The sequence below is a fragment of the Agelaius tricolor genome, unplaced genomic scaffold (genome assembly GCF_023055355.1).
Source record: "Agelaius tricolor isolate 1412-34295 unplaced genomic scaffold, bAgeTri1.0.p SCAF_2, whole genome shotgun sequence".
NCBI lineage: Eukaryota > Metazoa > Chordata > Aves > Passeriformes > Icteridae > Agelaius > Agelaius tricolor.
Window position 1 is genome coordinate 48,071,311 of NW_027269262.1, and position 288,358 is coordinate 48,359,668.

The 288,358-nt window shown below is 39.5% G+C and overlaps 4 protein-coding genes and 1 long non-coding RNA gene across 12 annotated transcripts in view; 2 read left to right on the forward strand and 3 right to left on the reverse strand.

The window, feature by feature from the left end:
• Positions 1–25,363: 25,363 nt before the first annotated feature.
• Positions 25,364–158,110, forward strand: GREB1L (GREB1 like retinoic acid receptor coactivator). Of its 5 annotated transcripts, XM_071418157.1 has the most exons (35): positions 25,364–25,650; positions 52,074–52,139; positions 82,190–82,290; positions 97,086–97,245; positions 97,601–97,798; positions 104,840–105,016; positions 107,693–107,869; positions 109,766–109,888; positions 113,063–113,200; positions 115,035–115,172; positions 115,508–115,627; positions 117,362–117,499; positions 119,277–119,462; positions 125,685–126,011; positions 126,874–127,002; positions 127,602–127,736; positions 129,634–129,831; positions 130,649–130,829; positions 132,231–132,423; positions 133,838–133,971; positions 135,985–136,324; positions 139,307–139,422; positions 139,770–140,014; positions 141,037–141,599; positions 142,046–142,148; positions 145,011–145,166; positions 145,372–145,511; positions 147,241–147,402; positions 147,716–147,920; positions 148,576–148,741; positions 149,437–149,664; positions 150,942–151,083; positions 152,217–152,417; positions 153,903–154,041; positions 155,352–158,110. In XM_071418157.1, exons 4-35 carry the CDS (start codon positions 97,089–97,091, stop codon positions 155,513–155,515), a joined length of 5,919 nt encoding a protein of 1,972 aa, XP_071274258.1. In that variant the 5' UTR covers positions 25,364–25,650; positions 52,074–52,139; positions 82,190–82,290; positions 97,086–97,088; the 3' UTR covers positions 155,516–158,110. The 5 variants fall into 5 exon arrangements, with proteins under 5 accessions (XP_071274258.1, XP_071274217.1, XP_071274249.1 ...); XM_071418116.1 differs by lacking the exon at positions 109,766–109,888 and having other exon boundaries at positions 97,086–97,257; positions 147,713–147,920; XM_071418148.1 differs by lacking the exon at positions 109,766–109,888 and having other exon boundaries at positions 147,713–147,920.
• Positions 158,111–158,667: 557 nt separating this feature from the next.
• Positions 158,668–191,855, reverse strand: ESCO1 (establishment of sister chromatid cohesion N-acetyltransferase 1). 2 transcript variants are annotated; one of them, XM_071418164.1, is made up of 12 exons: positions 191,706–191,855; positions 188,924–189,027; positions 188,568–188,766; positions 186,607–187,975; positions 185,854–185,965; positions 184,627–184,690; positions 182,470–182,584; positions 172,992–173,123; positions 165,643–165,732; positions 163,004–163,147; positions 161,969–162,156; positions 158,668–159,617 (listed from the first exon to the last, which is right to left on the reverse strand). In XM_071418164.1, exons 3-12 carry the CDS (start codon positions 188,762–188,764, stop codon positions 159,470–159,472), a joined length of 2,559 nt encoding a protein of 852 aa, XP_071274265.1. In that variant the 5' UTR covers positions 188,765–188,766; positions 188,924–189,027; positions 191,706–191,855; the 3' UTR covers positions 158,668–159,469. The 2 variants fall into 2 exon arrangements, 1 of the variants encoding a protein (XP_071274265.1); XR_011677069.1 differs by lacking the exons at positions 158,668–159,617; positions 161,969–162,156 and adding an exon at positions 166,306–166,428 and having other exon boundaries at positions 163,111–163,147.
• Positions 191,856–198,219: 6,364 nt separating this feature from the next.
• Positions 198,220–222,053, reverse strand: ABHD3 (abhydrolase domain containing 3, phospholipase). The gene is made up of 9 exons (XM_071418177.1): positions 221,816–222,053; positions 220,102–220,265; positions 217,250–217,432; positions 215,983–216,028; positions 213,051–213,163; positions 209,451–209,624; positions 208,749–208,797; positions 208,499–208,664; positions 198,220–200,302 (listed from the first exon to the last, which is right to left on the reverse strand). The coding sequence occupies exons 1-9, from the start codon at positions 221,960–221,962 to the stop codon at positions 200,124–200,126; spliced, it is 1,221 nt and encodes a 406-aa protein (XP_071274278.1). The 5' UTR covers positions 221,963–222,053; the 3' UTR covers positions 198,220–200,123.
• An 11,629-nt stretch (positions 222,054–233,682) lies between these two features.
• The window catches only part of MIB1 (MIB E3 ubiquitin protein ligase 1), a 77,538-nt gene continuing 22,862 nt past the window's right edge, over positions 233,683–288,358 (forward strand). For 2 of the 3 annotated variants that reach the window (XM_071418186.1, XM_071418189.1), the window contains exons 1-14: positions 233,684–234,191; positions 243,151–243,322; positions 245,971–246,100; positions 247,877–247,981; positions 255,104–255,170; positions 255,966–256,170; positions 257,598–257,781; positions 258,131–258,275; positions 259,411–259,544; positions 260,552–260,659; positions 264,319–264,516; positions 266,947–267,098; positions 285,193–285,325; positions 285,704–285,790. In XM_071418186.1, coding sequence (XP_071274287.1) covers positions 233,963–234,191; positions 243,151–243,322; positions 245,971–246,100; positions 247,877–247,981; positions 255,104–255,170; positions 255,966–256,170; positions 257,598–257,781; positions 258,131–258,275; positions 259,411–259,544; positions 260,552–260,659; positions 264,319–264,516; positions 266,947–267,098; positions 285,193–285,325; positions 285,704–285,790 — 2,049 coding nt within the window. In that variant the 5' untranslated portion in view covers positions 233,684–233,962. Of the gene's footprint in view, positions 234,192–243,150; positions 243,323–245,970; positions 246,101–247,876; positions 247,982–255,103; positions 255,171–255,965; positions 256,171–257,597; positions 257,782–258,130; positions 258,276–259,410; positions 259,545–260,551; positions 260,660–264,318; positions 264,517–266,946; positions 267,099–285,192; positions 285,326–285,703; positions 285,791–288,358 lie in introns of all 3 variants that reach the window. The other variant, XM_071418190.1, reaches the window with a different exon arrangement.
• On the reverse strand, positions 271,462–277,691 carry LOC139585433 (uncharacterized). Its single transcript, XR_011677075.1, has 3 exons — positions 277,050–277,691; positions 276,757–276,948; positions 271,462–275,370 (listed from the first exon to the last, which is right to left on the reverse strand). It is a non-coding gene; the product is annotated as an uncharacterized lncRNA (long non-coding RNA).

Genomic DNA, 288,358 nt, shown 5'->3' on the forward strand with positions numbered 1-288,358 from the left:
TGGAAGACCACTTAGTAGAAATCAAGTTTTGTTTCCTCTATCCTACTAAACCTTTTTAAGCTTCATCTATATTAAACTGAGTCCAGAAATTTCATTCTGCTTTTGCTGTACAATTTCTTCTAATGCTTAATCTTCTATTACTGTTTTAGTGTCAGCAAGAACTCGGGTCTTTAAAACAGTGATGTTTCCCAATTACTATTCTGGCAGACTGCCTTGACCTTTCCTAGAGAAACCAACAAGAGAAAAGCAGTGGTGGTTCCCAACAGTTTCCATCTCAATGACTCTCACATAGAAATTCACAGAACACAGGAAAAATGTTGTCTCTGAGATGAATGACTTTGAATTTCAAAGGTCTGCTGAAAGTAATAAAGATGTTAAACTTTCCAAAATATGTCAAATTTCACAAATACCTAAAAATATTTCTGCAGATACCATGTAAGTATGAGTAATGATCTAAATCAGAACATTTTAATTGACAATGGAGTTCTATTTGGTTTGTGAGACATTTCCTTTCTTTTTTTTTTTAATAAGATTACTCTGGCTTATATAATATGAACTCTGTAGGGCTCTATAACTTGTGGCAGCAGCAAACCAGTCTGTGCATTCTCCTGCCTCTTGATACTGCTTGTAAATGTAAGGTAATTTCCACAGTCAGTTAATTCAAATCTGCTTTCTTAAATGCTTAAAAAACAATAAGTTATAGGACGAAAATTCTACCAAATCACAACTCCCTGTGTGTCTTTTTGCCTTTCTGCCATAGATACGCCATTGTCTCTTATATAGGCTGCAAAAGGACCAGTTTGGATAAATGTAAATACATTTTCCTGTGGTTTGGGGTTTTTTTTAATGCTGAATCTCACAGATTGTTAAGATAATTTTTGTAGAGCAAAGTAGTAGTATAAACAGAAGTAAAATTGTCTTTTCAGTATTAGCTTCAGAGCTGAAGCAGTTTGTGTACAGTTATCTTTTCCATCTATCCCTTGGGCATAAAGGCAGTGAAAGAATTCCTAAAGAGGGGAAGGAAATTGCGTTGGTCAAGATCAAATTGCAAGCATGCATAATTTGATGTACTGATGACTGTCCACCAGATATCACAGCAGGAGACTTGCCAAGATGTTAATTGTCCCAAGTACTGGAGTTTGATGCTTAACAAACATCTCAGTTTCATTGTGGAATGAAAGTTATGACAGCTGGAAAGACTCCTTTTCTTAGTTGCATGTGCAGTAGTGAGTAGCATTGAGAGAAAACCTGATTTTAAATGAAAATGTCTTCTGCTTGCAAATAGTAGTTATTGGTAGGGTTACTAGAGAGAGAGGAAATGTAACTTCATAGCTTCAGTATTTGGAGTCAGTATAAAACTCCAGGGTTGACTTTGTGGCTTCAAATCAACTCGGACACTAGGGGAGCACGTAATTTTTTGTAGCTCTTTCCACTTTTGAAAATGTCAGGTTATATCTTGTAGACAGTCCCACAGTGAAGTCCTTGTATAAAACAAACCTCTATTTCACAGTCTTTGCATAGAAGTCTGCAGGTTGCAAATCTGGCATACCGCAAGTTGGTAGATGTCATTTGTCACCTCTCAGGTCCAGACATACGAGCCAACAAACAAACTGGCTACATTTTTTACTGTTTTTTGAAGCAAAGGGGTCAGTCAACAGCCCATTAAAAAGACTTACGGTGAATAAAATATTTCTAAACACAGAAGACTCCCATAATCTGACTTCTGTTTAGCAAGCCTGCTATTCATCACCCCAGTTCTGAGCAGTGTACATAAGGAGAAGAAATACTTCGCTATTTAGGACAGAAATTTTTCTCACTTTGATGTCTAGGATTTCATCCCAGATATTGAGAAAACTCTGGCTACAGTAATTGTAGATCTGCTGGTTGTGCAGGGAGCATTAGCCTGTAACTGTTGTCCAACTGGAGAATGGTATGGCCTTTCTCTCTGATATTTCCCCTTACCACCAGATGGAGAAGAATCCTTCGACACAAATGTTACCACATCTGATTTGTTGTAGTTGTTACTGTGGAAATTGTACACATGGGCTTGGATTCTGTTTTTGGCTGAAGCAGGTTAAACTGCAGAGGGAATAACTGGAATTAACCAAGAGCTATCACACATATGCTGGATTACTGAAGCATGTAGGTGATCAGCATTTCCCATGTGCACCAGTAAAAAAAAGGCAAGTCCTTTTTCTGCAATAATCCTAATTGAATTTCAATGTTCTTCTGAAATAATAAAAAAAAGTGGTAGTTATATTTATCCACAGCATATATCCATAATTGTTTCGGTTTTCTCTCTGTGTAAAACTACACAGAAAAAATTATCTGGGTGGAATACATGAATTATTTCATTTGCTCATGAAACTGGTATCTTTGTTATAGTATTCCTATACAGAGTTGTTGGAAACAAATGTAAGGGCAAATATCAATAAATAATGTTGGGAAAAATAATGATATCAAACAAGAAGAATTACTGGACTGTAGTGACTGAAAGCTGAATCTTCATCAGAAATACATCCAGATATCTAAAAATAGTGTGTACTTCAAAGCTCCATACATCCATATTGATGATGAGAAATAACAGCCATACTATGGCCATTCCACAATCACTACTGGTTCCTGAAATGCTTGTCTATCTGCAAGAGATACTGTCCAGCAATCTCAGCTGATCAAACTGTTAAGCATTTTCTTCCAAAGCAAGAGAATTTGGCATCAGCCTGGATCTCAACCTGGGGTAGGCAGAATGAGTTGTGAGCTGGGTAGAGCAGCTGTTGATCCTGTTTTTGTTTCCACTGCTGCTTGCAGGGAGTTATTTACCCTGCTACACTTCATAGGCTGCTCCAAATTGCCATGAGGCTTTTCTTTCTTTCTGCAGCATTCAAGAGAGGCAGGTCTGTAAATTGTCTTCCTCTGACTACTCTGAATCACGTTAACTTGCTCTTTTTTGTAAGCATACCCCATAGTGATAACAGAATTCAATCAGGCAGGCAGTGTTTCTGTGCCTGCCCTTCCCCATGTGCACCTACATTCCTGTGTTCACCACCTCTTGGGGAGCTCATACCAGGGAGCAGCTTTACCCCCAGCACCAGGGCAGCTCTTGGGACTCTCCTGCTGCAGGTGCAGGGAGGAAAACCCTACTCACCTCCCTCTGGGGAAGGCATAGCCTGTGAGAAACCTACACAGCAGGGAGGCCATCCTCTAAGAGAAAAATCCCCTTGGACAGTTTTGTTTCTAGCTGCCAGGGAAAATACTGACATTTATCTGTGGCACTGGTGCCAAGTTACATTTAGGCTTGTTCATGCTCAGGAACTTTTTGGCTTGGAGAGAGAAGAAAAATAAAGCAGTTAGGCGACAAGGCTCTTTGCTGCCTTTCATTTTGTCCCTCTGGGCTGCTGCCTTTTTCCTTACTCCACAGCAATTCATGTGGGAGGGGAAAGAAGTGACTGTGGCAGAAAGGCACAACAGAAACTGGAAGCAGGAACCTGCATATTAGGGCACGGTGACCAGCAAATCTGCCAGGAGCTGGTGATAATACCGAGGGCACAGTAACCTACACTTACAGCTAGGAAAATTACTTCATGTGCTTCCAGCTTTGCTAGCCTGTTTGTGCTCTTGCACCTTCCTGGGAAAAGTATGGAGTTGCTGCTTGGTGTCAGTGCTGCTGGGCACCTCAAAAGAGTTTCTCCATGCGCTGAATACTTGCCTCTGGGAGGCTAAGAATTTTGGTTTGCATAAAATGGTTCATATTAACCAATAATAAATTAAATTTATTATTTAATTTATTATTATAATGTGTTATGTATTTTATGTAAATATATTTGCTTCTCTAACTCTGATTTGGACTGCTGGCTTTACTTTCCCAGGAAGGAAGAAGCCTTGTTTTGGGAGAATGTGTATCCACCCTCTGAGGAATCGCCAAAGGCTTGAAACCCAGGTTTCTCCTGCACTATACAAAGTGAGGAAAATGCCCTTGGTGATTATTACCTTGGGCAGAACTGAGAATGAACAACAAAATCTGAGGAACACAGTCTGAAAAGGGGTGAATTTGTTTGCTTTCCCATCCTGGTATCCTCTTTGCTCTCTCTTACAGAAGGATGTTGGCCTGGATCAGTTTCTGTTTTTCTAGAGGGAGCTTGCCCTGGGACACTGGGGTAGCTGAGAACAACTGCTGAGCAAGGACATTCCCCACTCCAGTTTGAGCAAAACACTGTTTACCCCATTCTCACTCATTTGCCTCTCCCATTTCCCTGTTTCTCACTGGAGGCGACAGCTGCCTGAGGCATGGGAGTAACAACAGATCCCTCAGCTGCAACGGCTGTCAGACCAGGAAGGGCACAACGAGCCCCAGAGTGTACCCAGGTTCCTTGGAAATCTGCTGTTTGCTATATGGTTCTGTTACCCTGCCCAAAGTCCCTTACACCCTACACCCAGGGAGATGCCACTGCACGGGCTGACGTTCTTCATACACATACCCCACACTGACTAGGGCACTCTGGCATTCACTTCCAGGTGCCACTGCATGCTGTGCATGCTTATGCACAGCTGGAGAAGATCCTCTTCTTCCCACCACCCTGTCACTGCTTTGAGATACAGAGGACCCCTATGGATATGAAGAGGGATGTCTCTAATTGTGGTTTCTGGTCTCTGGCTGGTGCCAGGACGAGTGTCCCTCATTCATGGGAAAGTACAAAGAAAGAGGCTCAGGAACTAGACCTGTGGCTGCCTGAGCTCAGAAAGTCTCAGGGTCTCAACTACTGGCACTCAGACTTGGCTTCCTTTGTGTGTCTGGCCCCTTCCTGCTTGCCCACAGTTCTCTTCAGTTTTGCCAGTCTTCTTTGCAGGAGAGACCAGGGGTCTTGGGCCAACGAGTTCTGCTTACACTTGGTGACATGGATTGAGTGCTGGTTCATCAGGACTGGTTTCTGCATATCTGTAAGGTTACTTACTCATCACAGACACCACCACCCATGGTGAAAGCCCAGGTTCTCACAGTGGGCCATGAGGGAAAATACAGCTTGCCACTGCCTGGGCCAGATTTGTCAGTGGGACAACTGATGGCAACAAGAACAAGAAAGCTCAGGAGGGGGAGTCCAGCTAAACAGCCCTGGGCATGGCACATGTGTGAAGGTAACTCTGACCTGCCTGCACAAACCATCCTGGCTTCCCATACTTGTGTTTTTTTGAGTCCTCCCACTCTTAAATCTGACTTACAAGATTTGCTGCACCTGTCTATGCCAGCTACATAGTGTGCACACACTGGATCCAACCCACATATCAGCAAACCTGCTGTGCACTGGCAGCTGCTGTTTGGCCTGCCTTTCCAATTGGGAGACAGATGCTTTTGTCTGTGCACTTGTGCCTTAACATGGCATTGGAGCCAATGTGCTGAGGGTTGTTTCTACAGCATGAAGAAATTTGTGGTGGAGCCACTTTTCCCTGGAGTTGGTTACAAGACTGTTTCCTCAGATGGTGCAGAAGCCAACCATCAGAAGGCAGAGCCTTTGTTTGTCCTTACCAGCTTCTGCCACACAGAGCTCAGCTAAAGAGGCTCTTAATTTCAGTTTTCCTCAGAGACACATTCTCTGGTTTCTTCCCAGACCACAGGATCGAATAATCGTTTGTTCCTTTGTTTCATAGATTCTCCCATCTTTTCTGGTTTTACTTTCATATATTTCCAACATGCACTGAATGTTGGACATAGCTGGTTATTCCCTCACATGTGTCTTGTATGTCTGCTCTGCTACAGGCATTGACTTGCCCCCGTGTTTGGGATAGAGATTGCTATTGTTTGTATGGTCTAGCTACACGGAGATCCCCTATAGAACTATCTTAAATAAGGGGTGACAATTAGTCAAATACAAAGCCATGTAAAGCAAAAAAGGTAAGCAATTTAAAAACTCGGGGAATGAGAGGCTGGAAAGCAGTGCTGCAGAAAGGGACCTGGGGGTCCTGGTCAATGGCAAGTTGAATCTGAGTCAGCAGTGCCCTGGCAGCCAGGAGGGGTAGCTCTGTCCTGGGGGCATCAGGGACAGCATCACCAACCAGGCAAGGGAGGGGAATGTCCTGCTCTGCTCTGCACTGGGGCAGCCTCACCTCGTGTGCTGGGGGCAGTTCTGGGGGCAGTACAAGGAGTGTCTGAAATCACTTGGTTTGTTCAGCCTGGAGGAGACTGAGAGAAGACCTTACCACAGTCTTCAACATCCTCATGAGGGGAGGTGAAGGGACCAGTATTGATCTGTTCTCTCTGGTGATCATTGACAGGACCCAAGGGAATGGCATGCAGCTGTGCCAGAGGAGGTTTAGGTTGGATATTGGGAAAAGATTTTTCACCCAGAGGGTGGTTGAGCACTGGAACAGGCTCCTCAGGGAAGTGGTCACAGCACCAACACTGCTAGACCTTAAGAAACATTTGGACAACACTCTAAGCACATGGTGTGATTTCTTGGGTTTGCCCTGTGCAGAACCAGGAGTTGGACTCGATGATCCTTGTGGCTCCCTTCCAACTCAGCATATTCTATGATTATATGTTTCTAAATGTTCGCTCACAATTGTCCCAGACTGCTCACTCAAAGTTAAAAGGAACTTTTTGCTTTGATCCCCATGTTCTGCTTCACATATAGGGATAACAATCCTTCACTTCACTAGAATAGAAAGAAAGATGAAAAAATATATGTGAATCTCCCAGATATTATAATAGTGAGAAGCATAGAAAAGCCTAGGAAGAAGCTGATGGTTTTTCCTCTGATAATGGGACTTGGGTTAGGCAAACATTTGATGAAGAAAAACTCAGTTCTACCATGATTTTTTTTCTTTTCCTGCCTTACATTCAGCTCATCTCCTGATACTGTGAGACATGGGAGAATGTGTAACCACATTACAGCAGAAGAGATCCCCTGTTCACCAGGGAGAATCTACTGTGGGAATCTCCAGTCAGTTTAAGTTCATGCTCTGCATGCATAAGCAGAGCAAACTTGGCAGGCTGAACAGTCTGTCCCTTGGGAATATTGACAGATGAATATAAACTCAATTACCTTGCTTTTTCATTCCAGTTGGGTTACTTGTGCTGTGTAACTAAGTACATCAGCATCTAGAGTCACTCTGAACAACAGGAGAAAACAATTTCTGGTGTTGAAACTAGAATTTTGTACAGCATTTATAACTTGCAAAAAGTCAGGAGGCTGGCTGTGCTTTGTTTCCCACCATCCTGAAAAAAACAAACAAACCAAAGCCAAGGTAGAAGGGTCACCATTGCCAAGGCCTGGGGTTTCTTCTTTTGGTATAGCTAAAAGGCTGTTAGCCATTTTGCCTATGAGCATGCACAACTGAAAGATGTAAAACCAGCTCCTGAATTTTCCTTACCATTCTCCCCACCACCACCATCTTCACTATCCATCAACCTGCCTCATTGCTGAAAGCTGAAAACACAAAAGTAAACATTAGTTAACGAGTTTTGCACCCGGGGGTGGTAAACAAAACTGCTCTCCATGCCTGTGAGCTCTCGAAGGGAAACTCTGCTGTAGGAAAACAAATCTCATCACAGTAAGAACAGGTCTGCCTGGGGTAGGGTGTGTGTGCAGAGAATGAGAAGAATATTTTCATTTTTCTGATTTCATAATTAGGGAATGATGAGGTACAAAATCTTTCCTAAATGTGTCCTTCCAGTTAGAAAATACATACTTGCCTTATCTTTGTTTTCATTGTAGCTAGAAGCAGAAGTTGATGCTAATCTGATTCCTTACTCCTCTGTAGTTTGGGGCATTTCAAATACATATTTTTTGTCCTCAGATTTTGTCTCAAACGGAGACAATTGAGACTTTGTCTTGGACTAAGAGAATCAAGACTTTGTCTACAATGCAAAAATATGGTGCATGCTAAACAAAACAAGTCTTTGTGTATCATTGTTATTAAAACATTGTAGCAGCAGGAAATAGCTAGACATGGACTTTCCTTTGCTAGTTAACTGCTACTATAGATCTATTAAAGTTCAACTCATTATACATTTAAATCCTATTACAGTAGCTGAATACTTTGACAAAGAAAGAAACAGCCTGTAAGAGGGTTCCTTGCAAAATAGTAGTGCATATATTAAATCAGCATGTTCTCACCTTATCGTGTCCTTCATTCAGTCCACAGTTCCCTGAACGTGACTTTCACTCCTGCACCCGGGCGTGACCTCCTCCCGCCTGCCCAGTGGAGCATCACAAGCGAGCGGGCAGGAACCCCCCGGCAATGTGGCCCCCTCGGGAGCTGCACGACAGGGTCAGGTCCACCCCTTCGGCATCGCTCACCAGAGCCGGGCTCAGTCCCAGTCTTTCAGGAGCTCCTTGGGAGTCGTTGGTCAGAAGAAACCCCGCACGGTTTAATGCCCGGGGCAGGGTCTGCTCTCTCGGTCAGTGCTCTCCCCTGCGCAGGGCTATGGTCTGAAACAAAAGCAAGCTCTAGAAAAGCAGATCTCCCTTGTCATACATTCAGGGATGGATTTTCTCCTCTTCTTCTGGTGCTGAAATCAGGGAGAGGACTAATTCCTCTGAAGATAATGGAGCAAACCAACTCAAGTCAAAGGAGAATCAGACTGTAGCTCTAAGAAACACCTATTCCTATTACTTCCCAGGTCTTCGTTGGGTTTTTTTCCTGCAAATATATAAATCTTTGTATTAGCTGACTTCAAAGATCATAAATCCGTAATTGTATGTGCAGACTACTAATGCAGTGTGCTGCTGATGCATAAAACACATGTAGATACTGCACAAATACACTCAGGCTGGGCTTAAATTTAGCTTCAACCACACAAAAGATATCTTTATAACTAAGAATGGTGGGAAGAAAGATCTCATTCCAGACCAGATGAACATCTCATTTTTTCATTAATCCTGGATTTGGCTGATCTGACTTAAATGTGTCCTAAGACATTTCTTAGTGCTTTGGAAATTACATCAACATACTTGGGTTGGAGATGCCAGAGTCAGAAAAAAAAGGGGGGATTCTATTTTTAAAATTCTGCTGTTCCTTTTAAAAATAGATCAGCAAAGCATAACTTTTGCTATAGCTGTAATTTTTCAGGCTAAGCAAACTCCAGTAATTTCAAAAGCAATGGGAACAAGGGGTCACCTGGGGCCAGCCAGAAAAACAAATTTAACTCCTTTGCTCTTTTCCAGCACAAGTTTTTGTCATGTTATTATTGTTGAAGAGTCAGCTTATAAATGAAAAGTTAAGCTTTTCCTTGCAAGAAAACAGAAACTGAAAAAAATTGCAGCAATAGTGATTTCAGAGCTATATTTCAGAGAACATTAATGAGGGAAGAGAAATATAAACAGGAGTTCAGCTGTGCATTTTCTCAGTACTTATCACCATAGCCAGACTAGAATTTGCTAAATGACATCTGTCACTGACAGCTGCTGTCATCAGGAGACTGCCAGGAGCTACAAACACCTTTCAGCAGCAGGAGGCTATCAGCCATGGCAGTGTACAAGCTTTTCATGACATTGCCTTCAGTGGTGAGAGTTCCAAAGTCTTTCCCTAATAATATTGCTGCAAGTCTTCAGTTTAGAGGGGAAGAAAGCCATGCTACAGCAGCATGACCTGATTCTCTTGAAAATTTAACATTAATAGAACAAATCCTTGTTTCATGATTGTTTTGAATCAGACAGCTAGACTTCCATGACCTAGTGTTTTAGGTGATTTTTAGATGTTCCGTTTTATACAAATATACAAATAACCCCTAAACAGTGAAAAACCCAAGCACAGGTAGGTAGGCTGTCCTTGCCATTAAGGTGTGTTTAGCAAAAGGATGGACTACCCGTGGCCTGAATTCACACCTCTGAGCTCTGGCCATCTCAAAGATAAAATCCCTATGAGTAAAACTCCATCTTCACCTAACCTGCCAGCTGTAGGTCAAGTTTGTTGACTTCAACTGGGGCTCTACTCACATTTAGATAGAAGTTATTTGCCATCCTCCTGGCGAGCCATAGGGTAAAAGATTCTTTTCCCCAGATTGTTTTCCCCATACATTTCCAAGTATGGGAATGGGGGTTAAAAAATCTATTGGTTTCCCAAGTGGCTTCCAACAGGGTAATGATAGTTTGGCACTGGAAATGCTTGGCCTCTGTAGTTTGAGAACCAAACTGGGGAAGCTAGGATTGATGTTCAGGCTTTGGAAACACCAGCTATCTTCTGTTTGTTTGTATCTACATTTGCATTGGGATAAACAGCTGTCAGAAGAAGAAAATGCAATTTAAGTATTTCAGCCAAAGTACAGCAATTATAAAAATAAGGCACTCCTTTCCCTACCTTCAAAGCATTTGCTAGTGTCAATAACTAGGACCTGAGACCAAGTCCTGAGGCTTAAATCTCTTCTGACACTTAAGACATTAATCTCTTCCAGCTTGACAGTTAAGAGATTTACTATTATGCATTAGACATTGTGAAATGTTGCAAGCACTTTCTAGTTAGAGCTTTATTTTGTCCAATTGACTAAGGAATAGTCACATTGCAATGATGTCACACTGCAATGATGTTTTAGACTCCTCCTTGAGAAAAGAACTGCTTCATGCTGTAACTGCAGATTGTGATCAGTGGATAGACAGGACATCAATGAATCTTTAGTCACAAGCCATCCATACATCTCAGTAACACCCTCTGGAAAATCTACAGCTCCTCACTTGTCAGGGATGGTGTTGCCTTAATAAATCATACGAAAAATCCTTAATGGTATTTTAACAGCACTGAGCATGCATTGTTTCTAGGAAAAAAACCCCAAAACCTCAAAAAACTTGGTGATCTAAAAGTGTACCCCAGGAAGAACAGCTCTGTAGCTACAACTCACAGTAGCTTCTGATGTTGGCATTGACAAAACAAAAGGGAGTCTTCTTCGATGTAACAAAGATTTCCATGAGTTGATCAGAACATACAGAACTATTTGACAAAAAGTCTCTTTTAAATAAAAAAAGTCTGCCATATATAAGCTAATATAAAGAATAAATTTCAAGGGCTTAATCAAATAAAATTTCTTTCACAAAAGATAAATTTCTGGAGATTGAAAAGTGCAATATAAAGGTTAATTGTTTGTTTTGTGTCTGTTACTGAAAAAGTTCTGCTAAAATAATAAAAAATGCTTTAATCATTTTTTCTTCCTCTTAATTTTCAAGTTTTCTATATTTTCATTTTTGCATTTTCTCTCCAAAAAGCAGCTTAAATATTGGACCAAAATTACACTTGCAAACAACTCAAATTGGTGCAATGTAGTGGCTCAATGAAGACTGCTGTGTTCAAAGACAGCAGATGGATCCTACATGAAACACTTCCATGAAAATCTAGTCACCTCAGGCAAAGGATATTTTGAATTTTATAACCTAAATAGTGCCAGACAACCAGTCAGATGAGAAATATGCAGGGAAAAAAAATGAAGATATTTTAAGGAGCTGTCGCGTGGGGACACAGTAAATTTGGGTTTAGGACTTCCAGGATCAGATCAGAAGTTGGCAGTTACACACTGTAAAACATTTTGGAAAAAAACTTTCATGCTTTTAACAGAATTCTGTTTGAAACAATCTTAACTCTGTGCAGGTGGCACTTGGGCTTATATTGATACTGTCAGAACAAATGTCATCAGCCAGTCTTCAGCTTCTTGTTATTTTGTTATCTGCAGGTTGGTATGCCAGTCAGTGTCCTTTACTTTCAGATCCAAATCAAAATCTAATAATCTCTGTATTGCAGCCATTTCCATTATTTGCCACAGATATATTGCACATTCTTTTGACCTCTTCTTTTGCATCCACCTTTTGTCTCCCTCCTCATATGCTGAAGAAAGTGAAGAAACTCAGGATGATCTCAGGAGCAGATATGGATTTCTATCCATAAAGAGGCACACTGTAAGTCATGTGCACTGTTTGTATTTCTCTAGCCCTGTCTGCCAAAATTCAACCCTGTCCCAGGTTGTCAGCATACATAATGATAAAGTTTACATCATGATGAAGTTTACAATGCCATTTCTATGTGGATATCACAGGATAGACACCAAAGAGAACTGGAGCAGTGCAGGGATGGAGTTTTGAAGTGTGACTACAAGAAAGGAACAGATGACTTGATGCAATAGGGTGCTGCTGGTCCCTGAGGTGACAAGCTCATTCAAGGAAAGTGGGTACAATGGGATCTCGAGGGCAGACTTCAAACTGAAACTTTGAGCCTAAATGCTCTCTTACCAGAAAATAGAAAAGGATTCAAGGCTTTTGAGGGGACTGTCCTAGGGGCAGCAGCCAAAGAGTAGATGGGCAGTACCTTCTTTGTCCTTGGGTTTTGTTTACAGCAGAATGTCAAAATAAAAGAAAAAGCAAAGCCAAAAAACTTGCCTCTAGCCCAAGTAAAGAAGCCACGATGAGAGCTCTCTTCTCCTTGCATTTTTTTTATTTGTTTGCTTTATTTCTTTTGTGGGGTGCTTCAGTTTTCTGGGCACGTCTCCAGGGGTTGTGTGCTTTGCCAAGCGGCTGCTTCACATTGTCAGGCAGGCAACATCCTGGTTCCACCCTATCCTTAACACAGGGTGTGCTCACACACCCTCCTCTGCAGTCAAGAACACTTTATTTCAGATAGATGTCTGGTGAAGAGAAATTAGACTAAATCTGCATTTCTCCCATGAACTGGCCTTATTTAGTGTACTGGTACCTATAAATATGGGCTGTAGCTTGACATAGCATTGTTGGAGAGATCCCAGAAGAAGAGATACTCCCTGAGATGTGCACAGGCTCTTTCCACAGTCAGGTTCACAATGTCTCCTCAGGCATCATTTGCTGTTGGTGCATTGTGGCATAGTTTGACTTGAGTGACAAGGGACTTCAGCTGATTAGAAACGACATGAATCATTGTCACATTCTCCAGCAGGGCAGAGGCTTCACTTGTGGACCATCGCCCACAGACGTTTACTGTCTCCAGGGCTGGCCCAGACAGGGAAGGAAAAAAACAGAAATGCTGTTTCCAAACAGAAAGGAAAATAGTTGCTTATCTGTGTCATAGAGGAGAACTGCTTAAATTTTACAATACTGCCCCGGAACAGGAATAATTCAAGGGAAAGATGATAAATCCACACGTGTAAAAACTGGGAGAAGGCAGCTGGGGCGGCAAGGGGAGGGCTCAGCCCATCAAGCACGTATCCCATCCCCGGAGCAGAGCTCTGTTCCCGGATAGCCATGGGCAGGGGCCGGCTCGCTCCCGCACCTCCCGCTCCCAAGGAGAGGAGAGAACAACCAGCTTGATCAGGAGAACGAAACTTAACTGCGGTGTGTGCCGCGGAGCCCTCACCGCCCGTCCCGGGCAGGCAGCGCCGGGCGGCGGCGGGCCCGGCCCGGCTCCCCGCGCTCTCTGGGCCGCTGGGCGGCGCTGCGGCAGCGCGGGCCCGGCCCCGCACCCTGAGGGGACTGGCTTGCTCGAGAGGCTGGGAAGCTGTGAAAATTATATCTATATATATATAGTATTAAAAAAAAAAAAAAAGAAAGAAAGAAAGGAATGGAAAATAAAAAGGTGATTTTAAAAATTGGTTTAGGCGCAGAGGGAAGGTTCCGTGGGAGGATGACGTCCGCGGCACTACTTGCGTACGACAGCGAACCCCGGTGGCCCTGTCCCTTTTTCCCCCGGGAGCCCGGGCCACCGCCGATGCATCCATCCCCCGGCTCCCGAGGGTACTGAAGAACGTTCTCATGTGTCTCCCACACCGAGGCAGTGCCGGTGCTGGAGGGTTTGTCGCGATTTCCACGGACGGACAGAGTGACAGGCGGCAGGCAGCCAGGAGAGGCGGCTGCCATGTAGCACCACAGAAGGGCAAGGACACCGCAGAGATGAAGAGCAGCATAAATACAGATAATAAACATTTCAGAAGAAGGTTTCTCTAAATGATGGTAACAAAGGGATTTTAATATAGTATTTAATATAATATTTAATAGTATTAATTGTTATATGGGGACAGTATATAAGTGGTAGGTAGCAGTGACATAGGGAGGGGTGAAGCTTCAAGCAACATAACAGTGCTCCAGTAGGAAACACTTCAAAGGGATTTGTTAAGACTCTGCCTCAGTTTTGACTCAAGTTTGCCCGGGATTTTTGCCTATGCACAATATAAACCAAACAAAGATTTGCAATTGGCCTGTTTTGGGAATTTCAATGACTACCTCAGTTCTGCATCTGGGAGTAAAAGCAAGTGGAGTCACTGCTGTGGAGGAAGAGTGGATATGTCAAAATGCTCAGAACAACAGCCACTGATACCAGGCATTCTAACATCAGAAACTGTGTCAGCACCCCAGAACTTCCTACAAGCTGGCAGAAGCTAGTCATTAAAACTCACTTTCAGAAGACCTGGAAATCCAGGGGATCTCCACAGAGTCAAAAAAAAAAAAAGTTCACAATGAAACAGTATTTGAAAGGTACACAGAACAACCCAGGCAATTCAGGCAGTGAAATTCTGTCCAGCCCTGACATTGCCTGGATTCTTCTTGCTCTGGGCCTGATGGAAGTCCACAGCCTGAAATGTGTGCTGCCCAAAATGACTATGTTAGTAAATACCAAGATAAAAGAAAGTATATTATTTATACTAAGTAGCATGGATTTGCAAAAAAACAGATTTTGCTGAGATAATCTGGTACCTTTCTCAGAAGAGTAAGACATTTTCATATAAAGCTGCTAGATGCATAAGGCTTTAGTTTTGTGCAGCTCTTTGATGGAGAGGTTATAGTATATCAGTATAATAGCTCACAATCCAGTTAACTCTATCTTAATGTTAAACAATCATTGTGCAGTATCATTCATTGTTCAGGGGTATTAACTAGTGAAGCTCCACCTAGACTGTCTCCTGGCTATTTTCCATTTTGATCTGTGGTACAGAAAAAAAACCCCCATAAACTCACCCTATGGCAACAGACCAGAGGAACAGAAACAAAAATAGGCCACTGATGTAATCATATGGTAAACAAAAAGCAAGCATATAATATGCTACCCTATTACAGGTAAACATGAGTCTATAAGAACTAAGAGTCTAAGAGTCTAAGAACAGAGAATGAAGGTCATAAAATTAAAATGGGAAACTACGCTTTGAAGCAATGCCTCTGGAAAAGACTCACGAAAGAGGGACACAGGAACTGAACAGAAACTCCCCCTGAAAGAGGACCTAGAGGGATAAGGAAATTTTTAGATGTACAGGCAAGTGAATTCTTGAGTTGGGCTAAGGAAGATTTTGAGATTTTCTAGTAATCTTGCCATTATGTGGAAATATTTGGTCTAGTTCTCCTATGTTTGGGTCTGGGAGGATGCTGTCACATTAGTGGGGGGAGAGGTCAGTGTGATTTTGCTATGTTAGACCCAAAGCACACATTAAGGAGCTCCTAATGGTCCAGGGACTTCTCTTATAGACAAGAAAATGGTGTAATGCAGCAAGCAGAATGCTGACATTGGTGAAAGCAAAGCTTTTTATACCTGAAGAATTGATTTCTGATTGTTATCAAGTATAACTTTCCTGGAACTGAAACCATTCAATACAACTGAATTTTTCTCCTAGATGGAAGTAAATACCTTTGAGGTCAAGCTTTCTAGCTTCTACCTGTGACTGGGAAAAAATTATGTCCCATAGGATAGTTGTGTGAAACATGAAAACCTTATGCACTTCTGAGGATAAATGTAAGACTATTTCTTTTACTGGACTTCTGAAAATAGCAAATTAAATCACAGAATCATGGAATCATTAAGGTTGGGAAAGACCACTAAGATAATTTAGTAAAACCATCAACCCAGCATTTCAAATCTCCATTCTTTTTGCAAGGGTTTCCTCAACCTCAAGCACCCTTTCCTCTGCCCTTATATTTTGCTCTTGGACTGTTTTTGTGCAGAGCAGCCAATGTCAACACTTGCTTGTGTCCCCGTGTGAGCATTTATGTATTTGCAAGTTGTCTGCACCTTAACACTTCACCACTGTGTTATTTCTTTTCATTTTAGTGACAGCAGCACAGTGTATGCAACTAGGAGGCTGAAAGTGCCTAAAAGTGTCCTTTCTTTTTTACTGAGTCACTCTGCAGTTGCTTACTGATGATGAAAAAAGGGACAACTGGAGAGCACCTGCTCCGACCCCCTGCTCAGGACAGGGCCGATTTAACACATGCTACTCTGTGTCTTTTCCAGTCAGTTGTAAATATGCCAAGGTATGAGATTCCTCAGTACCTCCAGGCAACCAGTGCTTGAAAGGACTTTCCCCCCCCCAATGCTGTGATGGAATTTCCATTCTTGTTCCCTGATAGGCAAGTAAGTGTCAACGGGTGTTTACAGGGAAGGCACTATGCTTGATGGTGATGAGATGAAGGACAAACGCAGGGAGGTGGCATTTACATTCTTCAGCTTGCTCTTGGTCTTACTGGTTGCTCCGCAACTCATCTCAGTGAAACCAGATAAGATTTGAGTAGCCATGTTGTTCTCCCAGTCAGAGGGCATTTAAACAACCAGGTAGTTGACCAAAGTGTTTGATGAAGTCAGAGCAGCTTCTGTTTTGGACTTTAATAAGCATTGTGCTTACCTGCCTCCATTTCATGTCCATCTTCTCAGGCCAGTTTTAGTGATTTCTAGTTCCCTCCTTAGTTGCATCTCTTGAAAGATTTCATAAACTGTTCCCAATATCTATCTGTTTTCAGCTCTGACTTGCTGACAGCACTGGACTTCTTCCTTGGCTCTTCACCTCACAATTGATGTGCTTTTTCTCCTACCCTCAGCTTTATTTGGAATTGAAAAGTTCAAAGTCTTGTGATTTTATGTTTGCACAATGTTCACGTTCCTGGTGCTGATGATTACAGCAGATGTAGACAGACCCAAGCACCAAGAGTAGTCTCTGGCAACACTAAAAGCTGCCACCACAGCTGGAGCCAATATCTGTAAGGCATCATACAATTCATTTGGTACTTTAGGAAAAGTGTTATTCTCAGGCAGTCTCTTGAGGAGGTTCCTGCTGAGAGAGACAACAGCATGCCTTATTTTAATTCGGGGGTGTCAAAACCCAAGAAAATCTTTGGAATTTCAACTACAAAACATTTTGTAAAACTGAACTTACTTATGAGGAAAAACCTTCCTCACAGGCTAGGGAAAATAGAACAAACAAACAAACAAAACCCAAAACCAAACAAGACAAAAACAAAAGCCCAATCAACTAACCAACCAAAAAGCAAAGGAAGGCAGGAATACCATATAAATTCATGGAGTGCTAAACATCATGAGTGAACATACTAAGAGGCTTAAATGACTTTTTGTTAATTCAGATGAACAAAACCTCTTTTTAAATAAACTGGAAAAGCCAGAGGAATTTGTTTTGCGTAACCTGGATCTGCCCTTTCTCTGGAGCTATTGGAACACGGGCCATTCTACACAATAAACATATAATAAGGGAAATGAATAGAGATTAACCCACAGCATTAATAAGTTCATGTTTTGTAGCCCTCAGGATTTTCTTGCTCTTTTTGGCTGACTGGACAGCAGCTTTTTCTGGAACTGTTTCTAACCAGCAGAGCAAGCAGTCAGGTTTCCTTCCCTGGGGACAGCAATCACAATCCTGTCTGTTTCACTGTCAGGGGGTACCAAGAAACTGGTTAAAAAAAGCAATATGGAAATAAAACATGACCTGAAACTACACATTGCAGTCATGAGGATCCAGCCGTGTCTGAGCTGGGACTGGGGACCACAGATTGGCTGTTGTGGACTCCAGGGCAAAGCAATGCAGGGAGTTAGTGCAGCAGCCTTCCCTGCTGGCCAACCCACATATCCCAGATTGCTTTCAAAACACTAGCAGGGACTCTCCACCAATTCTCTTTCACTGATGTCACAAGAAGACCCACAGAAATCCAAAAGCTCTACAGCAAGTTGTTAGCAAAGGTAACAAACTCATTGTGCATTTTTTAGTACCATGTGCTTGAGAGATGATAATACAGTAAAAGACAGAAAATTACACTAATTTGATGAAACAGCTGGTTTTCCTGAGACACAGATGAATCTAACTCAGTATTAAACCCAGTAGTTTTGTGAGACATTAGCCTAAATTAATCTCCCATGTAAGTTACACACGGAGAAAGAAACAGAAGATGGATAGTTTGGCAAAAGTATTTATAATTAATACATTATAACTCACATACAAATTTATTTTTGCAATGAGATTTTTAGGCATATAGATACTTGTTTTTAGGTATTTAACTTGGTTTGTTTTCTTTTTCTCTTTTGTTGGAGAAACAGGAGAAACAGCTGGGAGATGAGTAACTAAAGTATTCTGTGTCTGCACACCTGCAGAGTGCAGGTTGAGACACCTCAACGCCAAGACCCTGGAAGCTGCCCAAGAGAGGGATGGTAGGCATCTGACATGTTTCTGAAGCTCTGTGGGAAACCTTCACTGTGGAAAACCCAGCTGCTGGCAGGTCACACCCCATGGCACACACCCATTTTTCTTTCTGTCCTTCTTGAGCCAAGCTCTTTCTGCATTCATATATCTCTGTAATTTTTTCTGGAGAAGATGGAGATTTTATAAATATGGAGTCGATATCTGTGTAGGCTTAGATGTTTGCCTCCACAAGACTAAGACAGCACTGGAGCCAGTTAAGATATGCTGGACTGAGTTCCCTTAGTGGGAAGGGAGTTTGGTCTACCATGATGTGTATGGAGCCAATAGGAAAACAGGGAGAAGAGTGAATTGCTGTTACTTCTGGCAGCTACACAAACCCAGTAACATTACCATAGGCTGCTTTAAGTAGGAATTTTTTCTCTGTAAAGGGAACAGTGACAAACCCATGAATAGTTAGGGCTTGTGAAGTCTTATCTACCTCACCTTAAAAGTATTTTCCATTTGTAAGAACCTCAAAAGCTCAAACACATCTGTGACTTTCCGGCAAAACCAAAACAAACTCACAAACCAAAATAAAAATTTGATACCCTAGATAGATAAACCTACATAGGTAGTGCAAAACACTAAAAATTCCTTGCACTACAAATATTATACTTAGGCCATGGGTGACATTCCACTAAAGACATGGGTGCTTTAATTGTGAGATGACTGTTTTTCACCTCTAAAATTACCAATTTCCATGTTTTGACTCCAGTATGGATTCAGGGCCATTTTCTCTGCTATTGTTAACATACTTGTAGTTCATAAGCAGCACATCTTATGCAGTGCAAATATCTGTTTAAGAAAAGGGCAGCAAAAATAAAGTAGCAAAGGAACTAATTGCCATTTCCCAGCTGGATTCAGAATAAATATCCCAACAAATGTAAGCCAACACTAACGAGGCAAATTAAATGGAGCTCTGAGCAGCCTGGTCTAGTGGAAGTTGTCCCTGCCAATGGCAGGGTGTTGGAACTAGATGATCTTTTATGTTCCTTCCAACCCAAACTATTAATCTATGATTCTTTACCAACTTTTATGAGACTCACTTCACTTAGTGATCACAACTACAAGAAACTTTGCAAATTTGAAATTTAAAAAACTATTGAGCTTTACTCCTCAAACTATGTCAGTGCCATGAAAACCCCCCCACCTCTGTAAGCTCTAAATGTAAATGCTGATATGAAAATACAACTTATCTTTTTGCTGTGTATGACTAATTAGCCAGGGGACTCACAGCCAGCCTGTGAGTGGTTCTGTTGTGCAAGTCAAATGGTGAACAACAGGGAGAAATTTCTTATATCCCTGTGGTAAATGATCAGGTGATCCCAAGGACACAGTCTGCATTCCCCACCATTGGTGATGTGTAGGTGCATAGACTAACCGAGGTCTCTAGACTTGCTCAAAAGTCAATGAGAATACGAGAAAAGGGATTGCCTTTTGAAGGTGTTCATTTAAGAATGAGATGAAACTGCCAAGTCATTTTCACTGACTAGATTAGATCTTAAGTTTTATACCTCTAAAAGTTAGGCAAGACTGCCTCCTCTCTAAGTAAGCCCTATTTAAAAGGATTATTTCACTCTAGGCTATAAAATAATTTGATTCAAGTGGATGTGCTTGGCAATGGAGATGTGTCAATTAGAAGTAATGGATCTAAGTTTCAGTAGTGTCTCTGAAGGAGCAACCCATGGTGAAAAATCCAGAGCAGACTGGATATTTTATAGAATAGCCAGTATTATGCATACCTTGTATTAGGCATACCTTTTCCATTTTGTTGAGATTGCTTTTCATATGGTCTCATACTTTGAAAACATTTAAACAATAGGTAGTGTTACGTTTTATTACATACAATTAGCTAAGTAGCATTGGCAAAATTATTTTTTTTTAAACAGTATTTCCTGATGAAGAAAAGACTAATCTATATCTACATGTCCCAGGGGAAAAAACAAATATTTGACCTATGGGCCTCATGAGTATACTAACTATGCATTCAAAGATACACAGAAATTCTTTATAATGTAGTTAAAGTGAACAAATCCAACTAACAATCAGAAAACACTTCTTGAATAATTTCAAGCAGCCACCATGCTTTTAATTTCCCTTTAAAAACGATGGTGGTATTGATAACATTTTGTTGTATAGTAAAAAAATCTGTCTGTATCTTCTCACTGAAAGAGGTAAAAATGGATTGTGCTAATCACATGGTGTATAAAAACCAGGCTTGATCAAAAACCTGAATTCACAATGTGATTAATTTTACTCAGCTATATTCTAAAGTAATGCACAGATTAGGTAACAAAAATGATTCCTTGATCAATAGCTAATAAAAATGATTCACTGAATGATCAGTGAATTCTGAAAGTGAAATATGACATCAAAATTTGTATTAAAAAAAAGAAAACATAAAAACTATGTAGACAGTCAGCTTTGACAAGTTCTCACTTACTTAGAGTTTTCCATAACTGAGAACATACTTTTTTGCAGTATGTGTGGTAGCACCAAAAAGGGGTGGTCCTTTTTCACTGCCTTATCTGAAACAGACATATTTAGAAAATTATGAAGAGACACACTGTCTCATGTGTGCTCATGTAGTTCATGTAGTTCATGTGCCTCTCATGTAGTTCATTTTCCCTTTAGCTGGCATCCAGGCTGCTGTTAAGGACAGGGTTCCTAGCAAAGGAAATGGAATCCTGCCATGACTTTCATGATGGATGCTGTACAGTTGCCAATTGGTAAACCAGAGCTGACACTACTAAATATTTTATAGAAGTTTCTAAAAAATGGAGACTCTGTTGTAGTTTCTAGAGTCGGTGTGACTGAGATCTAAGTGATTAACTTCACGACTTTGCTACAACCATCCTTTTCTTTCTGTGATTATCTCATTAAGAGTGGTCATTCTAAATGACCTTATATCCTATCAAAATGGAATAGAAAGTATATGCCTATCACTGACTGTGTACTACTGCTGAATTTCCAGAAAAGCCTGATGATGAGTTGCTCAATTTCTATGGAGTGAGTAATGGAAATATAAAGCAAATATGTCCTTACTAGTTGTAAGAAACACTCTTGTCTCCTCTATCTTGCTGTGCACTATCAATTTTTTTGGTAGGAGGTGTGCTAAATATTCATGCTAAAAACACAAATGCCAAAATATGGATTTTAAAAACATTACCATGAAATAATAGTGATAAGGAAGTCTAGATATGATGACTTGGAATTGGAATTAGTGTCTGAGCATCAGATCTGAATTCAGTTTACCTCTGCCCTCAGACTGTCTGCATTAAAGACACTAATTTTATGTACTTTCATACCCCATCTCTGTCTCATGCTTTCTGTTTCATCCTGTCCACCTATTTCACCCATGTAGATTAAACGTTTTTGGGGCAATAGCTCATTTCATAGATGCCTTGATGTTAAACAGACCAAACTGTATTGGTCCTAATCCTAATTACAATATTACAACTAGGGAAAGATCAAAATAATAAAGGGGTAAAGTATAATGAACCTTAAAAGGTCATTGGTGCTTCATATAGGAGGATAGAAGTTATTTAGAAGGTTCAAACCAGAATTACCCATCAGGTTGGTGGGATTTGCTTTAGCCCCAAAAAAGAAGTCAAAGCAAAGTCTGTAATCAGATTTTAACCATGACAATACCAGGTCTGTGGAATTCCAACACTTCATTCAGGCAAAATTTAATACCAAAGGTTTCGTAGGCTGGATCAACTAAAACATTGATACTAAAACAAGATAGAAATTACTGGATTTAGTATGTATGAAATCAATAGTTTGCAAATAATAAGAAATTAAAGCAGAGAGTTCTCTTGCGTGACTATTTGTTTATTTCTTTGTGTTTTTTGAAACCTAATTCCTGAGGCTGGATACATCAGATTATCAGTGAATATTTAAATGTAATAGGCATGACAACAATAAACACAAGCTGCAGTTCAGAGAATGATCTAAGATGAACTTAAAACCTTTGCTTGTAGGATTGAGAAAAAAGGTTGAAATCTGTTGGAACTTTGCCTTTATGGCTTGGAAGAAGGAAATGGACTTCCAGAGCGCTATATCATAAAGGACCTTATTCCTATTGCTCTCAAACCCAGCGAATATGAAGAAAGTGAAGAGACTTTCACTTATATGCAGAGTTAAATGCAATACACAACAAAGGCTCAGGTCAGAATGATACCTATCAACTTCTGTAGTTCCACTGGGCAGCGGCCCGTCAGTCAATCTTTGCACAAAGTGTAGCATCACACAGTGTTCTTATACAGTAGTCCTTTACAACAGAATAAAGGTATCTTGCCTTGTGAGTATGAAAATGACCATATCCCAGCCTGTGACAATTTTCTTCAATGTTGCCTAGTCAGCAATCAGAAAATGCTGTTTGTTAGACAAGGTGCTTTTTTTGATGCTGCCTCTTTACATCAGTATTAATTGACCTTGATTCCCAAAGTGAGTCTCTAATTGCTGTGTGACTGCATATCTGCTGTCAATAATTCTGAATGATTGACTTCAATTTCTCACTGCTTGAAGTTGTGCTTTCTTTTCCCTCAAATGTCCTTTTGTTCTTGATGTCATCATGTTCCTCCAACTGTGTGGTCTCTCCTTTATTTCACTCCAGCAGCTGCTTTGGCATTCTGCTTCTTCTGTTTCAGATACATGAGTGGCTCTGCACATTTGTGTTGTGAATATCATGGCTTGAAACCCTGAAAGACTTTTATGTCCCAAAACATTCTCTTTGCAGATTTTATCCTGCCATCTGATGTGCAATATGGCCCACAGATGGTACAGATGAAACCACCCTACAAGCTGTAAATGTTGATAGTCAAAATACGAAGTTAGAAGAAAACATATAATTAATGTCTCTTCAAAAAAGCAAAACAAAAATAAGTCCAAATAGGAAAAGAGTTACTGCATTAAAGCTACCAGAATAATTCTCACTCATTCAGTATATATCTCTAACTAAATTCAAACACAAATTTCAAGGGAATCTAGACTGCAAATACTAGGATCAATTTAGATATAATTAAGTAACCTGAGTTAGAGTTATCACAAGCTATAGCACAGTATTATACAGGCACCTTGATATGCTTTCAAATCTCTCACAAAGTAATGTCAGTGTTAATTCCATTATATTCCTGTGTAATATCAATAGCAGAGTTGACATACACAGCATAAAAATGTACCACTTAGAACTGGCAAAGTGACAAAAGTGTGATCCTGAAGCCTGACCTGCTTTGGTAAACTCTCTTAAAATCTGATTCAACTAAATTTTTAGCTACCTGTTGTTAAGGGTCATATTATTAGCAACTTTATAAATGCAGAGATACCAAGATGTTTAGGCTAATGGAGGTAGCATGTCTTCAGGTAATCCATGGCAGAAGTCCAGTTCTAAGCAATTCAAGCATATGAATAGTTGTCTCAAAGACAACTGATACTGCTATTCACATAAAATTTGCATGAAATCAGAATCAAAGTAGTCAGTGAACAACCCAGTTGCAAAGCTTTATTTGGGAGTTGCCTTGGTTTTGAACATTAAATGAATCTAGCCTTTTTCTGCCTTGGCTATAGCCATGAGTTCCAGAACTTCCTTTCATTTATTCTCCTGCCACAGTTCTCATTTCTGGACCAAGCAGCATTTTTGCAGTGCCACACTGTTGCTGTGCCACCTCTACTTTCTCCAATGGGTATGGACAGTTTTTTCCCTCCCACTTTTTGATGGGAAGGATGCTGGAACTTAATGTTTTAACCAGCAAGTACAAAAGAAAAGGATGTGAGAAAAGTACTGGACTTCTTTTTCTCTATGTCACACTGCAGCAGGTTCTTGTCAAAGAAAATGAACAAACACTACCACTTTTTTGTCACTGTACATTTTTTTCTCAGGTGTTGAAGCAGAAAGATAAAACACTTTTATCATAGCATGGGATTGAGCCTTATGGTCCCAAGAGATGAAAAAGACTTTTTGAAAGGCTCTCAAGAAATATGTCCTGCAAAAAGCAAAAAGGGACATGGTTCGTACACTTAATCAATCCAAGGCAGAAGGAAGGAACTGCAAAATAATTTTCCCCCAGTTCAATAAATATTTACCCTCAGAGCACCGGGCTATGTTTCTAGTCTCTTTTCCAAGCTCCTGCTATGTCTGACCTTCATCTTTGTACACACAAAGAATCCAAACCCGCTTCTTTCCCACCCACTTGGACACAGTTTACAGATCTAATTAAATGTTCCAGATCCTTCTGTTTCCAATCTCTTCAACACAATCAGACCCCCTCATCTTTACCCACCTCAATTAAATGTCAGACACAGTATCAGTTCCATTTAATATCAGACACAAATACAGGCAGAGTGCCCTTCTCCTCTTTGCCTCCAGCAACCTCCTAGCATGCTAAATCCCTTCAGCTTCTACTTCAGCACCCCTGGACCAGCTCCATTGCTAACTGAACCCACACACAACCTCCCGCCGAAATTTCAGCTCTCCCACAGCTCTGACCAGCGTGCAGTGCAAGGCCGTCTCTCACAGGGCAGATGGCACTCCCAGTGCCATCTTCCTCTCTACCGGCCACCGAGCCACGCTGAATATCCGATATGGTTTTGACATTCCTAGCTTGGCTGCTCTCCTCTTGCCCCTTTCCTCACAGACTGGAAGCAGCCCAGTTCGCTCCGTCCTCACCGAGTCTCTGCCGCTACGTCCCGAGCTTCACCTGCCTCCTCCCCTCATGTCCACACTAGCTCCCGTTCCACCCCCTCGGTCCCTGACACGCCGCTGGCATCCCCTTCCCAGCCCCGCCGCCCTGGGGCACGGCCGGGGACGCTGCCGCCGGACACCTCCGCACCTGAGCGCGGTACTCCCGCGGGCACCGCTCGCTCCCCGCGCCTGGCGCCCCCCGACCCCTCTCCTCTCGCTGACAGAGCAGGAGGGGCGGCACCTGCGGGTCCGCCCCATTCTCCTCCCCTCGCCTCCCCTCCCCTCCTCTCGCCGAGAGAGAGAGCGAGAGAGAGAGACCGAGACCCGGAGGGAGGGAGAGAGAGAGAGAGAGAGAGAGAGAGAGAGAGAGAGGGAGAGAGAGACAGAGACAGAGAGAGAGAGAGACGGTAGCACCGAGGGCTCCGGGAGGGACTGCCTGAGCGCAGTGCTCTCAGGCGTGAGGGGAGGGAGGGGGAAATTAAAAAGCCAAAACCAAACCCCCAAAATTTCAAACATTTAAATTTAAATAAAAAAGTGAGGGAGGTGTAGAAGGAGAGTGCTTCAACTTTTTCTCTCTCTGCCCAGCAAGGTAAGGGAGCGGCACGGGGCTTTGCTTCGCTTTCTCGCCGGTTTCTGGGAGGGCACAAAGGTAGCGGGATGGGGCGGCGGCGGCATCTCCGCTGGCGGAGTCGCGCTCGGCGCTGTCACCCCGCGGAGCGCAGCCTCGGGGGCGGCGGCGGCGGGCTGCGGGCTGCCAGCGGCGCGGCGGCAGCACCCGTGTCACCCGCGGGCTACGGGCGCCCGCCCCTGGGTGGGCTCCAGCCCTTTGTTACCGGCGTCTTGCATCGGGGCGGGGGGAATAACCCGAGCGGATGGGGCCGGGCGGGGGTGGGAGCAGCTCGGCCGGGGGGCTGCGGGAGCACAGCAGCCGCTGTGGCCGGGCGGGCGGCGAGCAGCCGAGCCTCGGGACGCGGCGGGCGCGGGGGGTGCAGGTGGCTCGGCCGGGGAGCGGGCAGTGCGCCCCCGCCCCGCGCTGCCAGGCGGGCGGCCGCCGGCAGAGGGGGCTCGGCCGCCTCGCCCTCCGCGGCCGCGGGAGGTGCGCCCGGGGCGGGGAGCGCCGGCCGTGGGTGGCCCGCGGGACGGGCGGGTTTGGGGGCGCTTCTGGACATGTGCAGGCCGGGTTTGAGGAGGGAGGGGAGGATAGGGCGCTGGCCCCCATCGCGGGGTGAGGGGCTGTCGCTGTGGCGGGGGCACGGCTGTGTTCCCGGGAGACGCGGCGGCCCCGACGCGCGGTGGCGGCCCGTGCCACCGGCGGCCCGTCCGTGATGCTTCCACCGCGGGGGCAGCTGAACGACACGGCTCCTTTGCTGTTGGGAAGTACGGGTAGAACGGGGGAAAAGCGGCTGGGATGAAGGCGGCGGCGGCTCCCCGCGGCATCTGACAGATGTATCCAGGGGCCTTTAGGTACCGCCGGGTCCGGCCCTTCTCTCCCGGCGCTCCCCGAAACCTCCGAAAGATGAAAACTTTGTGTACACCATAGGATTTCAGCCAGCTCAGCGGGTGGGCCAAGCGTTGCTGTTTGTTTAGGCCCCAAGCCTGCAAATATTTATCCGTATTCTGAAATTTAGGAATTATCAATGGTTAGATGTGTTTGAAGTGCGGGAGACTCTTTCAGTTACCCCGTGGAAAAATATTTCCCATGTCTGCTACTTGTCAGCATGTTTGCTTTGAATCCTCTCACGATAGGACCTTTTTTTACATTATTCCATTTGCCTTTCTTTGAATTGGTGCCTCTTCATTCTTTTCCACTGAATGATACTTTCAGTATTATTGAAATAATACTTCATATTCTTCATACTTCATTGATACCTTGTTACAGAGAGCTTTCTAAAAGATGGAAATAAAAAAAAGGCTGCTGAGAAGAAAATGTTGTGTTTCATTGCCTGACTAGAAATTACTTTATTTTATTTAATATATTTTATTTTATTTAATATATTTTTACAATTGTTACTCTTGTTTGAGAGGTGAAGCAAATAGGTGCATAGTTCAGTTCCAGGTACAGTTATATATGTTGCTTCTGAGACAGGTAAAGCTTTCAGCATTTTTAAATACTGTAAGGCACACCTAAGTTTGGTTTTTATGAAGAGATATGCCCTCTAAAGAGAAACAAGGATGGGTCTTATGTTGATTTAAAAACTTATTACATATGTGCTAGTGTATTAAAAAAATCTTTACAGATTTTAAACATTATCCTGTTGAATTTGCTTGTGAGTACAACAAAAGCACTTATGAAGCTGGAGGATTAGCTTGTTAAATACCTCTTTGCAAAGGAATAGGGATTGTGTGAGTATTCTCAGAGCTGTTGAGAAATATTTAGTTATTTGTCATTTTTAACATTGGTGGATTTTGTGCATATGCTTATTTTTCTCATGTATTTCTCAAGTATTCCCAGCAAAAGGCTCCAGAAAGTCAATGAATAATGCTCAATATGTGCCTACCTGTTTAAATGATTGGGTTCTGAGCACTGAAGTTTTAGTTCAACATCTGTAAATACAGATAAAAAGTACAGTGTTTCTTTCTGCTTACTGTTAGTAGTGCTTGTGCAAAACAATTTTTTTCTAAGGTGTTCAACAGGAAAAAAAAAATTAGCTGTAAAAAACAATCTGTACATACCAGGAATTTTTATTGGTTGGGTTTGGCTGTAGATAATGTAGCAATCATAAATAGTGAGGATTTTTTGGCAAGGCAGTTTTTAAGTCCAGGATGTATTACTAAAGGAAATACGTAGTAATAGGTGAGCTGATCACTGAGCTTTTACTGGGATAATTAAATTACGTGAAGTTTCTTAAGATGGCATGAGGACATCACAGATGAAAGGAGGGGTGATCTGACTGTGTGAAAAGTTTGTCTAGAATTCAAAAAAAGCACATTTGGTTCAAGGTCTTCTGAAACACATGGCTACTGGCATTGGTATTTGGCAGTTCAACAAGTCATGTCCCAAGTATTTTGCAGATACAATGTAAAGAAAATCTGGAGTCCAATTTAGGAGACTCTAATTAGTTACTATGGGATATAGAGAATTAAGCTATTTTTTAAGGAAAAATGTCTGTACCTTGGAGCCAGTCACACTATGAATGCTGGGCTGTTTATTCAGTGTAAAATTAGACTCAGTATAATGTCAAAAATATACTCCAGGAAACCTTTTAGTGAAAGCTAAAAAAAAAAAAAGATTGAATGCTTTTCTCTCCAATTTTCAGTGCTTCTAGGAAATTTGGAGTGGGCATAGGACTGTAAGGATTTTACTTTCAGTGGTGTAACCAGTTTTGTAGTACCTTTTATATTAAGCATATGGTTTTTAAAAGTGCTCTCTTTGCTTTGTACGGTTCTGTACCATATGTTTTGTATTTAATTCTTTGAATGACCACTGAAATGCAGCCAACTTTGGGTAAATGTGGCAACTGTTAACTAGCGCTTAGCAACAGTGCACAATAATCAAGACGGGAAGTGAGGAAGAATACCATGTCTAATTGAAACTATGGGGGGCATTTAGCTAGGTAGGACATAATTAACAAAACATGGAGCTTGGACATGATATTAGGGCATCACGTCTTGACTCTTGCCAAAAAAGGATTCTGAAATCAATAATGTAAAAAAACATTTCAGATACTTTACACCTTGGAAGAACAGCCTCTTTGAGATGTATGTTCTTTGCCTGTTCTCGCATAATCATTTCTTCTTGCATGTAATGCAAAAGATGCATTTTCTTTTGTTTCTATAACATAATTGCGAGCAAGAGAACTGTTGGGAAAACCAACAAATGAAGAAGTAATAAGCCTTGACATTCTGACAATCATGTCTTTTACAGAATTAGTCCTGTGAACTGGAGTTCATTAGATATAGTAAGCAATTAAGAGATCTCTAAAATCCTGAAACAGATTACAGCAGCAGTCATAAAACAACACTAAACTTTTACAATTAATGTGGGGTTTTTTTTCAGAATTGTTAACTTTCCTCAAATCCTGTCTTGTCATTACTTTCCTTAACATGCTAAGAAAAGTATTTCTTGTAAGAATATATGTTCAAAATGCTTTTGCTGAATGTAGTTTTGGGTTTTATTTTTTAAAAAATCCAGACCTGATCATTTCATTTCATGTTGTATTCTGTGTGGAGATACATTCATGGACCAATTTTATTTCTTGTATAACCCAAAAACATCTTGTTTCTAAGAACTCTGAAGATATCCTCACATAATAAGGAGAGACCTAGTGAATAAAGCTTCAGTGAGTCATTGCAAAAGCTTATCTGCAACTCTGAGCAAGCTAGTGAAGATGATCCGAAATCAAGGAGCCATTCTTTGAAGGTGCATATATTGGTGAACTATCCAGTAGCATTAGGCTCTTCATAATTAAATAGAATCATTAATGTTTTTATAATCTGGAAGTAAAAAACACAGGATATCTGTTGTAGGAATGTAGATGACAGAAATTTGGAGCAGTGTTTATTCACAATGAGGACAGCCAAATTTTGGACACTGTTGTTCTTGGCTTGGAAGTATCAAACAGAAGTATGGAGCTCTTACAGAAATTATAGGCTGGATTGATGGGCCAAGGCCAATTGTATGAGGTTTAACGAGGTAAAGTGCCAAGTCCTGCTCTTGGGTCATGATAACCCCGTGCAACAGCACAGCCTTGGGAAGAGTGGCTGGAAATGTACCCGGTGGAAAAGGACTCAGGGGTAATGGCTGACAGCCGGCTGAACATGAGCCAGAGTGTGCCCAGGTGGCCAAGAAGGCCAGTGGTATCCTGGCTTGTGTCATACTGTGGCCAGCAGGACCAGGGCAGTGATTGTTTCTCTGTATTCATCACTGGATGAGGCTGCACCTTTAATCCTGTGTTCTGTTTTGGGCCACTCAATTCAGGAAGGGTCCAGAGAAGGGCACCAGAGCTGATGATGGTTCTGAAAGTCCTATGAGGAGCAGCTGAGGGAGGCAGGATTGCTTAGCCTGGAGAAAAAGAGGCTCAGAGGGGACTACCTTGCTGGATGGGTTTTGATCTCATCTGCCAGGTAACAAGGGATAGGACAAGAGGAAATGGCTTCAACTTCCACCAGGGGAGGTTTAGATTGGATATTGGGAAAAATTTCTGCCTGGAAAGGTTTGTCCAGCATTGCAACATCTTTCCCAGGGAAGCTGCTGAATCACCAGCCTTGGAGATGTTTATAAGAAGTGTAGTCATGGCATTTAGAGACATGATTTAGTGGCGAACTTGGCAGCACTGGGTTGATACTTGGACTCAGTAATCATATAGGTCTTTTTTGACCCAAATCTCTCTATGTTTCTGTGATTCTAAAATGTAATTAGTTTTGGTTTGGATGACTGCTGAATCCTGGTGAGCTGGTTTCTGTTGTCTTATTCTGTTACACAATAATATCACAATTTCCGTGAAATCCTTTTGGGACATGAGAGACCATAGAGAATTGTGTAAATTACTACTTTCCTTGAAGTGTATTTAATGTTATTCTCATTGAGTTAGCATTTTAAGTTCCATGGCACCTCAGATGTTTAGTAAAAAACCTCCATGGACCTGACCTGAAATCTTGCATCATGTACTGTCAAGTGTTTTGATTGATTTGGATTTAATTTTTTAAAAATATTTATATGAAATATAAAAGATAGGAAGAACTATATGTTGTGACATAAAATCACCAGAAGAGTAAGAAGGTAGGGAGCAGCCTGAGTCAGTATGACAAGATATGATTGATTAATATTGGTCATGTAAGGTTTTAGAGAGGTTATTTTGAGGTAGTTTTTCAAACTGCTGGAGCTGTGCACAGAAAACAGTGTGGGCAGACCTAAGATACTGTTACTTAAGAGATTACCAGACATCTGTTGTACTGGTTCCATGAACAAGCCTGGAGAGACTAGTTTCGTGAAATGCTGTGCAGAGATCCTCTTGTTCTCTCTCTCCTATCTCCATCACTGCTTGTAATTATCTCTTTTCAAGACCCTTGGTGTGATTTGATCAGAGCACTTTGAGGCAAGAGATGAAGTTAATTACTGAATGTAACAGTGGTCTGAAACAAACTCTATTCATGGTCTTCCTTTTTAAAATGAAGCTTCATCTGTGTGTCTCACCAAAAGTGATAATATTTCCCTAGAACTTAGAGTGTGAAGCTTCTTTAGATGGTTATTTCAAGCTGCTGAACATTTTCCTGGTACTCCTGTCCTTTTGCACCAAATTCTGCTGCACCTCCCTCTGCAGCACTGATTTCTCTATTGAATGGAGTGCACAGCACCAAAATTTCAGGGAAATCAGTAGCCTTTTTTGAAAGGCTCTGTTTATGCTGCTGTTTTTCTCTAGAGCCATAATAAATTTAAATTTGGCTTCATAAAGAAGAATTAATGTGCATATGAAACATTTGACCTCTAGAATTCTGCATATTTGAGACCTATGATTCGTTCCTCCCCTTTCTTTTATAATGCTACCTCCAACTTCAAAACTTGCTTTCTTGTAGACTCCCAGGTCTGTACACATAAGGAAACCTAAGCACAATTTTTCTGAGAGTGTGATAGTTAAATTATGCTTTTAATTTGGTAGAATTCCCTTATGCCACCTCCTCTCCCCCCTCCCCTGCATTATTTCCAGCTGTCCTTTAAGATAGAGGTGGTCATATGCAATTGTAATGCCAGTGCTCAGGGAGACTTGCGTATACTCTGAGTTGTATGGTCCCTTGTGGTGTTATCACTCAGGAGTAATTGAGTAATTAGAGGACTGTTTGGAAATTGCTGGGAGCCTGATCCTCCACAGTCTTCCTAGTAAAGAGGAAATGATCACTTATTAAAAAAAGTGAAGTGTGGCACAGTGAGATCCAAGCTCTGGGCTTAATGAGATCCAAGCTCTTTCTCCATCACACCCACTTCAAAGGGATAGTGTAGTGGTAAGGAGCAGCAAATGCAGATAGCTGAGCTCAGCTGCCTCTGATGCTCTAAGGACTCTGGGCAGCTACCTCTTCTCACACTGGAATCACTGGTGAAACAGAGGTGTTCACACCAACATTTTATAAATATTACTGTTGCCTGCCCATGCTCAGAATGAAGAGCCTATGTGACAACACTGTGTCTTGGTGGCTTGATTTGTGATTTGCAGAGCCAAGTGCTGTGTTCCCTGTCCTGAGCCCCGGGTCCTTTTCCTGCTGGTACAGTACTTCACTGCTATTAGTTCTCTTATTTATCTCCTTGGTGATAATGTGTTTCACAGTGTACGACTGCATCTCAGTTTTGCCATTCAGCAGAGCAAGCCATCTACTTTTACTGCTTTTGTTCCTGCCTCGCTGACCATCTCCCTGTGGCTTCTCAGGAAGTCTCCCAAACTCTGTGTTGCTTTGCAGCATTAGATGGCTTTATTCTCCTGCTCTTTTACACTTTCAGTGTACTTGGAAAACAGCTGTTCAATAAAGAAAGCTTAATCTTTTAATTTCTTTAAACCACTTATGCAGACAATTCTCAGTGCAATTAGGTGATTCCTTTGGGAAGACTGCGAAATAGGTCTTGATTTTTACAACTACAATGCACTGAATCAAGAAGTGGGAAACAGCTTCCTGCCAGTCATGTTGTATGTGACATTTAAGAACATGGTGGTTTTCCATTCTTGTAAAAATTGCTTTCAAAAATTAATATATATAGATAAGTTTTTAAGATACTGTTGTTACTCTTTTGAATCTTAACCTCTTAGAGGGAAATTTCTGGTTGTGAGAACAATTAAAAATTAGGTGGATCAGCCAAGTGATCAGTACCACCCCACAGAGGAGCAGTTATGAAGAAAACGTAGAGGAGAAGGGAAAGGCAAAGCCATCCAAGAACACTTTAATGCCTACAGGCATGCCAGAGGCACACTGAATGGGATATTTAAAGCAGAAGTCCAGAGTGAAAAATATGCATATCCTCAGAGTCCCTTTTGCAGCAGTTTTTGTAAATCTTGACAGTTAGTGCCTGCCATATTTTTTTTCAGTAGAGTAGTCATCAGTCAATTTCCAAGCCTTTTGAGCAGGATGAAGACAACTTGTCTGCCAGACTGTGGACTTGGAGGCAGAAGGTGAAATAACAATCATGATTATAGCAGATGTGGAAGGTGAACTGGATTTCAAGGGCACAAAGATTAAAACATTAGCAGTCACAAACTTTTGTGTCAAGAGCTATGAAATGACAGGGCATCTAAACATGAATATTGTTTTGTTTTGCTGCATTAACTTAGTAATACTTTTCTTTCTTACTACACATCTGAAAATGTTTTGGGTGCTGCATGGAAAATACATAGAAGTTGCCTTCTCCAGAGTACTCAAAGCTAGAGAGGATATTGTGTATGTTTGTGCATGTACATATATATACATATATTAAAGAGAAGAAGACAGGAATTAGAAATGCTGAGGTCTAATATCATACTGGTCCAATACATTAGTGGGTCTTTAAAGAAGATTCTTTTTTTAAATGATTGCCTGGCTGAGAGTATTTATACTGGGTTTTTGTGTTGTTGACAGTTTTCCTTTAGAGACCAGAAGTTCTTAGTGGGTAGTAGATGTGCCACTAGTAATGTTATTCAAAACAGTATGCCTTGGAAGCTTTTAAACAAAGGCCACCACCACAAAAAAACAACAACCCAATTTAATTTTAAACAGCAGATGTGACCTTGTGGCAGAAAAGCCTGAGAAGGAAGGGGAAAAAAAAGGATTATTCTGGCTGTTCTCAGCTATCATAATGAACAGTGTTGCTTGTTGACTGTCCAGCTTGGCTATTTTATTGAGAGAAGTCTTGTGTCTGGTGTCTGTGCAGACAGATGCATTATTTTCATCTGCAGCACAGCTGACTGGCTTTCTGTCAAGCTTGGCTTTGGGGTGATTCCAGTTGTCACATGGATTTGGTGTAGAGGAGGGAGGCCATGCTTGCACTAGGAGTTAAGCACTCCCCTGCACAGTGCAGTGTAGGTTTTCAGCTCCATTTGCTGTCACTGTAGTAAATCCATTTCTGATTATGTGCTAAAGCCAGACAGATTAACTGCCAAGTTGAACTTGTGAAGTTGCATGTGTGTTGCCAGAGTCCCTCCTGCTGGAAAAGGCAGATCTGTATAACCTGTAGACTTAGAACAGTTGAAAATTCATCCTAACATTGTTGCTTTGATGTCTGTTTGAAAGCAAAAAAACATGTTTGCTTTTGATTACCATGTTTAAAGGATGCTGTCCCAGCAGTGTAATAAATGAGAATTGGATCTGGGACTTAGTTTCAGTAAAAAACAGTGTTCTTCCAGATGCTTTTAAATTGAATCTTCCTGTGAAAATGGGCTCAACTTTGAATTCAATAAACATGCAGTTCAGGGGTTTAGGGCTGAAAAAGACAAAGGAATGCAACAGATGCTGGGTAGTTTTGATGCTTCTTATGTCAGACTATACTGATACTTTACTGATACTGTTCTCTATTCTGATTCACTGTATAAACAAGAACAGCATGAACCTCAGTGTATAACCTTGACAGGAGTGGATCTTTATAGGTCACTAACAGTTTGTCTAAATTGCAAAAACTGCATGTTGGGAAACAGATGAAGCATTTGCATCAATAAAATATTTAATTTCCTTTAACAAAAGCTGGTTTGTGCCTTGGGCTTTTTATTTTTAAGAAACAGACCTTCGGTCCTTGATTCATTGTACTCCAGCTGAGAATCACTGAGAACCTCACAGTTAGATTTGACAGGATAATAAGTCAAAACTGTCAATGCAGATCAGCCATGAACCAAAATACATCATAATATGTGTTGTCTTAATGGGATTTCCACTATGGCCCTGCCAAGAGTGTGAGTTTGGACTGGTTGACCTTCAGAGTTCTGTTGTTTGTTGTAAAATGGTGTAGTACAAAACCCATAAAACTTGGCAGTATTACCTATTGGTAAGGTACAGCTTCCTGAAACAATTCATCTGGCCCAAGGCCTTTGCAAAGATACTCAAGGAACAGGCCACGGGCAGCCTGAACTGTTTTGGTAACCTGCTTTCCACTTTTCTTCTTTCTGGCCATTTTTCTGCTGTGTGCCAGGTGTGCTTTCTGTATATCATCAGAATGTGTGCTGGTTGCACATCCAGTCACAGGCATTGACAGAGAGACTCCATGAGTTCTGCTACTGGCAGCTCTCTGCTAGTCTTGTCACCTTGGTGGATGGCAACAGAAATGGTCTGGTGATTGAGGCATCGCTGGGCATGTGTTAATAGGAAGGCTGCAAAGCTTGAGTGATTCCCTAAGAGGTTGTTTGGCCTGTCTGGGATGGAAGATTGAGCATCAAAGGGTAATAATGATACCTGATGGATTGACATTGTTGCATTGTCTAAAATCAAGTCTGTCTAGATTCACGTTCATAATTGAATGTTTTACTCTAAGGAAACTTGGAATAAGCCCAGTAGTATTAATTTTAAACCTTTTTCAGGGCCAAAATAAAGCATGCATAAAAAAGAGACAGTTGTTATTTCAGTCAATCACTTCTACTACTTATTTTGTTAATTAGTGAGATTTGGGTACTGCAGTTTTCAATGACATTCCCTCCAGCATCTTTCTGTTGAGTTGTATGTGTGCCCATATGTTTTATTTTTCTGGACATATTGATTCTTGTGTGATGATTCAGTTTGTGGGTGGCAGTTTCTCCTTGACATATTCTAGCTGAACACACTCCATATGTAGAGGAAAACCGGCCAAGTGTGGAAAGAAGGGGGTTGTGCTTTTTTTTGTTGCAATTATGGAAAGAGGAACAGAGGCTGGATGATAAAATACCTTTTCCTGCTTCAAATGATTATCTGAATAAACCGTGGGAGATCGAGGTTTTGTAGAAAAAACATAGCAAAGGGGGGAAAGAACCAGAAATTTGCAAATGCAGATTGAATTTTCTTTGAGAAATTCCACCTCAGGAAGAAGCTGACTGGCAAGTTAACAAGAGCCAGAAAGCAGAACTATTTTATGATTCATTGTCCCAAAGACAGAAGCAAGTGCATTTTGAGGCCATATGCCTGGAAGGAGGCTGGCCTCAGGATGAATTAATTGAAACAATTCTGTCCTCCCTGTTCTAAAGTGCAGTTCATGCTGAGAGAGACTGATAAATTTCTCATTAGGAAATGCTTGTTGAAAATGTGGTCTATTCTCTGTGTTGTCACACTGCCTTTCTGATCTGGAATAAATTACATAAACTGTGCTCCTTTCAGCCAGCATGCAGAGATAAGAGAATGCACGGGTGAATCTTGTGTCCATTCTGTCATTACGTGTGCCAGGAAAAATAGCCCCAAACTAAATATATAAGCAGAAAATTGTTTTAAGAGAAATGTCCCCTTTTAACACTTTGATGTCAACCTGGGGAGCAAACAGTTAAATGCAATGCTACCATATAGCCACATGAAGGATAATACTCAGTTTCTGATGTTCTTTGTTTTGGAAATGAGGCTTGCAATTATGTACTTGCAGTTTTTTACTGGCTTACCTATCCCTGTAGGTTATCCCTTTTGCAAATGCTTCTGTGTTTCTATGGATAAACTTATTTTTACTTAACAGAGCTTTTAACTGATGATCATAGTTCTTTACTGTTCTATTCTTCTGCCCATCCTTTAACAAAAAGTGGTGCTATTATGATTTTAATAAGACTGAGGAATGTTCTTATGTTTTGAACACAGCCTATTGCTATTATATTTCATGGCAAAAAGGGGACTTGTTTGGATCATTCTCAGATACAAACTTTATTTTGCTGTTGAATGGCTTAGTTCAAGGTAAAGAGTCAAGTTAAACTAATCATTATAACAAACTGTGTTAGAAGACCTAGACTTCTAAACCAGCAGTTTGAGAGATGGAGAATCCAAAGAAAATCTGTTGTGATTTTCTAAGGAAAGGATACTGGAATGCAGTTTCCTCAGACCTCATTTCATAGAATCATAAAATTATTGAAAGAGATTTGAGGTAAGCTTGTGTCCATTTACATTTCAACCACAAAACAGGCAGTGTGTCTGGAAATACCACCTTGGCCAGGGAATAGGGAAATTTCTTTGGTCACTGAAGAAAAAGCGTGATGATTTACTTAAGAGGGAAAAGGAAAATAACCTTGCTTTCCCCTCTTAGGTGCTTCTCTCTCTCTTACCATGGCAGAGTGGTGTAAAGTACATATATTTAATGTAAGGGAAAACACCTCTTTGAAAACTAGGATAAATGCCTATGCAAAGCTGTAATGTATGTTTTTCTCCCAGATGATGGTCTGTGTATTAGCAGGTAAAGAGTATGGAGCTTTTGCTACCATGGTATATTTCCCACCATTTACACTGATGCACAAAAGAAACAAAACCCTTGCAGTCCATAATTAATTTAATATCTGTAGAGAAATTGCTAACTTGCAATAGAGAAGGGTTATAGTTTTATGTCTTATTTAGCCAAATTCTGAATGTGTTAGAAAAATAAGTGTATCCATTCCTGAATACTCCGGGATGACTATCATTGCCTGCCTGATTGGAGAGACTAATTTTGGTAAAGAAATGGATTTAATCCACAGGTCTCTTGTTCAGCTGTGAAGCGGCCAAAAAAAAACAGCTGTAAAAATGTTGATGTTGGCCATGAATTTACATAAATAACAACTTCCTTGTTTTCAGGTGCATACTCAGGGTGATATTACAATGTGGAATTGGGTCTGCGGAAGATCCGGTTTATTTCCAAATTCTGCCACTGAGAGATGACACATGGCTTCTACATGCCTCAGATTCCCTCCCTCTAAACCAAGGGTGTTCTTGGCCTGGGAGTTTTTGAAGCACTACAGGATAATAGTGATTTGCTGTTAAGGTCTTTTATGGCTGAGCCTGGAGGGCGGCCCTTAGTTCAAGTCTCCTGCTCAGGTCCCCGGGCTGCTAAGCTTCATGCTCCTGTCAGAAAGCTTTAGACCTCAAAGAACAAATGGTGTTCTTGGAATACGTACAAGCAGCTATTTGGCTTCTGTGTTCAAACCTTCTGTTTAATTTCAATTAACTTAATTTTAATTAATTGAATTTAGACATCACAATCTCTGTTTTGCCTGTGAAAACTATTTGCCATGTGCAGAAAGCCGGGGCGGCGTCTCCACTGAGGTGACTTTATGGTGAAATGGATTCGAAAGTCCAAGGCCTTTGGTCAGTGAAGCAGCCCATGGCCCGTGTTTACCCACCATAGTGGTGGCAACCAGTATCTGCACTGGTGTCAAAGGAGTACATGAAATACCCAGTGAAAATAGGCTGTGTCTTGCAGAAGGTCTTCAGCTGGCTAAAGCAAGCAGTAGTTGAGGAGGGAGTAAATAAAGCTCTTGCAGACCACATGCTGTCACAACCTTTCCCCTCCCCCAACCCCCCCTTTTTTTCTTTTTTATTGGCCATATGTTTTAGTAGTCTAAGTATGTGTCAGCAGTAATCCAGGCTCTGCTTTTAAAGGATGATTACCCAGTTTGTTGCCGAAGTGAGACTTTTTCTTCCCCATTTAATTAATTTCTGTGAGGGTTGTAACCGTAAACCCTTTTCTTTCTTTTTTTTTTTTTTTTTTTAATTTATCACAGATTACTCTTTGTGTGGCTAAATTTAACTCCCATCTATTTTTGCTGGCTGCCGATCTGTTCCCAGTTTGTATGATGGAGGTGGCGAGGGGGAGTCAAACAAACCGGTTTGTTCCCTGGATGCTAATCTGAATTTCAGAGGCGCTGTCCTTCACCCCCGGGCTCTGCTCCCCTCCCCCTACTCCCTGATCTCTGCAAACAGCCTCTTCGGGTCTCTTTCTCTCCTCCATCCCACCCCCCACTCCAGCCCTTCTTTCCTCCACTGGCTCACCAGAATAGTAAATGTTGATTATCCTTTCCTACTCATCCCACACCCCAATTCTCACTGAGGGTGTTTGATGTACTAGGGAATTAATGCTCCTGAAATTCAAATTATTTAAAAGCCCACTGGTCTGTGTGTTGTATTAAAGATATCATGGTGCTTTTTTGGGGAATTAAATTTTATGGATTTTCATGGGTTAAAGCAGGTACAGGGTTTTCTGATGAATTAAAAAAAAAAAAGGTGGTGACCTTTTGTGAAGATGTGATGAGGGTCATCTTTGTTTTATATAAAATAGTGATTAGGAACTCCCCTCTTTAGGGAGTAATTTCTCAGGTCACCTTGGCAGAACAAGGAGGGGTTACTAACTAGCATTAGATCCCTGCTTGTAACCCGTCTTCATGGTAGTTCTTATAGCATGGATACAGTTAACCTCCTTCTTGCCTTAAAAAAAAGGAAACATGACTAGTGGGTATGCAGCAAGGTGTTGTCCTTGCACAGAATAAACCCTCCTACCTGATATGTGGAAAATAAACAAACCCACAAACATACCGCCCTGGTAGATTGAAATGTATGTGTGTCGGGGAGGAGGGGAATAACACGTAGGAAAAGATTTATGCCTTCCTTTGGGCTGTTGCTTGGTAACAGAAAATGCCTCTTAAGCCTATTTTTGGAGAGGGGAGGGGTGAAACTTGATTCAGTGACCATCTGTCCCAAGCTGGTTGATTTCCTGTTGAGCTCTCCTTTGTTTCTGTCAAACAATTGATTCTTACCCTTTACAGATAAGAATACTGTTGGTGACATTGCCCTGAATCAGCAGGTTGCCTTGTGGCAACCACAAAACAGGCTTATTAATTTTAATAATTTTTTTTAATGTTTAAGGGTTTTTGTTTTCTGGGAGGCTACTGACTGGTTTTACTGGGATTTATTTATCTGTGTTGTGGTTTTGGTTTTTAGGTTTTTAGCTCTCTGGGAATGCCTGCAGTACAATAGGCAAGTGTAATAAATGTAACTGAAACATTCTTAGAGATGTAATAAGCTGGTTTTTCACTCTGAAATTGTTGGGGAAAAGAAGCCATGGTTTGGGGCCCATTAAGCCTTTTGTCAGTGGGGGGGAGCAGAAGTTAATTGAAGTCACTATTGAAGAAATCCCCACTGCTTCTGTGAAAACAAAACCCAGATTCTTGTTGCAAATGGAATATTTGCTATTGTTCTTGCTTAATTGTCAGAAAATCATTCTCTGTTTGACTGCCTCCTGATGTTTGCTTAGTAGCAGTGTGCTGGATATATTTGAACTTGAGTTATTTTTAAATCATCTGTTTTATTTATATTGCAGAAGCCCATATTTTTCCTTTAGTTTTATGCATGCAGGGTACAAGGCCCATGCATATGCCAATATGTGTGTGCCCTCTGTAGCTGTGATTATTTAAAAGCATTCCAATGCCACTTTCTTTCCTGTCCTGAATTTCAGCATTCAGAGAAGCATTTCGTAGTTCCAGGTATCTGCTGAAAGGGAATTAAGGCATGTGTGACACAAAGAGACAGGTAATATATGCAAAAAAACTAGTGAAGTCACCCAATACAGTAGGAAAATGATAGTCACTGTTATTTCCTTCAGTCATTGAACCTCTTTCCTGGAGTATTTCCTTGATGTTGTGGTACAGAGGAGGGTGAGAAGGAAAGACTTTCAGTACAAATGTCTTGGCATCTTACAGGTCTTTGCTTATTTGAATTTAGCCTACTTGTCACTCAGTAGATGAAATTTGGAGATAATTCCCAAAGGTCACTTCACAGACTTGGAGGTGTTAGAAAAGTTAATTTCCCTTTCTCTTCTATTTTTCCCATGTGCTTTCCAGATTGCTTCCCACAGGTAGGAGCCCTGTTGCCTGCAGCTTTCAGCATGGTCCTGGATGCATGTGGACTCAGCTCTTTTGGAAGCCAATGGCAATATGCCTCCTGGACAGTGATTTAGTGCATGTTGAGTCAAGGGATACTTGAGAGATTTCCATCCTTTCAAAAGAAAGCTGCACCTGTGATTTGGCTCAGTAAGGGAGGTTCAAATCAAACCATGGGAATGAGCCTGTGGCTTGTGGTCCATCAGCCCTTGGCTCCTTGTTGGTTGCCCATTTCCTCACTCCAGTCTCAACCTTTCCCCCTATTTTGCTGCTGTTTGTTTGGAGCATGGTGGGATCTGGCAGAATAACTGATCCACTTGAAAAACAATGTAGTTTTCCAGGTTACTTTTCAGCTGGATGAATTCCTTGATCCAGTTTACCCACTAAGTGGCATGCCAAGCTTGACTGGTGCAGTGTAACACAATGGGGTGGAAGTGATAAGTACTGAGTAGATTAATTTTATTTTTTCACAAACCTCTAGAGCCAAATGTACTGTGAAGTGGTTTTAAACATGCATTCTCTTTTTGGTTGAGAGATCCTACTTTTGGATTTTACACTGGACTGGTGTAAAATTAATTGAACCTGCATATGTGCGTGCTGCTTTTTGCCAATTTTTTTTTTTTTTTTTTGTTAGAAAGTGATAGGTACCACCAACATGCCTTTTGGATATTTTCAGTCTGTCTTGAAATTATACTGAGATCAAAAAAAATCATTTGTAGAACTAGTGTTAACTAGGTCGATGTTGACCTGAGATTTTAAACTTGGCAGTGAAGGAGCTGTTCTGAACTGTTTTAAGAACTGATTAAATTTTGTTTCTTCCTGCAGAGTTATTTTCATGAAGGGAAAAAAAAAAAAACCTGTAAATTTTATTTCAGGCTTAAAATAAATGAAAAATGGAGCCCTGGTCTAGATACTTGGAATTCATTTTTTTGTCTGACTTAGAGAAGATGATGAGTGGTTGTTCTTTTCCAGATTTTCTCGGAATCCTTTAAAGAGCATTACTAAGCTGTATGACTCAAATTGTAGGGAACTGACAAAAAGTCCAGTTCTTCCGGTATCTGGGGCAAGCAGCTGAGTCCATGACCTGTGCAGATGACACAGTTAGAATACAGTCCTGCACTTGTCTCTGTGCTTTCTCTGCCTGGGTTGTACTGTGCTTCTCCCCTTAGAACAGATCTGACATGCCCTTTGTTCCCAGATAAGAGCATCTCCAGGTCTGCCAGTCAGGAGGCACAGCACCTGTGGCTTACCCTACAGACAGGAAGGCAGTAATTCTAGAAAGGGAAGTTGGTAGAAGACTGGCATCTGCTTGCATTCACCTTCTCATGTTGCTTTTGCAAGGATGGAATTATTTATGAACATTTTCTCCCATCTCAATGCAGTCAACCGGTCTGAAGAGCCACTATTCAATGTCAGGGTGTTTGGCAGGGGTTTTCTTTTGGGAGGGGGAGCACAGAGGTAGGGTCATGATGAGCTGCTTCTCCATGCTGGGTGAGTTCATTGCATGTGCCTCAGGTATTATGTCATTGTCATGCCAATGTTCCTATTGCAGTTCTGACTCAGCTGCCATTTACAGAACTGAAGGCAGTGCCTCCCTTAATAAGAGTTTGAGAAATCTTCCTCTCCTGTGATAAAAAGGCCTATTTGTGGTTTGCAGGACAGAGTTTGGGCACTGTAGCAATGACTTTATGCTGTAAGGATAAGAATTATGCAACCCTTTCCTCCCCAGCAAAAATCCCCAGCTCCAAAACCACATGCATCAAAGGTGCAAGTGCCAAGCTTCCCTTCCAGGAAGGTATGGCCATCAGCACCACTGACAGACTCTTCAGGGAGGAAGCAACAAAGAAAAGGCTTTTAGAGAGGCTTTTGTTTCCAGAAAATAGCTTTCTGAAACTACAAAATTGAAACTTAACTTTGGGAAGGACAAACTCCATGTTCTTCAATGAAGTTACTTCCTAGTCTACCACAGCCCTGCTCTGTGTTAGAAGTTACTGCTTAGGTGGACACTCACCTTTAAAAGAGCTCCAGGCTGTGGGCATACTGGGGTGTGCCCATCCTCTAATCTTTGCTTGATGTTCTGAGGCCTAAGCTAATGTCTCAAAACCTACCTTCTGCATATTTCTGAATAAAATGTGCTCTTTTATAACCTACTGGCTCAATGTTCTTATGAGTGTATTTTCCTTTGTAGAGATGAGTCCATTTCCCACTCAGGACTAGGGAATAGCCACTCCCATATATATCTAAAAAACATGTGAGTGGATCAGAAAGTATTCTTCCATTTGATTTGATTTAATCTAGATCTTCTTTTTGATTTAACTCATAAATTGCAGTTGCCTGGAGATACACTGCTGTTTTGCTCTATGATCTATGCTTTGAAAATGTAACTTTGCTGTTTACTAATAATGTTTAACATGATCCAGTCATTTCATATAATGCAGTGTAAAACCAGAGAATCTGGACTATTGCATGTTAAACAAGTGTTGCCTCTGTCTGGTATTGCTTTGTATATGTGGGTCAAGGATTGCAGAAGACTGTAAATAAGTGGAGGATGTAACTCCTACATGTGTCTATGTTATCCTGGAATGGCAGTTTCTGTGAATAGAAAAGAAATACCTTATCAGTTGAAAAATAAGTGAACCAATGCAAAGCAAGGCAAGGCCAGTGTCTCTGAACTACTGTTACTCTCCAGCTTTTTGCTGTAAGGATTTTTGTCATCACATGATGGCCAAGCAGACCAATACTTCTACTTTTTTTTTCCTTCGCTGAGCAAAGATATGTTCATTCCTTCCCCACCCTTATTCTCATGAGGTTGAATTTCTCGCTCTTTTTTCCAATGGTTTTGCCACGAGGTTTTTTCAGATTGTTTTCCTAAGTGACTAGATAGCAGCAAGGAATAAGGGGACAGAACTAAAATTAAACCAGCTAAAGCCAGCAGCTGGGAGATCTTTGTTCTGTTCGGTCTTGACCACAAGCTTCCCAACAGACATTGGTGGGGGTGGGGACATGGATCTCAATTCTTTATCTTCTTAATTTTCTTTTCCCCCTTCATGAGTAAAATGGAAATAAAGTGTTACTTAAATGAGCAGCTAAATTCTTCTTAGTGTTGGTGTTGAATTAACATACTCTGTAAAGCCTGTAATAAACTGTGGGCTTACAGAAATATCCTGGGAGGATGTGCTGACTTTTTTTTGTTTTGTTTTTTTTCTTGCAGTACATTTGTTTAAAGTGAATTATCTAAGTACCATGAAAGTGGGTCTTCATTTTACTCTTCTTTTTGGAATGCATTTTATTAGTGATATCCAGAGGGGTCAGCAGCATAAATAATGTTTGTTTCGAGTCATGTTGGGTGCAAAGGAGGGGGGTCCACAGTGAAGAGCTGTTTTGTTTGGTGTGGCTGATGAGGAGTGAGGCTGGAATTGCTCATAGCTGTCATTCAGGTTTTGTTTCAAAGTCCAAGGACCTACTGGGAAAAACAAAAAGCTAATGAAAGCTGACTGTATTTCAACCCAAACCCTGTGGAATCCAAAATGATGTCCTGACACTGCGTGTATTCTTATTCTCCTGCATTCCCGTGGTTACTAAGGTAACAGGTTTTTAGAGGCTTTACATCTTCATTGTCAAGTATTTGCTACACTTATTGTTGCTGTTTGCAGATTAGGGCAATTTAAACAATGCCTTTTGAAATGGCGACCAAAAAAAAAATACAAAAAGAAATATAGTAGAAATAGATGTAATGAATCAATTACCTTCCCTTGTGTATATTTTCAGTGCTACATCTCAGAAGCTATGCACAAAATGTCCCACTGGTTTAGTGTAGGGATTTTAGGCAGAGGAAAATGCTTTCTTTTAAAGCATGCTAATTACAGAACTCCGAATACAGATGTGAGGAGTACCAAATGTGACTTGGTGCCTTTTTTTGACTACAGAACTGTGAAGAAACTGAAGTTTGTGTTTGTGTCAGGGTATTGTCACTCTGCTTACAGTACATCTGAGACAGTGACCTGAATCTTGTAAGCTGTGTTATCTACTGCATCTGTGAAATCATACTTGAAAAATTAAACAGCTGGAGACTACCTTTTTTCTAACAAAGAAAAAGGCAGAACTCTTGCAGTTGAACACACATTATTGATGCTCCTCTGTCCATTTAGATCAAGCAGAAATATGCTCGTTCACATCTTCACTGTAAAATTGGATTATAGATGAGATGGTCCGGCTTGTGAGTGTATCTCCAAGAATACGATATTTAAATTGATTTAGTACCTGCTGACTTCTTGCAAATTAGTGCATTGCTGCAGCAAAGATCTTTAGCATCTGTGCTAGGAGAATTGTTTTTTAAAAAAATTAGTGAAAGTAGTGAAGTCTACATCATGATGATTTGTGCTAGGCAGCTGAGATACGGCACATAGTGATTCCACTTTGCCTGACAGAAATAAAATGTTCCTAGTTGAGAAGAATCCTGCTAGACAGGGGAGATACAGGTACTGTTCTCCCTGAGTGGCCTTGAAATGAGTCTTTTGCCATGGACTCAAGAGCCTTTTGTTGGACAAACCCTATGCAGTGGGTGACATCCCTGTGCTGCTCAAGTGAATTGCCACCAGTGTCCATGCTGTCTCCATTTGGGCAGGACTCAGAGTATGCTCTTAGACCACTTTTTTAATAAAGGTGGGTTATATGAAACAACTTTATTGCTGCTTATTTGCAGCTAAATATAGTTTCTTTGGAAGCATAAGTGATGGTGGTGGAGGGGCCCTGTTGAGCACCATTTTATTATGGTTTTGCAGATGCTGCTGATGGTGGTTTGTGCTCAGCCAGGCATTTGCCTGGTCTCAACCATCTCTACCCCCAATATCAGCAAGAGGTAACTTTCTTGAGGTAGACAAGACTTAGGAGTCTAGTGTTCAGATAAGTACAGAGCAGATTACCCCAGAAAAAGGGAGGTGACAGATGGGTGGCTGACGCCAGAGGGGTGAAGCCGAATGCAGACTGAATTAGTCCCTGCGACCAAGGACAGAAGGTGCTTGGCACGCAGCTCTCACAAGTTATCATTTTAAAGTGTTTGTAGGGAAGCCTTTAATTTGATTAGGTCATTTCCTTAATAGTTTTGTACTTGTGGTTTGTTACATTGCCCCGGACAGAAGTGTGATTTGACATCAAAATGGCTGCTAACATTGAGCTTTATAATAAGCCATTTATATATGACAAGATTTAACTTTTTTCTGGTACATACAGAAAGCTGAATTATGAATGTATATGTATGTATGAAAATAGGTATACTTTTGTGAGATTACTGAAGGAAAGATCATCTTTCTTCCATCTCACTTAAAAATATGTATAATGCATAAGAGAAATAAGGTGTGCGACTCAAAAAATTATGTAGTGCATCATATAAATACAATTGTTTGTTAAATTTTTATTTTGTTTTTATGGGGTTTTTAAAACTTCTTTAAACCTGTTGTTATACTTTCAGAATTTCTTTAAGTTTTTTGAAAGTTGTAGAACAAGAGGGGAAAACAAATTTATTATTAGTGCTTTGCAAAGCTTTTGAGATTCAAAGCTACCAGTATTCAACATATGTCAGTTGTAAGCTTACTAGGAGGGCTTGTAAATTCCTTATTTGGGGAAAAAAGTCTCTGAAGTGTAAGGTTTTAAGGACAGGCTTGAATGCAGAAAGGTCCATGACAACTTGTTTTTTAAAAAATAAATAAATAGAAAAGTCACACTGCTGTTTGCCAAACTGGGGATAATCACTGAAAACTAATGTGGCAGGAGGCTGTAGCACCTTCTGGAAGAATTTTTCCATCCTATAATAAGTATCTTCCTTCCCTACTGGAACAAGGATGAACATCCACCCATCTCTGATGTATGGAGTGTTTTAGAGGAGTTTGGAGGAGGCCTCCACTTTAGGGAGCAGGGAGGATATCAGGGTGCTTTGTTCATGCTTTGGCATTCCAAATCTAACCAAACATCATTTAAAAGCATTTGTATGGGCCTCAAAGTAGCCTTCCATTTTGCTAATGAAAATCAATCCTGCTCCTTCCTTTTTTTGGTCCCCCATCCAAAAGGCAGGAGCAAGTCTTGCACAAAAACATGTTTTTCAACCCATTTTTTTCATCAGTGCTACCTCTTTTGTTTTGTGATTTTTTTTTTAAAGCATAATTTTTATCCCTTTTTGGTCAACTTTTTAGATTCCACTTTTAATTCCTGTTGAAAACTTCTCTTTCATGATAATCTTAAGAAAGGTTTCTGTTGTATAGGCTCCTTTCTCTTCAAGAAAATTATTTCAGACAAACTGAAAGATGTTAATAAAATTACATGAAACTTAAACTTTAATGAGTCATTAGGTACATGTTCTCATGTCCTTCCCTTCAACGTGCTGGTCACTGATTAGATTCTAGGAGATTCTACTGGGTGCTTCATATTAGGAGTGCCAGTCTTGACAGTGAATTTGAGATCAGAGTTTGGCAACCTTGATTTTTTTTTAAGCATTGTGTTTGTTGTTTGGTTTTTTAGTTTTGATTGGTTTGGGTTTGTTTTTTTTTTTAATGGAAGATGTTTGCATGCCTTTATTTTTAAATAGCAGCCAGAAGAATTTACTTCTTACTTACCTCTAGATCTTTCCACAGTAAATTACTACCATTCAGTGAGGAAAAGGGTATTTACCTCAGTAAGAACCAGCTGTGGTTGAGCACCAGAGAAAACAGGAGGGGTTTCTTTTTCTGTATGGTTTGGCTGTTAAAAGCGAATTGAATTTAAACTCTTGAGTTGACCTAGCTGTTTGCATTCTCATATATGGCATGCATTTCTGCAGTTGTCTTAAAAGACTTTGAAGACTGAAAGTGTGGGTAAAACCAACAAGATGAATTAGTTGCTGGAATGTTTAGTGTGCTCCTGGCTGTAACAAGGGAATGACTTTTATTCTTCGTGGATAAAAACAACTTAATGCTTTAGCAGACATATAATTTCGAGACTAATTCCATAGTATTTATAACCCATAAATGGGTTACAAATTTGCATTATCTGCAGGAGATGCAAATTTTTTCTCCTGAGCCATTAGGCAGCCTACCAGTTTATTCCCATTGACAATGATGGCTGCTGAAGAGGCACAGGCATTGCAGGATGAAGCTATAAATTTAATTTCTGGCACACTGGAAGCTCTTCAAAGTGTCTTTTGTTGGCAGAGAAAATTCTTGCAATATAAATAAGTATTGTATCTTGCAGCCCGCATTGAAGAGAGATGGAATGAAATGTAAGAATATTCTTGGGTTTTGATGAAGTGGTTTTCTCTGGGAAAACAGTACAGAGAAATAATTCAAGAACCCTTTTAAGGCTGCAAGATTTAACTATTTTATATCTTCTTCAAGCAGCCTGTGCTGAACACCATTTGCTATATAAGAAACACTGACTGAATAAGTTGGGGGGTTCTCCTCAATAACTATGCAGTTATTGCGTAAAAGAGAGACTGATGAAAAGCAGTACAAACCTATTCTGTTCTCATCCTCTTTTTTTCCTATAAACTGACTTTTTGGAATTTCCACACAAAATTCTTAAAGAATGTCCCATTTTTTGACATGGCAGCTCTCAAATCTGTGTGGAAAAGCTGTTGGTCGTGAACTAGACCTAAAGTAAATAATTCACTGGGTAACCTCTTCATCTGACACTTAGTGTTATAATGGAAAAATTATTATCACATCTCATTTATTCAGACTATCTAAATGGAATGTATCCTGTGATAATTAAATTGACAATTTTAAAAATGTTTGCATTAGCCTATTAATCTTTTTCTTAATTAAGTGCATGGGGTTCTACAGCCTCTGGTTAGATAGGTATTGGTTGAATAACCTTATGGGAAGAAATTTGGTGTTTTTCAGCTTTGTTTCACAAAACTAAAGTATTCCTAAGGCCAAACAAGTACAAAAGATCAGTTGCAACTAACTTTGGTTTGCTGCAAGGAAACCAGTGGAAACCAGAAGGCCAAGGGGGTTGTCTTCCATCTGTGCTGAAGATGCAAAGTCATGCTATCTATAGGAAAAGAAAGATGACATTGCCCTTTAGCCTGGGTTTAATGTAGGTCAGTTGGGTCACCAGATGACATGACTTTAATGGCCAAACTGCTTTTAACAATTGCCTAGGGCAGTGTTTAATTTCACTGATCCTTGCCAGCCTCCAGGAGAGGAGAGAGGAGAAATCCACCTTATCTTTTGGTTTTCACAGAGTGATGATTTAATCCTCTTTTGTACTGAAATTTCTCTAATGAAACTAATTACCTAGTACACACTTGTTATAGCCCAGGTTTGTATGAAATTTCAGAATGAGTTGACAAAGAGGTTTGTTTGTGTTCTTGGGCTGTTCAGCTGCCATGTTTAAGTTGACCTATGGTTTATCATCTCTCTTTCACATGCAATAAATATCTTCCTTCTCCCTGCAAACCACTGTAACAATCAACCATACTGTAATAACAGAAGAGGAAGGATAGAGCTGAATTCCAGTTGTCCTACTGTTTTTCCATTCTGGTGATGTACTGGAAGAGCAGTTGAGGGAATATACAATGTTCTCTTTCGGAAATATCTCAGTATATATATATATATATATATATCTTAGAAAGTGCATGGATGTGTGTCAGTTTCTATAGATGCTTTGAATGGGCTACTGCCCAGAAACAGTGTGGTAACGTGCTAGCTTAATGGTCTGTACTGGTAGGGGGGAAAAGACAAAGAAAAGCAAATATTGAGGCATTAGTGGGGAAAAAAAAGGAACCAAAGCAAAAAAAAATTATTCTGCCATGCACATGCATCTTTAGGATATCTATATCTTGAAGGACACATACAATTTGTCTCCTTCTTCTTGCTTCTGTGGTAGCACATATTGAGATTGGAAAAAATACAGAGAAATAAATAAGGTCAATCTAAGTGTAGAGCAACTACTATTATGTAAGGAATAACTACATTGACTAGACTTCAGTCCTGCAAGTCAGACAGCTGAGGTCCATAAAATGCTGTGGGGCAGAAGGTGAGAGCTGTTCGTATCTTCTGGAGGAAAAGAACTGAGGAGCATCAAATGAAATTAGCAGGGGCTGTGCTGAATGCAAACAAAAGGTGATAATTGCCAGTGTGGGGTGGGTTATCACACTCCTTTCTCAGGTCCCAGGCATGGTACTTTCTAAAGCAGCTGGATAAATGTATGGTTCCTGTTAAATGAGCCTTGAGCTGCAGGTCAGTGGAGGTTGGGAGAATATTTCAGATACTTACCACTGCAGGAACATCATGGAGTTTGTGTTCTTCTTTGAGTATCTGCTGTTGGCCACTGTGTGACCTAGGGAAAGCAGCCTCTAGTCTGACTTTCAGTTGTGTCTGCTTTTAGGTTGATCTGACCACTCCATTGTTCTTCTTTGATTAGAGTGGGTCACTGTGTTGGGTGAGGTGGGCTGTAGAAAGTGTAACAGGTCTGCTCTATGCTCACAGTGCATTTTCTGCAGGTAGTGAGCCAGATGAAAGCAGCATACAGGTGTCTTGTCTGCACCATGTTGGTTTGCTAGGTAGTAAAATTAAGTATTAACAAGCAATTCCAGGTGTGCCAGAACTGAAGAAGCTAGTTTCCTAAAGATTTGTCTCTTTCTTTGTTAATAAACTCTGATTTAAAATGTTTTCTGTATTTAGGATGTGGTTAGGATCAGCCTTTCCAATGGCTTCCTGTTGTACTACCATTACACAGTCAAATGTCCTGCCTAACTGGCAGAGTTTTCTCATGAATATTGAGAAGTTGAAATATTTTTCAGAGCTCTGTTCCTCGTTTCATTTGCATGGAATTGTGAGTTTAAGAGGTGGTTGACAGAAAACATGTAATATGAGCTATGTTTCTCTTGGAAGTCAGGCAAACAGAAATAGTGCGAAATAATTAGAAATAATGAAAAAAGCCAAAGAATCCTTCGTTGTACCATAAAGTAGTAATAATATAGTTGAAAAATCACATGAATATAAAAATAGCTTAATGTTCATCTTTCTAAAGTATTGAGTGTAATACAGGTTAGTTCAATGCTCATGGCTGTGCACAGGAGCAGTGGGGTATGAGTGTGACATCCTATTTTTCTTACATTATTTAGTAACTGACACATGCTGTGTTCTTGCTGGTTGTTAACAGCATGTGAATTATGAGGCCAAAGGGGTCTTCCTCATGACAATGGCTAATGTTTGCAGAAATGCAAAGGTCATGATCATGACTACTTTTTTTTAATGCCAACTGGATACCAATGACAATTACTGAACTAGACAGTTCTTAAAGGGTCAGTTTATTGACTTATCTTCCCTGCTTTGGGAGGGGTGATGGAATCAAAGCAACTGCCTGGCTTCTGTTCTGATTTAAGTGACTTTAGCCTTGGACAGTTTTCCTTCATATTCCCATGAAAAACAAGAGCAACTCCTTCACTAGGTTTATTTTTCTGTGTGGTGCTTCTTGATTAGCAATATTATTGTAATCTTTAAAAGAGAAAAGAAAATTAACTTCTTAAAACATATTTTGTGGTTTTGAGATAACTTTCTTTTCCTTCTAACCTCTATAAACTTTAATGGAGGAAAAAAAAGGTGGTTTTGCACTTACAGATTGTAAGTGGTGACTGTAGTGTACTTTAAAAAAATAAGTTTTTTAAACAAATTTGAATGTTGACCTCTTCAAGCTAAGCCCAGGATGTTAAATAAAGCTCTTTACTTACCTATGGGTGAAAATATGTGAATGAATAGTTTTGGTTTTCTAAGACACAGAATGTGTTTGGAGGAAATTGCAGCTGTAGGACAAATGGCCATGGGTTGTATCTTCTCTTTCCCAGCTCAGATGTTCAAAACTGTTCAAAACTGAGCTTAAAATTGTTTCTGAATTAATTCCTCTGTAATGCAGTGACCTTACATCTGTGGGAGGCTGGAAGTCTGCACTGCAGTGTGTTTAGTTACCCCTTACAGTGATTAAAAATTTGAAGTGGAGATATGAAGGCTATTATTTGTTACTTTGAAAACCATACTTTCCAGTTACTGTGCTGAGTGATTTCTGGAGTAGTAAAATACTAGACCAGTATTTTGAGAGAGGGCAGGTCATTCATCAGGAAGTTGAGTCACAGCTGGAGTGGACTCAGCACTAGGAAGTATCCTCCTTAATAGCCTGAGAAGACAAGAGGTATTAGATGACCTAATCTTTTTCCTGTGAAATTTTTGCTGTTGTGACTTTATTTATTTTCCTGGTTGCCAAGACTAAATGTGGAGGTCATCTTTTTTATTTTTTTATTTTTTTCTTTTTTCTCTTTACACAGGAAAGTTTCATCAATATACAGCTGGTTAGTTTGAACCTTGCCTGAATTTATGGCCTTCTGAAGCAGGTATGGTAGGAATATGGTAGATGTGATACTAGAACTTAATTTTATCAGTTTACAAAACTGTTGATTAATTACAAAAAAGGAGACTTTGGCTTTATGATAAGAATCTTTGTCTCAAAAGCGGCTGGAAATTATGCAATCAATGACTCTGTGTTTGGTAATAGCAAATCCATATGAAATTTGTCTGAAGTTAAAGAAGTTGGTCTAAAGCCAGATGTATCAATGCAACAGCTGAGTGTAAGCTTAAAAGTTCTTGTTTGCCTCCCTTTGGGAGCTGGGGAGTAGTGGTGGCAAAATGAAGGTTAAAAGTCTTGCCGAGGTTAAAACAGGCAGTGAAGGAAGAGTCACTTTCAAAAACAAATGACAGGAAACAGCAAATACCTTTTGACAAATTATATTATTTTATTGTATTAAATAACTATAGGTGAAATTTATAATCTGCTGAGATTTGCAAGTGGTTTCTGTGACACAATTTAGTATCCTAGTGCTTTACCAGACATCAGTCATATTCTGAAACTTTGGCTTGTTGAACAGCTGTTGAAGGCTACTCTGTGCCCTTAGTTCAGCTGTTGGCAGGTTTTGGCATGAGGCACACAGCTGGAGTAATTGCTTTTCTTGCAGAAGGGAAAATACTGTGAAAACATTGTTCTTGATTGCTTCTGGTTTTTTATTTTTGTTTTTTTTTTTTTTCTTCAATCCTTGCTGTCTAATTACTTTGTACTTGGCAGGAGTAGATTTAATCTTGAGCTTACATCTTTGCTGTCTCTTCAGAAACTAGCCAAAGCTATGTAAGACCCAAAACTTCTAGTTTATTCATGCTCAGAAACTTCCTAGTGCTGCGCTGCCAAAATTCCACCTCCCCTATGGTTCTGTTTCAGCCTGCAGCTGTACAACCTTTAGTTGTACCCCCTGATCCTTAGAACCCTTCTGAAGATAAGACACTGAAGCTGAGGAGGTTTTTAAGGGTGGCTGTTGTGTGTGTGTGTGTGACTGTATGACTTTACTGGTTGGATTTAGGCAATGCATGGTGGAAGATGGTGAGGAAATGGGAATCATCATGGGGAGAGTAAACAAGGAGGCTGAGAAAGATAGGAGTCTTGGAGTGAAGGATGTAGAACAAATTGAGAAGGAGATTGGACTGGCCATGGAAGGGCTTGTTATAGTTGAGGGCTTGGAAACTAAAGAGAAAGCACATGTTAAAAGAAATCAAGATTGGTTGGATGAGGAGGAAGTGTTTGAGAATCAGAAAGGGAAGTGAAGGGCTGTTGAAGGCAAAGCTGGGCAGTAAGACTGAGTATGTGTTGACAAGGAACCTGGGAACTGCTGAGATGGGGGGGGAAGGGTACTGAAACCAAGTGTTTCTGACAGATTTATATACAAATAGGCAATGTCGTTTGTAATGAGTCTTGGGATGATGGGAGAGTTGCTGAATTGGGATAAAACTTCATGAGTGGGATGAAACCCCTGTGGAATGACAAGAACTGGCAGAGTGTGGCCTAGGAAACAGGATTTAGATTAAAGAAAGGGACTGGTCTGGAGCTTGACAAAACAGTTGGGAGTGGAAACAGTAGGGTTATATCAGAATAATACGTTTCCAGAGAAATTTATCCATTGTAATGCTTAAAAAAGGATCAGGTTTTTTTTCACTTTTCTGATGTGTTTTGGGCTGACCCTGGCTGGACACTAGATACCCACCAAAATCACTCTTATCCCTCCCTTCTTGAGCTGGATGGGGGAGAGAAAATATAGCAAAAGGCTTGTGGGTGGAGATAAGGACAAGAAGAGATCACTCATTCATTTCCATCAAAATAGACCTGACTTGGGGAAATTAGTTTTAATTTATTACTAATGAAGTCAGGGTAGGGTAACAAGAAGTAAACCCAATTCTTTAAACACCTTTCCCCCACTCCACCCCTATTCTTAGGTCAACATTATGCGTCCCCTCCCACTCAGAAGTGATATTCTGTGATATTTCTCTCCCTGCTCCCCTGCAGCTGCACTATGAGTTCATCCCATGTTATCTCTGCCATTCCTTCCTCCTCAGGGGAGGACTTCTCACTCTCTTCCCCCTCTTCACAAGAGGGTCCCCTTTTCACAGGGTGCAGTCCTTCAGGAACAGACATCTCCAGTGTGTGTCCTCTGTGGGGTCACAGGTCCTCCAGAAAATCTGCTCCAGCCTGGGCTTCTCTCTCCATGGGCCCACAGGTCCTGCCATGAGCCTGCTCCAGTGTGGGTTTCCCAGGGGGTCACAGACTCCTTTGAGCAGGGTTTTGGGTCCTCCATGGGCTCCAGATGGGTCTCTGCTCCACCATGGACCTCCACTGGCTGCAGGAACACATCCTGCCTCATGGGCTGCAGGGGGTTCAGCTCCTGAGCCTGCGGCACCTCCTCCCTCCCCTTCTTCCGTAACCTTGGTCTCTGCAGAGCTTTTCCACGTGTTCTCACCCTTCTTTCCAACTGCAGTTGCAGTAGCACATCAACTTTTCCCCCTTCTTAGCTCTGTTATGCCAGAGGCTCTACCATGGTCACTGATGGGCTCAGCGTTCTTCTGCAGCATGTCTGTCTTGGACTCCACTGGCATTGGCTCTGTTGGATACAGGAACTTTCTAGAAGCTTCTCATGGAAGTCATCCTTGTACCCTTCAACCACCATAACCTTTCCACACATCCCAAATACATACTGTCAGTAAATATCATAGACCTTTTCGCTGACAGGGTCTTGCCTCGTTACTGGTGTTCCACATGAAGCACCTGACTCAAGGAGAGGAACTCCAAAGAGCTTTGCTGCTCCCAGCAGACAGGCAGACACAGGAGAAGTGAGCCACCACAGTGTTCTAGCTGATCTGTGCTGGGAATACTGGCACTGCTGCTTGACTTGTGCCTGTCTGCATGAAAACAGACCATCAACTAATGGTTGCCTACCTCCTCCCCTGTTTGGGGGTTAATTATCCCCACAGATACTCACAGCAGTCTGATCACACACTGCTGGGGCCAGGACACTGGTGGGTTTGGCTTAGTTGTTGGGTCAGGCTGTGGCTGGGATAGAAAGGAGGTCACAGTCAGGGTCAGGAAAACCCAAGGTCAGAGACCAAAGAAGTCCAAACACATTAATCTTGAGGGCAAGGCAGAGGTGTGGGTGCCCGGCTGTGATGTGGAACGTGGGAAGGGCCGGTGTGCCAGAGTAAGCATCAAAGCCCAGAGTCTGGGCTAAGGCAGAGGCTGGACTCAAACAACACACCAGAACACAGGAATGCTGAAAAAGGAGGCTGGTGAAGCAGGATGGTTGTGAATGAGTCCCAGAGTATCAGAAAGGAGGACCAGGGATTAGATGTAGAAATTGCAGCATAATACATAGTTTTAGGAAAATTGGCAAGCCCACAGAAAACCTTCTGTGAAGATCTACCTACCACTTTCTGATGGTAGGGCTGAATTTGGGGCAGCTGTCAGGTGGGACACCACAGTGGGGGACTCCTTTCATAAGAAAAGTTCAATCAAAGCACCCTTGTATAAATGTTTTTGTGTTTTTTCCTAACTTACTGCAGATGCCTAGGCTTCACTCTGTATGGAGACTGTTCCACAAATGTGTTTGTAATGTGTGGTGGTTTCCTTGTTTTGTCCTGGGTATGGAAGGGTACACTGGCACAGAGAGAAGAAAAATACTTTTTTGGTGAAATCACATTCTGAGCTCTGATTTTACAAAGGTTTATGAAGAAGGTCCTGAGAGCACTGTTGGGAGAATAGAATCTGTTCTCTGGGAAACAGCTAAAGCCACAAATTATTACAATTATACGCTTGGCTGTTTCAGAAAATTAGAATTACTAACTTTTCATTGAGGAAAAGAAGGAGGTGTGTGTGCAAGCTGGTCTGAAATGTTGAAAGAAGAAAAAGTAATTAGTGAGGTTTCATGTAGGTGAAACCAATCTCACGAAGGCTAACTAGCCCCTCATTTTCATGACTGTAATAAACACTCATTTATTCCTGGCTGCTGGCAACATAAAGTAGCTGAACAATTAGTGTGGGATGGGCTCATCTGTGGGTGGCATGTGAAGTAATACCAGTCATTCCTGAGGGGAAAACTCATACCTAGCTACCTCTGTTTTTGCCACCAGTAGCACACTCAGTGGACTGGAGTTCTGCACCTCTGGCTCCAGTGTAGCCAGGGTGGAGCAAGTGTGGGATTTGAATCTGAATTTCCATGGGATTTTGGCTCAAACAAATCAAGTGGCTTGCACTGCCCTCTGTAAGGTGGAAGCTCAGGTAGAATTAAGCTTAAAAACTTGTATAAATAAATGCAAATTTACAGTTTTTGAGATGTGGGAATTCTGTTGACCTATTCAGTGTTAATTCAGTGCTATGTGTGTGGAAGAAGAGTGTGGAAGGAGAGGAAGTGGAGACAGAAGTGACAGATTGTCTCAGTGTAAAACCAGGTCAGAGGAGTTTCCCAGTGGTTTTCATGCTAAATCTTGGGACACAAGAGAAGTATAATAATTTTATTTGATTTAATTTGGTTTTCCATCCCTTAAATGTAATAATTATCATTGGCTGTTTGTTTGCCTGGGTTTTTAAACTTTTGAGGCACACACAAGGTGCTTTCCTACAATTTGTTTCACAAGAGTAGATGATATTTTGGTGTATGGACTTTGAGATTTTGTGGGTTTAGGGTGAGATTGCCTTAAAAATGTAATTTTTTGCTGGTATATCAGATTGAATCTGAGAAGCATTTCTGTGTTAAATACAGTTAGCTTTATTTTAAAGTATTCTTTCACTTTATTTATTTCTTGCTTTCTTTTTTCCTCCTCCCAACTCCACTCCCTGAACTCTAGGAAAAGCCTATTCATTTGTAAAGCTTCATTCTTCTTTCAGGGCTGGTATTTTGGGAGGGCAGTCATACTGTCAATTGTAAAGGGGCACATCAAAACCTACAGTTTTTATTTCTTTTTTCTACCTAGTGTATTCATCCTGCCTGGTTTTGGTGCAGAGAGTGTAGCGTGTTGCAGACGATGGGATGGAGAAGGGGAACAGTGACAGAGAAAAATACAGTGCCTAATTTAATAAAATTTCATTTTCTGTTTTAAAGCTGAATTTTTATTATGTCCTTTTTGTAACACTGGCTTTAGAGAAATATTTAAAATAGTGAATCCATTTTCTAGGTTTAGAGAAGTGCTGTTTATTAGGCAGCAGTCACAGGCAACTAAAGCAAATTTTTTTGTGCCTACACACAGTTTAATAAGGTTCTAATGACAGTAAATTTTACTAAAATATTTAGTATTACTTAGGAGAACTGCCAATCCAGAAATTTCCTAAGTATGAGGACGCACAGTTGGTGCAGCCAGTGTTTGTTGTATCTCCCCCTACCCCCTCCCCTTTGATTTACTAATAACTCTGATTCTCTTGAAAATTTTCTTCCTTCCCCACCCAACAACTGCTTTATAGCTGACAAAAATAAGCAATTTCCTAGCCTTATCCTCTGCCTACAGAGGTCATAAAAATTGCTAATGGAAATGCTGTTGCCTTCTGTTGTGTGATTCTAATAGGAAACGGATCACTGCAATTTATGGGGTACTTACCCTTTTCGGTACATGATGAATGGCTCACTTCAAATGATGTTTCCTCATTGATTTCCAAGTATTTATCACCAGAAAAGACAGAGCAGGAAGAACAGCATTTAAACATGAAGTTGATTTTGAAGATGTTGTCTTTTCACTACCGTGTGAATTCATGGCAATATAGCATTTGCTGTAGTAGGGAAGCAAAAGATGTGAAGTCAGTTCTTTAAGTTGCTCTTAAGATTAGGTCTCTAATTAGGTCTTCCACTTTTTGTTATGCTGTATTAGCTTTCTTGCCTGTTCTTTGGTAGGGACAGTGAGAAGTTTACTCCGTGTAGAGGTTTTGCTCACATTCTGCCTATTTGTTGCCATGTTCTTGAAACAAGCTGATATTATATGATATTTATATGCCAGTAGTCTCTTTGCTGTCAAGCTTTTTCGGATGTTTTCGCTTAATTCACAGGAAAAGGTATATGCAAATAAATTCCATGTAATATTTAGAAGGTGACTGAAATATTTGTATGGGTGTGGTGTTGTTTTATTTTGCTGCATGAAGTATTAGAAGAGACCCTCTGAATCTATTCCATTTCTGGCTGGCTGGACTGGACTGAATCAAAATAAAAACCATCTCTTTAGTGCCTGCAGTGTTCATACAATCTATTTCTGTGTGTTACTGCATGAATCACTGGGCAAAACCACATGTAAGCAAGGTAGGTCATGGGCAGATACAATCCCACAAAATATGTTTGTTTTTAAATTACCAAGAGTAGAAAATTGATACATCCCTATGCCAAGTAGGATAACTTGCTTCAATTGAGAAGCATATTGCAGTTTTGCAGTTTGTAAGACTGGCTTAAATGTCATTGACTTGACATCTTTGAATACTGCAAATGGTTATAGCTACGCAGTAACTAAAATTTTCATCTTTTTAAATGGCAATGTTAACACTTGTTTGCATTCTTCATTTCTAGAGAGTCCAATATTAGATAATTAGATAATATGCTAGCAAAAATGAGGCTATGTTGGTTAGAAAAAAGCGTGGAGCTTCACAAGTCACTTTGATAGCTACTACTGCAATTAGGTTTACTATTAAATGGATATAAACTGATTTTTCATTAAAGAACTATATGAAACCTTTGATGCAAAATGCACCTATTCCAGAGAACTTGTAATAATTTTAACTTTCACTGTGTAAGAGCACATCTTTATACTATTCTCTTACATTATTTATCTGCTTCTCGAGACTAAAATTTTGCTCTTTTCTTTCTTATGGTAATGTGGTTTACAAATTTTTAGTTTCAAATCATAATGCAAACAATGGAAGTGAAGAATAAAATCTGCAGATGATGACTGTGCAGTTTCCATTTTTTTCTCCTTTTCTGAAAGCTGTGTTGAGTAAATCTCTATAAAAGCTACCAGGCTGCCCATGGATGACTGACAAAAGCCACTCTGTATTGTCTGCTTCCATTGCTAAGATTTATAGAATTGGTCTTCAGATGTCTCTAGTGTAAACATACTGGATGTCAAAAGGAAACAAGTGAAGACTGTCATACCTCTCTGATCATATTTGCTCTAAAATGGGCTTAGTATAATGCACAATTTCTTTCTACATGAAAAAGCACTTTTCTGTAAAACCATCCTTTTCAGCTGTCCTTTCCAAAATCAGTATTATCAAGTGTTCTGTTCTTAAGTTCACCTGCTTTCTCATGCCACACTGCAGTTACTTTCAAAAGAAGAGCTCATACTTGTGAGATGTCTCATGTAAAATAGCAACCAAAAACTAGTTAGTTACCAGTCTTGCAGAACACTATATTATATGCTCATGTTCTGGGCTAAAAGTTGTCCTATAAAGGACTTCCTCAATTCTCCACAGTGCTCAAGTGGAGCCACCACAGTCAGTGATTAATCTGTGTTTCCTTTGGAAGCAGATGTTAATTGGTTGGACACTGAGTAATGGGTGATGGTGTGAAGAATAGGTGCAGCTTTAAATCTGTGTAATATTAGAACATAAAAGATAATTGAAATAGTATCGTCAAAACACAAAAATGGTGTCTGACTTGTTAGAAGGCAAGGAATAACAATATTCTTTATCTTGGGTATGTGTAAAGAGAAAAGGAAGGAAAAAATATAGTTGTTTACTGTACTTCATTTCAGTTAAAAACAAGCATTATTCAATTCAATGTATCTGCTTTTCTTTGTAACTTAGGGTTTGGTGTACATGCTTGAGGAGCAGAGGACAAAATGTACTTTTTGAAGATAAGAAATGTTCTAAATGATGAGAACAACATGCACTGAACAAGCACAAATCATTCAGATACCTCTCTAAATTGCACATGTTGAATTCAAGTGACTCAAAATTAGGTTGAAGTAACAATCTAAAAATACATAGAAGTTATTTTTTCTAAATCCTGCTTTTAGAATTTATGTTCTTATTGTACATCAAAGAGCTGTTGACGGCAAGTCTCTAAATGACTGGCCCAAATCTGAGTTGAATCATATTTTGGAATGAACTGTTCCTAGTCTTTGTTCTTCTAAACCAGCCTTGTCTCTGAAAACGATAAACATCTATATTTGCAGTCTTGCCTTTTGCTCTTGGTGGTGGCATGGCCTGCATAGGAAATCTCATGTCTGGAGATTGTGACATTTTGCTGCAGCTAATGAGCATCTGAGTCTTGATAGTCACAGAGCTGGAATGGGCTTGTTTGCAAGGCTGGAGCAATGCTGGTTTTGGATAGTGCTGGTGAGTGTTGCTGGAACGTCTGTCAGTCAGGGGATTTCAAACAAGGGCAATTGCAGTAAAAAGTTGATAGAATTTTAATAAAATTAAAATTGCTTTAAGAATGTTCAAACTTATTTAACTTGTCTTTTTATCGTATTATCTGCCTCACACTGTTAATATGTATATGTAAGAGCTGATTGCAAAAGAGATTATGTAGGTTCATGAAGTATTTTAGCAGTACTACCCAATTCTTTTATTGCCTTTGCTGTAACTCTTGGTAGAGCTTCATGGAAACGCAGACCTCACTGAAAAATATTGACCTGAATTATTAACGCCATGTACTGCCAAGAGTAGTCCTATGAAAGCTTTGGATATAACTTGGATTTTCTTTAATCAAATAATTTAAAATAATCATCTTAAATTATAAATCAGTAGTTTATAGAGAACTTTGAAAACCATTTGTATTGATGTTTGTCTTTTAGAGCACAGGTGTGAGAGACTCATAATTGAGAGGAACCATGTTTTCTTTGGTAATTCTAGTGGGGGGTTGTTTTTTGAGGTCTTTTGTGGAAAAAGAAATTTAATAGGTGACTTTACAAAGTTGTGTTATCTCTAAAAACAATTATACTTTACTACTGGTCACGGTTGAAAGTAGTTATTTAACTGTAGTCTAAAAAGCTTTGGGTTTTTTCGTTGAAGCTGAATGTTTGAACAGAGGATTCTGTTGTAAATGAGAATTGCTTATTGCTTTGAGTTTCAGAAGGGCAGATTGTATTTAATGTCTGCTAGCTGTGTACCACAGAAGAGCACTCCACTGGGCTTCCTTCTTCAGGTTCCAGGTTCTGCATTGCTAGAAGGTACAGCTGTGGCTGTAAGCAAAAAGTCAGAGCAACTTTCAAAATTCCAGTTTGTTCCTTCCTACTTATTGCTGTTAAATAAATACCAGCTAAGCCTGTTGTACGTATGGGGCTTTTATCTGTTTATTCTGTGACTTGTTTTTCTTTCTGTGTTGTTTTCTGCTCTATCTGAAACAAGTGTGATGTGTTTGCTGTTTAGTAACTTGTAGTTTCCCTACTTTTATTTAGTGTAAAGTCAAAACTCCTGGCATATGAATGAGTTGGCAAAGAAAAAAGTTACGCAACCTGTCGTGAAACTTCATCACTGTCAGTTGCCTCTAGTACAGAAATACATTTTGTTTCCAAAAATGCAGACTAACGAGTATTTGCATGTTTAGTGCTCAGGGACCTGACTTTTATTTTTATGCATCAGAACTTAATCACAAGCTCAATAAAATTCTCTGCTCAGATAAAGCTGATAGCAGGTTCTTGCCCATCAGTATAGGGATGGAAAGCCAGGTTCTTTGCTCTATGAAGGGAAATGATCATATCCTACAAACAGCTGACTGGTGAAACCCCCCTCAGAGGGTCAGAATGGAGAAGATGTCAGTCAGAATATTCTTTTTCAATACTCTGAGGAGTCATTAAGCTTCAGGATGGAGCTTCACTGCTGGAGTCAGCTTTTCCTTCAGTGCTCCTTCAGAGACTGATATTACACCTGCAGCTCCTGGTATTAATAGGACTGCACCTCCCTCTATTTGCAATTCAAACATCAGGATGGGAAGAAGCATTTGATCTGGTTAAAGCTTGTCATGGTGCCATAAATTATGACTTAGAACCTTAAGCAAGCCAGAAAGTACTAGTGGAGGTTGTTAGTAAAGCAGCAAGCAAAGTCTTAATCCATAGCTTTTTCTTCACTAGAATGAATTCATTGCCAAAGTGCCCTTTGGCCTCATCTTTCCAAAGGAATTCTGTGTTTCTAATGAAGAGAACCTCACATTCAAACTCTGCTAGCTGGTACCAAGTGCCCAAGAGGTATTTAGCATAGGGAGGGAAATGTTTTGTACTCACTGTTGTGACTATTACTTCCAGCACAAAAGCATCTACAACTCTGCTCCATGAATTTGCTTTAAATGAATGCGCATATGCTAACAATCTTCTGCTTAATATATACAGGGGAATAGCACCAGTAACAAATGCACTGCCTTCTTTTAAAGTGGCAATTTACTATAAGGAATTTCCAGTTCGTGAATGTCCTGATCCATTCTATCACCATACAGAAACCCACAGACATGTTATTTCTTCACATGTTTTTTCAGTGCAGTGCAAAGGTACCCAAACGTGACTTTAGAGAAAGGTTGAACTGGGATAGACACTGACCCCAGGACAGCAAGGAGCTCCATGTGAGCTATCCAGTCCACTGCTCAGAACATGATGCCCTCAAAGCTGCCTGCAGCTGTGGGTGGGCTCTTTCTGCTTCTTGAGCTGCCTCCTCCCTCCAGATATCTTTGCTCTGCATGTGCTGGGAAGATACAGCGTAGTCAGGGCTGTAGGTCAGCTCTGTGGTTTGTTAACAAAAGAAACAGACTCAAAGGCATGTCTTATCTTCACAGGAGCTACTGCAGGTCCCAGGGCTCTCCCATTCCACCACTGGGGGAGAGCGACTCCTTTGTTTTCAGGCATGGAATGCAAAATTCATCAGTCAGATACTGAAATTGTTGCATTTGTGGTTAAACTTCACTTCTGACTGACAGCCACTCAGCTTGCTTTTGGGTTTTGCAAATAAGAAAGGGAATACAGACCTCTTGGATGTACTATGCTAGTGATTCTTGCATAGTTGGAGTCTCACTGAAAAATAACCCTTTGCAGTTCTTTGGTGATCTTTAATGCCCTTGTCCAGCTCCTGTGATGCAGTAATACTCTATACAGTGGCAGTAAACACTTGATAAATTTTTGCCACTGACTTGACACCAGAGAGGGGAAATGTTCAGCTGAGGAGTGGAGAGCTTTTGTGGACAGAAAACTCTGTGATCTCCTCTACTCTGGGGAATTCATGTTTGCCTGGCCTGGGCATTTTTAAAGCTTGCACTTCCCATTTATTGATCTATGTTTTTTCCCCCTCTAATCTGACTCAGCATTCCAAGTTTTAAGAAAATAGGTGGGACTGCAATCCAGAAAATAAGCATTATTATTTCTGAGGCAAAAAAGATAGCTTGCATATGGAGGAAGACAGCTTTTTTGGTAGTTCAGCCTAGGGGAATGGGGAAGAAAGGAGATGGTCTTACTTGCATTTTCACATCCCTTATATGACAATCTGCATTAGTAGCGTTTGATATTTGGATTAGAGAATAACCTCAAATTTTGCAGCCTAAAGTTCCAATATTCCTTTTGTTTTCCATAGCCTTGTGTTCCACGGCCCTTTGTTCACATTTACCTTTCCTCTGGACTCAGATTGCCTAGCTTTGCTTCTCTGTGTGTCATCAATTCCAGCCTAGTCCCTTCCAGTGTAGAAAGTCTCCTTTAGCAACATGCAGCAGAGACCACTTTGCTTCTTCCACCTATGTCCCTTTTGCCTCCCAGCTGGCATCCTCCCTGCATTTAACTCCAGGTCTTGGGATTTGGATGGTCTCTTCAGCCATGCCAGTGTTCCCCATCTCTCCTTCATCTATCCTGTTGGCAATGGTCTGCTGATTCCTAAATCCAGATGGGGAAACTACAAAAGGAAAAGTAGGAGACTGCAGGTGGCTCTTCCTATTGTTGCCTCAACATCTGCAAGCATAAAATGCCAGTGAAGAGACAGGGAGATTTTCCTCTGGGTTGTGGCTTACAGTATTCTTGAGAGAAAGAATGTGTAGTTTTTTTACATTTGCTCTGACATAAATAATATTTAACTGCTCCAGCCTGGTTGGTATCCCTTGAAATTGCATGTAGTTTATAGCAAGAACACCATGTTCACTTTTTCAATGGCTAATTTTACTCATAGAGATAAATAGTGGTAGTTGTTCTGGTATAAATGAATGAAAGAAGATTGCTTGGAGAACTGGTCTGGGCCAGATAGCACAGGCAGCTATTTTTATGGAACGGTAGATCCTGAATGAATCAGTCAAGGTCAGAATGGTGTAGTTAAACCCAGCAGTTACCAAGTTCTCTGACCCAGATGAAGGTCTTTTTCTTGGCAATTTCAGTAAGAAAACACTGGGTCTTGTATGGCTCTGCCTTGGTTGTTACATTGGTGAGACACAGATTGTGGTCTGATTTATATTTGAAATAGATCACCAAGAACTGAGTTGGACTTGCCCTGGCTGGCAACAGTTCACAGAGTGCCATGCCCTGGTCCTCTGTGACCTGGACTGGTTTGCTCTGTGACCAGCAATTATCAAAGAATTAGGAGTTTTTTAAAGGTATGATTAACACAATGTCCACCCTTTATGTAAGTATAGAAAATAATTAAGTGAACATATAATTATGCCCAAATATTTTGCTTATCTTTTTGGGAAGGTGAGGGAGATAAGAGAAACTACAAAATTGATATAAATATATATATAATGTGTATATAAGAAAAATATGTATTTCTACATGCAAACCCAGTGATTTATATATTAAGTATCTGTTTCTGAGAAGCTTGCAGAATCTTCTTTACATCAGGACACCTGTTCTTTGGTGACACCAAATCAGTATCCTCAAAGATATGTTACTAGTGTGGGGTTTGGTGTATTTTGTAGTGTATGGTATCCCCCTTTCAGGAGCCACTGTATAATGTTTTCCCCTTGAAAACTGGAATTTCTTGCAATCTTAACAGTAAGATATGTTAGAATTTGGGGTAAGTAAGGGAAGAGGAGGAAATTTCAACTGCTTTGTGAGAAAAATGATTTGATTAATTAGGAGTACCTAGGAGGCCCAGGGGGAGAAGGAAAGTGTGTGATCCTGCTCACAAGGGAGAGTGAGAAGGAACCGTAATTCAATTCAGAAAGCATAATCTGTGCAAAACTTTTTTTCTTCACAATTTCTGCTCTTTCAGTGCACAGTAATGCTGACTGTCTCTACAATTTGTCTGGATTTTAAATCAGATCAGTGTAATTAGCTAACTTTACTTATTAGCTTGAGCTGACTCTAGTGGCACAATGGTTGAATTGGTTGCCATTATATTTGTTTAACTGCTGTAAAGTAAGATTCTAACAATAGGTTCCTACACTTAAATAGCACTGTGGAGCACTGGTGCCCTATCAATCAGTCAGACCTCTCCCTCCTGCTGTCTGCTCTGATAGACAGTTCTGCTGATGGGGGGACTCTGGAAGAAGAGATCAGGAAGAAGGGATGATGGATAAAGACCATCTCCTGTCCTGGGAGGAAATCAGAAAAATCCTTTCTTTGACTATCAACAAGCTGCTTTGTCAAGGTGTCAGAAGATTAATTATGCTCGTGCAAGAGGCGAGAGTGGCTGTTTTCCGTGCCGGTTTTGGTGTAATGGGGTGGCATTCTTCTGAACCATGGCAGAGAATTGCAAGGAAGAGGCTTAAGAGATTTCAGCCCCCTAACATCACTGTCCTGTAAGCGTTTGTAAAGCTCTTAGGCACACATCCACAGTACTGTGAAGTTCTGCCAGTAATTGATTAATCAAAGTGTTTGTTCCGAGTGCTGTATGGACTTGATCTCGTGAAACATTTGGTGCCAACTGCTGTTAAAATCTGTCAGCATTATTGGTAGTTGGGACTCTTTATATAGAATAAGCTTTCAACAAAAAGATGCAGAAAACTTTTCCACAGCATAACAGTGAACATGAAAACATGCAACCACTCACTAGTTTTTGGAGTTTACAAATCAATGAAAGGGAAAATCTCCAGTAAGTGTTTGGAGTATTTCATATTGGAGCTGAGCAAATCTGCTTTGTGTTTTCTTTTATCCATCATCCTTTTGTATGTTTTTGAATAAATTAAATATAAATTATAATAAAAAATTATTGAGTTTACATTTTGAATTAATTTTTTTTGGGGAATAAACATAATGTGCTAGCTTTAATTATGAGCAGATTAGATTTTGGTAAAAAAGTGGGGTTTTTTCTTAGAATAAATCTAAATTGTTGACTTGAAGAAATTCACTACTTGAAATATGAGGTCATTTTAATTAAGTCACTCGATATATTAAAAAAGTATCTTCAATTTTGAACAACCTATGTCAGTAAAAGGACTCCTTCCATCTGGTCTAATCTGTCTAACTTAATCCCATGCTCAGATGAAGAAGAGCATTTTTTGTAATCTGCTAATTTGATGCAGCTTTTTTTCTTGAAAGAGTCAAGTCTTGAGTTAATAAAACGGAGAGTTAAAGAGCCACATTACTTTATTAGTTGGGGTTTAAGATGTTTTGAACTCTAGTACACTGTAGTTGAAACTGTAACAAAACCAAACATTTTAAACATGACTGTGCCTGACCTTGAAATGCTGCTGATAAAAGCTAATGCTGTTAAATTGCATGCCAAATTAACCCTCATTTCCAAATGCTTTGTGTGTGTGTTTCCTGTAGGATAGGCTTTGATCCTGCCAAGCAACACTTCTTTTACAATCAGTTATTTTTTAATGAAGGAAAATCAATGAACAAGTTTCAGTAGCTGATTTCAGTGGTAGTGAAATGAAATGTATTGTTTTACATCTTTCTGCCACTGTGCTTGGGTGTGTTGTATCAGACAGCTGACATGATACAGTGTTTTTGTGTAGAGGTAATGGTGATTTTCATCTTGAAACTTTATTTTGATGTGTGTAAACCTTATCAATGATTACAAGTTCATGTGAGAAAGGCACAGGAAACTGGCTAATAGACTGGCCAAGGAATACTTTCTGAAGCAGTCTTTTTTTTTAAGTCTTACTGAGGCTTAGCATCAGTAAAGTGGGGATTTAATCTAAATCAAGAGAAAAAAATGGTAATTGCCTCACAAGTGTTTTTTTCTTGAAGCATCCAGGTTCACATTATTTTAGCAGTTGTCCATTTTGGAGTGTTTATTTTTAATTCAGAAGTTACGTTGCAGGAGCATCTGTCTGTGCAATCCACAGGTTTTTCATTTGCATCTTTTGAGAAATATGGATTTGGTATGAGATTTCATGGGATATAATCATGTCTCTTTTTGGACCAGCAGGCCTTGTAGGTCTGGTGGTGTAAACTCCACTAAAATCAGACAACAGGCATGAGCAGAAACTGCTCACATACAGATACTGGCTTTCTGTTCTTGTCTGTTGAGGACCTCGAGTGTTCTCCTTTTAAAATGGAAGTGGCTCTTTTTAACCTCTGACAAATGAACTGCCATCTGCATAAATTCATTTGAGGGGGGACATTATCTTCCTGTGTGAACTTTGGCGGGAAGTGCTTTCAGGCCATAAAGTGAATCATTGGTCTCCCTGGGCTGGAGCTGATATCTTGGTCTCTCTCCCTGGCATCTCCTCCAGGATGTTTAGCTCCTCTTCCTCTGTTATGTGTCTTTTTTCTTCCACTATGCACAAGCCACCCATACCATGGCTGTGTCCTGTGTAAGGTCTCTGACCTAGCTGTATTGCCTTTTCATTTGGAGAGGAAAATACCACAGTCCAAGCTTCCATCTTCACCACATCAGGACTATGTTCATTGCACTGGGCAGATGTCTCCTTATGCCTGGTCTGTGTGGCTGTTGTTTTCTGAGTGTCACCTTGATCGTGTTACCTTTCTTTTTGCACTTCTCTGCCAGCTTTTTCTTTTTCTTTTTTGGTCTCTATAAAAAGGTTTTTATCTTTTCTTTCAAGGCCCTCAAAACCCCAAATCATGAAGGTTTTTTCTCTGTGTTATCTTCCACTTGTTCCCCTTTGTTATTGAGATATCCACCCCAGTGCCTAATGAGGCAGCTGACCTTGGTCCAGGGCCAGCTGACTTTGATCCAGGGTCAGCCCAGCACTGGTGAGCCTTGTTGGGTCCCCACTCCCTGGCACCATCTCACTTGCTTGGTGCTTTCGCATATGCTGAGACATTCTGGCTGCAGGAATGGAAGTGTGGCTGCATGGAACCTGCCCAGACAGCTCCTGAGCCAGGGTGGAAGAGCCTTCTCCAAGCCAGAGGTGGCCATTTGCTGTACCAGCACCAGCCCTGCTGTGGGAAGGGCTTTTCTTTCACCCTGACCTTGCTGCTGTCAGGAGAGCTGCTTAAACATCTCTGCTCTGTGGCCCTACTCTCTGGAATTGGATTTTCCTGTTAGCCAGTGTATTCCAGCACCCACTTCTCTGTGTACTGGGGGTAACTGTATTCCTTTGTGAGGCCTGTTGGCTCATGTGGATGCTTGGGGTCAGGGCAGCCTCTTTCCCAGTACATGTACCGCCAGGAACACAAACTATTGAAAAAGTATATTGTGCTTTACCTACATAAAGGTGCAGGCTATTTTAGAGACTTGTAGGGGTGGGGAGGTGTGAAGAGTTGGGAGGGAGTGAGCTCAGAGAGCAAGACTGGGGATTTTCCAAAGGCTCTTGTTTTGTTTGTGAGCTTTTAAAGCATCATCCCCTTTCCAACTCTAAATACAAGAATTAACACTACTCCAGCACAGTAAACTTTGGGGCACAGCTGTTTCTTTATGCAAGCTCACATGGTGTTCTGCCTACTTTGTAGGACCCTGGATTTGCTTCCAGGAAAATCCAGAGGCAAGGTTTCCAGTTTGTGCCTGGTGGTGGGGATTTGCAGGGGTGTGGATGGAAGCAGAGGGGAGGCCTTGCCTCTGGAGCAGCAGCAGATGCAGCTCGTGGGTGAGTGGATTGCTCAGGACAGTGCTGAAGTGCTGCTGGAAGGGCTGTCTGGAGGTCCAGTCCAGCTCCTGCTCCTAACAGGTCTGTTGCCAGCATTTGTGATAGGGGAGGTTGAGAAGGTGATAGGGTATAACCAAAGATATTATATATTATAGCTGAGAGAACCTTAGGAAATGCTAATAGTGAGAGGAAGAGGTGATGGGTTTGTTGTTGCCTCTTTTTAGCAGCATTTCTCTAAGAATTTAAGAGAAAATGAATTCTGCTGAAATGACCTTTTCTTCACCTCTTACTGGCTCTTGAAAAGCCTGTGCTCCCTGAGCTGTCCACACAAACGCACAAATAATCCAAAGAAAAATCCAAGTGCACATGCTCCAAGGGATAGGTAAGCATGTCTAAAAAAATCCTCATCGCTGCTATTATGGTAGAGGGCAGTTGTTTCTGAGTAAAATTGATTTTTTCCCCACTTTAATACCTTAAAAATGCTTTTAATCTATCCCTAAGGAAAATGTGATAAGTTCTAAATAACTAACTAGAAGCTTTTTGAAGCCAAGAATATCTTTGTTGTTCTCCCTGTGCATATGTTTTCCCAAGACTAAGGACTTTGTTAAGATGTAGAAATAATATTTAGAAAGAGATAAGGTATCTGATCTTGCTAAGTCCTATGCTATTCTGTAGAAATTCAAGGTAATTGAAGATGCTGTTTTTTCATTTTAAAATTGTGTGTACAGCAGATATGAAGTGAGCTTCAAAAGAGGCTGTTCTGGAAAGGAAGTAACTTGAGAAAAATGGGCAATTGAACAGGAATTGGTTTTTTAGCTTTCCTTTGAGCACAAAGTGTTCCTGTTACACTTGCTGACCTAGTTGCCTCACCATTCTTTCAGAACGTACTTATTTTCTCCTTGGTATTTTTGTCTTTCTATTCTTGGAGGAGTAATGTGCAACATTTACCTGGTACCTGACAGTAGATCAGTCACATCTTTGCCTTCCTAAATGAGACTCTTTCTGTCTGATACTATTTTGGTTTTTTCAAAGAGGATAACCTGTATTTTTCTGCCTTGACAGATTAATGGCCATGAATGACACCTTGCAATAAAATCAGCATTCTGGCACAGTCCCTGTTGGCCCTTTTGTATTTGCAGGGTAGGAATCCCTGATCACCAGGTTGTTTTCTGTGCAAACACTGGGAGAATGCTGGGACCAACAAGGTTGAGCTGACCTTATGTGCTGGCCTGCTCACTGCCACTGACTGTCATGTTTCAAAGGTTAAACTAACTGTGGATGAAATGTAATCAGTAGTGCACTGGATCCTTTCCAGAGCTCACTGGAGGAGTGCAATAACCAGCATTGTTAGCTTTAGGGGAGCAAGAGACAGAGGTCATTACCTGTGTGCGTCTGAGCATGAGGAACCAACTGCCTTTCCTGCTACCTCCCACGTATGTTTATTTAAATCTTATCTGGAATTGTTATCCAACTGGCCCCTGCTTTTTTAAAAAAATATGTCTGTTTATTCTTCATACAATAATTTTCATCCTTCTGCTGCTTTCTCATAGTTGCCATGAGAAAAATGTGCTTCTCTCAAACCCTGTCATTAGATGGGATGAGAATTGATACTTGGGGAAGCAGAAAAGGCTGAAAGAAAGAATTGCTCTGTTTTTAGATGACAGCCAAACCTAGGCCAGGGTAAACCAGACACTGCTTTTAAGACAGACACATAATGCACCAGCAGAGGAAAGATGATCATTGTAAATTTTCCCTCCTTCACTACTGGGTAGCAAGGTAAAGAGCTGGTAAAATAGGAAGCTGGCAAGGGACAGAGAGCAAGTGTGGGAGGAGGAGGCCAAACAGAAGCACTGAAGCAAAGATAGCATTTCTGAGAATTGATTTCCTGTTTCTTTCTATAGCAAACCATTCATTTTCCCCAACTCTCTGTCATTTGTGCAGTACTTTCAGTCCCCAGCATTCAGATCTGCAGCAGGAGTCTGTTCTCAGCATCAGATAAAAAGGCTTTCTGGAAGGCACCAGAAGCATATAGGATATGGTGGGGAAGTGCTGCTTGTTGTAATATTAGGAATTTCAAGGGTGACAGGCATTGAAGTCAGTTTTGTTGGGTTTTTTTTAACCTGTATAGCTTTTACACTGCCTGCCCTCAGAAAATGCCTGTAGAATAACAATAGATTTAAGTGAGGAGCAAAAAATTTTCTTCCTTTTGAATCCTGTGGAAAGATTATTTTTCACTCCATAAAAGCATTTTGTTTTCTTTATAGATTGGGGTGTGGCTATGGCCTTGAAAACCAATACATTTAGCAGAAATGGAGACTTTCCCCTTGAAAGAAGAGAGGGACAGATGGGGGACTTCCATTTCAGAGAAAATCAGAGCTGTAGAGAGGATTAGATTATCCTGATATATGTTTTGTTATACACTTGTGATTATTGGTTTATAATCAACTGGTTGGGGTATGAATGTCTTTTTCTTTCTGTATGGGCTTTTCATTTTGAGTTAGTTTATAAAGAAGCTGTGACAGAAACAGAGCCCTGTACCTGTTCATAGGAAAGTCAGCTCCATTCAGAAAAGCTCAGTGTAAGTGGGTTATGGTGTCGTGAGAAGAAAATGCCATTATCCTCCTTAGCCCACCTTTATCAGTCTCTCAGGTTTATAATCACAAGCAGAGAGAGTTCCTTAGCACTGTTTTTATCTGTTGCCCCCTCCTGTACTTCAAAAATAGAGTGATCTTTTTTTTTATTCCCAGTCTTCATGAGATCTCTCTACTTCAGTGTGGGTGAGAGAGGACAAGGTATTCTCTTTCTACTTATTTTTCTTACTAAATTCCTATTTCTGAAATGCCTTTTTTTTTTTCCATGGCCATTTTTTTTTTTTTTTCTCTTCATGCCAGAGCACTGGAGATGTGGAAGGACTGAATAAAAGCACTAGCAACTGTCTTTTCCTTGTGAATGCAGAGCAGTATTCTTTCCCAGTCCTGCAGCTTTCACGTCTCTTTGTCTATGCTAGATTTCTGTGTTAATTGTTCAAAGAGCAGCTTGATTTCTCTTCCCACCTTGAGGTAGAATGCTTCCATAGCCACTTCTGTAAATATTCCTGGACTTCTAGCATGGCACTTCAAGCAGTGTCTGGATTAGATGTAATTTCTCTATTAATGGTTCCTAGTCTACTGGGATAACTATTCCAATGTCCAATATTTGTGGTCCAAAATTGTGCTCAAGGAAACTCTCTGGGCATTGTGCAAGTCTTCATATAAAGAGCTTCTCAACAAAAGCAGTTTTGATGTGAGAAAAGATGCAGACTCAAACTGCAGTCATAGAGGATGTAGATCAGCATGAGTAGTGAAGATGCCCTGGTCTGTTTGTGGTTTTCCTATCAGGTCTATAAGGAACCCATCCATTTTTCTATGTATGTGAGGGTCTTTCTAAGGACCTTGTGCCAGCTCTGCTGAATGACCTTAGCAACAAGAAACCAGTTTCTTCTACCTCACAGGTGTTCAATCAACTGCCCAGAACTGGGTCCATGGCATTCCCAGCTAGGGAAAGACTTGTGAGTCTCAGGTGCTTGCCCCTATGTAGAAATAACTAGAATTCCTCAAAGAGAGGAAAGCTTTTAACATTATCATTTTTAGGAAGGTCTGGCCATACTCAGTGTTTCTGCACAAGAAATGGCAGATAAACAGCAAGCCCTGATGGAGTTTCTGTTTTTCTGGAGTATCTTGGTGATGGGAGAATTTGGGCAACACAACTTGAAATAAATAGCCTTGCTTGGGAAAGCCACTTGTAATTCAAATATGGGGTCTGCTTGTATTAAATATTTAAAGGTTTGGTTTTTTTTTTAGTATTCTGAACTGATCTGTTTCTTTGCTTAGAGTTCTCTGATATTTTATTAGAAAGATGCAGTGTAAAATCACTAATCATAATCTAACTCTTCATGATTACTAAGCATGTTGTTTTCTCTTCGCAGCCCAAAGGCCAACTGCATTAAAGTGGATGATTTTATGTGATTACTAGCTGCATCCATCTTTGTATTCAGACTAGCTGATTGCTGTAAATACAAACACAAGTTTCTTTGAATGGTGACAGGCTGAATGTCCTCAGTATAAGGGTTCAAGATGAGCCAGGTGTACAACAGTATCTTGTGTTTCCCCTCCAACAAGATTCCTACAGCACATACGTGTGCACATTTTGGCCACAAATCATATTTCTTTTGAAATCTCCTTTCTTCTTGACTCTGTCCTTCAGAGCTTTCACGTTTTCCTTCTCTGGATTTATAAAAGCATATTTATGCCTGAGTGCTGTTTTGGGTAAGAAGATAACTTCACAAGAAGAGTAAGAGCAGAGGGGCTTTTACTCTGTCTGTCTTCTCCCCATCCATCTTTTTCTCTTGGGTCATGTATGTGGCAAAATTACTAGAAGCAGCATGAATACCATGGTAGTATTCCAGAGCAGAGTGGTTTGGAAGCAGGGAAAAACCATATGTGCACAGTACCTACTCCATACTATTGGTCTCTTGGGCTTTGATGGGTATGATGGCACAGATGTCCCCAGAGATGGCCATATTCTATAATTAGATGAGGGCATTACATCTTGCCCTTTCAGATCTGTTTCATGGCTGTGTATTTTGAAAAATTCACCAAGTAGCAGAAGTTGTTTGTAAAGCTTTTTCTGACAAGCCTTTCACTGAGCCAGGATTTCCAGGTCAGTGCATACCATATACTTGTGTCTGGACACAGCTGCAGGTTGTCCTTTTATGCTGTCTCCACCAGACTCTGCTGAGATATTTTTCTGGGTCTGTTTTCTCTGCATTTGTCACTGAGAGGAATCATGTGGCTGTGGATAGATATGCTGCATATGTGAGATCCCATCCTTACTGATGCTAGCAGGTTCTGTTGCTGTATGTGTTCAAAACCCAGGGAAGAAAAGTGAAGTGGTGTTCCAGGAAGGCTTGTTCCCTCACCATGTATCAGCTTTCTGTGTTGTGTGCCAGCAGCAAGAGATGCAGAGAGCAAAGCCAGCAAGCTGAAATGTTCTCTGCATACCACAGTGTTCTTCAGAAAATTTCTTCCGTCTTGTGAATATTTCTTAGCAGGACAATTTGCTGTCTTGTGAAGAAAGAAAAAGACTTGTTTAGGCTTTGAGCATATAAGACAAAATTGCAGCAGATTTTCCAATTTTACCCTGGAAAGTTTTGACTTCTCTCTCTCTCTGGTGTCTGCATATTCTTACAGACTTTTGTGTTTGAGTTTTGCAGTTTGGTCCTTGTGGTTATAGTGTGCCTGGGCTTTCTTCAGAATAAAAATCCCTTTTTAAGCTTCTGCTAAGGAATATAATATTATTCTTTCCTGTGTTGATAGTAAGTGAGGCACACATGTGAGGAGATGGGGACTGAGGGGAGAAGGCAGCCTTCTTGTGTAATTATATGAGAATATTGTAGTATGTGAATTTTCTGCAGGAGACTTTTAAATACAGATGAAACCAGTGAATCTGTTCCTCAAGCCTACCCATATGTGTTAAGTCTTCTAACTGAAATCTGTACAACAGATTTAAAAATCATTATTAGACCTTTAAAACGTCATAAAGATTCAAAGACAAAGAGGCCAGTTTCCCTCTCTAAATTATATGGCGTTCAAGGATGTGTTATTTCAGGAGCTTTTCCAAGACACTGCACTGTCACAGCTTCATTGCTTCAAATGTCACTTCAAGTAGGAGCAGTTTTTATAACTACACAGTAAACTCAAGATGCTTTAATGGAAATGATTTCTTCATGTGTCAAAATGACCCCTTTGTTTCTCATTTTACTCTTTTGTTGCCTGCAGCTAATCTGGTTTTTGGGTTATCAGATCCAAGCATCTTACAATGCTGACTCTAGCAGCGGCATTCAGCTGGAATGCTGCCTTTTGTTTACTGGTTTCACCAGGCCTCCAGTGCTTTCTTTGGTCATCTGGTGGCTCCACTAATGTGATTTGCACTCCCAGGCTCTGCAGGTAGTCATGGGCTTTTAAAGGGAATTAGAGGAAAGCCTGCCACCCTGGTTGCTAATGAATCCACAGGGTATTTCTTACTGGTGTTTTGTTTTTCCAGATTCTTTTTTCTGTTTTATGGTATTTTTCTTCTGTCTGCTTGGACTTCAGTTTCTAAAGTGGGTTTACCTGGCTGTGGTGTGGTGACATTCACTTTGGTTGAAATAGAAGTACCAAATCCTGTTGATTAGTGTGTCCATTTGGGGTTTTCTCAGTAACTGTAAATAAGTATGGAAAAAATAGATAGCTACACAAATACTCAAAAATTCTTTATTACAATATATATTTTACAAAGCTTGTTCTTGGTAATAGGGAATGTGGTAAAAAGAGACAAGAGACAGTGTAAACTTCCACCTTCATGAAAGCTTTATTAAAATAGCAAATGTTGGCTCATGTAGGGAAGTTGAAGTGTTTTGCTAATGAGGTGACAGTTGAAATACTGAATTTTTGCAAGCACACCAGGAGAAGATGCAAGTTTACAAACAGCCTCATCACAGTCTGAGAAATGTGAACCAGTGAAGGACAAAGTCAAAGAAATATTCTATTACAGTTTTTACAAAAAATCAAGTTATACTGGAGAGGGTGTTTTAGTATGAAAAGCATATGCACAAAAGAGGATATATTATGAAAACATCTTCTACTCTTTTTCTGGAGCAAAGGAGAGTTTCAGACTCTGAGGAGTTAAGTTGAGTAGCATGTCAGATGCTGAGTAAGATGCCATTCCTTCTTATATCCACAACCTCTTACTTAAGTATCCTTGTGGATTTGAGTGGGGATTAATAGACTGATTAGGGTTGGTTGGGGTTTTTTTTCCCCAGATTAGTCCTGCAGTTTTGTTAGGGCCAGCATTTGGCTTGCACAAAAACAAGCACAATGTCAATGTTTTTGAAGCTTCACTCTAGTCTAATTAAGACTCAGCCTCCTGTGGCAGGATGTGCAATGTTTTTATATTTTCATAACGTATTTTTCATCCATTTCTGTTGTTTCAGAATGGAAGGCAAGAAAATCAGTGATAAAAGCAAAATCTGAATAAGACTTTGGAAATAAATGGGCCCCTTCCATGCAAAAATACTTAATATTGAATCTATTCTTATTGTTGTTTCCCTTGAGAGCAAGTTTACCCAAGTCTGAAGAATTTAGACTGGTAGGAGTTGTGCCACTTATATGTGGTTTATAGGCTTGGATCTTAGGAGTAGAAGAAAGCTTTAGAAAAGTTGAAGTACACAAACATGTTTCAGTGCCCTTGCTTTGTGCCCTTCCACAGTGTTGGTGCTGTAGGATTTATGTTTATATTATATGTGTGTGTTTATATTTTTTAATATGCAAACTGAATATCACAGCATTAAATTGTGTTCAAAGAATGTCAGTATTGGTTGGATTGGTATTTTCGCTTCAGAAAAAAAAACCAACCCTGTTTAGAAATTTGGGTGCAGTGGTTTTGATAGTGGACAAATAAAGCAAGAGTGTATTGACTGAGTTTTAGTGGGCTCTGACAGCAGCACTGATGGTCCTCGTGATGCAGAAGTTTGTGACCCATGAAATCTCCATTTTCCTTCTATTGGTAATGTACCTTGAAGTAAAGAAGCCTGGAAAATGCATCCTGAGTGACCTAACACATTGATTATCTACAAACAGAAAATTATTTGAACTTATTGCTAAAAAATGTGTTTAGTACTAGTAAATATAAGGGATAGGCTTAAATGAGATTGTTGAACAAGTGTTCCATGAGCACAAATTCACTAAGGCAACAGCCAGTCCTTACAGGTATGAATAAGATCTGCTATATTTTCCTTTAAAATGCTAATTTCAGATGCTTGGCCATTTTGGCGATTCAGCTTCATCAGCTTGCATGCTGGTGACCAAAAATCAAAATTTTCCCTTATAAATGGTACTTGTGTCTGACTGAAGGAAATAAAGGGCAGTAAGGAATTGAGCAGAGTTGTTTCTAAAACGAGTAAGTATCCAAGGTTCATGAAAAGAAGCCTGTAGCACACAGGCACACCAGCAGGCAGATTTTACAGCTCCGTCCAGAGCACAGAAAGAAGATAAATCATGGCCATCCCCCTCTCATTTTTGAAATGGTTCAACCCTGGGGTTTAGCTGAAGGACTTAAGGAGTTTTTGAAGTGCAAATAGACTGGTGAAGGGTAAACCTTTTCAGAGTTTCATTTAGATGGATTTTTTTTTCTGTGTGGATTTCTGGCACCAGCTGAGATCTGGAAAGCCACAGGATTGTTTTGTTTTTGATCAATCAAGCAAGCAGAACTTGCCATGGGGGTGTACATTCTCTGCATACATATTGATCCTATTGTGTTTAAAAGTAGTTAATTTAATTAGGGCTTTTTGAAACCTTCCCTGGTAAAACTTGCATTAATGAAGCTGTCATTTCAAGGTCATGTTTCAGTGTCAATAACTTAATGGTAATGACAGAAGTTACCTGTAAGTTTATTATCCATTTTTCAGTCATTCCATGTTAAACTTGCATTGAATGAGAACTGATTTTGCATACATGCATGTAAAAATGTTCAGCTTCAATTGGAAAATGTGAATCTCATGGAATGAGAGATTTCCAAAGCAGTCTAGAGTTACCAAACACATTAATACTGGCAGTTCTGGTACTGTTCACTGCTGTTTGGATCACTACCCTTGGTCTGCCCTATTCCATATGGAGTTTGGTTCCAGTAATCTATTTTACACCTTGTCTCTTCCAGCAAAATGGTTGTAATATCAGAGGTTTTTACCAAGGCCCTTTCTAGTAGCTTTGACCTTTTACTCACATTTTGTCTTGTTTAAAAGCAGCAGCATGCAGAAGATGGATTGCATATTAATTATAAACACTTCCCTCTACTGTGATAAACATTTAGAAATAAAATGTGTAAGGCCTGGCTGCTTGATAAGATGCCCATTTGGGTGCAGATTTTTTAAGGCAGGATACAGTTTGCTACTTTTTCATCCATATCTGATCTTCAGGTATTTTGGGTGAAAGCATTGTATATTTTCAAGCTTTTTTTCCTGTGAGGATGTTAAGTGCAGATTTCATTATTTGCTTCATTGATTTATTTGGGTTGGAAGAAGCTTCAGAAAGTTGTTCTGGACATGGTGACACTCAAGGTGTAGTGGAGTTAATGAATTCAGATACCACAGCAGAATGTCCCAGTACATCCCCCAGAGTCAATCTTCTAATTTCTTTTCTTCTTGGTAGTTGCAGTATGCCTTGAACCCTGCCAGTTGCTGAGATATGAGGTGGAAAGCAGAGTCTTGAACAAAACTTTTTCAGTCATATACCAGTAATGGTCTTCTGTAGATTTTCCTGTTCATGTTTTTCCCAACTGAAGGGGATTTTATCAAAGATTTCGGTGTCAGATCACTCAGGGGCTCAGAATGGGAGAGGAACCCTAAAGGTGGTCTGAGGCCCAGAGCTGGGATCCTCTTTAGGAAGGATCAAAGTGGTTTTTAGTTTAATTTCTGTGTGTTGGATGTCCAAAATGGTACTATAGAATGGTATACTGTGGGAAAATGGCCTATTTTTAAAAATGGTGTATTTATATATTAATTTTGCATTTACAGTCTGGTGGTTTGATGGGATCTGCTATGAGAGCACAGCAGAAACATTCTACATCAGAATAGGGACCTAAAATCATAACTCATCACAAATTAATAAATATGGCTAAATACAATCAATCAACAAATCTTAAGAAGCCCATGTTATGATTTTTCCTTGACTTTACACTGGACAGGAAATGTTTGGTTATCAGGCCCCCTATTTTATTTTACAGCTCTACCTTTACATTTTTACAGCTCACATGTTCTCAGTCTCATGTACTGTTATGATGGTTATTTCATGAATTGAAGGGTTTGGAAACTGAACATGAGATGCTATTTAAAGCTTTACTGAGAGACAGGGAAATTCTTTGTGTCTCACTGCAGAGAAGGAGTTCTCAGCTTTTGTGGTGTCACTTTTGCACGTATGTCACCAGGAGAAGCTAATATGACCTTTCCTTTTTTTTAAGTAATATTTTCTACCACCCAGGACTCTTCAACAAGTCCTGTCCCACTGACTGTATGGAGAATTTTGAGTGTGTTCTAAATCAGTGCTTTTTAGCTCAGTCTTACAGGCACAGAGGGCAGATTTTTGTTTAGGAACAGGCATCACTCTATAGCTGGATATGTGGGTGTTGGCTGGAAAAATCTATCATTCTAATTTAATTTTTTTTAAGTGATGCATGCTCAAATGTCAAAACACTGAGGAGTTTTTACTTGCAGATTACAGATTTATCAAGCAGCTGTGACATTAAAGTAATCTTACTCTGGTTACAGTATGCATTTTTCAAGGGCACAGGCTTGCATGGTGATTCTGAATTCCTGTGGAATTTAACTGAGCAACAGCTGGTCTGTAGGATGTGTAGATTTTAACAAGGTAATGTCTGTGTTTTGCCAAAGGACTTGTGTGACCTTCTGCTGAAGCTGTTGCAAAGTGCCTTCTTCCTCCATTCAAGTCTGTAGGGGTCCTGAAACAGTATTTGTGTGAATTTTCTCCATTCTCTCTTCTCATCTTGATTTTATCACAAGTAAATTCTACAAAATTCTTCAATGGGGTATTGGAGGGGGGGAAAGAAAATAAAAAGGTCATCAACACCACTAACTACAGCATAGGATGGAAAGAATACTCTTTTTGGCTTGTAATTGTGTCAGATTCCTTTTCCCCACAGTTGTTGGTTGGGGTTTTTTTCACTTGAGAGAGGTTTATGGTGCTGTCTCTGCCAGGATAACCATGTCTCAGGGTTGAAGTTGTATTTCTCCCGGAGTTCCTAGAGGTGATGTTATCTTTTGTTCACTCAACAGTATGGTCATTCCTGAGAGCATCTGTCACTTTGGGCATTGTAAGATGGATGAGTCTCAAGTGAACTGCTGGTTGAAGCAAATGGTAAAAATAAGAAAAGACGTGGGGGTTGGGGGTCTTCAGAGGGGACAGACAACAAGGAAGCACTGTTAAAAATCAAAAGTAAGCCAGACCATAGTGGAAGAAAGAGCCAAGATGTGGGTGACGTTAGCAGATCTCACAGGTCTTGGCAATGAAGATTAGTGGTTGATGAATTCTGAAGAGATCTTCTGCATCTTGGCAAAAATGCTGTTGATTTGTTTCCTATTTCGTTTGCAAATAAGGGAGGATAAGAAGGAGATGACCTGAACATAAGATGCCAGACTTTTTTTTGTCACGTTATGTTATATGGTCAGGACAAATTAATGTTGCCAATATTCAGGAAAAGGGTCAATGGTATTTTGTATGTATGTCTTGAATATTGTGTGATTATCTGTCATTTCTGAGTGGGCGCATAACAGTATAAAAATCAGCAGTTTAGCTTTTGGAAGAAAAAAATGGAAACTTAAAATTCATAGTTGATGGTATTTCAGAAGGTACTTAATATTTTTAAAAGAGATAAGGTTCCTTACAGCATCTCTGATTTAGCTGTACTAATTGAGTTAGACTTTTTTACAGAGAGAAAGTGGTGCAAAACCACATAAACCCCAAGAAAACTCCTTTGAATGCTCTGACAAGCAGATCTGCACCCCCCAGCCCCAAGCTGAGCAAAGGTCTGTGTTTGCAAAAGCAGCCAGCAAAGGACAAAAGGCACTTACAGCCCAGTGTGTGTCAAGGTTTGGGAAGGGTCCAGGAGGATCTTGGCTTGAAAAATTATTTTGTCACACTGTTGGCATTGGTCCATAAGGGGAAGCACTGGTTGAAAGGCGAAGAAATTAAGATGATTAGAAGCTTTAAAGCTTCACAAATGGTGGAGTATCTCTCTTCTCAATGGATATAAATAATAGATGAAAGACTGAGAGTGACAACAAAGGCTCAGGGCCTTTAAGAGAATGTGTGCAGCCTGAATAGAGGTCTGTGGCCTAGGGCCAAAGGTCTTAGCTTTGAGTGTAATTAGAAGAAAATACAAAAATGTCATTACTAGCAGGTGAAATGTTCAGCACGTGTCTGAAAAATAGCAATTTCAGAGCCAGGAGCAGTTGGAATTGGATTACTGACGTTCTGCAGTGGCTGCAGGCTGTGCAGAGCCCTACAGTTTGGTCGGGGGCTGCTGTGTTATCCCTGTTGTCCCTGTGCTCCGGAGCCGCTGCCAGCGTGGCGGGGGCGCGCACGGGCGTGGGGGCAGCATCGGTGCTCCCTGGCAATAGAGCTGTTTAGTGCCTTCCTTCAGGACACAACAATCCTGCCCAAAACCTTCCCTGAGCCACAGGTGAGGGTTGCAGCTGCTCTCTTAAACAGGCTGATTTTTAAAATTGAGAGGAGGGGGAGGAAGCTTTAAGGGCGTTAATTTTAAAGCCTGGAGTTTGAATTTGGGGTGTGCAGCTGAGTTCTGGTTTTGCAAGTGGGCCTGCGCCTGTAGTCCCAGCTTTAAGCCTTAAAATCCCATCTGCAAGCACCAGGGAAAATTCCTTTAAATCTTTTGGCAAAATATGGTGTGTTGCTATTGAGAAACCAAACCAGTTTGTCTGCCTAAGAAAGTCTTGTCAAAGTCCACTCAATGACAACTTAATTTAAATCTTTTCCTGATGTTAATTGGTGTTCTGTACAGCCCTAGGTATTTTAGGAATTATTCTTTTGCTTGCTCCTTGCTACAGCATTTTTACCATTCCTTGGGATATTTCAGGTGTATTTTCTTTTATTAAGTGCAATTTCTATTAGTAATGTTTTCCCTTCAATATTTTTATGGAAACCCAGATAGGAGAGCAAACATCTAATTCTGATTTAATTTTGAACATTGATCTCCAGGGTAGATCAAATGTTCTACCCTGGAGAATGGGTGAGCAGTAGCTCACCCATTTATTTTGTTTCTTTATAAATAGTAAAAGAATTACTTCTGCATTATCATATATTTTTTAATGTTTCTACAACAGTTAACTTTGTCATATTAATGTGATAAATTCCTAATCTGTCATATGGTAACTTCAGTGCCAAAAATGTGCAAATTCTGAATTTGGACTTCTGGTAGAATATAGAGAAGAAACCAAGCCCTTTCAATCAAGTATTCCTCTAAAGAAAAATGTGCTTTTTATAGTCACTGACACTCCTTTCTTCACCCTAGACCAGGTTTCCACAGGAAGGGTTTTTTGTCTTGTTATAAACTATATGCTGGCATGAGTAATTCTGATTTTTTTCTCCCTTTTTATTTTTCAGGTGGTCAGGAGTTTTAAACAATGCAGCAAGGCTTCACAAACTCTTAGCTGCATCCTTTAATCATGACTGCATTTCAAATAGGTTGAAAGGAATCTGAGAAGGTACCGTACTTGCCTTTCCTAATAGAAAATACACTGTATATTTGTGATCAGCATCTCGGCTTTCATTTCCATTGACTGCATTTTAGGAGCTGTGTGGACAGTAAATAGCGATTTTGTTTTTAGTTCTTAAAAAAATCATGAAATCCAGTTCATATAATCAAAAAGCCTTCAACAGAGGGCTGATTTGTGCTGCCATTTTTTTCTTATATACCCACAATGAGGTCAACTTCATTATTTAATGACACTTCTTTTGAAGCTGTAACAATCTTCTTCTGCTGTTTTACTTAGAGGCTCTGCAAATACCTAAGCAACTAGCTAAATATATGTTTTATGCACTTGGAGGGTGAATGTTTGTTTGTTTATTTGTCCTCTCCAAGGGTTTAAAACAAATGGGAAGAAGAATGCAGATCTTGGTAATGATTGGGGTAGATTTGTGCTTCCAACTGAGATTCTCACAGGTCTTTTTTTCCCTGACTTCTGAGTGGGGGGAGGCTTGCCTCAGTACACAATATTGGGCTCACATAGTTTCTTGTTGCATTTAAATAGCCAGGGTACCCAGAAGGCTGAAGATCTATTCCTGCTTTATGACCTGTTGTATCCCTGGGGGCAAGGGCAGCCCTGGGCAGAGCAAGGGGGTCATGGCCACAGCCCAGGTTCTGCACAGCCCTTGGGGGCTCCCAAAACCTCCCCGCAGGAACATTCTGCTTGGCAACATCTGGAACGTGGCATAAATCTGGAAGAGGGGGGGAACCTCCAGGATTTTGCTTCACCAGGTGCTAGGAGGAAGCAACATTAGCCTTTTCGATGGGGGGGTGGGGGGAGGCAGATTCTGTGGCCCTGAAGTTAGGCTAAACAATTGCAGAGGTCAAAGGACAGCTGAGTGCGGTCAATGAGACACCCTGGGGTGTATTTTGTTACTTAGTAAAAGGAGCAGCATCCTAAAACCCTAAAGGATTCTCTTGAAAATCTGTGTTGTGAAAAGGTTTTATGAGTCTGATGGCAAAAAGTGCTGATTTAGCTAAGGAATGCTTGCTTTTGTCTAAATGAAAGGCTAATCCTTACCAAATGTTGGCAGCTATTATAGTGTAGTCAATGCAGGTCTGAAAGGACAGTTAGAGTAGAAGTGTACTTTGGGATCCCAAATGTTTATCATTTTAATGGTTCTGTAACTGAAAAGATTTCTGAAACTTTCACCATTTCTCCTAAAATTTAAACCGTGAACAAATTATCTGAAAAAGTAATAAGTAACTCTTCACTTATAATTTAAAAAACTGTTCATAAGGGAGCTGTGCCTGCCTGGTTGTTCTATATTCCCTGACAAATTTGCTTTAGATTTTCAGGGTACTGCCTGGCTTAAAGTGTAACTTCCTTTAATCTGCTAACACTTATTAATTGGCAGGAAAAAAAGTGTGTTTTTTTCTGGTCTTGAGTAATTTTTACTGTTCTTGTTTCAATGCTCAGAACAAAAGAATAAAGAATAGGCTTGGGGTAATTAATTCCTATAATTTGTTTAGCATTATCTTTCTTTAAAAGGACAGCTTATTAACACTTAACATTTGTCATAGAAACAGATAAGAAATCAATGTCAGAGCCAAGACCTTGTAAATAACCCGAAAGGAAATGTAATAATGGCCGTCTTCACCACAGAGGTGGTGGGGGAAGGACTGGGCATGTGGCAGAAAAGGTTCAGTGCTTTTTGTTTTCCTTTGGAAGGGGGGGCTGCTGCAAGGCATGACCCAGAGCCTCTGACTCGCTGGCCCTGCTGTCTTACACAAACACTCATGGTTGTATTAGGAAGAAAAAGGTACTTGGGAGCCAGTGGTGGTGGTGTTTTTTATAGTGACCAGGCTGGTGTTTCATCGTGATCTGTAGAAGAATTCTATAAGAAGAGCAAAAAAAAGAATAAACTGCATAATTTTCAAGGTGCGGGGAAGTGAACAAAGAAGTTGACAAGTTGGTTTGGTTCATTTTTGAAAGAAACCTTCTTGCAAAATAGAGCTCTTTGTAGAGTTTAACTTTTAAACTCTTCAGAAGTACTCCATACAGATGCCTAACATTGATTTATGTCAAGGTTAAGGCACCTTTAAACAAATAAAGTCGGGAATGGATAAACCTACTAAAATACAAATCACCTATTAAACACAGAAGATGTTTGTATAGCATTCAGGTTGCCACAAAACTGACACATGTCCAGAAAGTCTCCTGATAACCCCTTCTAAACTCATCAGGAAATGATGGCATGTGTTTGAGGGGTACACAAGGGAGCAGCCAGAGAGGATAGAGATGGAAGGTCAGGCTTTAGCTTTGACTTTCCAGGCTTTGGCTTCATGCTTTTGCAATAGGGTGATGGCAAATGAAGAAAGGATTAAGTGATTTATTTATCAATGAGATTGTTCTGGCTTCTGCTGTAGGAATTCAGTGAGAGGTCTGAGACTATTTTCAGCTTTATCCCTACAGACAATGACTATCACATTTTACATATATATCTATGTGGAATTAAGTGCTATATCTGTATAATTAAACTGCTTAGAAGAGTACATATTGGAGCTGTAATGCTTAATTTTGTCTGTAACTTACATTTTTTTTCTCATCTACTGGAGAAAATTGTTCTGTGTTTATAAACTGTTTATTTAGCAGGGGTTTGGGTTTTTAAAAAATATTTAAAGCAGATCTTCACTCACAGTGAGAATTTTATGGATAGTATTTATATTCCCCTGTGGCAACTGTCACAGAAAAATATTTTGAGTATTAGTTTCTTGAGTGCCAGGATTTACTGGAAGTTTTATGTGTGTGCCATCAAGAATGTGTAGAACCTGTAAATATTCTGTGTTGCTGACTCATTAAACCATAATAGCAGCTTTGGGAATCAAAATTGCCTGTACTAGCATGCTTATGTTGCATGTAAATTAAGTCCAGCCTGTAAACATCATTAAGATTTTGGGGAGAAAAGTACAGAAGTGTATCTAATGCCTCCAACAAGTCAAATATTTTATTACAATTTTTTTTCATGTAAGACACAGGTGCCCCTCCCCCCCCCCCCCCCCAAATTTATCATAGTGGTTGATGAGTTGCATTACAGAACAATATAAGCATTAGAAATTGAAAATTATTTCCTTATTTCCTTCTCCTATTAAGTGTTAATAGTATGTGATTTCAATTTTTGGATTTCTGTTTTGAGTAAAGATAAAGGTGGGGTTTTTTTCCTAATGGTGTTGTATAAATGTCATTTGTGGACATTTATCCCACAAACAACTTTTGAGATTCCTAAGTGCCTAGAAAAGATAGCTTGAATGTCAAACTCTTCTTTTTTAGCCATATCCCTGGATCTGGTGTTCAAGTGTTGTTCTGTTGATTGCCTGTTTCTTGAAAATTTCATCCTAACTAAAATCTGGGATATTGCAGATGGACCAACAGTGATGTGCATCTTTGATCTCAAACAGGGTTGCCTCTGGTAATTTCAGAGATTCTGGACAGAAATTTGTTTATTTTACAGAAGAATTTGTGGTATTCTGGGGAGGGGAGAAAGTAGAGTTAGCTTTGACACGTGACAAACATGTTGTGGACAAGGAAGAACTCTACAAAGCACTCTGCACTTGGAAGTTCATTTCCACTAAAATTATCTATGAAAACCTTGGACACAGTTTCCCACCAGCAGGGAAGTTGCAAAAAGTGTCTGATTGATATTAAATTGACATTACTTGTGGATTTAAGCTGATTGTTTGGTTTTGACCTATAGAGGATTTTCTTGTCTGTTCAGAGCATTGTTTTCTGCATAGAAATGGCCATGAAAGCAGCTGGCTTTGCTGTGTTGGTCTTTTCTTGTCCCTGCTGAAAATGAGCTGAAAATGACTGCAGAAATGTTAGATGTGCCTCTCTATCTAGTGACTACACGGGAGCTTCAGATAAGAAAAATCTTGTTCTGTTCTAAAACATATTTTGAGTCCAAAAGAGCTGAAGCATGATCATTTTGACTTATTTGAAAATGGTATTTTTGGAAAAGCTGTGCAGGTACGTGCTCTGAGGGAACTTGACAAACATTTTGACACAAGCCTCTGCGAAAGAAGAGGGGCTCATTTCCACCTTTGCTGGTTCCTTTTTAGCGATGACTAACCCTTGTAAAACCGAGGAGAACTCTTGTTCAGGCTTGCCTGTTTTCAAACTGGGCTCTGGACAGGAAAACAGCCCTTTTTTGGAGGATGTGAGGAACCAACAGCTTACTTAAACCTTCTATCCAAGTGCATTAGTGAAGGCTAGTTTAATTACTTAAGTCTGACTTTATTTCTTCTTGATTAAATTTTATTTTTAAATCTAGAAATCTGTGTTAGGGATTCTTTCAATAATCTATCTGAAGAGGGAGAGGAACAAAACTTGATGGTGCTTTTGGCAGAATTATGCACTTTACAAGTGAAGGAGAAGGGGGAAATGCCATGTGTGAGTCACTTGGATGCAGGGTGTTACCCTTTGTAGAGAGTCGGAGACATGTTCTGGCTGCAGAGACATTTTCTTTTTCTTTTTTCTTTTTTTTTATTGCTAACCCTGAAATTACTTTCAAGTTGCATATTTGAAGAAGTGCCATGGTACATCTCCAGCTCTGCCAACTTCATGGGGGAAAAAAAGTTTGCTTGCAGCAAAGGAAAGGTTGAAGTCAACAAAGTTTTACTCCAGGGCTTTATTTTTAGCCTGTTGCAGCTGTCAGAAACCAGAGCATGGATCAGATAAGATGAATATGGTGGAAAAAGAAAGTATTAAGTGGGTATTTGTGATGAATTGGGTCATCTTTGTTTGGAAAGTTTTAAGAGCCAATGTAATCTGTATTACCATTATGGCTATTATTCAGAAAGTTTTATTTTTATTAGTGTCAGTTTGTATGTGTTTCAGGAACTGAGAACTTTCAGAACCACTAATGTCTCTGTGAAATGAATAGCGATTTGTTTATATTGCTTGGCAATAAAAATATCTCTTCCTCTCTTACTTAGCAGCGCTTTCACATGAGAAAACTTTAAAAAAAAGAAAAAAAGAAAAGAACATGGGGAAAACCACTTTTATTGTTGATATACATATCTGAAATTATCTTTATTAAGGATTTTCTTTTTAATGCTGTACAATCTGATGCTGAGATGTGTCAAAATGGATTACATTTTAGCTTCTATTTTCTGTATCTTAATAGGGATTTTTTTTGCTGTTTCCTATCAAGTAGTGTCATCTTGGTGAGCAGTCTTTAAAAATGTCAAGCATAAGTTCCTACGCAAATGGTACCTTCTGCCTACAATAAATAATTAGCATAAGCTGTGATGTTTAAAACTTTAAATTTTGCAGCCCAGTGGCCTGAGGATTTACAATAATTTACAATAAATAAATAATACATAAATGTATGCTAAGCCATAATGCACAGTCCTACTCCATAGTCCTACTGAAGGCAGCACCAGGCAGGTGAATATGAACAGTACTGAGTTCTGAAAGCAGATGAGGACAACTGGTGTAGAGACAACTTGCAAGAAAAAAATGAAACACAAACAAGCTGAACAAACTCAGTGGCTGGAAATTACTTCAATATCATTAGCTTCATATGGGAGTCTTTGTTAGTCCAGTTGTGTTGAAGAGTTGGTCCACAAACTCAGTTGATAAGGCATTCGAAGTATGCCTGGGATTGTAGGCGAAGTGCTCAGCTTCCAGGTGCCCCGTCCTAAAGTGCTTAATAGATGATCATGTCCTGAAGTGCTTAATAGATGATCATTCCTCTCATTTTCACGAGCAATGCCAGCTGAGATGCCATTGTGATTGCTTCTTTTTATGGCATTACAAGGCTCTTCTGAAACATTGGTGACTTTGCCTTTCAATTTCTCAGGATAGAAGCAACTGGGAAAAAAAAAAATCCCAACAAAAATCCAAACAAAAATACAATTCATAAAAGTCAGCAATTAGTGATAATTACCAGCATTAAAATTGGTGACAAGCACAGACTTGTGTTTATTTAGAAGGACCATTCACTGAGTTCCCAGTTATGGATTTTTTTTTCTATTGGTGGAATATTAGACAGTGTTCTCTTGAAATGAACACTAAATCATAATTAGAAACAAAGCTTCAAATTAATGGGTGCATCTGAGAATATAATTTACTTCATAGATTTTTGAAAACTACCTAAATAGATTTTATATCTCTAATGCTTCTGAATAGTTTGTTTTAATTGGTAAATACTAAACATAGTTGTTAGCTAATAACTTACAATAAGATCTGTGTATTAACAGAATATATGTTGTTAGTGACTAAACACTTATGTATATGGAAAGTATATAAAAATAACCAAGTTTCAATTAAAATGTATTGGCTTTGGGAACAGTTACTGAGTTTAAATACATTATTTGAGGAACAAATTTGTTCTTATTTTATTATGTTAATTGCCTACATACTATATTAATTTTATCTGCTGTGTTATTATGAGTGGTAGCTAAATGAATTCATAGAATTATAGAATGGGTTGAGTTGGAAGGGACCTTCAAGACCATCTAGTTCCAACCCCAGAGCCTCACCACCCTTACAGTGAAGAATTTATTCCTAATACTTACTGTAAATCTATATTCTTTCAGCTTAAAGCCATTTCCCCTTGTTCTGTCACTCCTTGCCCTTGTCAGAAGTCTCTCTCCAGGTTTCTCCTAGGCACTGGAGGTCAGCCTGGAGCTTTCTCTTCTGCAGGCTGAACAGCCTCAACTCTTACAGCCTCTTCTCACAGAAGAGGTGCTCCAGCCCTCTAATCATATTCATGGCCCTCCTCTGGACCTGCTCCAGCAGCTTTACATCATTCTTGGTGTGATGGAGACCCCAGAGCTGGATGCAGCACTGCAGATGGGGTCTCACCAGAGCAGAGCAGAGCAGAGGGGCAGAATCCCCTCCCTTGGCCTGCTGGCCATGGGCTTTTGACAGAGCAGGATGTGGTTGGCCTTCGGGGCTGCAGGTGCACATGGCTGGGTTGTGTTGTTCTTCTTGTCTACCAACACCCCCAAGTCCTTCTCCTCAGGGCTGCTCTCAATCCATTCCCCATCCAGCCTGTATTTAGGCCTGGGATTGTCCCAGCCCATGTGCAGGACCTACATGAAGTTTTCATGGGACCACTGAGAAGTGGTGAGATCCTGTGAAGCCTGGAGAAGCCTGTGAGATCCTTCTGCATGGGATCCCTTCCCACCAGTCTCACCCCATTGCAGAAGATTACCAAATTTTCAGGCACAATTTGTCCTTAGTGAAGCTGTGTTGGCTGTCACCAGTCACCTCCTCATTTTCCATGTGCTTTAGCAGAGTTTCCAGGAGGATCTGCTCCATGATCTTGCTGGGCATAGAGTTGATTCAAATATAACTGCCTGACTGTGCGAACACGCCAGGTTGTTAGAAGAACAAATGGTAATTCATGTCTGCTACTAATTGCAAAATCAAAATTACACAGCAAAAAAATGCCTTGATCCTATAGCTAGGATTAAGCATTGTTGCTGATTTGCTTGCATTGCACTGGCATTAATAATGTGGTTAATAGTCCTGTTGATTTAGGACAGAAAACATAAGTGAGGAAAGCTATGTATGGAGCATGCCTGTTTTAAGGAGGCAGGCTGGGGTTTTCAAAAGTGCTCCTTGGTGGTTTATTTGTGCCATCCCTGCCACAACTGTGTGAGCATATACTCCTTTTAAAATAATGAAGTCTTTTAACAATACCTAAACTTCAAAATCAAAAGTGATGTTTGTAGGTTGATAGCCCTTTTTTTTTGCACCTGAAGGTTTTTCTATTGAAAGCAAAGTGTATCCCTTTTTTTAAGGGTGCATAGCAATGTTCCTTTTCCTATGTATACTGTGAAAGATCCCTGCAGCATAAAAGGATTTGCTCCATCTTCTACTAATTTATTTAGAAAACCCTACAAAACCTCCACAGTAACTTATCTGCTCATTTCACAACCATTTGAAAGGACTCCAAAAGCTTTGCAGTCAGAGTAGGCTAAAGCCACATAATTAACTCCTGAAAGCTTTTATATGTTTTCCTTCATCTGCTTATTACATCTGTTTTTTTAGGAAATGGCATCAAATGAAGTTTGGAACATGCTTAATCTTAAATCACCTCAGTCCTCACTAGAGGAATGTGTTGGTGCACTGGCAGCATCAGTTTTTCTCTCACTGTGTTGCAAGATTTTTAACCCATCCAGAATGCACCATTTTTTTTCTGAGTGGGAGCCATAACCTGGAGAAAAGTAAAGCCGGGGCCATTTTGTAAAACTTGACTTGAGCTCAGCTTGCAGTGCCTTCTGTACCATTGTGTCTCTCAGTGTACTCTGTGTTTGATCGTGGTTGCAAACTGCTCTTTGTGTGCACAGCTCAGTGGATAACACTGTTAAAAAGAACTAAAGAAACATTTCAAATTTGAGGTAAAAGAGATGAGATGGTGTTTCAGTGCTATTTTTTGGTGGTTTTCCTTTGCCAGCCTCAATGTCACATCACTGCTGGTTTATCCTGTGAAGCTGAAAACTCCCTGGTCACTGAATTTCTAAAACTGCAATTCAGACCTAATTTTTGCTTTAAATCACTTGGAGGTGATTTGAAGTTCATTCATGTAAGTTCAACTTAGTAACACCATCCTGCATCCAGCTGTTAATTTTACCTTTAGTATGTTTATTGTTTTGTGAGCTGATCCTGAGGACTGTAGGAATAGTCTTGGGGTGGAAGAGATGGAGCAGTAAGGGCATAGCAGTCTCCATATTAAGACCACTTGTGATTTGCTTTCTGTTTGATGTTGTGGGGAAACAGCTGCCTTCTTCCACCACCCTGCATGTGGCTGTGTAGTACATGCATTTTTCTGTCTCTGTGCAAGGAATTGTCCAAATCCCAGATAATCTGATGCAATACACCAAGTACAGATACCATTAATTGAGCAATAAGAGAAAGAACCTTGTCAGGAAAAAATATATGTTCTTGATCCTTCCCATTACTTTTACACAGTAGTGGCAACATTAGACTGAATGATGAGACTCTAAATGGTATTGGATGCAAGCAATATTTTCTTAAAAATAAAACAAAAAATAAAGATGAGAGGAAACTGCACTGCAAATAGGGTAAATAAATAGGGTAAATCCATAACTTAAAAAACCAATAATTCATTTTTCTTAAAAGACATTGTGAATGAGTTATTTATCTGTCACTTGCTACGTAAGATTGTAAGCTCTTTTACAGTTGAGTTTGAATATCCCTAATGAAGACAAAACAGAGTTTAAAAAACCTTGAAAAGACCTTAAAACCTTAAAAACCTTTTAAAACCTTGAAAAGACTGTGAGGAAGGAGAAAAAGGTATCTTAGTGTGATTATGAAATAAGACTTCTACTCCACCTTACAATCTTAAGTCACACATAAGTCTTCCCCACTGAATACTACAGTTGATGCTGTACATAGACTTTTGGCTTTGAAGTCTGCACTTTTAGTGAGTGTATATATTTGTTATTGTCATTATTACCTGATATTCTTTCTGCTGTATGCATGTTCAGGGTACATCCTAGTGATGCTCTAATGGGGAAAAATAATACTCCCAGAACATGACTAAGAATGATGTAAACAATCAGAACCACTAGCTGTACCTGAAACAACCGGTTCAGTTTTTCTGCAGCACAAATAAATGCCTGGTCTCTCTTTGCCTGAGATAACCCTTTGAGATACAGAAGCTGTGCTGGGCCTGGCAGTGCCTTTGTGGAGGAACTTGCTTTCTTTTCCTTTGAAGAGAAACTTCTCTGTGGGGTAGGCCAGATCAGAAGCCAGATTATGTGTTTTGGAGAACACAATTACATTATTAGGTTAAACACAAAGTAAGGACTTGATAGAGCTGACTTAATGGAGGGTGTTTGCATCAGATTCATCATTCGCTATCAGGTAATTGTGAAATTGCTTTAAGCCATAACAACAACACTCACCCCCTCCCTCATCCTCCCCGTTCGGTTCCTCTCCTTTAAAGTCTCTGGGGTCATGACCCACCTGGAGGCCAAATATGTGGTATCTGGTGTACTGAATGATCTGATTATATTTTTACTAGCAGAGCCTTCAACTCAATGTGCAGTTCTGGCTCCCAGGAGTTATTGAGTCATGATCCACTTTTCAGAGGTGACTTTTATTTTTGTTTGGGGTTTTTTTTTTAATGCAAAGAAGCATAGTCACCTTTTTTGCTATCTAAAAGTGGGTAATGGTTACTGTACTTACACACTGCTGGACCTGGGCTCTGGTTTTTCTCAAACATCCCATGTCATGTTTCTGCACAGATCTTTTGAAACCTGGGTGACCACATGGAACAAGATTATTTGCTTGAATTGACAAGGTCTTTTTGTAAATTCAGCTTCTGGCTTTGAAAGAGTGATTAGAATTTCCCTGAGTCCTTCACCATGCAGCAAAGTGTTGCAGTGTTAAATCAATTCTCTTTGAAATTTTGTTTTTGTTATTTCCATTTCTGTCTGCTTTGATAGAAGCTCATGGCAATTGTAGCTTTGCTTTCCACAATGAATGCCCATATTAATTGTTTTATTTAAAGCTATAACAATAATCCTCCTTTACCTGTGGTCAGGTTAGAGGAATTTCCCAATTGCTTTGTTCGTGTGTCTTGGTAAGGAGAGAGATGGAAATGTGAGGGCTGCCTTCCAGCTCTGTTTTAAGGCTGTTCTCACTCCAGCAAATCTCATGGTTAATCCTCTAGTTCAGTGATGGGCCACTGCAAAGAAGACTTGAAGTGAGTTTAGGAAATTTGCTTTGAAGAAGCACAGCAGAAATGGAGATGTGCTGGGTGGTGCTTTAGTACCTGAATCTTTTCAGAGAGAACACTGAGAGTGATAGAGCCTGGAGGTGAGGGTGATCTAAATTTTAGGAAATTGCCCTATTATTTCATGTTTTCTTTCAGATTTAATTTTGAAATTATTCAATTCTGATAATGTCTTCTAATCCCCATAGTAAGTTTTAAGGAAATTAAATAAAATTCATCTCTGTACAGTGGGAATGTTGTTGTGGTAGAGGGGAAGCCTTAAGAAGGAGTGTTGCCAAATTGGCCCTCCTTCCTTGGTAGGGTGCTTGGGAAGGAAAAAGTATAAATACAGCTAAATACACATACACTTTGCACATACTAACATTCTGTAAAGTTCAATCCAAAACAGACCTTAAAAGGTTGCCAAGAGAAGTAGGCAACTTAAGAATTCCACTGGGATCCATCCAGTGGTGCAGGTAAAAGGAAAGGTGAGGGCTGGAATACTGAATTAGAGATGTGCAGATGGCTCATTGCCAGGAATCTAACCAGCTCTGTGCTGAGTTAGCTACAATTAGTGTGCAGGTAGATATGGAAATGATTATTTACCCTCTCACCAAACCTCCTGCCCACTGGAAACGTCTCTGTGCACGCAGGTTGGCTCCAGCAGAATTCCATGCCATGTTGCTGGGTGTGGAACAATGGACACAAGGGTGAGCCCTGATGTGCTAGAGTTGGCAGCAAAAAAACAGAGATCAGGGAGGAGCTCCTGATCAGGGAGGAGCTCCTGAGTCAAGTCCAGCTCTGTTTTCTCAGTCACTGTGTCAGATTGGCTCAGATGAACTCAACAATGGAATGTCTTTCCCACATCCTCCCGAGCTCACTGATGCATCAGATGGGCAGAATTTTAAGAAAACCTTATCTTAATTTCACTATGAAAAGCAAGAGGGGTTGGTTTGTTGGGTTTTTTTACCAAATGACCTCATATATGAATGTTGGATGGACATATTATTTGGGTAATTTTTAAACAACGAACATTAATTTAGTTATGTTAAATCATTGGCTTTGGTCGTATTTAAATGCAGATATGGCAGATACATGTGTTAATAAGAGAAATGTTCTTTGGTTTTGGTGGTTTGGTTTGGGGTTTTTTTTTTGCCTCCCTTTAAATTCCATCAATTTATTTTTCCTCCAGGCTCTGCTGCCTCCTCAAGCCCCCTCAGCCCACTGGAGTCCACTTAGAGCATGTTTCTCTCCTCTCCTCTGCTGCTGCTGAGGTGTGCTCCCATTTAGACTGTGAGGAGGAAAATTAACCATTTCCTAATTGCACCAGGCATTTAGGGCTAGAATCAAGTGCAGACACACTAAGGAGTTACTCCCTTGAATTGGTGCTCCAATTCTGGGGAGGCTGGGTCAAGCACAGCCTGACCCAGGCAGCAGCTCACTGCTGGAGGGTCTTGCCACCTCCTCTCCCCTCCCCAGCTCTATTGAGCTCCAAATGAGGCCCAGCTGCCCTAATGGCCTCAGGCAGTGTTAGGAAATCAGCTGCCCCGTGCTGTTCTCCAGGGCTCCCAGCTTCCCCAGCCGCAGCCCAGCAGCACCCGGGGCCGCTCTGCCCCAACACCTCTGCCTGCCCCATCCTGCTCAGGCACATCCCTGCATCCCTGCCCGCCTTCCTCCCGCCCTGCTCCCACGCTGCAGGCGCCAGAACTCACACCAGCTGGGCTTCCTGAGCCTTTCTTTACTTGGCATTTCCACCAACAAGCTTGTTTTCTCCTGGCAAGCCAGAAACATCCTCTGGTAACATTAACCATTAACCATTTCTCTGGTAAATCTGTGACAGTCTCCATCCACAGGCAAGTCTCCTTGTATTGCCAGGGAAGCAAATCAAATTGCCAGCATTTTTTCTGTGTGTGCGCTATCCTTTATAAGTAGCTTCCCATCAAAATTAAAATAGTTGTCATAGATTTTATACAACAGGTAGGCTGTAGAAAACATGGAGAGTGAACAAACTTCATGCAGATGTGCTGTGGGAATTGCAAATTTTCTGATTCATGAAGGTTGATTCATTTTCATTATGGTGTTTTAACTAAAGTCTTTTAATTTTAATACATTCTTGAAATCTTACCTTAAGCACATCGTAACTGACATAAATAGCACAGAAATGAAATTTTATTGCATGAAATTTAATAAAAGTCTGTAATGATTTCACTTGTATTTATGGAAGTATCGTCACTGATTTCAGTAAAATAAGTGTTTCAGTCACTTAGCTGATTTCCAGAAATTCTTTTTTTCAAAGGCACCTGACAGGCTTTAGCTTGCTGCAACCTTTATACTGCTTCAGTGTAGTTTTTTCCCTAACACACTTTGTAGTTGTGTGTTTGTACACAGTCCCTACTGTTTCCAAATCTAATGAAAACATATAGAAGGGGAAAGAGAATCTACTTATCTGAGGTATTTCACTGCTGAAATAGCAGAATGTGTCAAGCTAAGAAACATTTTTTTTAATCTGGTATTGTCTCTGGTTAGGGTAGTGTAAATTTTGTAGTTGCCACAAAATTTATTTAAAGCCAGTCTAGCTGGAACTGACCTTCTCTCCCAGGTTAGAGGTGAATAATTTGATTTGTTTCACACCTGTGTATCCAGTAGTGTAGTAATAATTAGCTCTCAGATATTTGTCTACACCAGCAGACCTCAAAGGCTGCTGGAAATGGCTGTCACAAGTATTGCCCTTTTACAGGTGGCCCTGAGCACCTTGAGCAACACGGTGATAAAGCAGGAGTGGAACTGTAGGTTTTCAAAATGCCAACTTATCTTCTTGTCCAAGGTCTCTTCCTGTTTGTAGGTCTAGGTGACATCTATTGAGGGGAAGAACAAAGATAATTTTATAAGGTTTTGTACTTTTGAGTCTGTTGGTTTAACTGGGGAAAACTTGTTTCTGTTGAAATAAATTTCTCTGAAAGTTCAGTCTTGTGTTCTGAATATTGGGAAATTTTAGACTGCTGTTTCTTTGGAACAAATGTCATTTGATATAATGATCTAGCAAAGTGGAAAATTTCATATTTCAGTGAGTGTTCCTTAGCTCATTTTAAAACCTTCCATGGCCACCCTGTTACTAAATGTTTAAATTTGAGTGTCCATATCCCAGTGCTGGGTGCACAAGTATAACAGTCTTTGGGTTGTGTGATGCCATCCAAGGAGAAGAAATGGTCTACAGGTCTGTTTCTGCTTGAATATTTAATTAAGTTCATAAGTTCATCATCAGTAGAAATATTAATTGTTAAAGCAGATATTTAAATGATTTTTTTACTCCATGAGTGTAAAGCATAATTTCAAATGAAGACATTTTACTGCATTTGCTGCATGTGGTTTAGAAGTTATTTATTTCTCTCTTTTTTATATATTTTGTTATAATTAGATCCTTTGATAGGTCAGACTACATGTAAATCATAATATTACCTTGAAGACAGAAGGTGAAGAGATTCTGAAAGGACAGAGAAACTGACCTTCCATGTAATTTCAGTTAATATGAACAAGAGCAAAAATTCAAGTTATTGGATGTCTTTGTGTAAAGTTTTTCTCCAAATAATGGCATACTGACAAGTGAAAAATCGTGTAAACATACTCTTTGACAAAAGAGTATGCTTACTCTTTTGACAAGAACTGATGAAGCCCAACTTGATTTTTTAAATTTTTTTTGTTATATGTACCCTTCTGTATTCTACCCTGAATATCCTAAAAAACCCCAAATAATAATGATTTTATCTATCCTCCATTAATTTTTTTATACCAGGCAGGTTCTTGAGGCTGTTGAGAGGCCATGTGCTCAGAAGACACAGAGCAGTGTGTTGGAGGTGTGCTAAAAGCTTGGTGGAACAGAAGGATGCAGTCTGCCAGACAGAGAGAGAAACACAAACGTGTGGCGCTAGTTAGAGATGTTGTTTGCACAGCATATTTCCTTGCTGACTTTATATCACTGACATGCATCTGTCTTCATTTGTAAATTCTCTGTGCATGGGCATTCCCATCTCCTTATCAGCTGTTTCCTTTGTGTTTTTAGATCATGGGGAATTCATATGCAGGGCAACTGAAATCCGCCCGTTTCGAAGAAGCTCTCCACAACTCCATAGAAGCTTCTCTGAGATGCAGCAGCGTTGTCCCACGGCCAATCTTCTCCCAGCTCTACCTGGATCCTGACCAGCCTCCTTTCCTGCCGGAAGGTAACCATGAAAGTATGGCACGTTTCAGTTGTTTTTCTGTGCGTGAAAAGGGTGGGGGGTGTTTCATTAAAAAAAAAAAAAAAAAAAAAAAGAAAAAAAAAAAAGAAAAAAAAAAAAGAAAAAAAAAAGAAAAAAAAAAAAAGAAAAAAAAAAAAAAGGCAGAAACTGCCCAGCAGTTCATTTTGTAACAAAATCTGATCTTGGGCATCATTAAGGGGAAAGAATGGCATGCTGGTTATTTTTAAAGGAGAAGATAGATGTTGTATTAAAAGGAGATAACTGTTGAAAAGTTCAATTTTCTAGGTTATTTTTATCTTTACTATATTTTATTATTTTTTCTATTTTTATTCTTCAGATGTGAAGCCAAAGGTAGAAGAGTTGGATAAAGAGTTAGTACATCGCTATTCACAAAATGGAAACCTGGACTTTTCTACCAACCAAACTGTTAATGAAATGGAAGATGAAGAAGAGGATGAAGAAATGTCAGATTCAAGCAGTCCACCAATCCCATACTCGCAAAAACCTGCCCCAGAAGGGTCTTGCACTACTGATGGTTGGTATCATTGTGTTTTACTGTATGATCTTCACTACTGAATGATTCTAGTGATAATGTGCACTCTCTGCAGATCTCTTACAAATCCTTAAGCTAGAAAGTCTGAAAATACAGTTTATAGTCAAAGCCGTAGATCTGACAAAATAAGGATTAGAAGGACTTGTTTGAGAACATAAAGTTTAGTTTATCATTTGAAAGCAGTGTTGAGAACTGGCTGTGGCACGTAAGTAGTTTCTGAAAGCCCTTTTTTGTCTGTCAACCAGGTAACCTCTTTTGATTCACTGTCCTCAGAGAGGTTACCTGAGTTGGCATCAGTATGGCTGGTTCTCAGTCTGTTCCTAAATGATTCTCAGAAACATTGGCAAAGCTGGACTTAGTTGCTTCCATGGGTAGAAAGAAGAGAAAGAAAATAGGGAGGACACTTAATGTACTTTCTGCTGCTGATGTGATAAGAAGGTTGGCTGTGGAAGCTTGTCTGTTTTGTCTTCCCCACGTGCCTGCTGGCCATTGCTTCCTTACCAACTGAGCTGCCATGGTTTGCTGTTGTTCAAGATGAGCAAAATTGTTGACCATACTATATTTGCTTGGGTTTAAATGTGTCAAAGAAAGAACCAGGTAATTATGCATGAACCTACTTGCCCTAAGAAAAATCAATGTGATTGGTTCAACTTACCCCAAAATTGTTCTATTCTGAAGGTTTAACTTCCTCAAAAAAGGAAGACCTGCTCATAGTTATTAGATGTGCTTCTTGTTAAAACATCTCCCTGCTGACTTCAGATACCTGAAAACAGGAACTGTTCCCACCAGGTCCAAATGCACTTTTGGACATTTTATTCAATATCCCCCTGAATCATGGAATTCCTTGTCCACAGTTCATCAAAAGCTGTAATTTTGAAATGGTTTTGCACCTTACTGAAGTATCTGGTTATATGAAATGATAGAAGTAAGGATCAACCCCTGGTAATTCTTGGACATTTGTGGGGGGCAGGCATTAGTGGCATGTGTTGTCATCTTTGCCTTTTCCACTTCCAAATGCAGCTCACGGGAGCATGTTTACCCTCTGTAACAGCATACTGCCCGTTCCCTGTAGCACAAAGAACAGAAGGGCTGGTTGGCTACTGTGAAAAGATGGGGAATATTGTTGGGAGAATTCATTATTCACACAGAAGTGTGGTTTTCTGTCCTTTGAAGGCTTGTGAATTTGAAGAAGGAGGGAAGGAGAAAGTATAAAACGATGTATTCCTAGGAAAGTGTTCTCAGTTGAGGACAAGTATCAATAAAGTCTGAAAAATCTCCTGTGGAGAGCAGGAGCAGTGCCTTTTTCACTTCACATATTATATGTATGTAATGTTAAACTTCTTAGTATGTCCTGGGATTGACCTTTCAGGGGCAGTTTTGTGTTTTGATTTTTATCTATAAGGCTTTTATGATCAAAGCACTCTAGAAGAAAGTTTCATGTGTTACATCTGCAGAATTTTAGGGTTGTTCATTACTCATTTTTAAGTTTACCATTCTGAGTTTACAAAATCTGCCTTACTATCAGATGTTCTCAAGGAACCAATTTAAGAGAGCAGTGTTTTTGTGTCTGGAAAAGGAATGGAAAACAGATTTTTTTCCAAATACTTCTGGTGATCTGTTAGGACAGTTTTGCATAATTGTTTAAAATGCCCTGGTTCCCAAACATTCACACAGCAGACCATATCTCAACAAGATATTAATCTGATAACTCATCTTTCATCTCATGAGTATGCCTTCCAGAGATGTAAGACAGGATCACTGTCATTGTTTGCATCCCTTATCTTATTTATTTAATTGCAAAGGTAAATGACATTATGAAGATGTTAAACAATACTGATAGACCATTTGAACTCACTGTATTTGGATACTTTAAACTAAGCCTGTGTTCCATTGCTTATCCAAGAGCAAAATATTGGTACTAGAGCCTGCAGCTCATAGCTCTGCTTGCTGTAAAATCTGTTTCCCACCTTTTGGATCAGGTGGGATGAAATCTTTTTCCCTTTGAGGTATTTGTGCTGCTTGCTTTTTCTGAATTCAGGATGTGTGCCATAACCATCATATTATTTTCTGTGGTGACTTATTCTTTTATTCAGATGCATTTGTCAGTCACATGGGTGCAGAAAGTAGATCTTAATGCCTTTAGCTGTCAGCTAAAAAAAATAAATGCCTCATAAGCGAGTTTGTTGGAAATTCTTTCTCAGCTACTATTAGATGTCTTAACTCTCTTCTTAGCCCATTGGAAAGAGCAACTGTATTTGCCACTGAACCTTGCTGTTAGTCATGAAAGTAATTCACTTATTTTCAGGGGCTTTGGGGGTTTGTGTATGGTTTTTTTCCTGCTCAACACAAATTTTTGTGACTAAAATTTCCATGAAAATAGGGTTTCAAGAAAAATAATTTATTTGTTTTCATATGGGTATCTCAAATAGTCAACAAAATTCTTGCATTATCAAGAAGCTCTTCTGAACCGCTGGCTTGCTGTAGCTTTGAAAGAGGCTGCTTCTCATTTGTGGAATAACATTCTATGCAAGCTGTGGGAAACACAATAGTATCACCTTTCTTTTGTTAGCAAATCCTCAATTTACCTGATGCTTAAAGAAAGGCCAAGGCAGTTTCAGAAGCAATTAGGTAAGCAGGTACTTAACACCTGATCAGTTACTGTGAGGTTACAATAGCGAGTGACAGTGACCCCTAATTCATATGTAATTCCTGGAAGCTAATTCCTCATGCAAATACCCCATTTATTACAGTGCAACAAGGGGCTGGTGCCCCACATGGAAACTACTTCTTCTTACGGTGGGGAAAGGGAAGACAGATACAATTTTAATTTTTGAGAAGATTCTAGGACTTGTAGTCGTTGACAGCGGTGGGGATACATTTTCAGGAAGATGGGACTGGGTTACTTTAAATGAAGTGATGTTGGAGAATGCAAATGTGCTTCTCAGAAGCAAAAACTAATGCAGAGAAATGCAGATGTCTGTAAAAGCTGTTAATATTTTAACTTTTTGGTGACTGCTCCTGGTATTTGCAAATCTTTAATTGAAATGTAAGTGCCTGTTCCTCTGTTCCTTATTTGAAACAAAGCTGAGATCCTGTAAGAACATGTTATTTGTTTTGGTTTTTGGGTTTTTTTTAGCAATTCAGCAGTTACATGTCGATAAAATACTTCACAAAAAGGAGTTGGTTTGGTTTACTGACTCATGTTTTCTTCTCTTTGTACTAGGATTTTCATAAAAGGTACACAAGTAAATTAAAGTGCTATTCTTTCTTTTTTAGAGGAAATGTTTTACTGCTGTTTGACATAGAAGTGTAGGTGCCAGCACAGTTATAAATGAATAGCTATGAAATGTAAATGAATTTTAAATGTTCTAAGTCTTAGACATTGGCAGCACAAGTTCATCTAGTACTGAGACACTATGTTTAGTCTTTCCTAATGTGGAAATTATTATTTCTAACAGATAATTAATTACCAATGCAAAAATCAGGCAAAACAGAAAAGAAAATAAGGTTGGGATCTCTGTGGTGCTTGGTAGTTAGAAAAAGACAATGTAACAGGGAGAGGGTTAATCTCCCCTTCATCTCCCCTCAGTTACTTGCTTCCAAATCAATGTGTTTTGGGTGGAATTTCCTCATTCAGTTTCAAAAAGCAGCAGAAACTTAAAAGAGTGCTTTTCAGGCCTTAAAGTCAAGGCAAAGAAGGATAATGAAGGGCTCTTGCTCTTTCCATCTGCATGTCTTTGAAGGAAAATTCAAACCTTTTACCGCACAGGAGCAGATTTGCATCCTCTCCCTATCTCCTGGTGGAAGTAAATCCCAGCTGTAGCTGGCCAGGCTCTGCAGCCCTCCCTGCTTCTCCTGTGGCAGCTGTTCCATGAGCAAGAGAAAAGTTCCTGGAGGCTCTGGGGTCTGTCTGTGCTGCCTCTCTCCCTGCCCACCCATCGGGATCCCGTTCCCTCTCAGAAGGGGAGCCAGAGGAAGCATTCGGTGTCAGCCCTGTTTATTATCTCACCACCTCAGAAAACGAGGTTTCGGCAGTCTCCTGTGAGCTCTGAGCTGGTGGCTGCTTTCTGCCGTTTCTGGTAGTGAATTATAAAGGCAGTGAATTTCAGCAAGATTTGTGAAGTTCAGGAGCTGGTTGGATGACATCGGTGTCCCCAAACTTAAGTCCCCTGGGGCAGCAAGGTAATTATAGCTCTCTGACAGGCTGAACATCCCAGAGGCATGTGCTGGCCAGCCAGCCTGCCCATGCATACCTCTGTGATCCGGAGATGTCGCCAGCCAAAGCCGAGGAGGATGCCAAAGGAGATTGTGAAAGGAGGGAGAACGGGGAGAGTGCAAGGGGTCTGGGAGCACTGGCTGAGTAAGAGATGATACTGGGGGTGGTGAATCATAGGTACTGCTTGCAGATCCAGTAGGATACAGCATTTCTACAGTCCAGTCCCACATATCCTAAATGGTGGGAAATATTAAGATCTTCAGCCTCTCAGCTAAGAGGCTGCTGTTCCCATGATAGCAGGCAGTTACTGAATTGTGCTTGTAAACTTGTTAGGATGTTTTTTTCTTAGGACTCTCCTGTAGCTTCTCCCTTGGGGACTGATGCAGTGACACACAGCTGCTTGAAGCATAGCTGAAGTTGTTTTGCACATAGCCCAGATAAATCTGAGTCTTTTCTTTCACCTGGGGTGTCGTGGAGTGCTGCTTCACTTCACTTCACTGGGACAGCAAAACCCTCAAGCGGCCCAAAGCTTCTCATGTGATATCCACACTTCTCAATGTTGTGTGCTCCTTCAGAAAACAAGTCTGTATTGACACAAAACAACACTGACAACCTTGCTTGTGCCAGTGTTGCTATTGCTAGCAATTCCTTCAAAAGCCTTCTGCTGTTGGAGAAGCACCATTTGTGCTTCTGGGCATTTCCGGAACATTTTTAGGTAGAGACTGGGCTAGAAGCTAATTGTGTAAAGCATGGGTTTAAGTCTGTGTTGAAATATTACTGCACTTGCTGTTTCATAATCCTTATCTACAGATTTCCTGTTTGCCCACATTGTCAGCGGTGGGCAATTTTTCTGCTTTAAATCTAGATGTAAAGTGGTATTTTCTAAGCATGTCAACTACTCAGATTTCGCTGAATGCCTAAATGTTTAAGGCCAGCTTTGAAAATTCTGGATTTAATACCTAAGTGACATTAACATTTGAATAAGCAAACTTTATTTTGAATGGAAGGGACTTTTCTCCTGGGTTTATCTGAGACTGTTTCTTTCTAAATTGCATCAAAAAGTCTAGATAATACTTAGCCTGGTACCTGGCTTTCTATTTGACTATGATCAACATGTTTTTAGAGAACATGCCTTAAGAAGAATTTAACAGATTAAAATCAAATGACACCTAATCAGAAAAGAACTAATTATGCTTTAAATATGCAGATTTAATACTTCTCTCTTAAAACATATGTCAATTTTTATTGGTAAGTTATTGATATAATCCACTGATTCATACATGAAAACTTCAGGAGCTTAATTCAATTCATTGCTTGGAAAAAGCAAGTGTGTGAGGGGTAAATTCAAGCTAGCTTTTCATGAGCTGCTGCTGGAACTGAGGTGATTGAAGAAGTGAAGAAACCATTCAGCCAAGAACTAGTTCGGCAGATTGTGAGTGTAGGCACAAGACTGAACCTGTATTGGACCCTGTTTTCAGCAAGCTGCTGCTTGTGAGGAAATTCATGCAAGCTGATTCTGTGCATTCCACTTTGCACATGCTCTGTGCCTGCTACAGTGCTGAGATAAAACCAAAACCCAATAACTTCCATAGTTTTTGCTGAAGTTGCTATAGGTTTTGGCCCAGGAGCTAAGAGCACAGACATATGTATCAATAATGGCTGAGGTGGCTTTTGGTTAAGCTGTGATCACATTGTGTTACCACATGCTAACCCAAGGTCTTTCTCCAGGATTTTTTTTCTTAAAATTTCTGTGACAATGCATAATATTTACATGAGTAATATTTTAAATGAAGTGTAAGTAATAGGTATTAATAGCTATTGCAGTAATTTCAAATTTAACAGTAATCTTGATTCTTGTGATTGTGATTTCCTTTATTTATTGTTTATTTAGCCTGGACACTGCTCTGGGTTGCCTTGCTATGCTTTTTGTGTGACCCAGCCTGCTACCTGCTCACTGCAGGGCATAGAACAGCAGAAACTCTCTCAGGTCCCCACTTTTGCCTCCTTCTGCTGCTTTAGCTCTACACTGATTAGAAGCCCAAGAGGCAAGGTTATGTCCTTATTTTGTGGGCATATGTGTATTTGAGTGGGGAAAAGACTTAACTGGGGACTTGAAAGTCCTGCAGTCCACTGAGACTTCAGAGACTCAGCTGGAGACGTAGCAAAACATGATTCACATGTCTGAAACTAGTGAATTATTTATTTCCTGGAATTTCTAAAATGTTTGGAGGATTTAAAAATTAGATATTTAATTATTTTAATGTAATAAAATGATTTTTAGTAGCCACTATTAAACTTTCATCATCAATTTTTATCATTCTTTTGTATTACTTAATGGTGTTTATGTATCAATGCTCGCCTTCTGCAAGCAACTAAGACAAAATAGTTTCTCTTGAAAAAACTGTAGACTGAAGTTTGGCAAAGAAAAAATAATATTTGGCATGTTTTAAGAGCTGCTTTCTGTTATTAAATCACAAACTTATCCTCTTATTTTGATTGTTTTTGAAAAATTGGATTTTGGAGCCAATTTTTTGATGTCTAATGTTTGGGCACTTAAATTTCTTTTGTGCCTGTATATGTTTAAATATGTATATTTAAAATAATGTTGTCTATTGCCTCTGAAACTCTCAGCTAGTGGTTCTGGTGGGATGCTATCTCAATTTCCTCTATTTCCCTTAAAAAGGATATATGAAAACTCCAGTTACAGCATCAAGTCGTGAAGGCCATTTGCTTTTGCAACTGATCAAACAAAGAGAATTAAATGAATTCTTCTGAAGAGTTATCATTTGTTTTGCTTTGTTCTGTAGGTTTTTGTCAAGCAGGCAAGGATTTACGGTTGGTATCTCTGTGCATGGAGCAAATTGATATCCCAGCAGGCTTCCTGTTAGTAGGAGCCAAATCTCCCAACCTTCCTGAGCACATTCTAGTCTGCGCTGTTGACAAGAGGTTTTTGCCAGATGATCATGGAAAAAATGCACTTTTAGGTAAGAGATCTTTTTTTCCTTTGTACCATAATAATTCAGAGAAAAAAAAAAGCCAGTTGAAAATTATCTAATGTCATTTCAGCTAATGACCTTCTATTAGAAATATGTTGAGGAGAGGACTGACTTCATTAAATCAAATCTGTAGATGAACCTGCCTTAAAAGCCCATTTTAAAACAAGTCCCTGATTCCACAATTAATCACAATTGAATCTCCCAGATTTCTGTGTGGGCAGAAGTCAATTGCAGCCCTGGCATTCTAAATGTGAACTATCCATATTCTGTTTATCTCAGCTGGAGCTTACAGCATTTTCATTTAAGAAGAAATATGCTCATGCAAGTACTGAAAATGAACTATATTATGTTTTTTTTTTTTTTTTAATTAAGGGATGATTTCTGCCCTTGGCTTCACCAGGATCATTGATCTCAGTAGAAGTTCTGGGAGCAGTTTGCTTCCCAAAAACCAACACATAGGGACACCCCGCCCTACCTTTCCCAATTATGTCATAATCTGTTACATTTATGAAGTTTAAAATCTTAGTACAAAAATGCCTCTTGGTAATTGAAGACAGGCCTATGTGCACCTAGATTTCCTGCCTGGGTCACAACTGGTACACATTTTAACAAGGTCGTAGAAGTGATTTAATGTATTTTGGCTCCTTTAGCCTATTTTGAATTTACTCTTTCATTTCTGCCTCCAGTCATTGTTCTGCCTAGGGTATATTCAGAAAGACCTTTCAACAGGAAAGAAATTACGACAAAGGATAAATACCCTGATTTAACTGCAATGCTCAAATTCTGGTGCAGACCACCAATATTTTGTGTAACTATTGGAAACAGCTTTGTTTTGTGCTTTAACTTTACGTCTCCATTAAATCCATTTGATAAATCCATACATAGCAAACCTTTGGGCCTAAGGCAGAAATGCCCCTGGCCTGAGTTGGATAGAGGCTGTGGTGTGATGTGCCCTCACTGGTATGACTGAGGATTTGGGATAACAGGGTACACTTCAGGATTCAGAGGAGCTTCTCCCCTGCTAAGCCGGGGAAGTGTCAGGAGCTGACCAATAAGAACTGATAGGCAGATGGTGTTTAAACCTGATTAAATGTGGTACTGCTTGTCTTTGTTGGTAAGCTTCCCCCTCCATCCCAGCTTTGTATCCATCCATCCATCCATCCATCCATCCATCCATCCATCCTCTCTGGTCTCATTTGTTAAGGAGCCTGGTGACTCACACCTCTGGCATTGCTGAAGTTTCTGTCACTGGCACCTGTGAGCAAAGAAAGAACTGACTCAGTAGCTCTGAGAGACCCTGGTTACTCTTTCTGAAAACTCTGGAGACACACCAGTAGATCCTGTGGGCTGCAAGAGAGTAAAGAAAGAATGATTCAGTCCCAGGAAAAACAGGATGAAGATATTTGCATCTTGGCATCCTCATCGAAGCTGATAATGAGGCGTAGTAAGGCTAAAGACAATGGCCTTATTATTAAGAGTTTTATGGATAAGGGATTTTGTCAAAAACACTGAATATCTTTGTCATAAACCTGTTACTTTGGCTGACAGGTGAGTGTAGGAACCAGCATCCTCCAAGGTGTTTGTTATTGTGGAAAATAACAATAGTAGCAAGAATGAAAAATTTATTATCTTACAGATCTTGAACTGATTAGTAAATGGAAAAACCACAAACAAACAAAAATAAAGCATTTCCACTAGGTATTAATCTGCTAGCACTTTTATAAATCATTATTGATATTCTGTAGAAAATCTGTTTCATTAGGGGTTGAAATCAAGTCAGAGATAAGTGGCATGACAAGTAAGACAACAGGGCTTAATTGTTCAGCATTAGATAATAGAAGGCTGATTCAAACAACAAAGATTTTAGGGCAGACCCATTTCAGAACATACCCTGTGCTTTGTTCTATGAAATCTGCCATCATTATGCCAGATTCCCATTAACACAGCTGTGAATGGCACTGGAAATCAAGGCTACTTAGAATTCTTAGTCTGGATTATCCTCCAGACCTCAACTCAAAATTTCACCCCTTTCTGTGAAGCCTGTTGGAAATGTTGCAGAAAAACAGTCTTTGTCACTAAAATGGTTATTTTCTTGAGAAGCTGTAGGTTTTTGAAACTATTTTAAAGCACTCCTAACTCTGGCCATGCAAATCTTGTGGTTGCTTTCAAGACTGTAATAAAATGTAAGGTTCAGTTTACTTAGAAAGTATTCTATGTAAGAAGCCTCAGGGAAAATTTATTTGATGTTAATTTCAGTCATATGAAATGCTCTGATGAATTAGCCACTGTTTTGAGAGAGACGTCTGCAGTTTGGAATCCATGGTTTTTTTAATATAGAAAAAATGTGGGTTTTTTTTTTTCCTAATGGAAATTTCCTAGTGTGACAACATAGTTGTCCCCCTGTCAAGAGGTTATCCTTCTCTGCACTGTGTAGAGTGGAAAACTGGTGGCAGGATTTTGGCATGAGTCAGTACTTCCCACAGAGATGTAGGAGTTTCAGAAGAGCTCAGACTGACCCCCATGTGCTGTGTCCACAGAAGCTGGCTGGCTGGAGGCCTCCAGTCCCCTGGAACTGGATGTGCAGGTAGGTTTAGATGGCCTTACTCCTAGCAGACAGTACAAGACATTTAATCTGCTTGTGTATCTTCTGCTTCCTTCTTCCAGGATTTTCTGGGAATTGTATAGGCTGTGGAGAAAGAGGATTTCGGTACTTCACAGAGTTTTCCAATCATATCAACCTGAAACTAACCACTCAGCCAAAGAAGCAAAAGCACTTAAAGTACTACCTAGTAAGAAGCTCCCAAGGTGTACTGTCAAAGGGACCCCTTATTTGCTGGAAAGGTAATAAAGGTGCCCATTCAATTAGGGGTGGTTCATGTTGTTAGGGGTGATGTTGAATGAGAAATTGAAAGTTGCTGTTGAAAATGTATGCATTCAAAAGCAACTGCTTGAAGGGAGAATTCTTACTGATTTCTTACTGAAGTTTGGATTTTGCCAAAGAAGTTAAATGTGACTGTAAACACTCTTCTTTCATCTCCCCATACTTTTGGTGGCAGCCCTAGATCTTCCCATCTTAGAGTGTGCAGCCATCTTGGTAGAAGATAAGAGGCTACTCAGTCTGATGATTCTTTTATGTGCCTGAAGCACACAGCCAGGGCTGCAGCATTGGTTTTCCACTGATATTCATCTTTGCAGGTGCAATCCAGTCTGTCTCATGCCTGAGGATAGCTAGCATGCTGTAAGATTAAGAAAGCTCAGGGCACTGATCTCAGGGAAAGAAAAGACTTGGGTGCTCCTGCCATTTGCAGTGTTTTACACTTGGTCTTACTCTACCAGAGCAGCATGTGTGACATTATGTGCTACAGGAGGGTGCATTTGTGACCCCAAGGCAAGGTAGCCATGGGGGTCTCTTATTGGAGGATGCAGGGTTTTGGAGCTAGAACCATACAAAGACTCAAGGAAAGAGTGGTTTACCCACCCACTGTCTGCCAAGCTGGTTTATGTGCAGACTACCTGACCTTTTCATCTGTGGTCTCACTCAGTGAAGACAGAGTTTGATCTGGGCCCTGTTGTTCCAAAAAGTTGATGTGAGGAGAGGGGAAGCTCTGCAGGAGAACTGACATCTGAGGAGTCACATCCTCATGTGAATAGCAGCATGACACCAGAAAGAGATGGTTATCACCGAGCTGTATGAGTGATTATAGTTTGTATCAGTTAGTGGGTCAAAAGGATCTTGGCTTCAGCTGCTTTTCTCTGTTACAAGGAAAATTAACTGCTGCTTTAGAGTGCATGTGGCTTTTCAACAGCATTTTTCACAAAAATGACACAAATATTTAATTTGCTAGTAAATTTCCAAATAAAGACAAAGGAAGCCTTATTTTACTTCTGGAATCTTTTTTCTGAAACCCCTCCCTGATACTCATGCAGTTGGAGTTGGTGTATGTACTGGTAAATGCAGTTGGGAGTAATGCACGTGTAGAAGAAGCAGATACTGGTTCCACTTTTGGTTATATGCTACTTGCAAGTTTCTGAGCACCCACGAAAGTTCAGAAAATCAACCAAAAAGTCAACCTCATGGGCATTACTTTGATAGGTCCTGTCCCCATATTGCTGCCATCCATCTGGTAATCTTTCACTCTTCACTTAGATTATAGGTCTAATTAGAAGAGTGCTTTTAAACATTTAAACCCTTCTCCTAAAACAAATCTTGATTAGATCTCAGTTTTAAAAATGGATTAATGTGTGATTTTCAACGTGACTTTCTCCTCCCTCAACTCAGTTTTCATCCAGACAGACACTAACAGCGCTGAGATCTCCCTGAAGGTTTGTATAAGCATATTCAAAATCTGGGTTTCAGCACAATTTCTCCTTTTAAAAGGCAACATATGACCATTTGTATACAGGTTGTGCCACAGAAGTCTCTGAGTGTTTTCTGGGACATGTCCAATACCTTCAAATCTCTTGGAAGCTGTGATCCGAGGGCTCTTGCCATTTTGCAGCATCTGCTCTGTATTTGCCTGGCCCCCTGAGTGGCCCCCAGGGAGGTTTTCTTAATTAGAAGACAAAGTTGACAAAACTGCGAATCCCTATTTTCCTTGGATGCTGCCATTTGCCGCTGTTTGTTGTACGTGCTCTCTGTGTGCTCTTAACGTTTTGTCGCCTTTCGCCACCGCGTTGCTGAACGTTGCTGCTGGGAGGAGGCCTTGTTAATATGTACTGTAGCTGCTTCATTTGCAGAATGTAGAAGCAGGCAATCATCTGCTGCTAGCCTCTCTGCTAAGCCAAATCCTTCGGTGTCACCGTCCACGACCCCAGAGGGTGGATCAGCTAATGGATACAAGTCAGGGTTCACTCAGACAGGTAGGAGCTGAAAGTGCTGTAAAGATAACCATTGGGGGTGGTAAGTTACCTCAGCCACTGCTGGGTCAGGGATGCTGTAAACAACGGGGTATTTACCTTGAGCCATGTGGAGATTACACTGGAGAGGATGCCTTTCAAAATTTGCTTTGGCAAAGATTAAGACCCAGGTGAGGCTGAAGGTTAGATCAGTCTCAAAACAACAATTGATGTAAAAGCATTAAATGGTCTTTTGATTAATTTATTTCATTCTGTGCCTCCTTGTCTTTGTTTCATTAATTTTCTTTGTGCATCTCAAAAAACTTCAATGACATGTTTGTAGGGAAGTGTTTGCTTAGTATATAAACTAGGCTATTTGTCTGGAAAAGGATAATATCTCCTTTTAGGGAGAGGGGACCAGATGTTATTTTATTTACTTGCTAATTTCCTTATTTATTTAAATTTTATTGCACGCAAAGGTGTACTTTGAATTGCAATTTCCCCATATGCATACAGTGGGTTTTTGGTATGTGAGCTAACCAGTCCCTCACAACTATTCTAGAAAGCTATTAATGATATCCTTAAATAAGGAGAAAATATATAAATCAAATAGACATTGACTGACAAAGAAGCAGCATCTTAATATCATGTATCTATTTATTTATTGCAAGTAGACAAAGTGCTTTTGTTTGAGCTTTCTTTCTCATTGCTTTATTGCAGCTTCATCTATGCTGTTGTATGTTTTTGTGTCTGTTTGTGCTATTTCTTGAAAAACTAAAAACAAGAGAAAATGACTTGTTAGTTGTTATTAATTGATATGAATGTCCAAAACCACATGTTTCTTTAAAGGGAATGAAATGCAGATAGAAAGCAAGATGGTTAAAATACTTTTTACACCTAGAAAGTTTGTCAAAAGGAGTAATAAACAAAACCTGAACAAAGGCATTCATATGAGACTATAATCACTGATTAGTATTTACAGAGGCACTTCTCTCAGGTGGTTGCCCCTGTCTCTGTTGAGGAAGCAAAATGCTTTGGGCTTTGGATAAAATTAAATGACAGTGTGGTTAAAACACATCTGCATTTCATTGCATGATCCCTTGGCTTCCAGATCCAGGCATGAGAGCTGTGCAGATGCATGAGGACCTGTTCATTTGGAGCAACAAGCATTCTAATATTTACACAGCTTTGTCTTCTATTGTATCTGCCAAGTTAATAGATACACCTTTTATATACGGCTTTCTCCTTATCACTCCCTGCCATTTTCAGTCTGCTTGGTGTTTCTGTGTGTCACTGTTTGTACTCCTAGGTCATGCTCGTCAAAAGCTTTTCATCTCCTTCTCCTGTTATCTCCTGGTGAAGATTAATGCCACATACATACACATGAATCCCCTGTGACTGGGAGAAGGGGGGAGATCACCTTTTATTCAGTGACATAAATTCTGATGTGTCACCTATGATGTGGGGCTTTTCTGGCTTTTTCTCTTCTAGATTCTGCAAAGCTCTTTCTACTGGAGTTGGCTTCTAGGTTGTTTTAAAACAGGACTACTTATTAGCAGGTTGTTTTCTTGCTCATCATCAACTCATATCCCTTTTTTTCTTTAAAAGCTGTGTAAATGTTTCTGATGAGCAGTTCAGTCTCTGAGTTCTACAAGATACATGTAGGTAGTTATGGGCAGACAGTATCAAAAATATGGGTTTGGGCAGACACTTGAGGGGAAAATTCAATTCACATGTTAAGCAACTAGAAACAAGACTTTACAAGAGAAAGACGAAGAATTTTAATAACTGGTATTTTAATAAGTCCTGATTAGGTAACAGAGTGGTGTTTAAACATATACCAGCCACATCCACATTCACAGATAAAATTTCAAGAGAATGTATTACAATTAGAGATGGGGGACAAAAAAACATCCCCAAAGCTTCTGGAGAGTTTACTTTAAAGAAACTTTTAACACTACATATTTGCTACATCATATTTAATGGCAGACCAACATCTCCCTCCAAGGGCCCAGACCCGGTGGTCTGTTTTGTTAGCCTTTCAGTGTATTTCCTATGAGCATGGACAGAATTTTCTGGTGGGGCAGCAGCAGCAGAGGCTTCTGTGTTTGCTCTTCATGTCAGCTACTCTGTCTGGCAAAGAAGAGCTTCCTCCCACCCTCCTCCACCAAATGGTGTGTGGCCTGAGGGTGAATGTGTTTGGCAGATCAAGTTGGTCTTTGTCTTCTGTTTTCTTTAGCTGGCTGTTTTACTGGGACATCTGTAGGTGAACTTAGACTCCTTTGCCTACTTGTTGCAAACTACTTTCTAGACTGATGCTGAGTTAATATTCTTTCACTCTGGTCATAAGAATTTGGATTTGCCAGTGTATCAGCATCTGAATGCCAATTTTTTCTTGAAGTAAATTGCAACTATGAAATGCCTGATGTTAAAGGGATTTACATGCTGAGAAGTTTGGAATCAGTTTGATACTGGGCAAATATTCAATTTGTTTGTTTTTCAGTTTATCCTTCTATAAAATAAGATTTATAGGTTTTAGCTGTGGTAGAGTGCTCCATGAAGTTTGTTAATTTATGCAAAGAGTTTGGGCTCAAATGCCCTTAATTTTTTACCCAGATTTATAAATGAGCATATGCATTTTATAGTTTTGTAGACAGTAGTGCTGTAAGGAGGCTATGTTTTTGGGTGTGGTTTTTTCTGCCCTTAGTCAAGCTTAGCTGTGTCTGATAGAGATTCAGTAGCTTGTTGTTGAAAATCTCAGGTGATGGAGATGCCACAACCTCTTTTAGGTAACTTATTGCAGTGCTTATTCCCTATGCTTGCTGGCTGCAAGTTCCATAAGCTCTTCGTCTTAGCTTCCTCATGTGAACCATGAGAAAACTGCATTTACTTGCCTATCCCATGAGGCTATTTTGAGGAGCAAACCCTTTCTACAGTTAAAATAGTTTTTGAGTGTGTGCGAGTGCAAAATACTGTGGGAGAGATCAATCATGGGTTCAGTGGATTATAAGATTCTATAGAAACACCCAGTTAAGTGTTTGTTAAAACTCCTGAAAGATACATGGTAATTTCTTAGGAGTGTAAAAAAATTGTTTGCAATTTATGCAGAGATGAGTGTTGATAAATGTGTATGCAATAAAAAATTATATATATTTATATGTAAATTTTGATCATTAATTAAACAACTTCTGTTCTCAGATTCTTCAGTGTTCAGTCCAGCAAAATCATCTTCTGCTGCTGTTAACTTAAGTGGAACACCAGACCCATCCCGGAACAAGAACATTGTGAAACCTCTGGCTCTGTCAGTACAGCTCGTAGGAAAGGCATTTGCTGCAGGTATGGCTTTGCTTTCCAAAACATCTGAGAGCCAAGGGAATAATCATCTTAACAGCCAAGAAAAGAGAGTGTTCTTTTTTTGGTGGAAAAGGGAAAGGAAAACATTCACTAGCATTCTCCAGAACTCTCATATTCTTGCAGTCTTTGGCACAGAAATTTTTGCAGTTAGTACTGTCCCCAAGGTTGAGCCACACCTTGGCTTTCAGATGTAACATCTTGGTAGGAGTGCAGTGATATCTCTCTCTGCACTTCCTAACCATAAGAGAGCATAAATGTCACCTCTTGATATCACACTGATTCCTGCCTCAGTAACTGAGAGTTGGGTGCAGTTCTGCATTTCTAACCATTATAGTTCCTCCACATACGTGTGCTGGAATTTAGTCTCATTTCAAGGAATTTTAATATATCTGCTGTTTTAATTGCTTATTTCTGTATTGTGTGTTTAATAAATTGTAACCCTCAACTGTAACATCTAAGTCCCACACTGACACTGTTGGGATAATCTGATTGTTTTTTACTTTAGGTGGTTCATCTTTGAGGAATAAAAAAGAAATCATCACACTTATTGCAGAACAGTATGCTTGAATAAGAAAATATATCTATTTATTTGGTTTATATATGCACATGAGCATATATATATCATTTTATACATGATGTATTACATCTGCTATTTAATACAACATGGTATTGGTTATGGTACTTAATACAATTATGTTCTATCTAATAAATCATTAACAGTTCTTTGTGCCAAACACCTTTCCCCCTCCATACTTAGGTGATTTTATTTTGCACTGAAATTTCTGCCCAGCTTTTCAACAACTTCTGTAACTGACCCATGCCCACCATATCTGTCTGTACAAAATTGTTGACTCTGAGTAGAAATGAGGAGCTTACAATGGGCAAGTGAAATTATTCGTATTTTGTAATTGGCAATTGTACCAGAATTTATTTGGATGTCTGCAGCTGGGGAGTTGCATTGTTTTAAGCTACATACCCACATCTCTAACACTTGCAGTTGCAGCTGCCATCAGCCAGCTGCTGCACCATCCCCTGGTGTTGCTCCTGGAATGCGTTCTTGGGAGCTAAATCCTTGTGAAGCTGGCTGATACCAGCAAGGAACTGGAGTTTCCAGTGGCCTCCATGTTGGCAGTTTATGCCATTTTTTTTCTTCTGCAAAAACTGAGTTCTGAAAAAGAATGAGAATGATGAGTGATGGTAACTTCTGGTGATCATCTGTGGTGGATATAGCGGGTCCTGCCAGAGTGTCAGACTTGCTGGGACTGGAGAATCACCTTAGGCAGAGGTAGCAAAATTAAGCATGGTTTGCCTCAGTAATGCTCAGGCCATGTACACTTTGCAGCAAACTGCCCACTGTCCTTTGCTAAGGCTTTAGATGAGAGTCCTGTAGTGAATTACTGTGCATAGCATAGGGATGACGGGGGGAAAATTGTGTAGGTACACACAAGTGGCTTAGAAATCTTTACAAACTGAATTCGTGATGTATATTAAAAAAAAAAAAACCACTGTGTAAGAAAATATATCACAAACTTCGCAATAAAATTGTGTGTGTGTAACTTCTTATTTTATTTTGGTGGGGCTTTCTTTGCATTTTTTCTTCCACCTATCCCTCCTCACCTTGAAGTCTGGACACCAGGCTTGGATTTTGCAATCTGAATGTTTCTCTGACGAGTACATTTCATGATCTCCCTGAAATATGTTTTTTTTCAGTCACGCATCTTGCCCTGTTCTTTTGCATCGTGTGTGGCTGTATTATTTTATTTGTTTGTTTTTAAGCTTGTCTCAAGCCACACACTCTGTATTTTATTATACTCAGCTCCTCTTTCACTGCGTGCCACGGATGTTGCTAATGGAAACGCTAATGGAGGAAGAAATAATGCATTGAGTACTACAGTCTCTCGGCCAATGCCTCACTCGACATCTCCAAGTCCTGGCTGTGCAGCTGGAGATCAAGGTAAAGAAAACCTCTCTGTTTTTTTATTCTAAGCTGCATTGGATGGTGAGCTTGAAATTTGTGATTTTGTTCTTCTTCCAATTGTAGCTGTTCCTACTGTTCAGTCTTTACAGATCCATTTGCTTTTTGGCATGACCATTAATGATAATGCTGGACATTTTAGCACAGGTAACAATGTTTTTCACATCACAGTCTGGTTTTATGTAAATCTAGGTATGAGCCTCTTTTGCTTTGCGATGTGATACCCGCTCAACACTGATGGGAAATGGAAGGTGGGCTGGAATTTGGTCATTTTGGAGGACAAGGTTTACAATTAGTTTTTGCTTTCCTTTCAGCATCCATGTCCAGCTCTGGACCACCAAAGAAACGCCACCGAGGATGGTCTCCTGGGTCCCCAGTCCCACCTCCTGGTTTAGCAGTACCTGTTCCTACGATCCGACCTTCGACAAGAACAGGTAAAACTTGAATGACACTGAGATTTCATTTGTTAAAACGTGAATTCAGCCAGCCCAGCAGCCCTGTGCTGCACCTCTCACATGTTGCACAGCAAACATAACTGATCTTGTTGAAGTATTTAAGCACACCATGGAGTATTTAAGTACACCATGCCCCCAAAAAGCACACAGGATGCTTGGTCCTGGTAGTTGTAATCTAAGATGCGACACAGGGGAAGTAAAACTGCTGGGGGAGAAAGAGGAAAGGAAGAGGCAAATAATATTATTAAAACTATAAAGCTGAAAGAAATCCATGGTTCCCCCAACTGTAACTCAGTTGTTCTAAAATTGTGCAGGTGTATGGATATATGAATATATTTCAAGGATTTTTCGTTGGCCTTCACCTTGACTGTTGTGTTTCAGAGTGGTGTGGGATGCTACAGAACCTGTACACTCCGTTTCTGCATGGGAAAAACAGCTTTATATAATATTGGCCTAACAAAGGACACTGATACTGATACACTAGATGATCTTCAGTTAAAAGCAGAAAGTGAGACCAAATGTTAGTCATGTGTGGAAAAGCTGTTCGAGTTTAATATCATGGCAGGAAATAGAATTAATTACAAGTACTCATCAATACCCATGTAGATACCTCTTTATTCATAACTGTTAATAAAACTGTTCCCTATTTGAGTACTTTTCAGACGTGAGATTTAGCATATTTTCTAAAGGGGAATAAAGAGTTATTTATTCTTCTCTCTATAGAGTGAAAAAATAAGCATCCAAGGAGTGAAAAAAGCCATTCATCAATATGCACAATGCTTTTATAACTCTGCTCTTGAGGACTTGGTTTTAAGATGTTTTGGAATTATTTTCAGAGATATTAATCATAGGAAGAAGGGTTACATGGTAACGCAGGCCTGCTTTTCTGAACACTTCAAATTGCAGCTTTTGTTGGTTTCTGTCTTCAGAAACCTGCTGAAGAGACATGTTATAAGGCAATCTCCCCTGTTTGTTGAGTTTGTCTCCACTAATCTGCTACCTCTGTTGTGTATTCCATTTTCTATGAGGCTTTAGTAGTACTTTTTTCTGTTGGATAGACAGTTCCCCCTGGTAAAACATTCAGGTATGCATTCATTCATCCTGACTTTGATGTTTTTCTATTGATGGCATGGTTTGAAAAAGTGGTTGCAAACCACCAAATGAAGCCTAAGAAACTTGTGAAGCAGGCCTTACTCTGAAACCTGATTACAGATTACAAAATTCTTGCACTTGGCTTCCTTTATTTATGAAAGCTGCTGCTGCTCTTTCATGAGTAAAGCCTGATTTTTATCCTTGTAGCAACTATCAAAGGGTAACTTTGAGATTTTGGCCTGCTTTTATTTTTCTTATCTACATATATTCTAGGTCAGAAGTTGAAGCAGTTTCTTCCCTTGTATTGAGAGGCAGTATTGGGGGGTGGCCTTTTGGCTTAGTACTTGGCATTGTTTAAAGATGCATATTCAAACCTGTGTTTTGCTCTCTCATTCTCACCAACAATACAGTGGCCAGAAAAAGTTTTATTTTAGGGATGGGGCTACAGGAGGATATAGGCTCTTCATTTAAATTACTTAAAACTATAGCAGGAAATGCAGAGACCTTTTGAATTTTATTACAGTTAGTGATTTGCAGTAATTTTTTTCTTATTTGTTCATAAGGCCAAATCACAGTATGAGCCTTTTAGTAATGGAAGTCTCTCTTTTCTTTACTTTATAGAGCCTCTTTTGTCAGCCCCAGTTCCTCAATCCATGTTAACTGGAATTTTACAGCCTCAACCCATCCCAGCAGGGGAGACTGTAATAGTTCCTGAAAACCTGCTGAATAACTCGGGAGTCAGACCAGTAATTCTGATAGGTAAGTCTTACACTGGGGAATCAAATGCTGCATTTTGTACTAATACACACTCCCCAGGACAAAGAGGGGTTTATTTCTTTTTGTTGGTTCTGGCATTCAGTACAATACAAAGTTGGTTTGTCACAGATATTTCCTTTAGTTGCTCAATATTTAAAACTGAAAGTCAGGCAATTTCTGGAGAACCTGATTTGCAAACAGGTCACCACTAGGTCAAATTTATGCAGAACCACTGGCCAAATCTAAGTTTTATACAAATAAGATTTTTGTAAAACCCAGGGAGAGAACGATTTCCAAGTAATGAAAATAGCTTTCCGGTATAAACAACTTATAAACCAAGCAAATATTTCCTGCAGCATTTATAGTTCAGATCTTGAAGCCCCAGAATTCTACATGAGAACCAGAAAATTGATTTGCACTGACTAAACAGAAGTAAATCATACTAACTTTTTGTCATTTATAGTCCATAGTTCTTGTAAGCAATTGAGATAACAGATCAGGCTTCAGGCTTTTAAAATCCTTTAGCTGTATAAAGTACTTTGTTAACCCTTAGAAAGACATTTTATTAAGAGTATGACTTTTAATGTGAATATGCCTTTCAACCGGAGCTATTTGGGCATAATACATTAAAATAGATGGGTCAGCTAGTGCTGCCAAATTTTTCATGAGTGAATTTTTTTTTCACTCTATATTTTATTTAGGTCCAATATAGTATAGATGGTCATATAAAGTAGCTTCAGTGTCAATTGAACATGCTTGTCAAAACAGTCTGTGGAATCATTTACATGAAGGAATGGAGAAGTTCTCCAAGTCCTGACTTGCACAGATAATTTTAATACACACAGCTCCTGGAGAATTAACAGGGCCATGTACACCAGTAAATCTGTCAAGGATAGGGTTACGCTTCTGGTTTGTTTTGCTCAGCGTTGTTTCTGGAAGCCGATTATAAAGCTCTAGCGCAGTGCTCTAATGGTTTTCAGAGAAACACTTCCTTATTAAAGATGAGAGTGCCTACAGCCATCAGCTTAAGTGCAAATTGAATGCAGCCCTTAGGCTCTTGGAGAGCTGCCATTAAGTCCTCAGTTAGGCTAAACTGTTAGTGGCCCTGAGAAACAGCGTCCTATTAATAGTATAGAACCAGATGTACCCAAAAGGATGGATTTGGCAAAATCTCTGTGGAAATGCTTCTTTTGAAATGAAAAACATTCTGAAGGAAAAGAGGAGTTAGCCTGTGCTCATGTGCTTTACCTTACAGAATAGCATGTTTAGTTGTCAATGTTTATTTTACCTGTTTATGAAAACAGAATGGGGAGGTGGCAAAAAAAAGTGAAATCAATCACAGCAATACCACAGTGGCTGAATCAATGCTAATGTGACTTATGCTGCTTTTATAATGTTAAGATCAATGTACTTTTGCTTTAATTGATTTTTCTTCTTTGTACACTATATTATGGAGAATCTGTATTTAAAGGTCAGGGTAAGAACCAAACAGATAATATTTTCATCTCTATTTGGATAACAACAGTTATTACCCTGCTGGATATCATGCAGTTAATGTTAGTTCTTGCAAATGTATGTGATCACTTGTTGTAAAATGCAGCAGAGGATCCCTGGCCTATAATTTATTTTTTAAGCTATTATAATGCCAAGAGCAGTCATTGGTGCAATGTATTTTGCCAGACAGCTTTAAGAAAATGTTTGGAAATGTATTATTGTGCAAGATTTCATGTAATGGCAAATTTTATGAATTTCCGTGGGGGTTTTGTTTGTTTTATCATAGGCTATGGCACTTTACCTTATTTCTATGGAAATGTTGGTGATATTGTTGTAAGTCCCTTGCTGGTGAACTGCTACAAGATTCCACAGCTGGAAAACAAGGATTTGGATCTCTTGGGCTTGTCCAGCAGTCAGCTGCTAAGTGTGGAGAATATGATACTTTTAACTATTCAGTACCTTGTCCAGCTAGGTAAGCAATTTGTCATAGGTACTTGGTTTTATTTGAGACTGTCCTTTTTTCTTCATACCTTCTTTATGTCCCTTTTAGGGCCAGTTTTCTGGCTGCTTTTGTGGCTGGAAGAGGCAAGTGGCTCCATCTAGTGTATGTGACTTTGCCACTTGGCTCCTGAAACGGAAGAAGTGAAGTGAATTTAAAGGCTGATACTGCTTCTACTCTCCATATGGGGATTGACCAGGTCACCTTTGTGAAATGGATTTGCAATGCAGATAACTCATTTTCTTAGGGTATCAAACCATCAGTTATCACAGCCCTTTCTAAGGACACTTGGTCTGTTTTATTCAGTTTTGTGACAAATGCTGGCAGATGTGTGATGGTTGTCATTGTTTTGGTGACAGCACTGTTTACATGAAAACCACATTTGTTATTCAGACTAAGGCAAGTGATTCAGTGAATATCTCATTCTTGTAAATGTTTTTGAAATGGACTTTTTGCAAGTTTGAGAGCAAACCAGCAAGCCACATTTTTTCCCTCTTATTGCAGGTCCAGTCATTTTCCCCACCTTAGAATGAAAAGAGAGTGGTAGCAGCAAGGTTTTAGAAGTTAAAAATGCAGGATAGTTTTGGGAAACTTCTATGGTAGTCTCACCCTAACTTTTGTATTTGAAAAGATGCCACTTATCACAGGAGTGTGTGAAGTTACTTTTGTGAATAGCACAGTGCATCTGTAATACATAATGGTAAGAAATATGCAGGTGTTCCAAAAGCAGTACAACTGCTGATAGCCTTACAATTTGGGGACCAAATGTGCTCCAAACCCCAAACATGCAGGTTTCACCCATGAGTGCTTACACTTCTCTGCAGTTTGTGGAGGAGACAGGAAGGAAACCATTTTCCATGTTGTAATAATACTCTCTTAGGGACCTGTTAGCTTTGTTTATCATTCTCTGCCTCACTAGTTCATTGGATGCCATGTTAGAACTGACAAGGGGTTTCTTAATTTTTTACAGGATGTTTTTCTGTTACCTTCTTTCAGTGGGCCTAAATTTCTTATTTGAGATTTTCATCTTTATTGGGAAGTTGTAGAGTGTGTGTGGTAAAACCAGCTGCTTCACACAATTCTGGATTGATAGAGGCAGCTTGCAAATTTGTAGCCAGCTGATAACAGCCTTTCCAGTTAAAATAAACTATTTGTTGAAACCTGTGAGTCAGTGAATCATGCTCCATGAGCAAGTCTAACTTTAGATGGATGCATCAAGTCTGTACTTGCTGCAAACTAGAGGAGGCTTCATGCAAAGCTTCTGTAGCTGAACTGTGTTCATTGAGCACTGTGACTTCAGCATAAAGCAGTTCTCTTATTAGCAGGTGTTTAGTTTGGCTTTTGTTCTTAGCTGGGCAAAGCTGAATAGTTTGCTACTTGACCTTATGTGGAGACGTGTGCCGGTACTGTAAGATGAAAGAGCCTAATGAGGAGAAAAGTAAAAACATTCTGTAGAGGAGGGGATGAAAACATGCTGCTGGTTTGAATATTGCTGTAAACTTAAAGCTGTTGGAATTGTGACAGCTGCACTGAAATGTAGCCTTTGTCCCATGTTGTTAAATCAAAGCAGATTAGGGATGAGTGGAGGGTGGCCAGATTCAAAAGTTTTTGACAAGAAGAGACAAATACACATATAAATTAACAAGTTATTAATCTAAACCTCTTTTTTTTATTGAGAAAGTAGGACTAACATGTTTTTCTTTTCTCCAGAGTATATTGCAAAAGAGTAAGATAAAGGCAAAGATAAAAAAGCAGGCAAAAGCATGAAAGAGAGGCTTGCCTAATTTTTTTCAGATCTCACTACTTGTATAAAATATATTTGCAGATGACTGTGATCACAGATGATAAGAATATTAGCTATGGAAGTGCTTCTTTTTTGGAGAAAAAAGGATATAGCAGAGAATTTTTGTCAGCGTTCTTGTGGAAATTATGACAGCATTAATTGTAGGATGATGCTGTTGTGTTTTCAGAAATCAGCTGAGCAGCTCGTGATGATATTACCAATCAAAGTAAAAAAAACAAATGCATTTCTGATGCTTTAAACCTTCTTTGAAGACTATACATAGTTAAAAATGTGATTGTGAGCTGTAGCGTGACTATAAATAAATTCCACTGACTGTGATAAAGAAATAAGTAAAAAAAGATAGAGAAATGTGTTTGATTTTAGTCTGTTTTTTTTTTTTTTGTCTACCTCCGGGACTTATTCGGATTTCACATTTGTTATCTTTGGCAGCATTCATGGTGAAGTGTTCTCAAGTATTGTTTTTATACATCAGAATGCCCATATTTGCAGTATGGGTTACATTCCACCATCTGCAATCATCAGCTTTTTACTATTGCACTGCCATTTCTACAAACACCATCTCAGCCTATGCAGTGCTAAGGTGGTCTGTGTTCCAGTTGAAAAAGATTTCTGAACCCTGTGGTGTACCTCCTGTTTAGGATTCTGAAATCATTCTCCTTTCTCTCTGTGCATTGTTGTGGTGCATTTGAGTCATTTTGACTCTAGATTTTGTATGCTGTGACACCCAGAGGTGTTTTGTAGTTTTAATGTCCAAATGCACATCCAGACTCAAGGCTTTTGCAGGGCTTTGCTTTGAGTAGAAGGGATTGTGAGAAACTAAAAGCAAGAGCTTATTCCAGTAATTCTCCTGTCTTAGGTGGTTAGAGAAGTAGTCTCTGTGGGATATACCCTGAAGAAGATGAGTGTCATGCAGAAATGGATGACATTTGAATATATTGACTTAAACTGTATAGAATAATGGAATAGAATCATAGCAGCATTGAATCATTTAGTCTGAAAAAACCTTTAAGATCAGTGAGACCGATCATTAACTCAGCACTGCCAGGTTCACCACTAACCATGTCCCCAACTGCCACATCCATGTGTCTTTTGAATGCCTTCAGGGATGCTGAATAGATTCCCTGGGCAACCTATTCCAATGCCTAACCACCCTTTCAGTGAAGAAATTTATCCCAATGTCCAATCTAAACTACCCCGGCACAACTTGAGACCATTTCCATCCGTCCTGTCACTTATTATCCAAGAGAAGAGACCAATCCCCACCTGGCCACAGCCTCCTGTCAGGTAATGGTAGAGAGCAGTGAGGTCCTCCTGGCCCTCTTTTTCTCCAGGCTAAACAGCCCCAGCTCCCATTTCCCACAGAACTCGTGCTCACCACCTGTGCTGCCCTTCTCTGGACACGCTCCAGCACCTTCCTGTAGTGAGGGGCCCTGAACTGTACACAGGACTCGAGGTGTGGCTTCACCAGTGCTGACTACAGGGGGATGATCCTGCCCTGGTCCTGCTGGCCTGGTGACTTCTGGTGGAAGCCAGGCATTGGCCTTCTTGGCCACCTGGGCATGTGCTGGCTCATGTTCAGCCAGCTATCAACCAACAGCCCCAGGTGTTCTTCCAGCAGGCAGCTTTCCAGCCACTCTTCCCAAGCCTGTTGCTCTGCTGGAGGTTGTTGTGACCCAAGGGCAGGACATGGCACCTTGTTTTGTTGAACTCTTGGTATCACTCGCTGGTCACAGTGACCCCGAGAAAAGTTAGAAAATCTGTTTTCCCAGCCCCGGCGTTCAAAGAAGGAGTCAGAGCTCTTCATTTCTTGGTCTCGAGGTTGTTTATTGTTCCTTATCTATGAAATTCTTTCTTCTGTCCAGCTGAGGTCCATTCAGCAAGACAGTTCAGGCACTCTGCTGCCCCCAGGGCGGTGTTATGTCTTTATACTAAAAATTACATATACAATGTTTACAATTACTTTCCAACACCTGTCACCTATGTTAGACAGTGAGCTTCTACTCTAAACCAATCTAAAAGTGCCAACATCACAGCAGAAGATGGAGGCCAAGAAGAAGAAGGAGAAAGGCTGGACATGCCCAGATCCCTCCATCTTGCCCCCTGAACCCCCATTCTAAAAACCCCAAAAATCTACTTTTTCACCCTGTGATAACTTCACTATCATTCTACTTAAACTGTCATGGCTTGCAGATCTTCATCTAAGGTTGGTAACTTGCTCCACGGGTCATAATCAAAACCACAGGCGTTTTGGGCTCTGTGCCAGGGTCTCTGAGACCCCTGGCGGGGGTCCTGGCAGTCCAGGACAGCCAAAGGGATGTCCTGGGTTCCGACATTGAACCTCAAACCATTGTCCTCAACCTATTGATCCAGCCTGTCCAGATCCCTCTGCAGAGCCTTCCTGCCCTCTGTCACCTGCAAGCTGCCCGAGGGTGCTCTCATACAGAATTACTGAATACTGTGAGTTGAAAGGCACCCATAAGGATCATCAAGTCCAGGGAATGGCCCATATGGAGTTTGAATGTGCTATCTTGGCATTATTAGCACTGTGTTCTGACCAGCTGACCCAATCTCATGCAACCCCCTTGTCCATATCATCAATATAGGTATTAAACAGACTGGCCCAAACACTGAGCCCTGGGGAACACCATTTGTGACCAGACACCAACTGAATGTAACTCAGATATTAATATTTTATGATATTGTTTATTTTGCAGTTTTGTTTTTGAAATCAAGATGATCATTTGCAGGCTCATTTCTGTAGAGAATCTTCTATATATTCCCTTTTAGCATCAATATGTTTTTTTAAGGAAACCATTCACAATCAAAATCAATATCAATCATTTTGTCTTACATCTCATTTGATATTAGTTCCATTATTTTTCTGGACTGCTGTACTTTCTTATAAGTAGTCTGAGTGAAGTTCTGTGTATTCTCATACTGAGAATCTGCTTTTCCATTTCTACCATTATTTTAATCTTCTTGGATTCATGATGATGACCCTTGTGTTTAGAGCCTATCTCTTAAGTAGCCTCCCTCAATCAGCAAAAGCTTCCTTTAATTTCTGTTAGTGGGTGACATCATTTTCATTTGTTACTTTATTTCTGCAGAGGAACATTCTTCTCTACTGTTATAAGTCTATTTTTTTTTTTTAATTTTGAGGTATTCAAGGACCTAGAATGTGTGATGTTTTCTTAGAGGGAAAAAGAAAATCCATTTCCAAAAGAGAGCTCTAAAAGAGAGCATTATGCCCATGCTGTGTTAAATTGGACTCTTCAGAATTTTTCAGTTTGCATCAAAAATGAAAACAGCCTTGCACTTACAAGTTTATAGTTGTCTTACCATCCTGTGGTAATTGGATGGTGGCACTTTCCATATGTTACTTCTCAAAAAGGCAAAAATGACAACAGCTGGCAGTTTTTACAGATTCTCTGCTGTGGGTTATTTACCCACACCCTGTTTCTCACACAACCTTTCTGTTTCCTGGCCTGAAAGAAAACATAAAACCAAACCCACTATTTCACATCTCTCTGGTATTTAAGCCCCCCCCCCCCCACCCCCCTTTTAGTCAGAGAAAAGCAAGATGTTGAAGTGTGAAGTGTGCCTCCTTTGGCACTGATATGAGATCTTGGCAATATAAGCCATGGTTACTTTTTACTCTGTGTTCATGTTTTTAACTGTTCCTGAATATCTTTGACAATGAGGCAAAGCTAACTGAACAGAATGTTAATTGAAGTTCAGTTGGAGGACTGATGCCAAGATAGGATGCCTTATATTCCTGTTCTCCAGTTCAAGTTGACAGTACAGTTGACAGAGTCTGGGGAATGTAGATCTAAGATTGCATATTCTTCTTTAGGTTAGGTTCTTGCAGATTTGCTAAAATTAATTTAATTAAGCTAAGGAAGAGGTTAAACATGTTTATTTGCATCCATGCTTAGTTGATTAGTATGCAAGATGAGAAAAAGCAAAACAAAGAGCACTTAACAGGCTTTGTCAGGCTGCATGGCTGTGATTAGGGTACAAGGATAAGCATTTTGGTTTTCTGCTGCAAAAACACATGGCTGCATGCTTAATCCTTTTCTTCCAGGCAAAAGGCACATATTTTCCCACTCCCTTGTTTGTCCCACCAGTTGCTGAAGCTAGGAGTGAGGTGGAATACCTCATTGTTTGGAAGAGGAAAAAAAAAAGGCGGTGGTAGAAGAGAAAGGCTTCTAAAATAAAAAAGAATAAGCCATGTGGGTAGATATCCACTGAGCAGCAAGTAGTTTTTTTTTTTAAATATAAAAAAATATGGTGAAGGAGCTTGTCAGATCAAGACAGACATGTAATTATTCCTGGTTCAATAACATTTTTATATGAGACACCGTTCTTCTATTTGTTTGTTTTCATTGTAGGTCCTGACCAGATACCCCTGAGGGAAGAATTTGAGCAGATCATGTTGAAAGCTATGCAGGAGTTCACTCTGAGGGAGAGATCCTTGCAAATGAGTGCACAGTGTATCTCTGTGTCACCAGGTCAACTCCCTTGGCTTGCCAGGTTAATCGCCAGTGTGTCCCGGGATCTCGTGCACGTGGTTGTCACCCAGAACTCCCTGGCCGAGGGCATCTCAGAGACCTTGAGGTCTCTCAATGAAATGAAACATCAGCAAAAGCTACCAGATTATGTAGTTGCCATTTGTGCATCCAAGATTAGAGGAAATGAATTCTGTGTAGTGGTTCTGGGTGAGTATATTTGCAGACTGCTTCTAATGGCAATGCCAAATTCATTTTCTTGAGTTATTGATCTGGTTTTTAAATCCCTTTTGTTCTTTTTATTCTCCTTTGTATTGTTGCACTTCAATATCAAAGCTTACTGTATCTTCAGCAAGACTTGGAATACTGAAGTCCATAAGGATATAGAAAAATATCTTTATGCCAGTCATTACTACTTCTTGAGAAGCCTGAGACTTTATTGTTTGTGTGATTGCCTTAGAAAATATCTTGAAGTGACCCAGTGACAAAAGAGTTGCTTTGACTTTGTTTTGTGTAACAACTGCGATATTTTACGTGGCAGGGTCTTCTGCAGACTGCTTAGAACAGAATGTGCTTTTCATCCTTTTTGTCCTTATTTTTATCCTTTTTATTCTGCACTGATGACTGGCTGTGCTGTCTGTGTGTGAATGAGTGTGTCTGGATGGAAATGAACTTTGACTAGTCATCTTTCCTTTGTGGGCAGATAAATCTGTAATGCCATTTTTTACTTTTTTAATCTTTTTTCTCCCACACTAGGGATAATTACTTTTTTCCTATTTATCTAGAATCCTCCATTTAGTCTAAGGTGCAAATACTTATTTTGAGTATCATTTGTCATACAAGTATGCAAAATGATGTGTAATCCCAAAGAACCTGCTAAAATTAGTTATATCAACTAATTCTCTGGTCACTGATGAAGTAGACTTGAGACTGCTCTCCCAGTCTACTGGGTAAAGGCAGTGGAGATCCATGATTGAAGATCAGAGTGCCCCAGACTTCTAGGATGAGGAGGTTGTGTTGACAATAAATTGTATTAAGGTGTGCTCTCACTCTTTCCCCCTCTCTTCTCCAGGTCAGTATCAATCTCGGGCACTTGCAGAGAGCATGCTTACCACCAGTGAATTTTTAAAAGAGATCAGTTATGAGCTCATCACAGGGAAAGTTAGTTTCCTGGCATCACATTTCAAAAATACATCTTTAGGTGAGTGATTCTAAGAAGCAGAAGTTCTAGCCAAGACAGTCTTGTCTTTAGGATTGGTGTGTCTCCTGTTCAGCAGTTAAAATGCACATGGATACAGCTCTGCTCTTTCCATTGAGAGGCATTCTGTTCTTCTCTCCTCCTTGTGTGTAAAAGAGTGCTTGTCTCCTTCACCTGTGTGGTGGCAGTTCATAACCCTCTAGCAAAACGTTTTTAACCCTGTCTCAGCTGTTGAATATAACAGCAGGGCATGTAATACTTATGTAACCCATAAGTACACAAGTGTTTTCTAGTTTGTGCTTTTAGCAAGGTTTTAGAGGTTGTTTTATGGTGTGTATTTCTTGGTATTCATCAGATGTCACCAGTAGCTGTAAAGCCACAGACCTGAAATTATAACTGTGGCTCCTTTTTAAAAAAAAAATAAAAATAATCCAGTTGGTAAATCAGTAGATAGGAAAGTATTCTCCCTCCTTCTCTTCCCTGTATGCCCAGTCCCTTGCCCGAGTGCAGATTTGACACCAGCTGTGGGAGAACATGGGTGTATGTAATGTTCAATGGTGTTTCTCTGAAATGGTTTCCTGGTGTTGCTCATTCTGATCTAGGTGATGATTTGGACAAGCTGCTGGAGAAGATGCTACAGCAGCGGGGGGAAAGTGTCATTATTCCTTTTAATGGAGATGTTAGTGAGTGTGTGTCATCTCAGGAGGCAATTGCCATGGTTTCTACACAAGAACCAGGTAATTTTTTTTACGTGCAAGATATTAAATAAGTGAGTAGCTCACTAAACGTCAAAATGCCTACACCTCAGGAGAATCTGAGGGCACATTTGCAGTCAGTGTGCCAATCTTAAAATACTAATACTGCCAGCTAAATGTAGCAATACAGCAATTGCTCAGACAAAAAATCTCTGTAACAACCTTCAGCAATTTTTTTCCCCTGATGTTTCTATATTCTATTAGCTAAAACATGTTATCTTCTGTTAGGCATCAAGCAGAGTAGAGAAGATGTTTCTTTGTAGCACTGGCAGAGTGGATTCATCTCATCTTTTTGCTCAGAGAAAAGGAATGTAACCTTGAGTTTAAGGCAGAGGGGAATTGTGTTCTCCTGATCTCCTCAGCTGTCCTCTTGCTTGGTAATATGCATTAAAGGCTTGTGCTCTGAGGCTTAAACTTTTAGGGCATGTGCTTTAAGATCTTGGGCTGAAAGGTGTTAGGCAAGTGTGATCTGTAAATTGTTGATCTGAGATGCGTCTTACTCAGCATAATGTGATGAGATGCTTAAGTGCAAAAGGTAAGCTAGGATTTCCTGTCTAAAATTGCTAATTTTCAGAATTATTTAGCTATTCTGACTTCTAAACATACTTTCCTTTTCATATCACAATACTGGCAAAAGATACACTGAGCTGTTGTGAACACTGAGAATCTTTCAGGTCCAGTATCAAAGCAAATTCAACCTCCAGTAAGCTTTTTTCTGTGAAAGAAAGGTATGCTATTGGTTCATGTTAGTTAACTTAAATTCATCTATTTGGTATTAAATCTAAATGAAAGCAAAATGGTTTATTGTCTCCACATGGATCAGGAGATCCAACTAGAAGGGCTGCCAGGCACTGTGTTCTGGCACCCTCAGAAGTACAAGTCTCAAGCTTCCTCAGAGGATTAATTTGAAAGGAGAATGATCTTTAGATTCTGGGGGTTTTTTTCTTCTTACTGTGTACCTTTTTTTAAACCTTCATATTTTCTCAAACAATTGTTCTGAGTTAGTTTTGTCGTTAACATGTACAGTGGTTGAAGCTCTTGAGAAACTGCCTGAATAAAAAAAATAAAGAATTAAGTCTCCTAGGCAATGAGAGGGACATTTCTTCCATAGCAGATCTGCTGAGATGGACACTAAGGCACATTTGAATGGGAGATGATCACATGTGCATATGCACACATGAAAACACGTCCCTGTGTCAAACCAACACAGTGGTAGAAGTGGCATAAACAAAATTGTAATACTATTACAGGATTTAATCTGGTAATCTGCAAGTTGAAAAGTGGTTGATAAAGCATGGATTGTTGGACATAGAATTTACCTCATGGAAATTCTGAAATGGAACATGCTTTTTATTTTGAAGAAACATGAGTGCTCTGATCAGTCTCTCAGTTCTCTGCATCTAGAGTGATATTTGTGTTCATTAAGTCCAAATAAATCTGAATTTCAGGAGAACATTAGAGCTTTGTACCTCTCTCTCTGCTTTTTATTATGTGTACACATGCACATCTTTATATATATCTAGGTATGTGCATGTATATTATAGATGTGTTGGTTCATTTAACAGAATGCAATTCATTGTGTTGGCATTGAGTTTCCTTGGGTTAGAAATCCTTAAAACACTTTGGGTATTTTAAGAAATGGACAGTGCTATACTTGAGGTCATCTGATATATTACCACATTTTTACCAAAGAAAGAAAGTTGGCATTTGTGATCTGGACCAAACTTTCCAGAGAGTAGAGATTTATTCTGGTGAGTGATGTTTTTTTCCTGATAATAGAGGGTAGGCTGTTTGGAGGGTCATGCTTTGCTGGGGGGGTGGGAAAGTAAACATGTTTCTTGCTGTGTTTTGTTTTCTTTTTCAAACAAACACACTCTAGATTTGGATGTTGATACCTTCCAAATTTACCAGCCACAGCTCACAGTTGCCAGAAAGCTCTTGTCCCAGGTTTGTGCTATAGCAGACAGCGGCAATCAGAGCCTGGATCTGGGCCACTTCAGCAAGGTGGACTTCATTGTTATAGTGCCCCGTTCGGAAGTCCTGGTGCAGCAGACCCTTCAGCGGATTCGACAATCAGGTAAAAGGGAGGGGAGGGAAAATAGGCTCATAAACCCCAGTATGGGATGTTATTACATCATTACTGGTATATGGGGAAAAGTAAGCTGCTCCAGCATATCTTTTGTCCTCATAGTTTGTCTTTTATTGTACTCCTCAAAAAAAAAAATTTACAAAATCATTAAGACCCTGAAAAATACCTAATTGATCCATGTTTCAGAGTAGTTTACTTTTTTAATTCAAATGGCATTCAACATCATATACATTGCAGCATGCCTAATTTATGAATATGACAGCAATATATCTTTACAAAGACTAGTTGTATTGACACAAACATTGAAGCAGAGCATGAAAAGTATGATATGATTGATATGATATGATGTATGATACGATATGATTATGATATGATATGATATAGTAGTAGGAAGAATCAATTTTACATAAATTAATGATATTTGCAAAGGAAAGGTCAGGGTGACTTTTTCTGACTCAAACAATATTAATATATTAGCTTAACGTAGGCAAGTTTGGCCTAGGATCAGTCATGGAGCGTAACCAACTGAGTGCTCTTTTGGATATGTTTGTGGAGTCCTGATGTTTTCCCCCCACTTTTTGATAATGTGAGAAGTTTTTGAAAGGTCTTCAGGCACTTTCTGGAGGAAATCCAGAAGCCAAGGAGCGCATTTTGGCCTCCACTGTGAGAGAAATCACATTTGGATAATCGTCTTCCTACTGGGACCTATCAGTGGTTTGGCAGAAAAGTGGCAATTTCCCATTGACCCTTCATTTTTGGATGCACTCAAAGGAAAATATTTTTGTTGTATTCTCCTTTTTGGCAGGTGTGCTTGTGGACTTGGGCCTAGAAGACAATGGGACAGCCTATCAGAGAGCTGAGAAATACGTGGTCCGGCTGGACAATGAGATTCAAGCTAAATTTGAAGTTTTCATGAGGCGGGTGAAGCAGAACCCCTATACGCTCTTTGTGCTGGTTCATGACAATGCCCACGTGGATTTAACAAGGTAGCTGCTCCAGTCTGCTGAAGGCAAATCATCCTCTCCCAGCATCTTCCCATTAGGTTTTTCAGAAGACTTAACATCTTAGACTCATATTGCTTTGCCTAGGCATTTTTAAGGCATTTTGTGCCTTATAATCCAAGAGAATCTCTTTTGGTTGCCCATACTTATTCTGATTCAGCTGAAGGTAGGTGAGAGTAGTTTCAGATTATTGGATGCCTAAGAGGACTCTTTAGGATTGTATGCTATGGTGCTGAAATCTAAGGGAAAATGCTGGATTTTGCAAATTTCTTTGTTCTTCTTGTCTTTTTTTTCTGTTCCTCTTTTTTTTCTGTGCTCAAACCCAAATGTATCCGATGCTCACTAGCTGGTTGTACTTTAATTCATGTTTCTATCTCTGATAATAGTGTTGTTTGTGATATGAGAAAGCCTACAGACATTTTAAGTCTGCATCATAAGAAAGATGCCATAGCTTCTGTAAGAAAAGGATTTAAAGAAACAGCTGTATTGAATTTGGCTTTCGGTCTAAACACAACATGTATACACATGCAAAAACATTTATTCACACCAAATCACACGTTCATATTGAAAGAAGAAAGAAATAAGTAAAGCTGATAATTCTGTTCTTGTTCCATGACTAAACTAAGGAGAATAATGTGGTTTAAACATGATATATAAGGTTGTAGGATTCTTTTCAATATTAGAAATAGTGAAAGGTGTCCCTTCCCATGGCAGAGGGGCTGGAACTAGATGGTCTTTAAGGTCCCTTTCAACTCAAACCATTCTATGGTTCTATAATAAGCAAAATACTCACCTTGAAGGACAGCTGAAAAGAGACAAAAGCAACATTATTTCTACCTGGTCTTCCCATTCACTTTTTTTTACTGTCCTTGCTCTACTTTGAATTTGGAATTTCTGAATATATAATGGAAGTAAAGGCAATTTCAGGAGCCCAGAACATCAGTAGACTTGCCAGCTCCCCACCCTTTTATAAATTTGTTAATTCAGACTGGAAATGCCACTGGATTACATAAAATTGCTGCTATATCCTATCCCCACAGCACATGGAACAGTGTTTCTTAGTGAGAGGGGTTTAATCAGCTTTGACTTATTTTTGGTTTCCTCTGTGTGATGCTTTTTTAAATTGTCACACTAATCCACCTTCTCACTGTCAACGGATTTTGATCCTTTATTTAGGTGTTTGTTGTTTTCCCTTGTTTTCCTGAGCTCACCCACAGGGAACAGTCAAACATTTTTTGAAGTCTTTTACCTTTCCAAGGAGATTTTTGGAAAAAAACCCGTAGTTCTCTGTGTCATGTTAATTTAGAGATTTTTCTGTAGGAAGAGAGTAATCCATGGAATTTCAGGATGTCTGTAAAGCAATTCTTTGCATTCTTATTTCTGCAGTGCCATTTCAAGTTCCCTGTCACATGGTGAGCCTAATCATGGTCTGGCTGATAGAGTTATTAATTGCAGGGAGGTGCTTGAAGCGTTCAACCTCCTTGTTCTTCAGGTCAGCTCTTTCCCTTATGCCCTGCAAACACAGCAGTCCAGGATCAGCTCTAGCAATGAGGTACATTGGATACAAGCTGACACTGTGGTAAGTGTTTAACTGTTAATTTTAACTGTGAGTTTTAATGTGGAATTCATGCCTAACAGAGTCTAGAAAATGCTTGTGTTGGGAGGGAGCTCTTTCTCTGCTGGAGTTCATTATCTCAGATTCCAGATGGACAGCCCTGAGATAGTGATGGTAGAGGTAGCACCTGATATTTAGGACCAGGAATTAATCAGTTTTCTATATCCAGTCATGGAAGATGAGAATCCACTTTCTGTGCTCTGGTCAGACAAAGCTATGTAGACATGCCATAAAGCTCCAGAGCTGCCTTTCCCTTTTCAAGCAGTCTGACTTTTGACTGTAAGTTACATGTCACATAGCCTGTCATGTCTGTTCATTACATTCCCAGTCCTAGTTAAAGTTCTGTGCTAGGTTAACAAGTTTTGGTGTAGTAGGTGCTGTCACTGTACAGAGGAAATGTCCTGTTGGATATTCTGCACTATTAACTTTTTCCATCATTTCAGCCAGCTGATTCTGAGGATGTTTTGGATAAACCTGCTAAAAATAGCATTTTCTCCTATTACTTGTTTGGTGTATTTATATCAGATTTGACTTTACTGTGCTGAGTGGACCATTTATTTCTGCAAAGTGTCTTAAAATGAGAGCTGTAAAAAATAATTAATGTAAAATGACAGAATGAATGAATATTCTAAGTTTGCTTTTTGGTTGATTGTTAATATAAACCATATGGTGATCTTCTAAAGTGGTCTAGACAATTTTTTTGTTTCCCAAAAGTAAAAAAATTACCAACTTTCAGTCTTCTGATTAAAAAATAACCCACAAGAAAGGGGGAGACTGTAGGTGGTTAATTACATTCCTAGAGATTACTGCTGATATAAATGCACTGGAGAATATGCTGTGCTTCCATCAAAGGCTCATGAAATTTGAAACACAAATATTCTGTCTTTCTGATAGCTGAATGCAGATTTACATTCCAACAAAAAAAATTACTAATTTGTGGTTTTCATTAGAAAAGCATGTAGACTCTGACAATCAAGAACAACTTTGGAAATTAATAATCCTTCTCTTTTCAGGTTCTACTCTAAATAGAAATGAGATGACAGTTGTCAGTAGATTTAAAGCCAGAGATAGGGGGTCAGAAAATAAGTAGCAGAATTCTAGAAACCCCGTGCAGTCACAGGTAGCAGATAATACTGAAAAATTTGCAAGGACCTACATATGTCTTTCCTAGCTGTAGGCAAATAATAGGTTAAGTAAAAAAACAATTTGCATTTTATTGTATTCGTTGAAACGAATAAATAGCATCACTTAGGGAGAATGGATAAAAAGAAAGGATTCTTTGGTTGGGAAAGCGCTTTCCACTTATTTTTTTAAATGACACAAGAAATAAAAATTTGTTCTAGAATACCTATATTTTTGCTGTTTGTGCATGAAACAGGATGATGCGGCAAGTGAAGAAAAGCTATACTTTGGTTTGAATGAATACAGCAAATCCCTCCAGTGGGGAGTCACAAGTCCCCTTCTGAGATGTGATGAAACCTTTGAAAAAATGGTCAACACGCTTTTAGAAAGGTAAATAATAACATGGAAACTTGGGATTCTGCCCAGTTGGGATCTTAAAGATACATCTTTATGAGCCCCATTACAGGGACGAAGACATGATGACCTTTGATGTTGATCTTGGAAAACATGAAGTATGTGCAATTTTATTTTTGTAACAATTTTAGTGCAGTTGAAGAAGGGAGTGGATGTCCTTCATTTGTTTATAGAAGAGATTGGGTCCATTCAGCAGCAAGCTGAATTCAGCTGTGCTTCTCTCTTCTTTTGGCTCAGCCCTCACTGAGCTCAGAAGGTAGCACAGGTTTCATGCCTCACCACTTCTGGTGTCTCTCTCGTTGGTGGTGAGGGTGTTTCAAAAACAACTTTTGTTATTTCAGTAGTTGGCCATGGTTTTGGTTCCTGCAGCTCAGGGCCTGTTAGTACCCTGCAGCTGCCTGAAAAAGCTACTTTCATGGCACATATCCAAGATACAATTAAATGTGCCCACTTCAGGAGTGAGGGGAATACTGTCATTTCCAGCAATGTGGAGTTAATCTGCTGTGCATATCAGCACCACAGATCCCTTATAGCACTTCCAATAATAGGTCTCATGTTTTCATATTTGCTAGAACAGGATTGTTCTGTGTTCAATACTGTGTTTTCTGTTTTAATTAGGTCAATATAATAGTTGTAAATGCATCTGTATTTATTAAGTAAAAGTATGTTAAATTAGCAACATTAATAATTAAGTATATCATTAATACTTATTATCTACAAATAGGCAATAATAATTTGGCCAGTTCCTTAGATTTCTCCTATTCTTTCTGGTCAAATCCAGTGGAAGAGATAGTGGTCACTATCACTCTCTTTCTGTTTAAGTGTGGGTGGAAAAAAGGATGAAGGAGGATTTATGTATGTGCAAATATTCATACGAGATTAGGATAATACTAGAAATTGATGGCAGGTGAACCTCTCTACCTTGGAGCCAGGCTATGTTTTTGTGTGGCAGTTTATCAGTTTAGGCTCTGTTTTCAAGAAACTGGGCTATTCTGTCTGGGTGGATGAGCCATTCAGCCTTACAAGCTGAAAATATTGCTGACATTTTTGTATTATAAGAAAGGCTCCATTTGTTTTAGTAGCAGAAGTGCAGTGCGTACTTTTATGGAAGGAAGAGTAAAAAGTATTTTAAAAATTAACTGGTTTAATGACTGGCTGATGGTATCCAGAACAAACTACTGTATCTACTGGCTAAACACAAACCCAAAACTTTCTTTAAATGGGTATCATATTGTCTATTAGATTACTCAAGAAAGACACCAGAGAAATTTGGAACTTCTAGTTATTTTAGTTATTCAGACTTATGTGACACAAGACCAGCACTCAAAGCATAGTAGTGTAGTGTTTTTCTGTATTATGCTGGCAAGGGAGCTCATGGGAAATGTCTAGAAATTGAGTGGGTTTTTTTGCTTGAGTAGGTTTTAATTTTATTTCTCTTAAAATTTTACTTCATATTTGTTGTCACTGCATGTAGCTGTAATGAAAGCAATGATGTTTGCTGTGTAAGTTAAAAAGCAAAATGGAAGTTCAGATTTGGCTCAGAACCAGCAATTCCTATTGGTAAATCCAGCTTTCTGATGAGAGATTGAGAGTTGTGAAATTATGAAGTACTTCTCCCACTAACCGCTTGAAGCCACGATGGTCTTCAAGTTTGTAGAAGAAAAAGCTTGTGGAAAGCAAAGCAATTATAAGCGTGTGTTCTGGGAATAAATTCGATCTGAGGTGTTTCTTATCTCCATCAAGCCAAAGATCTTTAGCTGAAATTTTGGACTAGATCAGGGTAAGAGAAGTTTATAATTCCTGTTACTTGAGCTCAGGACTTGGGCCAAATTTGTTCAAAATTTTTGTCTATGAAAATGGAAGACTTCATTTTTTGACCACTACTAGAAAAAATAGTCACTTCTTCACTATGCAGTCCTGCTTTTTGGCTGATTTTCAGACAGTGCTGTGATTTTGCACGTGCTAATGCAGAACCGTGTCTCCCGCAAGGTACCCGCGGCTGCACAGCATGGTGATCCGCTGCTACCTGCTCATCCAGCAGTACTCCCAAGCTCTGATGGCCCTCACCACCATGGCCTCTCTGAGGGATCACAGCACACCTGAAACACTCAGCATCATGGATGACCTCATCACAAGTCCAGGAAAGGACAAGAACGGCTGTGGCCACATGCTGGTCATCCGGGTGCCGTCGGTGCAGCTGGCCATGCTGGCCAAGGAGAGGCTGCAGGAAGTCAGGGACAAGCTGGGGCTGCAGTATCGCTTTGAGATCCTCCTGGGGAACCCTGCCTCGGAGCTCACTGTGGCCAAACACTTCGTCACACGGCTCAAGGTCAGCAGGAGCTGAATGTTTGTTTGTTTGTGTGCTCACTGTAGTCATCTGGCTGTTGTAGCTGTTTTGTGGTTATTCCCACATGTTTATAGGTGAATTATGCTGTAGGGAAAGGGCAGGTGTTCTGTATCTGTCACTGTGAATGCATTTCTGTACTTGGAGCATAAAAGGTAGAGAGACTTGGAGCAAACCTGAATTGTTACTGGTTCATGAAGTCAAACACCAGCTGTTATTTCACTTCTTAAAGTTGAATAACAGCATGCATCAGATAGGGTTCATCTCTAAAAGCAGAGCTCAGATCTCTGTAGGCAAACTAATTATTTCCACCAACTTATCTGTCTGTCTAGTGTATCTGTTGTCTGCTCTGTTCATCTATCTTCTGCCCTTCTGATAACTGGTAAAGTATACTGTTTGTCACAGATTTCTTTCCTCAACCCCTGCATGCTGAAAGCCTAAAGAGTCTACATGCATATATGCCTAGCATATCTGCACCAGCCTAAAATTTTGCATGGATTTAAAAGAGCATGGTTCAAGTAGCCAAACCCACTTCATGTATTGACCTCACTACATTAAACAAAGGGGAGATGAGTTGTCTGCCTTAGGTATCAGCCTGAAAGTAGTACTGGTTATCTGTCCTGAACTTTGCTCACAGAAATCTTAATTTTCTGCTTCTACTGTGAGTTACACACTGTATTCAAAACCACGGAAAAGAGGAATGAAAACCACCGAAAAGAGGAATGAATTTTTTGAGCCTGTCTGAGAGAGCATGCCTACAGCCAAAAGCAGATAAAATGTCCTTTAAAGAAACTATGACTCCTGCTTCTCAAATTTTATGTGCAGCAGGAGAGGGAAGAAAGTAGTCATAAATGAGACAATGGCATGTGAGATTAACTGCTCTGTGCTGGTGGGTTTTTTTGGATAGGCATGAATCCCACTCTTAAATAATACTGGGTTGAATCCTGTGAGGGCTTCTTAATAGTGCTTTGCCATAATGAGTTGCAGCCCTTACACAGTGCTGAAGCAGCCTATGAGGCCTTGACTGTGGAGCTGTTGCAGGTGGATATCCATGTAGACATTTGTCTGGAATAGAGGAATTTTATCAGGTAGAGAGTGAAAAACTTTCTTAATGATTCTTCTTATTCGTCTCTCCAAAACATAAGATGTGTTTTTGGACTGAACAGAGCTGTAGGATTCTTTCTTCTTTTCTTGCAGTTTACTAGAAGAAAAGCCCTCAAATCTGAACCATGCATATGAAGGGAGTTAAGGAGAGGAATTCAGTTGCCCAAATATAAGCCTGTAATGTCTTTTTAGGTGGGGTGTCCCAGTAATATTTCAGAATAATAAAGGTCACCTGTGAGGCTGGTGCTGTGCTACCATACCTGCTAGTCTGGTGCCTGGGATAACACAAGATTTCTGATGTGGTGTGAGCATATGTTTGGGGAGCTGATTCCCATTATAAAATTCATCAGCCTAGGTTATTGCAGACAAATTTGATTTAGTCTCTATGCTGCTGGGCATTTGTTCTGACATTAGGTGGAGTACTGAAACTACAGGACTAGAGCCAGTGGAGAGCTTTCAGTATGAGCATTCCAGCCCTTTTATTGATGTGTGTATGGGGAGAGAGCAGTATGAGGCTACTGAGTGCTGAGGCTCAAAATGTGGTCCCACCAATAAATACTCTTGGTTGCAGGAAGGATGAGACCTCATCATGACCATTTTCAGAGGCAGGGAGGGAAGCTTTACAGGTGAACCCAGCTGAAAAGTGTGACTTAACTTAATCCCTCTCTCTGATGGCATCAGCAGAGTGTGTGGTGCCACAGCAGGGCAGGGAGGGTGGGAAGCTGTCTCTGCAGTGCTGGTGGCTGCATTGTTCTGTCAGACAAGCTTGCTGGTCAGCTAGACCAGCCAGCCAGGTTGTTCCTCTCCATCAGGGAGTCAGAGCTACAGAATGAAACAAGAGATGGAAGACAAGTTAAATTAACTATTTCACTGACAGGGATGCTGTCATGGCATACCCTTTAAGTGTAACAAGAATCAAACTGTTTGGGAGACATTCAGAAGTGAGGTGCCCTGAGGGTTGCACCTCTCTGACCTTCCTGAGAAAGATGGTCAAGAAATATATCTTCTGGATGCAAGTTTACATCTCAAAGCCCTAGGCACTCATTATTTTTAGGTCCTTATGCTAGCAAAAAAGAAAATCAAGTAAAATCAAAAGAAAAATTGTCTTCCCCTATTTCACTTTATAGTCATGCACTTTCACAGAAACTTTGTTTTGTGGAGAGGCAGAGGAACACACAGCTGGACTAACCCTTTTGAGCCAGAAGTTCTCTCTCTGCTGCCAAGGCTGCTTTCCCAAGTCATTAGATACTGCTAGTTAATTGGGGAAATAAATTTTTTCAGTAAGCTCTGCTGGACTGGGGGGATTGAAGGATGTAAGGACATGAGACTGGTGCTACCAACCTTTCCAGTGCAAAGGGAAAATGGTGCAGTTTTGTGGTCTCAGGCCTTGATAGACTGTGGGTAAAGAGTTCTTTCAGGGGGGGATTACCTCCAGGGAAAGGTGAAATGTGTTTCTGTCATGTAATCTTTCCTTGTATAAAATAATTAAACAAGGTTCATTGGCCCTTTTTCATGCTCCACTTCAAAGTCTTACTTTAGCTTTACATTAATATCTTTTATCTGTGCAAACTGAACGCATCAATGGCTTTTTTCTCTGACAGCCCACACTAATGCCACACCTGGTGAATATTTCCAGCACTGAATAACGTATGCTATGCACCCATTTTTCTTTGCATTTAATGCTTGGCTAACAGTTGGCTACCAGAAAACAAATGCATGCCTGCACCCAAGGTCTCCTTCCTGTTGGCCCTTGAGTAAGCAAGCTCTGTATAAAAAGCAAAAGCAGGAACTGGTGAAAAAAGGAAACAGCAGAAGATTTAGAAGATTTCATTTAGGTGTGACTGGAATATTCTCTGTTCACAGGCTTGGAGGGGCAATGAGCAGGATGACTGGATTCCTCGCACCTATCAGGATCTGGAAGGTCTACCTTGCATTGTTATTCTCACTGGCAAAGACCCTCTGGGAGAGACTTTCCCCAGGTGCTGTTATTACTCTTTCAGTGTGGTTGCTTTCTAACATGTTTAGATAAGTTGGGTTTGATTCTATCTAGCTGTCTTTTCACAAAAGAAGCATATTTTTGCAGACTTCAGTTAGAACTGTTTAAAGGTTTGAAAAGTGCAGTTTGTGAAAAGTCATGTGTGGGTCATTAAGTGTCTGTGCAAAGTATGAAGGAGCACACCTTATGTACTGAATATTTAAAAATAATTTTATATGTATGGGCAAATAAAATTGTTAATGAATTTTTAGTAACCAGTTAAAGATAGGGAGTGTTCTTCAAAGTCAGAGAAAACAAAACTTCTTTTTTCATTTGAGTTGGCTTTCCTAGGTCGTTGAAATACTGTGACCTTCGACTAATTGACTCCAGCTACTTAACTCGTACTGCGTTAGAGCAAGAGGTGGGCCTGGCATGCTGCTACGTCTCCAAGGAGGCAATTCGAGGGCCTATTGTAGCTCTTGACCTCAGTGAGAAGGAGCAGGAGAAAGCAAATGGCAGCGAGAATGACTCTGACGAGCTGCTGATAGACTTGGACCGGCCCCAGAGCAACAGCAGTGCTGTCACTGGAACCTCAGGTCAGTTATCCTACTGTTGGTCTGGAAAACAAGTCTTTATTCCCGAGTCACTGGAATTTGGATGCAAACAGTGAGATGTTTTCTCAAATGTGGGTTGCTTAGCTGGATTCAGCTGCAGGCTAGACAATGAAATGTTAGTTGCAGATTCTTCACACAGTGAGCAATTTTCTTGTCTACTGCTAAAAGGAGACGGTGTTTCCATGGAAGGGATGGTGTGCCATAACTAAGCGTCCCTTGTGATTTTGATTTTTAAACTTGTATTTCACATTTGTTGCTAGCTTTGTTCAGTGAATCCTGAAAAGATCTTAAAAATCAGAGCAAAAAGGGCTAGCATTAAATTCTAGGAATAGAAAAACACTCTGTAACTCTGGGAATACCTATGGGTGAGGATGGATATCTGCCTCCTTGCCAAGACCAACAGAATGGTTGGGTCTTGTCCTACCTCTTCAGGCATCACTTCCCACCAAGCCTTCCATTCTTTGCATTCAGCAGACACTTCTGGTTCCTTCCCTTTATTTCCCTATGAGTCTGAGGTATTAAGGCAGCTGAACTGGGTCTTTGCTATGCACCATGTCTTCCCATACACTAACTGAACCTGACAGGTAGGGAGGAGGAGGGGACATAGCCCAGTTCACGTCAAGTTGCAGTGAAATAAATGCTCTGTTCTTCATAGAAAGGAAGATACAATTGATCTGTGTATACAGTGGTTTGTTAAACTTGACTTTCAGAGCATTGTACCATCAAATTCCAAATCCTAGATGGGAAATGATAGCTAGCATACAGAGATGAGGAGTGAGCACTTGGAGTCTGACCCCTGTTGCAGCAGGACATTTGCCTCCCCAGCCAAAGGAACAGACAGATATAAATGATTTCTTCTTACATGGTGAAACGCTGACCTAAGCCACAGCAGCATTCACTGAACAGAAGTGTTTGTGCATTAGGATTGTCACATAGATCAAATGAATTCATGGATTTCTTTCATCAGTCAGTAACTTTTCATTGCTTGCTATTTGTTTTCCCAGGCTCCTTGGCTGACAACGGTGTGAGCTCCTCAAGTGCCACAGACAAGTCTCAGAAGCAGGCGCCATCCCTGAACTTTCAGGCTGTGGCACACAGCTCAGTAGACGAGGGAGCTTACTCCAGCTTTACAGCCAGAGAGACCCTGAAACAAGAGTGTGACTCGCTGGGTAACCAGATGGCCAGCAGCACCACCCCCAAGCTCTCCTCGCTGTCATCAGTCTCCCAGACTTTCCAGTGGCCTGCCCAGTCAGCCAAGGACAGCAAGGCCCTCCGTGTGGCACTGCCGCGCATCGTCATCCTGTCCAAAGCTGCCTACTGCCTCCTGAGCTCGCAGAAAAATGGGAACTTGCCTTCCTCCTCTTCCCTCCTGCCTCACGCTGACGTGTCTTGGCTGAGCTCCCTGAGGCCTCTGCTGCACAAGGACATGAGCAGTGAGGAGCAGTCTCTGTACTACAGGCAGTGGACGACGGCCCGGCAGCACCACGCGGACTTCAGCAATCAGGCCGAGGCGTCTGGCACCAGGACTTTTCACCCCCGGAGGCTGCTTTTGACAGGGCCACCACAAGTAAGTTCCTCCTGCCTTTTCAGCAGTCTGAGGGGGGCCAAGTTTGCAGTGATGTGTTCTGAGGTCAAAAATCAAAGTCAAATTTTAAGGCTAAGTCGATGCTGAAAGTGGTAAGGAGAGGAAGGGTGATGCTTTATGTCATGTTTTAGCCTAGGTGAAACACATGTGGGTGGCACTGGGCATAACATTGTCAACAGGAGAGAAGCAGTTATCACTGCTGATCTCCCTGCATACCAAAGTGACACAGGCTGTGACCAGGTTGTGCTCAGAGAGCAATTTAGTAGAAGTGTTTTCAGTATAGTGGGCAATATTACATCTTGCAGTGTTTTCAGGCAGAGCTGAACACAGAGCTTTGGGATAAGCCCAGAGGCATTTATCTGAAATGTACCAAACTTCCACTGTAGTACTTTGGGTTGGCATTTAGACTTTTTCCATCTCTGGCTCAGGTTGGAAAGACTGGTTCATACTTGCAGTTCCTAAGGATTCTCTTCCGCATGCTGATCCGGTTGCTGGAAGTAGATGTGTATGATGAAGAAGAGATTAATGCCAGTAAGTATTTAGTAGGTATTCTTAAGATGTATTATAAAGAGCCTACCTGTGTATTAGTCAGCAAGGAAGTTTTTAGGCTCATTAAAAGACTATGAATTACACCTACTACATGTCCTCTCCATTGGTGTGTAGCTAGGCTCTAGGTGTCTGCATATATTTCAGTATACATTGACAAAAAAGTGAACTTTGTAATGGGCTTATCTGAGAACTATTAAATGTATTTTGGGTTGATACGTTTGTGTAGCACTCAAACAAAAGTGAACACAAGGCTGTAAATGGGCAACATCTGTCCATGTTCTCTCTCCTTGCAGGTTTTTAAGCACTGTGTGCTTTTAAGCAGACAGGACATTTAAGAACATTTTGTTCCTGGCTGAAACCTAACTATTATTTATGTTTATTTAGAAGTTATATACCCATTTGCAGTAAGATTGTCTCCTGTCTGCAGTTTGCAGGTTTTATGCTGAGGATAAAGGAGAGCAGGATCCTCTTTGGATTTGTGCTCATTTGTCAGATCCCACAGATCCATTAACTGCCATGGCAGGACTTTGCCTTGAGAAGAGCAAAACCTTTTAAAAATTAGTCCTCTTCATGGTGTTCTGGTACATAATTCTCATGACCATTAGACTGGCATCCTGAAAATGTAGTCGTTGTTGAACCTTTGAAAAGACTAATATTTCTGTTCATACAGTGTTATTAATGCAAAAAAAAAAAAAGAAAAAGAGAAAAGAGAAAAAGATATTTTCCTTTGATTTGGAGCTTTGGGGCAGTTATTCCCTTGTTACTTGAACTAAAGTACCTCAGAAACTTAGGATGAAATCTCAAAATGCAGGAGATGTTCTGCACCGTGCTGGCTGGCCTGTTGAGATCATGGCAATGTATCACACCCCTGCCAGGAATGCATGGAACTCCAGCAGAAAACCAGTTTGGGTTTGGTTGGGGTTTTTGGTTGTGGCTTTTTTGCTCCCACTACTTCTGTTGGAATGCTTCTCCAGAGCCCTTGTGTTCTCATTATTTTTAATACTACTTTATTCTCCACCCCAAATATGTTTCTGTCCCATTTATATGCATTCTGTTTGGGACCAAAAACCACAATAATTTAAATTAAAATACTTTTTCTCTTCTTTGAGGTTTGTTTCTTTGGAGTGGTCAGGCAGCTATCTTACCTCGCCTTCAGCATTCACCTAGGTAGTCTGGATCTTCTTACAAGATTCTCACAAATGACAGGCTCTTTATTCTCCTAGTCAGTTTGGTACTATTTTCAATTTATCCTTCTGGTGCATGGGTGAGCAGAACTGAATGTTTAACCAATCCAGCCTACAAGAGCTCATGTGTTTCCCTGCCCCCACTGAAAGCCCCATGATTGATGAAACCTGTGAATGGTCTTTTCCATTCTCCCTTTTCAGTGGCATTGATGCTTAGTACTCCAGGTTTCTCAGCAACTCTGTCATTTCCAACCAAGGTGCTCCCAACCTGCTGCAGAAATGCTTATTATTAATCCTTCAATGTACATATGACTCACATTTTTTCTGTTAAATATCACCAAGTTTTTGTTGTTACAGTTGTTGAGGCCATTGAATTCCGTCCTGCTGATCTTTGATTCCTTTTGCATGTTGACAATGATTTTAGGAGTGTGCCACCAGCAAACTTAAACCAATTTTTTGTTTAAGCTGGTGAGATTAGTGAAAATATTAAACAGTGTGCCCCTCTATTGAACTTTTAACTTCATTGGTAATCTCACCTACCTTTATGCTTACAATGTTACGTGCTACCATCTTCTATCTAGTCAACTCTTTCAATTTACAGACCATTCTCCATTTTCTTCAGCTGTATTAATAATTTGTCCTATAGTATCATACCACGTACTTGAGTCTAGAAGGATAAGATTCATTGCATTTTCTTTGTTCAGAGAAATAGGTATTTCATGGCCATGAAATAATGAAAGTAACACAGGATTTCTTTAGTCAACCTATTTGCATTTTATCATATTTTTCATTTAATTCAACATCTTTAATTACTTCCTTCACCCTCTCCAAATTTTGAATATTACCCAGGTCAGAGTAATGGACTCAGAGCTCTTTAGATTACTGTCTCTCCTCTTGCAGCAGGGTAGGGTGAGCATGTGCTCATCCATATACCCAACCTTCATTTCACCTGAGTTCACTTTTCTAAAATCAGTAACCTCAGTTACACACCTATTTTCATGTGTTCTTCCATCTCATTTTAATCTGAATTGACTCATGTTCAAGCTGCATTCCAAAGCTGTTTTTTTAGGCCAGTGTTTTCTACCATTCCCATTGCTTAAACTTGATTTTCTACTTTAGACTTATCTCTGTTGGATCAGTACAGAAAAGTTTCATTTGATCCTTGCTGGCCACATCCTATTCTGTAATAGGAGCATTTCTTCTACTGCCTTTATCATGTACCACCAGCTACTAGCTCATAAATATACACAGCCTCTCTTTCCTTGCTTTCATCCTTCTGCCTTTGGATACTTTTGCTTCTCATTTACCCAGTGCTCTTCATTCCATCACAGAGGGGCTCGAAACTACAACACCTGTGCCTTCTGCACAAATAGGACCATTCATCTGAGCATTTTAAGCTTAAACCAGAGTGAATTATACCTCAGCAGCATGAAACCTAGGAGGCTTCTCCTCCTGCACACAATTTCTAAGGAATTGCCATTTCTTTGGAATGGCTTTGTGTGCATTGTAATTTCACTGGTAGTATTTATGGTGTTCAGAGATGTTGCTCTGTGTGTGTGTGTGCCTGTGTGAGTTCCAATGCAACTGTAAAGCAGCAACCATCACATAGGCATCATTTGGTGGGTATCTGATTCTGCTTACCTGAAGTGTGTTGTTGCAGATCATACAGAAAACAGTGAAGCTACTCAGTCTAGCAATGACCACTGGCCAGACATTGAGATCTTCAGCAAAATATCTTTCGACCTGAGTGTACATGACCCTAAGTACAGAAATATAAGTCCTGTGTACACAGAGCAACTCTCAAGAGTGAAACAAGGTAAGTAAAATGTAGACTTTTAAAGGAATACTTTCCTGCAGAGATTCAGTGTTTATTGGTTCATTTGAACACAAGTTCACAAGAACCTTTAATCTCCAGAATGAAATGGAAAAAAATAATTTATGTATTCTTCACAGTGCCAGGATCACAGTATCTGTTTTTTAACACTCCTAAAATTTCTGTTATTTCTTTTCTTTGTGCACAGAAACAAGCAAAGAAACAAAATCAGAGGAACCTAAAAAAAGGGAGACTGTGTCCATGATGCTGACTAAATATGCAGCTTACAACACCTTCCATCACTGTGAGCAGTGCCATCAGTACATGGACATAAATCCTGCTGCACAGGTTGGTGTCAAGGTCTAAGGGTAAACTGCATCCTTGGTTTTTTATTGTGGTCTCTCCAGGCATACTGCTCTCATCTCAGGACTCATGCTTTCACCTTGCCTCAGATGGAATTGTTTAATTCTTCCATTCTCAGGGGAGATATTGAGCTACAGACCCAGGAGCATCAACTGTGTCTGTCACGTTCTGAATGAGCAGTTTTTCTCTGCAGCTGCCTCTGGCAAAGGGTGAATATTGTGATTAGTTTTCTGAAGCCAAAGCATTATTCAGCCTGTCCAGAGGGTTTGCAGTGTCTCATGGGAGAAGACTGTAAAAATGAAGAGAAATGCTTGTCTAACCTAAATGCCAGCCATCCACACCTGTGATGGGAGATGGCAAGACCTCCTTCTTCCTTGCCTTATATGTAACTGTGCATCCATCTCAGCAGTAGCTTATGAGTCACTGGACCAAAATGAACATTTTAATCTGTTTAGTTAAAAAAACCTTTCATTTCTAAAGCAAACAGTTATGCTCACAGAAGACTGGCAAGTAAGATTATTCCTGGTTAATAGCTCACACATTATTTCTTAACCAGCAGCAGCAATTTACCTGGAAGTTTCTTATCTCCATTCATTCATTCCTTGCTTGCTAATGTTTTCCAGCAGCTTGCTATTAAGATATGGCAGTGTAGACACCCTGACCTGGCAGTGCACAATGCCAGTTCCCTCAGAGCAGCACCAGCAGGTCTGATCTAAACCTCATGCTTCATTAAGTCCATTGACAGAAGCAAATCCTCCCCAAGGACATCTGTTGTTCCCTCCACTTATCTTTGTGCATGTGGTTAAACATAACTAGTACTAATAACTATAAACACCTACTTCTATGTGTCACTGTGAGCTGTGTATATAGAATTAAGATAATTAAGCTCAGGGAAATTACACTTGCAAAGGGGAGTCACTGGATAGCAAACATTATGAAGAGAGAGGGATTCTTAAATGCTTTAACAAAACCTAAATAAAGTTGCTTTCATTTTCCATCTTTGGCTAATTATTTCAATTTTTAGCAAAATATTATGGAAAGCTCATTGGTAAGAGTAATTGATTTGACTTTGTAGTAAGACAGATGCTTTTGTAGGATGACATCTATCAGCTGTGTAGGCATTTGTATACACTTACATGGTTCAGTGAAGTGCTGGGCAAACTTAAGCTCACCCAAATTCTTCATAGCCTTGTTAATGGTGCGGTCTGCTTTGGTCACACTACTACTTAGGAGAGTATTGCCACAGGAAAAATACTATACTGACACCAATACAGTGGTGCTCCTGCTGAGGTGTCTGAATGATGGTGTATGCTGCTGTGGAGGCACCCCCACGTACTACACTGCTCTTTGAACCTTCTGGGTAAATTGATTTGGACAGTTTTTTTCCTAGTATGTATGCATGTTTATGTATGTGTGTGTGTGTGTATCTGTATATTTGACTTCTGTTTGTAAATACTGAGAAATAATTCCTAGCTGAAATGGACTTCAGAAGAGTCCCGTTTGGCCAAAGACCATTACTGGTACAGAAAGCTGATTCCTTTAATAGCAAGGCCTCAATAATGCACCTTATTGTGAGGAACATGATTACTGAAAGAGTGGTTTGGATGTTCTTCTCTGATGGTTTCCAGTACTGTGACTGGAAGAACTCCTCCTCCTTGTTACTCCTTCTGTGTTACCTGCTGGAAACCTCTTTTTGCTGCTTGTTGCTCTTCAGGTGTCTGACTCCACTCTGCACGCATTCACGTTTTCATCCTCGATGCTGGGAGAAGAGGTTCAGCTGCATTTTATAATCCCCAAGTCCAAAGAGAACCATTTTGTCTTCAGCAAGCAGGGAAAACATCTCGAAAGCATGCGACTCCCACTCGTTTCTGACAAGGTGCGTTCCTGTGCTGCTCTCACCCATCTGCTGCACGCAGGCAGCTTGACATACATATGCAAATTAATGGGAGGAGGTTTTTTCTGTTGTCTTTTTGTTTTGAAGTCCTTTGTGTAAATCTTTCCTGAGTTCCCTTAGAATGGGTTTTTTGAGGGCAAACATCCTTTTTTTCTGTTCCCAGCCTCCAATTCATATGTGTTGCAATAATCAGTGATGTTAAAATGTGGTGTAAAAAATAAACAAATGGAAGTCCCTATCAGGAATAACCTGCTTTTTCACCCTAATGTTGCCAAAATACCTTGTGTTCCAGCAGAATTTGAATGCAGTCAAGAGTCCTATCTTCACCCCATCGAGTGGACGTCATGAGCACGGACTCTTGAACCTCTACCATGCCATGGAAGGCATCAGCCACCTGCACCTCCTGGTAGTCAAGGAGTATGAAATGCCACTTTACCGAAAATACTGGCCCAACCACATCATGCTTGTCCTGCCAGGCATGTTCAACAACGCTGGAGTTGGTAAGAGACACCATCAATGCATTGCTGTGAAGGTACCAAAATCTGCATTGGACAGTGTGGATCATGCTGTTGCAGGAAACCATGCAGCAGCTCCTCACATACGATGTCTGCGCAAAAATGCAGAAGAACTGCTGTCAGGGGCATGGAATATATGTTTGCATGGATCACTGCCTCTTCAGCTTAAAGTCTGATGTTTTGTGGGCCATATTCACTCATTTTACTCAATCTTGCTGTGTAAATTCTAGATGTTTAACACATATTCAAATTGCAATGTTTTAGTTAGCAGAAGGTAAATATTAACTGCAGCTGAACACAGGGGGCTTGAACTTTGGAATTTGTTTTCATGGATGCTGAGTTTATTCTGCAAGAAGTTTTAAGTAGCTTCAGTTTTACCCTTCTTGGTTCAAATTACTTCGTTAATGCCCAGAGAACTGTGTTCTGCAGAGCGTCTTAAAGCATCCAGTCTTCTTGGAATCTGCCTTGTGGATTTAATCACACTGAAAAAGGGACATACAGATTTCTTTGCAAACTAAGGTGATATGAGCACTAAGTTCAGAAAGGGTAATGACTGCAGATGTTTGTGTTACCTTTCTCTGGAAAGAGTGATAAAGTCTAATAAAGATGTCTGTATCTCTTCTTCATGGTATTTCCTCAGGTGCTGCCAGGTTTCTTATTAAGGAACTTTCCTACCACAATCTGGAACTGGAACGAAACCGCTTGGAGGAGCTGGGAGTGAAGCGCCAGTGCGTGTGGCCCTTCATCGTGGTCATGGACGACTCCTGCGTCCTGTGGAACATGCACAGCCTCCACGAGCAGTCCAGGTTGGTGCCCACCCACGCTGGCTCCTTGCACTGCTCCTGCACTGCCAGCAGCACATCTGTGACCAAGGTCCAACATCTGGCAGGGATGCCAGCATCAGAGCAGTAGGAAGGCCGAATGTTTGTCTTGTTGGCCACCAACATGCAGTTCAACACCTGCTGTTGAACACTTCCACATGACTGTGCCCTTACATCTGTGTCAGTACCTCCAATAGACCTCTGATTGTGTTTGTTCTTTGCCTAGAGCCACTCTTCTTTCTAGCAACTGTTTGAGGGATTTTTCAATATGTTACTTTGTTTTGATTCAATTTATGTTTCTCAGAGCAAACAGTTTATTTGTGAAACTTAGAAGGCATTAAGCTCTTGACCTTCTCAGTGCTTACACTGTCCAGTACAGAGAAAATAGCATTCCAAAATTTATGTGTAACATGACTTCTTTTCCCTTCTTAAATTGCTGTGTAAGAACTTTGCTGAAAGGCTCATTTTCTTATTGGCTGCCCTGATGAAGTGAAATTAGTTGCCTGTTGCTAAAAAGTCTTCATTTATGTATATATTTTTACAGCATCTGGAGTAAACATTCTCAGTTGTCAATCGAATTTTTTGGTCCTTTTTATACACACAGATGTATATATTTGCAGGGTATGTAATACAAAAATAATAAAATATGTTTGTATGTTGTGTATGATGATGTTTTGCAGCCAGTCCCTGGAGCCTGGGAGTTTCAGCAAGAATGTGTCTTTGAAAAGTGTCCTCCAACACATTGAAGCCACCCCCAAAATTGTTCATTATGCAATACTGGGTGTTCAGAAATGGAACAGCAAGCTGAACACCAGGAAATCAAAGGCTCCGTTCTCCAGGTGCCATGTGCGTGATTTTATACTGCTCAACATAGACCTGACCCAGAATGTGCAATATGACCTAAACAGGTAGGCAGCACATATATCTCTGTGGAAAAATAGCATCTTGGCTTGATAAGAACCTTGTCACAATGTTTCTGAATGCTGTTGAGATAAACAGAAAGATTCTACCTTAGGTAAGGAGTGCACAATCACAAAAATAAAACACAATGTGATAAATGTTTCATCTGAATGAGTAAGGCATCAAAATGAAACTGCTATAAGCCAAGGAAACCTGGGGAAGACAGATCAAGGGCAAGGAAGGGCTTCAGAGGACCGAAAAAATGAGGAAAGAAGAAACTTGAGGATAAAAAAATAATTGGTTGTACCCAAAGTCCAGGAAAGGAGCCCAAATGGCCTCAGTTACAGGAAGAATGGGGAGTTTCCAGAGTGCCTAGAGGGAGGGATTCCTTGTATTTCTTTCAGAGATAGCTGTCCTCCCTGCTGTCACTTGAGTTTGCAAAAAAAACAGATGAAAACATTTCTACTATTTCCTTCCTCCCTACCCCTGCGCTCACCTAACTTCATCCTAAAGCATTTGCAATAAAGCAGCCATATCATGGGCCTTTATTGCTAGCTCTCATCACAGATTGAAGAAATACTCAATTCTTCTTCTCCCCAGACAAGTGAGTTCCAAATAAACCCTGTTGTCTCTGCTGGCCATAATGGCCCTGGGGCTTCTCACCTTGGGTTCCTGCTGCTCTTTTCAGGGATCCTCTGTGTTTCAATGAGGAATTGTAGCCTGTCAGTGCAAGCTGGTGTCACTTTCAGAGCTCTTGATTTCACATTCTGTGTCAGGTTGAATCATGAGGTGGGAGTCAGTCCATAGAAATGAACAACATCATGAATAGTGGAGGACTAGGGTTACTTCCCAGCAGCTTTTTCTCACATAGCCAAGTATTTGTTAAAGCCATATTTTTCCCCTTGATTCCAGTTTATGGAGAAATATGTCATATGGAACTGGTTTGTTCAGAGGTGGAGGTTGGTCACTGCAGAGCTTCTGCCAAGTCTGATGCCAGTGTGATGAGCATGTGTGCAATCCAGATTGGGTGTGGGGAAGAAGCACACAGGAACACTGAAAAGTGAAGACTAGTTTGGGTTTAGGGTGACCAGCAGCTGCTTTCCTTGACCAGGAGCTCATTGAAGGAATGAGTCTTTGGAACTCTGCAGAAAATTTGTGGCACCATATCAGATGATCTCCAAAAATCTCTGCTGAGCCCACAGTGGTGCATTTTAGCAGGGGGTTTGTGAATGTTTGTGCACAGCAGCCACACAGCTGCTTTAGTGATCTTGTGTTTAATGTCCAGGTACTTCTGTGAAGATGTGGATTTTAATCTGAGGACCAACAGCAGTGGCCTCCTCATCTGCCGCTTCAACAACTTCAGTGTCATGAAGAAACACATTCAGGTTGGAGGACAAAAGGACTTTGTTGTGAAGCCAAAAATCATGGTAAGTCTGGTATACTTAAGTGGTAAAATCAGGACCTGTTTTCCCTAGAAATAATGAATTCTTTAGTTCTTTAGTCTTTAATTCTTTAGTCTTTAGTTCTTTAGATTTATTTTGTACTTATTTGACATCTGACATTCATGGCTTAATCCATGGTAGGGCTGCTGCATCAAAAATAGAAAACGAGAAACATTTTGCTATTTATAAATTACTAAACAAATCCTCCTAATCTATTAGAAGTTGGACAGAGATTGGGAAGAGTTTGGTGTAGTTTTTCAGTGGTATCTCTGATAGAGGAAGATTTTGCAGACTGATCCAAAGCAAGCAAGTTGTACTAGATTCAGTTTTAAAAATTCAGCACAGCTACAAGTTTTTGGTGTTTGCTGATTTGTGATGAGTTTCAGTCCTTGCACTTCCTAACAAAAAGAGGGCTGAAGAAAGGCTCTGAAAACTACAACCTTCTGAAATCCCCCCACGAAATCCAAGTATTTTTAAAAATATATAAAATATTTTACACAGAGTATGTTACACCTGTGCCTATGGAGATGTATTTCAAAGGATTGTCTTTAATCTAGGAATCTTACAGTTTGTGTTCCTGGTGGTTTTCAACACATCCCACACCATCTTCCTTTTAAAAAGACACCTCCTGTACTTCACAATTTAACTGACTAAACTCTGGCTTTAAGTATTTTTGGGTTTAAGTATTTTTTAAGATCATTTTCTGAGTTTCCTTTTCTTTTGGTTGCAGTGGAATCTGTAGTAACAGACTGGCCTATGAGAAAACTCCATAGAAAACACTTTTTATGGATGACTCCTCACAAGGAGTATGTAATATCATATAATGCCCACAAGTAAGGCAGGATGAAGGCCACTGTGACAGTTGGAACTCCACATTTTATGTCTCTTCTTTAGGCAAGCAGATATTCACAGAAGTACATAGCAAGCACAGAACGAGCAATTAATTTATTTCTGTGCTTTGGTGCTATGTTAAAATCGAGTGGGGAGTTTTGATCCTTTTGTTCCTTTTCTCTCTCTTCCTGCTCTGTCATGCCAGTCCCTTCCCCAGTTAGAGGAACTCCAGCAGATCAAATACACAGAGTAGGTGGTTAAAAGGGTTCCCCTTGGTTTCACTGCAGGTCTCAGACAGCGTGGCACCAATAATGCCTCTTCAGTACGTCTGTGCCCCAGACAGCGAGCACACATTGTTGGCAGCCCCGTCTCAGTTTCTCCTGGAGAAATTCCTTCAACATGCAACCTACAAACTCTTCCCCAAGGCCATCCACAACTTCAAGAACCCAGTACTGGCCATTGACTGCTACCTGAACATCGGGCTGGAGGTACAAGAGATATGCAGGGATGATGGGGACAAGGAAATGCAAACCTTTACTTCAGTATCTTTGTTGTGTTGAAATGCCCTTCCTCAGCTTCAAGGGTAACATTGGAAGACTTTGGTCTGAAACAGATTCTGCTGCTGGAAGTAAAGGACCAATCCACTGGAGGAGCTGGTGGTGAAGCCTCCAGCTGGCTGGTGTGGGTAGAGACCAGAGGTCTGTGATGGATTAATGTGATTGATGGGCTGTGCCAGGTCCTGCGCTTGGGTCCAACAACGCCATGCAGTGCTACAGGCTTGGGGAAGAGTGGCTGGGAACCTGCACAAAGGAGGAGGATCTGGGGGTGCTGGTTGACAACAGCTGAACATGAGCCAGGGTGTGCCCAGGTGGCCAAGAAGGCCAATGGCATCCTGGGCTGTGTCAGCAACAGTGTGGCCAGCAGGACCAAGGAGGGGATCATTCCCTTGTACTCCTTGTACTGGGCACTGGGGAGGCCACACCTCAAATCCTGTATTCAGGTTTGGGCCCCTTAGTTCAGGAAGAACATTGAGGTGCTAGAGCATGTCCAGAGAAGGGCAGTGAAGATGGTGAAGGGTCTGGAGCACAAGTCTATGAGAAGCAGCTGAGGGGGCTGGGGGTGTTTAGCCTGGAGAAAAGGAGGCTCACCTTATCACTCTCTGGGTTAACAGTTGGAGTCAGTGATCTTAGATCTCATGGACCCATGATAACAGTGGGATCTCAATGAGTGTAACCTAAACAATTCCATAATTTACAAAGGAACTGGGCGTGTCTATCTGAAATAATATTTCATACAAAGCAAAAACCCAAAAGTGATGCCATTCTTGACAAAACTTGATGTTCATCCTTTGATGCTTCTCTTTTTATCAACCTGGGTTTCAAGGAAATCAGATTTTTGCCAATACGTTCTAGATGTCTGTAGGTGGGGAGTTCAGAATTTTTGAATCCAGTGGTCAGCTTGAACTGGGTCTGGAGCAGGGTCAATGTCTAACAAGACATTTGTCTGTTGTTCAGACAAATTTTATGGAGGTCAGTGGTAAGATAGAGGAGGGACCCTTTGTTATGTAACAGCCATCACAGCACTGAGACACAAGAGTGCTTGGAACCACAAGCACCAGGATTTCCCCTACTTATGGAATCACGTTTTTTGATAAACGTATCCTTATTAGAATAACCTGTATAATCTATACAGTTATTATAAGCAGGTAATTTGTAGAGGAAAAAAAAAATCAAACTGAATTAGAGAGCCCTGAAATATTGTGTTGCAGACTTGGTGACCAAATTTGAATCTAGAGGTTTGTTGTGTGTGTTACTTCTTTGGAAAGTTTGCTCAGTACTGCAATCTTGTTCAACTGGATTTTTATCAGAGCACCAGCTGACTTGCCTGTTATCACTAAGTTATATTCCATTCCATATAAGTCATCCTTAGACATTTCTGAGACAGAAAGCATTTCTTTCCCCCTTGTGTTTCAGGTGGCCATATGCTACATTAGCTCTCGCCCCCACTCAGTCAATGTCAACTGTGAAGGGGTGTTCTTCAGTGGACTTCTGCTCTATCTCTGCGACTCCTTCGTCGGTGCAGACCTCCTCAAGCGGTTCAGGTTTCTCAAAGGTAATCTCACTTCTCTGCTGGGCATCCTGGCTGCCTCTCTCCAACTAATAATAGCATGGATGAAAAGGGAAAGGCAGAGGAATAAACAGCTTGATTAAATAGCTCCATTATTTTCACAGTTTGTTTTGGCACTGTTTTCAAAAGAAATAGATGGAGTGGTTTTTGAGGGGTGTATGAAACTTCTGTTACTGTTGGCAGATAATTGAACCTCAGGTAAGTGTTGATAAATGACATTCTTTAAGTTATTTTAAAGGGACATCAGCAAGGATTTTGGAAATCAGGCAATGAATTGTGCAGTCAGCAACTTGAGAGTTGTGAGCACAGATGTTAGTGATGAGGACGGGAAATTCTGCTCTGGCAATCAGTCTATAATGGCAGTAAATCTTCAGTTCTGTAAATAAGGAAGGCTGTTAGCTGACGGATGATTTGGTCTGCCTCACCAGAACTTGATAAACCTCATAAAAATCCTTATTTTTGTCTTAATGCTGGCAATTAGCAAATTGCCAGAGGAATTCAGTAATGCTGAAGTGTGTTGCAGTTGTGGTGGCAGAGCTGAGCCATTTTCCTCTCTTGCTGACTGAGGATGGTCCATGTGCAGGGTTACCATAGGGATGACCCTCAGCCAATTCCAAGAACCACATTTTGAAGTGTGCTCCTCTGCCCTCTTGGGCCCTGCAGGGCAGAGACAGAGGAAGAAGGCACAAAGACATGCTGGGGATGGTCCTGAAGGTGTCCAGTTCTCCTGCTTATTAAATGATCATGTATAACACCAGGTGGAACGAAGTTCGTAAATTTGTTAAACCACAGAAGAAATTACAGACTCAGAGTGCTTTACCTAGGGCAGCTCTCATACTTAAGGAAGTCAGCGGATTTTCTTAAGTCAGTTGTGAGACTGGTTTGGCTTCGTAGAATTTCATTGTTGACCTCCTACAAACCCAAATGTCCTATGAAATAAACAGAAAAGTCGGCTTTATTATTTGGGCTTAATTATCAGTAGTAATTTAAAGATCTAGTTAATGTTCTCTCTGCTGCAGTTGATGATATTAACACTGCTGTCAGACAGTGACATCCTGTGATCCAAAGCACATCCCACACCATCCTTGCATCTCCGTGTCTGTGCCTTCGTGCAAATGGACACATTCAGATGGATTGATCTGAGTCTGGTGATATCACTAATTGGTGATAGACTTTTCTAATACTACTTTTTTCCCCCCTAGCAGCAGAGATTTCTCTAAAATATCTTAGGAAAATCAGTGAAGGAGATGAGTTGTTATTGTACCTCGAGAATCTAACATGCTTTTCAATTGAAGGTGCCACCCTGTGTGTCATATGCCAAGACAGGAGCTCGCTACGGCAGACAATAGTCCGCTTGGAGCTGGAGGATGAGTGGCAGTTCCGACTTCGGGATGAGTTTCAAACTGCAAACAGTAGTGATGATGAACCACTCTATTTCCTTACGGGACGCCACATATAAGCTTCTCTGAGACACCGCAAACAAAAGAAAAAAAAGAACTTTTTTTTTTAAAAAGTACAATCACTGTGGAGCAAAGTGCAACCAATATTTATCTTGACTGCTCTAAAGGATTCCCCACATTCTGAAGTAGCTTTATTCTTTGGGGTAAAATTACCACATTGGTTATGATTTAAAGGATCCTGGATTCCAGTTATTCTCACATCATTCACAACCACCGACACCAATCACACAGCCAACCAAGCTGTAGGATCTGGGAAGAGGATGTTGTTTTGTCAAAGAAGAATCCTTTTTATATTCAGCTGAGTTAGGGGAAGAAGCTGCTCCCCTCTTGCAGCTGTAAGCTTGAATGTGTTACATGAAACGCACCCTAGCACGTGGAATTTATCGAAGATAAGTGGAGGAGAGCCCACCGTGTCTCTTCAGCTCTGTGCTGTGGTACAGGAATACTCAGGGGTTTGAAACTACAATATAAAGTAGATATTTGTATTATGAGGAATAGTCTTGTTCTCTGTGCAGTGTTAGTTTAAAATTTGTAATTGTGTACGTATTGAAACTGTCTTTGGCAAAATTTCCACAGGTGTTCGAAGTTTACTACTTAAACCTGAACAAATGGGCAAACGCATGGCAGGCACTGTGCACCCTTAGCAATGGTATTTTGCCCCAGCAGGCACCCTCTCCTCAGCTCCAGGGCCCAAAGCAAAAGGCTTCTCAGAGCTGCTCTCTCTTCAGTTACAGGCCAGAGTAACTTCCCAGCAAATCATCCTCAGTTTCTCACTCTCCTCAGAGCTTTGGAAACTTGCAGTCCATCCCTCTTTGTGTACGGAAATGCATCCTCCTGTTCGTCCGGTGCCTTTGTGGTGGACAGACTGCCTGCAACTCCCTCTCTGTTTCCTTTACACTCAACTCCAGTCGGCTGCAGAGCGGAGCTCAGATCTGAGTTGTACCCTGTATGAAGCAACACACCAAGAACTGTGCAGGAGAGTAACAGTGCCTGAGCTGGACCCAAGAGAAACAGAAAGTATTCCACAGTAGCTCCAAGGCTGGGAGCAGAGGAGAAATCCCAGGGAGCTGGGACTGCTCAGGAGGGACTCTCCAGAAGCAGAGATGTGTGACCACATCACCTGAAACCATCATCCACGTACCTCTGTAAACACTGGCTCTGCAGCAGTCACACACTGTTGCATTTCCAGCTGCAATACTGCTCCTTGTGAAGGTGATCCAGAATTAACTCGATGCCGCAGCATTTGGCTGTCAGAGGTGTATGCAGCAGGGCTCTGTTCCCCTCACACTCAGCAGATGTTATCTCACTGAGGCTTGCACACACACCTCCCAACAATCATCTTTCTGCACATCGTGACCCCCTCTATCAATAAGAAAAATGCAGAATGTTCTTAAAGGCTATTCAGGAATATGAATTTACTCCCCAAAAAAGCAATGAAATTAATGCATCTTTATACCTGACTTGCAGTCATTGCAGAAGGACCTGCCAAAGCTGCATTTTTTTTTAAGGCATAGTGTTAATTAAGCAACTTTTTTTATCTTGTGAAGAGATGTTTACAGATGAATAAACATAATATATTTGACAGAGGCCAAAGTAAAATGGTTTGCATATGTCTGTGTTGATGTAGCATTATTTCTGATGCTGTAAATTTAGGAAATTTCACATGAACAACCCCGTTCAGTAAATCTATTTTTATTTTCCTTCAGATAGAACCTGCCTTACCTATTTTAACACTGGGAAGACGTAGGAATATACAAGATCATTCTTGCAGTGTTTGCTTCATGCCTGAATGTATTCCAGTAGCTCTGGTTTTGCCAGAGGGCTTAAGGCCAGCCCCCAGTCTTAGCGTGGTGTAGAAAAGTGTCAGGTATTACATGTTCAAAAATGGTTTCCTTTTTGTTCGTGTATTTGATGTTTGCACTAAGTTCTTAAAACTCCAGGTGCTGAGACTACCAGGAGGATCTAGCCCACTGGTGGAGCAGAGCAAAATCGTCCTGAGGGCTGAGAGTGCATTTAGAAAATCAGTGTATTTGCCTGCCTTTACCAGCTGATAGTAAACCCATTTCCTTAGTGCTGTCCCCTATGGAAGCAAGGAGTTTTGGTAACGCTGTGGCCAGAGTGCACTACACCAGCCCCAACAGCATAAGCCTGTCCTATGAACACTTTAAATTGGCTGCCTGTGAATTCCTGGCAAGGAGACCCTTGGTTGACAGGCACATGATTGCTATTCCATTTTGGTTTTAAGCCTTGCCATTAAGGCCATTCTTATGAATGTATGAAAATTGGCCAGCGTTATATTTTACCTGTAGATGTTCTTGTCTATTCACAGGTTAAAACTGAATGTAAACTAAGATTTAAAGAATCATATGCAGATGCTTTTTGCTTAACTTATGTAATTGCTTTTTGTGACTTTTGGAAGAGGGTTAAAAACGTTGCTTTCCTAGTGTAAAGTTTTCTTAACCAAAAACTTGGTGAATCTAGCTTCACTAGTCAGTCTACCTCATGTTACTGTTTATGAACTGAAACTGTCTGAAGTTGTGGCTATGGTATGTTTATAATGTGCTTTCATTAAATTTGAATATATTAAGTTACCATTTCAGACTGCGTCTCTCTTAATGGGTCCTGCTCTTTCTTTCTGAGCCCACCACAGAGTTCTGTGTTCTAGAGTTCTGTGCACCTGCACCACTTTTCTGACAAAGCTCTTTACAGGCTGCTCACAGTCCCCAGGAAAATTACACATGGCAGCTTGGAAACAACCAGCCTCTGCAGCCCAGAATCCAGCACTGTTCTGCTACTCCAGCTTTAAGTACTCTTGAGTATTGTCTGGGATGTGGTGCCAGGTTTTTGCTTTAGCTCTAGACCAAGGCTAAGGACAGCACACCATGAACAAATACATCCTGACTGCACATAGGTTCCAAAATGGAAACAAATGCTAAGTTTAACCTTAGCTAAATCTTTCCCATATTCCATTAGGGCTTTAAACTGTTACTCAAGACTGAAGGCATCCCCACTCACCTCACTATAAACCTTGTAGGAGGATGGTCTTGATCCGGAGCTCCTGGGGGCATTGATCATCAGCATGTTATTTTTTTCCCACCAAGGAAAATATGAAATACACTAAAGATTCATTCACACTTAGTATTATACAGAGTAACTTTAAAAAAGCTATCAAGTATTTTATTTTTAATCTATCTACATTATGTACAGATCAAGAAAGGCCACAGCAGTTTTTCAACATACAAACCCTTTGAAAGAGGAGAGATTTATGAAGGAGTGACAAGTATCAAAGTGAAGTCCACTAACAAAGGTATATACTCAGTACAATACTTGAAGAATGACGAGTACACCAGTCCTTGGGCTTTTCATTCCACCTTTTACTCCAAAACTAATCTGGGGGAGAAAGGGACAGAGGCCACAACAGGATTCCAATGCTGCTGCCAGGGAGCAGGGTACAGGGGCACCCCAGAAGGCGCCGTACAGCCTGTGAGGGTTGTTGCCCACACTTCCTGCCCCAATTCCACTGGGCACAGCCTGGAACTCTGTCAGACAAGTGCTGGTAGTGGGAGCTGGGGCAGGAGCCCAGCGCTCCAGTACTGGGAAGCACTGGTATATCACCTCAGTAAGAACTTCAGCATGTACTCATCAGCCAGACTAGAGTCTTTGCATTAGTTTACAGTCCACTATGAACAATTTTCTGCTGCATGTAAACATGAATAACTAGATAAAATACAATCAAACTTTTGTAAAAGTTAATAAAATATCTTTCTTTTAAAAAAACAAAGTTAGCCTATTACTGCATTGTTTACAATTTTAATAAAATAGTACAACCGTTTGGTTGTTACCAGTCCTGAGTTCACTGTAATAAAAATGGCCCTGGCTTCTGCTGAAGGTCTGCACCCACTCCATGCAGTTTGGCAGAAGTCTCCAATAAAAATGGAATTCCTGCAGAGCAGTTAAGTCTGGTGCTGTCCATTGAGGAAGTTGTATACCAGGAACTGGCCAGTGCCACAGTACTGTGTTGCAAAGAGCTTTCCATCAGGAGTGGGGTCAGAGAAAGCAATTTCTTCCTTGCTTAAGTATGAGCCATATATGAAGTTGCTCCTGTTTAAAAAAAGGGAAAAGGAAAAAATAAAAGATGATAATTACTCTCAGAGAATCATGAAAAATATTTATGCTATTAGGTGACAAACCATTAATTAAGTGGCACAGACACTCAAAAGGAAGAAGTTCTGTTAGGAGGAGATGAGTCTATTCATAGGATTTATCTCCTCCTTCCAAAGAGCAAGAAGAACCACTTGCTCTGGGAGGGGGTTTTATAAGGGTCTGGTGTTTTAGAAGGAATATTTGTACAGAACAATTACATCAAGAGTTCAAATCCAGAGTTTAAAATAAAAAGTTTGAATTAATTCCAAAGATTTTTTAATAGAAAAGAGAACACTAGGGCTTTAACTGCAATCACTAGGAATGAAAACAAGCTATTAATCAAGTTGGGGTGCTTATGGAGGGGCCTCAAGGGACCAACCCCAAGGCATAATTTCTAAATACACATTCAGTAATTAACTATACAAAAAGAATTAACTTGTTCATGAAGAGTATTTTCTGTATGTTTCAGTCTTATTTGAAGGGAGAGTAGGAATCAAGTGATAGCATTCTAATTCTCTGGCTGGCTGTGCGAGCAATTTTAGAAAACCGAATTCACGGTTTAAGACCTCAACTGGTCTTAAAGGGAGGTGTTATTTTATCCTTAGAAACAGAAGAAACTCCCTTTAGACTTAAGTTCTTTAGTTTCTATAAAATAACCAGAAATGTACTTGAAGAGCAAGCAGGAGCTTCACTCATATGGACATCACCATTAAATACTGAGGAAAAGACAGAAAGAACAAAATCCTTTTTAATTACTACCAGCTTTATTTTCTTCTCTTTCATGTGTTCAGGAAGATGATTTTGCAAGGTTAAGACCAAGTGGATTTCTGTGACTCCAAGGTACTGTGATAGCCTGAGTGAAATGGGGCAGACATTCTCAAAATGAACTTCAGTCTGTTATGATGCCTTCAACATTTGGAAGTCAGGATTTAGCTGGTTACCAAAATTATCCCATTCCAAGTAACTTTTGCTATGGAAAATGTTTAGGTTTAGGCAGCTGAGCAGATGTAAGTGCTTACTGCCATCCCAAAGCAAGTCTCACTCCTTTCCTTTGCCTTCTGTAACTTCCTAGGCTCCCTCATCAACACCAGCTCTAGAGCTTATCAGACCTTTCAACAAACCAATAATGCACCAAAATAATGCAAAACTTTTTAGTGAATACAGCAATGAGCTAATGGAAGGCCAAACAAGCACCAGAGCACAGCAAAAGGGGAGGTGCTGTGCACAGTAACGAGGAAAACTGAGGCCTCACTATCTGCAACAGGTCATCATAATTTATTCTAAAGATCCTTTAGGGCTGTAGCTGAGGAAGTAACTTCAGCATCATTTTGGAAGAGAAATCTTTCCAAATAGTTTCTAGGAAGTTACAGAACACACTATTAAAAATCTGCTAAAAACATAAGCAGATCATCAAGTTAATATACTTGTGTGAATACAGCTTTACTGTCAATAGGTCAGCCAAAACATGATCTGACCATGATTTACTCCACCAGCTGGGCAAGATGAATTGAGCAGGGCAAAACAGCTTTGCTGAGCTCTCCAAATACCCAAGGAGGTGAGGACTGACAGAGGCAGCAGTATCTGTTCAAGAAACTCCAAAAAGATGAGGTGAGCACAAACCTGACAGCCCAGCCATCATTAAGATTCGAGCACTTCTTGCCATTACTTAGAACTGACATTTAAACTTCTTGGAAAGAAACCTAAGGTTTGGAGATTCAACATTTTTAACATTTATCTAGACAATAGCACAGATGTTTGAGTCCTTTTTATGGACTCAAACATTCAGCTGGAATACACTCACCACTAGCTACTAAAGCTCCATGGAAACTGAAAATATCCAGAAGGTTCAGTGAACCTGAGTATATATAAAAGAGCTAAAACATAACAACAGCTGGAACCACCAGAGTACACCCAACAGTTTGGTGCACTGGGTCTCTGTTGCTTCCCTCTTGCTACCTGTAAGTAATGGACAATCAGCCAATGGTTGGGTCCCAGTCCATGGGCAATCTCACACTTGGACCAAAGACAGTCCTGTGTCCTTTACTCATAATTACTGTGGAGGAATTTCCCCCAGGAATCTGCCAGGGTGACTCGTTACAATTACACTCAAAGATTTCTGCGAAAGACAAACGACTGTAGAGTACTGACATTAGTTACTGAACTCCACCTAAACTGTCAACTGTGCTCAAATCCATATCCCCAGTAGCACCAGCAGCTTGGAAATACAAGCTTGGGACACACATAACAATCAACGTCTTGTAGGGAGTTCTGTGTAAACCACGTGTGGCTGAGGAATGTTTCCCTCTTACCTGAGACACTCTATCATGCGAGAAGCGATCTTCTTGCGGCGCATCATGCTGAACACCCAGATCCGACTGATCCCGCAGATCGCGGGCTCTGGAGAAGTTGAACAGCACCATGCTTTCTGTCTTTCAAATATCACTTTCTCATTTTCTGAACTGATTTCTGGAACCTTCTCTTCTATAACTCTGTAGCCCTGCAGATGATGTAAAAAACATTCGTCACTTTATAAAAGCATCACTAATGACTGAAGAAAATAATTAATGTTTAATTTATTTCAGTTAAACACACTTGGCTGCTAAAATGCCTTACCAAAAAGACTGTATTTTTGCATCTCATTTAATTTCTCATAACAGTTCCAAAAATCAAGAAAATTATAAAAGATTAAATAAAGAAAAAAACATCTGAAGTTTCTCTCACTTAAAATAACAGCAACAAATAATCCAATCCTTATTACTACCTGTATTAAAGTGTTTGCATCAATTTCTCTGGCTTTGGCTAGGATTATTTTGCTTGTTGTCTGATACTCCCAAGGGACAATAGAAAACAATTAAGTTTGGAATGAAGAGACAGTTTATATGACATCAGTGATTAGCACTACAATGACCTCTTGTACTGCCTTCCAGTGCAGTTCTGTCCACTGCATTTATTTCCTGTGGAGCTGTTTGACCCTGCGGTGATTGAACTCAATCATACAGAACATCCACTCTTTCATCCATGTTGGATTTCTGTTGGGTAGGGAGTTGAACCTGCTTGTTGACAAGCAAGAGCACAGCCAGAGCTGTGTAACAGCAGAGGAAGAAAAATTCCACCCCTCAGCTATATCAAGTTTTTAAATGATGAGGTCTGTCTGAGCCAAGTGTGACACCATCCATGTGTCTCTGCTCAGTGTCAACCACACAAAACTGAGTAACCACACTTCAGAATGGTCCAACCACCCAGTCTCTTCTTCTGTGGAACAGGCACACACAGAATAATAATTTGCTGTGTAAAACAGTTATTAAGCACTGACATAATTATCTTTCTCCAATTCAATCACTTACCCACTGGATATGTTCTGCAATTAAGCAGCCAATGACTTTTTTGTCATTAGAAATAAAAAGAAGAGTTTTAGTTCTAGAGTAGCACATGAGAGGAGTTTGCTGAAATCCCAAGTCATTGTCTACCATTTCTCTGATTTCTTCAACCTGTCAAAATAATTTTAAATGCTGTATAAGAAACATGTCTAAATGCACATTTTTATAAATTTACATTAAAATCACAGATTTGCAGAAAAATATTAGGATATCTAGAATACTGAAAGCTATTCCAAAAGTTAAGGATTAACCCAAGTACCCTGCAACACATCATCTGCAAAAATGTTCCTTCAACAATACTCGTCTGGAAATAGGAAGAGTAGAGACCCCTCAGTCAGCTTCCATTAAGTCCAAATTTCATTAGACAAAGGCTAATAGAGAGAATGCAGATAATCAAACTGTGAGCTCTGATATTTTAGAAGTCAAGTAGACCTGCAAGGAAAGTTAAAGCAGTTTAGGATTTTTTGTTATTTTTGAAATCTTGAAAGAACTAATCCATTAAGGGTTTTGAGCAGGTAACAGCAGACACAGTGCCAAGGCAGATAGAAAATATAGGCATTTGTTTTAAAGGAGTAAATATTTTCTCTTTCCTTCAGCTTTTTACTCCTCCATTGGATTTTCAAAGAGCAACTGAAACTAAAAATAAAATTTTATTTAGTATTAGCAAGTTTAGAAGAAACAGATAAACTCCAACATGAACGTAAATGAAAGCTTATGCATGAGCTGATTTTTTACTGAGGCATTCCTGAACCGACATCTGGACATTGGAACAGCCTCTGTCATCCCTCATCTCCTGTAAGACAAACAAGGTGCCCTCACCTATGGTGCATTAAATGGCATAAGCTTCTTGAATGCAAGCTGTAGTTACAGCAGTAATGCACAAAGAGAATTACTGATGCTGTGAGTATCACAACCACAGAACAGGTCAGGTTGGAAGGTACCACATTTGGTCCAACCTCCCTGCTCAAGCAGGGCCATCCCAGAGCACATGGCACAGGATTGCATCCAGACAGTGCTTGAATATCCCCAGTGAGGGAGACTCCACACCCTCTCTGGGCAATCTGTTCGAATTAACAGGCACCCACACAGTAAAGAAAGCTGTGTTTAAAATGCTTTAAAATTATTTTTAACAGGTATGAATTACTCTCTATTTTCTCACCTTCAGGTACTAATCATTTAATGACACATCCTATTATCTGAAACATCAAGTAAAACTATTCTTGCAATCAGGCACCCATGGTTATGACATGGTTATGACAGTAAGATTCTATTAGCTTCAGCTACACAGAACTACAGAAAACGCTGTCCTAAATGACAATTCACTACAGTCTTCCTTCTTTTTCTCCCGCCATTGTATTAAAAAATGAATGCACAACAAATGTACTAAAATTAGGGGAATCCCACAAGAAAAATAAAACTTAAAGAATAAACTTATCTGCATCAAATGTGAAAATCTGTAGTTTCATTTTAATTCAGTAACTTAGACTAAAGAAACCTGCTATAGCCACAACAGCAGCAAGAGCTGTCTTGGGCATCCATTCAGCCTCCAGAGAACCCTTCCAACCTCAACCATTCTGTGACCCTCTGACAGGGATACTGTAAAAAGTCCCTATTAGCCACAGCAAATCCCCAGCTAAGCAGAGTTAGTGCCAGGCTATAGTGAAATGACACTTTCAGATGTCTGAACACATGTTAGCCAGCAGGACACTGAAGTACCAACTGCTTTAAGTCCCCATTAGTGTGTTGAGACCAGTTTTAGATCTTCAAGGAAGACATGAGTCATGGCACAAATGGAGATTAGCTAGAAAAGAGCATGATAATGAACGGAGCTCTAAAAAACATTATTTAGGAGTATAAACTAAAAAAAACAGCACATCCAGTCAATCTCCTTAAGGAAAAAAAAATCAGTTTGTTCAGGCACAAAAAATCTGCTGCAAGGAGGAAAAGAAGAATGTTTTCTTTAGCTATGGCAGAATGATTAGTAGTAATGAGCTTAAATTGCAGTATGGAGATTCTGTTAAGACAGACATTCATCCTAATGTTATGGTTAGCAAAGCACTGTAATACAGTCTGAAGAGGTCAGACAAACCTTTAGTGGTAGAATTTTTAGAAAGTTGTCAGATACATCATAATCAGAGCAAATTCTGCTTTGGACATGGCAAGGGACTAGATGACTTTAAGGCCACTTTCCACCTAATTCTGTTTTTATCAGAAAGTCGCCTAGAGAATGCTGCCACATTTGTGCTGTGTTATAAAGTTAATAAATGGTACTTCATTTAAATAAAACAGGAAGTTTATATTACATAAAATATCTGTCAGACATTCTGCAAGGATACGTAAAACAAACCAACACCAAATTTTAAGAAGTCCGTTGGCTGATGCTCTTCCCACCCCCTGCCCAAGCCCAGCCTCTCTATGAAGAAACCAGCAGTGTTTAAGAGTGAGGCACCTGACCTGTCTGTGGAAAAGGGAACAGAACCACTGCGGTTTTGAGTCCAATTTCAACTGTTCACATGTCAATGACACAAACTTTTCTATGAACATTTTTATTTAGATGAAAACATCAAACAAAGCAAGAAATACAGGTCCAGTCCTTCTCACCATACCTTTTTAAGTGCATACTTTGGGTCATCAGGTAGAACCATTATTATCTTTCCATCAGGATATTCAGCCAAGATTCTCTCCTTTTTCCAACCCTAAATAAAACAAACACTTATCTAAATCATATACATGATGTCCTTCTATAAACAGAAGTGGCAAATTATCGTTCTAGACACTGAATTTATGCAGATTTCACAGAATTTAGCAGTTGCTTTGCTAGAGAAGTAAACTTCATCTAGCCTTTTAAAATGAGCATAACAGATAAAATATGTTATTTATACAATAACCTAACTATATCTAAAAACAATGTGAAAGCATCTTGCAATTTCCCAACTAGATTTTCCCCCAGAAGTGCAGTGCAAACTCAATTTTAGAACAGAAGTAACAAATTCAGCTCACATAACTGATTTCCAAACCATGTAAATACTTATTTTTCAAAGTCCAGTGAATGAGAAAGCCCTAAGTTTTATTAGAAGATTTCTTTTTAACATAGTTACCTCCACAAATACACACTCAGTTTTAAAAGTCTGGCATGCGAAAGACCTCCAGGAGGTTCTAAGTGAACTGATTGGCATGCAGCTGCCCAAAATGTAAGGAATAATTTATTTTGTTACTGATCATAATTGTTAAAGCCACAAGAAGGATACTAGAAAAAAATTTATAACTACCTTCTAAGAATCTAATAGGGAAGGAGACTACGTTGTGTGTATCTGAAGTATAAACATACTCAAAAAAATAGAGGTAATTAACTCTTCTTCAGATCCACACTCGTGGTGAATAATGAGCAGTACCTGCATGGAAAAAAACAAAACAAAAAAGCCACTTAAATCTAGCAAGATGGGACTGGTAGATATTAGAACTCAAGTTGCTTTGATGGGACCTAAAAATATTGAATGCAGAAGTAACTTCAGCCACTAAAAAGGCTGATCTACAAGTCTTACTTCAAAGCAACTTTAAATAAAAAAGTCTTTGAAGAAACAATACTGATGGAGTGATTCTCATTGAAATCTGTACCTTCCCAGAAAATAACGTTTGACTGAAGACCAAGCAATGGAATTTGGCACTACATGAATGCCATATATACTACCACAAAAAATGTTAAAATTCAAATGCTATAATACTTGATCTGCACCTCATTTTATTCATATTGATTTTACTCCCTTACCCCAAGGAGCACATGAAGAGAAAAATTTTAGAAATGTATCTACTTGCTGCTAGCCCTGAAACTATTTAAGTATCAGTTTAGCACCCAGCATGGCAATCATCACAACACAGACGCAATTTTAATCCTGTCTGCTTTTTTTCTCAGTAATAACTGAACAAATGAAGATTCTACTTGAATTTATATATATTATGGTCTGAACACAAAGGGCAGTAAACAGCAGTGTCATCATATTTAGGGAAGCAGGAAAGTGTAATTTGTGGGATTGTGACACGCTTTTTGAGACTGTCATCAGGAAAGGCATCAAAAATCAGACTTTTTGTCTTTTTCTGCCTTTTGGCTACCTGTTTGCTCTGCAAGAGCTTTTTACAGCCCATTTTAAATCATCACTCATGATATAAATGCAATCTGTTTGATAATCCTGCCATTACAGCATCCAGACTGCCACAAGACTAATGAAGAAAATTCAACACTAATTTTTAGGTTAAGGTATCCTGTTAATGCCAGGTACTTCCAGAAAATGAAATCAAATAAAGAATAGAACACTTCTCAACATCACAGTATTTATGCCTTTAAGCAACAGTATATTAGCACAAGTCTAAAAATCTCTAAAAATGCAGTAATTGATTCTCAAATGTATAGGACTCATTATTTTCATTACTGTCCACCTGTTCATCCTCTTAAGTGATCTGTATAATATGGAGACTGATGATATTCACAGGAGGGGTAGTTTCTAAATGGAAGTATTTTGGAATTCAGAAATGCATCTTTTAGATGCAGCTTTCCAAAAAGTTTCTGCAAAGCCTAAGCTCATCCAGATTTTTAGTGAAGCCATTTCACAGCCATATTGAGCCCTTAAAGTCATAAGCAGCTCTAATAAAGTTATAAAGAAAAACTATGATTTCATATATATATATCTGCACCTTATTGCTGAGTTTTGCTTCCTTTAAACCAGACAAATGGAAGCAATGCACAAGACTGGTCACAACTCTGTGATATTAAAACATTGAAGGAAAAGTGCTACAGCTGCAGCTGGGACTAATCCTATTAGATATTTACAGTACACAAAATATGTTTTAGTGTCAGCATTTTCATGTGGTCTGAAAATTATTTCCCTAAATACACCTATTAACAGTTTTTAATCAATCCTCCACTATTTTAACACTACTAAAATACTGGAGTCTGCCAGGTATTTCAGTCACTGAGAGCTAAAGTAGGACTCTTTCAGCAGGCAGATAACAAGAACACCTCAGTAGATTAAGAAACAGAAGCTTAATGTCTGCAACATATAGTGTTCTACTGCAATGACAGAAAAACTGCTTTCCCTTTTCTTTTAATTGACATTACTTTAGGACATTAAGGCTTGTTTACTGTTAAATCAGATGCTCATTGATACACATCCCCTGTGATGACCAAAGAAGTTAAAAGGGAAGCTACTCTTCCACAGGGAAACATGTTCTGGAGTAAAAGCAGATGATTACAGCACTCATCCCTGATGCTGCAAGTCTGTGCCCAAGAACAGATTACCTCCAGCCAGCAGCAGCAAGGCAGGCAGAGACCCTTCACCACAGCTGGGCAGGCTGGTGCTGTATGGGGGTGTGTAAGCATTGTAGCAACACCTTCCTCCCTCCATGTTGGGACTATTGGTCCTACAAATATTTGTAACTGCTTGAGAAAGTAAGGCAACTCTGCAATGCACTGTTAGCTCCTTCTTAGTCTACCTCTAACTTCCTCCCAGTTCAAACACGAATAAAGGCTGCTTCTGCTGTGTTTATTAAGGGGCAATGGCAATAGGAGTACAAAAGACATCATTACAAAAGGGCAATAGAGAGAAGCACCTGCTACCAGATCATGAAATAATGTGGACAGTAGCTACTACTACAGAGTGCAGCTCATTGTTTTCTCTGGATATGTATGTATATAAAAAATGAGGTAGAACAGAGGTGTAAAAATGGCTCCAACATTAATAGTACAGTAACTAAATGTTCAGTGCTCTGTTTTTCATGAATTACGTTCTGCTTATAGTTTAAAATAATATCTGATGGAGATTTGTCTTTAAAAGTGTAAGTTATCAGATATGATAGGAAATTCATGGGAAGCAGGCTAAGTTTTTAGAAATTCTTACATATGAGTAGGAAATGATACAGCAATGCTGATGCCTTTCTGTTTATGTCAGTTCTGGCTTTTCTGTACTCACTATTTCTCAACTGAATACAAAAGCATGAAAAAAAAAAGTATTTTTTTCTTATAAAGCTTTTTTCCTCAAAAATACTGAGTTACTAAGGAAAACATGGTTAATACTGTATAATTCTTGGTCTTCACTACAAAAACATTTCTGAATTTTTTCCCTAGTAATGAAGTCTAGTGTGAAATTTTGTAAACTATTGTCCTTTACAATTTGTAGCAGAGAAATGCACTTGCTGCATTCTTCTTCCTGACAAGTACAGATATTCTGCCTCTCCTTCCTAGGCATGGAATGTAGAGAATGAGTTTTTGACTGCAGAACACATTAAGATCCTTGGATAAAACTTCTAAACTATTAAAACTTCTCACAGAAGAATCTAATGGTAAGAACTTCCTTTGTAACATTATTTTTATGTCATACAGATGCACTACTTTTGGAATTAACACAAATCAAGACAAGTATGAAATCCTTCTAAGGTAACATGAAGTTCAGCACCATCTTCAATCCTATTAACTTCAGATGCCAAGAAGTCAAATATTGCTTTTCTTTAAATGTGAGAATCCTAAGAAGCTCAGAGACTAACTTGGGTACAGTTACAGCAGAATAGCTATAAACTTATCAAGATTACACAGCCCAAATAACAGTTTCCCCCATTTTCTTAAGCTCAAGATATTTTTAACCAAGAAGATGAGCCTGAAATACAAACACATTAACTGCAATCACATATGACACCTGAATCCACAGGCATTTACTAACAACGTTTTGGCTTTGCAACTTCAGAACACCATTAAAAATGCCTTGCTCTCACAAAAATATTTTGCAGAAATACTAAGCTGATCCTATGTGGTATCAGAGAGAGGATGCAGAATTGATACGGTGTGGTATCACAGCTAGATAATGTTATAAAATGGAATAATTTATCCATCCCACAGAGTTGCCCATCCTGCTGCTGTAGCTCCAGCCATCCTGCTGGAGCTAACACCTGATGTGTACATCACTGCTCAGTGCACACACACACAAACACTAGAATGGCATCATTTGTCTGGAGACTTTCAGATGTCTGAAACCAGAGGAAATTGAGACAGATTGCTCCATTTGTCTGCAGCTGGGGACATCTCTCATTCCTGCTCCAGGGCTATCCTTGGCTATCTTACCTTCTTGCTAATTTAATCTGCATGCTTCTATTAATAGAAAATGTCACCCTTTGGAAAACAATCCTTGCCAATCTTCTGTTCTCAAATCTAGAAATTGTCATTACACTTGTCAAATTTCCTCTCTACACACAAAGCCTACAATTACCTTACCATCTCTATCAGACACCCACGACAAAGCAAGTATCCAATACTAATTCCTTGTTAGCCTGTCCTTCTTTTGGGGTCACCATGGCATTTCTAGAGATCCAAACAGAATTTTTTACTACAAGGAGTAGGACAGGCTTTTAAAATAACCCACTGAACAAAGTTGTATTTTGTTGAAGATAATAAGTAATTTATTATTTATATGCAAACTACCTTCTGGCTACTCAAAACGTTTTAAAAAACCTACAGAGCACCTCCAGGCAGGTGGGAAAGACACTAACAATAATGTCCATTTTCACAGCTCACAGCAAGGAGGTCTACCATGACAATGTATATACAGACCTACTTTTTTTGAGTCTGTGAAATGAATCATTCATAGAACTACTAAGCCCATAACAAGATACACTTAAAAGGGAGAAAAAAACTGAGAAAAGTTTTCTCCAGTCAGACTGGGACATCATCATATGGCATGGAGAATGTGAATGACAAGAGAATGATAAATGCTTATAAAATCCCTTAGAATGGCCTCTGAATCACAAGTAATGCCAAACATGTTAACTACTTATAAAGAGTGTCTGTAGAGCTAAAAAGTAACACGTCAAGGTCACTGAGACCACGTGTTCCTGGACCAAGATGTCTAACCAAGGAGTTACCAGGACTTTCCCAGTAAACCCCCTGATGCTACTGTTCAGCTAACACTGTCAGGGCAAGTCAAAATTTCAATGCAGTTAGCTACATACAAATATCCAGAAACCATCCTTCTAACAATCCCCACTAAAAACCTCCTAGCAAAACCAGGAAAATTAGCAATCATTCCAGTATTTCTGGATGACTAAGAATTAACAAGTAGTCACTTGGTGTACTAATTCACTGCCAAGAAGACTTATCTTAAATTGAAGTTATTTTCTAAGAGGAGGCGAGAATGTTTCTGTCACAATACTATCAACCAAGAACCAGTGACTTCAGATCAAATGACTGGTGGTAAAAACTCATCTATTTAGAATGGCAAAAGTTACTCATCCATGCAGAAAACAGTGTTAAGATTGTTAAGAGGGAAAAAAAAAACAGAGGGGAATTTGAAGACTCCTATGAGTTCTTCTTTCACCTCTTACTCTAGTTTCCATTCCAGAATAACCATCTAAATCATGGCTCTACAGTCATCTACAAAATACAACAAAAGTCTCAAAAGATTACAGAGAGACAACTCTTTACTCATTGAACTATACAAATAATTTGCTTGAGTACACATTGTTGGAAGTTTTAAGAAGATGGTTAGCAACTGAGAAAACAATAGGGAAAGCTTTTTTCAAATTAAAAGCATACGTAACTCTGTATGAAATTATTTATGGCTGGTTTAAGGCAGTCCACTCATTCACTTTCATGTTAATTATGTAGCTACCCTAGACATACATACAAGTGTGAGATTTCAGCTCTTTCAACTTCCAAAATATCTAAAACTTCAGTACAGCTTCTTACCTACATGAAGCTACTGAACTCATGTGCCAAAGAGCTTCTGTCCAAAAGAACTAAACATCATCTTCTGTGAATTATGTTTACATCTTTGGTAACATTCAAGATCTGAAAGCACTTGAATGGGTGGGGAGAGGGAGGACAAACAGAAATAAAACGGGGAAACGTGTTTTGTGCTGCCATAATAATGTAGTGAGTCCCATCACAATTTCTGTCCAGTCCCACCCAACGATGTACCTAACGTGTATCAGAAGAGATCTTTCCAGATGTCCAGATAATTTAGCAAAAACTAACCAAGGATAGAATAAATACCAAAACTATTCACCAGAGACTTTCAAACACTTTACGGATGAAGTGTCTTTATATCTGCAAACAGTGGGATAAAAGTATGGTTGAGATTTAAGAGTAGCCCAACAGCCATTTGGTGCCTACATGAAACAAATAGGTGGCCTCAGTTCAGTTATCCTGGAGGTCTTATCTACTCGAGTGTAGAGTACTGAAGGTAACATGTATGATAAGAAAATAGACTTTGTGGATTCTGTTCTGGATTTCAGACATGTGAACAGGCATTTCCTAGGTCTTGTAATATCAGCTAGTGTGAAGTAGCTGATTTTACAATTTACTTGAAATTACACAGAATTTTTCAAATCTGAGATTTAATGAAAGATACTCAGAGAAAGCATATATAATGAAATTTTCAAATAGGTATTTTAAAGATCACATTCTCATAAATTCAGTATAGCTTCAATATGCTATGAAATCGTATCAGTTGAATTCCTAAGCAGTGTTTCCTCAAATTACACACAATCAATGGAAAAGTAATTTCTAAGTCTTCTAAGATCACACACTTAAAAAAACACAACAGTCAGCCCTTCATCTAACTATTAAGTCAACTGCTGCTGCGAACACCAGTTGTAGAGAAACCTGTATTTAATACTTTCAGAACAGTGACATTCCTTTGTTTTCCTATCACTACCCTCACACCTCCCCAAGATCAGGTAATTGTAGCAGAAGTAATAGTATGGCAATGAAACACCATTATTGTACTAACTATTTTTATACATAATATATAACCTGTCTACCATGGCTCTTAAAAACATTTATTTCCCAAAGTGGATGATTTATGCCCTACTGTGATAATCATTTATTAAAACACAACTTAATGTAATATGAATTGTAACTAGTACAGAGCAAACAAAAGATGCTGTTTATGTCTTTTAAAAGAGAAGGTTTTCTTACCACATATTTAACAGCACTTATGAACTGGTTGTGGAATAACAGATGTTGGGTTTCATCCTCTGGATTTGACACAGTGTAAAGCATTCCACAAATATTACAGGAAATAGCACCAAATCTCTTCTGTCCTCCATCCTATAAAAAACAAAACAAAACAAACCAATAACCCACAAAGGAGGAACTTATCAATTCTTTGCACAGTAAATACAATCAAACAGAACTTTCATTGAATCAGGTATCCCTCCTAATAGCATATCTCCTGGAAACTCAACACAAAGACTAAAATGGGGTGAAATAGGAGAAACAAGCACAGAATTTAGAATTTCATCTTTCAACAACCCATATACCCTTAAAAGGCACAGGCATCAATCACAAGGCAAACTCTACCTTAAAATAGTAGCTCCACCCCCATTACTTTTGAACAAATTACTTTTATTCTGTGACATATAAAGAACAAAGATTTCTTCCATTTCTTCCATCAAAGATTTCTTCATTTCACCATCTGCTGAAATATAAACATCTTCCACAAAGAAAATTCCCATATCCAGCCCCACACTACTTGGTTTTTCCTACACTTCTGCTGCCGCCTTTGATTGTGAGCTGCTTTGAGGTAGGCCACAGGTGAGCCATTTTCCTTAAAGTCTGGAAGCTTATCATAAAAAACAAAAGTTATGGAAAAAACTGTTAAGATCAGCAATATGTCTGCAACAGCTGATCACTACCTTCTTTGGTTTTTAATAACAATTAAATGTTTCAAAGCAATTTATGAGATACTGCATTGCAGCTACACTGCAAATGGAAAATGATACCACTTATGACTTCTAGGTTCTCCTGCTACTCTATATGCAAGCAATACCAAACACGTGGTGCTACCCAATACCTACTGATTTATGTTTATGCATTAAAAGTGTTATTAATCTGGGAACATGCTGAGATTTTGGAGTCAGTGCCTAATGAAGAGTGAAGTATCAGGTGCTGGGGTTGCCTTTTGCAAAGAACAAGAGAATACCAGTTAGAATAAAATCTCTAGCCAAAAAAAGCATGTTTTAGTCACAGCTTAATGCTCAACTACTTTTCTTCCTCTTTAACTACATCTGGAAATTGAGCTTATATAAGCAACAATAAATGTCACTTTTAATTTATTTTAACATACATCACAAGCAATAGAGAAATAGGAACTTGCTGTATACTCTAAACTAGTATACTACCCAAGCAAAAAGAGATTTGAGGATGTTTTTTAACATTAAATTGATCTGTGTGCACAATTTGCAAAGAAACAGATCACATGAATGTAGTATTGTTTTCTAAGAGCTGAAAATATTCACAGTAAAAAAAACCCCTACTTTACAGAAGAAAGCATTTTGCAACACAGAAGTGTTTACAAAACATTTCCTATTCCTTCAATCTTCAAAGACACATCTACTAGCTAAAGAACAGTTCAATTCTCTACACAACAGCAGCTTGATTTCAAAGATACATTAGTGCCATCTAAAGTGTAGGTACCAGTTTTTTTCCACTAAGAGACTAAAGGCACAACACGCCAGACAAACTCAGAGTTGAACATCTCCTTAGGAGCACATCTATGGAACTTAGCCAAAAGAAAGAAGCTGAATCTGGGAAGTCATTGCTTTAACCATACATCAACGTACAGATCCCTATCATATACAAAAGGAGAAACAGGAGTGCATGATGTTTCTGAATGAAAAGGGAAAGATGAACCCTGAGGTTAGATTTGTCAAGTCAGAATAAGATGAGCTTTCTAGAAGTCCAAAAATTGAACCAAACACATTTTATTTCACTTGCAGATTTCCTTTAAAGCAGCAAAACAAAGTACCCAACAAAAACAAAGTAGCCACCAAAAGACACTACATTTCAAGGCTTAATACAAGAAAGTTAAAAAAGACAGTGCAGCTGACTATCTGAATATGAACCCACTGAACCAGATTTAAGAATCCTACCTTGAAGATGGAGAACATATCCCCTACACCTAGAGTAGGATAAGTGAAAAGGAAGTGTATTTTGATGCTTGGAATAATTGTCAAAAAAACACCTCCACCACTTAAATTAGAAAACTGCCTACATAAAGCAAGGCTTAAGTATTGGTACTGCATTAAGACTCATGACACAATTTCTGCTCAAATCATCAAGAAGCTAAAGGGATTAAACTAACCTGTAAGTTTACTATCAAAAAAATCTCAAGCCAAAGAAACCCTAATTATGCAGGAAGTAATCAGAAAACTCAAGGCAAGGATGTCCTCAAAGCTGTCCAGCTCCCTAGCTCACCCCATCTTGCCTAGTCAATACAAACATTGTTTTGCCAGTTTCCAGGAACAGATTAGTTCCATGGTTTGCAATCAGACTTTCTCAGATGTTGCTGGTATCAGTGACTTTGAGTTTTGCAGGGGGAGATTTTTGTTTGGATTTTTTTTTAAGGATTTCACTGATATTACTATTCTACACATGTTCAGTTGTATCAATGGGCTACCCACAGAGGTTAATATGAAAACCCTGTTTCATCAATTATCAGAAAATACACATTGTAGTATATAAAGCAATCTTTTGAACTCTGTACCCCTAATAAATGTGGACTATAGCCTTTAGGGAATATTTCACAGTCTCCTGAAGACAAGGAAGAAGATTTTTGTGTAACTGAAGTACTATTTCAAAGCCACAGCACAGGACATAACGCTTCAGGCAAAAATTAAACGCAGAAGGTTTAAAATCCAATACAGACTGCAACAACAAAAAAAGACATGCAAAATAAAGTCAGGAATTATGATGAATGCATGTTTGTACTTCAACAAAACAGCTACAGGATGACTATTTTTAAAGTGATGTCATTGCATAAGCAAAAGTGGAAAGGGCATGCATCCAGAGGAAAAAAGTGCTCCCAAATCATAATACTGCATTAAAGCTTGCCAGACCTTTCTAATGGGAAGAGATCAACAACAACAACCACCCAAAAAACAAAATGAAACAACTCCAAAAAAACCAAAAAACCAAACCAAACAAAAAACCCCAAACGAAACAAAACGAGAAACAAAAAAAAAAAAAAAAAGAAAAACCAAACCCCTACAACCTAGGAGCACCTTCTGTACTATGTATGAGAGTAAATGTAACAGGGATTTGAAAGTGAAGGGGTGGAATCTTCTGAGCAAGCATCAGATACTGAAAAATAAAGTGCTGACTTGTCACAACTAAAAAAAATGGGAAGAGGTTTGACTCCCAGAACTTAATGTTTTTCAGAGCAACAATATTCAGGAAAATGTGGGTTTTCAGGCAGAAAAAAATGTTGTTTTTCCATTTACAACTCAGTTTTCCAAATAACAATAAAGAGAAAAAATACTTTTACCTCTTAAGCAAATTCTGCACATGTACATGGCAATTAATTCCAGTATCTCAGGCAATCCTAAAGTACAGGATATCCACTGTTTTAAGGCTAACTGTAATTGAACATTGAGACAATACTGCCTTAACTCCAGAAGGTTTCTTAATTCTGTGATAGAAAGAAAAGTCTTACCAATATCTTCTTTGAGAAGATGCATGTCTGCTGATCCTCCATATGTGCAATAAGGAACCCTGCAAGCAAAAAAGGCATTTGGTGCCTCTGTAGGAGATGAAAAGGGGCCTTTTTTTTTCTTCCTTCCTTTTCTGTCTCTTCAGTCACAGACTGGGTCACCTCCTTCTTGATTACCTAGTATTAGTTAGAGGAAAACTGCTTTTTCCTCTTTTCCTCTAGCCTTTTCACAGAACAAAGAATAAAGCCTAGCCAGAGAAACAGGCAGGCTGGAAAGGAAATACAAGAAATGTAGGAAGAAACAACACAAAGATTTTGGGGCTCTCCACAGAAAATTAAAAGGTCAAAGAATGCTACTTCAGTGAAAGATGCATTCAAGGCTGAAACTGATGGATAGATCCCCTTGCTGACCAGGAGGATCAGAAGACGTCCCAACTCAGAATAAAATCCAGTCTTCATTTTGAACAAAAAACCCCAACCAACCAAGAAAAAAATAAAAAAAATCCCAACCAATCACCAGTGCCCATCTTTCTTACAAAGCTATTTTAACGAAAGGATATAAATCAACTTGAAGCTTTCAAAGCTGTGATACATCTAATTTTCCTTAGCATATTTGAAAAAAAAAAAGGAAGGTCATTATCCATCATGAAATTATATCTTCACTGGTCGTTGGCTAAAGCAATATGAAAAGCAATACAAAATAAGAAAATAAATCTGTGCAGGATTTACGATGGACAGGCAATCCATTCTGAACTCATATAAAAATACTGAGCAGGACTATTACAGAAAGTGTTCTGATGAGCACAGGTTTTGGCTTGGATAAGGTTAATTTCCTTCACAGCAACTGCACTGGTACTGTGTATTAGATCTGTGACCAAAGAGGGCTGATAACACAGGGATGTTTTAGCTACTGCTGCACAGTGCTTACACAGCATTCAAGGCCTTTTCTGTTTCTCACACTGCTGTGCCACTGAAGAGGAGGGGGGTGCCAACAAGTTGGGAGGTGACAGAGCCAGGACCAGCTGATCCCACCTGAGCAGAGGGGTATCCCATGCCATATGGCATCCTGCCGAGCAGTAAGAGCTGGGGAAAGAGGGAGGAAGGGGAGGATGTCTGGAATTAATGGAATTTGTCTTCCCAATAGTTACACATGATGAAGAGAAGGCTGAACATCTGCAAGCTGACAAACAGCAGTGAACGAATTCCTTCTTTTGCTTTGCTTGCACGCACAGCTTTTGCTTTACCTGTGAATCTGCTGTCCCCCATCCTACTTGGGGCCGATGAGGGAACAGCTGCATGGTGCTTAGCTGCCTGCCAGGGCTAACCCAGAGCTCAGTGTTAGCAGCCTTGGTGCCCGAATTCCTGTAGCAGCTCAGTTACAAAGCATTCTCACCTCCCTTCAGGACAAAGGACACCAAGTACAACCCACCTGAATTTGCAAGACAAAGCTGGGTTGCTGCAGAGGAGAAGAAATGGGAAGAGGTGATAATAAGAGAAGATACTATCCCTGTAAGAAGAGAGCACCATTTGTGTGGAAAGAAATAAACCTGCTCACAACTACCAAAATCCCTCCCTTTGGCATATGAAGTAGTCACTGTCTCGTTTTCTCTGGGCTTAGAGGACAGGAGAGAGGCAGTACTTAACTAATGACAACAATTAAAGATTGCCTAAAAGCCATTCTCTGAATCTTCAGAGAAATTGCCTAACCAGACTATACCAGTTTAGGGAAAAAATAGCAACTTTAAATGATTGCTATGCAAGTTTCTTCACGAATTATTCTCTTAAGAAATTACTCTTACACTTACTCACCTTAAAGAAAAATACTTTTTTCATATATAACCTATTTCAGTCAAGCAGGAAACTATGCTCAACTTCAATCAAAATGTAAGGAAAAATTCAAACATGATATCCAAATGTGTAAACTGGATTAACATGTATATCACATCCACTTGTAGCACCAAATCAAACCTCAGAATCAAAAACACCTTCCATCAAGCAATCCTGATCCATGCACTTGATGATACTTATAAGGATCAACTACATTTAATCACATTTGCTGGCATCCAGGCATTAACTCAAGAGTTCTAGAAAGGCAAAAAAGTCCCCGTAACTCAAAACTATCCTTCTATCACTTCAGTGATTTGTTTTCACTGTTCATTCATTTTAGATGTGCTTTCCTAAAACTGGTAACTTATTTTCAAACTAGTCAAATGCAAAGGAACAAACCTCAAAATGGAACAAGTATCCCTGTGCTTCACAGGTAATCATTTAGGAGATTTCTTTGTAGCATTAATGCTTTTATCGATTCTTATTTTTATGGTCAAAGTTTTGTCCTAGGTCTGAGAGGTAAGCAGAATTTTTACAGGACAAAAACAACTGACTTTCCTTGTCTTGCTTGTACAGCATCTCTCATTTGATGAAAACTGAGAACACATGCTTTGTGCATTTGTATTTCTTTCCATTTCAGAATTTAAAGGAACAGATGATTTTATATTCAAGTTCTCATATTTGCAAATCACATTCAAGTAATTGCAAAGTCAAGAACAATTTTAGTGCATTACTCTACAAAGCTTCCTATGGTGCTTCATGCAACCTGACAACCTACCAACTGAACATTTAAATGAAGTGTAAGAGGGTGAAGTTCACAAATATTCAGAACAGACTATTTCACCAAACACCAAGTCATGGATTTGGAACACAATGAATTTTTAGCCTTGATCTTAATTTCTTTCCCCCAAGAATAAGGAAAGAAAGAGAGGGATTTCTTTCCCCTAAAAGAGATCATTTCAGACTCTCTTTAGTCTGAACCTAAGTCTTTGCATATCACTTCAAACAGCACTGATTTCTGGCACTGCTTGCCTTATGAAGTGTCTTGGAGCATTAGATGCTTTTCTGTTCTCAGCTAAGTTCTATGCTCTGAAGAGACTTGCTTTTTAAGATGTGTGACAGCAAGCAAATCTGAACAGAAAAAACCCATCATTTGACTTAGATGTACTTCTACAAAATGAGATAATTTTATGTTTGAAAGCTGCCCAGATAACTAGATGATGTGTACTAGGAAAGAGAACGGTGCAAGCGCAGCTACTAAGTATTTCTTCTACACACAGAATTTGTGTTATTTTACTTCTGTTACTCAAATAGCCATAAAGCTTGTTAAAGATTATATTACTTAAGAAAAAAAAAGAAAATTAATCTATTCATTCTAGTAACCATATGGGAGAAGAAGGAAGCTAAGATACATCTTTAAGGATTAAATATAAAAAGCCCAAAGCATATTGTGAAAAACAAAGCCCAGTTTTACCACAACACATCTCTAAATATAGCTCAGGGACCAAAAAGATTAGAATACACAGACAATACTGTAACATTCCAGACTCCAAGCCTCAGATACCGCAAAAAATTGAAAAGGACAAGTGTCAAACTTTTATATAAAAGACAAGGAAAATTCAGCAATAAACGAGCAGCAAAACAAAAATTTTTCATTATGTCACTAGTCAAATAAAAAATTAGTTTTCAGCTTTGGTTACAAAATGAAAAAAGGATTCTGTACATACATTAAGATGGACTGGCTTGACACATCTCCAAAAGAATCAGATCTCATACTGGAGAGCACTAAATTGCATCTTTCAGGCATTTAGTTTTTTTTAAAAGTGTAACAAAGCTCTAATTAAATGTCTCTTGCTAAGAATAAAAGCATGACTTCCCAACTTTGCTCAAGGTAAAGAACAATGAAACTCCTTCTCTTAATACACCATGCCAGAAACTTGAAATAAAAATGATTTCTAGCTATTAACTATAATTTTTAGACACTATAAATGCTAATTTAAGTGATTTGACCTTGCATAGTAAGACTGCTCTCCACATAGGAGAAATTTCAATCTCAGCAGTTTTTAAACCAAATTACTAATTTCTCTGTTCTCACAGGAGCATTGTGGAACTACATAAACACCTTTGAAAATAATTACTACTAATAACAGAAAAATAAGCCCAGCCATTCAGAATCCACCTCTTAAAAACTCACCATGGTTTTGCAAGCAAAACCATCAATTACAAAAAGTACCACATTTTATTATATGCATTTAATCCCAAATATTTTGAGTATTTGTAGGAGGGAAGTCTCGTAATTTAGACGTTAATTTAGCCACTTTTCACCCCTAGAAGCTGGCACAAACTATTCTAAACATAGCTATGTCTCATCCCCACTGTAACCAAGGTCAAGGACAGTATTTAACAAAGTGGCTTAACTAATATTTGGGTTCTTCTACATGTTTTGACAAAAGAGCAGTTTTCCCCAAGGTAAAAGAATAACAGACCAATACTCTAGCTAATGTTGTCTTGGTAAACTGAAATATAGGCATTATTAAAATTCCCTTTCCACACAATAAAAAGCTTACTCTGAACTCAATGAAATCAAAGTGAATTGGATTTGCATCAAGTGCTGAAATATGTAAGATATTGTGAAGCTGTTACACATTTAGAAATTAAATACCCACTTGCATTTTCCAGAAATACACATAGAAAACCACAAAACAACTCTTTCCCGTTCTTCCTCATTTTCTCCATTGTTCTTCATCAATGAACCTTTCTTAAAAATTTTGCTTGGTAAATAGCTTTTATTGTTGTATACCTGAAGAAAAAAATACTCTCCTAATTCTAGCTGAACATAAGGATACTACCAGCACAATCAGTAACTTGCAAAAAATCTCTTTGTATAAAAAACACTGCAAAGAGCTACACAAGCCCTCTTCAGTAGCCAAGCAGGAAGTTCTGTATTTCTTCATGTCAAAGATCCTAGCAACTTTTCAGCCAAGTTCTATCACTGTATGAGTAAAAATTAAGTTAAGTTTCACAGAAAGAAAAGGGATATTCTGACAGACCTTTTAATGTAGTTAAGATATTTAATAACTCATTTTAATTCTGTTGGTAAAATGGATTTCAAAGAGACAGTAACTGAAATACCTCTTAAATGTTAGACACAGTTCAGTTATTCTGTGGCTGGGCATTCACATGCCTAGATTTGTATAACATCAGACAACCAGAGGATATATTTATCACTTTAGATCTTAGAAGCTCTGATTTTAAAATACCTCAGTATGGATATAACAGAGTGTTCAGAATTCATTTGGTTCTATTTCAGTTAATATTTTCACATGTATAATCCATGTATTACATGAAAGAAGAACAATTTAGTAACACATCCTACAATAAATGTTAGAGGTATAATTTCATAAGAAAACTCCTTCCTTCTTAATGGCCTGGATTCATCTCCCTCTCCAGCTCTTCATTTCTCAAGGATTATCTGACATGTGCATTATTGAAAACACGAACCAAAACAAAATCAGAAACTCCAACTGTCTCACAATCAAGTTGTGTGATCCTACACGACAACAAAACAACTGTGTCACTCCCCTTCTCATTTCACATTTTCTTGTTACCTGTATTTTGTAGCTAATAGCCAAAAGGGTAAGAATAAATAACCCAAGTGGTACTACTGCTTAAAGAGTATGGTAAAAATACATGCATGCACTGGGAAATCTTCAGGTTGGTCTCAGAAGAATGGACGCTTAAATGACACAGGAACAAATCTGTTGATAATAATTCTGTACACGATCTACCAGATGAACCTCCCCCTATAATTCTGAAATTTTAAGAAACTGAGAATTTACACCTAAGTAAAGGCATATTCACTCTCCCTGCCTATTTTCAATGAAAAACCATTCTATTTAAAAACTGCAGAAACTTATTTTAACAAGAAATGTAAAACATTAAGGTTTGCTGACACCATTTTCCCATCAACACTGAATGGCAATCTAGCACAGGTTCTACTTTTACAAGTCATTTAAACAGTGATAAGTAGTATGAATAAGTAACGATTTTTAGACAAGTTCGTTAAACCACAGCACTGCAAATTCAGAGGTAATTTCTTCAAGAAGCTCTAAGCCTTTCTAAAAGGGTATTACTTACTGTGATCAGCTGCTTATCACCATCTTTTCCTGCTTCTTTTAGCTTCTGAATAGGTTCCTCAGATGATGGCAAGTTACTGCATTTTGATGCTAATGAAGGATTTGACAATGGAGCCCTTGAAATACAAATATATTTCATGTTAAAAATGGAACTGCTTATACACGTCATGCTAGATACTCAAAACTTTGTGATTAGTACAAACTTTACCAAGATGCAAATCCAAATTAATTAAATAAAATACAGTCCTGGTATATTTTAATGTGCAAATCAAATGGAAAAATAAGGAAATAAAAAGATTAATCAAAAACACAGTCTTTAACTAGCCTAATTACAAGGTTTTTTTGGTTTCTGGAAAAAAAATTTATTATCAAGTGTGTAGGCTTGCCTCAACCATTAATACCAGCATTTAAAAGAGGCACTATCAGAGCATGACCAATGGTGCCTAATGCTTTGTATTTCCAAAGTAAGATTTAGGTATCACACATCAGGCTGCTAAAGCAGACCACGCAAATATATTCTCACAAATCTAAGTCAGATGTCAAATCCCTACAATTCAAACTTGTCCTCTTCTAACAGGTGGCAGTGAAGGGAGGAAGACCCAAGGAATAAATGCATCAGTATCACTGCAATCTTACTCAGTTTAAACCTCTCCTTGTCATAGCTGAAAGAAACACTGGAAAATAAAATAAACTATCACCAAAACCATTCTATGAATGTGCTCCTATATTCAGGGGGGAAAAATTGACATTTGTTCCAAGTTTGGATAAAACTCGTAGAGATTGCCAAAGCAAAGCACACACAAAAATACACATACTTCAACTACGTATTTACATATTTTTCTGTTTCTGAACAAACTTAATTGTGGCACCTCCTGTAGCACAGGCAGCAGGTTAATCCAGTGAGCTTTTTAAAAAATTAACTCTTCTAGACATTTTTAAAACAGCATTTTGTGCTAAATCAGGAGTAATTTTTTTATTCCCTTCATGTGCCCTAGAATTGCCTTATATAGCTACTTCAGGGTTTGCCTTTTCCTACAAAGCTCTAAAGAGAGCTACATGGTAGATATGCACACAGGTAACAGATTACTCTATTTTATGGCAGGATTACCACAGGAAGAATGATGGCTTAAATCTTGGATATCATATAGAAAGCAGGGTAAGAAAGGTCTCAGAATTAAAATATATATCCAGATTAATAGTACAGTGATATGAGCTTGTTCAGGTAATAAAGGTACTAAATTTAAGTATATCCCATAAACCTGTTTGGCAGTTGAGAATAAAAATATAAAGAATCAAAGTTATTGCAGTGCTTATCAGTACATTTTAAACTACTCATTTAACTAGTTTGCATCTACCTTACCAATCATCTTCTGTGAAGTTCCATAGTAGTAGAGTTTTTCAACATGTACAAAAGGGCTGGTTAGTCAAAATTGTTAATCTGGCTTCAGAGAGGTGTACTGAAAATTACCTGAAACATTTCTTCTTGTCCCCATTATGAATATAGAACACAGTAACAACACACTGACCACTGCTGCTGCTCAAGGTATCAGGTACAAATAAATTTTTGTCTTAAGCTTGTAATTGGCTAAAACCAGAGCCTATGTCAGAACTGCTCAAAAATGGTAACAGTCAATGTGATTAAGGCTAAAATACAAACTTGAACTGTAAGACAAATTTAGTACTAAGAACTTTTTAAAATGGCTGCTGACATTTCACAGCAATCACAAAATTCTGAATTAAACCTCCTCCTCCTCACCTAAAAAAGTTCACACGTACAACACTCCCATAGTACAAGGACTAGAAAAACTCCTCCAGATGTAAGTGAAATAATTCGGTACATGAAAATCACATGGCAAATCCTTCCCCTACTCCCTGGTTCTCATCTGATTTGAGGAAGAAACCAGTATAAATGTTTTCCCAACTTTGTTAAATAATACTTTTTGAAATAAATGTGCAGCTACAAATATCTTAATTATTTTCTTACCAAAGCAAAATCATCCCTAAACAATAGGATAAAATGAAAGCTTGTTTTTCCAAAGGACAAGTCACTTATTTGAAACTGAAAACTGAGGCTGGGAGGAACTGTTTTATAATAAATTCTTTCATAACTCTATCCATGCAAGGTTACTGTAATTTCATAATGTATGAAATACCATACCTGTTCTCAGATTCAGAAGTTTGACTTGTTACTGAAGTTTGCATCAACTGTGTGGGAGCCAAATCTACAATTAATCAAAGATTATAACTTCATTATAAAGTTTTTAGTTGCAAAACAAATTTGAGTTACACAAACAGTAATTTTCAAAAAAGATATTCAAAACAATTTTGCAATCTGTTCGTGGCCAATAAAAAAATATTCAAGTTTGAGGCAGTATTCACATGTTTCTCCAAATATACTTTAGAAAAAAGGCATTTTTCTCCAACATTTTGACAGCAGTTCTGCAGGACAGTTTGCCAGAAGCTAAACAAAGCCAGCAGTAAACTACACAGGAGTTTAAATATGTTTACACTGACACACATATAAATAGCTGTCTGTATTTTATTAGAATCATAAATGTACAGTATGCCCCCATCTGAGGCATGTTCTACAACACTTAAGGAAAAGAAACAATCAAAAACAGCAAAAGAAAGAATTTTTTTTAAATTCTGTAACAGAAATGAAGAGTAGTTACCCTTCAGAAGTATCCTACAATGACAGGCAAAAAACTCCAGCTATTTAGTAAAGCTAGATAATAATACAGTGCACTCAAACTAAGGGTCAGATTAAAAAAACACATGAAAATCCAAGAACATACCCCTCACCACTAAGAACAGAAAAAAAAATAATGAAGAGACAACTTAGTGATTTATTGACAGTATTTCTTAGTCAAATGCACTTCAGTCAAAATATTCACATCACACTCATCATAAACTTTGACAAACTGCATTCACATGCTGATAAATGAAGACTACATAATAAAAACAGGGGAGTGATTATTCAATCAGTAATTTGGTTAAAATCAAGTAGAAAATTTTAGAAGAAACAAATGTAGATACTTATTCAAAGGAAACAGAGCAGAGAATTAACAAAAACCAAGCCAAGAGAAGAAGCCAACTGAAATATGCAAGCTTTACTGTTTTATTACATGGAAAAGGAAAGAATTTGGTTGGGTTTCTCCTCTTTCCTACTCCACAGCCCAGAGAAGAAAGCACATTTCAGTGCTACTCAAGTGGCCCTGGGTGTGACACAAAGGAACACAAAACCCCCTGGTCAGAAGTTCCAACTCCTGAAGTTTAGCTCTGCACCAGCTAAGCCTTAGTCTGTGAACCATTCCTCTTAAAGGGAGACTTATCCTTCCTACAGAACTGATCAAACCAAGTAGAGAAATCTGCAGTAGAGCATTACCTTGAGGCTCACTTTCTCTGGGTTCTTTTTTTAATTGTTTTGGTGGTCTAGGAGCTGTAACACACTTTACAGGAGAACTTTCCGGACTTGATTCCAAATGTAATCGAAAGTTCTAAGCAAAAGAGAAAACATTAAATTAAAAAATGTCCAAATTATTCAATGCTTTTAAGCAATTAATAAAACCTCTAATTGAACTAAGTATTACAATTTTGAATACAGCGTCAGTTTTATGTTAATTTAAGTAGACAAAATGCAACTTATTAGCTAGTCTATAATGAAGTTTGTGATATTAATTTCAAAAAATCTTTTTCATTTTATATATAAGCTTGTAAAATATTTTCTATAGAGTACAGTTATCCTTAAAATCCTAAATTTTAGTAGAAACACATTCAGATAAAGAAATGAGAGGAAAACAAGTTCATTTACTCCAAAGGTGTAATACACCTTTGCAAAACAAAACAGTTAGAGAAGCTGAAGTGTCCATATTAATCCAGACAACCTTTGGCTCCAGCACAAAATTTTATTGACCAACATTTAGTTAAACAACAGAATCTAGGAGGGTGAAATCAATTAATTTTTCAGCTTACTATCACCCGTCTATAACAATACAGCAGTAAATTTCTAATACATTTGAAAATTTTAAGTTACTGTAAAGGAAAGTCATTGTTAAAACAATTCTGAGCATGGGATTCTCAGAAAACAGAATAGATTTAGAACACCCTCCCACTATACACCATAATTAAAATAACTTACCTCATCTGGTCTTGGCTCACATAAATGTTTTGTCAAGTTAGGCAACAGACCATTTTCTGCACCTTTCCTTGTGGGCTGCTTTGTTTCTAACGTCACTTCTTTAGCTTCAGCTCTTTCAGATGAAGGATGTGATTTCTCCTGTGCACAAGCTGTACTTTCATTCTCAAAGAGTCTTGTTGACAGCTTGCCTTGTGCCTTTGAAAGCTCTGCTTCTGCAGCCATTTGACTTGCCTCTGAAACTTCAGGGAAATCTTTTAAAAAAGGAAGCCTGGGGACATTTGGAAAATTTGAGTTACTTTGCTTGACATTACTAGCTTTCAGCAATTTAATTTTGGTCCATTTAGAGTTTTTGTTTGAGGAGTTATTTCTACCATTCAGAGTGCATTTGACAGGCATTGCTTTTTTGCTAGGGAAAAACCGTTTGCACTGAGTACTTTGACTGGGTTCTTTCTGAGTAAGCATTTCACTTTGCTGTAACTGTGTGTCATCATGCTTCTCTTCTGCTTTGCTGTCCTCTGCATTAGGGGAATCTTTTCTCACTTCCACTGTATCTGACTCAATTTCACCTGCAATTTCTTCACAAAGTTCAAGGATGCTCACCCTTTTGGATTTTGCATCGTTCTCTGGTTGGTCAGCCACGTTTGTCTCACCTGCAGATGGCTGTGAAGTATTTTTTGGTTTTGTACTGGGTTTTATGTTCTGATGTGTTTGTTGCTTTTCCTTAGATGCTGAAGGATTTGGCTTAAGAGAATCAGTTTCCACTTTCTTTGTGTTGCTAGAATTAGGAGATACATGGCCCACTTGGTCTTTCTTGACTTCCTCAAGACTCTCAGCAGGACATGATGAGGACCCTTGAACACTTTGTTGAAAGCTACTGGAATTATCCTTTTTATTGTCTGCTTTGCACTTTTTCTCTTTCAGAGAGCTGGTCACTCCTACACGTATTTCTTTATCCTCATTTTTATTGTTTGGCTTTATCTTTGTGTTTTTCTGTTCCGTTTTCCCTCCAGCAGATTTCAGTGGTTTTGCTGCAACACTGTGAGTCTGTTTTTTTGCCTGGCTACTGTGCTTAACTTCTGGAACTTTTTCTTCTTTAACTTCTCTGCTGCGCAGGGATCTTGCTGGAACATGCACATGTGTTAACTGCTGCAGTCTCTGTGATCTCCTTGTTACTGGCTCATTTGGTGCAATTAAGCATTTTGACTTGGAAATTTCTTGCACAGATTTTTTCTGGCATACCTCCTTATTTTTTGCAGATTTAGGCTGCTGCTGTTGAACTGTTTTGCCAGGTATTGTTTTATTATTTGAGTTGAGTGCTGATGATCTTGTAGTCATGCGTGTTCCTACTTCAGGTTCATTGGTGTTATTACTGAAAGAGTCAAATAATATTTTTTTCAGCATCAAGAAAGTACAATCTGTCGTAAGATTCTTTTCATTCCTCCTCTGCCTCTTTCTTTTCTTTTTAAAAACACTGGATCTTATACTCTCAGTATTTTTGGAATAATTTGCTCAAGAATTATTCCAAAAAGGCGGTCACTTCCACCTAGTTACTATTAAGTGCTGTATTTAATGTTTTTTATGCATGGCAAGACTGAACTATGAACCCCAGATCAATACTTTATAACATTTCTAGAAGTTTTTAATCACTGATGCTTGTGACTTTCAAATGAAGTATGAGTCACATATGTACAGATAGATAATATTAGATTTACTTTTCCTTCAGAAACTTTTTTGAAGGAGGTCTTTCTTAATTTCAAGGCACTCAGATGGTTGCAGGGAAAACTCATGTAGCAGTCAGCATACATAATGATTTAAATCTGATCTCCCTTCTAGCACTATTTAACTATTTACTGAATAATTCAGTAAATAGTTTTAACTCAGATTCCCTCTGCTTATATTGTTTCTGCACTAATGTAGTCTATCAAGATAATGCAGAATTATGTAATTTTTTTGTCACTGACCTGTTTGGTTTGACAGAGGTTTTGAGCACAGCTTTCTCCTGCACTGCACACTGACTGGGCTTTGATTTATTTGAGCCATGTTTTGTATCCGACACTTCTTTTTCCTTCTTTGACAAAGATGGTTTGCTGTTCTTGTCCAGCTTTGGACGTTTAGCAGAAGGTTCTACTAACGTAGACTTCCTTTTCTGAGCTGCCATTTCTGTAAAAAAACAAGCAACTCAGCTTTGAGACTCTTTGCCAAATATCATAACTTTTCATTTTTATATATTCACTTTCCTTTTACAGCCAGATCATGCTGTGATCAGAAAGTAAATCATTAAAGCAATCTCAAATCAAATTACACTCATTTTACTTACAGGTTTTTACAAGAGGCAATTGATGTTTAGGCCAAAGTAACTTATCAAGGTGTGACAAGAGCATTCCTTATGCATATGCTTGCAAACAGGATGTTTCATGCCACCTATGAAGAACAGAAAATGTTCATGCAGTAAACACTTCATAACTTCCTATTCAAGACTGCATTTCCACCCTCTTCCATCCCCTCAAACAATGCTTAGCTTTAGAGTTTCATTGATAAGGAGCTAAAAAAAAAAACCCAAACCAACAACCAACCAAAAAACAACACACAAATTTTATTTTTTATTTCCATATCCAACAATTTTTGGCACTTTGCTGTCTTAAGTGCTATCCTTTCACCTTTTGAAATGTGGTAAGTAACAGTACAATTCAAAAGGAAGTTTCTCAGTCTTTCACCCTTTTCCAGAAAATAGTGTGCTGCTCTCTTTCAGAGCTGGCAAAAAACGTGGGACTGCTGTCAATCCTGTGCTTCACAGCAACAGGGAATAAATCCATTAGACTCAGTTACCAAGTTTTGTGGCTGCTACAACAGAACTTCACAGACATCAGCAACCACCTACAACTGTTCCTTCTAATATCACTTAAGCTACAAATCAGAGATGGAAAGCCTAGAAAATAGCATTGTTAGAGACACTTGCCTTGGGCAGTTAAAGACAATGTTTTCATGAGAACTGAAATTATGTTAACGATGCAGAAGTTACTCTGCACAAGAGTCTGAAAGCTAACAGAGATTCTTGATAAAAATATCTTCACAGATTTGGCTGATCATCCCTTTCATATACATTTCTGACTTGTGAAACTTTTCAGTTCCCTTATTCAAAGACACCGTTATTGTATTATGATACAGGTAATAATTGTTCAATAAAGTTTCATTAATAACTTTACAAAATAAAGTTTACTGGAAGACTCAGGGGTCAGAACTTCCACAACACCTTTTTCAATCACGAATTACCTATTAACTTTTGTCACTGAGACTTACAGATTATATACAGATTTCTATAAAACTACATTGCTTTTCAAACCTTAACTGATCTGATATTAAATCCGACACATTTTTAATGTCAAACAGGAACAATCCACCAGTTTTGTAACACAGACCAGACACTCAGTTCATTACAACTAAAGTATGACTTCCAGTATTGACAAATGTATGTCCTTCCCCAACAACTATAAAGATATTTATGTTAAGCTCCTTTTAGTAACTCATCATTATCCAAAAGGAAAAAGCAAACAACCGTATTTTTTCTTTTCTTTAGACTTCATATTGTTCTTAACCTCATTTTCATTTATCCACTTATGAAAGCATTTCTAACCATTCAAAACCAGTAATTTTGTCAAAAAGCTCATGAAAAACTGAGATTCCAGACACCAGTGCTGTCTTCTGACTTTCTCCTTTAAAAAAGATACGTGATAAACAACCCATATTTGAGGTATATTTTTTTTAATTCTACCCAGGAAAGCAATCTCTAACAGCACTTTTTGTGGTACTATTTTCATGTCTCTCCTAATGAAGTAGGTAGCAGAATTTGTGTGCCTACGTTCTCATAGCTCATGAACTCCACGACACCTCACATGTCTATGGGTTTCCACCCGTCAAAGGAAACCCATCAGAGATGCAGTATGGTCACTCATCCTGAAAACAGCAGCCCTAGCTGCTGAACAGGTCTGTGGTCTCTTAGAGCACAACACCAACCCTCAGAATTTGAGAATATCATGACACTGTATACACCCGGACCTTCTTTGGTTTTTTCCAGACATGACATGGCACACTCGGGGAAGACTTACAAGTACAACACAGAAAGTACAAAACTTCCCTCGCTGGTACTCCTTCTCAGGCAACTAAAAAATACACTCTCCTCCCACGGACCTCTTGAACGTCAATTTCTTTCCTACTAATACTTTGTACAACAGAGCAAAGTCTTTTCCAGACATTCCAGAACTGGCAGTCTCTGCCCTGGAGAAGTCACCCTCGAGTAAAAGCCGGATTATGGAAAGCAGGGAAGACACAGAAGTGCAGGAACAAACCAGAACGCGAGCAAAGAAAGGTTTGGTGCAAGAAGTACGGGGCGGGGCGGGGGGGGGACCCCGAAAATAAAACAGAGCAAACAAAAAACCTCAAACCCAAAAAATCCAAACCAACAAACGAACAAAACAGAGAAACGCGAGCCGCACAGCTCCCAGTCTTTAGAGCAGGGGCTGAGGCAGGTTGCCCACCAGCTGGACAGGGCGCGGGGATCTCGAACCTGAGCCGTCCCGGCTGAGGGCCACGGCAGCGCCTGGCAGCCCCTTCGGCACAACTCAGGACGGAGGGAAGGGAAGGGAAGGGAAGGGAAGGGAAGGGAAGGGAAGGGAAGGGAAGGGAAGGGAAGGGAAGGGAAGGCCTCCAAACGTGGCCCGATGTCAGCCGCCCCAGCGCCCCGCGGTGACAGCCCTCCCGGGGCAGGGCCTGGCGGCGGGACCCCATTCCCGGCCGGGAGCTCCCGCGGCCGGGGCCGCCGGGGGCAGGGCGGGGGTGCCGGGATAAGGCCGGGCGCCCGCCACGGCTCCCGCTCCCGAGCGGGCACGGCCGGCCCGCTCCCCCCGCGACAGCGGCGGGCAGGCCCGGGGAGGAGCCGCCGCCGGGCTCTCGGCCCCGGGCGGGGGCGCGGGGGGCAGTGGGCACGGGGCAGCCGGGGGTGACGGGACCCGGCGGGACACGGGTGGGGTGGGGGGGAAGTGTGGGGGAAAGCAACTTCCTCAGCGCCCCCTTTCCCGCCCCACGGTGTGCCGGCGGCAGCTTACCTCGCGAGGGTGTCAGCGACGTGCCGGCGCTGGCGGAGGCGGCGAGCCCGAGCCTCGAACCCGCCCACAGCCGGGCACCGCCGCGGCACCGCCCCGTCCCGCCCGCCCCGGCGCGCTGCGCTCCGCCCGCCGCCGGCCCAGCCTCCCCCGGCGGGGACGGGACATCTTCCGGCGGGAGTCGGAACGGGCAGGGCGGGAAGCGGTGGGGTTCGCGCATGCGCAGCCGCCGGTGAGGGTGGCTGCCGTGTGGGAATGTTAAGTAAGGAATGCAGAGACGGTACTAATTAAAACACGCATCTAAGGACTGGAGGGGGTTTACAAGAGCGCCTATTAACAGGATTAGGGGGAATGGCGTCAAACTGAGAGAGAGTAGGTTTAGGATAGGTGTTAGAAAGAAATTCTTAAATTCTTCTCTTGCCCAGAGAAGCTGTGGATGCCCCATCCCTGGAAGTGTTCAGGGCCGGTCTGGATGGAGCTGTGAGCAACCTAGGCTAGCAGGAGGTGTCCCTGCCCACGGCAAGGGGGTTGAAACCAGACCATCTTTAAGCTCCCTCTCTGGCAGCAATGTCCCAGTGGCTCAGCCTGTTCGCACCGCTGGGCACCCCAGCCTTGTCCTTGGGCCAAAAACAAAGGGGAAAAGCAGCGCCCATGTGTTGTGGGGCCACTGGGTCACAGTGATTGCGGTGGCGGCCTGTGCTGTGTCAGGGGCTGACACCTCACAGCTGGCAGCCATAGTGAAATAAAAAGAGTCGACTGGGAAGGGGCCTCGTCAATGTGTATAAATATCCAAAAGGAGGGTGTCAAGAGAATGGAGCCAGGCTCTCCTCGGTGGTTCTAAGCAGTAGGACATGAGGCAATGGGCAGAAACTGATGCACAGGAAGCTCCATGTGAACATGAGGAAGAGCTTTACTGTGTGGGTGACTGTGGAGTGGAACAGATTGCCCAAAGAGGCTATGAAGTCTCCCTCACTGGAGATATTCAAGAATCATCTGGGCACAATTCTGTGCCATGTGCTCTAGGATAACCCTGCTTGGGCAGGAAGGTTGGACCAGATGACCCTCTGTGGTCTTTTCCAACCTGACTGATTCTGTGTTTCTGGGATTCTGAGTCCCACCAAGTTCCTGGTGGTATTACAGCAGATGTGCTTGCAGCAGTGTTTCCTTAGTGTTTGTGGGCCCCTTGTCGCAATTATGTTTGCAGACAGCTTTGAAATAGGTTACTCAGCTGCTGCTCAGCTGTGCAGTTGTGCAGACTGCTGCCAGCTCCCTTGGCAGAGGTGTGTCATGGTGTCAGTGTATGTCACTTAGGTGTAAAGCAGGATGGATGCTTGTCTGTGTCTGGGAGATTAAAGAGGGTTCTTGGGTGTGACTTGGTCCTGCACTGTGTCCACTCCTCTCTCCAGAGCACTGAGTTCACTCAGTGAGCTGCCTTGTTGAGTCCACTTGTCCAACTTGTTTTGCTTTCCTAAGTTCAGCAGTAACTCTGAAGGTGCCATCTAGCTCCATTCTGTGTATTCTGCACAGCGTTTCACAATTCACTCTATAGCATAACCATCTATCTGTGATTTTTGCCATGGTCTAGGATATTTCAGTCCTTGCAACACTTGTGTTTGTACCTCACCAAAACTTATGTCATGGCTTCTTTGCCTCAGGATATTTATGTGCCTGAAATTGTTGTCTGCATTGGCATTCTGGGGGTGTAACTGTGGGTTTGGTTTCCTTCAAAAGGAAACCATTATGCACACTCCAAGACCCTGGATGGTAAGTGGGAGCCATCAGAGGATTCCCTTCAAAAGTGACCTGCTGATCCTATCTGGAATATTGATACAGAGGTACCTCATGCATACCTAGTGTGGTCCATGCATATTACCTTCCTAGGGGTAACCTGGAGTAGGTCCTACCTGAAATGCACATAAGTGTATCAAGATCTCAACATTTGGTATCTTTGCTCTGCATGCCCACTCCTATCAGTCTTTACTTGCCAGTACAGACACAGCCTCAGTTTATTTGACTGTGAATTCACCTAGTGATGTGCATACACCACTGGAGAACAGTGTGATGAAACTCAGCCAAAAGCCATTAAAAGTTTTAGAGGAAAAGGTAGTATTTGTGACGGGGTTTCTCACAGAGATTTCTGATTTCCTTCACAATTTCTGGTTACAGTTCACTGATCTAAAGGAGACCACAGAAGTATTTTATTATTTGATTCTGTAAATATTCATTTGTTAGTGCTTGAAGTATTTAAAAAAAGGCTATTTTTGTTTTTATAATAAACATTCTCGGTCTGTTTTATAATCTTCAAAACATTTTAGTGATTTCTATTGTTGTCACATTTATGGGATTGTTGGAAATTGCTGTCAAGTTTCTAACTAGCATAAATTTGTTTATTTAAATATCAAATTTACCTGGAGACACTCTGTTTTGCTTGTAAAGTTTTCTGTCTCTTTGTCAGCTGAAACACAGAACTGCTTTCCTTGATAAGTCCTCTTTCTGGACACACTTCACTGAATCACAGTTTGTACTGGATAAACGGGAATTTTCAGCAGCTGTAGTTTTTTTTTAAAGCTGATAGGAGGAGATGTTATTTATAACTCCCTGTAGCAGCTCCTCTTTAATGCATGATAATCTTCTGTGACTTTACAATGAATGCAGCCACATGTGGTCTCCTGCTCTGCTTCAGTAACTGACAGAATATTTTTCAGATGAAGGATATTTTAATCACTAGCCTCCATGTAAATTTCCTGAAGGATGATAAAAGCATTTCTTTATGTTACCATTATCTTTATAAATTTAAAATTATGTTTTCCCATGTCTCTTTCTTAGGAACATGAAACAAATAAACTTAGATTTTCTTCCATCCTTCTATGAAATAGTAATTTGCTGTACAGCTGGGAAATAGTGAAGTAGCAGGCATTCTTATAAAGCATTAAATTGCAAAATTTGGAAAAACTCGTTTCACGGGATAGAAGAATATCAGTAATTTTCCAGTTTTCCACAGAAGGTGGCAGCATTCTGAAGCACTGCTATCAGTGTGAACTTGCTAGCAAATGCCGCTGTTGAAAGAACACAAACTTTACAGAAATTTACTCTCCTTGGAGGTTGTGGTGAATATAAACAGGAGTGCTTGGGCATGAATTGTTGTTGAACTGGGGAACCTGGGGAGGGAGGAGAAACTGCATTCACATAGGAGTAGGACAGATTTAACCCCAGAAGATTTAACCCCTTTGTTAATTTAGCCATGTTTATTTACCACTACAGTAATACTGGAGTGACTCTTGTCTGAAGCTATGTGAAAAATTACTTGGTTTTAGGTTATGCCTTTTTTCACGGAATAACTCAGCTGATAATGGATCACTCCACTAATTGCAGAGAATGTCCTGTTGGGCTGCAGCTTTGGGAGATGAATGTCACCAGAGAGTGGAAGCTTCTCCTATTATTTTCTCCACTTCCTTTGCCCACTCCCAGCAGTGTTCTCCAGCTCCTTAACCATGTCAGCCTCCATCTAGCACCTGAGGGACCCCCATAGACATGCAAATTTAACCTCCTGAGCTAGCAAAAAACCCCCAAGCAAGCAAACAAAGCCAGTGGAAAAACTATCATATTCTACCAGAGTAAGAAAGGCTGCGGACCGTGTGACTGGAATCAGGATAAGAAAAGACAGGGGAGGAGGAAGCACGAACCTTCCCCTTTTGGCATGAGGGAGCTGTTACCATTGACAGCTGCTTGTGAAACCGCAGCCTTGGGGCGGGCTGCACAGTTACAGGATTGAGCTCCTGATCGCAAACTCCATCCCAGCCGTCCTGCCAGCACGTGGGTTTTACAGCCCCCTTTGACATGCAAACGCGCTTCCCACCTTGCCCTCCTTTTTATCAGACATCTCATCTCAGCAAGGAAGTGGTGACAGACAACCAAAAGGCAGGAGCTGCTTAACCTTTCACCGGTAATTAACTTTGCAAGCACCGCTCGAGCCTCAGAATGCCTCAGACAGGTGAGGTAAGGCCACACGGGAAGCTCATTTAAACCAGTGGCTTTCTAATCACTTCATATACAGAATATTTAAGGAACTGGAGGAGCAGCTGACACAGCACAGGGCTCCGATTTTCCCCTTTCAGCAGATTCAAAAAGTCCCTCTATCCTGCAAAGAAGGGGGAAGCTGATTTTTGCATCTCCAGTAGAAGGAATGAGACAGGAAAATTGGATCCTTAAGAGGAAGAGATGTTTCTCAATGAAGAACCACTATCTGCTTACCAGATTTTTCCTTTTCTTCTGTTGGAATGAAAATTAAACAACAACCAAAACCTAAAAAGTGCCTGAGATATTCCACAGCAGATTGGCTGCAGCGGAGTTACCTGGGGGGACCCAGCATGTATGCTGGAGGTCAGTAGCAGGTCCCCAGGGTGAGACTCTTGGGCTTCTTTCTGCCTTTCTTATTCATTGCCATGAGCACTCCAAGGCTCTTTTTTACAAGCTGGCACGCTGGGATGAGAACCCCAGTAAGTGGCACAGGTTGAAGTGTGCCTGTGTGTTAGAGCAACTCGATGACTCAGGGAACAAATGTTTCCTTTTTTTCCCTCGGGGTGATGATGCATTGAGCTGAGGAGACCCGGGGAGAAGCAGACTGCAGGGTTAAAAGTCTTCTTCCTGGCAGGTGTGAGTCACTGGCAGGAGCCAGGTAGCTACAGGAGTTGTAGCTGGAAGAGGCAGTTCCCCTGTGAAATTCCTGTGTAGATGGCACATGGGACAGCAAGGAATGCAGATTGCCCTGGCTGCCTGGAGCTAAAGAGCTTTACAGGGCAGTTCGTTGGAAAAGTGGGGGGCCATATTCGAAATGGGGAGAGGGAGAATTTGAATAGTTGGTTTTCTTTTGGTGTTTTTCTTTTTGCAGGGAAGCAGGAAAAAATATTGGGCTGGGACTTGTCCACTTCGCTTCATGCTGAGTGTGAATTTGGGATTTTTTGTTTTGTTTTCTTTTTCTTTTTCAGGGGAAGAGGGTAGCAGGAATTAAAAAACCTGCACATAGCTACGTCTGGAGGGGAGGCTGGTATAGTTGGCTTACAGAGATTTGGCTCTGGGACAGAGTTGATATATGTGTGAGTGGTACACAGGGGTCTAGACCATTGCAGAAAAAGGGAGAAGGCTGTTGTATGAAACATTTGGGAACTGCTGAGATAAAGTAAGCTGCTCCATTCTGTTGATTTGAAGGGCTCAAACACTTGACTATGAGATCTCAGCTGGAAATTGCAACTTGCAGCATGGAGAAGGTAAGGAGAAGCTTCCTGAACCACATCTGGGGAGTAATTCTTGCATGTGGAGCCCTTTTCCAATCTCTGTAATGATGAGTCTAGGCCTTGGAGTGACTGCACTCTGCAACAGTCAGCATGTTGCTACCTGAAGTGTGACACTCAGTGCCACATTGACAGGACCATGTTGACATGCCTGGAGTCACTCCTGCTTTATTGGCATTTTTTTGAAACCAGCTCTTGTGGAATTGTAGACTTTCATCCACAGCCCTTTCTGCTAAGTATTTTAAATGGTGCTGTTATGTGTCTTGGTTTCTGAAAAGAGCATTAATTCTTCTGTTCGGTGTGAAACGTATACCATGGATTTGTTTCTCTGTATTCAAAGAACCATATTTGCCCATTGGATATTTTCAGGTTTTTAAAGTATTTTCTTTTTTTTTTTTGCTAAGAGTGGACATAATAAATTACACCTTTTTAAGTCTTGGTCTTTTATGGTCTGGTGCTAAGACAGCTGAGGCCACAAATGGCTCTTGGGTGACTGAAGCCTCACAGAGAAAAAGGACTGTACTATGCATTGACTCCAAGGGATAAATGTTAAGAGGTGGATGTTCTGGAGCACGTATGTGATATGTCCTGTCTTAGTCAGGAGGGTGGAACTAGATATCTCTAGAGGACCCCTTCAACTCCAGCTGCTTTGGAATTCTGAACTAGGAAAAAAGTTTTTTTAAGAGGTAGGTGTCTGCAGCCTTCATGGCCTGGATTTTCATTTTTGTTCTACTCCATCTTTTCAGTAAAAAGTACATTGAGAACTAACAACTTTCTCCCACCTTCAGCATTACCTAGCTCTGTTGATGCCTGGATACTCAGATCACATGAAAAGCCAAATAAAGACCCTGTGAATTCACACTGTTTTGAATAGAGGGCACACTGTGGACTTTGGCTCACTTAATAAAAACTGTGTGTGAGGTACAAAGTTACTACACAGCAAAAATGTTTATGGCACTTGCTTCTAGCTTGTGTGTACCCTGTAAGATCTGAGGTGTCTGCATTTTTTGTTTCAAAAAATCTGACTGGGAAAGCTTGAAGATACCCATATTAAAATTTGATTGTTGCCACCTTGCACACTGTGCTTTTTCCCTAATGAGGTATAAGGACACTGTACATTGGGGGGCGGGGGGGAACACTAGCTTTACAAATTTTTGCTTGATGCAACTTTAAAGATAAATGTCTCATGGAGATCAGGCCTAAATTAAGACAGTGCAGAGAGACAGAAATTCTGGCATTAATCATAATACTTTTATTTAAATGGTAAGGTGTGATTTAATGTAAGTGGTTTTATTTTTATTAATACTATATGCTGAATTTTGAACAGTACTGGACCTAAACAATTTTACAAATATAACACTAAATACACTGTTTATTGCTCTTTTTTTTTGCATGAACATAAAACCTGGAAATGAATACAAGAATAAATAAGGCACCCTACTAATATGCTATTTTTCTGTATTGTAGTAGCATGCAAAAAATTTCATTTTGCTTTTGCAAGTCACTTTCCTCATTTTTCTTACTAGAGAAAAAATAAGAGTTCATTATTTGGGGAAGTGCCTGTTTGAAAAGTCAAAACTTGAAAGCACTTTTTAATTTTCTTAATTCAACAGTCTACCTTACAAAACAGCTCTCGTATAGCATGTCCTAATTTCTTTTTCTAAAGACAAAAAGTATTTTTGTTCTTCCTTTGCTGTTACTAGGAAACATGCCTTGCAAGAGGAGTGTTCACGTACTGCTTGAGACAAAAGACCTGACTTGCTTTTTTTAGCTGCATTTTCTTCTTGTACTGACCCCGCTCAAAAGATAAAAATAAAAATGCAGAGGCATCTTTCCTGACTTCTTGTACGTGGCTGGGCCCAAATCAGTGATCAGCAAAAGATGGCAGCTTCAGAGATGCTGCTTAAGGGCCTGTTCTAAATTTCAGTATGCCCTAAATTAGGGCTTCCCAACAGTTTCAAAATACATTCTGTCCAACTGTCCCTTCTGCACGCCGGCTGTCACTCTGTCAGGGCTCAGGAGAACAGCGATGCCTCGGCCACCCTCACAACTTGTCAGCTGCTAGGGCAGAAGCTGGTTTGCAGTGGCTCCAGTGATTTGGCAACCTACTGCCAAAACGGTGACAAATGACCAAATAAACAAACCAGAGGCATGACTATGACCTCCAGCCCGACTTTCTTTAAACAGTTTGTTCCATTCTTTTCAGAAATGATATTAGACAAAAGGCTTGAATTTGTTTTTCTTTTTTAATCTAAAGCAGATTATATAATAATTTCTTGATGCTCTAATATTTATTCTTTAAAACTGAAATGTTCTTGCAAGGTAATATAAACATAGCAGGTTCAATCACCAAGTTTACCAGTTATATGAAGTCTGTGTTACTTACTTATGTGACAACACCCAGCTTTACATAAACTCTGAAATGCAAAATGTCTTTTAATTACATAAGTTATTACAGTACTGTTTTAAAGGAATCTTTTGGTTATATGTAAACACTATAAATTAGCTCTTTAAAAAATAACCATGTAAGACAAGTATGGCATTGACAGTTTAAAAAACAATAAACAGTCCTAAATCTGAATACTCTCAGGGCAGAACAGCAAAAGCAGATATCAATCTAATGCTGTGGAATAACATGCTGAAATTTCAACTTATTTGAAGAATCACTACTTTTATTTGATCCCTCCTTTTGTTTTAATGTTTTAACATTTTCACCTTTAGTGCTCTAAGGAATGGGCCAAGTGGTACTATATGTGACAGGATAATATAAGCTCTTTTGCATATTGCCATTCTAGTAGTAAAAGCCATCTAAATAAAGTCTCCTAAATACATACTGATTTAAATTAAAATCCTGAGGAATTATAATCTCTCTACTTGATAGTTTTGGTTAAGTGCAATTTGATGTATGCAGAACACTGTTTCATTTAAGGTCATTCTTAGTAAGGCATATTAAAAATAAATATAAAAGTGACAACATAATATTTAGTTTCTTGCTACAAAATCTTAGGCAAAAATATTTTTGCATGTAGTAATAGACTTTATCCATTTGCTGGCTTACAGGAGTTAAAATTTGTGCACTAAGCTTATCTGCCCTTGTCAGAATGTGCCACTGTGCTATTACAGTGGTCCAAAGCTACATGCTAAAGATTTTATTTCCATGCTCAAACACAGCTTGCACAAACTGCTTGAAGACTCTGTCCATGTAAGTGCACTTCCTTGGCCATATTCCTTCCAGAAAACCGATATGGCCTCCGCATGAAGTCAGAACCAAAGCAACATTTGCGTTTTGTTTGGCAGTTTCTACTGGTATAGCTAAAAGGGGGGGAAAAATGTTTTAAGTCCTTTACCTTCTATGAAATGCCAGCCATTGAAAAACTTCTCTTAAACATTTCTCATGTTATGTACGAATAAATAGGCACAACATTAATATACACTTAAATGTCTTACTTAATATTCACTTGAATGTCAGGGTTTAGAACCACAGCTGTATTAAAAGCCATTTTTCTCTTCATCATTAACTCACCTTACCTGTGTGATTTTTTTTTCCCTGGCTGCTGTAAAAATTCCAGCTTCATCTGTCTTTCACTCACACTGATGGAACAGCACCCATGTTAATGCATACTTAGGATTTGCTATAAATAGTGTAAGTAAAAGGACAATCAGCCCTCTTAATTTTTTACTGTTACTGCAATATTCAACTTTAGAAAAGCTGAGGAACTGGGACCTCAATTGCAATTGTGTGAGACTCCAAACACAGAACCTTTAATGTCAGGGTAAGATTTATTAGGATAAATCTTTTACTGTAGGATATCCTATCAGCTAATATAAAAGATTACATTACATCTGATCTGCCATATGTTTACCCCTGCATATTCAGAGCACACCATGCAAACACACTGGGGGATGGTTCTTGCCCTGAGGAGCCCATAATCTAAGACACAAGGTAAACAGAGAAAGAAGAAGGGGGAAACAACTGTACAAGGACACAGAAAGGTGATCCATGCCACCCAGGAGATTAGTGGCTCTCTACTGAATAGTGACTGCTAGAAATTATTTTAGAATGTAGATTATTAGAATGGATAGTACAAGGATTTTTCTTTTGCTGGGTTAGTTTTCCTGATCTGATTAGCACCCTAATTCTAGTTCCCCATATTAATGCCAACATCTGAATAGAGGCAGCCACAGTCAGCCTTCAGTGAGGTGGCAATGGCCTACAATTAGCCTAAAGTCATCAGTAAATGACATCTGAGATATGCACTGTTCTGAAAATGTGTAGGAGGGAGGCTTCAGTGCCTCCTATTTTGACTCTGCATAGATGTGTGGCTTAATCAATTTCACCACCTGGGCAGTTCCCTTTCTGAAGGAAAATAGAGGTCACTTAGCACAGACTGACACCAGAGGAAGCATTAGACTTTACAAAGGATACTTGGTGTGATGGGATCACCCTGGTCTCATTTGAACTGGCTAACACAGCAGTGGAACTTTATATGAAGACTGCAAACACCACTGATCTATAAAAATTAAGTTATTTAAGCAAGTTCCTCTGGAGTTTGAGGTATGCTAAGTAGACATCTGAATGAGCAGAAATCTCGGCACATTTCAGTAAAGAATGCATTTCAAATTTCCAGTTTTCAAGTAAGAAACTTTATGAAACAGAAAAAAATAAAAATCATACAGATTTTTGGTTATTCAGGATTGACAGAAAAAGCAACAGCAAAACAAAAAAGCTTTGTCCAAAGAAGAGAATAGTAGCAGTTTCACTGTGTTGTCTAAAAAAGGTTATGACAAGAAAATAATTCTGTTTTTAAGTCATATACTGCTCAACTAAAAATGCCTTGTCACTACAACACTAAGTAGCAAGTTGTTCACAAGATTTATATTACTTCTTCATTTACTTTAAAGTATTTTTGAATCAGATTCAATTTTGGGCATGTTGAGTTGTTCACATCCCTTTCTGACTGCACTTCCTTCAGAGACACCTTCCACTCATTCCTGTTTCTAGGAGTCTGTTCCTTTACCCCTTTATACATTTGCTATCTCAAAGGTCATTATCCTTGAATAGTCTCTATCTTTGCATCTTACTGCCTTCTTCATAGATGTGCTCCTTAATTTCATTTGGGTGCTGGCAAACTCACAGCTGTGTGTTTGAGATGCCAGTTTGCCTTCATTTTCAGCAACTGGAGTAGGAGCAGAGTAACCCTTTGCTTAGCCAAAAAAGGACCCCCAGCCAGAGTAAGTCACTCAAGGAGAACTTGAGTGCAATGACTGTGGCGAACAGCTGTGCAACTTAAAATAGATCAGGGCAGAAGCACTGGACCTGTGGAGCCAGGGGAGCAGCCTGTGCCTCAGAGGTCCCTACCAGCAGGGCCTGGAACGACACGCTCTGTTCCACTCCAGGGCCTCAGCATGGATGCAAAACCAACTGCCTGCAGAGCTGGGTTAGTGTCTCTTGTGAAGATGTGTTACAAGCTCCCTGCCCATAACATAAGGTACCTGACCATACCCTGGGGGAGCACAGACTGAGCTCCAGAGAGCAATGGGGGCTCTCCTGCCATGTATGTGAGGTTCTTTGCTACTCAGTGCTATCCATTTCTTCCACTCTTTCCCTCCTTTCAAAATTGCAGGCATCTAAGTAGTTTGTAGATTCCAGCATTTACTAAGTGATTTTGATTCCTTACTAGGAAGAAGAAACAGTGCTTCCTACTGTTTCTACAAGAAATCCTTGGCTTTTCTTTTGTTCAATTGGAAAACTGAAAATATTGTATGCAGGATCTGGCCCTTTTAAAGCAGTACTGTGGCCAGACTAAAAAGTCAATGATGTTAAAGCCTAGACTGGGGAATAGCACATGCTGAGAACATGAGATGCAGAAAACAATGTGTTTTTTCTTGCAATCCAACACATGCATCATTTTCAGACTCAGCACATGCTTGTCTGGAGTTTTGCCTGAGTTAATCCGCTCAGCAATCTCTGATCTGCCTCTCTTGGATTCTGTGGAGGAACACATTGCCATGTACAAAGAGAGCGGCTGCAATTCATGTCACCTTCTGCTGACTGCATAGGAATTTGCCCACTTATCTGTACCAAGCCATCTGCTCTTCTTCACTCCAGTAGTCTGTGGTCCATGTTAAACAGTATCCCAAGAGAGAATTGGGGATCAGACACAAACCCCATGCCTGCTTCAGGCAATGAATCACACTTTCCATACCCGTTCTGCAGATGTCTGCCTGGTCACTGAGGGGACTTATAAATAGGCTTCTGTGCAAGGGTATGAGAAGGAATATGTGAGGAGAGACAGATTTGACCTCCAAGTATCAGAGATAGACATGAGAACCCCATCAGTCCTAACAGATTCAGGATCAGCTGCTAACTGGCCTGAACGTACCTCTTCACTCGCTGAAATGGGCAAAAACATGACAGTCATTCAGTTTGGCAGACTAGTGACAATGTGTAGGGAGAATGTCCCTTTCTGATAAGAAACTGCTTTGCTGGGGGATTAAAAGGGAGATCATAATAAATGTCTCCTCTACTTTGCCAGCCCAGCTGGGGAAGCCCTTACAAGCCACCAATCTCACCATGACCTCTGCATGCCTGTCATTCAGAGGTTGCCAGTGTAATCATAGCTCCCAAATCAGTTTGATGGTGGTCTTTCATTCCCAAACTGGTTGGCAATACTGTAGTGGGTGCCACATGCTGCCTGTCTCCACACAGCTACTGTGGCTTTTTACTGGAAGCCTATCAGTCCTGCACTAGGATGCTGATTATTTTCCATGCCTGGAAAGGTGCAAGCCACATGCAGGTCTTTACAAATGTCATCTTCCCCATCCTGAAATTCCCTCTATTTGTCCATGTAACTCCTCCCCAGCAGAGTTTCCTGCTCTGGAGGTTCTCAGAAGAGAATTGAGTTGCTCCTCAGTGCCAAAATGCAAATGATGCTTGGCAGTGGTGTGGTACTTTTCTCAAGGCTGTTGCTAGGGACTGGTAGCCATCCAGTAAATAAAACCACAATGCAACAGAGTAAATTTTGCAATGTAAAAGCAGATGAATGGAGCACTGGATGTATGTGTTCTAGGAGATAGGATTGCATGCCAAAAGATACCACTGTTCATTTTTCTCCACACATAACCTTGTACTTAAGTTTCTTTTGGCCAAAATCTGTACTGCTGTTTGATCCAGCAAGCACAGACCTGATTTGTGATCACAGAACCACAATGTGAATACTTACATGCAGAATTACTTCATTCAAAACCAATTTGTTGTACATTATTTGCCAAAAAGAAGTTATTATTTTCTTAAAGAACAAAAGAAAAAACACATAAGTCACTGCTGTTGGACATTCCATTTTTTGCTTGATTTCTCTTTATCTTGTTCCTTAAACTTTTAACCGAATTATTATCTGTCTGGCCACTTCTTGGTCATTTGGTCTCTTCTGGCAACTGCATTCAACTGTGCTCTTTTACATAACAGGATGTACACTAACACCTAAAACAATTCAAGTTTGAATTCAGGGGGACACAAAAGCTTCAGAGAGTTCCATAAAATATATATAACTGAGCTCAGACATGCACTTATTTGTCACAGTGGATCAGGAAGGAGCTGCATGGTACCTAGCTCCAAGGGCAGGCTTCCAGCTCGGACACAATGCTCATCAGCAGCAATTAGCTAAGCATTAGTATAGTGAAATTCAAGTCAGATGCCTAATACACTGCTTAAAAAGTCTCTTCAGAGAAAAATGCCACTTCAGATAATAAGTTAAATGTGACAGTGATAATGAATGCTATCACACCATCTTCCTGATTTATTTTTCACATTTACAAAATGCAAGGGCTTGACTTGGCTTTATTACATATTTCCTGAAGCAGTGGTTTGTTTAAATTAGTTATGGTGAGAGAAGTGTCATGCAATGAAGAAAGCATTTGTTTTCATTAGTCAGTATTATGCAATATGAGAATTGCATTCCAGAATTAAACTACAGATACATCAGCTGCCAAGCTCTGTGAACTTTAAACAGCAACATTAAGGAAGGACTGCAAATTGATTGCTTCTTCATAGTACTAGATTGAGGTCAAATGGCACATTTTCACAATATATTTAAAAATAACTGCTGGGAAGTACAAAGTGTACCAAAAGGCACATGAGAAGAAATGATCAGGTAGTAACAAGCAACTAAGGCAGCATCTGCACTTTTCAAGGGAAGTGTCTCTTTAGGTCCACATTATGTAGTGACAAAGCAGACTTGGGTTAGTATCCCTCAAGCTCTGTTACTGGAAGATAGATGTGCCTGGCTTTATGGAAACTATTTAAATACAAAGGAATTCTGGCACAGCTTTCTCCCTGGTGAGTTTTCTAGGCCAGTTTCCCAGCTCTTGGAAATTACAGCTATCTACAAGAGAACTGGAAGGTAGCTTAAAAGCTGATGAGTATTACTGGGAGAAATGAGGCATGAAATAACCAGTCCCCAAAGTCAACAAAAGGCTGGGGTTTGGATGAGTATGAATTTTGTGGCTTTGAATCCATGATACAGTTGTGAGTGGAAACTGCCTTTGGTTGCCACAGGCTTCTGTGTGTCCACACATAGAAGTTTTTAAGTTAGAAAAAAAAGCCAGTTGGTAGAATAAAGTCACCTCCATGAGTAACACCAGCCCTTTATGTTTGCTAACATAAAACAGCTCACAGAAGATGTCAAGATGTCAAGATCAACAAACTCCATTAACTAATGGTAGCAGACAAAAATCCCAGGCTGCTAATTGGGGTGCTCTGTGTCTCCTGCCAGCATGATTCCCACTGAGGGTACACAGCACAAATGAAAAAGAGCCAAGGATAGACAGAAATAACAGAGTCATGCTATTAGCAGGAAATCAGCATCGTCCTGGTGGCCCTTTCTGAGGTAAACTTGTCTCCACAAGTACAAGGGTTTACAGCTAACAGCATTAACTCTGTGAACAAGGAATAAACGAATGCCTAACCACCCAAATATCTTCATGGAGAAAGGCTGGTTACTGTTAGAGTTTTAAGAGAAGATGGACAGTCATTACAATAGACTCTTATCACTTCTTGTTTCAGAAGTGCTGGTGTTCTACCTCACCCCCCTCTACACTTCAAGACTTCTAAGGCATCCTCACAATAGTTTAGATACCTAATTTTACACAAACAACCATCCCACTGTTCACCAAGACTTGTGTTAGTTTTACAAAAGAGCTTCAAGGATTGAGAGATCTATTACAGCTGTACTCTAAGGGGACTCAATCTTTGAGTACTCAAACTACACATTACAGAACAGCTGAGGCTGTAAGAGACCTCTTGAGATCATCTAGTCTAACCCCCTGCTCAAGCAGGGTTACCAACAGCAGGTTTTCTAGGGCCGTGTCCCATAAGGTTGTGAGTATCTCAATAGATAGAGACCACACAAACGATGCCAGCATTTGACCACTCTCACAGTAAAAAAGTGTTTTCTGGTGTTCAGATTGAATGTCATAGGGTCAGATGAATAGCTGGCTCTTCAGAGCTGGAGATAAAAAGGCGATGGAGTATCTGCACTAATTTTCATCTAGGTAACAAATGTCCCTGTCCCAGTCATAATGGGCTGGGAAAGGTTAAGAAATTTTTTTAGGAACTGAGGCACACTGACTGGTTTACTGCTGCTGTCACTATGCCAACTAGGTAGACCCTGCCACAGCTATTACTTAACTTTAGACAGAAACCACAAACTAAGCTAATGCTAAACAAAGTGGTGAAGCTATTGTTCTCTCTCTCAGACACTCTGTGAAAGAAACAAGGCACAGCAGATGAACTCCCTGCAGTGCTATGAGGAAAGTCATCTCCAGGGTCCTAAGACCTATAAAAATTATCTTCAGAATCACTAGCCAGATTTTATATTTGGACATAGATTTTAGGGTCACAGCCCATCCATTCACATTTTCAGGCCATTATAAGCTTATGAGAGAACAAGCAATTGTCTGATTTCAAGGAAAAAAATCCCACAGAGAAAATAAATACAAAGGGACTAACTCTGTTTCAGAAAGCCTTTGAACTGCAATTTTTTAAAGTTACATACAGTATTCCACTTTAATATTGCTATGTTTACCCAGACCTTATTTTTTTTTTTTAAGCCTCTGTTTTGGCCAATGTAAGGGAGAGGTAGTTTGGCTAATCTAGAGTCACCATTTTTTCCCCTCATATTAGGTGTCTGTCACCTCCTTACATTGCTCATGCAAAGCATGGATGCTTTTTGTTCTAGAGAAGAAGAAATCAGACTTTTTCTAGTGCAATCTACTGGAGTGGCCCTTTTCATGTCTCTAACATTTGTCTCTAACTGGTCTTCAAACTATAAATAGTAACACGTGTGCATGTTTTTGCATGTGTTGTACATCTGCACACAGATAAACAGGACACACAAAGTGTCTCTTCAAGTTCTTTAATTTCTGCTTGCTGTTCTGATCTGTTTGCCTGCTCACTTTGGTTTCATGACTCATTCTGCAACAATCTCACTCCACTTGTGAAGAAAACTTCCCTGAAATAAATCAGCTGTATAAACTACATTTTTAAAGGTGTCAGGTGCTCATTGCTAAAGACTGTTGCCTCAAACAGCTGTTCATTTTAGTGGTTTTCTTCTACATTAGCTTTTGTTCTCCTTCTCCTCTCAGAAGCTATAACCAATACACAGACCACAGGAACAAGCATATATTTTCAGAATAGTTAACAACAGGGTTTTGATTTTCAGAGGAAAAGAAAAATGTTCATAATGACCACATGTTTGGCATGAAACAGAAAGAAAATGGAAAATGGAGTTTTCAGCCTGTTGCTTAGCTGATATTGATGGTTCTTATTCATTTCAACCTGCCCCCATCTAGGAGCTCACCTTGTGTGTATCTTTTTCCTTACCCTAGATTTTGGCCGACAAGATTAGATGTAACTAATCTAATTTAGTTGGGTTTTTTTACTTTTAATTTACAGGCATGGGGAGGTGACACTGAGATCAACAGATGAGGATTTCATATCATCTCAAACTAAGCAACTCCCACACATTCTTTGTAGGGACTCAAAGAATGGCAATAAAAAAACCCCACTTGTTTACAGTTTGAATTCTGAATATCTACATCCAGACAGAATGACATCAGATTCCAAGTTCCTTTTTTATGGGTTCTCTTCATACTTGGTGAACAGAAACAGGTGCTTCTGAGAGGGCACTACATCTGGTATCTTCCTTACAGTAAGAAAACTCACACCCTAAATGTTCCTATTTCTTTCTTTTGACTGTAAAAACTCCACTAATGCCTAATGAGGCCATCCCATATACTTCTGCATTCTGTACTAATCAAGTCTCTCCATCATCATCTGTTTTATATGTGTCTTAACTGCAAGACTGAGTCCTCCATGGAAGTTTTGTTCCTACGTGCAAGTAATATTTAAATACACTTCTACACATAGGTCTGAGTTTATTCTCAAACCTATGTAGTTTGTCTTAATGACTGCATATACAGAGAAATATATTTTAAAAAGCCTAAACTTACCATGACCTGGTGAGAAAACATCATCCACAGAGTTTAGACATAACACTGGAATTCCTACTGACTTCAGCTTGCGACATGGGCTAGCATCTTCATAGTAATCATCAATTGAACGGTAGCCAAACATGACTGAAGTGAACTGCTTATCAAATTCTCTAATAGTTCTAGCCTGAAGTACAGAATTCAAATAGGGAACTATGTCAGCATTTGGAAAACAGCATCCAGCTCAAGCAGAAGTAACATTTTCACATACCTTCATCACAAGATCCATATCAAATAATTTCTCCAACATTTGTCGGTGCCTAAAAAGAAGAATATAAAAATTGGAGGGCTTGTATTTTTGTTATATAAACAAACATAGAAGTTCTCTGTTTTACAGATACATTTATGGAAGCAACTGTCTAACATGCTTGTTTTTAGTTTTCTCTCATATGAATAATCTGGAATCCAAGAGCAGAATAATTGTTCATCCATATGTAGGTACATCCAGCAACATAGAAAAAAATCTGCATAAGCCATGAGAAAGATGCCAAAGATAAGAGAATTTAATATTTGGGAATACAAAATACACCGGGGTTTTATAAAGCCAATGATGAACTAGGTCTTTCTGTGCTTTTGCAGCCAAGACCAACTTAAAAAATTATTATATATGCAAATCTACTCAAAGTGAATATGTACAAGTCTAAAAATTTTAAAAATCCATTTACTTCATCTATAGATACAGAAGTAAATTGGGCTTGTTGTGAGTCCCTTGAGCAGCATCTAAATTTAGTCACATTGATGACAAACTTTCTTGAAAAGACCTTTTTGATTTCAAAACTTACCAAATAATGCACGAATTATTATGTAAGAACTAGAGTTCTTACAGTATTAATTTTGCCAATATTTTTATACCTGCTGTCCATCTCATGTTAAAATCCTTCCACCTTGCTAAATAGTTCAGAAGACAACTCACCTGCTGATAGAGGATTGTAGACAAGTGGTCAAGTAATAGTTGAAAAGAAGCCAGTTTAGTGGCTTCTCCAGAGATTCTATAGATTCAAAAACATTCCAACCCGCAGAGAAAATTGCAGCTGCCATTAAAGGAGTGTCTCTGCCAGTTTTTCCCAGGTAATTTAAAAGAAGCATGCTACAAATGAAAAACAGAAACATACATACTATCAAACTGTTTGCTTCAATTTAGAGTAAATGTAACAGCCATGTTTTTGTCTATTTTTCAATAGTTTCTTGTATGAGTCCTACAGTTGTGCCTAGTACACCTAGAAGGCAGTCACCTAATCAGCATATGACTCATGAAGTTTACTTTCTCCACTATCAGAGAGGAACAGGGTAGGGTGTGAGTAGGAGTGCATTTAGAAATAGAAATATACTTACTAGTCTTACTTAAATCACTAAAGGGAGGGAAAAGTCAAATGATTCTTACTCATGGAACAAGTATTCCCAAGTGTTAGTAACTTTTATCATCTTACAAGCACAGGTCTTCCTGATGTGATAAACCTGATCAGCGTGCCTGACAAATGCAAGCTGCCCCTGGCACACCTGCCTCACTATGAAGAAGTCTTCTGAGATTAAGGTAGTGCCATTACCTCACCTCACACATAAGAAAGAACATAGCTCTTCTTTAACACAAAATACGTGAAGTCTTGGATAATGAAAAAAAACTAGAGAAACAAAATTATGACCCAAATAAATAGCTCAGGTCTTGTCTTTCTGATCAGTTGCAACTCACAGTCTCTACTGCTAATGTACACTTGAGTTGAAAATGGGGGGAGTTCACAAGTATCTACCCTTCAAATGTAAAAAAATAAAACAGCACAAAGAGAGTAAAACAAAAGTACTGGCAGAAAAGCTCTAAGTCTTACTTTACTGCCTGAGACCATAAAGTTTACAACAAACATTTTAACTCCAAATCTTCAACACAAACAACTGCAGTTAATTAGTAACATTAAGATAGCTCCCTGGATTGCCACACTCTGTACCTTGGCTCTACTGTACTTGCGGAGACAGCAACCTTTAGCAAAGACATTATGAACCAGTCTTCCATCACAGAGACTCTATCCCTCTGCACTACCTACCACGTCATAGGATGGCAGTCCAATAAACCAACCAAAAAATGTTGCAATAGCAGAATTCTAACTTCCCTAACAGAATTCACAGAGAATATGTAGTAGAGAGAAGGCATAGGAATCTTTATGTTACAAAATGAAGTCCCTTTCCACAATAATACCTACAGAAGATAGTAGAACAGGTGGTCTTCCATTTACATTTATATATGTCTGTGAAGTGAGCATCTATTTTAATTCTTAACTGGGGCAGATCTGTCTTATATAGATTATCTGACTATTCAGAAAATTCTGAAAAGCAATAGACGATAAAAAAATCTGTAAGCTTTAGACAAGTGGATGATTTTTGCAGTATTCCCTGTTGAGATCTTTGCTCCTGCTTAATTTTAAATGTGCAATGCTCCAATTAATTTTGAAGCAAGGAAACAGTTCTCATGTAGACGATTATAGACTATTCCAGTGTTCTGTACAATTAAGCATATGCTTTCTGGTTTTGGTTCAGGATTTTAAAAACATATTGGAGGGGGGAGGTGGAACACCTTGCCTAAAATTGCCCAGTGGTGCTGGTTACATATAAACCAGGTAAACAACACAGATTCCCTGTGCCATTGTAACAGACTTTGCCAGTATTTTGGATAAGCCAAGGACAGAAATGACACTAAGGGCTGATGTGGCCTTTTGTACCAGTCTCATAACTGCCAGCTTCTACCACACTTTCAGCTCTTCATAATTGCCAGGCACAGGGAATTGTAGCCATCCCAGCATCAACTGCCACAGCAAGGCACAAGCAGACCAGATTTCTGGAGAGTGTTGAGGACAATATTTTTATATACAATCAAGGATCTAAATAGGAAAAATATTCTTTGGATCTGCTATTCATATGTAAGGAAGAACTGGTCAGGTAGAGAACAGTCTTGGCCACTGAGATTATTTGATAGTGGATTTTTAAGATGAGAAGTAAGTGGGTAAAGTAAGCAGCAGAATTATAATACTGGAGAGAGTTGGCTTTCATTTACCCAGGGATCTGGTTGGCGAGATCTTGCATAAGATGGCCCTGATGAGCAAAGGGGACTTTAAGGATAACCAAACATAAAGCAGAAGTGTGATACATTCTGATATGCAGGAAGTTGAGCAAGAGTAGCAGAAGACCACATGGGAAAAAAACCCTACTGACCAATTTCAAGGAGGAAGTATCCTTAAGGTGGAACACAGGATCATCTACCTGGGAAAACAGTCATTGCCCAAGCATGCAGGGATGCAATTAGGAAAACTGAAGTTCAGCTGGAGCTGGAACAAGCAAGGGATGTGGAAGACAACAAGGGAAAGGTTTCTGCAGCAAGAACAGCTTCTGTAAGTCTTCTGTAAGTCTGTAAGTCTTTTGGTACAAAAGATTACTCAGAACAAACAACATTGGCTTCTTTCCCCTCATCAGTGAAGCCAGTTATCTCCTCATAGAATGCAATCAGATCACCTGGCCATGTTTTGTCCTTAATGAAAACAGTCACCATTAGTCCCCATATGCCTGGAAATGGCTCCCAGAGATCCTCCCAAAGAACTGAAGTTAGGCTGACTAGCCTTTTTCCCTCCTGGAACCACTGTTTAACAGAACAGGGAACCTAGTGACTAAAGATTTATGAAAAAGCAAAAAAATACCAGTTTGAACCAATATATCCCAAAGCTCCTACAAGTCATGGATAGATTAATGTCAATATATAGTAATCTATATTAATTTCAATATATGTGGGCTGTATCTGCCCATTCTCCACAAAATTTATCAAAGAAAAGTGAAGTCTCAGGAAATTACCACTGTGTCTGCAGTATTCCTAAGGAAAATTCTCCTCTGCTACGATTTTTGCTAAAGAGGCTGCTGGAATATTCTGCTAGCTTCTAGCACTGTTTTTTTTTACTAAGAAACTGTGCTATCATTGTTCTCACTGTGCTTTCTGGAGAGAAGCCAGGACACAGCAAGTCTTAACACCACATGCTCTACCAATCCATATCAGTTTGAACAACAATCCTACTTTTTGCTTCTGCGCCAGACAGAGCAGATATCCACACCTCTTCCAGCTTAACCTACCCACACACTGCAGAATACAGAGTGAAGACAAATCTTATTGCCAGAGGTTGCTATGAAACATGGTGTATTAGCTCAAGATCCTGTTTTATATCCCTCTGCTCTGAAGACAGCCTCCCTAGTTTCTGACGATTGTATTGCCTGTTTGGCTGTCAATCTGCCTGTCACTGTTTCCTGTCTTTCTCCACCCCCCTCCCCCCAGTTTTTAAATGTTAGCCAATTTCAACCGTCCCTGACACAGAGGCAAAAGCCTCAATGATACAAAGTTTCTAAAAGTCTTCTGCATATTAACTGTTGGAGAGAAACCCAACTTGCTTGCAGGTCAGTAAGCAATGCAAGTATTCCAGAGTAATTTACAATCAGGCTACACCAGTCTTATGATCACAGTTAAGCTGAGGCTTGTGTTACACAACCTTACCCTCCCATAGAAACACCTGCTGCCATAAATGGAGCTGAGGGGTGCAAGCTGTGCACATGATGAATAACAGTCTCTAAGTCCTCTGTGTTAGCTGCACAGTAAGTCCTTGGTGTCTGTAAGGAGTCAAGAGGAAAAAAAAAATGCCATCATAAGCTTTTGTATTATCCTTTAAGGACAAAGCAAACTGAACAGTGGATCATTATATAAGAAGATAAATTTAGCATTTATTGTGAGGCTTCACTAAATGGCAAATAGAAATCCAGAACGTTTCACAAGGAGGTGAAGGAAGGAGTTATACTTGTTATCATTACAAAGTAAAAGCAGTGACAGGTATCTTCAGTATCTGCAACCTCCAAGTCATTAGACAAAATCTGAAGAGAGAACAATGTGCTAAACTAGACAGAACTAGATCAGAACTAGATAGACACTGATATTTTTAAAATACCCCAAGGAAATGGAAACATTATAGAGGCTATAGTTTACAGAAAAGGAAGTTATAACAACAATTTTACTATATTCACCCACATTCAAATGCAAAAGAGAGCATCAGATTTCAAGTTCTGTCAGCCAGCATTTGAAAACTAAGCCATATTTAGATTTTATGTACAACACAACCAAATAAACAGGTAAATAAATTCTCCAGTGTGGTTTACCTAATTTAGAGAATTATTCAATTAACTAAAGCAATGAAACATATATTATCTGTTCTTTATCCATCATTAGTGCCTCTTTAAATCCTGAATTGAGACTTGGAATGACTTCTGCTGGCATGAGGTCGGGTAACCCCTTGGGTAAGATTTGGTTAACCACTTCCCTGCTACTGAAGGAGAAGCACAACTTTTGGGCCTCCCCTGCACAGACACCTGGAACAGTCCAATCTGAGGGACTATCTGGAGCAGTTTGAGGGAGACAAGTTCATTTAGCACCATAAGAATCAGTGACATGTGTTTTTTTCTAATGGTGTTATCCAAACCTCATCTACAGAGAAATAAAGTTTTTAACTTTAGAGCTGCTAGAAACATGTTAGTGACCTAGACTTAACTATAGGTACTGGCTGAACTGCCAAAGTTCAGTGACACATTAAAACTAAATATAAAAATACATAACTATGAGTGAATGGAACTTTTCTGTTTGCTTGAAGGAACAATGGATTTCAAGGGTGTTTTTTTAAATTGCTTTCAGTTAAACTGCCTGGCTATTTGTGGGTGATTTTAACAACACTAAACTAATTACTTAGAACACATTTTACAAGAATATTGAAATGTTGACGTCAAAGATGAAGAAAAGGAAAGAAAAGCTAAGTCTAGATAATTAAAACTGAAGACATTTTTAATTTCCATTTATGTTGCATTTCCATTTCTCATCCACATTAATTACTCTTCACTGTTTAACATCCTATTAATTATAAACTGTGAATGTGTTTTATTTCAATTTAATTGTCAACCTTACAAGGAAAAAGAAATTATTTTTGGTAACTAGCATCTAATGCATTCTAAGTGAAAGTGTATTTGATTAAAATTCATAAAACTAAAGATATATCATCTATTTTAAATTCAGGTAATTCCAGACAGTTTAATGTTTAGCCATTTAAATTTGTATGAAGGTATTTTAAAACACCATCTTAGCTCACAGTGGCTGTAGTCAATATATTTGATTATTCCAAAGCAATAATTCACAATTGCTTTCAATAATCAAGGAGTACAGTATTCTTTAGATAACTATTATTTGTTGCAAATTTAAATCTATCTTTAAAGTGACTAGAAAAAGAACTGCTTACATAACTAATTTCTACTGTGGTGCTTAACTATGCTTCAGACTCATTAAGTAGGGATTTTATACTAAAGTGTTGAAACCTCTTTGCAGAAAATGTGATAATTTTAGCTGGTTTGCTGCACCACAAGAACTTATAAAGCTTAAAGATGTAAATCCGATTACAGTAAAATACACACAATGTATCCAAACAAGGGTTCTTTTCTCTAAATGATTCAGAAATTCATCAATAAGGACTTTGTGTGTCACAAAACTGCTTTGTAGGTCCATCTCCAAAAGTATGCAGAAAACTACTCTTAACATGGCAATATTTGCATTGAAATGCTTTATCTGATTATGGAAAAACATTCTGAGCTTTTTAAAGTTTGAAACCAGGGGATTAAAAAAATGCTAAACAATACTGAGTATTATGCACATTCATTCCAGCTGCAGAATTGTCAACAGAACGCATATGAAAAAAACAAAGCTTATTCAGCAATATTTCATCATGCCTTGTCCCTAGCTGCAGAAAATGTTTAGCTTCAAGATTTTTCATCTGAGGAATGGCCAGTTATTTCTAAGCAAACATGAAGTGTCTGTCCCAAAAAAAACCTGCCCTCTGTAGCTGAGTTTGTGTCATGATTGCCGAGAAAAATACAAGAACGCATTTAACTTTCAGGATACAGATATCCATGTAAAGCTGGTTCATTAATTTACTAACATGTAGTATGGATCAATTTTAACGGCACACCTTTTTAACCATATAAAAAATATAGTTTAAACTGGGGAAGGAATTACAGTGGATTATATTTGGATATGTATGCTAAATCAATGGGAGAAAATTGCAATGATTGAGCAGAGATGTGCACATTTTAGAAACTGCACTATTTTTGGAAAGAAAATGTAAGAATTGTTCATTTTAGTGTTACAGATATTATTAATTGAATAATTTCCTAAAATGAAATGTTCAGAAAAAATTTTATGTTGACCAGCTGACCCTCTAGGGTTTCAAAATAAAAAATTAATATTGGCACATGATTGATCTACCAGATGGCTGAATTATCTTCTCTGCATTTTCAACCCATGCTCTGAGTTTCTCTCATTTAAATCCAACTGTACAAACAAATGATTTCATAATTACCACTTATAAGTGAGAGATGTTTATCTTAGAAGTCATCCTTACCAAAAGCTCCTCGCCAGCAATTCCCCGATTGTTAAAAACCACGCATCTAAAAATTGAGACAAATAAATTCAATTGTGCACATTGTTAATTTCACCAGAAGAGATAACTTAAGCACACAAAAAAATGAAAACGCATAAAGAAAAATGAGCCACATCTATGAATAAGTTCAGCACATAAATATTTACAGACCTACAGATTCAAGAGGCTGACCTGTGTGGAACAAGCTTTATACCAAAATGGAGTTCATGGAGGTCAGTGGGACTATCAGACCTCTGTGATTTGTCGAGGTCAGATTGCAGGGTGAGAAGCCCAAGGCTTAGCTGAAAGTGGTACAGACATGTCCTGCCTGCACTCTGCAATGAGCTCTGACACTGCAGGGCCCAGCCTAAAGCTGTGTTCTGAAAAAAGAACGTCAGAGATCCATGTGTAGACATCCCCCAAAGCTACATAATTCTATTAAATTGGAAGAAATGAGCCAAGTCAAAATTATAATGACAGCTGGATCTAAGTTGCAGGTTCTTGGGAATGTTTTTTTTTCATCTGGTACAGCAGAAGTTTCTGGTCTCTCTCTGTTGGTAGGAGTCTCTGAATCTTCTAGCAGTATTACCATGATTTAAGAATCCATACTTTCTCAATAAATATTACTTTTCTATGGCTCTTCTACCATCTCACCGAAATAATTTTATTAAATAATATAAATACTTAGATGGGTTAAAGGCATGAAAGAATATTTATTTTTGTTTTTATCAAATGTTGCTATTTAAAAACAAAATTAGAGCATTCTCTTGAAATCTGACCTAAAGCTCCATTTTTTAATATTCTACCTTCTTCCCTTAGGAGGTGAAATGCAGATAAAACCTCCAGTTTAAAAATTAATAGTAACAAGTTGTTGATTTCAGGGCTTTCCTCTGATATTTTTTACTGCTAAGTTTTAAGGTGATTTAAAAAGTACTTTGAACAATTAAATACTTTCATAATTTAGTAAAGTAGTTATCGAAATAGAGAAGAGATAGCCAAGCATGTAGATAAAAGCTAATATATACATATTCGAAGAACTTACTGGAGTCAGCACCAGAAGCCAATCTGCAAAGACAAAATCTAATATTCCAAATACAGATCCTGGAACAATGACAACTTATTTTACATAATTACATAAACTACTGTGTTCAGATCTCCTTTGCCTTAGGAAAGCATCTGATACATACACGCACTGATATTGGATCCTACCAGAGGCAGCAAAATGAATAGCAATGAAAAACAACAGTACCTATATCCCAGTGTTTCACTTTGATGGATCATATGAAGAATGTAGGATTCCTTGCTTGTTCCTGTCAGGCCAGGCAATAACAGGACAGTGGGTCTTGTGCTGGCATCGGGATAGTATGAGCTGTCATTATTATCAAACCAATCCAACGAAATCTGTCCTCCATCTGCTGTTTTAATGAGCTCACTGAAAGGTACATTTTAAGACAACACTGATTAGATTGAAAAATACATACATGCTATTAAGAGTGCTTGCAGTCTACAAATTAAGAGGTATGAATTCTGCACTTTTCATTATGTTTTAATACTCAAAGTGCCACCTGACTAGGCATGTCTGCAATCAGAAAGAGTTACACCTACAGCTGACAAGAGTTAGAACAGTCAATTTGCAGGGTAATTCCCGTTCCATAAATGAAGACAGTAAAGGAAGACATGGCCTTTCATAAATTGCTGCTGATGTACTGGAAGCTTGTAACTAATGTGATTTTTGGCACTGCCTTGAGTTTTATACAGGCATTTTTGTGTACTGCAGATTTCCTTTGAATCATCTAAGAATCTTTTGATAGCACACTGGGTAATGTGATAAACATTTTTCACTTTCTTTTTCCCCTCTTCATCCAAAGAAGTAGGATGCATAATGGATTGTTATGTTTTAAACATGCAGAACACAGACACACACTACTGCATATTTCACCCCGTATTACTACAAACTGTGCTAGAATGCACTTTTATAGCATATATCTTAATAATGCAACAAATATGGTAATATCTCAGTAAGATAGGCATGCATTGAACAATGACAAAAAAGTTACATTCTTTTTTTTTGGAAACATACAAATCTTCCCACTTCCTGGAAATTTGAACAGTTAAAATGCTACTTTACTTTCATAATTTAGAAAAGTAGTTATCCAAATAGAGAAGAGATAGCCAAACATGTAGATAAAAGCTAATATATTCATATTTGAACGGTTTGAGGGAGTTGGTGTGGAAACTGCTGAAATGTAAGCCTACCTGGCATTTGATTTTTCTTTTGAAATTCTTGGTAGTGACTACTGCAGATTTTAAAGGCGACCAGCCTTGTTGGACTCATTAGCTCAGCTTTGCCCTTTTTCAGTAATGGGAAGTAGATGCACTGCTAGTGAGTACTGCCAACACAATCTAAAATGGTGCAAAATAAGCACTGCTCCATGGAACTATGTTTCTTTTCTCAAAACCCTTGAAATAAAAGTGTACAAGAAGGACTAGAAGAAGTGGACATGGCCATACCACTGAAATGTTTCCTAGTTACTAAAACTAAGGGAAGCTGCTAAATGCTAAATCTATTCTACCGTGCAAGCAGAGCTGAAACAACTTGTGTTGCATCCAGGTTCCGGCGCATAAAAGTCCTTCTCCTTAGGTCTTGTGCCAAATGCCTCATTTGCCAGACTAAGTCTCATTTCTGTGTGAAAGAGATCAGCTGAGGACAAAAAATAAATATAAGGGATTTTTTCCCTCTTAGAATGAGGGAAATGTTACCTCTTTAGGCATGCCTCTTAGGCATGAAAGAACACAGCACAAAAACTCCACAGGTAAAAGTTACTCTGAAAATCCCAGAAGTTCTGTATATTCAAAACAAGGCTGAATGTGGCTGTGCTACGGTTAGGTTCAACGTGTTGTTTTAATGGACAGATACAGTGACTGCATGACCTTTGCAAAATTATGGCATTTGAACACCAGAATGTTTGATAAGCCAAGCAACTGTGCTGCCATTCAGAGGGGCCTCTACACCTCTACAGGCTGCAGAAATGGGTTGACAGGAATTTCACAGAGTTCAATGAGGGGAAGTGCAAAGTCTTGGGCCTGGGAAGGAACAACCCCACGTACCAGGAGAGGCTGCCCATCTGGAAAACAGCTTGGCAGAAAAGGACCTGAGGGTGCTCCTGGTGGACACCATGTTGAACACGAGTCAGTAATGTGCTCTTGCGGGAAAGATGGTCAAAAGTCTGGAGGCTGTGGAGGCTTAGGAGGATTATAGCCAGCAGATTGAGGGATATGATCCTGCCCCCACTATGGAGCACTGGTGAGGCCACATCTGGAGTACTGACTCCAGCTCTGGGCTCCCCAGTCCAAGGGAGACATGAACATACTGGAGATAAACCAGCAAAAGACCCCAAAGATGATGAACAAACTGGAGCCTGTTTCCTATGAGGAAAGGTTGGGACAATTGGGACTGCTCAGCATGAAGAAAAGGCTCAGGGGGAACTTAGCAATGTGTTTACATACCTGAAGGGAGGGTGCAAAGAGGATGGAGCCAGGCTCCTTTCAGTGTTGCCCATTGACAGAACAAGAGGCAATGGGACCAACCTGAAGCATGGAAGGTTCCCTCTGAATATCAGGAAACAAATTTTCAATGTGAGAGCGTGCCACCAAGCACTGGCACAATTTGCCCAGGGGTATCATGCAGTCACCATCCTTCTGGAAATCCAAAAGCTATTTGTACATGATCTGGGGCAACTGGCTCTGTGTGAACCTACTTGAGCAGGGCAGTTGGACTAGGTGACCTCCAGAGGTCTTTTAAGACCTCATCCACTGTGTAATCCTGTGAACATATAACCATGTCAGTTCCTATATTGTCACCCATATTTCAGTGCTACAAAACTCTGAGCTAAAATAGGCCCATTTGGGAACATTGACCTTTCAAACCTACTTCATATTGAATCCATGATAAAGGTAGTTCCAAGTCTATGACAAAGTTGTAAAGGTGGGCATAAAGCAAAAAATAACAGGCACGAACTTGAGCAAAGACAGTGGGTGTGACACAGAGTAAGAGAACAGCTGGATATCAAATCAATCACTTTCCAAAATAAAGGCACTTACTTCCTGTACCGTACTTGGGGTCTAGATGTGATAAAGGGGCGCAGGAGTGTCTGCACCCGACCTTCCCAGCACCAAATCGTGGGATAGTAAGTTTCTGTCACAACAGGGCAATATTCCTCGAGAAAGCGGCAGAAACGGTCATTGCTTGCCACCAGCTGGGGTTTCTAGGAAAAGAGACTACAGTCAGACATGGACATTCTTCTAAAACAAATTAAAACCCAAAGAAATAAAGCTTATTTAAATCCTCTCTCAGTGAACTAATTTATTTCATATAAGCATTTGCAATGCTTTTACCTTTAATGGTACAGAGAGAAGTAAATTAAAACCAAACAAAATGCCAAAATGCCCAAGCAAAAAGTGAAACCCATTAAGCATAATGGACTCCTTACCCATTTCTAATAACATACTGATCTATCTCTAATTTTACCAGCATTGTATCTTCACTGACATATTAAAATCACACTGTTTCTTAGTAAACAAGAAAGGTTTTACCAAGTCTGTTTTCTTGGACCACACAAAAATGTCATTTAATTCATGCATGCACTTTGACGGCAGTACCTTTTTTAACCTGGTAGGATGCTTCTCCTCCCATCTCATTCTACAGTACACAAGTGCATCGGTTTCTCCTCTCTAATAATGCTCTGCATGCAGACAATTTGCTTACAGTTTCCATTTGTTTACCAATTAACATGGAAAAGTCCCTGTATTCCAAACATTCCAAACAGCTCAGGTTTTACCAACTATATTTCTTATACCTCTCTGTCACAATGATTCCTCAACATACAAGCATTAATAGGACAACAATACATGCTTTGAGGAAAACCATTCCACATAAACAGCTGTAATGGCACATCATCCCTTCGTTTGTCTCTTCTGACCAAAATCAAGTACTCTCTTCTCTGTGAAGAGGAAGGCTATGTTCCCAGCGGTTCTCTGAAGGACTGTGGCAACACTCAGGTCCTCGACGGTCGAAACCCTTTTGATATGCGTATTTTCAATTGATTACGCATTCAACGAGGCGCTCTCACCAGGGGGCCACTTCAGATCTCGTCAGGCTCGCTGTATCCAAGTAATTTGCGATTGCCTAATTCATCTGTAAAACTACTGCTGATGAGGAGATGCCCAAGAGTGCTCCAGCCCCCAAAACGCTGCCATGGTGCCCCCAGAGGTACTTAGGATGGTACCGACGGGGACACAAGGGCAGCAAAACTACTTGATCGCTTGCCCTGCTAGTGAACCAAGTAGGTCGGGTTTGTGTTGTGCAGGGCAGTCTCCTAACCTCCCTTTCCAAAGCATGGCACCCGGCCAAGCTCTCTAACTGGTACAACTGCATTTTGGGGACTGCCGAGACCGGAGCCCCTTCCCCTCCCAGACGGAGCAGGACCAGGGGAGCCCTCCCTCACCGCAGGCCAGCGGCCTCCGGGGGTCACCGGCGGCCCCTGCAGAAGACGCAGCCCCGGGGGCCGGTGAGGCTGCGCTGCCGGGCCCGTGTGGGCTTCGAGCGGGGTTTCGGCCGGCCGGGACCCCGGGGCGGACCGTCCAGGGGACGGACGAGGGATTTGAGGACAGTGCGGCCGCAGAGCCCTGCTCTCCCCCCCAGCCATTTCAGGTGCGATCCCCTCGCCTGCGGGCGGTGGGTCGCGGTGACCTTCGGGGCTGTCCCCATCGGCGGGACACCTGCGGAGCCCGCCCGCCCCGCCGCCCTCCCGCTCACCTTGGCGATGCTGTTGAGGTAGTAGCAGGCGTAGGCGACACCGAAACCCAGTACCAGGGACAAGCCCACGCCGGAGCCGAAGAAGCCCACGCGGACCTGGCTCTCCAGGTAGAGGGAGAGCTCCCTGGTCAGCACCTGCCAGTCCATCGCACACGGGGGACGGCACGGCAGGACACCACACCCCGGCTGCCGCGGGCGAGCCCACCCCGGCGCTGAGGGAGGAGGAGGAGGAGGAGGAGGAAAGGGAGAAGGAGGAGCTGGCGCCCGCCTCCCGCCGCCGCTGCCCGCGGCCCGCTCCGCGCTGCAGCGCCGCCCCGGGACCGCCCCCGCCGCGGCCACCGGGGCCTGGGGCCGGTTCTCAGGGGCCGGGGCTAGGGCCGGGCTGGCTCGCAGCTTGCCCCGCAGGGGACGCAGTCCTGAGTCCGGCTCCTCAGCGGCAGTGCTGCCGCCATCGGCCGCCCCACGGCAGGTGACATCTCGGTGCTCCTTCGGTGTCACCTTGCCCCGTCGCTTTGCCGGGAGGGCGGGGAGGGCGTGTGGGGGTGAGCTAAGAAAGGGACCCGTCCCAAACCGTAAGGAGCAGCTGATGCAGGCGTGTGGAAACTCAGTCACTGCCGAGCAGGGAAGAGGGAACCCGGGCTTCCAAATGCAGCAGTGGTTAATCAGCAATCTCTCTCTAAATATTTTACGTGAGATGGAAGTGTGCTACTGCTCTTCCACTTATCACTGCTGTTACAAGGCATTAGTGAAGACCAGAGAGGAGTAGAGGTATCTCCAATTCCCAAGAGAATTTCGGCTAGCTCCCTTTTCAGCTGTATGGATTGTTGCTTGGAGGCCCTCGTGTTTGCTAACTCAGATGCTCCCCCCTTCAGCTTCATAAAAAGACACACAGTATCTGCATCTTTTCCTTGGCAAAATCCTAGCACAGCTGATAACACGAAGATCCTGGAGCTGAGCATCTGCTATTTGAGATGCATCCATGCACCACAGTACACGGAAGTACTTTCCCTCTCCTTATTTTATGGCCCAGCTCCATGAACTGCTGAGAGAAGACAGACGTTGCTCAGTGAGACTCTTCACTTCTTGCCTTATCTGTGTTTTCCTACTCTATCCAAATTTCAAAATTTACAATATTAAAAAAGAAGAAAAAAATGTAACCACAGAAAAGGAGATGTGGCCTTTTTCACTTACTCCTCCTAATTAAGATAGAGTTTACCAGAGAGATTCTGCTCTGATGTAAAGCATCTCGGTCCAAAATGTTCTTGTTCACCATGGAAAGACTAATAAGAGTCTATTGCAGAGATCTGAAGAAATTTTAAAATACCTATTCCAGTCAGCTGTCCAAAGTTGAAAAGAGTATGGGAGTTGATAAGCGGAGGCAGGGATGGTCTGGGGTTTGGTTTTTTCCCCAGAGCTGTTACAGAAACAGGAAATCGAATGGGTGGAAAACTACTGCCATCAATGCTGCCCTTCCTCTGCTGATGGAGAATAACTATACCCAGGTTTTGGTCCTGACTTGCTGGGAGTGTATGCTGTACACCCCAGATAAAAGGATTTATCATGAAGGGAAACTCTACTGGGAGAGCTGGAGTAGATAGCTCAGTTTGAGAACATGTAGGCTTCACCCGCAGTGTGAACTTAGGAATCTTCAGAGACAATAATTTGGCTGAACTGACAACTAGATTTTAGGTTGCAGAGGAACCTGCTACATCTGAAGGGGGAACTAGTTTTGCTTGCAGCAGACTGTTCTGTATCTGAGTCCTGTCCTCATTAAGCTGAAGAATCCTTGAGTCACCCAAAATCTAGAGAAAAAAAAAATCCCAGATGTCTGAGAAAGAAGAGGACCCAGCCTGTGTCCTTGGGTCTAGAAGGCTTCTATATGCATGTCCACTCATTTGACTGAAAAGTGTAAGGTGTGGCTGTTGATGGTTAGAGAAAGCCTTTGAGTCATACAAATCCAGTAGTTTAATGATTTGATCAACAATCAAGAGAGATTGAATGCCTGAAAAAACATCCGGACACAAAGGTTGATGACGTTTATCTGGTCTTGGACTTCCACCTACCCTGCGTTGGTTACTCATGGGAATATCAACAAGGTCAGGCACATGTGACATGCTGCTGGCAAACTGAAACAAAAGACACCTACCGAGAAGGGCTGAGGGGTTTGGGTTTTTTACTGTGTAAACATGTTGCTACATTGACAACAGCAGAAATGTTAATAACTTCCTTCTTCCTCAAGCAATTCCCATCAGATCCTCCGGTTCTGGTGTTGGGCTTTTTAAGTCTTTAAAAGGTTGTACTTTGGCCTACAATGCATTTTGCAGAGCTGATAAAGAAAAGGCTGTATTGTGCTCATACTGCAACCACATCCAAGTGATTGAGTCATTGCAAATTGTGCATGTGTGAAAAAACGAGGTGGTCCCTACAGTGTTTTGAATACTTACTGCATTTTTCTTTTTCAGAGAAGGAGGGTGCACATTCCTAGAGAGAGTTCCTGTTTGCAATATGCTCTCTTCTTTCCAAGTGCTTCATAAAACGATTGCCTCAACCCAGTACTAATGGATTATAGATTAAGCAGAAATGAAAAGGCACAGGACTGTTCTTTCATATTGTCTCCCAATTTATCTTGCTTAAGCAATAGATAATAATTGACAGAAGCAATTGAAGAGTCACAGTCTGATTTGCTTTTATCACTAGAAGTCTGCACTATGTTTATGTTATCTTTTGTTTAGGGAGGTGGTTCTACAATCATCTGAAGATTGGGGCAGAATCATTATGTTCTTACTGACATTCCAATGGACAGTTGCAAGTTGGCCCCACTGCAGTTCTCTGGAATGGATTTCAGTGCAGTACCTCTGAGGAGGGGCAAAGTGACTTTTAACCCCAGAGCTCTAAATTCAAGGTTCTGTTTGATTATATTCTTTTAATGTTTGTTTAACTTTAGTATTCATCTAACAAAATGGGATAAATACCTTTGTGTCAGCATAAACTATCTTGGGATACTTAAAAAGGGAGAAGTCCATGCATAAAACATCTGAAAAGTTTTTTTTCCATTAAGGAAAAGGCATCCAGTGATGGTGATATTTATCATCAGCAAGGGAATGGGAGAAAAAAAGTGAAAAATTCAATTCAGCATTTCTCAAGACTTCTTCATGCATATTATTTATTTGTCTTTCCTTAAAATATGAATGAAGTCAGTGAAATTGCTCTGTGTTGGAGGCTCTTCAAATTTCAGATGGAAAAGGCCAGGCTGTGTTTGTGTTTGTACTCTCGGTGCTCATGAAAAAATCAATGATTGTGGCATTAGGAAGGGCTGCTTCTGTCGTCCCTTTCTTAAGCTTTGCTACTTTTACTATTATCTTCATATTCCCATGCATCCATATATTTTTCTTCCATGGTTCTTTTCTTCACTCCATCAAGGAGTATTTCTCAGCCCTTCATGATGGTAAAATTGGAAGGAACAAAGGATTCAAAAAGAACTTATTTGGGACACGTTGGTGGATGAGAAACTCAACTTGACCTGGCAATTGCTTGCAGCCCAGAAGGCCAACAGCATCCTGGATAGTATCAAGAGACTGTAGCCAGCAGGGAAGGGAGGTGATTCTCCCCCTCTAATTTTTCCTTGTGAGAACCCACCTGGAGTGTTGCATCCAGCTCTGGAGTCCTCAGCACAGGGAAGATGTGGACCTGTTGGAGGGCCACAAAAATGATCAGAGGCATGGAGGACCTTTAAAGACAGACTGAAAGAACAGGAGTTGTTCATCCTGCAGAAGAGAAGGCCCTGGGGACACCTAAAGCAGCCTTTGAGTACTTAATGGAGGACTACAACAGAGCTGGAGAGAGACTTTTTACAAGGGGGAATGGCTTTGAACTGGATGAGGGAAGATTCAGAGATTTCAGAGAAGTTGTGGATGTGCCCTCTCTGGAGGTATTCAAGGCCAGGGTGGATGAGGCTTTGAGCAACCTGGTCTAGTGGAAGGTGTCCCAGCCTATGGCAGGGGGGTTGGAACTAGATGATATTTATGGTCCCTTCCAACCCAGACCATTCTATGATTCTATTTTAATTTATCTTCTTCCCTTAACTATGTTTCCCTCAATAATAAATATATTATTAAATGTATTTCAATTCATCAGGCATAGCAGGTATTGTTTTACTCTCTGTTTGGGTGACTGAAGATACCTTCAACAGCTGCTGCAACAGGAAGACTGCTCAATATTTGTCTCCCTTGGGATGACTCTTGCAGGATCTGATTTGCATGAATCAGCTCCCTCCCTGTACTACAGCTGGCAAACTACTAAATAGAAAATCATGGTTAATAGAGGACCATTGAAAGTGAGCAACTATATTGAGGACATTTGTCTTATCAATTTTTTCATTAAAAATATTAACAGAAGCTGCTACAGAACTTAGAGAATTTTTGAAAGAGCACAGTAGAACTGGATGTTGAATCCACATTAAATTTCTTCCTGTCTTCAAGGAAGATTTATTGCAGTAAAGTCTTCTCAGTTTTATTTACCTGTTTTCATTCCTTCATAATCACTTCAAAGAAGTGATTATAACAAAAGGATAAATAGTTGCATTTCACACAAAAGACCAAAATATCTTAGAATGCTTTATAATCATGTAACACCTCCCTCCAAAATGAAGTAACTTTCTTATACATTTGGTAAACTCTTTTTCTATGTACATCAGCACTATGGCACCAGCTGAATTCAGTGGAGTCAGAAATAAGCTCAATGAATCTTCTTCCTTTAGGCAATTTCTTAGATTTTCTTTAGCATGTTAAAAGTGAAGATTATTTCTAAGAATTGTATACTAATGTAACTTTTAATTTTTAAAAAATTTCTAGCCATATTTTAGATAAATACAGATTTCAACAAGTCTATCACAGTGTACTGCAAACATTACTTCTTAGAATTTAGGATTACATAATGTTGTGACTGGAACAATTTTCTTATGACAAAACATAGAAATTTTAGATTCTGCTTGAGTTGCTCAATGTTTGTTACTATTTTGGAGGATTGTTAAAATTAAACAGAGGTATTTTTTGGTACTGAAGTAATCTTTCAGGCATTACTTATTGCATATTAAATGCCTTTGTAGTACAAGACTGTCCTGTACTTGACACAGGACACTGTATGCACATGATTGGCCCCATTGATTGCAACAAAAATTATCATGCACATAAAGTAGGAGCATCCTTAAAATATCTTGATGACTTGTGGAGATGGTTTATTTTCCTATCAGTCTAAAAATATGACCTAGCTGGTTCTGATTACATCTTAGAATTTCAAGTAAGTACTTTCTTTACAATCTTTGCAATCAGGAAATGTAATACCAGGAAGAAATTAATCCCTCCTTGCAATGCATCACCTAATTTAAAAATCATCTATAAATTAAACAATATTTGGCTAAACCCTTGGAAACATTAGGTAAGTATATGTTTTTGAATCCTCTAAGGTGTGCTAAAGTAGGAGAATTTGTATAGCTGTGCAGACATCAGTACATGGTATTGTAGTATGTATGCCCTAGATTGCTACATAATTTTTAGTTTTTTATTTTATTTTTGACTATTTAAAACTTCAGGATTAACTTCACAGGTTTCTGGTTTTCTCTCCACTCAAAAGAGTTCAGCACAGTAAAACTTAAAACCTTAACCAAGAAAGAAGATTCCAGGATGCTCATTACTATTATTATTATTATTATTATTATTATTATTATTATTATTATTATTATTATTATTATTATTATTATCCTAAACCACTTTTTTCAACATGTTGAGGTTTTTAGCTACATTAAGAAAAAACAAAAACCAAACCAAAACAAAACAAAATCAAACCCCAAACAAAAACCCCCCAAACATTCTTTTTTAGCAGATCTCCATAAGAATGCTTCTGTTTCGCAGCAGGAAAATGAAATTATGTCTTTTTATTCTGTTCTCTGCTGTTTTTCTTTTCTAGAAAAGGAGGTAAAACTCCTTAGAAAAAAAATCCAGTGTCATAGACATTGTGGATTAATACATCCGTTCTAATTAACAGTTTCATAGAGGATGCCACTAGCATAGTGAAAACCAAACCCACCAAAGCAATTTGCTCTGGTGCATGACAACTTGCTCACTACCTGACATTAAAAATATTTTAATCTGCAGAAACTAGGAAAAAAAAGCAATGCCAATTATTCATGACATTTCTGAAAATTGAAGAAGAAAATTGGATTGTGCCGGGGTAATGATACTGGTAAATAAAGCAGAGGAAATAAGAGTGCGGCAAGTGCAGACGACGGGTGAGTTTTAGCATTAATGAGAGATGGTTCACGGCCACGCGATGGCAGCAGAGGCTGCGGAATGAGGGCTGTTTTTAACACTAAACCACGGATAAACAGGATATGCCCTGCAGTTCCTAACTCGTACTTCGGGTTCCAGAAAATATACATTATGTACATTTGCACTTAAAGAAGTGGCATGTTTATCAGACCAGAATTTTCTGTGGAGTGGGGCTACATACTTTTCATTACAAAAAAAAATACGTTTGGGGCAATCTTTTTTTCAGTAAGACAGTATTTTTTATCTCATTTTCCAATATTTCTGTCTGTCTTCCTCAGTTACTCAAGTTAGTTACACAAAGAATAGATAACTTCAATAAAAGCAAGATAGTTGCTTCCTTTTCCCTCATTTTTTTCCTAGTACTTTTGTCCACAGGAAAGAACTGTGGTATAAAATCCCTTTTGGGCAAAACCAGAAAATGAAAATCTAGAATGCTGTCAGCTTTCAGGAGGAGGACTAAAAAAACATACTTGTTCTAAAATAGAGTCTTGAACTAAGGAAGCAGAATTTTTTGACTCAGATCAGTATAGAGTAATAAACTCTATCTCTGTAATTTAAAAAGAAAACTGCAATCTGCTCATTGTATCCAAACTAGATGTTCTTTCTCAATTCATAGGCAGCTATTTATATATATATCCTTCATATGACAAGTTCTAAGAACTCAGGATTTGTGCAAGATAGTAAACAGAACCTTGCAACTCTACAAGTTAAAAAATACTTTTCCAAGAAGTTGAGATTTTTTTTCTTCTGAAATGTATAAAAGCAAGACTTTCCTATAGAATTCTTTCCTGCAAAAGGCACAGTCCCCTTTCTGTGTTCCAGATAGCACAGTTCCCTTTCTGTGGTCTGTTTCCATTATGTGTTCCAGATACTACACTGCAAGTTCAGCTTTAATCAAACAAGACAGTCCAGAAAAACCTCAATCAAAGCCTCTCTTCAATCAAGGCACATGCTGGAGCATGACATTTTGCAGATCTGAAAGGCAGCCAGGCAGAGTTTGGACAAGCAGCTTTCTCTATAGTTTTGATGGGCAGGAGCATGCACTGGATGTTCTCCAAAGTCCTATTTCCTGTGACTCTGTGAGAGTTGTCTTGAGAGTTGCCCTACCCTTCAGAAATGTGGCAGCTGCTCTTACAGAAAGTCATTCTTACAAAAGTGTTTGCTTTCCAACAAAACCAAGGAGGCTACAGGGTATGCACAGCACTGAATGCTGCACAAACCAGAGGTCTTCTCTCTTGGCCCCTTACTGGATTGCTCCAATATGGCAGAAAGTGGTGAGGAAGACCATAATCACCAGCTGGAGGACTGACTCAGCAATATACATAATTTTGGGTAGCCAGAAGAGAACTTGTTCACTAGTTCATATTCCACATCCAAACTCTTGCACTGGATGAATATGAACGAGTCATTGCAATTAGAGAGAGTTTGCCTACAGCACTGTGGATTCCCTTCCTCCAGCTTCTGATTCAACTGCTCTGCCATGACTACCTGAGGTGTTCAAAGCAAGCACTGTCTCACAGGGCCAGCAACACTGTAAATAAGCCTTTCACAGATAAACCTTGCTTGCTCATGATGCAGCAGCTTAAGGCATTACTGCTCTGCCAGGCTGAATAGTAGAAAAAACCCCATAGTCCCATTCTTCTACTGGTCCTAGGTTGGAGAGGGGTTATGAGTGTAATTTTGTAGACCTGAAAAGCAAAGAAATAAATTATCTGCCAGATCTAGTACTGATGGTTTAGATAGCATTTTCCCCTACAGTCTGAGGACTGGTAGATTAAATTACCTGCACCGTGAGCACATAGATTCACAAGGGACAGTACTGTTCAACCAATTTGGTTATGATACAGTCACACATCTATTGGCTGAAGGGAAGATAGTGAATGCAGTTTTTCTGGATTTTAGTAAGGCTTTTGATATTGCCCTTCACATCATCATTTTGGACAAGTTATCCAAACATGGGATGAGCTGGTTCACAATGCACTGGGTGAAGAACTGGCTGAAGGACAGGGCTCACACAGTTGTGGTGAATGGGATCACATCTGACTGGTTACTGGTCAGCAGCAGTGCTCCTCAGGGCTCAATCTCTTCTCTTCTCTTCTCTTCTCTTCTCTTCTCTTCTCTTCTCTTCTCTTCTCTTCTCTTCTCTTCTCTTCTCTTCTCTTCTCTTCTCTTCTCTTCTCTTCTCTTCTCTTCTCTTCTCTTCTCTCCTCTCCTCTCCTCTCCTCTCCTCTCCTCTCCTCTCCTCTCCCTCTTTCCTTCTCTTTCTCTTTCCTTCTCCTTTCTCTTCTTTTCTGTAAAATGGCTGTTCTGTGCAATAAGGGGCAAATGCAAGTTCAGGAGATATGAGAAGTTCTCAGGATACATCAGGAGAAGAAAACAGTCCTATTCAGGGACCAGAGACTTGTCAGAGACAACTGCAAATGCGTGTGCATTTATTCTGTGTACAACAAGCCAGCCAAGGAGCTCCTTCTGCCTCACAAAAGGCCTTAAGCCTACAAGGGTTTTTGTCAGCTGAAAAATGAATATGAGTTCTTTCCTTAAGGTGTTATGGTAGCTAGTTTCCCAGTTTCTAAAGAAAATGCTGACACATATCTGAAAATGCAGTGTCTGTCTCTTTTCTTGGATCCAACTTCCTATGGAATCTCTGTCTTGTTTATACTTTTGCTTGTTTTATTTCTTATCTTAGTTCAGCTTCTTTTCAAAACTCAAAGCTCTCTTCTTCCTCTTGCTATTACATTCTGATTCTTCTATCTACATCCTAATGTGAGTCTCCAATAGACTTCTGGTCCTTACTCAGAATTAGCTTCTCTTGCTTATTATTCTAGCACTAATGCTGTTGTATATTCTTGTGACTGATACCAGAAAAATATCAAGATAGGACCACTAACTGTCCAACTAACTTGAAAATCTTTCCCCAAAGCTATATCCTTTTTCTATGCCCTGATGTAACTTTTTAAATCTCCATTTGAAAACAGTATTTAGTTCTTATATTGAAGGCTAATTCAAATAAATTAAGAGCTAAATAACTTTTTTTTTTCTTTACTAGTTGGTGAAACAGATGCACAGAATATGGAATATAAAGTATGATTCAAAGAGATAATACAATAAAATATTTGGGATTCTGGAGAACTGAATCATGTAGCCAAAGACAATTTTGCACCTTTCACAACTTTCTGGTCATATACGAGTAGAACTGACAGGAGATTAGAGTGCAAAAATTAGTCATGCACTCATTGGCATGTGAATGCATCAGCCCAGTCTATCCAGCCTTTATTTTCTACCACTCAAATAAAAGTAGTACAAGGCTCTGTATTTTGAGCTGGGAAAGAACTCCCTGTCAGCTATTAAGGGAGCAGTCTCATTCAGTCCAATAGATACTGGGTTCCAGTTATGACTTATGTTCTTGTGTGTCTAAGACACCTCTGAAATGATCCAGGCATCCTTAGAGATTCTGGTTTTTGCAAGTAAATCATCTGATAGAAAAAGCAGGTGAGTAGGAGGAGAGGCACAGGTTATTGTGATAGAGCACGAGTTGTCAGAAGGATTATTGGGAGAGAAGAAGCTCCAGGATAATATCTACCCACATGCATTGCTGCTGAACTGCAGCAGCAGCAGATTCTCTTAAGGTCTGTAATTTAGGATATAGCCTTTGTGGAAAAATTAATGTAATGGATAAACTTCTCAGATTCTCTCCAGGAGAACTAATTCTGATCTCAGACTTTATTAGTTATTTCTGGCATACCTTTCCTGATTACAAAAAGCCTTTTTAATGTAACTGTACCAGAGAGTAATAGAAAAACATGGTCTGGGTTATCCTTAGGCATGTGTGAAATTTTTACTTGTCCATAGCTATCAAAGCATGAAAAAGTAGAATGAGGCAGATAGGCAATTTTTTCCCACAAGAGCCCAGCTAGATCCTTTAAAGCATCAAGAAACCTCCAGAATTTCTGGGAAATTCTGCCATGTGCCAATGAAATAAGCTAGTACAAGCTGTGGGTAGCTTTTGCACAAGGAGAAGCATCTGCCATAAAACCCACACTGCCTGGCAACTGTGTGGTATCTGTTGGGCTTCAAGGTTTCCACTGCAGGAGCAGAAATCAGACAATGGGATTGCCCATTGTCAGGACACATCACCATGTTTGAGGTAACAGTCTTTAGCCTTAGCAGAGTTTAAGAAGGAATAAATTATGTGAGGAATGTGGTGGCCTGGCGGTTACATGTTCATATTATTCTGCTGTGTTTTACCTTTTGTAAAATAATGCACAAAAGAAGTCAGGATCTGACATCATAGACTATTCTGGCTGTATTAATAACCACAGAGGGGGAAGAAAGCACAGAAACAGTAAAAATACCCAGAACATAAGGTAGCTGGGCTGCCTTTTTTCAGCCATATCCCTGTTGACTAAGGGATATGGCTGAAAAAAAAAAATAAATAGTTTTCTTTTGTCTGTTTCAGACTTTTCTGAACTTTTTTTTCTGAAACTTTTTTAGGATAGATGCTTTTAAAAAGGTGACATAAAAAAAAAGGAGAGACAAAAGCAGTGGAGGACCAGTTTTGAAATGAAGAATCATATCTATAAAAGATTAGCAAGGTTGTGTGGCATTAAAGGAAATCCTTGAGTGTCACGAGAGTGCTCATGAAGAGGGTAGTTTATGAAGAATTGCATTGCAGGTATTGGCTCAAAGTTTTAGCAGGTACATCCCCTGTGAAGGATCCTCCGAGGTGGGAAGGGCAGGTGGAGGCACTGATTCCTCCCTTTGGCAGACTGGAGCACCTGAACACCAGCTTAAAATGCTCCTGGGTAGCAAAGTGTGGACCCACCAACCTCACCTCCGTAGTACACAAGCCTCACACCCAGTTTGAAAAGAAAATGGAACGTGAGGACACAAAAGTGAATTGAAAATGAGAAAACCAGTACACAGGTTTAGAATAATAGAATTGTAGGTTCATAAAATGCCCCATCCTTGAAAGTGTTCAAGGTGCTTTGGATGGGGATTTGAGGAACCTGCTCTATTGAAAGTTATCCCTGCCCATGGCAGGGGGTTGGAACCAGATGATCATCAAAGACCTTTCCAACCTTCCAACCCTTCAATAATTCTATGGTTTACCTGAGGTAGATCGCTCATGACTTAGTTGATACAATTGAATTGATAATCCCTCTGCCACTGAAGCATGGGCGATAGAAGCACCTTGCGGATGGAGAAGGAGGCGGGCGGCTCGGCCACCGCATCATCACCTCAGGGCCGGGCGGGGCGACGCCACAACCCTTGGCGGCAGGACGCCGCGATTCCAGATGGAATGGCCGGGCTGGTGACCGGCGAAGCCTCAGGCAGGGATAAACAGCCTCGGTTGGCTCCTCTGCTCCCGGCCCTTCCCTCGGGCACAGCCCGGGGGCCGGGCCGGGGCACGGCGAGCGCGGCAGTGCCCGCCGCGGCTCCGCAGGGGGCGCTCGAGCGACGCGCCCGCCGCCGCCGGGCCCGCGCATGCGCGGCGCGGCGGGGCGGGGGCGGGCGCGCCGGTCTCCCTGGAGCCGGCGCCGTCGCGGCCGCAGGTCCCGGATGTAGCGGCGGGAGCGGGGCCGGCGGTGGGAACGGGCGGGGGACGCCGCTGGGGCCGGGGAATGGGCGCGTAGGGAGCGAGGAAGGAAGGGAGGAAGGGACCGAGCGAGCGACCTAGCAAGCAAGCAAGCAAGCAAGCGAGCAAGGAGAAGAGCCGGACGGAGATTCCCGCCCGGCGCCCGAGGTAGCCGCCCCCATCGGGGTCCCCCTCCGCCGCCTGCGGGCTGCGCGCCCCTTCCGTCCGCCCCAGGGCTCCGCCGCCGGGATGAGCAGCTCGCGGAACAACCGGGTGATGGTGGAAGGAGTCGGGGCCCGAGTGGTTCGCGGCCCGGACTGGAAGTGGGGGAAGCAGGATGGCGGCGAGGGCCATGTGGGCACCGTGCGCAGCTTCGAGAGCCCCGAGGAGGTGGTCGTGGTGTGGGACAACGGGACCGCCGCCAACTACCGCTGCTCCGGGGCCTACGACCTCCGCATCCTGGACAGCGCGCCCACCGGTGAGCGGATGGGGAATGGAGGCACCTCCACCCCCAGGGCGCTGGGTCGGAGGGCAGCACCCCGGGGTGCTCGGGGTCCCGTCCTGGGGAGCGGATTGCGCCCTTCCTTCTTCCCCTTTTAGAGGTGCGCCTTTGCCTTGGATTTGGGCGGGGGGAGTCAGGCACCCTCCCCGGACGTGGGTGTGTGTCTGTGCGCGTCCGTGTGTCTGTGTGTGTGTGTGTACACGGAAACTTGGGACGATCTACAGCGCGGGCCGCGGGGACAGAAGTTGTCCCAGGACTGCTAAACTGGAAACAAAGCAAAAGTGATCTGCCACAGACAGCAGGCTCCTGTTGTGCTGGGGAGGAGGTGGAGAGAGGCAGCCGAGAGGGTGATACATCAAGGTTTGGGTTTGCTTTCATGCCCCGATCCCCACTTCTTGAATTTATATTTTGGAGCAGTTTTGTAAAATACTGGCAGTCATCCTTGAATCAAGTATAGGGATAATTGAAGAAGAGATGTGTTCTACCTTTTTTGTAAAGGTTACACTAAGTGGTTGAAATACTGTGGTTTTGTGCCTGTAATCTGCACGTTGCCTTTTATCTGTATTGCCAGAGCTTCTGTAAAATAGTAAAGGTACTGGGAGAAAAAGAAGTGCATGAGTTGATTCTTTTAATGACTTAGCTGCTTGATATTTATGCTTTAAATCCTGTCATTTTGGACAATGGAATTTGATCTGCACTGACATTATGCGGCAGTGTTAGTGTTGAAAACACTGCAGGGAAATGTTCATTTTAGCACCTGTTTTTACAGTGAAAGCTCACGCAGAAAGATATAGATATTGTTAAGTTTTATCAGAAATATTGTGAGGTGACTTTTGGGCCGGTCAGGGCCTCAGTAATGAGGTGTTTGCACTGATTTATTGAGGCACTTGAGCTGTACTCTTTTGTAATATGTCTTTCATTTAGAACGTGATGGAGAGACCATCTTTGTGCCAGCTACGTGTAGTGTTACAGCAAGGAGAATTATAGCAGTACTTAAAGCTAAAAGACTTGAGGAGACGGAATCATAGAATTCATTCTAACTAATTACAAAAAACCTTGCTACGGAAAGAACCCCAAACATTGCATGGTTACCCTTTGAGATGGATTTAATTTTTCAGCGACTGGGTATCTTCCTCTCTGCTGGCATGATGATGATGGTTTTTTTGAAAATCCTTTTGCAATGGACTTTAAAACAAGAAAGAGGAGTTTTTCAAGTTGTCAGTCCTTGTCTTGCAGATGTTTATGCTTAGAAACTTTTACCTGTGTTTGATGTCCTGTAGAAACCAGTGGGACTGCTTCTTCTTAGAATGGAAGCATATGCATAAATGTTGCATATGAGCCTCGAATGCTCATTGTTCTAGCCCTGCCTGACATATTTACAAGCAGATGGTGTCCTCTTAACTGTATCTGGAAGCCTAGACTTAATATTCAGTTTTAAAACTGTCGTGTTTTTATTTCTGTTTTTTGCCTTATTCCTTTTGATTTTAATTTCTGTTTATACTTTTGTATTAGAATTTTAAGTTCTGTTTCAGATAAAACTGTGTATATTGTGTCACACACATTGCTGTTGTCAGGCTTAGCAAAATGGTATTTCTCTTCCTGCGGTTTCTGCTGAACATCATCCTCATCTTCATGGAACTGTTGTGTGTAGGTACCCAGGGTTGCTTTTTGCAAGAGGGAGTTACTTTTGAGGTCTTTATTCCCTGGAGATAGGAAGAGTAGAATTCTGTAAAGTAGTTGTAACAAAAGGGCAAAGTTAATAGAGTAAGGTGCTGTCAGTTTGGACTGAAGTCCTCTGTTTACTGCTGATTCACTTTGTAGTCTTGTCTAAGTCACTTTCCTTCTTCACCTTTTGGTAATGATTTGTTTTTTCTCCATGGTGGTGACTGTCCATTCTTTAGAGTAAGTGACTGACTTTGGATGATATAGTTTGATACTTCTCTAGGGACATTAATGTAAGTGGAATTAGATAACAGGAATTTCTTGTGGTAGTATTAATGATGATGTTGAGCAAGGAAATGTTATAAAGTATGGGGTGGCTTTTTGTTTGATGATACTTAGTGGAGTGTGTGTCATGGCTCTTATAGTTTAAAATGAAAAAAATTTTCTGGTTCATGAATTTACAATCACAATGTAAGTTTATGGGGAAAATAAATATAAAAGTAAAATAGTAAAAATAAAAATTGGTTATTGCTGGGAGTTCTTTCTATTATGTGTTCAAAACTAGTCTTGATGGTAAGTTCTTAGAAGTGGAGCTTGCAGCTGGAATTGCTGCTTTAAGTTTGAGGCCTGTGCAGCCAAGAACAGTAGGGGTGCATCAGGAACTTAGAGTGTTATAAAAGTTATGTTTGAAGGTCATTCTATTAAAAAAAAAAAAAGGCAAGTTGAGTTTGATTAATGTATGTGCATATATATGCCAGAACTATGCTTCATAGACTTAAAAGATAAACTGTTCTTGTCTTTCAGTGGTTGTAGGCTATTACCAGATGTGACACTATGTAACATCTTAGAAAACTTTAATAGCCTTAGTGCTATTAAGATTCTAGGATGGTCTTCTTAAAATAAAAACTCATTTACATGAAGAATGTCTTATAAACTCTTTGGTCCAGATGTAGTCATCTGGATCATGAGGGACTTGTGATATGAAGTTTGGGGTTGTTTTGGTTATGTCTACCAGGCTTGCTGTATTAGCTGCCCTTTGGTGTGGTCATATTTACATTGCCCACATTGCTTTAAGTGTGACAGAGCACTTGAGAGGGTTTGGTAAACCAAGGATTTAAAAAGAATCAAAATTTCACATGGAAGTAACACTTTGGGTAGATCCTGCATAACTGGCTCCTCAATAGAGAAAGTGCTCAGATGTGATACATCAGTAGTGCAGTGTGCTTGTTCAATTACTTGCTGATAATTCCTGTTTTTTCTATAAAGCAGACTTTTGCCAGGATCTACGAGTCTTGAGTGTCCCCCTTTTTTGACAGTGTTCTGGAAAAAACAGTTGTTTTCTGAGTTGCTGAAGAAAAGCAAGAAAGTTATAAATCCATGCTTTTTATTTAGAAAGGAAGGCAGCCTTTTGCCTGAGCTAAAGGCCAGACAAGTACCACGTTTGTAGAGAGCACATCTGGCTATGTTCACATAATAGCCATGAGCAATACAGAAACTTTTTCTGTTTATTCTCCTTCTGAAGATTTGCTTTCTATAGAGCAGAATTCATTTGTCATTCATTTCCTTTTTTTATACAGTTGATTCAAAGTAACAATATTATTTTCCTGCTGAAAGAATTTACCAAGTTGTGTTTGAATAAGGGGAGGTGGTGGAGGGGCTGGAGTCAGGAAATGGAAATCTTGATACAGAATTATCCCCCAGCTGGAGCGTGCATCAGTGCAGTGTGGAAAGCATAATGTGCTGTATTCTGGTAATACTGAAAATCTGGGTGTTATCTGCAGATGAGTGGCTTTCTGTATTGTATTAATAGGTCTTTGTACCTGAAAAGGGGCATAATTGATCATTAAGTCAAAAATATCAAAGCATTTTAAAAGACAGAGCACCCATGATTTATCCTGTGTGTTTGTTTATTTGTTCTTGCTTTTAGAACATCAAATGTAATTTACAGCAAGTTGTGTTAGTCAAGATTTTTTTAGTGGCTACTTGTAAATATCTACAGGAGCCCTCACAAATTAAAAAAATTAATAGCTTCCTGAGCAGTGGTACTTGGGAGATGTGTTCTTTTAAATAAACGTGTTCTTTTAAATAAACGTGTTCTTTGTTCTCCCTGCCCTTCCCCCATGTCTCCTACACGATAATCCTCTCCCTTCCTGCGTATCTTGTGATTCCCTTACCAGATAGGACACATGCTTTAGCAAGTCTGGCATTTTGTATCTGGAATAATAATTGGTCAGCTGGCTACTTCCAGATGGTGTATGTAGTAGATGAGTTACTTTTGTGGGAACACTCATTGGAGTTTTCATGCAGTTTTTCAGAATCTAACTGGTTATCTCTAAGAATTTTTTGTTTTCAATTTACCTGAATTCTGGCCCTAATGTAAAAATGGTCTGGGGTGAAGGAATAGGAAGAACAAAACATTGTTACTGCTTTTTAAATTGGGGTGTGTATAAATAATTTTTTAAGTTGTTTATAGTATCCCTTACCTGATGGTGGTATTGTCATTATGGCATGAAGGGATTTTAGTGCATTACAGTTCTGTAGAGAGTAATGACTTCATTGGAAACCAGCTTTTGTTTCTTCTGAGAAGTGAAATCACTACTGGTGTCTTCTGTTTAACAGTGAGTGAACGTGGATACCCCTTGTACATCTGATTTTACTGTTAAAATCCTTCTATTGGACAGCTGTATATTGCCATCTAATTATCTTCAGTACAAAAAACCTATTTGTAACAAATTCAACTAGCAATTTGAGCAACACTGCTTTTATTTCTTTTCACACTTGTAAGAGTGAGCATGGGTTTCAAAAACTTGTGAAGGGCTGTGAAATTGATGTATAAATGAGTGGTGACAGAGGAATGGTGGGCTAGGTAATCCAAGGAGGATTTAGGAAGAGATGAGAAAAGTGAAAATAAGGTATGGCATTAAGGTAGAAAACTAATATGAAATTCAAGTAGTAAAAAGCATTAATGACATGGGGATATCAGGAATATTGGATTTTATGGTGGACTAAAGGTGAAGGGACATAAGAAAACAGCAGTTATTTGAAAGTAACTAAGCATGGTGAAAGTACCCTTCTCATTACCTGGTTTGTTTTGGGTTTTTAAGTGTATATGACACAAAACCTGTTTAATTTTGAAATAGCCTTGTTCTAGAAAATTTTGAAGAATATTTAGAAGTTTAAATTTTTCATGATCTCAGTTTTGAGAGCTAAAGTGCTCTAGCTCTCTTTTTAGCTACAGTGCTCTTTTGGTGCACAGCTGGTCAGCTGTAGGCTGCTGTTTGAACTTTGAAGTTTTTATGGCACTTCAGTTTATTCCAAGGGTTTAATGAAGGCTTTCTTTCCTAATAGAAACTTTGTAACATTTGTGTTTCTCAAGCTTTCTTAAACAGCCTTGAAGAGGGGAAGAGTTTATGTGGCAGATTTTGCTTTTGGCTCAGGATTTTAGTTTGGCTCCAGAGCCTACACTTGATGCAGCCTCCTGGTCGTTCTTACATACTGTGCTTTGATTTACATCATGGATGGTTTGGGAGTGCATAAACTGCTTTGCTTTTTGGTAAAAGTAAATTGAAATTATCTCAGTACTGATGAGCCTTCAGTCCACTGGGTAGAACCAAGCTGGTCTGAAACTCTGGACATAATGTCTCCTTCCTTCCCCCTGAGTATCTGTAGTGCCACTGTCAGGTCCTCAGTGCTGAGTTGTGGCGCGTGGATGGTTAACCAGCCGATGGACACCTCAGTGATGCAGGCTGTCCTCGTGCCACCCAGGGAGGCCCTGGAACAGTGGAACAGGGACCCTCACTGCAGCACATGGGGGAGCCCATGCTCAAAGTGTTTTCCTGAAGGAGTAAAGCTTGTGGAGAAGACCCATGATGGGGCAGGGGAAAAGTGTGAGGAGCTGTTATGGACTGACCTCCGTTCCCCATCTGCACCAAAAGGGTTGTCAAGCTCTGGAGCAGTCTGCCCAGAGGAGTGGTGGAATAACCATCCTTGTAAGTATTTAGAAGATGTGTAGGGATGGTGCTTAGGGACCTGGTTTAGTGGTGATCTTGTTAGTGTTAAGTTAATGGCTGGACTTGATGGTCTTCAGGGCCTTTTCCAACCAAAAAGTTTATGTGAGTTTAATCTACCCTGGGAAGAAGCGGGGAGATAGAGGTGTTTGGAACGAAGGAATGCAGTTGTCTCTGCAAAGACGGTGAAGTTCTGGGAGAAGGTGTTTTAGTTTTTGTTTTCCTTACCATCCTCTTTTTTTTTTTTAATTAGGTGTAAATTTTCCCCAAGTTAAATCTCTTTTGCCTGTGATGGTGATTGGTAAATAATTTCACTTTTAGCTTGACCTAAGCTGTTTCATTTTGTTTTCACTCTTTGTCCTGTTGAGGAGGTAGAGTGAGAGACTGGTTGGGTGAATACCTGATAGCCAGGCAAGGTCAACCTACTACCCTTGTGTACCTATAATATCTAGTTGAACTTAAATATGTGTTAAAGAAGATAGATCAAAAATTCTTTCAGAATAATTTTGTTTGTATTATGACCGTGAATAAGAGTTTAGTATCACATTATGTAATCAGTAGTAGCACCTTGTTTTATCCTTTTTTTAGCAGATGAAGTTCAAGGTGTCTTAGTCCACTGTCACCAGAAGCATACAAATCTGCTTCTCCCTCCAGATCTCTGGTGCAGTGGTTAGACATTCTGTAACAGGATTACTTGCCTGCTCCTGCCCTGCAATTCTTTGTTTCTCATGGCAGTAGTGTTGAGCAGCACCTCAAAGAATGGGATTGGGAAACCAGTTCAGCTGAATATTTTTCCTCCTGGCTGTTTTCCAGCCTGGTATGTTTCTTGATGCATTTTGCATCCCAGCTCTGCAAAAACCTTTTGCTCGCATAATGGAAAGAATGGAGCAGCATGGTCAGGTGAGGCATGCGCTGAAGTGGGTGTTGCTGCTGGAATCATGTGTCAGGGAATGGATGAAGAAAGGCCATATCTCTATCAGGATGGTGTTAGGGATCTGTGAGATACAGAAACGTCCCTTTAGATCAGATACTTTTAAGTACAGACATGCGCTGTTCTTTTTTTAAGTCCCAGACACTGTGGTCAGTAAAATGACTTGAGTCAAATATCTTTGTATGATTTTTTTTCTTGATCTTTCCTAAACAAATTTTGCTGAGTTTTGCATAGCTGCTTTTGCCTCACTGTCAAGAAGTGTTTAGTTTTTATTTAAGTTTACAGTGAGATGACCTCTTTTGTATCACATGATTCCTGATTATACTGCTCTTTTGCTGTTTCTTCCTGCTGTTTGGTCAAGTGGAAGAATCCTACAGCACCCAATTCCTTAGTCCCTTCACATCCAGAATAAATGTATTTCTTGGCCAAATGCCTTCCCAAAAGTTCAGCAGGCATTAAAAAAGAATATAATCAAGAGATGTGTAACTTCTGTTTCTATTCTGTTTCTTCTGTTCTTCTGTTCTATTCTGTTTCTTCTAACTTTCTATTTCTAACTTTAGCAATCAGTTAGAAATAACACCAAAACAAATATTACCTCTCAACCCCAAGCACTGTAACTAGTTAGTCTTTTTAAACAAGATGACAAAAACACAAACAAGATATCTCTGTGCTTTTAATGTATCCACTCTTGTAGACTTCGGCTTTGAAACCAAAAGAATAGTAAAATGCTTCAGTACAATCCCCAGAGCAAGAGGGATGTGGTCATACTGAGATTCAAGTAAAGGGCTGCAAATGTGTTGCAAAGAATCTTAAGGGCGTCTGGTAGAGGAAGAGAATGAGGGATCTGGTGATGCTTAGTCTGGAGAAGAGGAGGCTCAGGGAAATCTTAAGAGTGTATATAAATGCCTGATGAATGTTGTAAGGAGGATGGAGCCAGGTTCTTTGCAGTGGTGCCACATGACAAGGCGAGAGACAATGGGCACAAGTTGAAATACAGGAATTTCCACTGAAACAGAAGAAACAGTTTTTTTCCTAGGGATGGTTGCATATGCTGTGTTGTGGAGTATGTTCTTGGTGGTGCTCAAAACCTTGACTGGATATGGTCTTGGGCAGCCAGCTCTAGCTTGCCCTGCTTTGAGCAGTGGTTGTTGGAAGAGACAATTTGCAAACCTTACTTCTAACCTCAGCTATTACGTGTTTCTGTGAAATGATCAAACAAGAAGGCATTTCCTTCAGTTTTGTCTTTCCAACTGTTGATTTTTCTTTGCTACAGATGGCTCAGCTGTTGGGTGTAAGTGACTAATAGCTTTATAGTGAATTTGGCATTAATTTCTGAAAGCATCCCTGATGGAGGAGGCAAAATCCATTCTTTTTCCTCACTTAGTTTCAAATTGATCTGGGATTTTTTTTAAGGGGAAGTGATTGGGAAAATTCCGTGTTACTCTAGCTTCTTAGTGCTCATTTCTGTCTAGTGCTACAGACTGAATGCTAGTGCTTCTCTCTTCTATTGCTCAATTTTTTCCAAACAGTAGAATTTGATTTTTTTTTTAATAAACTTGTGGCTGTTCCCTGTATTTAGAATGGGTGGATGGAAACTCTGTGACTGATCATTTTTGCTCTGCTGTAGCTTGGCAGAGCTGTAAGGCTAATGACTTGGGATCAGTTTTTATGGAAGGCTTGGCAGAGCTCATGCTAGTGGGTTACATCTGGTCTGTCTCTGGCACATTCATTTTAGAAACAAAACCAGAATAACAGTAAAATGCTTCAAAAATGGTAACAGATTTTCATGAAGCTAATAGCATTTATCCAAGAGAGCTTAATTTTTTTCCTGTATAAAAAAGAATAGAGACAAGCACTTAAATTTTCGAGTGTACAAAATGTGTAAGTCAAAGCAGTAATTTTTAGGCTGCCACACTCAGTTGAGCACAGTGGCCTTTGTGATGTAACGTGTGTTGATAGCTGTACTCCAGAGATAAAATTCTAGATTTCCCTGTGTGTTTTGATAAACCCATTTCTGACCCTTTAACTTGTAGTTAAAAGATTTCTCATTTTCTTTCTCTCCTTTGTATAGATGGAAGGAAGCAGACATAGCCTTCTCAGCTTTTTAAGCTGAGAGAAGATAGAATATTTCAGGAACAGACTGCCAACTGGAGATATGAGGCAAAGTCCGCTATCTTTTCCCTTCAGTGGTTCAGGCTGATAGGGTAGAAGCAGCAGCCTTTCTTTATTGTTAAATTTCTACTATATGGTTTCAAGTTATAATGATGTGCAACAGAAGTCTGTAGTGATGCAGCAAAGTTTTTTGGTTTTTTTCTTTTTTCTTTTCCTTCCACAGGTATCAAACATGATGGGACTATGTGTGATACTTGTCGACAGCAACCTATCATTGGCATCCGATGGAAATGTGCTGAATGCACAAATTATGACTTGTGCACAGTTTGCTATCATGGGGACAAGCATCACTTGAGGCATCGTTTTTACAGAATTACCACACCGGGAAGTGAAAGGTAAAACCTAACTTTTTCCTCGTGAAATCAAGTAGAAATAGGTATTTGTGGTTAACTTTGAAGCTGAACATTTGGTTACTGAAATTTGGATTAGGTAAGAGAGTAAGAGGCTTGAGATTCTGTTTCTGGGAGACAAATAGCTAGGATAAGTCTTTGGATCTTGGAAAACATGGAAATTTTAGGAAGAACAGAGTACAGGAAAACGTTAGGATATGATTATTCAGTTTTGCTTAATCTCCTTGAGGCTTTCCTATTTTTTGTGTTCTCATATAGCAGCTTTAAAACAAAGGCAATTACCCTTATGCTATGCCTAATCACAAAAAGATTTGTCGATGAATTCTGAATGTGAAGGTTTAATTAGGTTCAGTAATGGTGTGGACAGACTGAGGGGAAATACCCTCCTTGAAGGTTATGGGAGGTAGGATGATCTGGACTTGGACTTGAACTGCTTAAACTGTTCACTACAGGAAGCAGAGAAAAGATGCTATGAAGGGTTGTTCTGCTCTTGCCTTGGTTTTCATGTTCTTAAGCATCTATTATCATCTCTCAGTGGAGAACTTGGAACAAAATTGCATTTAGTGTGTCCTTTTATAGGTGTTCTTGACTTTAAATAACTTGTCTCAGTCCAAAGCCCCTCTTTGTACATGATTTATGTACCAGTTAAGTGGGAACAGTGATATTTACCTGCTGCTAAGTACTTGGAGAGCTATGGAAAAACACTGCGTAAAGGCTACACACTGTGGTGTCACCTCTGTGATGTTTCCTGAATGGTCTTTCATTAAATCATCAAAATATTTTTTTTTTTTAGATATGGTCCTCATTTGAATGTGACATGTGTAAGACAACATTTATATCTTCTTCTTGGAGAAGTTAGATTTACAAGTATGCTGTAAATTAGTGGTGTGCTTTAATCAGTTCTTTTACAGTTAAGGGAAGTGGCTGGAGCACACAGCCTGAGGTCTCAAATTATGTCTTACAGGGTCTGTGTTTACATTCTCAAGTGCTTGCTTAAAGGTTTTAACTGTGGCTCAGATGCCCAAGTCAGTGGCTTAATCAAAACATAAGAACTTTTTGTTGGTTGTTTTTTGGAGGCTCACACCAGTAACTTTAGGTACCAAATAAATGGGTATCGTAAACTTACCCTCAATGGCAATGTTGAATGCAGAACAAGACTTAGAAGTTGGACTTTGAGATGCTGTCTTAATTTAGTTAAAGGAGAATAGGTGACAAAATACATATGTTTTCTATTTATTTGGTTTTTTTGAAGTCTTGTTGCTTTTGAGAATGCTTGCCAGACTTTTTTTCTTTTTTAAGCTGAGGTTTCCTTTGTAGTTTTAAGAGGTTGGTTATGGTGAATACAGTACAAGTTTTAGTTTTACAGATAGATTATACACTGTGTAAAATATTGCTGGAAGTTTTTTGCATCTTGTCACTTTCTTCCTTTCTTTGTTTACTCTCACTGAGCTCTTATCTAGAAAGCAGCTTCTTCTGCCAAAGAGCTGTTTCTATTGGATCAAGCTTAGCTGAGAACAAATGATGGAAGCTAACTATTTTAGGGAGGAGAAAAGGGCAAAACAGTGCTGTTGAATTTGAGGGATGTCTCACAGGAAAAATGGCAAGAGACATGTAAGAACGTTTTGATGAAGGGAAGCATAAGCTCTTACAGTTTTATTTTTGGGTCTGGGATATTGTATGGGTGGCATAATGAAGTAATGTATGTAGGTTTTTGTCTCAGTTTTGTAGGTTAAGAAAATTCTCTAAACGGGATTACTTTGTGTTTTTGATAATTTTTATGTTTCTTAGGGAAAAAATGGCCAGTATTTTCATGTGCTCTTTATATTGATTGTAACAGTTGAACTCTTTCCTTGTGTGCCATCTGCTGGATGTTAAAAGTTAGCAGGATGCTGAGAAATTTCCTGAAGTGGTCAGGAAACATTCCGAATGTCAGCTGAAAAATTCTCATGCCTGGCGACATATTCCTGGTATGAAGCAAGAAGCCTTGTTACATGAAAATTGGTGGCTTTTGAGATTACTATTTCTAGTTAAATAATCATGAACCATTCTGTTTAGGCTTCTATACTTCAGTTCTGCTGAAGTCAGAAGGAATAGAAGACGTTTCCTTTGAAAAAAACACATAATATGACTGAAGAAATGGATGCTACTATATTGACTTAAATTTGCTAAAAGATGCTATAAAAATCATGTAGAAAAACTGAGAGGAGGGAAAAGAGATGCTCTTAGTAGCATAATTCTGAATAAAAGTGACAGAGCAGTTGTGGGACAGAAGTATTGGCTTAGAGCACATCTAAGAGAAACAGAGATGTGTTTATATGGCTTTGCACGTACTTTAATGATTTCAATAATATAAGTACAGATCTATATGCAGGCACTTACAAGATGAATGCTGGTAGTAGGAAGTCTGGAGAAAAATTGTTAGAATTTTAAAAACTAATCATGAACATTCAATGAATCAGATTTCGGAAGTTCATGGGGTTTTTTCTTGTGTACTGCTTGTGTGATTCATGCACTGAAATCTGCAGTTGTGGGTTATTTTTGTTTTAAGATGCTCTCCTTCCCATCCCCAAAGATTTGTTTTGGACTTCCTTTATTATGTTGACATTTGTGGGTTCTTCTTTTAATAACTTCAGGGTATTGTTGGAGTCTCGACGTAAATCAAAGAAAATTACAGCAAGAGGAATCTTTGCAGGTGCCAGGGTGGTGCGAGGAGTTGACTGGCAATGGGAAGATCAAGATGGTGGCAATGGGCGTAGAGGAAAGGTAAAGATAAAACTGGTTTAAATAAGAAACTGCACCTCTTTTTGCTCATGTAATGGCCTCAGTGGCCTTTTTAATTGTAGAGCAAAAATACAATCATGAAAGCTTGAATTTTAGTTGTCTGGGCACTTAATCTTTTCTTGTAATATTTAAGCATTTTGGAAGAGGAGGGTGTGTACACCATAGCCAGTTCTTTTACATTTTCATTTGCATTTTTTACAATATCAGCACAGATTTTTTGTTAATTCTTAATTTTTTGTCATTGTTGTCTGTTTAGGATTTGTAGCAACATTAAGATCTTGAGCATATTTCAGCATTACTAGAGAGCTGGTATATAAACAGAGCTATCAAGAGTAGCCCTTTCTAGTCATCACTACATTCTGTAATCTTACTGCTTGTGGGCCAGCACATTTTGTTTTCAGTGCTGGCACCCTAGGGTTTTGTTTTTCACATAATGATTATAGGGATTTCTCCACTTTAAAATCAAAAAGCTTTGCAAGTTCTGGGTGTGGCTATTATGTTACTGGCTTAGGACAGTCTTGGAGTGCTTTTTATGCAGTGCTATAGTAAAAATATTTGTATTTATTGAAAATTGTATGGAATGATAAGTTACTTATCATAACATTTGTATATTTTACTTTTACAACTTCCATTTACCTTGAGAACTGATGAAGGTTTGGTATAAGTATGAACTCAAAACAGGCAGTGTAAAATACACTATGATTTTTACCACCAAATTTGAGAATTGGATGCCCTTGTATCTTGGCGACCTGGTGTTTTTTGTTGAATTTATTTTTAATACACTTAAACAGCGTTTAAAGGAGAGTGAAAAGTTCCTGACTATGATATTTAGCCTATTTTATATTCTTGTTTAGCTTATTTTATATCCTAGACATTTATGGAAGCCTTAGGACTTTTGGGGATTTCGTTTTGAATTTTACTGAAAGGAAATAGTAAGTCTAAATCTTTTAAGACAAGAGATATTTAAATGCAGCTTTTTTCATGTTGATTATTTACTCCTTCCCATGTCAAAATACATTGAAATCTCCGAAACTTTGCAAAATAAGAGTCTTATCGTGCACAGTCTGCTTTATGTACTAAATTTGTATTAGAGAGATTGTTTACCTGTACATCTGGAAAAATATATAAATGCATATAAATGTTTTTAAATGTGGAAAGGTAGGTCGTAGCTAGCAGAAACATTGTTTAAATAAATATAAGTAAGAGTGAAAGCAAAATCCGTAAACTGGTTTTTTTTTATAAATAATGGAAGTGTTTTCAGAATTTGATGCATGGCCTCCTGATTTCAGAAATGTCAGGGAAAGACATTTTCACTCTCCTTTTGTACTGTTGTTAAACATACTGGCTCTGGAAATAAAACTGGGTCTTCACATAGTGCACAGCCACCAGGCTAATGCAAGTTAAACCAGACATATTGAAGCAATTAGAATAGTTTTCATCCTGTTTCTCTTAGTTAATGATGCTTCTGGTAGGAACATATCAGAGCTGTTCAGATTTTGTTCTCTGGTTGTGTAGTTAGATAACCTCCAAATATACAAAAGAAAAATAGGCCTACAAAGTATACAATCAAACTGCTGTCTTAACACACCCAGGGAACACCTGCATCAAGCAGAAGACAGCTTCAGAACAAATTTTATCAGGTTTAGTAAAACTACAATATCATTAATTATTTTGAAGAGATGAGTAAATTTTGAAGTTCAAATTGTACGTCTGAATCTTTGCTCTAGAAACCAGTTTCTTATTTTCACAACTGAATAGGTAACTGAAATCCAAGATTGGAGCGCGTCGAGTCCACATAGCGCAGCATATGTTCTTTGGGACAATGGTGCTAAAAACCTTTACAGAGTCGGCTTTGAGGGCATGGTAAGTATAAAGGAACACAAAGGGTAAAATGCATGGTGGGGGAAGGGCAGTAAGAATAACTTGTGCTTTATGGTCGTGCTTTTGTAATATGCTTTGTCAGTTTGCATGCTGGTTGTCAGGTCATTGTGAATCCAGCTGTAAGGGTCATGCATATGTATTAGTAAGGAAGTCTGATCTGGGAATTTACTAAATGTGGATAACTACAAGTTAAGAGCTGCTTTCTGGCACACTAAATATTTGCCTCACACACATTTATCTTCCTGTGCTACTGTTGTGTTTAGATTAAAATTCAGAAAAGAATGGCAAGCATAGTTAAAAACTTCTTTAAAAACCCTGTTTTTCAACTCCTGAACTGTTCTATTGACTTCAAATTTTGGTGTGATTACTGCAAGATTTGCAGTTTTCAAATTACTTCAATACTTGGAATGCTATTGAGAGTAATTTTATTTTTGCAAATGGAAGGGTGTTGAATTAAATTACAACCTTAATTTGCTTAGCACTAAATTTTTCTGTTTCCTTTTGAAGCTTCTCCAGCAACTTCTTCAGCTTTAGAAAGAAAATGGGTCAGACTCTAGCCTAAGTGCCTTCTGTTGCTGGGTTTTCTTATCCTAATGTGGGTCAAGGAAAGGTTACTTTGATTATCAGCTGCTTAAAACATCTTAATTAGCATTTTCTCTGCATGATTTTTGTTTGATTGTGAAGGGGAAAACCATGTTAATTTAACATTGAAGTGTCATCTTGTCAGATGTGTAACAGTAATAAAATGTTAAACAATGACCAGTTACTTTTTGAATGTAAACTATTTGACCTTATAGCCTCAATTACAGCTAATTTTAATACTTAAAATGAAAATAAATACCACTTTTGTGGTAAATACATATTTTAGTGTTACATTTAAAAAGAGTAAAGTAATTTAGTGTAGCTCAGCTTTTCTGATGCATTAAGATCCTAGGGGCAAACTATGAGTCAGTATTAAATTATGTGCTTCATGGTGTCCCCCCAGTTCTAAAGAAAATTCTTTATATACTGGCAAAAATGAATGTATGTTGTATTTTGTAGTATAACATTAAATAAATGTTTGGTGTCTTCTCTTGTGTGATACATGGAAAGGTAATGGTTACAAAATCTAGATAGAATGAGATACAGATCAACTGAATTTTTGTTGTTGTGGTTGTTATGACTTCGGTTGCTATGTTAAAATTTTTGGACTACATAATAAAAGTGCTGTGGAATCACTGAAGATTCCTTCTGGTCTCATGAAAAAAGTACATTTGAGATAGGTTACATTCTGCTTTGAAATACTTATTCCCTTAATTAAAAAAAAGTTATTATTTTTAAATCAACTATACTGTGTTTCCCAACTTTTGCCACCTTTGAAAATGTTAAATATTTCTAGAAAACTCCATTAAGTACTGCAGCTGTAAATTCACACAAAACTTGTGTGAATGGTGGCCCTTCACACAAGTTATGTAGAAATACAAATATTTGCTTAATTAAAAAAAGCCTGTTTAACTGTGTATGTAGATGTTATTTTTAGGATAATAGAGAAAAAAATATGTACACGTGGATGTACAGAAAGGATAATTGGAGGCTGTGTAAGTAGTGCTTACCTGATTGTAATCCATTCCTACACTAATTTTATCTTTGGTGTTTTCAAAAAATGCAACTTTCACTTCAGACAGAATGGATTCTTGAATATCTATGAGAGTCATTTGAATGTAATGCTTAATTTTATAACTGGCTAATAATTTATTAAGTGTACAATTCATTATTATTGTTTACTACTATTTATGTGCAGTTATGTAAAGCTGAGACTGTCAGAAAGTTCACATAAAGTTGGGGCAAACTTGTTTTGGTACTTGGAAATTGGTTTAAAATGTCCAGGGAATGTGGAATCAACAATACTCAAGAGTGTGTAGCCATGTAAATACAGCTGGGAAGAGACCCTGACTTGCAAATGGGTAACACTTGACTCATGCTAATGGAGCTGATTAAAGAAACACAGCTCATTATTGTAAGTCAGTGTTCTTGTTTGATAGCTTATAGGCTGCATCTGGTCCTCAAAATTAATCTATCTGGCCTGCCAGCTTTGGAGAGATGAGGTTTGCCTGGTGGGGCAGCAGGTGCTGACTGAAAACATGCATTTATTTCTGGTCAGATACTTGGAGGTTTTATTTGTGTTTGCTGTGTTTACGTATGAAGTGGCTGAGAAGTGCATCTTGCCTCTGTTTTTTGGGGTTTTTTTTTTGTAAAGTCTGACATTTAAGTCTGGGAGTTTCTGTTGCCACAAATCACAAATTCCCAAATTGAAATCTGTGTTTACGATGCTGTTAGGTCAGATAAAATGTTTGCTACATCCTCAGTAAGAATGAACTACTGTTGGCTTATATGGTTTGTTATGCTACTCACATTTCTTACCTATATGTATTCAGAGTCCTGAGCTGTCAACCAAATAACCTGCTTTGCACATTTTTTCATTTCCAAAAATGTGTGAACACATCCTTTTGCAAGAAAGAGAGGTCATATGGAATTAAAAAGTTAATGGGAAGATTGTGATTTTGCTTTTGGGACTTGTGACTGGATTTTATTTCTTCATACCATGTGAGTGGAGGATGTAAAGCTGGTGACTTCCATTGGTTTTCAGTGGAAAATAGTTCCAGCTACAGGAGTGTCCTAAATCAATTTCATCATTTAGGAGTCTGTTTCTTTCAGAATTTCTTTTCTCTGTACCACTTGCCTTTTTTTGCTGTGAGTAGCCTCTCCTTGTTTCTCATTTTGGAGGATTGTGCTTTCATCTGCGTAGCCTCTGAAAGAAGTATCTGTAGTTATCATCCATCATTGTCACAGTGATATGTCAGCCATCTGTGTTGGTGTACTTTTTTCCACAAATTCCAAATAGTGAGTGCATAAGGGAAGTTGAGATTGCCTGCCTCTTGGTGATTGATAATTCATGTCTGTTCATCAACTTTTATTTGGATTACCCATGAAGTTACTATTTGAAAATGCTCTAGAGGATTTTAAGAATTTCTTGTTACCACTTCCTTTTTTTAAATAAAAGCAAGGTAAATATCTTAGTATACTAGGCATTGTATGTGAGTGTTACAAAATATACACCTTCCACTGTACTTAAAACTGTCGGGTCTGTAATGTCATTCAAATCTCCAGTTCTCTGGTCATTTATCTTGTGCGTTTATTTGCATTTGTCAGCAGACTTTGTTTTGCTTCTTTTTGATGTAGTCACATTTCTCCTGTAGTCTCAACCAAGTCAAGTTCTTCCTCTTTCTGTGTTGCAAAGAAAAATATTTCCATTAAGGAGAAATGTATTTACTGATCATTTTCCAATTTTATTTATAGTATTAACTGACAAGGAAGACTGTGTCTTCGTTAAAAAAAATGTTGCACATGCAAAGCTTTTATAAGTGTCTATAATAAATAGTAAGGTTACAAACCATTCATCCAGTACTTGCCTGAGGTTTGGTTTCCTCTTTAAGGAACTGTTATTATTGTTTCTGTGCATCACACCTTTTTGTCATTTCAGTCACTTTCTCTAGCATCTTATAGCTTCTCCATTTATTGCTTCACTTTTTCCCAGTTTCTTGAAACTGAGAAAGATTTGATTTCATGAAATTTGAAACACAGCATTTCTTATAAACCTTTAGCTAAAACATACGGATTTATCCAGTCTTTTGTTGCTTTAATCTGGTGTCAAAGCAGCAGGCACTGAACTTTTTCCATTTGCCTCCAAAGGGCTGATTTCCTTGCCAAAAGCTGTTGTGAGATTAAAGACCTAAAGTGACCTTTACTGTGTGTATTCAGTGCTACCTTGAACAACTGCAGCTATGGCACTATTCCTGCTGGTGTATCTGTAAGATCAGTATTAATTTCTCCCCTGATATTTGCTCCTGATATTGTTAGATACTGCATCAGTGCATCTGGATCAAATATTCCTCTTTTTCTCAGCAGCACAGCTCGTTTTCTTACCAAGTCTGTAGATCCTTCCTCCCTGGTATTGATGGGTGGCATTCCATATTGATTGGAATAACTTAAAAGTTATTTCTGTAGTCAGCTGCTCCTTCAGCTTTGTTTTCCTCCTCAAGGTCAGGGATAATGGTGCTTTTACACCATCTGGCAGCACTGCTGACTTTGCTCTACATTTTCTCATTCTCTGAAGTTTTATGAAGATGAAATTGCTGCTGTTTATTTCCATTGGTATAATTGGATGATATGTCAAAGTACACTTACTATATTTCCTATTTGGGCAAGTCATGATCTCTGTGTAATAGAACCACATACTGCTGGAATGCAGATTTTAAGGAAGCTAAAGTGTGGGGGCTAGAAAACCAAAGTTCTCCATTGTAGGCAAAGACTATTATTACCCATTGCTCATGTGCATCAACTGACTTGCAAGTTGTGCAGTGCAATGTCTGATTTGCATGCTTTTTCTTGAGTTCTGATTGATTGCCTGCTTAACTGGGCTTTCTGTCCCTAATCATACACAAATTCTACAAGATCTTTAGCTTATTTTTCTGTTTCCTGAAAGAATCCTACTTGGGGTTTATCAAGTGATTTCTCCATCAAGTCATTGTAGAAAAGCTGATTTGTTCATCTCCACCATGTATTTACATTATACCCAGCCTCACAGTTGTTAGTTCTTTTTCCGGTGGTGTCACTGTCAGTCTAAAACTTGTATTCTAACATCCCTTGTTTTGGTACTTTCCCTTTTACACTTGTACGTATCATCTCCAAACAATCTGCTATTTTGATTGATTTTGAAGTCTCAGGGTGACTCATAACTTTTAGAGGTTCTTTGTAGTGCAAAGCCTGATGCATCCAGGCTCCATCCATGTGTGTTTTTGCTCCATGTGCACTAGGGGGGCCTCTTGCCATGCAGTCTTCAGAGTAGTGTGATGAGGAACTTACCATCATCCCTGATTTTTTACTTAAATTACTTGGGCAAGAGAAAGCTTATTTTCCTTCTCTGAGAAGTATAACAGCTGAGTGCTAGAAGGAAAATTGTAGTTGCTTACCCAGCTTTTGTGGCACTGAAATACAATTAACTACAGTTTTCTGTCTTAAAACTCCAGAATCTTGTTTGGGTTTGGTTATATTTTAAGGTCTTTGCAGGCCTTTATCATATTGATAGTACTTTTCTTAGTACTGCTGTTTGCCACGTTGCCAAAGGCAGTCTGATATATACAGTATATAAGTTTGTTTTTTGCTACCTTAGTATCTGTCAGTGTCTTATCTTTCTGTGTGTTTTGAGTCCTCCATTATTTTGTTGAAGGCTTCTGGGAAAGAAGAAAAAAAAAAAGCCACATTCCCTTGCTTTTCTGCCATAGTTAGATCAGACTCTTGTTTTATTCTTTAGCAATGTAATGTTGACTACATCATGTAAGAGAAAGAAAGACAGTTGTGAAGCTGAGGTTGGACACCAGTCTACCACTTAGTCTTTCAACCAAGCATATCATTATACTCCAGAAATAAACTGTGCAGGTCACAGTGCAGGCAGGGTAAAATTCAAGTGCAGGTTTCTGAGTTTTGGGGGTTTTTTTCTAGAAAATCTAGGATACCGTAGCAGGCTTCCTAGTAATGTCAGCTGCAAAATAGTAATTAGCCTTTTAATGAACATTTTGTTTCTTCTGCTAGGTTTTAGCCATCAGTCTGCTCAGTGCACTAACACTTGCTGTAACACAAGCAGTCTTTCACCCTGATTTTGCCTGCCAGGGAGGAGAGCCTTTGGACTCTCCTGCGCTCTATTCTTAGTGTTCTGAAGAATGTGACAGCAGCTCTTGCATGTGCACCCCTCCTTGTCTCCTTCACAGACAGCTGCTTGTTGCCTGACACGGAGGGCTTGTATTCAGTGGGTGAGACGCAGTGCTCCCGCGCACGTTCAGTCTCCCTGGTTCCGGGGAATGAATGAGTTTTTTGCCATCTGGGATGGGCCGTGCAGCCCCTTTGTCTGCAGCCGGGCTTAGCCCAGCACCTGCCCACCGGGTGGCAGCATCCTGCCGCAGGCCTGCTGCTGCTGTGCTGAGTGAGCTTTCTCTGCTTCCTCGGGGGATTTGAAGAGCGGCTAAAAGCTCATTGTTTTCCTCTGGCTGTCTTCATCGTTTTTCCAAAGTGACGGTACATTCTTCATAGATCAGGACATACACTGAATTTTGTATTGTTTCTGCTTACCAGTTGCCAAGGGTGGTATTGTGCTCATCAGAGCCTTGATGATTTGGAAGAGTTCAGAGTTTTTGTTTTAATCCTTTTGCAGGAGGACAGTCTGTCAGTAAATCTCGGGCAGGGGTAAAAGAATTGTTCAAGTATGTTTAGTTGTGGTTAATTATATCATTACCACCACCTGTCCCCTACTTCTTCCCCCATGCCATAGAATATTCTGACACATTTTGCAGTTTCTGATCTCCTTCCCAACTTATTTTGCACACAAAAATGTCCTTTGTTTCCTAAGGAACAATGGCAGATGATAGCTATTTGGAATTAAGCATTACGCATAAAGGAAAGGAGAATTATAGAAAATCCGCTGGCTTTATGAGTAGGAGTTGGTTACCACACTTGAAGCTTCTCTTTCTCATAATATGAAACAGTTTTATGAAGGATGAGCTTTAAAACTTTTCTCTTTAAAAAGAACATGTTTAGCTCAGTGTAGTATTTTGTAGGCTTTTTTGAAGTAATACCCTTCCTCATATTCTTAATTAAGAAGTTTTCGTTTTATAGAGTCTGAGTTCCAAGTTAAACATGGATCTGTCAAAAAGTGTTGGGAAGATTGGGCAGCACTGGCAGGCATTAAATGATGTTTCCTTGCTTGTGTTCACAAAATTATTTTTAAAAGGAAAAATAACTAAATAGAACAATGCAAAGGTGCTTTGTGTTAATTCCTGTCTTTGAACTAAAAATTTCTCATCCTTTATAGCCTCTTATATTTTTAAAGGTTATTAAAGTCTTGAGAATGTCAAGGCTGATAGATTGGAAAGTATTTGAGATTATGTGCATCATGGGACATGCTTTTTGTACACATAATTTTCAGCCTTTCTCAATTAAATATTTCAGTTCTAGTTTCACTGACCTGGAGACTCAGTCACTGAGGACTAAAGTTTTCTCAATCTCTCTCCGTAGTCTGACCTGAAATGTGTTCAAGATGCAAAAGGAGGCTCTTTCTACAGAGACCATTGTCCTGTGTTAGGTAAGCTGAAGTAAATTTATGTTGATTAGTATTAATTATACTCACTCTGGATTTTCCTTTCTTTTCTAAATGTCATCCAAAAGTACTGTCCTTACTAGTGAAGTGTAAATACTAACATTTCTATGTACTAATGATAAATTGTCATGCTTTTCTAAATAGTATTTGGTATCAGTGTGCCAAGGGGATGGCAAGGGAGCTTTTAAGTGTTCATTAAGTTATAAATTGTGTTGTGTGTCCTGTGCAGTGTATTTCTAAAAAGCCAGACATAGCTGTTCATTCTTACAGAACTGGCTTAAATACTAAGAGATGTAATAAATCTAAGTCCTTCCACAAAAGCACTGTTGTTTTATTGACACCAGAGCTTTTATGTGTCCAGATGTCTAACACCATATGATAGCTCTTAAGATCCCAGTTAGAGTCCATAGTGGAACTTGTCACAGGTATTTAGCATTTGCCAGTGTCACTGCTATTTGCCTTGAAAATTCAACAAGAATCACACCGTTCTGTTGCCAGAGGTTCCAAAGTTTATTTTACCTCTTGGCCACTATGGTTGCAGAGACATTGGTGTGGAGTCACCATCTCTGGAAGTGTGGAAAACATGTTGATAGGGTACTTGGAACAGGGTTCAATGGTGAACATGATGGTGCTGCTTGGTTGGTGGTTGGACTTGAAAATCTCAAAGATTTTTTCCAACCTTAACAATTCTGTGAGTCTCAGAAATTAACTTCTCCTCTTTAAATTGCTTGGAAAATTAGTATGCTGATGTAAACTTTTTTTTTTCTTACTCCCTTTCAGGTGAGCAAAATGGTAACAGAAACCCTGGTGGGCTGCAAATAGGTGACCTTGTAAACATTGACCTTGACTTGGAAATTGTGCAGTCTTTGCAGCATGGTCATGGAGGATGGACTGATGGCATGTTTGAAACTTTAACAACAACTGGAACGGTTTGTGGCATCGATGAGGACCATGACATTGTAGTACAATATCCAAGTGGCAACAGGTTTGTTCTATAGCCTTCATCATTGCTTCTCAAACTTCCCTTGCCTTCAGTGATTGTGATTACTTGGTGCCAGAAACTTTCTCTTCTCCTTTTGTGTCTGTTAAGATTTCCTTCTAGATGTGTAATGAGGACTTCACTTTGAGGATGCTTTAGTGGGAAAATGAATTTTGCTGTGCCTCTCACTTGTGAAAATTTATGTTCAAAATAAGAAATTACATTCTAGACTATCTTATTTGCAAAATGCAGTGTTTTAAGCAGTAGCTTCCTTTTTAATTAAAAACTATCTATCCCATGGTTTCAAGAGGCAAGGTAATAGCAACTCATTGTGGGTTTTCAGGAAAGTAGTTTAAGAGGACAGGTGACAAACTTCAGGGTGGATCTTGTCTAAACTAGAGTCACTTTGGCATGGTCCATATCTAGCCTTTTATTATTCAAAGAAATATTAGTTTATGTAAATACAGACCAAGAATAGGAGGTATTGGGGAAGTCAAAACTACTCCCTGCAAGCAATTTAGGTTTGAATTTTGCTTAGCTGCATCCATGTTAATAAGACTCAAACCCAGCTGTACAGCGGGGTTTGAAGCTAATATGGCCACATGCTTTTCTGTTCTCTTGCTCTCAAGTATTGGGCTTCTCTTTAAAAAGTAGCAGGTGAATGGAATATCATTTCAGTTGTATATGGAGTTTGACCTGTTGGGTCTGTTCAGAAAGAATTAACAGTGTACTGTTCATTCAGGATACTGTTTGCTAATATTGCAAAGTAATGCAGAACAAAGCTGTTTTCCCAGCTAAACAGATGCAAGTGGCTTTTCTTCTGGCAGTCATGTCAGCAGAGTCAGTGACAGGAGCTACTCTGTCTTGTGGTCTCCTCCCTGATGAAACAGTGTAATGCCTCTAAATCAGTACAATTTTAACTACCAATAGGATAGTTTGATTGAAAATTGAGGTATATCTGGGACATTCATTTAATTGAAAAGTATTGTTATAACTTAATGTTGCATCTTTTGACCTGGGGGGAAGGGCCAAAATTCTGTGTTCTTCTTATGTTGTTTCCTGACACTTCAGTCCTTGTGAGACAACTTGGATCTGCTGCTTTTCAACCATTTATTTCCTATCCCTGTAAAAATAAAGTAACAGTATAGCTACTTTCAGGACTTCTACATTGCTGTCAGCTTGCTTTCCCATAGGCAGGATATTTCTTAATTGCCTTTACAAATGTATATTTCTGAAGCTTATCCTTGAAATTAATTAATGAGCCACAATTAATGAATTAATTAGGCAAGTTTATGGACAAAAAATGGATAACAGCAAATATAGTATCTGTAGTATCCAGTCACAAAAAGTTTGCAGGCATACAAGCAGAAAATTCACAAACAGATGTTCTGCTTTGTGTATTTAAGATCTTCTTTAAATGTTTATTTGTTTAGGTGGACATTTAATCCAGCTGTTCTCACCAAGGCCAATGTTGTCCGAAGTGGAGATGCTGCTCAAGGTGCAGAAGGAGGAACCTCTCAATTCCAAGTGGGAGACCTTGTGCAAGTGTGTTACGACCTGGAGCGAATCAAGCTTCTCCAGAGAGGTCACGGAGAGTGGGCCGAGGCAATGCTTCCAGTGAGTAGCTGTGTGTTTGCATTCACAGAATGGTCAGGCTTGTGCAGTATTTCTAGTAATGTACCTGTACATTATTGGTATGTACTTGTGTTATTGTATTGTACCTGTCCAGTATTGGTAATGTACCTGGAGGCTGCAGCAGTCTAAAAGGGATTTTCTTTCAAGTTTTCGTCAAACTCAGTGTAATACTTGATCAGGTGCAGCAATCTGCTTACCTAATGAAACCTATATAAAAGTAGTAGTGATTGTACTGTTAAACAATGGATTCAATAAAATTTATAGAATATTAAAAATAAAATATTTGGGTATCTAAATGTTTCACTTACATTTGATGTTTTCTTTAATTCAGACTTTAGGTAAAGTTGGTCGGGTCCAGCAGATTTATTCAGACAGTGACTTAAAGGTAGAAGTTTGTGGGACATCTTGGACCTATAATCCAGCAGCTGTCTCGAAGGTGGCATCAGCAGGATCTGCTATAAGTAATGCATCTGGTGGTAAGTTTGAAGAATAACTAGTAATATTGCCATATGTATGGCAAGTAATTGTGTTAATTAAAAAATTGTTAATAGGTATTAATACACTGTTTGTATGCAAGGTTAATAATAGCCTTGGAGTTTGAGTAATTGAAGTTTTATGTGAGAAAGATAGGAAAAAAGCTTGCAGTTAATATGGAGATGTTGTTATATTGATCAGGTGCTTCTGTTTGGTCACAGTGCAGGTGTGTTTTTGGAGGTCCACTCTAAAGACTTCAAAATAGTTGGAAGAGCCATCAGATTGAAATAGGGACTGAGGCATGCAGAGAGTGTCACTGGCAGTAACAAGCAGCCTTCTTGTTTAATAGGTGGTTTAAGATAGCAGGCACAGGCAAGGGATCTGTTGCAGGTGGTTATTTATTATGACTCAGGATATTTATTTCTTTGAAATTTCTGTCTTAAAATTTAGTCAGACATCCTGTGACTAATTACAGTGGGATTTTTTGGTGTCTATGTAATCACACTTCAGTTTTGTTGAACATGCTGTCATTCATATAATAACAAGGCAGAAAAACTGTCCAGCGTGTTTTGTGTTCTGTTGGCACTTTTCAATTGAAACTAGAATTTTTCCTTTTTTTAGTCATAGCTAGTTATTCTTTCCTCTTCACATATTTGTTTTAATGCCAAAAAAACTTTCTACATAGTTTTCTAGATTTTTTCCTAAGGAGGCATAGATGTCGTGAGTTTTCTCAATAAAGAACCGAGTGCAGTGGCCATAAAACTATCCAGAAGAGTAATACAACTTAGTGTTTCAAATCACAGAAGACAGGCTATACCTGATGTTAGAAAGTCTGTAATAGCAATACATAAGATCATGTTTACCTTGTCCTACCCTTTTGTATTTTGCAGAAGAAAAGCTATTTATGGTTCAACCATCTTTGTTTTGAAGTGTCTAATGTGGCAGTCTCCACTGTCTAAAGGGTACTAGGGTGCAGCTCTTACTTCAAACTCAGTCATTTTACAGCTGCTATTTTATGGTAGTCTGTGTATTACTATGTACATGGCCTTAGAAACAAAACAAATGTAGCTGGGATTTTTTTCTGTTCTTGTGTAATTAGAATTGTAATCTTAGTTGCCCTTTGGTTAACAATTACAGAGAGATTGTCACAGCTATTGAAAAAATTATTTGAAACCCAAGAGTCTGGAGATCTCAATGAAGAATTGGTTAAAGCTGCTGCCAATGGAGACGTTGCTAAAGTGGAAGACTTGCTAAAGAGGCCAGACGTAGATGTGAGTGTTCTGTTTTGGGAATATCTCTTTTGGGGGGCCTCTAGTTACTAAAGGAAGGGCAGCTGTTGTGAATACTCCTTGCCAGTAGGTAATGTGTCTTCTTAGAAGTAATACAGCTAGTTCCAGTATCTCTTCTCCCATTTGTTGTCCTGTGAAATGTGTGTGGGCTGTGTGAACACAGAGCTGTACATACTTTCTTGCTGGACAGATTTTGTAGTCTTTTGTCTGCCATAAATTAAGATATTTTTCAGCCTCTGACTGCCAGGGTTGGTGCAGAGAACCAAACGTTCACAATTACTGAAGGATATTCAAATCCTTCTTTTTTCAAGGGGCATAGAAGGAAGGAGGGTAGATTTTTCAAGATATTTTTGCTGTTGTTGTGAGTTTGTTTTGTTTTATTAAAACTCACAAGGTAGATCATCTAATCTGTTCTCTGTCAGATTTCTTTTACCAACTTGTCTAATACTGAAAAGTCTAAAAGAAAATGCTTAGTAATTATAGGATTCCATTTATAGAACATATTTTAAAGTTACAGTCCTTCTCACTACAGTTGTAGTAATGCTTGCAGATAAGAGACTGACTTCTTTGGTTCTGAGCACTGATTTTTAACTTAAGATTTGACAAAACATGGCTTTCTGTTCAGACTCTCTCCTGTTGTTGCCATAAATTTGGCAAGGAAGTTGTACCATAGAGCAGAGGACAGGTATAAATCTGAGACTTGTTCTCAAAAATTTTGCCTTTACAGGAGTCACCCAAAGATGAATGTTTTTAATTCAAGTATCATTAATGTTTGTTTTAAATGCATTTCTTCCTCTTTCCTTCAGTCTAGCTAATATAGAAATGAAATAGAGAAGCCCTAGGCGATCTATATATGCTAAAAAGACATCTTAAAATTGTTAATTTGATTCAGTGTTATGTGTGCTGTTGCTTTAAGTTTTCTACTGCTAAACAGCCTCATAGGTGAGTGTGTGTGTCTTGAAACTCACCTGCAAGTGTTGGCATTCCAGGTGAATGGGCAATGTGCTGGACACACAGCTATGCAAGCTGCAAGCCAGAACGGCCATGTCGACATTTTGAAGTTGCTTCTGAAACAGAACGTGGATGTAGAAGCAGAGGTAACCCAAAAATTTCAAAATATGCTCTATGTGTCCTAAACTTTGTTACACGCATAACAATTGTACTCAACTTGCCTTCTTTTTAAATGCCAGAGTGAAAAACTGCTTTTATAACTGTGATTGTGACTCCTACTAAATGAGACTCCTACTAACAGTATTATAAAGGGTCAATATCTAATTCTTTACCACTTTTTATTAAATGAAATATAACAACATGATAGAGCTATGTAAGCCAGCATGTGATGATGCCCCTTCTTTCTTTCCTTTGGTTTCATTTCAACGGTAGAATGCAATGGGAACTCTGCTTGTGGCATTGAGGGGAAAAAGATGTTTATAGATGCTGCATCTCACACTTCAGATGCTTGCCATGCTTCTTATATACACAAAGTTAAGTTAGGAGAAATCTTTCAATTCTTAACTAAAACAAGTTTAAGCAGAAGGTAATAGCAGTATCTTTGGGTAGAAACTGCCAGCTCTGTGACCAGTTTTTCAGTGCCTTTTTTTAAACCTCACTAAAAATGGAAGTTTTGGTTTAAACCTCTTGTTTAGATTTTTTAGAATAATTGTTTGTGAGAATTATCTATCACCATACTGTGATGTTTGCATTTTGAATTGATTTTTACTCAATTATTTGCACAGAATGCACTCTGATATGGCAACCGTTTCTTGTTTTGCACAAGGCAAGAGGCACAAGAAGGATCTGTCAAATTTGATTTATTAATAATAAAAACTGAAGACTAGTGGGATGCTGAGAAATTAATTGTGCACCCGGTTGTTGTTTGCATAACAGAAAAATAACTTCACATGCTTGAGCATCTAGCATTATATTGTGTTTGATATATAGAAGTAAAAGAATATTAAGACATTAATGAGGCAATGTAATTCTTGGAATTAAAATTATTTTATTTTTACAGACATACCATTAATTTATAAAGCTTTCATGCTGGCTTAAATTGATGCAATACATACTTGCTGTGGTCTGACTTCTGTGAAATAACTTCACGATAGAAGTAGTGCTTTCACTGCAGTACAAAGCAAATACTGGTGAAATTAGGCTACACTGCTTTTTGTCTGTACTGTCCTGTTCAGAGCTGCCATGTTAATCAAGTGGTGGACTGAAGGGAGGGTTAGAAATGTTAAAGAGATGGGTAGAAGCACTACTTAAGCAGTTTGAAGACAGTCCACCTGGTAATCTGCTAGCACTAGATTTGTGAAGAGTTTCATGTTTGCTCAGGCTACAGAAGCACCATACACTAGCATAAAAAAATTGTCAGGGATTTTACTTGACTTTTAAAGCCGTCTTCACATAACTGTTGCTGAAGTGAGGATGGTTTTCCCACTTGATTATATAATTGCCTTGGTTATTATAATAGTAATAATTTTCATAATACTATTAGATTTGTAGTTATATCTTTCAAACTTTAAAAATGTAAGCTGTTTTACCAGTATTTTATATGTATATATAATGTTTATAAACATAATTGTTTATGAAATGCAAAGGTCAGCAGAGCCATCCCATTAAGCAGAGAGCAAAAATGTCATCCATTCACTTCACTGTTGTGGTCTGAGGCATGGAAGCAATGGATAAAAATCGTTACTCTCCTTGCTTTATAGCTAAGTTGGATATTTTTACACTTAAAGTCATTACTTCTGAGTATATCCGTTCATGATTACATTTTCTGGGAATATCTTCATTGTTTTCTCCTCTGTTTTTCTCTGATGTCTTAATGTAGACTTCAAGTGGCCTCTGTTTAGTCAGAGAACGGTTGGTTACTGGCATAGCTAAAAAACCCTGATGTAGATATTGTATAGTAAGAATATGTAACCTTCTAGGCTGAAGGCATTAATGGTTGTCAGTTATTATATTAACAGTATTATATTATACTGTTGGCATGTATAGAAATGTAGTGCTTTTAATATTTAGATTTATATCTAAATGTAAATATAAGTCTTAAGGACAGATGATTTACTAGCTGCTAGCTTTTTCTAGATGAATTATTGCTATTGGGTAGGATTTAGTTTCTGAGATTATTTGTTTTGATACTTAGCTAAAAAAAGGCCCGCATGATACTGGACCTCTGCTTATTAAAGTAGGAATGCTGTACATTAAGACTTAATAAAATCAGGCGATTGTATCTCCAGAATTGAAATATAGTAAAACTAAAACATTCAATAATTATATGGGGTTTCATCCATAAACATCTTGGTGTACTTTTCAGACTGCAAATATGAAAAGACAAATTACCATGCCTCTGTGACACCAAGTGCTCTGTAAATACAAGTCTTGTAGCAGTTTAGGACTACTGGCGCACTCTTGATAAAGTGTGCCTCATAATGACCCTTATAACCAGATGAAAAATATAGGGAAGGTCCCCTTTCTGATCCTTTTCCCTTCCAAATGGGCAAGCTTTGGCTTTTTTTGACTGTTGGTTCCTGAGAAGGAATCCTGCAATCTGAGAAGGCAATTTGGTAGCGTGAGTTGATTTGGAAGGATTAAAAGTGTCTTTTCAAAAAGCTGTTGAAGCTGCTATGTATTGCCCTGGCTATCTTGAAAACCATATCCATATTTTCAAAAAGATACATTTGATAATTAGGGGATAAGTCTTCTTCCACCATTTTAAATGCTGTAACTAGTCTCATTGCACAAATACATTTTGTGCTATTAATTTTTGCATGGGTTTAAAACATTTTAGAAATGGGCGATATATAATAAAAAATACTTAGAAAGATGTTGCTTTCTAAGCAAGAAGCAAATTGGTGAGAAACCTGAGCTCACTCAGGAGAGGCAGTGAGCCCTTGATCAGTCATGATTTTATTTTACAATTTTCAGTGTTTCTCTGTTTTCAAAATTGAATCCTACACATGCATGGTTACATTAAACTGTGCAGAAATACCCAGCTAGAAACTAGCTTATGGAAGTTATTTCATCCTGTAAACTTCCATTTTACTTCTATCTTTTGTATCCTGTCTTTAATGCTGAAATCACTTGATTGATATTTTAAAATGTTTCATGTTGTACAGTCAACTTCTGTGAATGTTAAAATAGCCTAAACTGACAAATTTGACTTTCACATTTTAATTCTCAATTTGTGTGAAACTGAAACAAACTGAATCAGAGTTTTAATGCTGTGAATCATCAGCACAGAATCAGAACTTCTAGTTAATGTCAGCATCAGACACAAATTTCCTTTGGAAAAGGTTTATTAAGTCAAAACCAAGACACATAAGAAATCCTAATAAATACTAACCTAATTATATGAACAAGAAAATACTCATGTCTTGCAATATGGTTTGGAATCCGTAACACTTCCCAAGTTACAGGAAGAACTGCCCTGGGATATTAAGTGTAATACTGTTTGAGCATTGGATTTCATCTGTGGGGGTTTTGGTTCTTTTGTTTTGGATATTTTCTTGACAGTTGTTGTTTTGTAGTAGGAGCCCAAATGAAGCCATTTGAGTTTGATGAACAAACCACACAAAGATTCAGGGCAATAGTTATATATGCTGTGGATTATCATATGTTTTAGAGCATGTGTGTTTATATATTAAGTGATTCTTCATCCTCTATTGCTGCATTTTGAGCAATTATTTAATTGGGTATTTTAATGGTGTCATGGTAGTCTCATTTTTCTTATTACATCAAATTGTTTCCACTTCAGGACAAGGATGGAGACAGGGCTGTCCATCATGCAGCCTTTGGTGACGAGGGTGCTGTGATTGAGGTTTTGCACCGTGGCAGCGCAGATCTCAATGCTCGCAATAAGCGCAGGCAGACTCCACTCCATATTGCTGTCAACAAAGGTCATCTGCAAGTTGTCAAGACTTTACTGGACTTTGGCTGCCACCCCAGTCTCCAGGTAAAGTAAATTTTAATGGAGAGTCACTTTTCAGCTACTGAATTGTGTGATTCGCTGCATGTAGGTGATAGAAAAATTATGGTAAATGGGACTGAAAGGAACAGAGATGGTAAAGTTCTCTGTCTCAACCTTTACCCCACCATGTGATCAACTGTAACAAAAATGCTGTTCACTCTGTTTGTTTTCTTGACAGCTAGATTGACACCTGGTTTATTCTATAGTTGATGCTAATTGGTATTTTCACAGTCTGTAGTTATTTCTAATTGTTAACTTTCCTTCCTGATTAATTACTCCTGTATCGAACCCACAACTCTGTGTTCCTTCTGCAAGCTACAGTTTAGCAGGCCAACAAGACTGTGGAATGTTTTGTTAAAAGAAACCTTTTATTTTTTCCCCAAAATAGACTTATCATTGATAGAACTCTTTAGTCCGATTCACTTTCAAATATTCAGCTTTTTATCTAGAAAGCACTCGTGTAGGATCTCAAGTACCATAATTTCATAGGGAATTTCATCTGTAATGAAGGTGATGGAAGCAGTGGCATAAGTGCAATGTCCTGTTTAGAAGGTAGAGTGGAAATCAGAAAAGCAGGTATCCCACTGCTGAATGCAGCTGCATGAACTGCATTAGTAAAATAAATGAGAATGGGTAAGTTTGAAGAGATTGGCATCAGAAAAAGCTGTAGTGGCCTGAGCAAATCAAGATATGCAGTAACAAGACATTGCCTCCTTGCTTTGCCATGTTAATAATCAGTTTTTTTGGGGCTGTATACCCACATAAAAGGAGAGCAAAAACTTTTTTGAAATTAACGAGCATAGTGATTATTTATTTATCTCCTTCTATATGACTCTTAAGGTACTGTCTTGTTCTTGCTGAGATTGAGCTGTTATATCCATCCAGATCCTGTTTAGTATTTGTTGAATGTAGGTATAATAAGGAGTCTCATGTACTGAGACCAGTGAAGGGTGATTGTAAGTCACATAGGAACTATGGGTAGCCTAAGTGGATTTACCCGAGTCTAAATTACAGAATTTTGTTTCAGTTGAAAAAGTCAGTGGAATGGTGCAAGGATGCTGCATCTGGAAAATATAATTGGCTATTGAAAAAAATGAACTTTCAGATTCAGCATGTGTGCTGAGGAACTGCGATGTGCAAATGTGAGTAGGTGATTGATTTTGTCAATGAAAACATAGGGGAGTAAGACTGAGGCATGACTGGAATTTAACTGGCCAGCACTCTACTACTGTGGCCACTCACTCTGTAAACATATATTAGTTTGTGATCAGGAAATACTAACATTTAAACCAAATAAAAGCTACATGATTTGGTTCTGGCAAATTGGTTCACACTGGTTCAAGTGCCATATTCTGGCACTTTTTATTTGGCAGGTTTTGATTCTCACTGTAGAGATCTGTTTTTGTACTAGTGTATTGCTAAAATGTTCAGTTTCTGTGTTAGCTTGCAGTTGAGTCAGTGTTGGTGGCAAGAGACTTACATGGTGCAAGAATTTTACTGGAAGCATCAATCTGGAGATTTTGCCCATGTAGCTGGAAGTAAGCTTAAATCGATGTGCTTTCTCGCTGTTAGTCTAGGGCATTTCTCTTCAGTCCAACCATTTGAATCCTTGAATAAGTAATGTACAAAATGCTTCTAGGAGTAACAAGTACTTTTTCCTTATTTGGGATACTTGAAAAATAAAGCATTAAACTACAAGTATAAATTCTTTCCTTGTTCAATTGTGCTCTCAAGTATTATCATGTACCTTGTGTAATATAATCTTGCCATAACAAGTTAAAAGCTTAATATTGGTTTATGACATTGGCCTTTGCTTCATGGAAAGTTACATGCTTCAGTTAAATATATATATATATATATATAGTTATATATATAGCTTATGCTTCAGATATGCCTACTTTTAGTACCTGGATTGCATTTTATTTTGATTTGCTTATGCTTTAATTTCACACTGTCATTTTGGTATTGTCTTCTACATGGTTAATTGCTGGCTAAACTTAGCATTTATTCAAAATTCCATGCCTCCTTTCGCCTGTCTAGTCTTCCCTCTGTCACATTAGTTTTTGTGGCTGTCCTGTTATTTATAAATTGTAATTTGGGCATCCAACTCCATCTGGATGAGCAGCATAGAGAAGTCATTATCTTCCACAGTGTCTTCAGCACTATGGGGTACAAAGCATAGTTCTGGCAATAGTGTGTCTGTACAATGGTGGAGCTCAGGGTGGGGCTTCCCACTGAAGTGTTTGCAAAACTGGAGCAAGATGAGAAGCAGCTTGCTCTGAACTCTGCAATATAGCAGCACTCAGGTCTGGAAGAGCTGTTTTGTGTTTATGCAGTCAGTTTTCCTAGTGATATTTTAACATCTTTTTAATGTGGATGCATGCAAAAATTGACGTAAACTGTTTCTGGTTTTAGGATTCTGAAGGGGACACTCCACTTCATGATGCAATAAGTAAAAAGCGTGATGATATCCTTGCTGTACTCTTAGAAGCTGGAGCAGATGTTACTATCACCAACAACAATGGGTTTAATGCTCTTCATCATGCTGCACTAAGAGGAAACCCTAGGTACAGATTTCTTTTTAAAGATTATTATTTATTGTATGTAAAAGGAAAACAAGTACAGGTGAGGGTAGAACTATGGTATTCTTTCAGAAGGTCCTTACATCTGCATGTAGTTGTATTTCTTAAATGTTGATGTTGCTTAGCTATCTTTCTAGTGTTTGGAAGCCCTTACTAGAATGAAGCTAGGAGTCTTCTATCCAGATAACTCCAAATTCCTGAGAAATCTCCTGTCATGGCTATAAAATTTTGCCAATAAAAGTTTTGATAAGTAAGTTAGTAAGATTTTGAAGATGAAATCGTGATATAGGATAAAAATAGTAAATACTGTTATGTTTCCCTTCTTGAGTATTGGAATTGATAAAGGAATTTGAGGTTTTTAGAAATACTTATTTGTGGATAATTATTAAGTAAACCATACAGTTCTAAAGCACTCAGGATTATTGCAATAGATTATATTTGTCAGTATTTGAAACAGTTAATTATATTTTCATAGAACTGTATTTGAAACAGTTAATTATATTTTCATAGAAGTATATCTAGAAGGAATTTTGTGTTTCAGCTTTTATATAGCAGCTCAACTGAAAAACTTCATTTTAAAGCATAGCTTGTTTTATACTAACTGCATTCTGTATGTCTACATTCAATTTTCAGTTAAGGTAGCTCTTGAAAAATCCTTCATAGACAGAACTTTAAAAAAAACTTGTGTTGCTGATTCCTTATTACACTGTGGATAAATAGTATTTTCCAAAGCTGTCATGCCAACAAGACTTCAATAATACTTTATCCTCAGGTAGAGTATTTAGTATAGTTTACACAAAAGAAGAAATGTGCATGTTTCCTTGTTTACTACTAAATTTGGCTTTTCAAATTGAGAAAAGTTGAGAGAAGTTGGAGAAATAATGCTGTAAGTTTGTATAAATTCCACCCATTATTAATATATGGGATTAAAATCTAGGTTAGTCTCTTAGAACACAGCTATCAAGATTGATGGTTAAAAAGTAAACATAATTAATTATCTATGTTTGTGGAATGGAATCATTTCATGAGGTAAAAGTAGTGGCTGGAAGTATTGATAGGACGAATAAATGTTTACCATTTTCTACAGTACTCATAAAAGGTCTTTATGAGAACATGTGAAGGGAGCTTATTTTTGGCATTCAGAAGACAATTCTTCCAAGTCTCATTTGGTAACTTCTTCCTCTAAAGTGAATTCTTCCTACTTATATAACAGCATTAGCCTGGAGCACTGTTTCCTGTCTCAGTTACCCTGGTGGGGTATTTTTTGTTTTTGTTTTTGTTTTTTTTCCCTGCAATGCTTTTCCTTAGCTCTTGTGGTAGTTGCTTTGTGTGACCATAATCTCAAGATGAGATGTAGGGAAAAAAATGTTTTTCATGGGCATGTGCTGGAGATTTTTCTGTGGGTGAATATTTTAGAAGTGACAGACCATTCATTAATGGAGGGATCCAAGTTGTAGTTCAGACTGGATCTGTTTGATGATTGGTAGAATGTGAAGTATAGTGCAATTTTAACAAGAATCCTTCCTCCTTTACAAAAGTTTTCATTGGAAGTATTGGAAAATGTTTCCAGTATTAGTGATTTGAATGCTGTGTGGGTTCCCTCCCTACAAGGGATTTCACTAGTATCTAAAACAGATATTTAATATTCTTTTTTGGTTGCAGTTCCATCTGAGCACTGCTCAAGCATGCAGAAAAGGAATTTTGTCTCCCATCATGGAAGGAGTAGTTTAATCTAAAATATCTAATGCTCACAGCATTAGATATTTTACCCATCAGCCTGGGAAGAAATAATTGAAAATGAAACCAAAACAAATCTATTTTGATTTCTCCCTCTGGCAAAAATTTGTCATAAAAGTTTCATTCATCTAGGAGTTGATTTTTATATTCCTCAAGACTTCAGTGATACTCCTTTGTTTCATTGCTGATTTTGTAGTTCTGCCACTTGGCTGTTTCTGAATGAAACCCAAGTTTTTGTATTTACCACTTTGTTTTTCTAATCTGATATAGAACAACGTCTATTACTGATCTGTTAAATGCACTAAGCACAAGCTATTTAAAACACTGTTAAAAATAACCCCCTCATCTCTAACTTGTTACTGCTGTGGGTCACAGACAGTGTGTAATAGGTTCTGCTTGAAACCTTACTTCAAGACCTATCTTTCCTCATCTAAGCTTCCCTGCTCCACCTAAACTGGAGTTTTTGTGGCTTCAGGATGTGGTGCCTTATATTAATACAATGCATTAAATTTTCCTTATATTGAAATATATAGATATATTATGTAATTTCTGTATTATTTTATAAAAGTTAAACACGTATTCATATGTGTGTATAAATGTGTAGGCATTTGTGCGCATAGCTATAATTCTAAAAATTAAAAATGTGCTATATATGCAAGAATTAATGAAGTTCACATGCACCATCCTTGTTAAGGATAATAAAATAAATGCATGTGTTAAGTGCATGATTATCACAATAAATGGAGGTGGATTTCTGTAGTATTTTTTCTAGCTGATGTCAAATAGGTATTTGGAACCAATTTCATTTTTAGAGCAAAACTTCTTGTTTCTTGAGTTCTGACCTTTATAAATAATAAGGAGATAAATGTCCCAAGAAAAAACCTACAAATTATGCTGAGAAGAACATTCCAAAGTTTTTAATTTTTCATATGAAAACAAATACATTCTATTTTAAATGTTTGAATATTGGATAAATAATATAAGAAAGATAGCGATTTATGTCAAATACTGCTGAGATTGTCTCAGCACTTTATCTTCCATGGCACTTTGGCTGTGTTTTCCACAAGTCAAGGTACAGTGTGTTTCCGAGAGCATCCTATTCTTAGTAGAATATATCTCCTTTTCATGTTTTGCTTGTCTTTGTACCTTGTGAATTGGTACAGAAACAACTTTTGGTTTTTGTGCTGATGTATAATATTGAAATGTAGATTGAATGTTAGTTTATGCTGCAGGTAGCTTTAAACTTGTGCATGGGAGATAGAGCTAAAAAGAAATTTTAAATCAAGTATAGGAAAATTAAACTTTTATTTAATAAATGGTTTCTTGTTCGTAATTTTTAACTGAGTCAGTCATATTAAAAGTGCATTTATTTTGGACTTTTTTCAAAGTACTGTGAGCCTCAAAGCTTGGCAGACTTTGCCTCTTCAGTGTTAATGAGATTTTTTTCAGACAGAAAAAAGGAGAGTAAAATTTGAAAATACTGTACAGATTGGTTATTTTTGCCACGTTATCATCTCTTGCTTATGTTTGATCTATTCGCATACCTGTGACTTCAGATTTTGAGCTGAAGACATGACTGTGAAGTGTAGGCGTATTTTATATCCGTTGCCCCAGTTAGTTTTAGATTTGCATTGTGTCTTGTGAAGAGAGCTTTATCCACTCTGCAGCTAGCATCTTAAATAGAGGCTGCTCTTGGAGCTGACCTGACTTCACACACGTGTATGATTAGTTCTTCAGAGCAATAAATTCTGCTGGACTTTAAATCAAAAAATTAAAGTCCTGGAGTAAGATACAGATTTTAGGTATTGCTCTCCAATAGCAAGAAGTATGTCATCTTTATGTTCCTAAACTGGCAAGCAGGAGATTGTGGTTTAAAATAGAATTGTAATTTTTCCCCATGGTTTTCTTATTATTTAGGAGATCTCAATTTTTTTTTTTAGATTTGCAGATGGTTTGAAGGGGTTGGCAGTGAGATTTCTAACTGTAGCAATTTAATTGAGAGGTGGGGTTTCTCACTTCTACGTAGTGTTAATGAGTGTCTTCAGGAAGTGTCTGCAGGACTCACGGGCTGTGTTGTCATGGAGGTCTCAGAGAGACAAGTTCTGAGGAAATGAGAGTGGTACAATTATTTTCTAAACCAGTCAAAGTGGTTTTTTGCTTTTGTATTTGCAGTTCTGACAGTAAATGTAGGTTAAGCTCAGTTGAAGCTAAGTGCAAAGAGAGTCTGTTTTTAAAACCTCTTATTAAAGTATTATGTCAGAAAATGCTTTGGAAGAATACTTTTGTTCAAGTTGGTTTGGAGGAAGAGTATAATCTCCATGAGCAGACCTATTATTAGGTGGCAGATTAGCCTGTAGTTGTTGAGGTCAGTAACAAATTTGTTATCTTTAAGTAGTAAATAATGTGCCTGACAGATAGAAATGGCAAGTACAGTTCCTGCCCTGGGGAGTTTCCTTCCTTGTACAACATAAAAAAGGGGAGAGGGATGCCCAGAAAGTAAACCTGCCCTGCCAGTAGTGTTCATGATTGTTTCTTTTTCAGTTTTGGGTTTTTTTGGTAAGTTCTGCTAGAAAGGGCACCAGACTTGAGGAAGAATACAAGAGACAATAAATCATTGGGAAGTGTTTATTTCACTGCTTACCTATCTTCTTTATAAATATTGTAAGAGATGGTTTTTACTGCGTATGGACAAAATGTTAAACACCAGTAGCTATTTATTTACAAATACAAACTTGAAATTTTGGAATACAGAATTTGCTACACTCCTGGTTACCTTCCATCTTCAGGCTGCCTAGAAGTTGAGCTGCACTGAAGAGAGGACTACATAATTGCTCTGAGCAGGTTTCGTGTCCAGTTTTAACAACGTCAGAAATCCTGTAGTGATCAATGCATAGCTACAGCTGGTTGAAGGGGACCAAATCCATTGAAGAGGTGATTTGGTTCCATTTTACCAGCTTTAGCAAAGCATTGGAGTGCAGGAAGCTTATAATTCACTAACACATTTTAAAGCACATGTGCAGTGCACAAAGAACACGCGGCTTTCTTCTGTGTTACACAATTTGTTTCTTGTCAATGCAAATTTTTAACTCTTTCCTAATTTGGAGATGGTATAATTAAAAGCTGTATACCAGAAAGGCCTGTACCGATTTGTTCTGTCCTTGAGTATTTCCTTGAAGATATTTGGATGAGTCTTAAATCAAATCATAGTTACAGTTTAAACTTTCTCCTGTCTAGTGTAATCAAATTTTAGAATAGGTTAGAAACTGTAGTCCTAAAGTTTCAATCAGAAATAGATAGAGCTCCCTTACTTCTTTATGTTAAATTTTACTGGGGAAGAACGTTTCAGTTTCCTTGTCACCCTCCTCCCCCCCTTCTCCTCATTCATTTTCTGGCAGGTTCTCTTTTGCAGCTGCTTTTATGCTGTAGTTGGTTAGCACAAATATAAATGCCAAGTGCTTTCAATTCCATTGCTATATCTCTGGTTAGTATTAACTTTTTAGGAATGATTATATAATATAGCAGGATAAATTTAATTTTTTTACCTTGATAGCATATGTAAAAACGTTTAATGCCAGAAAAACACAGCTTTTAAAGATTTATCTGGGGCTGCATCTGATTTCTTCTCAACTAAGGTCCTTAATACAAAATTGTGCGAGCTCACATAGCTTTTTTTTTTTTTATGTCATACTGAATTCTTTCTGAGCTTTGACTGCAGTGGAAATTAGGGGACAACCTTAGTTCAAACCATTCTCTAGTAATGAGTGTGTCAAGGATAGCCGACGTGTGTTTGTTGCATAGTCTGATGATGGTGAGAAGATTTATGTAAATATATTCCCCAACACTATGTATCCTAATAGAAATGTAGCAGGTGTGTCACTTGGACTTAAGCATCAAGATGGCTATAAAATGAGTTTCTATTTTTACCAGTTATAGAGGAACTGTTTTACAGATACAGCTGCTCAAGTGCGCTTTTGGATGGCAATACAGTTTCATGTACTGGCCATATCGGGACAAAAAACGGCTGTGGAAAAAAAGCCGTGTAGCATTTGATAATGTCAGCATCTGTTATCCCTGTCAGTCACACAGTTGAAATGTTTGAGTTACAACTGTGTCAGCAGATGCCCAAAGTTCAACGTGTGCTCAGTTAAAATTGAACAGCTGATCTAAGTGATGGATGTGACATTTTAGAGTGACTGGGTATGTATTCTTAGAGATATGCTAACATGAACTAGCAGGAAGCAATGTCAACATATAATTTTAACTTTTGTATCACTCTGAACTGTCATTTTGTGTCAGAATAACATTGCAATGTTATACAAGGGAGAACACAGTATGATAAATTGTTACCAAAAACCTCTTGGATAAATCAAAGCTGTTAAAAAAATCTGTCCCATTTTATAGAAGAAGCTAAATCAATTGGTGCTGAGTGCAGGAACTCATCAGAAAAAGAGGAAAATGCTTAGCAATTAACCCCTCAGTGAAACTGCTAGTTATACCAAATTGCTTCTGTGAGCATGACTGAGTTTAGTGGCCTTGCTTTATTCAGAAAAGCTACTGCAATTTGATTTGTTTCCCACTCTAAACCAGGTTGTAATTTAGATGTTAAGATACTGTAGCCTTCGTGTCAAAATATCTGCTCCTAAGAGAAAGAGGTTTAAAAAAAGTATTGAAACTTTGCTTTCTTAAGCAGGTAAGGTAATATTTCTGCTTGCATATATATATATATATATATATATATTAATATGTAGTCTCAGGTGTTAAAAATATCAGGCTGTGGATATTATTAGCTGTTTGAGAATTATGTGAGTATTTAAAAATTAGTTCTCCATCTAAAAATCGTGTGTTGCATTTGTTTATTTTTCTTGTTTGTTTTGGTTGGAGTTTTTTTCCTCACAGACATTTTAGTAAGCAAAGGGCTACAGTTAGAATCTTTAATCTGGGCCAAATGTGCCTATTTATCATGGACATATCCTATTTAATAACTGCTTTTAGAAGGCTACTGTCATGACCAGAAATGGCTGAATTGATGAGTGGGGAGTTCTTTCCTCACATTTTCCCCTTGTTCCTGGATTTGATGTTGAGTATCTTTACTTAGGGATGCTATGCATCAGTGTATTTTAATTAATATCACTTTTAGAACTTGAGACTATTGTGGAACTATTTCTCATGTAGTTCTTAAATTTTTTTTTATGGCAAATTATCTTGAATTTGGATTTAAAATAAATTCAGCTAATTTGAAAAGAGTATTTAAGATAACTTACCTTTTAGGCTGTAGTTGTCATTTGTGTTTTCATTTAGGAATCTGTCAATAGCTTTAATCCGCTGACTAGCAACTCTGGCCTAGAAATCTCTGTATTGTCACTTTCTGTGCATAAACCTGACACTGCACTTTGTATCGAAGAGCTCAGTGAGCATAATAAGTGCTGATTTGGAGAAAATGTTAACTTAAGTCTTATTAAATTGCAGAAGTTATACTCAATTATTTTGGCTGTCATTTTTTGTAGATTACACTGTAATTTCTTAGCTGTTAATACTTGTCTCAGTTGCAACCTGTGGATTTAATGTTCTATGGTAGATATAAATTTAAATACTACCATCTGAAGTACACAGAACAGGCTGTGATTGCTATAACAGTGGCTTGTTTTTATGAGATGCATTTTGATAACTAGGCTTTTAAGTTTAGTTTAAGATCTATGAAGTGAGGAGTACTGGTAATGATGAATTTTGCAGCTATGCTGCAGTCTTAATTGGTGCATTTCAAGGTTTCATTTCCAGCCTTGCTTTGAATTCTGTTTGCAACTAATATTCTGTTTATCAGCTGTTAACAATTCTTCCTACCCACTTTTATAGTCACTTAATTTAATGTTTTGTGATTTGTTACTAACAAGTATGAGTTATTTTGGCAATACCAGCTGACCCTTAGCAAGCCAATTTGTCACATGAATGTCATTCAAACAAGAGGGAAACCTGTTTCTTCCAGCAGCTGTTTAGTTTCCTCTTACTGGTCGTTCCTTGCCTGCCAAAAATACATACTTCTTTACATTCCATAGCATTGTATGTTCATATGGGTACATAAAGAAGTATGTGCTCTGAGCAGGTACACACAGAGTTGCTTGACTGCCTGTCAGATGAACCTAAAAAGTATTTTGCTGATTTTTCTTGCTGTCATTAGGTAAAACTGGCTGACAGTTCTTTGGAAGGACAACAGTTCTGATAAACTGATGGTAGAAAATAAACTTACTATGCTAACTGAACTTTGCAATGCAATTTACCTGCACAGTGTATTAAAGCTGGACATAGTTCATTATTTTGGGATGGCACTGGTGTTAGAAGTGCTTTTCCATATTTTTGCAGCCTCTTGCTCTTCTAAGTGACCGTGTTTAAGTAGAGAGTTGAATCGCTGGTAGGTTTGCAATGTCTTTTCTTAGAATTCGTAGCTGTAGTCCACTGTAAAAACTTCAGCTTCCTCCCAGGTCTTCTAGCAGATTTTCATGCTGGGGTACAGTTTGCATCTAGTATCCTGAAGGGAAGCACAGACTGATATAAAATAGCAGTTATAAACTTATTTTCTTACCCTAAATCCCATCTCTATGCTTTTTGTATCCCATCCATTATTCTGCAAATTCTTTGCAGGTTTATCCTTATTTCCACTGTATTTCAGAGTGATTTAAAAAACAAAACAAAACAAAAAATAAAGCAAAACAAACAAAAAAAACCCCACAAAAAGCCCAACCCAAACACAAAAGCACATGTCACCAGTGATCCTGCTTATCCTAAAGATGATGACATTGAATTAAGAAAACAACCTCTAACTGCTGTGACAGGATTTGGATTGTTAGGCCGAAGGTCACATGTGAAAGCTAATACCTATTCAACACTTCTGCAAGCAGCTTTTCTCATTTTTTAAAACTGACACTCACCTGCTTCAGTCAAAGTCTTGTCCACCCTTGAAATATTTATGACAGCTAAAATAATTAACTAAAAAATTAATCCAAACCAAACAAAAAAACCTCATAGAAACAAAGCCCAAGTTTTGTAAGATTTTGTGCGACTTGGTTTGGAGCAGTGGTTAAATATTTGATGTGCAATATAGCTTTGACTTCTGAAGGACTGTCAGATATAGCTTATGGTTGCTTAATCTGTATTTCAGGAGTTGGTTTGGGTTACAGTAATGAGTAAGCTTTGTCTGTATAGCATTAGAAGCTGAATTTAAAATAAGCTGAACAATTAGTAACTGTAATAGTTGTAAGGAAAGCTGAGAGCAGAGGAAGTAAGAATTTCTGCAGCTCATGACAAAAACCTAGTGCAGCTGATAGAGAGCAAATCAGAGTGTAGCAGTAGCTAGCACAGTAGTACAAGGAGAATCAGCAATGCAGCATTAGAATCACAGCAGTCACATTCTAGTTTTTAAGTAGGCTGTTTTCATGTACGTCTGATATAAAGCACCTTGAAAATTTTGCCGAGACCTATTTGAGAGCTCAGCATTGCACTACCACACTGTTTATTAGGTTTTCTTTTTCAAGTTTGTGCATTTTTTAGTTGTGCTTAGGAAGATAAGAATATATTTCACTGAAATGAACAACCAGTTAATGGCATTGCAATTTACTAGTTTATCTTCTTTAAAAAGAATTCTACCTACTAAGCAAGTTGGGATTTGGTTTTTTTGGTTTCCTCCTTTTTTTTTTTTTTTTGCTATGAAATTTGGACTAACAGTTGTTTTCTTTCAACCTGCTCTTTACACTACAAATGCTTGGTACTTCAGCACACTCAAAATTAAGCTGTTCCCAGAGTAGAGGGATTAATACAACAATTTAAAAAACAGTCTAGTAAATAAGATATACATGCAGAAAGTCATAGGCATCCTTTAAACGTGCAGAATAATGCAGGTCTCCTGATGTTCTGTTACCTGTAAGCTTAGTATCATGCAGCATTTGCAGTTGGAAGAGAGGTAATGACCTAGAGACACATCAGCAGCAGCCATCTCATCCTGAGTGCTCTCACTCTATTCGCTGAATCAGCTCTTCGTTACATGGGAGGGGGAGGCAAGGGGGGGCGAATGTCGGTGCATACAGTACCTCACCACCTTAAATAGATAAAACTTAAAAGAAAAATAAAAGGCATGAAGATGAGTGCCTAATTGGCACCTTCTTCCTTTCTTTTGAATGCTATAATATGGATGATGTTGTATAGAAATTATACCTTATGTCTGCTGGACTGAGAGTTAAGACTCCAAGGATAGATGCTAGGAAGCCAAGGGAAGGTGAACTTAGCCCACTGTCAGATGAAGATAATCACAGGCAAAAAGAAAAATAAAAACCCAACAAAAGACCAAAACCAAGCCCCCAAAAGTTGGAGTTGCTTCCAAAAAAAAAAAAATTAGAAAAAGGCACCAAAAAAATAGCGATCGTCTCCCCCCTCCCCCGGCAAATATTGGTTTCTTCTAGTTCCTTAGATATTGCACTGCATCTTTTCTTGCTTGAGGTTATGTTTCCAGGCTTAACTGTAGGCAGGTCTGTGTTGAAGCTACTTTCCATCTTCAGAGGTCAAGTCTGCTCGCGAGGTCAGGGCTCCCGCACACACACTACAGAAGTCACCAACCGTATTTCCCACTTAGAGGGCACGAGCAAAACTGTTACGGCTTTATAGGCAGCTAAGCATTTGAAACATGCACTCCCAGGCAAACAGGCTCTCTTGTGCCTCTCTCTTCCCTGACCATATTTAGTCAACCATTGCAAAAAATAGTCTCTCAGCTGTCGATTGTCGATCCGGCAGCGAAGGGAGCCTCTATCCGGCTCTCTGCCTATTGATTGTGCAGCCTGCACTTCCACCGCCGCTTAGCCATTTGTCCCCAGGTTTTTTTAGCACTGCCAAATAAAGCTCTCTCTCATGTTTCCAGTTAGATTTCCCAGGTTTTCACTGAGCTTGCGCTGCTACTAGTAAACCCTGATGAGGTTGTCACTATACTTAGAAACGTTTGGGGCGGGAGGGGGGGGAGGAGTGGGAGAGGGAAAAAAAAAAAGGCAGCCCTGCTAGTAACAAGGCAGGGACTTCACACAGATATAGAACAATAAATATCCTGCGCTGCCATGGCAGGTTGTGTAACCTGGTTTCTTGATCACTGAAAAATGCCGTGACTAACGTGTCGATTAACCCAAGGTCTGAGCAGCCTCAGTCGAAGTTTTCAATTGCAAATCATACAGTTATTTTATAAATAAGAAGTCAGTGCCCATTTGTAGCCCTGCATTTCCATATTCAAATCAAGTTAGAAATTATTTTTAAAAACTTTAATTAGTAAATTCATATCATTCCATACCATTACGTTTAATAATGCCATAGTATTTTGTTCCTAATGCTTATCTATAGAATTGCATCTAAAGAAAATAAATGCATTTATAAATTAGGTGCTACTGTTCTTTAAAAAAACTGAATCATTTTAGAAGAAAAGAAAAAAAGAAGAAATCAAGGGAACAGCTCATTGCATTAATCTTTCATGTTTACAAAATTGGCTCATGGCAAGACTAATAACTGCACATTCAAAATATGAAGAGAGATTTTCATATTCATGGGGAGTATATGAAATGTTTTCTTTAAAAAAGAATAACTGAAATTTAGCATTTAAATACAACAGTTGGGAACCCAAATACTTCAAGACTTTGTATTTTGCAGACAAAATCTTTGTTTGGGAGCAAGAAGGATGAAAAAAGTGAAAATATGTCAATCTAAAATGAAACAAACTTATTAAATCAAAATGCCATTCAATTACTATTGATGTAATTAGTAGTTACAAAGTTCAGTATGGTAGGGTAGAGAGTGAATTGCAAAGTCCTGAGCAGACCAGTATATTGGATTTATACTTCCCTTGGTGCTTCTTTTTGTGTTGATTTTATCCTGTGCTTGGTTACTGCTTACCCTGTAGGTTCTGTTGCTTTCTGCTTCAAGTCACATTTTTTCTTTTCTCTTTTTTTTTCATAATTATACACTGAAGACAAAGTGTTGTGCACTACATTCTTGTGAATTCCATGTAAATGTATATACCTCGTTGTTTCTTTGTTTACATGTATATTGAAACTGATTTTTCAAAAGCAAGAGATGCTTGAAAATCTGAGAAGCAAAAAGAAGGAAACAGCCTGCCTTCTTAAACTTTTACTAACTAGACCATTGGTCAGATATGAATTCTATCTGCAACTCTCAATTCAAGGTACAGTGTGCTCAGTAGTACCAGTCTAAGGTAATAATCTCTTCCTGTTGCTTGTTCCTGAGAAATAGAAACTTCCTTCTTCATTCTTCCAGTGGTTCTCTGTACTGCACAGTGAGTATGCTGTGAATCAGATCAGGGAGCTGATTTGGCTTGAAGTTGGGTGCTGACGTGCACTTACGATCTTATGGTTGCTAAAAATAGTGCTGTCCTGCTCCTGTGTTACTTCTTGCACTATGTTGGTACAAATGTTTCTTTGGCTTCACAGTGAGCAGGCTTGGAGTACTATTCCATATGAGAAATAATCCAGCAGAAGGGGATGACCTTTCAGATGCTGTGTCGGGACCACTTTTTGTGGGAGCTTTTTTTGAGCAGAGGTGGTAGTCAACAGGACAAGAAAGAGATTTAATAAAATGTGGTTTTTCTTCTGTTGTGTTGTGAAATGCATGTCAGACTACTCAGTCTTGAAGGAAAACTTTGCCATAGAAGCTATCTTTAAATCTGAATTGTTCCTTCAACTATTTGAGGCTCTAACAGGAGGCAGGTGAATGGGTTTAGCTGAGCCAGGGTTAGGAGTCTGGAGAGGAGTATGTGGAGGTGGAGGTGGTGCGTGTGTATGTGGAGAATACTTCAAGCCAGGATTACTGTAAAATACATTATAAAACCATGTCATACTGAGACAGTGGAAACCTCAGTTGAGGGAGGAGAATGGCATGAAAGTAGAAAAACCTGTAATAGAAAGTGCAGTGAATCATTACAACCTCTGGTGAGAGGATTGCTGATAAGTTTATGCTGATCTAAGACTTTGCTTCTGGAAAGGGCGGTCTGCCCTCCCTGCAGCTCTGGCTGTGTCATTCCCTTACTCCTATTGCTTCTAGTGATCATGAAGTTGCGGGGTAGGTTGGAATATCTCATTGATCTGTCTGAAAGCAAACTTGCCAAATCAGGAGTCTGGCAGGTTGTTTCACTTGCTAGAAAATTATGTGTCTGTACAGACAACATAATGCAGGAACTGAAGTGCAGGGAAAAAAGTGGGATTGTAGAATTTAAGTTAAATGTGCTTATGTGGATTGTGGAGTAGCCTTTCTATTTTTTTCTACCTAAGTATTTGTTTCTATAAAACCTTAACAAACACACCCTGAAAGGCTAAACAAACAAATCCACCCTACCACGATTCCACAAGCCTTCAACCTTCTTCATTTGTCTCATTCTGCAGTCAAATTGCAGTTGTTTGCAGAGAATCTTCTCTAGTTTTTGTTCATGTTTTTTTAAAACAGGGTGCAAGGATGTTTTTGCAGTTAAGACTGCTAAATCTGGATTTTTTTTATACAATGAGGCGTTGGCCTCATCTTGTTTACAAGTACTTTTATCTTGTAGATTTTCCAAATAGATCTGTTATTGTATGTTGCATTCTCAGGTAGTACTGATGAGCATCTGCAAAAATTCTGTGAGCAAAGTACTGCATAAAACCCAACATTTTATATGTAGGTTGGTAATGAATAATACCCATATGCTAACTTTTCATCATAAGAATAATTTTTTTTTGTATGTCTAATGTTGGTAACTGGTGTTGAAACAAGTGCTCTGTGTGGCTGAAAGTAAATTAGTGTATTGTTCAGATCTGTGCCATATCTTATATTGCAAATACACAGTTCATGCTGCTGAATTTCCATGGCAAGGGCTGGAATGAGATGATCTGTAAGGTCTCTTCTAACCCAAGTGATTCTGTGGTCCTATATATGTTAACCTGTGGTTCCAGACTCTCTAAAAACCTGAAATAGAAAAAAAAAAAAAGTGCTACTCGTGTGGCAAGATCAAATAAAGATGCATGCAACAGCAGCATTTGCTGTTACTCTTCTGCATCTCAAATTAAATGTAGCACCATATTAGTGGATGTTCCTTTGACCAAATCACTTGTAACTATTAGAGTCTAGGCTGTCATTTTATGGGGATGAATTGGGCAGTATAAGCCAAGGTACCCCCAGCAGCTGCACCTGGGAAAGCAGCAGATACCTCCATCTCAGCCCCCTATGCACACATGAGCCTTCTCAGTCCTTTTTGACTGAGCACGTGTTTAGCGCCTAGAAAAGAAGCAATAGTTTGCTTATCCCTATTAAAGCTTTGCAGATAACTCCCTCAACAATTCTCACTGGAGTTTTTATCTTCTTGTTCCATTAGAAATGTTCAGAAGTTGCAAATGGGCATCCAGGTACAAAAGGCCCAAAATCTTTTTATGAGCTTCCTGTTAAGCTGAAAATACTGCAGACCAACAAATACCAAAGCTTGCCTATTACAAGGCAAGCTTGCCTATTACCTTTTTTATTAGTGATGCTTTAGTAGTAATGTACAAATAGCATAGTAATGGCATAAGTTCAGTGTTTCAATTAAGAGTTTTAAGTATTTCATCAAAGTAATCTTTGCAGCTCCTCAGACAGCCATATAATCTGTTACAGTTGAATACACTGAAGATGATAGTTTGAAAAGTTTTTTTCAGGTGTTTGCATGATCAGGGATACTAATAGATTATTTCTTGATCTTTGCAGTACAACTACAGTGAAAGCAGTCTGTGGTTTGTTTAATGTATGCAAGATGAAAGCCAGTTTTCACATCTATGTTGTGGTCTTCAAAACAGAGCAATACAACCCAGCTTCTTCTGTAATACTTCATGGGGAAGAGTGAATCATGAATTATGTGTAATTGGCAACATTAACTCTCTAATGTGACTTTTTATGATGTATGCCTGTTCCAGTGAGTGCTGCTCTGAATGGTAGCCACTTAGCTGTCAAAATTTTGGCAGGAGCTCTAGAAAATCCTGTAAAAATTGAAAGAAACTACCTCTCATCTAATGAGGAGGAGGATGCAGCCACTGAGCTGAATTTACCATTGTAGCATATTAACATCTTGCAGAATTTTAAGGTGTCATTCCATGAAACAGTCCTCCTAGCCTGCTGTCCTGTAATACAGCATGGTCTGAAAGAAAGATACAGTCTTTTTCTGAATAAAAAGAAACAACTGAGTAGTGGTTCCTGACCCTTCAGTGATTTGCTGTGAACAGTAAGATAAAACTGTATTCCATACAGACGCTATTTGTTTTGGTAGTCCTTCTGCTTTTCCAGTAAGACCAATGTATCTTAAAAGCATTCAGAAATGTAGCACGCATCTCATTTTTCTGAAAGCAAGATATCTCCAAATATTTTTCAGTCAAACTTCAGATAAAATTTTTTCTGGTGTAAGACAGCAAACTAAAGATTTGAAAGAGGATCTGGTAAGGATAACATTCACATATTAAGATGAGTGATTTTTCTTCACAGCACACAAAATGCTGAGTCAGTTGGTTTCTTATTTTTGTTTCAAAGATGAGGTGTATTAAAGAAATGTCAATAGTATTTCTGAAGTACATTTACATATTGAGAAATCTGATAAAGTGTGTCAATGGACTTCAAATTTTGTTTATCTGTAGAACTGGCAATTTTCTTATTTCCTTACTGAAAAAAAAGGATATAAAATATCATTGAGTTGGTTAGAACAGTTTCTTGTTTAGTGACTAGAGCTAGTTTGGAGACATGCTGGCTGTAATTGGTGTTGATGTCCTTCCACAGTGTTCCTCAAGTTGTAGTTGCAGTTTTAAGAAAAATTTCTTGTTGGTCTTTTTTGTTTCTTTGTTTTGTTAGGTTATTGTTGCCCCACCTTTTCCTCATTGCTCACAGTCATATTGCTTCTGTCAGTCATAGGGAATTTTCAGGAATTTTTTATTGTGTTTTTTAGACTATCCACAGTAGATAAGAGCTTTATGGGGTCTTTAGAAGCACTGAGCATGGCAGGTGAAGATAAAGAGCTTACATGACATGATGCCTTGTGGGAAGCCACTATAGGAGGCTTGTTGTGCTGTTGGGACTGTGTGCTTTGTAGTAGCCCAGCATTCTGAAGGGCTGGTGTGTTTGTGTGCCCAGATACCAAGCAAACCATAGTGCTCCAGACATGCTCCCCTAAAGCAGCTAAACACAGTTCTGATGGTGCCAAGATTTGAAGATATGGCATCATTGCATTACAAAAACTATAGACTATGTTTATCAGTGCAACTTTATACTGGTTAATTTTGCCACATTTCATAAAGCTTTGGTAACTTGAGTTTTATTAAATTATATCACTAATTTTGAAAAATCCTGCATAAGTGAATCTCCCAAAGAATTAATGTTGCCATTGTTTGGTTTTTTTCTGAAGTATTCTAGTCTTTTCTTCCTAGCACGTGAGAGAGCTGTAGAAAGTGTTATGAATAGAAACTGAGCAATGAGCAATGTACAGTCTGATAAGTGTTGTTGTCTTATATTGCTGTGTTGTAAGTGATTTGGACTGTGAGGAAGTGAAAAGCAATCTGCCACAAAAACAAATAATCCTAAGAGGCTGAAAATGGCTTCTGTCCACTCTGAGGAGGACAAACATCCAGAGCAGTCTGGCTATGGATGCTTCTCGTAGCAGTTGGTTTCCTGTGGGTTTGTATGACCTTGTGCCTTGAAAATGCAGTTGGTTAGTTGGGATTCCTGTTAGTTGGGATTCCCCAGACTCTGATTCTGGGGACAAAAAGTGTCACTTAATATGCCATTCTGGCAGCTGCAGCATAGGTGTGAAACCAGAGGTTTATGTTGTGCACTCAGTAGCAGGAGAACGTGGAGATACTTGTTAAGCAGAGTCTTCTTTGGGAGCATTTGAGCAGAGAGTAGGAAGGAATGCACTTCCTTACGGTTACCTCACAGACTTCTCTGCTTTCAAGGAAGGCCTATTAGGGTGATCTGTGCCCAGACACAACTTTTAGGGTTTTTTATAGGGAACTTATTGGCTTGTTCTAAAAGAGAGCTTAGGAGTGAATACTACTTCACCTCAGTGTGTATGTTCAAGGCAACATATGATTGGAATGAACTGGGAGTTCAGTTTGTACTTGACGGGGCAGTCATTCATACCTTATGAGGGTATTTTTAAGTAAAAGCTGAGAGGTTCGATTCATGAGGCTTTTTCTGAGGATTATTGAGATCCCACATTTTTGATACCAGAGCTCTTGAAGAACTCTTTAATTTAGATACATTATCTGCCTTGCAATGCACTGTGTGACTGAGTGCTTCCACTTGCATTAGCAAGGATTATTTGGATTTTAAAAGTTTGAATTTTGTGCAGAAGCCGTGTTTCTCCTGTAGATATCATGTTCCTTCAACAGTAGGGAAACATCAGATGACAGAAGAGGTTTCTTGGCACAGGATTGTAGCAGTTTCTGGTTTTGTGTTTGTCTTTAAGGAACTGTCATAAGGGAGCTGCATATGCTGTTTATAAAGATAAGACAATAAGGGGTTTAAGTTTGGTAACTTATGTATTCCAAAAGCTAAGTGAAGATATGTAAGCTTACGAAAACTGTATTTCTCAGAGAATACAAGATTGAGCAATTTGTTTATCTAGCATTGTGTTGTTAATACCCTTAACTGAAGGTTAACTTTGGACTTTATGGATTTTAGTCTGCTTTAATACTTGTAGTAATCAAGTTGCTTTTCCCCACCCTACTCCCTGACTACCAGACACTGCCATGGTATGTTATAGTCAACCATTATATTTTAAGAAAATATCCCACTAGTTCTCACTTAACAGTTTCAGCATTTATTTTGTCTGTGCTTAAGAGATCTTCCTCCATTTTCTTTCCTAGAAACTGAGTTTTAACTGTTACAGCCCATGGCATCAGTTTATAAAGTGATGATTTTAAAGAAATTTAATGTAGTGGAACTTGGTCATTAAATACTGAAGGATTTAATGGATGCTATAAAGATTTTGAGGGAGAAAATTCTTTTCTCTACATTTCAGAGTTTGTTTGAATGCTTCTTTAATGTAATTTTTATTGCTAGATAGCAATCTTCTAAAAAACAAACCCAACCCTCACACTGTTCCAGGCATTGTATGGTTTGTTTATGTGCTTTAATGAGAAGGAAATGAACATGAAAATATTCTGCTTTGGAACTGTTGGTACAGCTTTTCACCCACTCTCTCTGTTTGAAAAAAGATTAAAATTATTTTAGCCACTAGTACATAGTTCTGAGAATTAATGTTGTTCTACTGTTGTCACTCAGCATACGTTGTAGGGGTGTTTATGCCATCTCTGCTTATGCTTTTCAGCGCAATGCGTGTGTTGTTGTCCAAGCTACCACGACCGTGGATTGTTGATGAGAAAAAAGATGATGGTTACACAGCCTTACATCTGGCAGCTCTTAATAATCATGTGGAAGTGGCTGAACTTTTGGTGCATCAGGTAGGACTTTTCTCAGGAGGATTTAAATGTCATGCTTTGGTTAACCATCTGATGTGAAAATAGTTGGCTGCTTTACGCCTGCAGTCGCAATGCAGAAGCAGTGGAGGAGGGAAGGACGTGTTGAGCTGTAAAGGTCAAATTTGCCTTTGAGATTGTTACAATGGCCTAATGGTGCAGAGGGACTGAAAAATTGGATACCTAGTTTCATTCAACAGATCAACATCTGTACAGTGAATAATTAAGTATTTAATCACTTCTGTTCTCAAATCCCCTAACTAGGAATTGTATTCAGGGTCATAGTCGGTGTCCTAATGGACTGCCTTGCCTGTAGATGAGTTGCTGGAGTGATAATACTCTAATGTTTTGAATATCTTGCAGGGCAATGCTAACCTGGATATCCAGAATGTTAACCAGCAAACTGCTCTTCATCTTGCTGTTGAACGACAGCATACACAAATTGTTAGGGTAAGTATCTTATTTGCAGTAAGCCATATGGTTAATGGCATTTGGCTAAAGCTGATGGTGGCTGTTAAAATATGAATACTTCATGAACGTTCAGAAAATTATTTGACAACATATAGTCACTGCATGTTTGTTTGATTGGATTTTGTTTCATTCAGAAGCCTGCCAACTTGCACAGAAGGTCAGTCAGCAATATGAACGCTGCTTGAAGCATGCTAAATTTTTGTACATGTACATTATGGTTTCCTCTGTGTGGTTGCCAATTCCAGCATCCCTTCTTGTTTAGTAAGGAAGAATGTGTTCGGCTGTTACTTGTCTGAATCTTGTGGTGCTGTAAGGGGATCTTCAAATAGCATTTCTGATGCCTCCTGCTGTATGAGTAATTGTTCTTGCTCATAGCTTTTGCAAATTGTAACACGAAACATCTTTTATGACCTTAACTCCTTTTCAGTCACTGAGTGTTTGACATTCCATGCTCTTAGCTTGGGAGACCTATAAGCAGTGAACAGTAGTGCCCTATTGGTGAAAGGAATGCTATCCTAGTTTTTTGCTTGCATAGTTGCAAAAGTGAATGCTTCAACTTATCAAAGCTTTGTTGCTACACAGGAAGTGTGATGAGTCTGGCGTAGCTTGCTGTTTCTGGCCTGTGTGCACTGTCATACAGGACCTGTGTGACTGTTTGCCTTGCTACTGTGGGATTTTGAGGCTCAGAGAGAGCACTCACTGCTCTCAGAGTGAATACATCAACCTGGCCTTGGCCTTGGATGTAATTTTTTTTCTTGATGGAGTCATCTTGTATGGAAAACTGTCTCTTATTCAGGCCTACACAGAATTGTTCCCCTATGCAGACCTGCATTCTGTTAAGTGTTATTTAGCCATAAGGTTTCTCCAGCTCTGCGGGCTGATGGGTGTGATCCCGTTACAGTGAAACATGTGATATGGCCCTATATCTGGAACTGCTTGCTACCAGAAGAATGGTTTCCTAGAGTCAGTGCCACTTGCATCCTGCAAGCTATTTGGCAGCTGTGTTTGGTGAACTCTGTGCCCTTCTGGAATTTACACAGTACCTGGGAATACAATATTAATGTAGCAGATGAGCAGGAAGGTAGGCACGTAGAAGAACTAGCATGTGTGTTTCACTGACATGCTTATATCTGAGAATGTTTAGGTGAATGACCCTGTAGAGTATCCATTTTTCAGAACTGGATTAACTTTAAGAAGTCCTAAAATAGCTCACGTAGCCATGCAAAGAACATGTTGGCTCCATATTCCAAAACTAATTCCTATTGGATAGCTTCCAGGGCTGGGTTTGTACCCTCAGGCATTTGTGGAATAGTGGTCAAAGGTAGCACGGTTCTTTTAAAAGTCCTACTGCCATGACAAAGGGCAATGGTTTGCTTTTTTTTTTTTAATTATTTTTTTAAACTTCTGCAAAGACTCTGAAAATCTGTGGTAGTCAAGGATTCCAGGAGAAACTCAAAGCAGTAAAGAGCTAGTGGTAGACACAAGATATGAATATGAGAAAAGAAATTAGTCCAGAGTAAATCCATTTAGAGAGTGTAAGAAGTTGAGACTAGACTGTGTCAGCTATTAGCTGGTATTCTTGATTTCACTTGTGGAAGAGAAGTTTGGGGAAAATGATAAGCTGCAAATAATTGCAGGCAGATACTTTCTTGAAAATTAGGCTTTCAATTCCTTTTAGCCTGTTCTGAAGTTTGAAGTTATTTGATTCTGAGAAACTGAAACTCCTTGCAAGCATGTGGGTTCCAAAGAGGGAGATCCCTCTTTGTATATTCTTGGTTTTGGATTATGCCTTTTGTCTCTACTGCTAATCCCAATTTTGCAGAGTAGCAGAAGCTCAAAAACTGAAGTTAAAACCTCAGCTGCTGCCTACAGGCTTCTGAATGGTGACAGTGATGGGGTTTAATTTTTAGGGGCAGTTGGTATTTTTTTGTCAGCATGTGTTGCTTTGTTTTGTTCAACAGTGTATTTAAGAAAGTTCTGGTGGGTTGAATTATGGAAGGGCCGTATGCAAAGGCCATAGGAATAGGAGGGCCTGTGCAGCCTTGTGCTTGTTTTGTGTCATGTGAATAGGAACGGGTGTCTAAAATTAGCCTTAGAGACAAGTCTTACAGTTCATTACTTTCCAAAGTGTTCTGAGAGACTTTTTAATAGTGTCATTGGTTTTTATGTCTTCTCCTGAATTAGGGTTTACCAAAGTACATGCTTAACTACTTTGCTTATGCGAGGACACTGTAAATTAAGTTGTAAAGTTTAGTATGGTGTGAAAATTATGATTTTTGAGGTCATTGAAACCTAATAGTAAAGAATATATACCTATCTCAAGTATTGTACATATTGCTTTAATAAATTACATTGTTTGTAGGCTGTCTTATACGAATTAAAGTCTAAGGAAGTAGAAAGGATCCTCTTAAATTATGTCTTTTGTAGCATTCAGAGCACAGGCAAGCATTAGCCTTCTGCTGAAATAAGCTTGATATTTGAGACAGATAAATGCATTGGTTGAAGGCTGAGCTCCAGGTAAGGAAAATGAATTTAAATTAATTAAAC

Coding starts and splice junctions, on each gene's coding strand:
- GREB1L (XM_071418157.1), top strand. CDS start 97,089: ATGGGGAATTCATATGCAGGGCAACTGAAATCCGCCCGTTTCGAAGAA. Junction 127,737..129,633: donor GGTTTCTACACAAGAACCAG/GTAATTTTTTTT, acceptor AACACACTCTAG/ATTTGGATGTTGATACCTTC. Junction 145,167..145,371: donor ACTCTCAAGAGTGAAACAAG/GTAAGTAAAATG, acceptor CTTTGTGCACAG/AAACAAGCAAAGAAACAAAA.
- ESCO1 (XM_071418164.1), bottom strand. CDS start 188,764: ATGGCAGCTCAGAAAAGGAAGTCTACGTTAGTAGAACCTTCTGCTAAA. Junction 185,966..186,606: donor GTGAGCCAAGACCAGATGAG/GTAAGTTATTTT, acceptor TCTTTTGCTTAG/AACTTTCGATTACATTTGGA. Junction 184,691..185,853: donor CAGAGAAAGTGAGCCTCAAG/GTAATGCTCTAC, acceptor GATTAATTGTAG/ATTTGGCTCCCACACAGTTG.
- ABHD3 (XM_071418177.1), bottom strand. CDS start 221,962: ATGGACTGGCAGGTGCTGACCAGGGAGCTCTCCCTCTACCTGGAGAGC. Junction 217,433..220,101: donor CCCCAAGTACGGTACAGGAA/GTAAGTGCCTTT, acceptor TGTACCTTTCAG/TGAGCTCATTAAAACAGCAG. Junction 216,029..217,249: donor AGTGAAACACTGGGATATAG/GTACTGTTGTTT, acceptor CTCAATTTTTAG/ATGCGTGGTTTTTAACAATC.